This window comes from Aristolochia californica, unplaced genomic scaffold, assembly GCF_029961685.1.
Source record: "Aristolochia californica isolate CCGP_79_NKW_82.1479 unplaced genomic scaffold, dmAriCali1.0.hap1 SCAF_4, whole genome shotgun sequence".
In the NCBI taxonomy this organism is placed as follows: Eukaryota; Viridiplantae; Streptophyta; class Magnoliopsida; order Piperales; family Aristolochiaceae; genus Aristolochia; species Aristolochia californica.
Window position 1 is genome coordinate 3299922 of NW_027182103.1, and position 243793 is coordinate 3543714.

Consider the following 243793-nt stretch of genomic DNA (forward strand, 5'->3'; position numbering starts at 1 on the left):
ATCAAATGTATTTTTTGGGGATATTCTCGTCGACAAAAAAGGTACAAATGTTATGATCTTGTTCAACGAAAAACATGTGTCAGCTGATGTGACCTTTTTTTAACATACTCCATATTTTTTATCATCTACTGAGCTTCCTGTATTACCTGAATCTCCTTCAGACTGTCCTGTTCCTATTGCAGTTTTGGATGTAGTAGCGAAATCGAGTTCTTCATTGTCTTTTCGTGTTTACAGCCGTTGCTATCGTACTCCTGTTGTGCCTCCAACAATTACCTCTACAAAAATCTCTTCTCATGATCCACCAACTTCCTCATTACCCGCATATCCTATTGTCTCTAATTTGGACTTGCCTGTTAGTCTAAGAAAAGGTAAAACAATCTTGTACTTCTCATCTGATATCCCAATATGTGTCACTTGATTTTTTGTCCCCATCCTTCAAGTCCTTTGTTATGTCATTGTCTACTTCCTATATACCTCATTCAATGCAGGAAGCCTTGTGCTTTTGAAAATGGAAACAAGCTATGGATGATGAAATGAGTGCTTTGGTGTCTCTGGGAACATGGAATCTATGTGATCCACCTGTAGGAGTAGCTATTGTGGGGTGTCGTTGGGTTTATACTATCAAATATAATGTCGATGACTCTATTGAACGGTATAAAGCTCAATTGGTAGTGAAAGGGTATACGCAGACTTTTGGAGTTGATGTCTTTGAGACATTCTCTCATGTGGCCTGACTTACTTCGATATGTATCTTAATATTTGTGGCTGTTAATAAGGGTTGGCCTCTTTTTAACTCGATGTGAATAATGACTTTTTATATGGTGATCTACATGAGGAAGTGTATATGGAGCAACCTCCTGGGTATGTTGCTCAGGGAGAGACGAAAAAGGTGTGTAAGCTGCAGAAGGCTGTTTATGGACTTAAACAGAGTCCACGGGCCTGGTTTGAAAATTTTAGTGATGTAATACTAAAATTTGGGTTCTATAGGAGTCATTGTGATCATTTTATGTTCCTACTTAAAAGGAAGACTAGTATGGTGGTTTTGGTTGTCTACGTAGATGACAATGTGTTATCTGGTAATGATCTTGATGGTATTACAAAAGTTAAACAATATTTGGCCACAAATTTTCAGACAAAGGATTTGGGCTCTCTCAAGTACTTCTTTGACATTGAAGTCGCTTGTAGCAAGCGAGGTATTGTTCTTTCTCAAAGAAAATATATATTGGATATGTTACAGGAGTATGGTTTATTCGGTGATAAACCTATAGATACCTCCATGGAAGTTAATCATAATCTACATGACACCTAGGGTCCTACACTCAAGGATAAAACTCAATATTGATGGTTAGTAGGTAAACTGATCTATGCTACAGTTACCAGATCGGATATTTCATTTGTTGTGGGAGTTGTGAGTCAGTTCATGGAAAATCCTCAAAAAGTCCATTTAGAAGCTGCTCAAAGGATTTGGAAGTACTTGAAGGGTGCACCTGGAAAATGTCTTATGTATACTCATAAAGGGAAAATTGATGTACTTGGGTATTCTGATGCCGATTATGCTGGGTGTAAGATTGATAGACGTTCTACATCAAACAATTGTTATTTTGTTGGAGGCAACTTGATAAATTAGAAAAGTAAAAAACAGACAATTGTGGCTAGGTCTAGTGTAGAGGCCGAGTATCGAGCAATGGCTCATACAGTTAGTGAACTTATATGGATTAAGTTTGTGCTTCTTGAGTTTGGTTTTATGTTACCTGACCCAATGGTTATGAATTGTGATAACCAGACAACCATTTTTATTGCCAGCAACTCTGTATTCATGAGAGAATGAAACATATAAGGGTTGACTGCCACTACATTAGAGATGCAGTTATGCAGGGGAAGTTGGTAATTCCTTATGTAAAGTCTTCAGATAGTGATTCAATAGTAGGCAATTTCTTTATTATCAATTACCTTTGTCTTTTAGTAACTAGTTATCAGTTGTTGTGTCAAATTGTTGTAGTACTTTTGTTTTGTGTATATTCAACACATGTTGTTAGGTTCTTGTTCTTGTTCCTGTTCTGCTTGTAGTTCATGTGTTGTCCCACCAGTTTCATGTTACAGTTTCATGAACCTTTTCTTCAAAGATAAAGAAACATTGGTGAACAATGGATCTTGTTTTTTTTTTTTTTTTTTTTTGCCTAGGCATTGCCTTAACATTGCTGTCTAGTGCACAATGAGAACAATGAAGTTGTCATTAACATGTTGTAGTAATGGGGATGTACATGAGTAAATGCCATGTATGATACCATTACTTACTAGCTCTTGGGCCTTATTTTTCTATCTGACTTGTTCTTAAATTATATTTGATCTACTCAATGAGAGTTTGATCTTTAGAATTGTTTGTATATTGTTTCAGTAGAAAGGTTAATATTGAAATGCTTGTGGTAAGTGATCTTTAGGATTGTTTGCTTATGGCAAATTTGTGGATGCTCAAGAAGTGAAGTCTTTGATTGATGCATAATCTAATGATCAATTCGGCTTACGAATGAATATGAAAAATGAAGGAAACTAGGAACCAATATAGATGGGGATTGCGTGTGTTTCTTTACCAAACTATTGTTTTGGGTGAAATCTATAAATAAAATTTATTTCATTATTTAAATTTTGGGTGGATGTATTGAAGTGACCTAGTCCGGTTTAACCATTCTTACCCTGGTTTATAACGATTGTTTGTGGACTTGTATTGAATTTTCAGGTTCGTGTGCTAATGAACTCCCTATCTCTCTAGGGATTTTCTTTTCTTTCTTTTAAATTGATGGCAGTGGTCAATTCAATCGAGAATTCAAATTAAGAACTGCAAAATTTAGAATGATTGCAATTAAGATTGCTTGAGGACTTGAGTCTGTCCTATATAATTTGTCTAAGGGATCCTTATTTAAGATACACATGTTCACTCAAAAATGTGGTGGCAATGGAAACCTTTGTTGTTGATAACCAATCTATGCTTAATCTGGAAGAGCTTGGTGGGGAAAAAAAGTCCAAGAATAATGACATCCCTTATGAAGATGCCAAGCCAACAATTTCTGATGATCCAAATGATAACTAGGTCTCTAAAGTTAGCAATGGTTTAGGTACTTGTGTGTCAATCAGTGAAAAGAATGAACAAATGGATAATTTGAATGCTTATAATTTCCAATTAGAACTAGAAAATATTAAGCCTGATAAGGTGGTGCAAGATCTACTAGCCAATGAGTGGGTGGTGATCTTCCTTTATTGAAGGATGATGATGAGGACCTTGATGGAAAATGAGGTTAGAGATGAGTGATGACAAGAATGCTTCAAATATCAACCCTAGCAAGAAAAATGATGGTGCAAATTGGGAGGTCTTTGGAAAAATTAAACATAGATCAAAGTTCTGGTGATGATTTATTGAAAGATGTATTAGACCGTTAGCAAGCTGATTCTAATCATAATTCTGACGGGGTTGTGGATAAAAGTGAGACTGTTGAGTACCATCCTTTGAGGGTGAATAACTCTGTTGATGCGATGACCGATTCCTCTACTTAGAAGAAGAATGTTGTTAATCTGTAAGATAGTTGTAAACGCGTGATCTATAAGAGAGTTGTAAACGCCTAATCCGTAATATAGTTGTAAACACGTGACTGTACGTGTGATTTGTTGTATAAATATAGGTCCAATATGTCGTAGATCCACTACGGGTCATTGTATTTTTATGGGATATTCTCTTATTTCCTAGCGAACAACGAGGCAAAAAATCGTATCGCTCTCCTCAGCACAAGCCAAATATAGATCCCTGACAGGTACATGCTGTGAATTATGCTGGCTAAGCTCATTATCGACGGAATTGAGAATATTACATCCGAAGCCAGTACTACTATATTGTGGTAACACAATTGCTTTACATATAGCAGCCAATCCCATTTTCCATGAAAGAACCAGACATATAGAGATAAATTATCATTTTTTCGTGGCAAAATACAAAATGGTTTGGTTGTAACCAAATATGTTGCTTCAACAAATCAACTTGTGGATGTGTTCACCAAGCCATTGGGGAAATAAGTTTTCTCAACAATGATACGTAAGTTGGGAATTCTTAATATTTTGTATATTATATATTAATTTAAGGCAAGGTATACACGCATTGATATACGCAAGATAGAGGAAATGGGATCTTTATTCTTTATTGGGTTCAATCCTTTTAATAAAAGATTGGGCCAAGTTTAATTGCAATTAGGGGAAAAAACGAGAATTACTAGATTACAAGGTATCCATTTCTCCAACTTGAGGGGAAGTGTTAATCTATAAAATAGTTGTAAACGCATGATCTGAAATATAGCCATAAACGTGTGATAGTAAATGCGTGATTTGTTATATAAATATAGGTCATTTGATTCAATTGAATCAGGAATTCGAAAAAAGTACCTTTGTCCCATTTTTACAAATGTTATTGTTCTTCATATGCATCTTCATATGTATCAAATGTTGCTCCACCGGTTTCATGTTGCATTGCTTCTCTTGTTTCACAAATAAAGAAACAATGGTGAATAATGAGAAAGAGACGATGAAACTCAGAAACTCGAGTCAGATCCCTTCAAATCCACCTCAGAATGCATTTGTGAAACAACAAACAACAGAGATACCAAAAAAAGTGAGTTGGAGTGGGGTTGAACTCCATATTTGAACTCGGAAGAGTGAAATCCTTAAATTCTTTCTCAACCAGAAAAAATAAAATAAAAAATCCTTGCCTAAATTATAAATTATGACGAGCTAGAAAAACCCAACTCACCACTACAATCACCACCCTCCTCTACTGCAAATCCAAATTCACGAGAAACACTGACCTTCTACAAATCCAAAATTGCTAAACTTATCCTCTCACCCCCTTCTCTTCATCAATCTAAGCTGCCTCGGCCTTCTTCTCCACCAGCTTCTCAATCATGTCCGCTGCTTCTTGGACAGTTGTAATGTTTTGCGAGCTTTCCTCTTCAATATTGATGTTGAATGCTTCCTCCAGGGCCATTACAATCTCCACCTGTAAAATACAATTTCTCATGGAAAGAGACCATCGGAAATCCAGTCTTGCAATCAGAGTGAGCGAAGAGTGGGATATGGGAGACCTACTGTGTCAAGTGAATCAGCACCGAGGGCAGAGAATTTGGATGTTGGAGTAAGGGGAGACTCAGGAGGAAGAGCAAGTTGATTTCTTACTAAATCACACACCTTATTGACAGTCTCCGGTTTAGCCTGTTTAGTCAGGTAAAACTATCAGACACTTTTAAAACTTCAAAAGGGTTTCTGAGTCCATTAATGGCGTTTCTTTAGAATAAAAAATAATTGGTAATGTAAAGGTCGAGCAAGTTTACCGAGCAGCTGATGCGGAAAGAGGAGGATCGCAGAGAAGGGAATCTGCTCACAGAGGCCATCTTTAAGCTGGAATGCTTTCCTGATGCCTGCACAGGTTTTTTTGTTCAAGTAAATATTGTTAGGAAAGTGAAAGCATGGAATCAACTATTGGGTTTGATGACATCCTTCCAAAGCTCTAAAAAACTGCTACATTTCATCTCAAGAAAAGATGGTAAAGGAATTGCAGCCAGTGGCGGTCAATTCCCATTCATCAATATCCAGTTGCTACTGACAGCAAAATGTTGTCTCTTTCCCAGTAAACGAAGAAGAAAACAAACTGCAGAGAATTTTATAAACCAATTTCTCCACAAATGCAGTTTCAATCTCCACCTTAAGGATTCAAACCAATCATAGCAGTAAAAGCGGAAGTAATTCTGTAAATCAGTATCAAAACAGAAATGATCAACTAACAGCAAATCAAGTAAAACAGCATGATCATCCAAAACCGTCGCCATCCATAGAACAGCATCAAATCCACGCAAATTGAAAAGGGAAAGACAAACCAGGGAAACCCAGAACAAATGCAGACGGGAAGAAGACATTCACCTGAGAGCTTCCTCTGGGAAGCTTCAACGAAGAACCCAACTTGATGATAGTGGCGGAAACCGAGGCCATTGAAGCAGGCGAGCTCTCACCAGGAGGAATGAAAGGAAGCTGAACAAGAAGAGATGATGATAGAGGGAATTAAATGCGCTGAAAATTCTGGAGTTCGAGTCCGAGTGGCATCCATGCGCCGCCAAAACTCTTATCTACTCCAGGGCGATGACAGATGTTTGATTGGCTAATCCAAACCCATGCGTCAGATTGACCGGATATAATGACTATTATATCGGTTTGCTTGAGATCCAAATGCGGGAGCTGGTTTTTGAAACAAGATGAGCCAGCTTTCAGGCTATTTATATTAGCCAAATTGGCTTATCGTCCATCTTCCAATTGATTATGAACTAACATGGGTGATCCAATACGAAAAGTTATTTCATATTAAATATATAAAACGATTATCTCATAATTGTTGATCGTCAAATTGGCTTATCGTCTATCTTTCAATTGATTATGAACTAACATGGGTGATCCAATACGAAAAATCATTTCGTGCTAAACATATGAAACAGTTATCTCATAATTGTTGATCGAATGGCTAAGAAAGTCGTTGATCATGATCTGATGAGTAAGATAGCGTTTCACATATTTTGCACTAAATATTTTTTTTTAGCTAAAACTGAGAAATTATTGATTGTGTCATTTCCTTTGATGTTTGTTGAAATAAGAGACAAAATGATCGAATTTAATTTTTTTAAAAACAATAATGTCAATTTTGAGGTAAAATATAATATTGGGAAAATGAAGGCTTCTAGAATATTCTTATAACCAACAAGCAACTTGCAATTTTTTTCAATTTATTTAATAAAACAAGAGGCAAAAATATTCAGAATTAATTGGTCTATCTAATAAAGGAGAAAATTGGATTAAAAATATAAGATATAAATTGATAAGTCGAATCCACACCCATGCCTCAGATTAACACAAACTGGACCCGATACCATCGTATTAAGTCTACTTGAGGATCCAACTTGTGGAGCTGGTTTTTGAAACTAGATGACTGCGATTTGCACAAGCCACATTAGCTTGACATCTACCTCTCAATTGTTATGAGCCAAAAAATTGAAAAATTGACAATTGAGATGTCATTCCTTGTGTGCAGTCTAAATAAGAGACTTATTGATTGATTGATCAATCTATTTTGATTGATTGATCATGCTTTATAGAACTGACTTTGCTGTGTTCCGCATGATTGATCATTCTAAAGTGGATTTTTTTTCTAAGTGGCTATCATGAAGCCATGAAGCTTGATTTTTTTTTTTTTTTTGGCATAGTGAAAACTTACCTGTTCATCAATTTAATTTAGTTTGGTTGGGTCAACTCGGTGATAAAAGTTAATTTGGTTTTAAGCACCGGGTCAGAGTTGGCCTCTTTGACCATTCCTTTCCATTAAGAGTAGCAAGACTTGATTAAGGAGGTGAATTTCATAAAAGGAGGGCTTTCAATTTCCAAAGGTCAGGACTCATACATGAAAGATAGTTGCGGGTCAACCAAGACTTGGAAATTCAATTCTGACCCAAAAGACGCCAGAGAACGGACCAAATATTATGACTCACCGGGTTAAAACACCATCCTTTGCCCTCTGATTTACCTCGAGTCTGAACTGAGTCAGCTTTGAGTAACCAGTCGGAATAACAAACTTTTTCATGTGCGTTTTTGTAAAATCAATTACTTTCAAATTTTCCGCTTCGAAACTTCGTAGACGTGAATGGACCGGGTCCGAGTTGTCGGAGGACCGCGAATCGGTGACCGGCTGTTCTGGACTTTCGGGTTCGCCGTTCTAGAAACTGACGCATTGGATGACCCAAATAACATGGAATATCTGAATCCGAATCTTTCCTGGAAGACTGCCCTAGAATTTCATTTCGCTCTTACGAATGCACCTACATTCTTCAATATTTACATCAGTACCCTCCTTGTTTAACATGGCATCACAGGTAATTTCATTGAGAAAAGAGGCCAATATTGGGAGGCTACCCTGGAGATACTTTTCTATAAATGACGCTAACGGAGGCAGAGGAAACGGAATCTGGTTCTGGACTCGCTGGGCAGCGAGAACTCCGGGGAAAACCAAACTCTAATCAAATTTCTTGCTTTTCCCTCGAATCCCAGGCATCGCTTTTTGTCTCCGGGTCTCTAAATCCTCATTTCCTTCGCTTCCTCATTCGTCTCTCTCCTCGTCGTCGAGATGGATGTGTGGGAAAGATCTCACCGATCTCTCGTCCCCAGCCATCTCTACTCTAGCTCCTCTGCACAAGCCTTGAACTTGGACGGGGCCTTGAGCAAGATACGTGGTTTTTCGTCTCCCTCACCCTCGTTAACGCAGACCTCGTTCGCATCCTCCACATCTCATGGACCCTCCTCCAAGTCTTTCGTCATTCCCGCGCCCAGCGAGCCTGGGAAGATCGAGATGTACTCCCCGGCTTTCTACGCCGCGTGCACGGCCGGTGGGATCTTGAGCTGTGGGCTCACGCATATGGCTGCTACGCCCCTTGATCTTGTCAAGTGCAATATGCAGGTTTGTAAACTATTGGAGTTAGCAGATCGTATCTTTTTTTTTTTTTTACACGAACTGATGATCTACTAGAGCTGTGAAGTATGTCTGGTTGCATTTTCCTTTTATGCCGATTTTGTTTGTTGGAAACATAAGCGGTTGTGCTTGCAGAACAATTTCAATTATTTTAGGGGGTTAGGAATCAGGAGATGAAGTTCATCCAGATTACTTAAGTCATTCAATGAAGCCCTTAGTGGTGCACCAGCGCCAGCTTCAGGTTATCTGGATGAAGCACGTCAGGCTTCAATCGTGGAATCAGGAATCCGCCCAAATTTGCGATACATCCACTTGAAGCCATCGGTCGGGACGCGTCTCTTCCTCCCGATTTTTTTTCTTCTCTCCCGCTCTGTTCTCCCTCTCGGCTTCTTCGTCTCTTCTCCCTCTTTCTGCTCTCCTCCTCTCGGTCTGCCTCTCTCTCGCTCGCACTCGCTCTCCCTCTTGGCCTCCCTCTCGCTTTTTCCTCTCGGCCTCCGCCTCTTCTCCCTCTTGGCCTGCGATGAGTGACGGAGGCAAGCGAGGACGGCATTCTCTGGCCTCTGCGGTGAAGGGCAGCGCTGGCTGGCACGGGGTGAGCCAGGCGACGCCGATGACGGTGGCCGACGTGGCCGCCATCGATTCCCCTCTGCACGTGACTGGAGGTTGCAGACGACCTCCAACGGGCAGAAAACAGAATAAAAATTAATAAATTAATATATTGATATAATATATATATATATATTTTTTATTACTATATTAAATTAGTCATTTAAGAGAGTGGTCAATTATTTTTGTTTAATTATTCTTTTTTATGTTAAGATATATTTTATGTTATTAATAAATTAATTTATTTATTTATTACATTCGTTTATGTTATTTTTTAATTTTTTTTATAATTAATCTGTACACAATTAATTGTCACACATAATTATTATATTAATGTACAATAAACTATAATCATTAATTAACATAATATTTTTTTTGTATATTAATATATTTTAATTATACTTTATATTACTTATTAGTGTGATAATTATGTTTGTTTTAGTTAATATGGTGTTTAGGTATATATATGTTTTATTTAAGTATATTATTATTATTATTAATTTTATATCATATTTTTTCATTTTGGCCACTAACACTGAAATTTGTTTTATAGTGCACGAACTGTGTACACTAACACTCAACTTGAACTTGAAATTGAATTAAATCATTGACTTGAATTTAAAGTTAAACTTCAAGAAATTACTTAGGTCGACTAACCCCCTTAATGTAGATCTTCTCTTGTCATGACTTCGAATTCCTATCAATCATTGAGGTACTTATTCCTTTAGATTCGAGTTGGGTTTTCTACTGCCTAGGAGAGTCGAAATTTCATCTGATACTGGGTTTTTTTAGATCAATTTAATTTCTTTCCTGGGTTTCATTTATTGGTCATTGGTGTTAGATACTTAGATCTGTGCTTTATTATATTAGCTTGTCTTTTGATTAATTTGTAATTTGTATGGAAAAGGTGGTTGATTTGGTTCATTAAATAGAATGCAATAATTAGTTGATTAGGCATTTGATAGCGTACATTTCTCTTTTGTCTTATCTATGTGCTTGGTAACGCCTTTATGTTTTTTTTTTTTCCTTAAAATTTTTTGAGTCTTGGATATTGGTTTCCTATGATTGTCTCAGTTTTATTGGTTTAGTCTTGGATTTTTGGAGCATTATCTGTTGTTTATCTGCTTTCAGATAGATCCTGCAAAGTACAAGAGTATTTCCTCTGGTTTCGGTGTCCTACTCAAGGAACAGGGGCTCCGAGGTTTCTTCAGGGGATGGGTGCCAACTCTTTTAGGTTACAGTGCACAAGGGGCCTGCAAGTATGGATTCTACGAATTCTTTAAGAAGTACTACTCTGACCTCGCTGGACCTGAATATGCTGCCAAGTACAAAACCTTGATTTATCTGGCTGGGTCTGCATCTGCTGAAGTGATAGCTGATGTTGCTCTGTGCCCAATGGAGGCTGTGAAAGTTCGTGTTCAAACTCAACCTGGATTTGCTAGAGGTTTGTCTGATGGATTACCAAAGTTTGTGAAATCTGAAGGAGCACTTGGGTATGATTTTCCTTTTGAGCTTTCAATTTTGTTAGGAACCTCTTCATGTTGTATACTTTTCTAATGTTGACTATTATTTTGCAGTTTGTACAAGGGGATTGTACCTCTATGGGGACGTCAAATTCCATGTAAGCTGGGAACTAGATATGCTTGTTTTCGTCTTGTTTTGGTATTGTCTGTTCACTTATTGTTTGAGAACTCTTCAAGTTAGTGTCTGTACAGCTTTGCTACCATGAACGACCTGTGAATAATACACTAGAGGTTATATTAGTAAATTTCTTAATAAAAAAATTTGTTGCATGTTGCTTTTTGTCTTAATTACTGTACCTGCATTTTTTATATTCAGATACTGTTTTTGTATGCCGTGTGGTTGGGTTTATAGTTTCTCTATGAGGAATTTCCAAAAAAAATTACTCATTTTTTGAAGTTAGAAACATGTGGTTGGGTTTATAGTCAGCCTTCACCAATTTTTTTGCTTTACGGAACTATGGTATCTAAGTATGTTGATGCAGTTAATAAATATGTTATCTGGTGTCAAGTATGTGCCACTTTATTAATTCTCTTGTTTTGAATTTCATTACTTTCAGTCCTGTGGCTTTGTGCTGCACATAGTTCTTCTTGAAATTCCACTCATGAATTTCAAGATTTTATCTGTGCAGATAGCATGGTATCCTCTCTGCTTGAGACTTCTCCATCTTACTGGATTTGCACTCCAATGATGTGGTTTACAAAATTAATATTCTAAAATTGATTGAATTTTGTGTGCCTCAGCAAGTTTTTTGCTTTACGAAACTGTGGTATCTAAGTATGTTGATGCAGTTAATAAATATGTTATCTGGTGTCAAGTACCTGCTACTTTATTAATTCTCTTGTTTTGAATCTCATTACTTTCAGTTCTTCTGTGGCTTTGTGCTGCACATAGTTCTTCTTGAAATTCCACTCATGAATTTCAAGATTTTATCTGTGCAGATAGCAAGGTATCCTCTCTGCTTGAGACTTCTCCAAGTTACTGGAGTTGCACTTCAATGATGTGGTTTACAAGAATAATATTCTAAAATTGATTGAATTTTGTGTGCCTCACCTTCTTGCTTTACTTTTCAGAATTTTTTGCTGTTGATTTATTCTTGATGTAGCTTTTTGATATTTTGGATGTATAACTTTTTAGAATCCCATCATGATTATCATAATTTCACATGTGTGAATAGTGGACCAGCATCTATGCTTTGCTCCTCTGTTTAGTGCTGCAATGGAGTTTGGGTATCATGCTCTCTTAAGAAAAGAGTCGGAATAGTAGTTTGTGGCATGAAAAATGGAATGCCTTTCTAGTATTTGAGGAAGTAGATTTCTTGATGTCAAAATGCATCAACAAGTGAGATGTGGCTTAGCTGTAAATTTTTTAACATTTGAGTTTTTATGCTACCCTTCTTTTTAGCTATATTCTCCATAGTTATTCTTTGATATTTGCTCATGATTCGCAAAATTTCATCTCTGAGCAGAAGGCAGGTTGTTTTCTCTGTTAGTGTTTGCTCCATATTTAATCTCTGGTGAAATTTGAAACCAACGAAGTAAATAAATAAATGCTCTTGATCCATTGAATATATTTAAAATTAAATTGGTTTATGCAAATTGTGAACTCTTTGTTTTACATGTAGAAATGTGATGGAAAACCAGAGAAAAGAGAGAGAGAGAGCTTACCTGAGACTTTGAGGGTTCCGACCTCCAAAATTTCCAGAATTCTTCTCTGCTGCCCCCTTTATCTCCAGTTCCTTTATTCCCTTATCCCCCCACGGTTGTCCTGCCTCAACTAACTGTCCTGGGAAGGACAGTCGGACTGTGCTGTTGTCTCCCCTTCTGGTTCTCCTCTAATCCCCTCATTTCCTCCTCGGATTCCTTTTCTGCCCCTTCTCTCGTATACTTGGTAACTTGAGGGTCTATCAAAATGCTCTCTACATTCATGCTTTCTTTCCACTGGTTTCTCCTTAGTGTGGTTTGTTGATTCTTTCATGCATATATCTTCACTGGCTGAAGTGGATATAAATTGTGCCTGCAATGGTGGAAAATTTTATGCTGTCATGGATTTTTTAAGATCTGGAAGTGTTGGTGTAGAGGCTCATGTTTTACTTTTGTTAATGAATAGTCCTACATGGATATTGAATTTATTAGTTGAGAAAGACGCTTCCTAAGGTAGCTAGTCATTTTGGGATAGGACCCAATTTAACAACTTTCATGAGCTCACTTTTTAATATAGATTGTTGTTTCTTTCACACATATATCTTCTTGGAATCACATAATGACTTCCAAGATTTCGCATGTGTGGATAGGGAATCGCCATATCTGCTTTTGAGTCTCTTCTCTACATAATGGAGTTGAACTCAAATGCAATGGTGGACATTTGTTATGGTGCTTTGCTATGTTTTTTTCTTTTCTTTCTTCTTTTTATTCTGTCAAAGTGTCATACATTTTTATTTTTATTTTGTAAGAATGAGATTTTTTGGTACTTGATGTATGAAGAATGAAAATCGTTATGGTTGAAATTGTACCTGGATTTACACTTCTAGACACAGAGTATGGTGTTGTACATTGTCATTAACAATTCCATAGAAACTTCCAGAACTTGCCTAAATTTGCATTAGACAACATTTATTTGGGTATTAATTAAGTTGTTTATAATCGAGAAGATTGGTGACTGCAGACACAATGATGAAGTTTGCAACTTTTGAAACAATTGTGGAGATGATTTACAAGTACAGCGTTCCAAAACCCAAAGAGCAGTGCAGCAATAGTTTGCAACTGGGTATCAGTTTTGGTGGTGGTTATATCGCTGGTGTGTTCTGCGCTCTTGTCTCTCATCCTGCTGATAATCTCGTGTCTTTCCTTAACAATGCAAAGGGGTCTACTGTGGGCGATGTAAGCATCTCTCCTATGTATGAGCTGTATCATTTAGTTTTGCTATGAATGTTTTGTTGACACAATGTTTTTATTTTTGTTTTGTTTTGCAGGCGGTAAAGAAGCTTGGGTTATGGGGTCTCTTCACTCGTGGTCTCCCACTTCGTATTGTTATGATCGGCACACTGACTGGAGCTCAGTGGGTTATCTATGACGCCTTCAAGATTTCTGTTGGAGTGTAAGTTTCTTCTCGTTTTACTCTGATCTTGTTTAAAGATGAATTTCACCCCCTGTCGTCCATTCTAATACATATTTTCCTATCCAACTCTGTGAAACCAGGCCAACCACCGGTGGAGTTGCTCCGGTAGCTGAAGTTGCAGCTAAGGCTGCAGCTTGAATGTGAATGTGCTGTTGGCTTCAGTTTGAAGAAGGGTTTTAACCTTCGTTGAATTTTCGTCCAATTTGGTAAGGATGTTTTTCATCTCATCCTACATATACATGTATAGAAATTTTTATTTTTTTTCTTTCAAGACAGCGTTCGAGTTAGTAATAGCGACAGATGGGGGGTAGAGTCTCTCATATTTTTGGGTTTTGTACCGAACATGAATCTTCAATATTCATTATTTGATAATGCAGCTTGTTGAAAGCACGTTTTATTTCTAACAGTTGTCCATCCATCTCTACCGAATTGCACTTTCGGAACGCAGTTTGCAATCGGACAGGGTAATTGGTTCAATAATAAATATGCGCATCTCTGCTAGTGATGATGATGAATGCCTTTTGATCTCCTGTCCTAGCTATCACTCGTGAGATCAACAGCGAGGTAGGACCAAAAAAGAATCGGAACGAAGCAGTGGGGGTGTTGCAAATTCGATGCTGCCATCGATGATTCCGACAGTGAATGGTAGTCCGGTTGTTGTCGGGTTGCTAGGTCTGGAAATCCTCTCTGTGTCGTCAGAAATGCGATGATGAGTCTTCCACTGTCAGGTAAGGTCGTCGGACTCCTTCCTCAAGAACGGCAGTGGGGGCGACTGCAGGAAGGAGTTTCGATTGGGGACAACGATCACCCCTCTTGCTCCGGTCTGCAGGAAGTTGTGTAGAGAGCCACTTACGAGGGAAGAAGTCCTCTGATGGGTGTTTAATACCTTTGTGAACAGTTACACTAATGGAAGAAGATGCCATCACAGTAAAGAAGAAAAAGAAGGAAAAAACAAATAGGATATGCAGAACAAAAATAAGAGCGTTAATGGGTTAATATCATCTGTAGATTCTTTTTTTCTGGATATCTCTTCTTCGCCTTCCAGTTTTGTAGATTTACAATCATCCTCATTCAAATAACTGCTAGACCCTGCTTGATGTACTTACAGCTTAACTGCACATTTTTCACAAAAGAAGCTAGCAGAAAGAACATATGCTAGATATGAATTAAATTTCATTCTGGACTTTCTTTACAAAGGGGTTTAGGGTTGCTCTCATATACATTTAAATGGGGAAAATATAATTGCTTGTATATATCTAAGAGAAAGCGGATAAATATAGCTTTAGATTCAAGTTTAAACTCGTTGAAGAAAAAATATGGAAAAGTCTTACATTACTCTCACAGTAAAAAGTCTCACAGAGTTAGAATTAACATGGTGAACTTTTACAAGAAGCTCACAAAAGGAGGTCTCATAGAAGAAACTTAGTTTAAAATTGTTTTAGTTATGTTAATCTTGTATTTATGTTGAATTATTTAATTATGTTAGGACAAGGATACTTTAATTATAATTAGATTCTATTACTTTCCTCAATGAAGTTTTCCTCTTTTCCAGAAACTCAACGTAGTATCAAAGCAGACAATGATATGAGATGTAAAAGAAGATAAGAGAGAAAGGGAGAGAGAGCCTTTAAGGAAAGAGAGAGCTTGGACGAATTAAGAGAAGGGGAGAGAGTTTAAATGCTCTACCCCAAACCAATGACATCTATTTATAGTTTTTGAGATGATGTTATGATATCCATAATGCCCTTAGGGCTACAAGCTTTACATAAGAAAATATATAAGTAGACATGTTTTTCCCTGACTAATTACATCCTTGTGTCATCTTTATGAAAAATCTTATGATTTACCATGATGCCACCTATCTTGGATGGATCTTCTCCTTGGACATGTTGGCCTTCATTGGTCTTAAAGTGTTGGACCCATCTTCCAACACTTCCCTCAGGTTAGAAATGAGAGAACATCATAAACACCTATCTTGCTGCAAATGGTATATAAGATTTTCCCGTATAAAATAACAGTCCATCATATCTTCCAAAAAAATTATACTTCTTTTATCTCTACAATTGCATATCCAGGACCGTTTCTCCTGCCCACAAAAAGCAATGGTTAGCTTCATGGAAGGAAGTTGCATGAAAGATAATTGGACCAAACTAGATGATTTTTTTGTTAACATCCACAGGACAAAGGAGCTCAGTCAGAATTTTGTCAGCGTATATGCCCTTTTTTTAATATAAAGAAATTCTTGTGGTAGACTGTATATAATATTTCAAGTCAAGTACATCTAATGAAACCTGCTAGAAGAATATTTATCACTTAATATATATTGATCAAACTTAAACACGGTTGGTGAAAGAAACTCTTTATTTTATCTCCCCATCTGCAACCCCTGTAGTGCCCCTGCAGATTTAGTCAAATACTCAAAATACTTCAAAAAAATTCAGTTTCGAAGTTATGGAGTCAAGGAGATGCCAGCGAAAACGTCATTTTTTTAAGCCATGAAATATGAATTATAAGAGGCATGTTTCATCCTTTTTCTTCTTCTTTTTTCCAATTCTATATTCACTGATCGACAACAAAACATAAAACCAAACAATTCAATCCACAAGCTTCTATAAACCTAGTTTCATCCTGGCATCTTAAACCTAATTCCAAGTGCTATTACTTAAATGATATAAGACTTATGGGATGGATATTGTGATTGATATGGAATTAACTGGATCCATCGATCAATTTCTCAAGAAAAATCTTGAAAAGGGATGAAAAAAGATTGATATTTACCATGCATTCTCTTGACAAATCGTTCAAACTCTAAGACGTTATGTCTTTCCATAAGATGAGAACTGAGACGGAGATAGGTAAACGCAGCCAAGTGTCTTCTATCTGGGTCATTCATGGGCTTGGCGTGATCCAAAATCTTGTTATAGCCTATTCTATCATAGCATGGGGTAGCATTCTCAGCAACAACCAGTACACCAACGTCCCATGCAGCATTCAACACCTAGGAAAAAACACATGAATGAACTAATAAGGAGAATTATCTTCAAAAATATCATCAAGAGCACTACATATCATCTTATACCAACAACTGACTCCCTAATTTCCAGAATCTGTACAGCAGTCATCAAACTGTATACCTGCCAGACCAAGCCCTCAGGATCTGCCAAAGCCTCTGGAAAGTCCTCTTGTTGGTCCAAACAACCCAACTCAGTGCATGTGAAGTTAAGAGCAGCTCCATGCTTCTTCAGCATAGCTGTAACTGAAGCATAGCCATCCCTATTGCAAGGGTTGTACAATCCAGCTGCGAGTTCAGCAGCATGGCTGGCTGTCTTGTACCACCAATGAATACCAGATACCTGCTCAAAAAACAAAAAGTATCAGTCAGCAGTCACAGAGTGGATCGGCAGATCCTACAGAGTTTCCAGTGGATTTGACAGACTCACATCATATGGTATCTCTAATAGGATTCGGAGCTTGTATATTTACTTGTTCATTGGAGTTCACTTGTGAGAAAACAAGAGAGAATTGTTTGAGATGATATGGGATGAGTGCAAGAGGTGTAGCAGCGCATTGATAAGGATAGTCTTATTGTTATCAATTAGGAGACCTGAAGGAATATGATGGAAACCAGAGAAGAGAGAGAGAGTTACCTGGAAGCTTCGAGGGTCAAGTCTTCCTGTTGCTAGCTAATTGCATAGTGTCCTCCCTCCTCTACCCCATCTCTTTATTTTTCCTTTCGGCCTCAACTAACTGTCACAGGAAGGACAGCACTGTCATTGTTTACTGGTCCCTCCTTAATACACCGGGTCTATAATAAGGAGCAGAAAGGAAATTCGAGATGCTACAGAGGGAATGGAGAGGACCCTGGACCCAGTGGAGGAGGGACCAGTAAACAGCGACAGTGCTGTCCTTCTTAGGACAGTTAGTTGAGACCAGACAGTTAGCTGAGTTGCGAGTCAACCAGTCAAGCTCGTTCATCAAACTCATGGAAGCGGCTCACCGGATTGATGAGTGCAATTCGGCTCTGGCTCAGGCAAGGTTTAGTAAGTGGGGTGGGCCCGGGATGTAGCGCCAGGATAATCGACACCACGTCGACCCAGGTCTGCAAAATCCCCCTTTCGCGATAGTGCCACCATGGCAACCCCAACCTTTGAACTCCATTTCAATCCCTCTGTCACAGCGAAACCCCCCCCCCCCCCCATGTCGGCTGTTGGAAGCAGAAGCACAGGAAAGGAAAGCGTGTGGCCTCTGCTTCAAATGCAACAAAAAATTTCACCCAAGGCGTTGATGCCGACTGCTGCAAATGAGCTGGATGCTCCTTGCCGACAACAACAACGAAATATCGCCAGATACCGAGACCCATCTCCCGACAGAAGACAACCACCCAGATCAGAAGCTCGTCATGATGCCGATGCACACCCTCCGTGGTGGAGTTACCACCAGCAACATGTTGAAATTAAGGGGATCCATCGGCAACAGATCGATGGTCGTGCTAATCGACAATGGAGCCTATACCTCCTTGGTTCAAGAGATGGGGCTATCCGTGAAACGAAGTTGGACCTTCGCCGTGACGGTAGCAGATGGGCACTGCATTCACGGCGAGTCTCTATCCAAACCTCGAGTTCGGACATCCAAGGGTTGAGGCTCAAGCAACATTTCTACCTCTTTACCTTGAAAGGTGCAGACATCGTCTTGGGTGTGGCATGGCTCCCATCTATCTAATCAGGGGCTCAGTCTGCTCATGAGTCAATGAGTTTGCCCAAGTGGGCTTTCCAAACTTAATCCAGCATTTTTCGGAGAAATGATTGGTACATCCACAGTGGACACACTTTCTATCACTTTTGATATTTGTCCGACCTCGGCCTCTACCAGATCCATCATGGCCTCTATCTCGAGAACTACTTCCTTAGGCTGGAGTAGACTCCACTGACCAAAAAAATTCAATAATGACATATTAACACCCTTATTGTCCTTGTTCTGACTAGACATAACAATAGTCTCTGCTCTCATAACTCGGGTAAATATTGTGGAAAGTGATGACACATCATCTGAAGCTAACAATTGAGCTCTGACTGCATCAAATTCTAATCTCAACCCATCTAGAAATTTTACAGTAAGAACTTGCTCCTATTGTTTTCTAAGTTCTATCTCATCAATAGTAAATGGGTGAAATATGTGGACCTCTGGCACAATACCTTTCAATTCATTGTGATAGTTTGTAACAGATCTCTTACCCCTTTTAAGGCTGAAGAGTCTAGCATATAGCTCATAGATCCTGAACAAGTTACTCTCCTGAGCATAAGCGGTTCCAAGGACACAAACATCTCCGAGGTTGTTTCACAATTAAAAATCTAGTTTCTCAGCCTCGAATCCATCCTGTTCAATAGCCAAGTCATTACTTCACTGTCTTCCACTTCCCAATCATCTATAATGAGGGTAGGAGGATCATCTTGGATAAATTTGGATTTTCTTTTGGCCTTCCGGTAGATTCAAACAGATTTGGAGCAACTTAGATAGTTGTGTTCGTTCAATCTCTCATATGCAATTAATATGAAATCTTTCCCATCTGAATTCACAACATCCCTCAATGGGGTAATAATTTCACTAGACTCAGCCATAAGGACAAGGTAGTCTGCAATTAAGTGATAACTTCACTTCCTGCACAAGTATATCAACAATAGCTATATGGGCCCCACTTCAAAAGCCAATTGAAGGATGACACACGCAATAGGTCACAGAATAGGGTGCGCATAGTGAGAAAGAAGTTAATCTTACTTCAGCAAACCCTCATGGGGTAGAAAATAAACCTAATACTGCTCAATCAGCAGCAAGAACCTTCAACCCTAGGGTTATGGCAGGAAAGAACAGAAAAAAATAGACTTTTACCAACCAGACCACCCCAGACTCGAAATCCCCTTTCTTATGAGGTCATAGGCTTCAAGAGAGAAGAAAGACGCTTCAAACGCTGGTACTATGAAGTGATCAGCTCAGATACCATGTGAAGAATTGAGAGAAATATGGTTGAGAGTGAGAGGAAAGAAGAGAAAGGGAGGATGCGACTTTTGGAGAAGTCATGAGTTTCTGGATAGGGGAAAAGCATGAGCCCCCTAACCCTTTTATTAACTTAAGTGAGGTTGTAGAGGAAAAGACTCATCTACCCCTCTAACATGTACACCTTATATCTCCATATATACAAGTCCAAAATTGATGAAAATGTACCATAGGCACTGCTAAACTTCATGAAACTAATGAGACTCTTCTAATACAATCAGAAGAATCTTGAAGATGGATAGCATGTAGTTAGCTAAAATTAGTGGTCAAGGAATTATGCATGTAGCTGAACCCATCATAAGTAAGATAAAGCTATGACAGCAATGATGAAACCATGAGAGTTTAAACTGGTTGACATATGTAGCATATTAGATAGCTATCACAAATAAAAGAAAAAGGAATGTACTTAAACTTAACAGTGATTCATTCAACATCAGAAATGAGTTTATCATATAAGACCAGTTGTGTAATATATGCCATAGAGGAAATGGTCCAACAGATCACAAAGGAAAATAACATTCAGATAGCAAGCTAAATGAAACAACAACAAGCATTTAACTGAAAAGGACAAACAAAGAACACAAAAAGAATACTTGCCCACCTTTACTGCAATGCAGGTGCCATCAAAAGCCAACTTGGCCAGAGATAAGACCCGATCACCATGATCGACCAGAACCTGAGAGTACCAACCAAGGAAGAATCTACCATAAGAGCTATCATAATCACCTCCATTGCAGAAAAAACCAGTTTCATGGGGGCGGGAGTTATATGTGCCAGCATTATCTGGTCCCCTGGCCCAAATGGAGTGGCCTCGTGCTTCAGCAGCCTTTCTCAATTTTTTCATCAAATACTGATCATAGCACTGCAAATTTCAAAAAGAGAAAAGGAGAATAGCAGGGATTAACATCAGAACTCAACCATAAACTGGAAATGAACATTAATAGAATGAAATGCTGAATAGGTAGTCACCTGGAATTCCCCAATCCCAGGATATCTCCAACCATGCTTCACAGGATAGGATGGGTATCTTAACTCTCCACAGGGACCCAATCCAACTTCAATCCCCAAAATGATGCCTTCCTCAAAGAATTCATCAAATTCCATGCGGAAGCTTCTCATGTAATCAAAATACACCTATCCAGCAACATACTCAAACATAAGAACAAAAAAGGGCATGATAGAAAGCACAGAAGTGCATGAACATGCTATACACAATGACTAATAGAGGAGATTCTTCAACAAAACATCTTATTATTATTATAGAACAAAAAAAAAATTTCATATAACATCGGGGAGTAAAGATGGTTATGTCAGAGTGGTTCCGTCCACTCTTGTTAGAGTTTGTGGTCTGAGTTAGGTACTTGGTTTTTCACACATTAAACGGCTAGTCTTTTCGGGTTGTATTGGTTAGGTATCTGACTCAGAACTCTTGCCAGGGAAGTACTCTTGCCTAGGACTCTAACATGGTATCAGAGTTGGGCACGCCACGGCCCGCATTCGTATCCCGTGAGAAACGGCTCCAGAATGGGCGGGGTAGGTGTCAGAGTGGTTCCGTCCACTCTTGTTAGAGTTTGTGGTTTGAATTAGGTACTTGGCTTTCCGCACCTCAAACGGCTAGTCTTTTCAAGTTGTATTGGCTAGGTATCTGACTCAGAACTCCGAAGTTAAGCGAGCTTGGGCAAGAGTAATTCTAGGATGGGTGACCTCCTCGGAAGTACTCTTGTCTAGGACTTTAACAGATTAAACAAATTCCGTGGAGAAAGAATGCTGCAGGAAAAATAAGTTTCATACAAGAATTTCAAAAGCTAATAGGAAGAGGAATCAACAGCTGTTTTCAAGGAGCTGATACAATTTCCTGTACACAATCATCAGGTTAGAATGGCTGTTTTTACTTATTTATTTAATTTCTAGCAAGTGTACTTCATTAACTGATTTTCTACCACAATGGCAAATTTGGCAGACATCATGAATTTAGCAGGCATCATCATCAAGTTAGCGTTGTGCCAACAGTACTCAGACTGCACACGCCATTTACAAAAACATTGTTTTCTTTAATTGCTAGAATAACCATCATCTTAGAAGAACCTCAAAGAGAAGTGCAGGTGAGAAATCAGAAACCAGTGTACCTCAATAGCAGTCCGACCTCTTAAAACCCTTTCCTTATCGATTCCCCATGTGAGGCACTCAGGGTTTCGTCTACCCTCTCTATCAGTGAAAAATATGTCTGGATTGCTACGGCCAATCTCTGCCACCCAATGAGGCAAGGGAATACAAACATCATCTCCCACATTTCCACCACATTCATGAAATGACATTACAACCTGCAGCAGTTGCAGCTGAATATCAAGAAGCTTTTGGATGCAATAACCAAGACTCATTGCAAACAGAAAAAAAATAAAAAATAAATGAACAAACAAATCAGGCCATTAACAATATTTAGGAAAATATTAGAGTATTTTGACAACCATAACATACATCATTCCATCGTCAGTTAAGGGATTTTGGTATTAATCATCTTCACTATTAGATAACATTTTTTACAGATGAAAAAATGAATAAATAAATAAATTAGAAACTAGTCAGATTAATCTCATTCATATTAAGTGTTTTGCTTTTACCTTACTCTCATTCTTGCAAAAATGCATTTAAAGGACCTCAATGAACTTAATAACTCGTACCAAAAACAAAATGAAGAGAAGCAATAGTATTCATCAAATACAGAGGAAGAAATTGTTAATAGTACATTTTAGAAGCTTACTACAACCTGCAACTTAAGCTTTAGTTCACGCACAATCTGGAAGAGCCGTTTATATCCATTCCAGTTGTACTCCTGAGGGGCATGTGCCTCTACTATTCCCCACCAACAATTAACCATGACACTATCAACATTTATGGATTTTAAAATTCTTAGCTGCTTCTGTAGACCATCTGGGTCCACCAGCTCACACTTCATGTTGATCACTCCCAACTGTAGCATAAATTAAAAAAAACAAATATGAATTGCATACATAAACCAACTGAGAGTTCTTATCCAAAAGAGAGAGTATCCAGGGAAAAATTGATAAAAATACTCACAGGTAGCATCACATAAACTGGTACATAAGGAGTACCACCAAAGTCATGCTCTGGCAGGTGTGAATGAAGGTCTGTCACCTAGTCACAGAAGGAAGAAATGTGCAAAAAGGTGAATCAGTTTGAAGGTAAATCATTTTACATATGAGTTATCACATATACTGGCTTATCTGACACACACAGACACCTAGAAACAGCGATCTGAGCAGGAAGAGGCAAACAATACACTAAATTGAGAAATTCAGCTACCTAGAAACAGTAACATAGATAGATAGATAGAGAGAAAGAGAGACAGAGACAGAGACAGAGACAGAGACAGAGACAGAGACAGAGAGAGGAGAACATATGGTTAAAGATATCTAGTCATTGGTCCAACATATGAATCTAGAGGACATGATGATAAGACCCTTCAGCATTGCGGACAAAGGTAGCATATGAGAAAGACTGTACCATGGAAAAGAGAAATGATGTTCCCAGATGAACTCTTTTTCCACAGGCCTCCCCAGACCTTGACAGAGAAGCCTTTTAGATAGAAATAATTCTCAAATGTTAACTTTACATGCTCATCAACCAATCAATAAACACGCCCACAAATCAATGAATATAACCATCAGAAGACATGCAATAAAAACTTCCAAAAGCATCAACACCTTAATCCATGGCTGAAGCAAAAAATTCAAAAAGAAACAAGAAAGCATGTAGTCAAGCAAAAACAATATGACCTACCAAGAATAAGAATGTACAAGCTCGACAAATCCTTTTTACCTGCTTGTCATTCAGAGTATCAGTGCAACTTCCAATGAGTGTCGAGTTTTCGATTCTCTCCCCTCCGTCTCCGACCATGGCCACAGCCCGTGAGTGGCTCCTGTCAAAGGAAGGCACTGAATGGGGAACAAAAACACCCTTCATCCGACAGGAGCCATAATCAACGGAGCTGCTCCGGGCGCCAGAAGAGATGCTGCCACCTCTCAAGGGAGGTGGCGGCGTTTGAACAGGCACCATTTGTGACGAAGATAATGTCACTGCTGGACCCCCAGTCCTCGTGCTCTGCCAAAGTGCAGATACAAATCTATCATTCCAATTTTCATCATTTCATTGAAGAACACCACTCCAAAGTGTCAGAACATTCAACAAGAAGCACTGGATTTTGCATTATCAGGTTGCAAAGGCAAAAACTGAAGAGAAAGAGAAACATGCAAACTTGTAATGCAAAGCTCTAACTGGGAATTCTTTTCTCCTACGCGCCACCCCAACGCGAACCAGCCCGATCCATACAGTGGCCGGTACGTGACAATTAATCACTTAGCTCACGACGTCAGTTCGATCTACCGTAATAATTTATAGGTAGAATAACAAATTTACTACAATACCCTCCTGCTGAAAATCTGCGGCGGGAGAAAAAACAAAAAAGAGAGAGGAAGGCACGGGGTCACCACGACTGGGAAGAGTAAAAAAGTAAAAAAGAAAGGCCTGGGCCACCACGACGGGGGCAGAGAGAAAAAAGGTGAAAAAGAAAACAGAAAGGCATGCCTCGCCACGCCCGCGGCCAGGCCTTGGAATAGGGATCGAGGCTGGGGAGGAGAAGAGAAAGCGAGTATATAAAAACTATTCGACGAATTGCCTCACCTGGGATCTGGAAGGGAAGGTGGTGCCGTCGGGGAGGACGGCCCAGCCTGCCTCGCGAGCGAGGGCGGCGATCACGTCGTTGATGTCGGCGCGGACGCGGAGGTTGTAGTTCCCGTGCCGCCGTAACCCCGCCAGGATCCTCGCCGTGATGGCTCGCCGGTGCCGCTCCCTAAGCTTCGTCCGCTCCTTCTCCTCTTTTGGACGGCATCGCTTCATACTCCCTTGCTGCTGTGTCTCCATCATTTCCATGCTGCTCCCGCTCGCTACAATTACCGCGGTTGCCATGGCTTTCTTCTCGTTCTCGTCCTCCTCCTCGTCTTCTTCCTCTTTCACTTCCATTTCCATCTCCTCTTCTTCCTCTTCGCTCGTTCCCCTCACTCTCTCCAACTCCTGCGCCATGGTTGGTCACCGCCGCCCCGATCGTGAAGATTTTGATTGTAGCATCTTTGTGCGGTTTCGACTTGTTCTGGTTTATTTGCGCAGCGAAATCGCGGTCTCTGTTTGATGTTCCGTGGCCGGGACTGGCTTTTGCCGCGATTTGGGGCGGAAATTCGCCTCCTAAGGCAAGACGAAGATGGCTTTTTTTTTTTGCCTCTGAAACTATTCTTACTAAACCCTGTTTCAATTAATCGAGCTTCTATCCTCTTCGTCGAAGCTAGGTCTCCTATTCGAACATTGTAGGCAACTTTCGGGTGGCTAGAAACGACGGGACTTACCTGCGTAGCTGCCGGAAACGAGGGCGTGACTCGACGGTGGCTACAGCTGAAAAGAGGTTCTTCCGGTGGGATCTCGATTTTCCCGCTAGCTCAGTAGCAGCAGATCGGCGGCGCGGAGGTGCTGCTGGAGCGTCCGTCTGTATCACCGGCGGTCTTATTGGATTTCCGGCGAGTTTGGCCGGCGGCGAGAGGGGGGAAAGACCTTGCGATTTCTAGGGTTTCGCTCGTGTGGATGCTCGCGTGCAGGAGTTTATGTTGACACGGATGAAGCAGCTTTGGCGCGTGACTCGATCGAACGGTCTTGGTATTGACACGGGTAACACGTGCCGATGGTGTGGATCACGCACGTTAGGCGGGTCTTGGTCCCACCCCAAGCTATTTTGGTCATTTTGAGTCCCGCTCTTTTCCCTTCTAATACCAACCGGTTCGCATCTTCGACGTTTTCTTTACAGCCCGAACCGATGGCCGTCGTTCTTACCGGGTGGAACCAGATTAAATCAACCGGATCTAATGCCATTCTACGGTAACACTTGGTGGTGTTACAATAAATAAATGATGGTCATCCTTTCTTTCCTATAATTACGTATAATTGGGGCCCATTCTCTCAGTTTAATGCACCCTTTCAATCCAGAAAAACAGAAACCGTTAATCTTGAAGACTAGCTAGGTCAGTGGCAATTCCATATATCTTTAATTGATCCTGGATGCAAAACTCTTAAATCACTCCCAATGAGGTCTAGCCCAGTATAGAACTACATGCACAGGTTCCAAAGGATCTGCCAACGTAAAAAATTTACTCAGTAAAACCTAATGGCAGTACTGGCGCTCTTGCACTGTTGGTGCAATAGAATCAGCGGTAGCCCCTCTGCATCTTGAATCTTGATACTGGCTTTGAAGGTTTTGAAGTGCCCGCCTGTGAAGCAGAAAAGGTTAGTAGTAAAAAATACAAGAAATGTGGTAGACATCTGTTGTTTGAGCACTATTAGTACCGAAGATGAACTTTCTCTTGTTGGGTCAGATGGGAGACCATGACTGTGTTCCACAACAGATCCGATGATAATCTGAGACTGAGAAGCAATAGGTGTGTCAACTCTAATTTAGCAGAATCAAACCCAAATAAAAACTCTCATTAAGCAAAAGGAAAAGGGGAAAAATTGGATCTCCAGGCTTCAAAACCCTCTAGGTCCTCAAAGAGAAAAATACAGAGAAGCAATAACCAGTACCTTGTGAATTGTAGAATTATGGTGCTCAATGTCATCATCTGGATCCTATTAACATGACAATCAAGAATTATGATTTTCATTATTTAAAGATGACATAGAGTTGCCAAATGCAAATACAGATTTTCATTCTTTTCTTTAACAGCCATGGTGCAAATATACAATAAGAATTATAAAAAAGGCTGAAGCATAGACTGTGTCTTTATCCTCCACTAATGTGACATTAAAGTTTTTTGAACCATGCAGTTGGTCTGCCAGGATTCTAAGACAAGAAACTTCATCAATTAAAAAATAAGAATCATTCATTTGAAAACATAAAAGCTTGTAAAAAGGTCTCCAAAGGAGCCTTGTAATCTTCACTTAGTAAATGGCCAGATCTTTGACGTAAAATTTTCCAATTACCAACATTAGAATATTTGGCCCAACCATAATAAATTATAGCAAACAGATAAATAAGTCCGATCAGCATAAAGATGGGCTTGAATCATCTCATGCCTGGCATATTCACACTAACTACAAAATATATTGGGTCAAAGCATAGGAAGTTCTGAACAGCAAGGGTAGCATAGAAGAGTATTGATCATATAAACAAGAGACAGTAGTCCACATAATGGACATGTTAGCTGAGGGGACAGACAAGCAAAGTCTTGTAGTGAATTGTTATGAGTTTTAACCACTTGAGACATTTTCATTTACAGTAACTATATGATGTTTCCTTTATTTGCCCTGAACTAGATAACCAAAGATGTTTTGATAAAAGTAAAATCACCAATCACTCAAATAAAACACCCACCAAGCAATCTCTTAAACGGACTTTGTAGTTCCAGACTCCTTTTTTCCCCTCTTCGAAGATTACAGAAGGAAAAAATATAAAAGAATTTTCTTTTTTCGAAAATTTGCTCACCCAAAAATCCTTTAGAATCTCATCCAATCACAAGGAAAGAAACACCAGATGCAGTGACTCCTTTTTTTAAAGTAACTCTCACGGCCAACAATGCATAAAGAACTAAATTAGCAAAGAATTCATACAGATTGTCGCATTCAACAAAAGTATAATGCAATGGAAAATACCTCAATGTTCAGTTTAGATACTGTTGGAATTTTCTCGTTAGTTTTCTGTGGATGAACTGCAGACACCTTCTGTTCAGATTGAAGAGGTAAGTGCCTCTCTGTAGTACTGGACTTCTCCAAGTTGCTTTCAGAATCAGTTTCTGGTAGAAGGGAGTTGAAATTGGCTGCTTGATATCAGGAATATCAACTGAAATTTAAGTTGGACATGCAAGAACATTTCAAACCGCATGATGTGTGATATTAGTAGCTAAGACTCTTCTATGAATTGTCTGTTCTATAGGGTGTTCAAGCAACCAGAATCGTTGTAATGACTGTGTTTGGTTTTGGATGGTAGAAATTTGTACAAAATGCTATTCTCATTATAGAATATCACATCCCAATATAACATTCCAGGAAGCCTTCTTTGACAAAAAGCAGACTCAAGGTTAAGCGTGTTGGCACAATATCAATCACTACATTTCTGCATGTCAAGTCACATACTTTAACGGTACTTCTTTTTCTTTTATTGGATAAAAAAGAGAGCAGCTTGATGGAAGGAGACTCCTAAACCAAGAATTTAGAGCCACATAAAGAAATCTCCACCAATGTACCAAAACTTTTGATATTTGACTTCTGCTCTTGAAATCAGAAATAGAAAATTTCACATTTATCCTAAAATAATTGTTTTTAGGGACTGCACTGAGATGGTTCATTTCAAGAAATAACACTTAATAGTGACACTCTTACTAAGAGAAACAAAATGGTTCATAAATCTGCAGTTAGAGAAGGGATAGAATCCCTGAAAACAAATCACATGTATGGGTGAAAATATGTTGATCCTGACCTTTAACCACAGTATTCGCCTTTAATACCTGTGCCTGCAATTTAAGATAATACATTAGACAATCATAAAATAACATAGTAGCAGGTTACAAGCCAAGCATCAAACCCATTGATCAGTTTTATTAACTGGATTCTGTAAAAGATCGTTAAGGTCAATTAATGTGAACAGAATTCATTTCAAGCACTCATCAGAAGGTCAACGGAACTAAAATACACATCATTGAATGAAATGACAGGAAAAATCTTTCAATTGAATGAAGTGTTCTATGAAAGACAAATCACTACCAAAAAATCTTGTAATTGTAATTCTATTGTTGAAACTATAATAAACACAACAAACATACAGGTACAGCAAACAAATAACTACAATAAGTAAGACACTTATTAGACAAGGAAATTGAACTAATTAGCAAACTAAACATATCATCAAATTCGCAAACTAAGCAGTGTTTGTTCCCAGCTTGTAGGGGATGTTTCCTCTCTTTCTCTGCTAATTAAATTCTCTCATCTACCAAAGAAAAAAATTATCATCATTATCATTATATCTAGTCCTTTAGTTGATCATCAAATTAGAAAGACAAATCATTTCAAATTGTGTTGATCATTCGAATATAGAAAAGACATACATAGAGCACATCTCCGTTTCCTGGAAGGATTAAAGTACAATCATGATAATGCCACCATTGCAGCACTTAGTCTTAGTACTCAGTTTGATGAAGACATCTTATCCCTCACCTTAGTTAAAAGAAGGTTAATTACTCAAACCCCTTGAAATATGCATATTATTATTTACTCATACCCCTCTCCCTCTGTGAATGGAAGTAGGGGTGGGCATCGAATTGGGTTTCATGAGGAACCCTACCCGACCTGACCCGAAAACCCCATGTTCAGGTTTCGGGTTCACCTCATGGGTCAGGAACAGGGCGGGGAAAGAAAACCCAACCCGTTGGGTTTTGAGTTGGGGACTGGTTTCCCCAAACCCGACCTGCAGGGACCAGACGGGGATGGGGCAGGGATGAGACAGGTTTAAATCGGGCTTACAGGGATGGGGCGGGAATGGATCGGGTTTAGTCAGGTTTATGGGGACAAGGTTGTAGGAATGGTGATGGGATCGGGGTCAGGTTCAGGTTTTGGAAAACCCAACCCCAACCTGACCCATTATGAGAGATACAGAAAAAAGCCCACCCACCACTGCAGAACTGCAGCCATTCCCAAGTAGGGGAAGGGATGAGGCTATGCACTCCCGCTTTTCATCTCGCCCTCTCATGAGAGAGAAAATGGGGGGAAATGTGAGGGGCAGCTCTGTCCTTCCCTCTCAATCTGACAAGAGTGAGGAAAAAATAAGGGGAGGCAACCCCCACCAACAATGGAACTCATTAAAAGGAAAAACAGGAAGAGGGTAGTGCGTCCCCCTTGTAGTGGGATATCCTATTGCAAGAGGGAGGCTCCACCCTCCTTTTCTCTCTGCCTCTCATCTGAATGAGACGGAAACAAAACTAGGGGGAGAGTGGGACCTTCTCTCTCCCTTCGGGATGGCCAGTGGTCATCCACCCCTTCCTCATGCTTCAGAGAGAAGGAGAGGTGGATCCTCCTTTTATTTTTTGTTTTAATAAATAAATTATTTAAATTATAATGGAGTAGAAAAAATAATTTGAACTTAAGGGGGTGACTGTAATAACATTTGTAAATCAGGGAGAAGTGAGTAATTACTGCAAACAACAGAGAAACTACTTTTCTCAAAGATGTTAAACTCTACTCTGAGATTCTTAGTCCATATGGTGATTGAGGGAAACTAGGCCAATGTCATCTCATGGATGTTCAAGTAGCTCACCTGCCCTGAAAATTGTGATAAAACATTAACTTATTTCTGTCTAATTAGCTTGGGTCATCTAATGTAAGCATGTTTCTCATTCAGCAAATTGTACCTTAGATTAGCAAAGGAAGGTCACTCCAGGCAATACCTTTGCTATCAGGACCACTCTCCCCCAATGTATTTTGAGGCTTAGGGCTTGTTCCCTCCCACGCTTGCAACTTACAAATGTTTATTAATTCAAAGCAACTCACTATTGTTAAAGTTTAAAAAAAAAAGCTCCTTGACCCATTTCAGCTTTATTTTTTAAGCTTTTTTTTTTGTTAAAGAATTGTGATATGCTTTTATTCCTTCAAAGAATAAAAGTGAGTATTCTCAACAGCAAGGTGTTGTTGGGATACAAATTCTTTGGCAAGCTGGTAACACAGGCTACTAGCATAACAAAACACGTGCTTCAATCTATCAACCATGAGGAAGTGATAGCTGGTGTTCCATCAAATAGATAGCCTATACTTCAGGGAGGTACTGATTTCTTGGGCATTCATGCAATAAAATTGGTTCAATCTCCTCTACCCAGGGGGCCTGAGAAACTTTGTGCAAATAGTCTGCACAAAGGTCAGAGCTCTGGATTCAGCCTTGGTTGTATCACACTTCCCAGCTGGACAAGATAAAGGCAAAAGGACAGAACTTTGTGAGCTCTGAGGGTCCCACCAATGCCTGCAGGACTAGGGTTACCAGGACAGGAGCCATCAAAATTCAATTTCAGCCAGCCATCAAGTGGGGACTCCCCTGGAGTAATCATCAGAGTTTTTTAATCCTTAAAGCTGATGATGGATTTCCAATGCCTTGTTATGATAGAGAAGGGAAAAAGGAGCAACTTCCAGAGTAAGCTAGCCCAAAGGCTATAACATGACTCTGACTATAGCGGCTCTTGTTTCACATGAATAATTGACCTTATCATAGCCAAAGTTTTCAAATGTTTGGTCTATTTTTAATAAATTAAAAATATTAGTCTAGACTTACAGGGGAAATAAATCTTAGGGCATCCTCCTCATCTTCATCACTTTCAAGAGCAGCTTCTTCTTCCTTCTCAAGCTCATCCAACCTAGACATCATTTGCGCATATTCTGCATCTTCTTCTGACTCTTTCACACCACTTGCAGGAGACCTGAATTGTGTAGAGCCAAAGTTACTACATCAAAGGTTATAAAACCAATAACTACATAGACAATTATTGCAGTCAGATCTAGTTGTTGGTTAAGCTAAGATTAATGTACATTAAGTCTTTGAAGGCTAAGAAGTCAAGATCTTGGTAAAACAAGAAAGGTAAAAAATAGAGGAAGAAATAGATATTCAACCAGCACAATTGACAAATTCAACAATAGAACAGCTAAAATGGTTTAAACTGATTTTTCAATATGTATGTGTTATAGTTATAGTTATAGTTATAGCAAATTGTCAAAAAAAAAAAAAAAAATATGTGTTATAGTTTGTTAGGTCTCCTGTGTTCAAGAAACTTACCCTTCGACCTAAAGCAAAACTTTTAGCAATGTTAAATTGGGTCCAAGGCCTATCCGAAAATGACTAGCCACTTTAGGAAACTTTTTTTCCAACTAATAAACTCTAGATTTTTTATCTCACTAATCCATGTGGGACTATTCCTTAACACTCCCCCCTCACGTGCAAGCACGTGGATAATTTGGGCAGAGGCCCTCACGTGTAAGGTCATGGATAATTTGGGTGGAGGCCCACATACGAGTACTTGCTCTGATACCATGAGAAGTTGGGTCCAAGGCCTATCCCAAAAAAATACATTTGACAAATCGAGGTGACAACTTATCAACCGCAATTCCAAACAAATGAATAAAACAGGTACATCCAAAAATACGAGGAACCACACTAAACAATTTACAATTGGGTTTTAAAACTTGAAGAGGAACTTGACCACTCAAAAAAGATGAGGGGGCATACGATTAAGCAAGTAGCACGAAGCTAAAACCACATCTCCCAAAAAAGATTTAGGAATATCCATATGCAGTAATAGTGTCCTTGTAACCTCAAGGAGATGTTTATTTTTACGTTCAGCCACCCCATTTTGTTCTGGTGTATAAGGGCAGGATGTTTGATGGGTAATACCATGAGAAACACAAAATACTGAAAATTTATGGTTAAGATATTCCAAACCATTGTCAGTATGAAGTTAATGAACACAGGCACCAAATTGATTTTTTATTTCATTGAAAAAATTGAGGAATACATCAAATACTTCTGACTTCTCCCGTAGGAGATACACCCAAGTGACTCTACCGAAATCATCAATGAACGACACCTTAAAACTAAATGGGCTAGGAACCTGACATGGACCCCATACATCAGAGTGGACTAATTCAAACAACTTGGTGTTTTGACTAGAACTAACTGGGAAACTGGAGCGATGATGCTTTCCCAGCTGACAAGATTTGTAATCAAATGAAATATCAGCTGGCAAAGAAGGAAAAGACTGACTCAACTTAGATGGTGAGGGATGTCCCAAACGCAAATGCCACAAGTATGAAGAATCTACAGTAATGAGAGCTACAGCTCGAGAAATGGATACATCATCCAGCATGTAGAGCCCTTCCTTCTCATGTCCTGAACCAATCGTCCTCTTCGTCTGCAAGTACTAGAAAACACAAGAAGTAGGATAAAAGTTTACTGAATAATTTAAGGATTTAAATATATGACTCACAGACAAGATATTAACTGGAAACTTTGGTACAAATAAAACAGAATATAAGGATATTTGTGGAGTAGTGTGAACTATACCCTCTCCCTAAATGGCTGAGGTGGATCTATCAGCTAAAGTAACTCGACGATATGAATGAGATGGAATAATGGACTGAAATAGAGAGAGCATACCTGACATGTATGTAGAGGCTCCTGAATCAATGATACAAGGGAGAAAGAGACACATTCAGTGCATTCATACTTGTACTAGCCATCCTGGCACTTGTTGAGGAAGAAGGAGTCTCAGTAGTCTGAGAAGCAGTCAGTTGACCCAATCGCTGTAATAACTGCTGAATTTCCTCATAGGATTAAGTGCGTGAGGAGGCGTCTTTATCTATGACTATAGAGTTGGCCCAGGTAGGTTTACCAAATTTGTCCCAACATTTCTCAAAAATATGATTAGTCCTACCACAATAAACACATTTCCGATCCCCCCAATCATTTTGGCCACGGCCACGGGTTGTGTCAGAGCGACTTCTACCTCTATTATTACTACCATGAAACTGACCATCAAGCTTACCACTAGAAGATTGAAGGTTAAGAGCAACTGCTTCTGAGAGGGCTCCACTTGACTCATTCTTATTTTCAACTGCACCTTCGGCTCATGAACTCTATTAAAGGCTTGCTCGAGAGTGGTCACATCCTCGTTGACCAACAATTGGGTTCTAATAGCATGATACTCATGCCCCAAACCATCCAAAAACCGGGCTACTTGAATTTCATTTTCTTTCTTATGAATGTTTTCAACATTCGTATTAAAGGATGGAATGTATTAATCTCTTGTAGTACTCCCCTCATCTCAGTGAAATAATTTGTCACTAATCTACCTCCACACTTCATATTAAAGAACTTCGCATTTAACTCATAGATCCTTGACAAATTACTTTCTTCAGACAAAATGGAAGCCAATGTAGTCCACATTGCCTTAGTAGTATTACAACTCAAAATCTGATCACTAAATCTGAATTCCATACTGTTGACTAACCAGGTTATTACTAAATTATCTTCTGCCACCCATGTTAAATTGGGTCCAAGGCCTATCCCAAAATGACTAGTCATCTTAGGAAACCTCTTTTCCAACTAATAACTCAATATATTTGATCTCACTAATCCATGTGAGACTATTCCTTAACAAGTAAGCTAACCCTTTTTCGTGGAAACTTTAACCAGAAATTAGAATCTTCTTTTAAACTTCTGGAAAAAGGTCTGTTTAGTTTCAGCTATACACTAATTTAACTCTAGAAGTTTCCTCTTACAACGAAAAAACAAGTGTTATCCGAGAAGTTATCTAGAAGTTATCAAAGAAAGGGTAACTTGGAATTTCGGGAAAACATCAAAGGAAAAGGAAGTGAAATATGACAGGAAGCGGCAAAGACACATGAAGAGGAAAGAGGAGGAAATTGAATATCCATGACCAACAGAAGGAATACTGCTTTACATGATTTTCAGATCTTCCTAGCTTTTAATTGGAAAAGTTAAACTACTCAACAAAGAGATCAAAGAAAAGGTAAATGAGAATAAGAACCTAAAAGGGAACTATCTAACTTACAAGCTTGTGTAGTCCATGTCTAAATGGTTCTCACTTGTCCGTTCTGAGACCTTTAGAGGTAAGTAGTTACATTTACAGGAAGCAGCAATTTTTTGATAAAACTCCAAGAGATGTTACAACCGTAAGACAAATAATTAGACACAGTAACTCTCACAAAAAAGAAGAAGAACGCACAATGGAAAAGGACATTGTTTTTTCTTTTTAAAATTAGAAGAGCACTTGCAAGCGTTCTCATAATTGCCAATCGCACTCAACCAAAGAATATAGCAGCAAGTGACTTGAGCCTTTGGCTTAGTATTCAGATGACGGGGAGGGGGGGGTCGACTCTCACCAGGATAAACAACATTAAAAAAAATGAATAATAATAAAATATAGCAGTAACTACCCCTTAGTATAACAGTTCACACAATTAATAGGAGAAATTCAATCATATTTGCCAATGCTATTTTTAAAAAAGAAAGCCTCTAAGACAAGATAGAGAAGTAAATAGAACTCAAAAGAACTGATACCTGCCTGATCGGGGAATAGTCTCTGCAGAATGGTCTTCAACATATTCCTCCCTTATTTCCACAAGTCCTTCCTGTTATAAAGATAAGTTAGTATTTAATAACAAACTTTTACCAACGAGTTATTATAGGAACAGTTACATTTTCTAGGACAAAGGAAGCAGTATGTTTAATGATATTGTTTATGAGAACATGTCCCATCTGAGACAAAAAAAAAAATGTTAGAAAACCGAAGTGTTCACTTCTCTATACCTAGAAAAGGTTCTACTTTGAGAATATCGGAAGCAGAATTGTTCTCAACAATGTGATAAAACCAAGGTCTAAGAAGATTGTTACATTGACTTGCTGCTTTGAGATAGAATGGTTTCCTGTTCCCAGATTCTTAAGCCCGGTGTAGACACTACAAGCTTTTAGTCACGACAACTACCCCTCCTGCTTTATTATTTAAAAAACTACTCCCCTTGTCCTCAATAAGAAAAAAAATGTATCCTAATCTCAACATTTGCCTCATTTCATATATGCAAAATTATAGCTCCCTAGGTGGAAAAACTATGGAAATGTTATGCCGGTCTTTTGTTTTTTCATCATTACAGCAAGACTTTTAGAGAAAGGATGGATTTAGTGTCTGAACTGCCAGTGCGTTTATAGAAAATATTCAAACCCTAGCCTGGAACATCGATATAAACATAACAGCAGGAAGTCAATATCAGCTTTTTGAAATAAAATCAAGCTTACATCAGCTTCAGCAGCAGTATTGCTGAAAAACGAAGCTTCCGTATGGAGATCAGATATCATTGCCTTAAGGGAATCAGATTGACCTTCCAGAGCTTTTCCCCTCCTTTGTAGGATTTCAATAGTCTGCTTTGCAGTTCGTTCAGCATAGTGACCGTCTCCAAGTAGAACCTGAAAATATATTCTGGCAATCTTATTCGTGTGAAGATTCGCATAAAAGTTTTTTCTCATTTGAAGATTGGTAAAACATTCTTTTTGACAACATTAAACTGTTTCAGACAAATGTTATGCACACTCAAATTCTGAGGCAAATAAGTACTCGTCGACACAAAGAAAAACAGCTAGTCTTAAGCAATTGGTTCACACACATACAGTAGCTTCAATAGGTTCCTTTCATGGTAGAGTCTCAAATTGATATAGTCTGCTCCATATGGAACCAACAAAGCTGAGCTGCAACGTTATCCACAACCAAATCAGCACATGTTTAGCAGATCTACACAAACCTCATCCACAATGAAAGCCACCCTAGGGAACCAAATTCTTCACTGTCATTTTAATCCTTCACCACTTTGCAAGAGCATTAACCTGACAATTGGCTGACCACAGATTATGCCTATCTAATTTCAAATCAATTGCTATTGTCCCCAAATTTCCTCTAGCCAGGGCCAAGACTTCCCCATTTTTGTCCCTTCATAGTTGCTTAATGAATCTATGCTCAATGCTTCAAGATACAAGAGGATCTGCAGGAGATGTGTGGATTCTCCAGGATATTTAACTCTGAAAACAATGATATCTTGTTTACCCCTTCAACCATCACATTCCACAACCTACCTCTAAGAGAGCACCACCACCAAAATTTGGTTTAAAACTAAGCAGGAAAATGTTTTCTCTTTGAAAACATGAAATTTTGAACTAAAGTATATTACACAAATTTTTTACACACATAGCCACTGTCAGCATCAACTTTCCCCAAGTAACACTTTTGAGAGGGAAGATGCCTTAAGAGGAAATACATCACTGTTTGTTAAGCCTATGGCTTTCCTTAAAATACTTCCTCTTAGAATGAACTTTCAAAATACCAAGAGATAAAAGGGCAGTTCTAAACACTAATGAGTCCATGCATTTCACATAACTTTAGGGACATTGACGAAAAAAGCATGAGTGGAACTGCTTTGCTAATGCCTCTAAATCTACTGTTCAGTTATGGTCATTGACAAACAGATCATACCAGTGTTAGTGATATTTTCATTGACTCCGGTAAAGTATTAATAGCTCTACACAGAGCTATACGATTTGAAACCCACTGCCAAGTTAGAGAACATTATAGATATGAAATAACAATATAGTGTTCGTTTGGAGACGCCATACTCTAAAAAATTCTACAGTATAATTGCAAGTAGCAGTTCATTAATGTGCTTCAACGAGTTACGTACTAAAAGAATTTTCAAAAAAAAAATCAGCAAATAGCAGACGGAGTTTACCAGAAGCTCGTTGGTATGAATCAACCGACCAGGGAAAAATGCAGCCCTTCCAAAAGGCACCTACAGGAGACCACAAACGGGGAAGGATAAGAGAACAAACACGGCTTTCTATTTAGCAATACTCTCTAGTTAGGACATTCATTTCTTATGAACTTGCCATGATTTCATGAGAAATTTCGTCGGGGAGCTTCTGTACGAGATTGATGATGGCCGTGTTGTCGGAGATGAATTGACGAAGGTGGTCAAGCTCCTTTTGCCGCTGGGCTATTGCGTCCTCGACCCGCTGCGCGGCCTTTTTGGCTTCTTCCGCCGGGAACACGGAAGCGAGGGGAGTGACCGTGCCTTTTAGTCGGTCCACCATCGCTCTTGCTTCTCAGTTCGGGGAGGAAGGCCACTCGAGCGACCCTGTGGTGAAGAAGTGGAATAGTGCTTTGGTAAACCAAAAGTTAAAGATCGAGTGCGAAAACTCGACGAACGAGCTTCTGTGGGGAGGGTCTGTACAGGAGAAGTTGAAGCGAAACACCCTCCACCGGACTAACGCTGTGTGTAGTGTTCGTTTGACGCTTTAGGCCTGCTGTGTAAAGTGTATTATAAAGTGTTATTTTGTGTTAGTGTATACAACGGAAAGTACTTCTAACGTGTAAAAAAATTATTTATTAATAAAATATTTTAATATATCTGACTTTTAGAAAATTAAATTAAATATAATGATTAAATAAATGCTTACTTTTATACTATTAAAATTGTAATCAAATTGTAATTTTGTAATATCTAAATATGAAATAATTATATAAAAAGGATATTATAAAATATTTATTAACTTAATATCTATTAGTAATATCATAATAATATTTTGTTAATATATATTAAATAAAATATTTACACAAATACTTACTTTTGTAATATCAAAAAAATTAATGCAATTATTATATTAAAAGTCTTTAAATTCTCTCTCTTAAACTATTCATTACCCAACGTACTACGCAAACAACATAATAATAAAAATAAAAATAAAACAAATATAACTCAATCACCTATTTAATATAAAAAAAAACTACAATTGTACATACAAAATACGACCAAACAAATATTTAATGTCATTACATCTGAATTGCTAATACATCTCGAAAATATGATGCTCTTACAGATTTTATTGTAGACTCCCTCCAAGTACTTCTTTTAGTGTCCACACCATCCTCAAAATCATCACCACTATCACTGTCTTCATTTTATTTGCATTATTATCTTCACAATGTTATCCACCTGAATCATGTTCTTCATCTTCAAATAAATTCATGTAATCCTCTATACGTATATAATTATACAATATACGGCAAGCAATCACAATTTTTACTTGGACATCAAAATCGAAAGGAAGAGTATCTTTTAATATCTTGAAACGAATTTTTAAAGCCCTATATGTATGATCGATAGTATTTTGTAAAGATAAAGTGTATTCAGATAAATAAGTCTCTTTCATATGTAGGAGTATTATCTCCAAATTCTTGCAAGTGATAATGAGTACCTCAATAAGGAGCCAAAAACCCTGGAAGATTTGCATATCCCGCATCTACCAAATAATATTTGCCAACAATAAAATATATATTTATCATAAACTAATAAAAATAATAATAAATTTAAATAGACTATAGAAAAAGTGACATTTACCTTCAGGAACACAATGTTTATCTCGCTTGGTTAATGCTAACTTCAATACACATGAATTAGTTGTTCACCTCTCCCATCCAACAAGTATATAAGTGAATTGTATGTCAAATGTACATGTTGCGATTACATTTTGTGAGATAAAACCCTTCCCGATCCAAATTTTTGCTTATTGATCAAACGAGACATGTGCTTTAATATGATTACCATCGATGACACCAATACAATCCTAATAAAAAAATAATCAATACAAACATATATTTTATATTAACTGAAAATTGTTCATCAAACGACTTTATATTTACCTTAAGTAAGGATAACAGTTATCACCATTCAAAATATTTGAATGAGTATGTCTTGAAGGTCACTTGATGTAATCAGATTGTAGTTTAACAATAACATTTAACACCTTGTTAAAATAAGTACTAATGGTCCAATTTGATATTTTAAACATCTATGAGGTAACACCATATGATTGTTATTAACCAACAATTAGACAAAAATATGCAAGTTGTTCTTCCACATATATTGTCCTTGTATCAAATAAAAGTCCTCTATTTTTCAAAATTTCGGTCAACTTGAGAAAAATAGTTTGATTCATCATATACACTTTTCAAAATTTAATAGGCAATCTTTCAAATGTTTTCTTTAAATATCGTGGACCACCCATATGATAAGAACGTTGTACTCGTTTATTGTGATCGTTTAAGTATAAACTCACAAGGGCATGTACAACTGAGTAAGTTGCAATACAAATACATATTTTTCCCTATCTGGTAGGTTATCCACGGGTACCTGCAATACTAGACATTCAATAATAAAAACATGGTTCAAACACATTTAATTATCTATGTCTGAACGTGTTAACACAACCTGTACCATTAAAGAAGTCTCAACATCTACGTATTGAACACAAACAATAAATAATTTTCAACCATTTTGTCACACAAAAAACATTCAATTTCTACCCACATTTTTGTCATACTACATACACATTCACTATTTATCACAAATACTCAATAATCAACGTTATTCATACAAAATCAAATGTATCTCGTAAATATAGCTTAAAACTGTCAACATTTGTGTAAGTCTATTACATTGTATTCCAAGTGTCAAGTGAAAATAAATTACTTGGGTTAATAAATTCACTCATTCTTAAAAAAAAAAGAGTAAAAGTGAAATTATTTTCTAAAGTTAGTAAATTCACTTTCAACTCTCTCTCGCTCTTGTTTTGTTTATTATGGCCTCTCACTCTTGCATTTGGATATTATAAATTTAAGTATTTTTTTAAATAATATATTTTATATATTTAATAAAATAAAAGATCTTAATTTATTTATTTAAAAAAATTAAAATATATCTTAGTCTATTAATAGAATAGTTAAATAAAATTATCTTATTCAAATTACATCAACCAAAGTAAATTTATATAATAAATTACTTCATTTTTTATTAATATAAATTCATTATTTTAATATTATATTTTATTTCTAATTTAAGAGCGAGAATTTAGATATTACAAAATTAAAAATTTGATTAATTATTTCGATATTATAAAATACTTGGTTATTCATTTTTATATATTTAATTAAGTAAATAATTACTAAAAATATTTATTTAATATAAGTTAAATAAAAATATCTAAAATAAAATTTAAATCTAAAAAATTAAATTTGTATAATAAAATCCCCTGTGTTTTTATTTACATAATTTTATTTTTAATATTATATTTAATTAATAATTTAAGAAGTGAGGATTTAGATATTAAAAATTAACAATGTGATTAAGCATTTGGATATTACAAAAGTCAATATAGTTATTTTTTTATTTAATTAAATAAATAGAGTTATTTTAAATAATTATTAATTTAGACAGGTTAAAATTATCTTAACTATTTAATAAAAAAATAAATAAAAACTATCTTATAAAAGTTAAATTTATTATACTATTTTATTAATAAATTTCTTATGTACTTTCCACTATACTTTTTACTATACAATAACACAAAAAAATTACTTTCCACTATATTTTCCATTAGGCACACTAACACAAAAAAATAATTCAATTTTACTTTCACTTTCACTAGGTAATTCACTTTTAAAGTGCACTAACCTCTCCTTACGTGGAAAAGTCAATTCCCTACTCTCTATTGATCGGCATGGCAATAGTCTCGATGTTCAGTAGAGGAGACACATGGTGGGATTAATCGGGGAAACTGGTTTTAGCTTAGTTAGAGTGAGTAACAACATGTTTATGGATATCACACCCATTCCTATATGAAATTTGACACATGGCATTTATTCATATAACAAATTTAAAAATTAACAACTAAGATTAATAATAAAATATAATAATTAGGTGAGGACGTCCATTGGATTCACCAATTATAGTTGAAATTTTTTATAATTATTTTTTATTTTTTTAGTGTTCATAGGTTGTAAGATGGTTTGCCGAGCATCACACTAACCAACCTCGCCCTTTGCCTTCAACGTCGTTGATTTGTCAATTTTCCACTGGAATTGCTGGACAATGACACTAAAGGGGGGTTAGTCAACTTGTCGCAAGAGATGAACTTCCTCCTCTTTCAAGTCATGTAGATAAATAAGATGAATGTAAAAATCATCTTCACGGTTTAATTTTGGGAATTTGGTTTATGCACTATTTTGCAAATCAACCAGATGAGCAGGCACTACGCTTTGAACCCTCATCGATTTTATATTTTTTTGCTCTCTCTCCCCTAGTCTTTGCTCTCTTGACTCTTCTTCCTCTTAATTTTTTTTCTCCCTCGCGTCCTCCCTTCTGCTTCTCCCTCTCTCTTCTCCCTCACCAACGCTGGATAGACCCCCCTTCCTTCGTTCTATGCCCATCACCTGGCATTGCACACCTGTGCAGCGCCATCGTCGCCACCACCGCACCTAATCTCACACCCCCCCCCGGCCGTGCATTGCCTTCTCTGCTGCCTGTCGTTGTTGATTCCAAACCCTCTTGTCTTGCATAGCGTGCGAGTTTTGCATGTGCGATTTTTTATTAAAAAAAAAAACTTACAAATCCTATTCTCAATCGCTGCTTTTCCTTCGGACGATGCAATTTCGTCCACCCAGCCGCTTCTAGTGCTGCTTTTCCTTCGAACTATGCAATAATACGTAAAAATATATAGTGCATTAAAGTTAGCATTTGATCAATTTTTCTTGTTTAATCGTTTTTTTTATGTTAAAATATATCATATGTTACTAATAAATTAATAACTTAAGCTATTATATTTTTTTATGTTATTTTTAACGTTATTTTTTATAATTAATCTCATGCAAAGTAATTGGCTCATGTAATTATTGTATTAATGTACAATAAATTGTAATTATTAATTAATATAATATATAATTTTATTAATTAGTATATTAATATATTTTAATTATACATTAAATTACTTATCCGTATAGTAATCATATTTTTTTACCTAATTTGGGGTTTAAGTATTATATTTTAATTAAGTATACTATTATAATGTATTAGTTCTCTTGTTTTTTTTGTTTTTTTAATTTTGGGGCACTAACACGAGAAATTATTTTCCGGTGGATATAAACTCATCCACACTAACACCAATTTGAAATTAAATTTCATGTAGATAAATAAAATGGATTTGAAACAGGAGATAAAGATAAAGTTCAAATTGTAAGTTTGTTGACTAAGCCCCCTAAGTTCATCTTTCCATAGTTGACCTTTACATCACCGCCATGGCCATTTCGTCTCTACCGTCTACCTTCACCAGTCACATGACATCTCGTTGCATCGTTGGTAGTTTTGGGTTGCAATCGAATAAATATGGGGCATGTTTGTTGAGGAGTTATCCAAACTCTCATAGATATATCTAAGGTCGAGTTCTCCATTGGTGGGGACTGTGTCTGCCCAATTTGATTAGACGGCGAACTTATCTATTTTATATTTGAATTTTATTTATATATAGCTTGTGATAGGACATCATTATGAAACATCGGTAAGGTTCGTGGGCTTCATATATGTTAAAGCATACAAAAAATTGAAAAGATAAAAAATTGACCTAAAAACCATTGCCGGGTGCTCGAGAGGAAACAGCGGAGAGAGGGTTATCAAACGTTCTGACTGTGTTTCGTGATGTCAAAGACTCTGGTCCAGCCGATAGGGCAGAAGAGATTAACAAACGTTGCCGTCGTCCGTCTTAAAAAGCATGGATTACGATTCGAAATTGCATGTTACAAGAACAAGGTCCTGTCGTGGCGTTCTGGAGTGTAAGCGCGTAATTTTATTCCGGTTGTTGACGGTTTTGTTGTCTATGCTATTTAGGAACAAATTGGAATATTGTGGTTCTGATTTATTAGTTCATATTTAGTCGACTACTCTTAAAAGTATTTGCCTGCTAGTATTATTTTGATGCTGTAGAGCTTTATTAGTTTCTGTCAATGTATTCTTCTCAGTCAAGTTATTGTTGCTGCATTATTGCATTATTTCTATTTCATCGAGTACATTGGGCCTTACAGGAAGTGTGTTCATAATTTATGAGGGGCGTATGTCTCACAAGTTTAATGAGATGTTTAGGCCTGTTAAAGAGTTTCCAGCTTCATGCTTTCACTGCTTTTACGTAGAGTATGGCAGTTTCAACTTGATTTTAGACTATGTGATTATGATATACCCTTTGCAGTTATTAATGTTTGCTATAATTTCTAATTTTTGTCGTTTTGGGCCAGAGAGAAAGATCTGGACGAGGTTCTGCAGTCCCAAACGGTCTATTCCAATGTATCAAAAGGAATTCTGGCAAAATCAAAAGATTTGAAGGCAGCTTTTGGAAATGATGATCAATCAAAAATATGCTTGGAGGTGAGCTATGTTTTATGTTTACTTATTAATTATGACATGAAATTTGATACGAGAAATCTGATTAATCTGTGAATACCTATTTCCATTATTGATTAGGTAGATTTGTGTTGGGATTGGTTTATTTATTAAAAATATTTTTCGAAATAGTGTTATATATTTGTTTATTTAGTTCTGTCAACATGTGCCACTTTTTATCTGGACTAAGGAACTTGACCAGAATTTTTTTTTCTAAAACTTTTTATTTTATTTTAGCATGTGCTCTTGGTTTATTATTATAGCATGGTTTTCCAATTCATGAAATGTGAAATGATGAAACATCCTTCACTTAAAGCCCATTTTCCTCTAAAAACACCAAAACTGCCTCTTTCTTCATTCTAATTTCAGAAAAATACCAAGTGGAGCTTAGCGGATTTTATTTTAAAGTAGAAGAATAGGCAGAGTTTCCTTCTTTTCATTTTTTGAATGCGAGTGCAAAATCCTCTTGTACACAATTACTGCGAAGGATTAAAATGAATGAGATTTTCAATAGCAAATGTATATGAAATTTTTTATTTCAGATCTAAATAGGTCGTTTTACTTTACTAAAATTAATCAAAAAGTTCTGAAAAAATGCTCTTTCATGGCCATTCTGGAAAGTTTTTTTTCATTTTATTCCTGTGCTTTTTGGCTGTTACACAGCTGCAAGTTTCTGAAACATTTGGGGCAACTAATTATCAGCTTGAGATGTTTAGATACTGAACCATTTCAAGTCTCTGACCCAGATCAACCAGAACGAGTTTAAATTTTGAGATAACTTCTTAAATGAGCAATCCATAAATTGAAAAATCAGTCTCTAGAATAATTGCTTTTTATTCTGTCTGCAATCTACAAATGAGCACCTGTTGAATATGGCAAATAACAGAGTTGTTTTTCTTTACTTGAATCCATATCCTTACGTCGAATAATTACATATCCTACTTTGTTGTCTTAGTTTACTTGCCTTATTGTGTTTTTACTTTGAGGAGAAGAGATTCTAACACAGGAGCATATGGACAATTTAGTGACAATGTGGTCTTATCTTCTTATGTTAAAGTTTAATGCCACTGTTAGTGAAAAGATGTATAAGCAACAATTTATGTCATACTTAGTAGATCCATAAATACATGGTTTTTTATATACTTGTTGACAACATTTTAAAAATATACATTTATTTTGCTTCATACTTATTTTCAGATTTTGGAGAAAGGCGAACTGCAAGTAGCAGGGAAGGAAAGGGAGTCACAGTTGTCTAGCCAGTTTAGGGATATTGCAACTTTAGTCATGCAGAAGACCTTCAATCCAGAAACACAGCGACCTTACACAATTAGCATGATTGAGCGGCTTATGCATGAAATCCACTTTGCTGTAGATCCTCATAATAGCTCCAAGAAACAGGTTAACGGCTTATTTTGTACTACTCTTTCCTAATATTAACAATTTCTGATGCCAATAATATTTTCATTAGCTCCAAAACGATTCTAGTATTAAACGGAGATATGTGAGCTTATCGTTTACATTCAGCCTGGTGTTGATGAATTAAGCTGTCTAACTCATGACACTTAAGTTTTTTTTCTTGAAAATGCTATCTCTCATGACATTGCAAAACTCAAGAAGGGATATTTATCCATACCCGCTCAGTGCAATGTGAATTGTCGTAATTAAATTAACAAAAAATCTTGTGACTCTTATCATTTTGACTTGCCTTTGTAGCATTCGACATTTATCTATGCATTGGTCTGCTTCCTAGGGAGAAACACAAAAAGAGAGTCTAGCTTTTGCTCAAGAAAAGAGGAAGGGGCTGTGAGATTCATCTGAGTTAGTCCAACTAGGTCCAGCATGGGCTATTTGAATCTGACTGTGGGTTTGAACACATCTTGTTTTGGACTCTGAGGCGGTTCTTGTTAGTTTTTCATTTTACTATATTTTATTTTTTGAGAAAATGGCTCTTGTTACTTAGCCGCCTAGCAACCTCCCTTTCATTCTCATGCAGCTTAGGATTGAATGACCATCCCTCGATGGTTGGTGCCACATCTAGAATCTTAAGTTGAGATGTTTGGCTTGATGGCAATTGCAAAGTGCTCACTCCAAGAAATTGCAAAGGGCTTGTCACACAACCACCAATTTAAACAAAAGCTAGCTTGAGATGCTGGTCCCACCTGAAACCGGAGTCCCTCAAGGAGGATGTAGTCTTTCCTCACCACAAGCTTCATCCTGGGACCATTGCTGTCCATCCTAAATCTTCACCACCATTTGAAAAAGAGCCTTGTTCATGCTGCAAATTTGTTTAATACCAAGACCACCTAATTTCTTGCCCAAGTAAATATCCTTCCACCTAACCAAGTGAAACCCCAAACATACCAAGGCGCCCATCTAAAGGAATCTTCTCTCTTAAGCTTTAATTCTTGCAGCATGACAACTGGGGCAGGGAAGGAAAGAAAGGTTAGGCATGTCAAGTATGGGATCCTTAGCAGTGGGGGATAGCCAGCCAAGTTGCTATTCTTGACACTTGAAAACTACTGCTTGTGACAAGTGTCCTTGTCCAAAGAGAAAAGCCTCTGATGAGCTGAGTGTTCTCGTGCGGAGCTTGACTAGGTCTGGTTGAGTTGTGCAAGGACTAGATTAAACCATTGCCTGTAAGGTGTTGGTATGCAATTCAGTAAGTGTGGAAAAGCTCATATGGATATACTGAAAGAGAGTTCAGTGAGTGGTGTATAAGTTAATTTGTTCCGTTGCTCTTGCATTTCTCTCTTAGAGTCTTTCTTGCTTTGAGGGAAAGATCGAAAGGGAAATCAACGGAGAGGTCAATAAAAGAAAATCACAAAGGAAATTTACTTTCTTCTTGGATAGAAGTGTAAGGCTAAGATACTATCATGCATGGAAGCTCCCAGTCTAGCCAAATTTCTGAACTTTTTTTTTTTTTTGGCTGAGTTTACATGCAGGAAGTAGCATTAACTTTCTGATACACAGATTTGTAGGAATTTCCAAGGAAGCAGAGAGATCTTCTTCTTCATTACTTTCTTCTCCTTTTTGCTTTATTTGTTGCACTTTCTGAAAGCAAAGGTCTTCTGACAATTTGTTCTATGTAGTTTGATATTTCTATTTTTATGATTATATTGATTTAACGAAAATATTTTGATACAGGCCCTAGAAGTTATCCATGAACTTCAGAAGCATTTCCCAATTAAACGGTCACCAATGAGACTTAAGCTTGTCATACCTGAAAATCAATCATCATCTCTCATGGAGAAGTTCAATGATTGGAAGGTGACTATAGTTTCAAAAGACGCTGGGAGTCAAATGTCCTTGGTAAGTTTAAATTTCTTTCTTTGCCTTATCATTGCTATACTCTTTTCAAAATTAAGGGTCTTTAACAAAGGCACCTATGTTTCCTTTTGAAAGATGAAGAAATGTATGTCTTGAGTTTTCTTGGCAAGGATTTGAATGGATAAGTGAATTTGTAATTTACCTCTAATTGGACCTCAAAGCTGTGCATCTTTGCATAGAGGAAGAAATGTTGTTTAGGGTCTTCTTTGAATTCTCGTTGTTAAATGTTAATAATCATATGAAAGGACCTAGTCAACTTAAAGTTAAGTGGATATGTTGGGTTCAATAATTTCTAAAAAATCACGCTGAATGAAAGATTAAAAGATGAAAAAAGGAGATGAAAGATCTAGATGAGATCAGAATTAGGATTTGCCTGTCCAAACATAAACCATGGGCTTTCATACATTTTTATTAGTTGAGGTTTCCTAATCCACTCTGATTTGAGCTAACACTGAGTTGGAAAAACTATGCTTCCTTGACAATGTTAAAGTGTAGGCTGCACTCAAACATTGTTCAAGAAAGTAAATGAAAGAAAGCACCAACTTTGTCTCTTTTGGAAAGTAAAGAAACTCATTTGAATCAAGGTTCACATCAATGGCGATTGGGTATCTTTGGTTATCTTTGTTTTCTCATTTGATCTGATTTCTTTCACTTGGGAAAAAATATGATTTCTTTCAATTGGATGCTCTTAGCTTTTCAAAAACAAGAAGGATGCTCTTATTTACCTTGACATAACTACAAGGTAATTAGTGTATATGACCTGCACATATGGTGATAATGTATGGCTGAGTCCTTCAAACATGTCAACTGGATTTTTTTACCTATCATATCGTTACGGGTAACTAAATCTTACCATGATTTTAGTACTTTTATCATTTTCTTATTCCATGTCTTTGTCAATTACTTCCACTGTTGGTGAAGAAAATGCTTTGCTATTACCTCTGCAAGATTTTGTGGCACCAGCACTATGTGATTTTATATTAGTTACTGATTGAATACATTTACCTTTCTCGCCTTAATAATTGTCACTGAATTTCCATTCAGGTATTTGAAATGGACCCAAGTTACTTCCGTGAGTGTGATTCAATAGTAAGAAACTTGCAGGGAAGATTAGAAATACTTGCTGTCTCTGTACATGAGGAAGGTGACGCTCAGGTGGACGACCATGATGATCATGAACACATCTCACTGTCGTATAAGAAGGATTCATCGTCTGATGCAGTGGTGCCTCTTGTTGAGACACTACAGAAACAGACCATCTCTACAGGAAACGAGGCTAGGGAAGAGCAGCAGGTGAAACAGAACAAGTGCAGCACCTGTAATGCAGTTGTAGGGGATTCCAAGCAATATAGGGAGCACTTCAAAAGTGAATGGCATAAGCATAACTTGAAGCGGAAGACAAGGCAGCTACCTCCTCTTTCAGCCGAGGAATGCTTGGCCGATATGGACGTGGGAGATTTAAGTGAAGATTTGAAGGAGTATTCTTTTCGAGGTGAGCAGAACAAAAGTCTTGTAAATTATCTTTAATATTAAAGAAGATAGAAATTTTCATACTGAAATTTGTTTTATTTGTTGTTGCTATTATTGTTTTGTAGAGTAAACAAAGAGTCCTGATGACAGAGTCCTGATGAAATTTACCACTGCTTGGGCGGTTCCTTGAACATGGATCGTGATATTTCTGTATGTAGATTACAGAGAAAAATGATCTTGTTGTGTTTTTTCTTATTGTACATCCTGAAATATGTCTTTACATGGGAGTTGAGCAAACAAAAAAAAGTCACAAATCATAATGAACTTCACTGTTGATCAAAGGTCATTCTTTGAGCAATGCTGATCAAGATAGTTTTTTTTTTCTTTTCTTCTTTCAATGTGCTGTTTATGGTTTCTTAGCAATCCAACTGTGTGTGGACCTTGGTTCCTTGTTTGTTTACTGTTTGATGGGGCTGGTTTGATAATTCTATATGCTATTTATTTTTATATTTTGTGATTATGTTTTTAGTTTTATGTTTTGGTAGTTTTGCTAATGTTCTAAAATTTAAAAATATTTTAATAAAATATTCTAACTATTTTAAAAGGAAAATTAAAAAAAGATCTTAGAGTTATTAGTTGGGAAACTTCTTTTATCTTCTACTACTCATTTTGGAATAGATTGGAGTTGTTCTCTTAGGCCTAGTTGGTACCTCAATTGTATTGTCCATGACTTAGGTCCGTTATTCGTTTATGTAAGCTTGGATATGTAGGGAAATATTATTAAATCCTCATTTTCTGAAAAAATGGGCATCAATCCATAATGTACAAAAGAATGAAAGATTGCTCAGTCTTGAGTTATGAATTAGTGGGGAAAACAACCCCTTACCCAGAACTAAAAAAAAAACAAAAAAAAGCTTAACAAATGTTATATAATCCTTCTCTTGAGTGTAAAATGAAACGATGACCTCCTTAGGATTTTCCAGCGAGGCTATTAGCAGTTTCTGCAACACATTTGAGAAAATATCTGCAGGTGTGTTTCAGCAGCTTTCAACTACATCCTTGAAATTCAAAATTCATCACCATACCCTTCAAAATGCAGGAGGAGACGATATTCCTGGTGAATCTAACATAAATGGTAAAATCTGTAAAACTAATGCACCCAAAACTTGAAGCACAAGAACACCTGAAGCACAAGAACAAATTATGAATTGCTATCCAAGCAAGAAGTATGTACTGGCTCTTCACCTGCTTCTCCTTCCTTTACCTCTTCTTTTTTGTTTTGAGCCTTATTAGTCTCAACAGTAGAGGAAGTTGCAGAGGAGGAAGAGGCCGCACCCTCATCAAGCTGACTGCCATTTATACCACCATTACAGTTAGTACTGAGCTCGGCCTTGCTCGGATCGAGTCGAGTTCCATTCGTGCTGCCATTAATCCCAGCAGTAAACTCCTCACTTTTCCACAAACGGCAAAGAAAAATCTGTTAATGTAGACACATTATATTATGTACTGGGTTCCAGGAAATGCCACCAATCAGAAAAAAAAAAAAAAAAAACAGATAAAGAGTTGAGAGATAAATCACCAGGGGAGTTAGTTTGGGCAAATGGAACTGATCCATTCTCCATTCTGTTTCAATAGATCTTGGTGACCCATGCTTGCAGAAGACAACAGAAATCTTCCAAGCTGTTTCACCATTCTCCATCGTTACCTTCACACTTTCCAAGTGTTCTTCCCAGTTACCATTTTTGGCAATTTGCCACATATATGGAGGTTTTGTGCCGGTGGATATAAACCACCACTCGCCTTCTGTCCTCTGCTCTTTTGATATTACTGCAACGGCCAGCAATTCAATTAATTCTAGACTCAGATTGTTGTCCGTGAGACTCCAAATGACAGCATTGTATCAAGAACAATTAAGCTCAACCTAGATGGAACTCCTCTGGTTATGCTTAACAATTTCAAATTGCATTATTAAAAGTTTTCGCTCAAAAGAAATGCAGCGATTCCAAAGGAACTTCATCAAGAAGTTCGCTCGAGCTTTTTCTTTTTTAATCTGAAAATATCAATACAGAATGCCAATAAACAAAAATTCGGATTACAAGAGCCAAATGACCAAAATAAAGTCCTGAGAAAAACCCGAGGAAAAGAGTTCTAACCAAAATGGGGAAAAAAACATTGTTGTGCATAGGATTTTTCTGAACACCAAAGTCGTGAGAAAATCTAAGGAGAAGTGTTTCAAACAAAATGGAAACAATGAGATTGTTATTAACAGGATTTTTCTCTAATGGAAATATTATAAAATATTACTTTTTTTTTAGAATATCAGAGTGAAACAAAAGAAAATCAGAAGAAAAAGAAAGAAAAGAGTTCTAACCAACCAACTCATCGGGGTCGAAACTGCAAATGTCGTTCACCTCAGATATCCACTCAGCATTCGCTAGCGTTCCCGATATGATCCTCGGCCTCAGATAACATGTAATCAGCTGCAACTCCGATTCTGTCAATCCATCCATCAAATTCTTGTTTCGATTCAATGAAAGAAAACAAGGAAGAAGAAAAAAAAAAGGAGAGAGAGAGAGAGGCAGAGAGAATGTCCAGCGCTTACAAATTACAGTTTCTAAATTTGGATGAAGAGACATTCCCGATTTCGTTGGAAGAAGACCACTGGAGATATCTCGCCTAACCTAACAGCAACATCTTCCTTGCTTTTAAGCCAAGTATTGACCCAACTGTTTTGTGCGGTTATTTCACCAACTGTATTGACACCAGTTTGCAAGGTGCCCCTTAAGTAGGCCCTTTTTAATAATTATTTTATTTTAAATAATAATAATAATTTTTTTTTTAAAAAATACCATTTTGCTAATTTATTGACCATATTTGAAAAAATGAACTATTAGTGGTAAATGGTCTGCTTCCTTTCTTCTTCTCCGAAACCCTAACCCTAAACCACCTGAACCCTAGTCTCCCCAATCTCCGTTTCTGGACCACCCACCTCTCCTTCCTTTGAATTTCCGTCTCCGCACTGCTGCTCACCCTTCATCAGCTCCAAATATTTCCGCTGCCGCTTCTGCTACTGCGACCACCGCAAGTTCCAACAGTAGTGACACTCTGAACGACGCACCCACCCTGCTATCCGGCTCCACTCGTACAATCGTCACTATCTTCGCAAGTGCCTTCGCGCTGTTCAAAATCTTCTGCCATGTAATTCAGTCCTTTGCCACCAAATTTCTCTCGATTCCGCCACCCCTTGATTTCGCTGCTATTCAAGCCCTTCAAACCAATGTTCTCTGTAACGCGGGTCCCTTGTTTTTTGCCGCGCGGAGAGCCCAACCTAGCGGGTATTTGAACACTCCCCTTCCCCCTTGTTTTTCGTTGATAAATTAGATATCAGTGGTCGGGGAACTACGTTATCAGCTTCTTGCCGACTAGTGCCCATTCTAGCATTGTTGGTAGAGTTGGCTGGTTCCTCCCTTATAAGCTCAAGCTCCTACAAGCTGAAGCTCTGGGTCCTTGGATCGCCATTCCTCTTAATGTAGAAAAGGCCTCCCTCCTATCTCGGATTGGTGATTTGGATGATGTGAAGGAGCTAAGGTACTCCTCTCCTACTGAATTCTCCACTCGGATTTCTCTTCAACATAAGCTTCAATTGCTATGGTCCAAGGCTTCTACTACATAGGCATAACCTTCGGAAGTATGGGCGCCTCCTTTATGGCGTTTGTGCCCAAAAAAGTAAACGTTGAGCTTGGGGATTTCTTGCTTATTAGTCTTTCTCCAATTCCTACAATATCATATTTTAATTGTTTGCTCAAAGATTCAAGGTTTTTGTCTTTTTAACTATTCATCACAGACAAAGAGGTTTTCAAAGAGGTTTTCTAAAGGAATAAATATTTTGGACTCTACCATGGCTGACTATGAGATTCGTAACCACTTCAGTAAATCCAGTACCCCACACTTAAACTGAACATTGAAAAAGGCTTTTGATAGAGTGAATTGGGCACTAGATAACTTATTGAGCCACATGGGATTAGAAAATCGTTGGTCATTTTGTATCAAGAACTGTATTACCTCATCCTCCTACTTCCTACTCCTAAATGACATTGCTTTTGATTTATTCGAAAGCACCAAGGGAATCAACCAAGGTGATCCCCTGTCTCCATTGGTTTTCAAATAGTTGTTGAAATCTTGTCCTCTCTATCTACAAGATTAGGGATGCTAGATGGCTTTGCCTGGTTAGCACTCAGGAGGCATTTGATGTCCCTCTTCTCCAATGTGCTAATGACACCATCAAAAGGGAAACTTGAACACATCAAGAAGATTAAAGCTGTCCATGGTCTATTTGAGATCACCTATGGCCATAAGAGTAATTGGTAGAAAACTACTCTATTGGGATAAAATGACAACTCAAATGAGCTTCGATCTACGTCAAATTTCTATTGGGATAAAATGACAACTCAAATGAGCTTCGATCTACGTCAAACTTGGGCTACTCATTTACCTCCCTTCCCACCCCCTACTTCAACCTCCCCCTATTTGACTGTCGTCTTTATAAAAAACTAATGGGCTCCGATAATTGAAAAAATTGAGAGAAGATTTGCTACTTGTTGGGGGATTGCTTTTTAAGGTGCGCAAAATCCTAATCAAGTTCTGTATTGCTAGAATTCTCAATTATTTTTATATGATTCATGTCTTGCCCAACCTCTATTTGCCAAAGTATTATACGAATCAATAAGAGATTTTTTGTGTGGAGGGGTATAGAATCTGATTTTAAATATCATCTTGTGGGATGGAGAGATGTTTACCTTCTCAAATCTCGAGGAGGTTAAACGGGCAATGCTTTTAAAGTTAATATGAAATTTTAATTATTCTTCCACAAACCTGTGGAGAGAAATGGTTGCTAGGTGGACCTTGGACAAGAGAAGACATGGATTGTTTCCGATATGGGGATCTTTTTACTTTCTTCTCCCAACTCTTGGATCAATAATCCGCTATCATGTGGGAAATGGTTGAAAAATCAAGTTTTGGAATAATTTGTGGACCGAAGTTGACCTCCAAAGGGTATTTTCACCAAGTTTTTGTAAATTACTAACTAGCATGAATTATTTGTTGTTGATGCTTGGGGTGCTAGCTCATGGAACCTTCCTTTTCCATGGGGGTTAACTGATGAAGAAGCCCTAAATGATTATCGCTTGATTGATGGCATTGGAGCTACAAAGTCCAAATCATTATGAGGGACAATATTATTTGGATGCCTGATAAAAGTGCTTAGTTCACGGTCTCCTCGCCCTATAACCATAGTAATGGTTGGATTCAAGTTTTATAGAGCACGAATGACTTACGGTCCCGTAAAGCCAAATTATTCTTGTGATGTGTTTATCTCAACAAAATCCTCACTGTTGATAATTTATGAAGATAAGAAAATTCCAATTCATACATCCTTTTCCCATTATGTAATTATGAGGAGGTATCGGTTAGTCATCTCCTTCTCCATCCCTCCAAACCTTATTACCATAAGTTTGATGCTATTGGAGACCACTATCGCTAAATTGGGTAAGATGTTCATTTCTACGAGTACTACGTTTATTCCCTGGTGTCTTTGGAAGAAAATGATTAACAAAAGATTTAACAACAAAATTGGGACTGTTGAGGAGGTCACTTGGAGTTTTATTGGGCATATATTCTTTTTGATTCCACACAATAAAGGAATTTGAATCTTTATTGGGTTCCTCTCTCCACGAAAATTGGTGTGACTTGGCTCATATGTCCACCCACTCCAAGTTCCCTACTATTCGTGAATGGCAATTGCCTTGATTAGGTCTCCTTAAACTTAATTTTGCTGGAGATTTTCTTGGAAATCTAGGAAAAACTGGTTTTAGATGAGTTTTCCACGTCTTGGAAGTAACTTTGGGAATTGCCGGCACCACTTCAGTTGAGCTCCATGCTCTCTTGCACGGTTTCATTATTTTTCGGGATCATTTTAGCGATCTAGTTCTCAACGAGGGTAACTCTAAGGTGGTGGTTGGATTACGCTCTTCGTTCTCAATTCTGCCTTGGCGATATTGGGATGTTTTTAATGAAATTATGGACATTGTTCTTCACATAATTTGTATTTGGTCTTACATTCCTAGATCTACGAATTCATTTGCTAATTTGCTTGTTAGCAGAATTTCCCTCCAACCCCTTGTTGTAAAGGAAATGCTCCCTTGACTTGTATTTTGTTTTGTGCGCTTGTTGTAATAAAGTTTCACCTTTCTCAATGTTTTTTTTTTTTTAAGATAAAAACTGTTTTCCTTATGTAAGAATTGAAAAAGGTCTGATTTCAATTCAATAGATTGGAACCAACTGGCCCGATCCGGTTCTAACAACACTGTTCACATGTCCATAAGGTGAGAACGAGCCGTTTCGATTTGGTCAAATTGTAACCATACTTTCTTTTCTAATTTTTATTTAGGAAAAAACCGACTTTACTTTAAAATCAGATGACTTAGGCTAGTTGTTTTGACCACAAAATTGATCAACCGAATTATGTCCAATTAGAAAATTAATGTAATAGACTTGAAAATTATTTTATTGGAAGGAAGATTCGAAATGGAAAGTAAATACATGTATGAAAAATCATACTAGCTTATCAAACTATTGGATTATGTCAAAAAATGAAAATATATAATAAATCTAATGGTAGCATTCCACTCGGATTCGACCTACACTTAAATTCGGTCTAACCGGATCGGATCAAAATTGGCCATCTTATTGGTTTGATGAACAATTCATTTTTAATAACATAGGCGAGAACATTTGGTAAAAAAGTTTAATTAAAATTTTTTAATTTACAAATAATTAATTAAAAAAAGAATCTTGACATTTTTAATGAAAATGAGGAGAAACAAGATACCCATAGTAGAGATGAGTAAGAGAAGAAAGTGAGGGAGGTGAGTGGGAGAGTCGAGGAGTGAGGCAGAGATGGGGTTTAACAAGTTTCAATTTCTAGGACGGGTTTATGGTTCGGGTTTTAAAAAAACGCCTTTTAAAGTCAAACCCTTTTTCATCTAGTTTGATTAAACCCGGTTCCATCGGCATGGTTAGTACAAGTGACACTAGTTTCAGATTCGGACTGACCGGCAGTCCGACGTTTTCCCGCGTAAAACCACACCGAAGCGCGCGAAAGAGAAGATCTGGCGGGATGTCGTAGGGTTTTTAAACGGTGCTTCATCTCACTGCTTCTCGAAAACGCAAAAATGGAGAACCCGAATTACGTGTTCCTTCCTTTGAAAGATGCTATGGCTTGTATCAATTTGAGAGTGAATCTCCTCGCTGTAGTGGTGGAGATCGGGACGCCAACGCCAAGCAAAGGAAGAGGTAGTTCCCATTTGATTTTCTGGTTGTTGTTAGGGCATATCTTCCTTGACGGTTCTACAACCAGTTGGGATGTTATTGCGCAAAAATATTTTTGGCTAAAAAGTTATCGGCGGTATTACTTGTGAGAGAAGCGCTGGAAGAGCCATGTGAGCTTTCAAAACGTTGGTTTTCGTTGGTCTCAAAAAGTGAATAAGCTGAGAACGCCTTGTTTGCAATTAAAAGATTTCATCAGCTGTTCATAAACGTGGCCATCTCATCTCATATACTTCTCGTCTTTCTTGCTTAGTTCGGTGGAAATTGATGGTATCTATCATGCGGCTGTCTTCGTATTTTTAATTTTTTTTTATTCGCACGGTCTTTATTCGGATTCTTCATCTGATAAATTTCTGAAAACTTACCTTGATCCCGGCATCAAGAAATCGCAGTAGATTATTATCCTGTTGAGATGAATTTTGTTGTCCTGTGAACATAAATAAAACTTCTCTGGCGATGATGTAAAAAAGGCCGGTCTTACAGCTGCCAGAGGCTTCGCCGAGATGGTAGTAGAATGATTTGACAAGTCTAAGGTATTATCTGAGCCAGATTTGATAGTTGACATCTTTTCAGAATGATCTTAATAGAATTGCTTCAATAGTAATATATAATTTCTTTTCATAAGCATAATAAATTCTTACTGTTTTATGTTTTACTGGGCCACTAAGAACCAGGTCTTTTTTGTTGGATTTTGCATACCATTAGGACCTTGATATATGTCTGTTTTTCTCATAGGCGTGGCTTAGTTCTGCCCTGAGAAACTGTCTCTATTATTTGGACTGGAGAGGTCAAGTTGAGAGTTTGACCAGAAATCTTTCCTAGTTTTCTTCATTTGACAATCCGTTCACAAAAATTGTCCATGGTCATTATTTTTTTATCAAACTCTTCATCTCTTATCTTTCCTCTCAGAGATCGGCACCAAGAATTCTTTTAATTAATGCTTCTTTCTATCTTCTATCAACCATATGATGTGACAATTGAACCGAACTGCACCAAAAAAGGATTTTGCAAGATACCATCTTGAAAGTGGGTGCTGGGTGGGTTATGCTCTTTGTACCATTGATCAGGGACTAAGACGAATCGCCAAGAAAGCCCAAATTTGGCAAATGACATGCTTGGAGTAATAATCTCTTCATGTGTAGTTTAAATAGCATCAACTTGATGTGGGCCCTCTGAAAGGAATCCATTGAAGTTTTCTGTGCATAACTTATCTGAATCTTTGCCTATGCCATCCTATCTATATGGACACACACGACCAAAGCCAGATGGCTAGTGAGATAGATGCTTAACTGAGTTTAGCCAGTTTTTTATTATTTGGCTTAAATGTTAACTCTAGCTGCAAACTCTCTAATCCAATTTGGTTTTAAGTGAAACTTGTTAAATCTATTTGCTCTAATCATTTATGAAAATACTTTAACTTTGCACGCTCACTGACTTTGAGATACCTAGAGCATTTTTTTTTTTTTTTTTGAAAATATAAATGGAGAGAGTCCTACATATCACTGGGCTATAAAGACATCAATTTTTTTTCCCTTTTGGACTACCTTCATGGAGGTTCGTGCTCTATTACCTAGTTCTCTTTTAATTTGTTTTTGTTGTCACTTATTAGAATGATGGTGGAAACTTAGTTACCTAGTTTTTTTTGGTTTATTTTGTAATTACTAAGTGATTATGATGATAGTAAGCGCACATAGTTGCAAATTGAATACATATATTATAGTTTCCCGATATTGGATTGACAGAAAATCCTTAAGTGCAGATTATGTTTGCACATTGAAGGTGATGGATCCATCTTTTGACAACGATTCCATTTCGGTAACTTTCTATTCAGAAAGCAAGACAAAGTTACCCACTGTCAAATCGCTTGGAGATATAGTTATTCTGAAACGTGTTGTGGTAGGTAGAAAATGGAAAGGTCTTCAGGATAACTGTCTTTCTGTTATAATTTACAGCATCATATTTTGCTCATATTTTGCATCTTTCTGTAGTTACTCCTTGGAATAAAGTCTATATTTTTTTTGGTGAAATAATTTTATTGTAAAAGAACAAGCATGAAGAATTACAACAATACAAAGGGGAGGAATCCCAATCCAGAAATCATAATGGAAAAGAATTCCCTACAACAAGAAGTGCCTACAAGTTTTCAGGAAAGAAATCCTGACTGTACAATTGTTCTGCAATCATTTTTCTGGAACAAATAAAGATAGAAAATTTAATACTGTTAAGAACTGTCGAAGTATTTGACTGATACTTCCCAGTACAATGGCCATAGCACTTTGGTAAGCATTCTTAAACACTAGGAAGTTCTTGCCCAGATGCGGGTTCACAAAAATGAAGTCTATGCACTTTTTGACAAGAAGTTGTCTGCCTTTGCCTTGTTGGGGGGAGAATCTACTGGAAGTTTTCTTCCATATCAGATCTGTTTTGAAGTAGCTATTGATGATCATATGCAAACGTGCATTGGGCAACTGAGGACATGGTTGATTGGTCATCCATTTTCTGCAGGTTTGGTTTTTTTTTTTTTCAAAATTTTATATACATATCAGTAGAAAGCTAATTCTACAATAAAATTGTACTCTAATTGGTTTTCACTGTTTTTAACTTTGTTTATTATTTCAGGTGTGAATGTCAACTTCTTGTTATTGAGAGATATCAAGACGGGTCAATATGTTAATATAGTATGCAAGGTAATACTCCTTGAGGAACTGTTTTGCACCTGTAAATTTCTATACTTTTTGAATGCAGTGTGCTTCTGTAATACTGTGATTAAGCCTTAAGATGGAAATATGTTATGGTCTTTAGTTTACTTCTCTTTAACTTGATTACACCTGTTTAGTTATAAGAAGTGGAAGCTTAAGGGGTTGAGTAGCTGCAAACAGCCCTATTTCCCCTTTGTCATGTAATTCCTTTCTTTCTCTCTCTCTCTCTCTCTCTCTCTCTCTCTCTCTTAGCTTCTCTTACTTTCATCTTCTTCTCTGTATTACAGAACTTCACCTTCTTTTCCCTTTTCAACAATTGCTTAGTTTACCTTTTGTATTTTCTAATTTTGTAGAAAGTATTATCATGTTAATGTTGCAGGGTTTAGTTGACAGGATTTCTAATATTTTTGTAGCTGTTAAAAGAAAAGTTAATTATATTATGTTTGTTTGTTTGTGATAGACAGATTCTTCATGTGCTTGAGATTCCTTTAGTTGGATGGATAGTATACCTATGGGATGGAACTGACTGCCCTCCAATAAAATTTTGCATAGAGTAAGTTTTTGCTTAGTGTAAAATTCCTTATTGTATTTTAACATATTTCTTTCGTCCTTTTATTTTCTTATATGAATTAAAAAATAGTGGCTGAAAATTTTATCATTCTTAAGAAAATCTGAAGGTCAAGGAGAGTATCTTAGTTCAAACGATCAATTGGGCCAAATCGGTTCTTATGAGATTTGTCTGCCAAATAATAAGATCTCCTTCACGATCTTCACTCCTGGAAGTTGGGATGCTTCCCCCTTGCAGCTATCTTTGATTCTGCTTTTTATGTACCCGACCAAATCTAGGCACCTTATTTTACGAATAACTGAAAGGCACCTCCCTTCTTAGAAAGACAAGTTCTTCTCGGCAGGTTAGATCTTTATGAAATACTTCTCATTTTCTTTTTGTAACCTACTAGTTGTCAAGTGCATTGAAACTTGAGAGGCAATTCCTTTAGTGGGCAGTAACAGTAAATAACACATTCAGACATGATATGGTAAATCTGGAAAAAAGGTTTTTCTACTGAAAAAGCAAGGAAGGGTGGGCGGGTCAGAGTACATGAAGGCTATGCAGAATGTCTGTGGAGGCCTGTAGTGGGAAGATCTTCATCATGTGGAGCTTGTTTCCTGACGCATTAATTTCAGGAGGTTGATTGGCTCACTTGATACAATTCCTACCTTTGCCACAGGGTTTTGTGTGCCGCTTTGTGGGTTCAAGTTAATCTTTTGTCTGCATATTCGCAAACATGCTAGAGATATGGCTTACACAAACATCTGCCATGGACCTGGTTGGTTGATTTTCTTTTGGCAGGCTCTGCCTTTGAGCTTTATTATACATATTTCTGTTTCCTCTCTTATTTCTCTTGTTCATACCATTTGACTCAAAAAGGAATAACATGGATATGAAAAACTGGATTGTTACAATTGGGAAGTGTCTTCACCAGTCTCTAATAGCTGGGATTAACAAAAGAAAAGGTCTAAAAGGCTTTTCTTTCTTTCTTTTCTTTGAATGGTGATTCTTTTATTAAAAAGAAAGAACAAAAACACAAAGTAAATGCAAAGCCCAAAGGTTCACAAGGATTAACTACAAGCTGAGTTAGGTGTTGGGGGGCGAATCACAACATGAGATTGAAGGTCCACCTTGTCTTTGGCTAGTATCTGCAATGCGATTGGCTAATTGGAGGGAGTGACCAAGTAACATCTAGAGCATAATTGGAAAAGTGCTCCATAGGTGCCTTGGGGTGGTCCAAGTTATTCGTACACCAACCAATCACAATTTTGCAGTCATCCTCAACTTCCAAGCCGCTAGGGAAGTTGATTCTGTTACATGAAGAGGGACTGAGAAGCAGAGCAAAATAGAACCAGGAAAATCTTTTACCTGCCATAACCAGTAGGCTTAGGATTTCCTTTCAACTGCATCAAATTTAAGTTTGATGACATCAGGCTTGGGGGAGCCTGAGGGGTGACAGTGGGAGGTCATTGAGGTGAAAATTTCACTGCTAACTTTCAGCATTGATGATTGAAATAACCTGGATATTATTGGAAAAAATCCATGAGGCTTTTCAAGTGTCTCTATTTCTCAATAACACCCTAAATTAACCATCTCTACTGCTGAATGTTCTTCTCTTTAGTTTTAGCCAAATACACAAAGGAATGATGGCAAGTCAGGTCTGCCACATTATTTTTCCTGGCAAGATAATAGCCAAAATGCTTTACTTGACAAAATATCCGAAGGCTGGAAAGCAGAGATTAAGTCCAGAATTTACTGTGAAACAGATTGAAACCTAATTGGAGATGGGCAGATGAGCACAAGATTACTGTTTCATTATGAGCTTTAGAAAGCTTACAGATAGGGCAGTTGACATGGGTATCTCTACAAACAGATTGTCAAAAGTCATGATTGCTGTGTAGATAAAGATTAACACCTTTGGAGGCCAAAGAAGCTTCTAGAATCTTGACGCAAAACAAAGGAGTTGTGAATGATAATCTCAAAGAGCTCCATAACACAAAGCAACTATAAATCAATCATTAGCAGTCTGGTGTTGTCCTATATGTAAATATATTTTTAGAAAAAAGATATAAGAGTGCAAGCATCCATTGTCTCCTGGCTTCATGGACTTGAAGTTCCAATTTGATGTATTGCTGCTGGAATGCTTTGAGGCAGCGATAGGAGCTTCCAAGAGTTGTGCAACATAAAGAAGGCCCTGAATAGGAATCCGCAAATGGGATTTCCTCAAGTCATAGGTGAAGCCACAATCTAACTTTGCAACCATTATGCATATGAAGTCAAATTCCCTGCAAAAATCAGACTTAAACTAGATTTGGAATTTTCAAGGAGGGGACATGCGGTATGAAAGGGTAGAAGATGGCCTCCAAAGGTCTTCCAATAGGTTGTATTGGGAGATAATAATTTTGAAGGAACTTCTTTCATGCTTGAATCTCCTAAGAAATGATGAGAGACTTCTTAATGGGACATATACATTAACCTCCAGGCCATTTTCTTGGGCTTACAAAAATTATCCCATGCTACAATTGAATCCTTCTCTTGAGGGCCTTGATTCTAGTAGGATTTTGCGAAAATGAACTAAATGAGGAGCTGGAAAAGATTGGATGGGAGTGAGGAGTAGTCAGCTTTAAAAAAGAGTTTTTTTTTTTCAAGAGGAAATGTGTTGTTCTAGCTTTTCTAGAATTGGGTTCCAAAAAAGTTTGTTGGTGCAATTAATAGAGGGAGGTGGGAGGCTAGCGTAGGACGGAAGATGGGAAATGTTGCAGCCTAGGGTATCAAAGTGGAGGGAATCGGGAAGGATATTTGTGAAGTTAGGTCCAAGGCCCATCCCAAAATGACTAACCAACTTAGGAAACCTCTTTTCCAACTAATATACTCAAGATCTTTGTACTCATTTATCCATGTGGGATTATTTTTTAACACTCCCCTTCACGTGTAGGCCATTTTTGTGGTTCTACAAGTGGATAATTTGGGTGGAGGCCCACATATGAGTACCTGCTCTGATACCATGTGAAGTTAGGACCAAGGCCCATCCCAAAATGATTAGCCAACTTTGGAATCCTCTTTTCCAACTAATAAACTCAAGATCCTTGTACTCACTTATCCATGTGAGGCTATTCTTTAACAATATTAAATCTAGGAACTATGGATTTACCCAGTTTACTCAGGATGATCTTGAAGAGGGTAGAGTGCTAAGGGGTTTGTGATTTGCTTGATGTGGTTATCACAAACGCAAGTGTCATTATCAACAACATGGAGGGAATATCAAGGCTAGAGATGTTTAAAGTTGGGTTTAACTCACTCATTTGGCTAGTTTGAACATGGCGTGAAGGCCTTTATTAGTGATTTTGAAGAGGAGATTGGGGAGCTTGTTCAACAAAATAAGTAAAGAGAGATATTCATGCGGGTAGAAACTTTTATTGTTTGTGAATCGCATGTAGTTTCACTAATTAGAAGGAAAAAGAAGCCAAGGAAAGATGATTGCATGACCATAATCTCTATTTGGCTCTAGTGCCTATCTTAACTATGTGAAAATCTAGAAGTTTGATAGTTACTCTTGGGCTACTGGCTCTTGTTGTGGTCCACCAGCTTATGAGTGGTCGATTCTGAATCAAGATTTCTCTTTCGTTGGTAATGATATTGGTGAATAAGAGAGCGAAGACCAAGTGAGAGATTAGCAAGGGTGCGTGCTATAATATTACATATGCTTGAATCTAGGCTGGTTGGCTGAAAGCAAAATTTTAACTTAAGTCTCTTTTGAAAGTAGATGTCTTGTTTCAAATTTTTTGGCTCGTTGGATAATTTATGTCAGTTAAAGAATGCATCTTCTTAGTTTCTCTTTGAGTTTCAGATTGGAATTATGGCGACAAACCTCGTCCTGAAGGGAGAAGTACCAGAGCAAACTTAGCCTAAGTAGATGAAGTTCAACCTCTATTATTTCTATCTTTCAATACCACAATATCGTCTTTTATGCCATTATAAAAAAACATCTTTTTAAGGTGCTTGGCCTTTTGGTTCAATGGTTACATGGAGGTTTTAAGTGAGGGGTTTGGAGTTCCAGTCTCATTTTGTGTGTGTGTAATCAACATTAAAAAACAATTTTTTTATATAGTAAATTCCTAATCCACTTTCTCAAAAAAAAAATGGTCAACTCCTAAAAGTTCAAGAAGTTTGTGAAGAGTTTTGGCTTTCTTATTTGCAATTGAGGTTCTTTTCATCATCATGAGATAGTTGTATTAACCCTTTATTTACATTGATAAAGTTGGGTTGAGGTCCAACCCAAAATAACTAGTAACTTACGAGGCCATTTCTGAACTAATAACTACAAGATTTCTTAACACTTATCTATGTGGGACTATTCTCACTAATACTCCCCCTTATATCCAGGTTTACGCAAATGTGAAGCGGGCTTGAGACATGGATGACACAAATGAGGTGCAAACTAAAAGGAGGGCACTAATTGGGCCCACTATGGTAGTCGCCTTGCTTTGTTGCCCTGTTAAAGTTGGGTCTGAGTCCATCTTAAAATAACTAATCAGGTTAAAAAGGTCATTTCCAATTAAACCATAGGAGTTTTCTTAACACTTGTTTATGTTGGACTATTTCTACTAACACATACCAACACAAACATATGCTTCATGTTGAAGAATAAGTGTGGAAGAGTCTGACATGACTCTCACAGAGCCAAAATTAATATAGTAGAGATTAAGACGAAGTCTTATAGGAAAGAGGTCTCATAGAAGAGTCTCAGTTAAATGAGTTTTAATTATGTTAGTCTTCTATTTATGTTTATTTGTTGAATTGTTTTAGGATCTTTTAGTGTTTGACTTTGGGTGTAATTGAGATATGGGTAGTTTAATTGTAATCTAATTCTACTTGTTTCCTCTATTATAAATAAAAGTTCATTGTACTCACTTGAAAAAAGTCAATGAATTATTTTTCTTTCCCAGAAATTCAACATGATATCAGAGCAAGGTCTATAAATTGATGTTGCATCAATTTATAGAGATGTTATGTTTCTCTCTCCTAATCAGGTTTTAATGTAGTTTATCTTTTTTTCATTGCTACTTATTTCCTTGCCATAGTTTATTTTTGCCATAAGTCTTAGTTTAGGCTATGGTTCTAGTTTACAAATCTTGTCTTCATGTATGCAGCCTATTGCTCGTTGTTTAAAACCATTTTATGACCTTTGCAACTCCACTTCTAGTCTCAAGCATATTTTTCTACTTTTGTTGTTATCGAATCATTGAGATTCTAGTTTTTCTTTGTTTGACAACCACAACAACAACCAAGGACTTTTCTTCAACTTCAACAACCGATTTGGTATCTGCTCCATTAGTGTTTAGCTAGAAATTGACAACATTAGTCAAGTTAAAAGATAGCAGCACTAATAGAGGTAAGGCTTGTTGAAACCTGGTCGTAAACCTTCATATTTGATACACTGGATTCTAAGGAATCCTCGTAGAGTATTTTGAAAAGCCTTGTTAGAGAATTGTGGACCTTCTCTTTGAGTCCCTATTGTATTCAAACTAAATAAGTTGAGTGATTTTACCTGAATAAAAGTCTACTTCTCGGGTTGGCAAAATCCTAATCGGATTCAAACTCTTCCTCTTGAGCATCAAGTGAATGGTTGATAATATTTATGTTACTGATTTGAAGCTTTGGTGGTGCAACTTATCTAGCCAGTGGTTAAAGACTTGCAGTAGATTTCATTCTTGAATTGAATCAAGATACAACAACAATAGTTACATGGCTTGGTTCCTTGCGAAACAAGGACATTGCTAGCATGAACATAGTTGACTTGTGAAACTCTTGTGCTTGTGCGTCCTAGTCGGATTGCAAGACCGCCTCGTGAAACACTCTCGTTAATCAACGTTTCAAGGATTTTGACGGTCGGATAATTCTCCAATTTCTATTGGCTTGGTTGACTTGAAAGTTGTAGAAGTAGGAGAAGTATAGAAAAGGAAGACTTCTCTACTGTTCCATATGATGGCCTTGACCTCAACACTTCAACAACGATTCTTTTTGACCTAAAATGAAAATTTGATCTTCATCTTCATCTTCATTTATGCATCTACATGATCTTCATCTTCGAAATGGGTGTTAGTGTGAACAACTTCATTTTCGAAATCTTTGAAATAGGGTGTTAGTGTGGACAACTTCATCTTCATCTTCATCTTAGAAATTTAAAATCATTGATTTTATTAATTATAAAAATAAGCTAATTAAACCAAGTGTTTGAGTTAACAATATTTTAATTACCACTATTAAATCACTAATAAAATAGAGTAAATAAACAAATTATGATTAATGAGTAAAAAGTATTATATTAATAACATAAGATAGATTTGCATTGTATTAATTAATAATATATTTTGACAAAATTAAAAGTAATTAATTATTCAAATGCATACTTTAATTATATTTTATTTACCAGAGACTTAAATATGAAGCTTAATATAGTAATAAAATTAAAAATAATAATAAATAAATACACATATAACTTTGAAAATAACCTAAAAAAATTATTCAAATAACGAGTTCGTGCCTTTAATATTACAATCAATGAGTTACAACTTTAGTACATATAAATTACGCATGTTCAAAAGTAATAAGAGTAAACCATCATTTATCGTTCTACATGGAAGTCGATATGGCATCTCGAAATTGTGCGGCTCTTGTGGATTCTAATGCACTCTGCCTTCGAATGCTTGTTACTTGGCTACCCACATCTTCAAGATCATCGCAATCGTCATTGTCTGTATCATCCATTGCACCTAATTGGACCGCATCACCTCCTCTACCGAGTTCGCCACCCGAATCATCATTTTCATCTTCAAATATATCATCATAATCTTCTGCACGTATATAATTGTGCAATATGAAACAAGCATGTACAATTTTCACCTGAATCTTAAAAGAAAATGGAGTGCCTTTTAACATTTGAAATCGAACTTTTAAAGTACCAAAAGTTCGCTCAATAATATTCTGTAAAGATGAATGTCTTTGGTTGAATAATTCTTTTTCATTTCTAGGAATATTATCTCCAAATTCTTGTAGATGATATTGGGTTCCTCGATATGGAGCCAAAAATCCCGGAAGATTTGCATAACCAGCATCGATTAGATAATATTTTCCTATACTAAAAATTATATACCACTTAAAATAATTGAAGATAAAATAGATAAAAAATTGCTGCATAAACATATATTACTTACCTTCAAGTACAAAGATTTTATCTCGACGAGTCAATGCATTCTTCAGTACACGGGAATCGGTTGTTGACCCCTCCCATCCAGCAAGTGCATAAGTGAATTGTATATCAAATGAATATGTTGCCATTACATTTTGTGAGAGATAACCTTTTCTATTCCAAAACCTTGGTTGATTTTCAAGTGGAATGTTGGCTTTGATGTGAGTTCCATCAATAGCTCCAATACAATCCTAATTATACATTTTCAATTAATATTTACTAACTTTGTATATTAATCTAAAATTATTTAGTTATAGGAAGTGATGTTACCTTGAAGTAGGGATAAAACATTGAATTTGTTAAAATTTTTGAGTGTGTGCGTTCCGAAGGCCGTTTGACGTAATCAGAGTGAAGTTTGAGGATTGCATCCAACACCTTGTTGAAATACTTACTTATCGTCCAGTTTGATCTATCAAACATCTCTGCTGTGACATTATACACTTGTCCTTGACCAACAGTTAGGAGGAAATATGCAAGTTGTTCTTCAACTGAGATGGTCTTTGTGGCTGATAAAAACCCTTTATTAGTAAGTATATCTGCGAATTTGTGAGATACTAGTTGGTTCATCCTGTAAACTTTTTGAAATTTAACTAGAGATTTGTTTAGTGCCTTTTGCAAATACAATGGACCATTCATCTCACAAGAACGTGGTACACGTCTGTTGCAATGGTACAGATAGTATCTTTCCATGGCGATCAACAAAGTTGTGAATAATTGCAACCTTTTCATCGTTTGTCATAGTATCCATGGAAATCCACAAATTCAATCGCCTAAAATTCATAAACACAAGTAAACATCAATCTTCAATCATAACTTATTTGCAATCACACTTATAAACAACCATATTCATCCACATTCCCACGATCCTACATTCAATCACATCTTACATTTATCCACATTCCACATCCATACTCAAAACACCATATTCATCTATGCAATATATAAACACAACAATATATCAAATTTAAATACAAACCATACTAATAAGTCTTGCAACATCATAATTCAAATATCATGCGTACTACATAATAATATTCCAAAAAAATAGTGTATTTATAACACATTACAATTAGTTTTCAAAACAAAATTTAAGCCACTCGACCCCCTCTTCCACTGTCATTTATGTAAACATGACCTTCTTAGTTGGTGTATCCAACTATGAAGGAGTGCGATACTTCAATTCTGTAGGCAAGTCCGGGATTTCCCTGAGGGCTTTGACCCAATCTCTTACAATATCGTCTTTCATCATGAAATTCTCAAATGTCTTAACAATTCGATCTATTCCATCAAAGATTCTTCTACTAGTGTCATTATCGGGCATTTCGGTTATCTTTCTATGAAGACTTGAAGATGACTGTTTACTTCTTTCAGATTGATTACCTAGAGACTCATCTATGCTTAATAATGGAGTATCTATAACTATATCAACATCCTCTGGCTCATCCATCGGGACATGTTCCGATTCACGGATCACCTCATCGCCCTGATCTACAAAGGTTGCAGCTCCTGACCCTATCACTATTGTGTTTCCCACCACCACAACTAATTTATCGTATAGGGGGCAGCCTTCACGTCTGTACTTCTCAACATCTTTATGCTCCTACAAGAATAAAACATCATTTAGACGTCTTAGAATAGAGTTATACTAACGCGGAAAACATAAAAATATTTTATAGTACATCATGTAGTCGAGCCATACAGATTTACTGACCTTTATGTAATCAAACCATATAGAATTACATACAGTAACTCGTTGTGTGGTTGTATCCCAACCAAACCCACTAGTGTTGATATAACTCATTATCGTTTGGTATGTTTTCTTCCATGCTCTTGGTCGATTCATCACCTGCTCAACAGTTTTTTTCATGACTGTGTCTTCATTGAACTTATTTACACAATCCATGTATACCTCATGCTTCCACACCCCGTTAGGCAACTTGTTCCCTAGATTGACCTGCTTGACCAAGAGATCGAGCATTTTGCTATCATCATCGAATGTCCAAATATCATATGTTCGACCACTTGGTTGTCTTCTTGCAGCCATGTATAGTCTAAATCCGAGACGGTCCTCACGGAAAAAACTTTATCAGACAACCTTTACTCGTCAAGGAAACACAAACCATAAAAAAAATACCATGTGGTGGATATGTATAATACCCGAATCTCCTCACCACATGGCAAAAACATTCCATAGCACTTCAAAAATTCTCAACAACATTCTCACACATTTCAAAATTAATTAAATTATTTTCACTAATGCATATGCACTAAACAATGAAAACACACACACATCAAGTCCAAATTCATCGAAGACCCCTGGTAGAGCCCCATATAACTTCGCAGTCACTATGAACTGTACCTCATCAGTGATAGGGGTCGGGTTTCGTTGGTTAATGGACGCCCGTGTAGGCGACTCAACCTTGTTTGAATTGGACTAAAAACCCCTAAACACTAATTCCAGAGCTTAATACCTTAAAAGCCCAAAACCCTAAACCTAAAAAACCCTAGAGCTTAAAAACACAAAACCCCCAAAACCTTAAAAACCATAAACCCCCTAAACTTTAAAAATCCTAATCCCTAAAATACCCTAAACCCTTAACCTAAACCCTAAACCCTAAACCCTTAACCCGAAACACAAACCATAAAAAAAAAACCTAAACCATCAAACCCTAAACCCTATCATCTACTAAACTCTAAACCCTAAACACTAATTCCAGGACTTAATACATTAAAAGCCCTAAACCCTATACCCTAAACCCAAAAAACCTTATAGCTTAAAAACCCTAAACCCCCTAAACCTTAAAAACCCTAATCCCTAAAATACCCTAAATCCTTAACCATAAACCCTAAACCCTAATTACTGGACCCTTAAATACCGAACAGCGAACCCTAAAAATAATCCATATTCGAATCAAGAATTTAGACTATAAATCGTAACCCTAAATCCCAAAATAATGCCCAAATAACCCCCAATTACGCACTGAAAATAAATTTAAATCAAATAAAACACTAATTTAATGAAAAAAATTAGGGTTTAGGCATACCTTCTGAAATTTTGGGAAATCTGAAGCCGAAGGGTGAAATTGATGCCTAATCGAAGTAGATATTAAGCAATCGATGCCCAAATGTTCAAAATCAAAGAAAATGGAAATGGAAATGGGGAAATCGAACGAAATCGGAAGGTATTTTTGGGGGAAAGGAGACTAGCCAGAGAGAGAAGGGAGTGGGAGGCCAAAAGGGAGAAGAGAGGGAGAAGACAGAGAAGAAAGGGAGGTCAGGAGGGAATAGAGAGAGAGAAGCGAGAGAGAGCGAGTCCGAGAGAAGAGAGGGAGTCACGAAGACGAGAGAGGGAGTCACGAAGACGAGAGAGGGGGTGTGAGAGAGAGGGCGAGGCCGAGAGATGAGGCTGGAGACAAGAGGGAACTGAGACGGTGGTCGGAGACGAAGGACGAGATCGATTTTGGCGGCAGCGACGTTGGGGGCGCAGGGAGACGAGAGAGGGAGTGCGGGAGAGAGGAATAAAAAATGACAAAGGACAATGCGCGATGGGGGGGGGCGAGGAGAGAGGGAAAAATGCGAGCGTCGGCCGTCCTTCAATTCAAAGAAGATCAAAAAGGGCCTTCTTCCACATGATCGAAATTAAAACGTGGAGATGAAGGACCCCTTCATCCCCTGCATCAAGATGAAGCTTCATCTGCACACCACTAATGACTTAAAATGTTGAAGGGTATTATGCGGTTGAAGATCATCTCGTCCTTCAAGTTGACTAACCCCCCTACATCTTGTCTTCTGCCACTATAGTAATCCACTATAAAGATGAAATAGTTTACATGGTCGATACGTGTACTGACTCAGCGTATGGCGTTGATTAGGCTCTACAACTTAACACAGCCAAGTATAGAGTGGAAGGAGGAAGCCAAGAAACAGTGAAGCGACGTACGACTTGAATTCAGAGAAAGATAATTGATAAATATATAGTTTTTAACCTTTCCTGTGCTCTCAATCGACGTATGATATTTGAACTTTGAAGCCTGGATGTTGAGATGAGGTAACTTTTAAGCCTCAAGCTTGTTCTCTTGGATTCCTATTCAAATACCTTGCAAGGTGCAAATAGGAAACAACCAAAAGGAAGATAACCTCTTCTAATTCTAGAAAAGAAGATGTCAAGGGAAAGAAGTTAATGTTGTTGATGGGGAAAGAGTTCATCAAAGTCGCTTGCAGAAAAAACTAGAATTGGAGTTCATAGTTGCTATGGTAATGATTCACAATTTGAGCAGGAGTCCCAGAGGTTGTTGTTGCTCAACATAAGCTCATTTCCATAGCTAAAATTTTGAGTTTCTTCCTAGACGAAATTGGGTCCTACTCAAGGTCTAATGTCAAGACCGACATAGTTAGTTTGGTCCATGTATTCTCATATCTATCTCTAATAAAATTACTATTTTTGGTTTGAGGAGAGATCTCATGAGACAATTTGGCTCAGGGTCTCTTCTCTAATGATGGTTTGCTTGTTTGCATTGGTTGTGTATCTTTTGCATCATCAACTACGAAAAATTGTGACCACCCCCTAGAAACTCCCATATCACTTAAATTAGTTTATTATGTTATTTTTTACAGTTTTACAATTATAGTGTCCCTTATTTTTCCCAAAAAAAGGTCACATTCCAAATTTGTTGGAAGTACGAGTAGTGCATAGTTGCCTCTTTTGTTTTCCTCACTTTAAACCAATGCTTAGATCCACTACCTAAAAAGTATAGGAGTGTGTCTAACATCCAATGTTTGTCAAGTCTTTTTATTCTTCACCCAAAGAGGTGTTTTTTTTTATTTGAGCTACCCTTAAAAAGTGACTAGTCTCTTTGTTGTGTGCTAAAATTGACCATTTTCCGCCTTTGAAATTGAGCGGAGTGTTTTTTCTGACTATAATCGTTTTGATTGATGTATGGAGCTTTGGTGTAAAACTAGGAGTGATTTTCTTCTCTCATTTTTCGGTTTGTCCAAACTTAGTCTCTATGTCCCTTTATCCCTAGCTTGAGGGGGAGAAGTAGAAAAAGAAATACAAGAAAGATGAAATTTATCCCACATGTTGTGATAATTTTTACACGAACAAAATATTCAAGAAAAGGGGAGAACATAAGATGAAGAATTGGCATCTATGAAAAAAAGTTAGTCTATGAAGATTGAAGACCAACATAGAAGACAATTTTTTTTTTTATTACAAGTTGAAGTCAAACTCTAACTTGAGGGGGAGTGTTGAAGAGTAAGTATGAAAGAGTTTTACATGACTTTCATAGCAAGAAGTCTCATAGAGCTAGAATTAATATGGTGGAGTTTAAGAAGAGTCTTATGGGAAGGAGGTCTCGTAGAAGAGTTTTAGTTAAAGGTGTTTTATTTATGTTTAATTGTTGAATTGTTCTAGGACTTATCTTCTGGTGTTTGACTTTGGGTGTAATTTTGATATCAATAGTTTAATTATATTATGATTCTACTTGTTTCCTTTATTTTAAATAGATGCTCATGTATTCAGTTAAAAAAAAGTCAATGAAATATTTTTCTTTCCCAAAAATTCAACACTTCAAGCTCGTAAAATGGACAGGTTTAAAGAATCCTTAGTTCTCTGAACCTGTATTGTGTTTTTGAACATGTTGAAACCTTCATAATATGTGACTCTTTGATTCTCGAACCTGAAACACACTTCATAGAATTTTTTTATGATTTATGGGTGAAAAGTTGTTGACTGGTTTTCAGTGTTGAATAGTTGACAATTTGATTTTCCCAAGGCTGGATTTGGTCATAGTGGGTCTGACTTGTTAAAACAAGTAATAATTTTGGGGTCAGGGGTAATTTCGACATGGGACTTAGTTATTGTATTAGTATATGTGAAGTTGGATCCAAGGCCTATCCCAAAATCACTAGCCACCTCAGGAAACCTTTTCCCCAACTAATAAACTCAAGATATTTGATCTCACTAATCCATGTGGGGCTATTCTTTAACACTCCCCCTCACGTGTAGGCCCTCTGGGCTCTTACGTGTGGACAAATATCTTGAGTTTATTAGTTGGGGAAAAAGTTTCCTAAGGTGGCTAGTCATTTTGGGATAGGCCTTGGATCCAACTTTACATGGTATCAGAGTAGGTACTCATATGTGAGCCTCCACCCAAATTATCCACATGTAAGAGCCCAGAGGGCCTACATGTGAAGGGGGGTGTTAAAGAATAGTCCCACATGGATTAGTGAGATCAAATATCTTGAGTTTATTAGTTCCTACAGGGATCCTACTGGAAAGACGGGTCTTGCAATGATGGTTCTGTTTATTGGTTCCAACAAGTGAGGAAAGATTGAGAATTTTTTCCTTCTCTTCTGTGGTTGAATTTGGTACAATTCATTCTAACGGATAGTCTTACCCTTTCTTGAAGTATTGTCCTCCTTTCTGTTGTAAACACCACCCACTGTTTCTTCTTCTTCTTGCTCTTCTTCTATTTCTTATTCTTTTTCTTCTACCTCTGTGGATTCTTCGTCCGGTTGAACAAAATGCAGCTTCAAACTTTCATCTTCTCTACAAGCACTCATTATTTCCAGAGTGAGAATTTTGATTTCCCTGAGAACAAAACACCCATCTTGCCAGTAAGACCTCAATTGAATCCAAAGCTTCCACCGGTTTTTGATACCGTAAAGCTTCCCCCAACACCTATATTCTCCATAGAACCCTTAAAATCTTTGATAAATTACTTTCTTGAGACAAAATGGAAGTCAATGTAGTCCACATTGCCTTAGCAATATTGCAACTCAAAATCTGATAACTAAATCTGGATTCCATACTATTGACCAACCAGGTCATTACTAAATTATCTTTTGCCACCCAATCTTCAGTGACAAGTATCGGGGGATCATCATTTATATATTTTGTCATTCTTCTGGCCCTCATATACATCAAAACTGATCTAGACTAGTTTACATAATTTGATCCATTCAATTGGATCGTAGTTATCTGAATAGATAGAGAATTTCACATTTGAGCTCTCAATAGTCCTTTGGACAGTAACCTGTGTGTTGGAATCAACCATTAAATATCACCAAACACCACAATTTAGTACACTGGAGCGTCAATTAACCAAAGGGAAGCACTTTTCCCAAATTTCAATATTTGCGTAGTCAAGTGGGCCCCACACCGAATTCAATTAGGGCAATGCAGCACCCAATTCATTCTATTTAGAACCAATAGTAATCAATTCGAGCAATTGAGACCATAAATCAATGAAAGAATGAGCTAATTGCAAGAAATCAAGATGGCGTAGGCTATATCAGAGCAGTAACGCAAGTCTTGGGCAAGTTTCTTTGGCTTTCCATTTTTAACAATCTCCTTGAAGGTTTTTCCCACAATTCTGGATTGGTAGGGTAGAATTTTCATTTTTTCCCCTTTTTTTTTGCCTATCTTAGCCTATTGGCTAATGATTACTGCTTCTATTTGACTGAATGTAGGGATTTAGAAGTGTTTAATGATCCCAATTTGAAGAAATTTCTCAAATCTGCTTGCGTCATCAACCTAATGCTTGCGTCATCATCCATATAGCTTACGCCATCTGGATTTTTTGCAATTAGGTCATTCTTTCATTGATTTATGGTCTCAATTGTTGGAATTGATTACTATCGGTTCTAAATAGAATTGTGTGCTGCATTGCCCTAATTGAATTCGGTGTGGGGCCCACTTGACTACGCAAATATTGAAATTTGGGATGGCAAAATATATAAATGATGATCCCGCGGTACTTGTTACTGAAGATTGGGTGACAAAAGATAATTTAGTAATGACCTGGTTGGTCAATAATATGGAATCCAGATTTAGTGATCAGATTTTGAGTTACAATACTACTAAGGCAATGTGGACTACATTGACTTCCATTTTGTCTCAAGAAAGTAATTCATCAAAGATTCTAAGGGTTCTATGGAGAATATGGGTGTTGGGGAAAGCTTTAAGGTATCAAAAACCGGTGGAAGCTTCCCGCCTCCGCCACTTACTTGCATTGGGAAGATGGAGAAGCCCTGGATTCAGTTGAGGTCTTACAGGCAAGATGTGCGTTTTGTTCTAGAGAAATCAAAATTCCCACTCTGGAAATAATGCGTGCTTGTAGAGAAGATGGTCGTTTGAAGTTGCATCTTGTTCAACCGGACGAAGAATCCGCAGAGGTAGAAGAAAAAATAGAAGAAGAGCAAGAAGAAGAAGAAACAGTGGGTGGTGTTTACAACAGAAAGGAGGATGGTACTTCAAGAAAGGGTAAGGTTATCCGTTAGAATGAACTATACCAAATTCAACCACAGAAGAGAAGGAAAAAATTCTCAACCTTTCCTCACTTGTTTGGAACCAATAAACAGAACCATCATTGCAAGACCTGTCTTTCCAAAAGGATTCCTGTAGGAACTAATAAACTCAAGATATTTGATCTCACTCATCCATGTGAAACTATTCTTTAACACTCCCCCTCACGTGTAGGCCCTCTGGGCTCTTACGTGTGGATAATTTGGGTGGAGGCCCACATATGAGTACCTGCTCTGATACCATATGAAGTTGGATCCAAGACCTATCCCAAAATGACTAGCCACCTTAGGAAACCTTTTCCCCAACTAATAAACTCAAGTTATTTGATCTCACTAATCCATGTGAGACTATTCTTTAATAGTATATTTCAGGAAGGTCGTTGAAACCTGGCAAGCATGCCATACCAGCTGATAAGCCTTTGGGTATAGGTTACATGGGAACAAGATCATAGCTCATGTGTCTTTGATTGCATCCTGAGGTCCGCTAGTAGTATCTCAAATTAGACCTTAAACTAGCAATCGTTGATATTTAGCTGGCAAATATTACAAGTTATTCACAATTAGAATGACATTTTCATGTTTTGGTGTTATTTCTTGATGGAAGAGCCTTTTTCATGGCTTCTGGATTTGCTTCTGGTTAGATCAGTTAGATGTTTTGAAGTTTCAGATTGATCTACTAGTTTGAAGAGTTGGAGAGTTGTGTATTGAACAATATTTAATTACTTATACTGGCTTTGTACCCTCGAAGTGATTTAATCAAATACTGTTGTTAATTTCTGTATGTGCTTTTGAGTTTTTCACTTCCTAGTTGTCAATTGTTAATTAGCTTAGGATGGATTTTCTCAATCCTTATGAAAGAACAATTTCAGTGGAAGAATATTCACAAGTGCATTAACGGCAGGTGTGATGCTGAAGGAGACACTCTTCATCCTTTAGAATTGGAGCCACTTCCTCTACCAAGATCTATTTTGTGCTCATTTCCTTCCATAGGAACTGTCCTGAGGGTTATTGTTACTAAATCTTATGAAGGTCTCAAAGGTCAATGGGTGAAAATTCGTAACTTCATATGTCAAGCACAGTCAGGATTGTGGCGGGGTGTCATGATGCCTTGTACTGAAGTTCTTCTTTTGTCAAATAAGGACCAGATAGTCAGAGAACGGAAAAGGTAATGCTTTTCATATTTTCTCATGTTTTTAAGTGAAGAAAAGCACATTGCTGTTGCAGAAAATCCTGGGCTTTGTGTTTTGATTTTTTTTCACTCTGATCAATGAAGGCTTTATAGAGAACGGTTATCTTCTAATCTGAACCGCTTGCCTTTATCAAGTTTTCCCTGGCCTTCTCGTATTACAGGTACAATTATCCTTATAGAATGTTATCTACCAAAATTTTGGCTCCAGGAACATTTTATCCTAATACTTTATTCTCTGAAGAATAATGCAGTTGTGCTATTCTGCTTTACACGGCTAAAAGTGTTTTTTTCCTGCCGCTAATCTCATCCAATATATAAATGTTCAAATGAAACAGAATTTAGTAATCTCGACTGTTCTGTGTTAGACACAGATGTTGCCTATCATATGGATGGCCTTTTTGTGTCATTAGGAGATCACTAGACTTCCTTCAAAATAGAAAAATGGCCCTTCTGTGGAAAGTTGAATAAGTTTATGAAAGCTTCAATAAGCCATTTATCTATTTGCTGTATCTTTCTGGTTTGTGCTTCGGGTAAAGGGGCTTTGTCTTTAGATGAAACTATTGAAGCAGTTGGTCCTTCACAGCCCTATCTTGCCTCTGTCATTATCTCTAATTTTTAGAAGCATGAGACTTTTGTTTTAGCTTCTTAAAATTTCCTTTGCATGCACAATTTTTTCAATTCACTGCATTTAGTTTTTTTTTTTTATTTCAACTGTATTAGTTGTTTGTGTCTGTTATGTTTTAAAGAGAACAAACATCTTATAAGAATTTCTGGACTAGTAAAATGCCGTTTTATTTGTTCATGCTAAATAATATAAGCTGATTCTGGAAAGAAAAGCAACACATCTTTTACCTATTCATGTTGGTTTTTAAGTAACCCATCAGCCATATGGAGTTAAATTTCTTATTCCTTTTTTTTTTTTTTTTTTTGGGAGAAAGGTGAAGATTTCATTAAGGCCAAAAGCCAAGCTTACAAAGAACATCGAGAGGGTTGGTCATACACAGTGAGGGATTGTAAACTCACCCTCTCCATAGCTAACTTGTTTGGCATACAGTTGACAGATCTTTTAACATTTTTAGAATGTTAGAAAGCGAAATATGAGCTAAACCTATGTTATATGATGCATTTTTCTCTTATTTTTCTCCCTTAAGTTAGCTCCTTATTGTAGCCTTATGGGCATTTAAACAGCTTTAAATACTAAACTGTCCCTTTACCCAAGTTAGCTCCTTATTGTAGCCTTAGGGCATTTAAACCGCTTTAAATACTAGAGTGGAGAATGTATAAAGGACGTAAAAAGTGATGCTCTAATTTGGGGTAATCTATTTTGGTCATGGAATAGCTCTCTCTCTCTCTCTCTCTCTCTCTCTCTCTCTGTCTTCGCTTTCTTCTCTATTTCTTCCATTCTTCTTGCCATCTTTTTTCTTCTTCTTTTAGCTTCAATTAACAGACATTAAACTGATTAAATCTTCTCAGATTTCATGGTATTAGAGCTGGTGTAATCCTAACTGGTGTAGGATTGGTTGGTTTAATCTCTGGTAGTGGTATTTTACTCTTTTGAAGACTTGGAAGTGGGACCAAGTGTTGCTGCAGAAATGTAAGTTCTTGATCATGCTTAATTCTTTCTTATTTACCGAGAGTTTATCACTGCCATCACCATGGTAGGTGCATGGCTTGAGATACATTTCCCTGCACCATGATCTTTGAGTTTCTCGCAGAAGAGAAACCGGTAGTTGACCTAGGAACTTAGTTGGTTGATTGAAGCTTTACTGAGCAGTTGCTTGAGCTTTTGGAAAGAATGTTAGATTGGAGTTTTATGCGGATGTTGTAGAGGCTGGAGTGAATGAAAGTTGATAATTTTCTCACTTGACGAAGAGATAATGTATGTAAGTTTTCTGTGTGTCAATCAATTCTTTGTCTGCTGGGTATGGCTTTGTCGAGTAAATTCCAAGTTGTTGCTGTTAGCTAATGAAAGTTGTAGAAGTTCTGGATTCTCAATTCAGTGTGGGAGTTTGTATAATAGAAGAATTGTTTTACATGGAGAGGAGGCTTCAGGCTGTAGCATGTGCTGGGTTATTTGAAGTGTTGGTTTATTGCTATGGTGGACGTGGATGACTGGGTTTTTTTATGCCCGAAAACTCTTGCTAAAAACTACTAGTGTATACATAATCACTTGTAAGCCGTTGCTGTTATTGGGTTTCAGCTGAGATTGAATAAGTGCCTCGTTTAGAAGTGCAGAGACTGTATGTGTATAATGGTCGAGGGTGAAGATGTAATCAATCCAGGCACTGGATCAGATGGTGCTTCGGAGAAAGATGAACAAAGTTGAATAGTGACAACTATATTTTATTGGTAGGAGCAGCTAAACGGAGACAAATTCATATGTGAAGAACCAAAAGCCACTAGATCCCCTGAGTGGAGTACTGGAAATTTGAAAGTTATGTCATGGCTGCCAAGGAGTGTGGAAGCCCATGTGAATAACTAAGTGATCTTTTGCGAAGCCACTTGTGAAATATGGGTGGCTGTGAAAAGAGATTCTCACAAGAGAAGAACTTATTAGAAAAGGGAGATAAGCCTCTTATGCAGTTTGTGGGTGAGTTACAAGGGGTATGGCAACAAATAAGTAAATTTCATCCAATTGAATTGAGTCAAGCTGTAGTTGAAAGGTAGAGAAAAGAAATCAAGTTCACAAGGTTGCTATGTACTATAGGACCTAGTTATGAAGCCCATTTGAGTTCAAATCTTTGCTAGAGCTGATAAACCTACCTTTGAAGACACAATAGCAAGTCTTATGAGGGCAAGCCTGTAGTTGCATGTGTTGGAATTGAGGTGGAGAATTAAGCTCTAGCTGCCAATGGTGGAAAAACTAACTCCATAGGCCGAGGGAGTAGTGTGAGAGGTAGAGGATGAGATTTAGGGGGAGGTAGAGGTAGAGGTAGATCTAATCGGGTTCCATGCACTCATTATGGAAAAAGAAATCACTTGTCAGATAAGTGTTGGGAGAAATTTGGAAAACCAACTTGGGTTAATTAGGTAGAGCAAGTTGGTAGCAATAAATTCAATGTGGTGACTATGAATAAAGATAAACTTCGCCGATTTGTGCAACATTACCTACAAAAATCCCCTACTCATGAACTAGCCACCGGGCAGAAAGTTAATTGGGGGAAAACTTCCCTCATGGGTTTCAATGTAAGTCTCGATCTTCTTGATGAGATGGCAAATCTCTTTGGATGTAAGACATTTAGTATCCCGTCCACTTATCTTGGCCTTCCCCTCTTCAATGGTCGAATAAACCAAAGTATGTGGAACCCTATGATGGAAAAGATTGAGACCCATCTGGCATATTGGAAGGGCCATTTTCTCAGCAAAATAGGAAGACTCACTCTCCTAAAGTCTTGTATTGCAGGCATTCCGAATTATACTCTATCTTTTATGCCCTGTCCTGCTTCCATATGCAAAGACATGGACTAGTTAAAAAGAAGATTTCTTTGGAGAGGATCTAGTAATGCCTTTAAATACCATTTGATCAAATAGGAGGAGGTTTGCTTACCAAAATAGATGGGTGGTTTGGGGATTCGGAAATCAAAAGAAATGAATCAACTCTTAAAATGGATTTGGAAGTTCAACACTATTTCTTCCAATCTTTAGAAGGAAATGGTAAAAGCCAAACTTGGTTGTCCTTCTCCATGGTGGATTTCGGGAGGTAATCGCAGGTGTTTATCCCCAATTTGGAGATCGATATATTCTCTTATCCCTGCTTTCGCCTCTGCTAGCAGATTTTATGTTGGAAATGGCAGATCTTTGAATTTTTGGGAGGATTGGTGATAGGACAGGAACCCCTTCAGTCTTCGTCAAAGAATCTTTTTTTCCTATCTTCTCGAAGGGAGATATCAGTTGCTAAAGCTTTTGAGGGGGATGGTTTGAACTTGCACCCCAGGCGAGGTCTTTCGGATCCCGAGGCATTGGAGGCATGCAGTTTAATGGAATCTCTTTAGCCTTTAAGACCGAGGCTTTCAGAAGTTGACAAGCTGATTTGGTGGCCAAACAAAAGTGTTGTCTTCTCAGTATCCTCCACTTACAAATTTATGAATGGTTGACATCTAAACCAAAGTGTTCATTAGATCTTCTTTGTGTGGTGTCTTTGTGTTCCGCCAAAGATAAAAAAATTCATATGGAGCGCCTTGTAAGGGAAAACGGCTGATGTACTCAGAAGATGAGGCCACCCTGCTATTGATCCTCTCTGCCCCTTTTGCAACTCAGAGAATGAGACAACCAATCACACACTGCTTCAATGCTCCTACTCATGAAATGTGTGGACTTCAATCCCAAGTAAGACGGGGCTTCAATTTTGTATGCCGATAGATTTGCTATCTTTTAGTAAGTCACTCGTTGGTACCTCCTTCCTTGGGCTTGGAAAACTTATGGTCTCTGCCTGCATTGGTTTCATCCCCAAGGGGATTTGGAATGAGCGTGACTGTATGTGTTTTGAGGCTAAAAGTAATTCCGTAGAGAGAGTAACTGAATGTGTCTTGGGTCAAATCTCAATATGGCTTCTTACCAAGAGGCCTTTCTCCTCTTATGTGGGCACCTCTATCCACGACAATTGGAGCACAATGGCAAGAATTAGGTTTGCTTCCAAGGCCCCAGTCATGCAAGAATGGATCCCCCCAAAGCATGGTTTCCTAAAGTTGAACTTTGACGGTTCTTCGTTGGGCAATCCCAAGATCGCAGGTTTTGGAGGAGTTATCTCAGACCCCTCTGGCAACCAGCTTTTCTCGTATGCTGGCCTATTAGGCATTGCTGATTCCACGTCGGCTGAGCTTCAAGGTCTTTGTTACGGAATAGTCCCACATGCATTAGTGAGATCAAAGATCTTGAGTTTATTAGTTGGAAAAGAGGTTTTGTAAGATGACTAGTCATTTTGGGATAGGCCTTGGACCTAACTTTACGATCTTCTTGATGGGCTTCACGTTTTCAGAGACAATTGTAGTGGCCCTCTGCATATTGAAGGACACTCAAAGGTGGTAATTGGTTGGTGCGAGTATGCTTCTTCTCCCCTATGGCGCCATAAAGACTCTTTTAGGGAGATTCTCAAAATTGCTTCTCAATTTTCTTGTATTTGGTCTCACATTTCGAGATCTGCCAATTTGGCAGCAGATGTGCTTGGAGCAAATCTACAATCTCTTGTTATTAGGGATTTGGTCCTATAGCTTATGTATTTTTCTTTGTTAATATATGTATACATATTTTTCAAAAAAAAAAAAAATCCTCTACTCGTCCTAAGGCACAAGCCTCAACTTCTTCCTCTAGTTTTGTTACTCTTCCATTATTTACCTCCCCCTCGTCGTAGGTCATTGATTCAGGAGCTTTTGCCCACATCAGGTACTCTTGTTTTTTTTTTTTTTTTTTGAGTTGTCATATAGTCAAGAGTTAAGGGTTGGCTAGGGTTGGGACTATTCATCTTTCTCTTTCACTTATTGGATGGGGCCTTGAGAATGGTGGTTTATACTATGTTAAAGAGGAGAAGTAGCCATCTTCAACAGCCTTCAAGAGCTCAATATCAACATATGAATGACATCTTAGGTCGGGGTATCTGAGTATTGACAAGTTCAAACAAGTGCTACCTTCTTTAAGGTCATCTTCCTCATCACTTCTTTTACATTGTGAAGCTTGCCAGCTAAGAAAACAACACAAAGTTTCTTTCCCAAATCAAGAACAATCTCGGTTCTACTAGACCTTTTTAGTTAATCCATTCAAATGTATGAAGTCCATGTTCTACCCCTAGTAGTAGTACATGTCAGTACTTTCTTAGATTCATTGATGATTTTAGTAGAGTAACTTACGTATATTTACTTAAATCTTATTCTAAAGTAGGTCTTTAAATAATTTTATGCTGAAATACAAACATAGTTTGGATCTTCTATTGTCATTCTTTGGTATGATAATGCTAAAAAGTATTTAAGCTATGTGTTTCGAGACACCCCAACAAATTGACACTGTTGAAAGAAAAGATAGTCACATACTTGATACATCTACGACCTTACTTTTCCACGTGCATGCTTCACATAAAATTTGGGGGGGACTATTCTAACATGTTTTTTGATCAATGGTATGCCTTCCTCAATCCTTTTTTTTTTTAATAGGTGAGTTTTATTGAAATATAATTGGTTTAGGGTGGGTGGAAAAATCTCAATTCTAGTGTAAATTTGTTGAAAAACAAATATGAAAGAGTCTTATATGATTTTCATAGTAAGAAGTCTCATAGAGCCAAAATTAATATGGCGGAGTCTTACAGAAGTTTCATAGGAAGAAGTCTAACAGAAGAGTCTCAGTTAAATGTGTTTTAGTTATGTTAGTCTTTTATTTATATTCACTTATTGAATTGTTTTAGGACTTATCTTTTAGTATTAACTTTGGGTGTAATTTGGACAATGGTAGTGTAATTATAATTAGATTATATTTGTTTCCTCTATTATAAATAGAGGTTCATTGTACTCAAATTACATCAAGTCAATGGAGTTTTTTCACTTTTTCAGAAATTCAACATGGTATCATAGCTGGTCTTGTGAGTTGACTCGGTCAACCCACAAAGATAATGTGATTCTTTTAATCTATTATCTCTAATTGTTTGGGTTCGTAATTTCTTTTTCTTTCCTGTCCTAGTAACCATTGTTTTCATGGCGTTCACACTTCCATATTGAACTTTCATATTGTAAATTATTTGTTGGCAAAAAAGATCTTCGATTCCACTTTCCAACGCAAAAAGAAAATTGGCAATCAAAGTTTTCTACAAAGAAAAATTGATATTTGAAGTAGCAAAGGTCAAACTGCTAGAGAGGCTCGAGTAGCACCAGAAAGATTCAACTTTTGAGGGGTTTTATACTATAAAAAATGAGACTTTATATGGAGATCATATTGGAAGAGTTAATGGTCATGCTGGTCAAAAGAGTACTTAGTTCAACTAGATTATAGAGTCCAAAATCTATTAGATTATTTCTTTCAAAGGAATATGTTTTTTGACGAAATATTGTACTTAAATGAAATCTATCAAAGTCTAGTTTCTAAAGGAGAAAAAATTATGTCAATCTGATCTATATATAAGGAAATATTCGCATTGGAGTTGACAATCATCAAGCTACATAATGAAGAAAATAAAGAGGTTATAATAGATTCAAGAACAAAGTTTTTTTATGTCAGATTTGGTACCAAATTAAAGTTTTTTGAGTCTAGTTTCTTAGGCAACAAATGGTTTGTGATTTTGATCTATATTGTGGAGATATTGATATAAAAATACTAAAGGTCAGTTCTGTTGAAAATCTTTTGTTTTCCTATTTTCTTTCTTATTATCTCTTTATGCATTGACGTAAATTGGGTTTCCTTTTCTTCTACAGTCCTAGTTTTTTTTGCCAAATTTCTCTTCTAATAAGAGAGTTTTTGTCATACTTAATCGCTCCATGATGTGTTCATTCAGAGTATGCAATATCTTGCTTTGATGTTGTTTTCAAGTTTTGTGTTTTTGTTACTTATTTGTGTATTTTCTGCGTTGTCAACTCTGAAAAATTGTAGTTACCCCCAAAAAAGTTATACTTGGTCAAATAAGTTTTATTGCTATAGTCTCCCCTAGTTTTTTGTTTAAAAAAATGTCATATTCTAGATTCGTTTGGAAGTATGAGTGTTGTATAGTTGCCTCCTTCCGGTTAAAGTTGTTTTCCTTTAATATTTCTTCAGTTTATCTTCTTGTGTTTTCATCACTTAAAGCAATGCCTAAACCCACTACCTAAAAAGTATAGGAGTGTGCCCAACATCCAGCTTGAGTCAAATCTTTTATTCTTCACCTAAGAGGTGATTTGTGTTTTAGTTACCCATAAAAAGTGAATAGTTTCTTTGTTAAGCCCTAAAGTTGGCCTGTTTTCTGTCTTTAAAATTGAGCAGAGTATGTTTCAGATTATGACCATTTTGACTAGTGTATGGAGCTTTGTCATACGGCTAGGAGTGATTTTCTTATCCCATATTGTGTTTTGTCCAAGCTGAGTCTTTATGTCTTTCTTATCCCTAGCTTGAGGGAGAGAAGTAGAAGAAGTACAAAAAGGTATTTTGGGTTCTCTTTACAGTTTTCTCATCCCTATGGAAAGTGCTTCAACTAGTTTCTTTATTGGTAAGGTAAAACCCAACTTTTTCCTTCCTTTTTCCTGCCATGACCAATTTGGTTGATGGTCTCTACTATTAATTGAGTAGTTATCATGCTTTATTGCCCCTACAAGGGTTTTAAATTGGATTTTCTACCCCATTGATGCCTTCATCAGCATCACTATGCTTTGTCATCCTTGATTATCTGCATTAGTCCAATTATTGATGGTTTAGATTGAAATTTAAGAGGATGCATTGCAAGTTTTGGTTGCTGCAATTGCTCTTGTTCATTGTGGTTGTGCCCTAATTTGAAGTGTGGGGCCCACTTGATAGGCATTTGGGGGAATCTTGGCTTTATTAGTTTTTTGAGTTGATTGTATCATCTTGGACACATTTGGAGTACTAAAGGGCTGAATCTGGTAAACATATTGCTATAATAAGCCCTATGAGAGATTAGAGAGTAAAGACTTTCATTCTATTTATATCACTTCCAAAAAGTTGAATGACTCTAATTATGTGCATTGGTCTTATTCTGTTTTCATATTTTCATGGGCAAAAAGGAATGCCACATATATTGGAGACGATCATCCTAATCCCATAACTGAAGATTGAGAGGTAGAAGACAATCAAGTAATGACTTGGCTGGTTAATAGTATGGTGTCATGATTCAGTGATTGGATTTTGATTTGTGGGACTGCAAAGGAGGTGTGTAATACACCAACCTCTATTTTGTCTTAGGAAAGCAATTTATCAAGGATATATGAATTGTAAGTTCGATACTTTAACATGTAGAAGTGAGGTAGATTAGTCATTGATTAATTCACAAAAATGAGGGGTGCTTTGAAATCAACACCTTTCATCCCTTTACTACGAATGAGGATGCTATTTGTAAAGAAAAGAATTAGATTCAAGTGGCAAGGTTTTTAGATGGTCTTGGATTTGAATATGATGCCATATGGACACAGTTGTTAGCCAAAGATGATGTGACCACACTTGAACAGGTTTTTAACTGAGTCATTTGGGTAGAAGGGGTAGTAGCAGGTAAAAGTGAAAAGGATACAAGACTCTTTGATGCAATTACTCTCAACCGCAACTCTTCATTTAGTGAGTTTGGAGCATGAGGCTTTGGGAGCAATAGTAGAGGTCATGGCAGAGATTCCTCTACTTGAGGTTGTAGTAGTGATTGAGGGGATAGAAAGTGTATTCACTGTTGGGAGAAATTTGGCAAGCCAACATGTGTGGATTTCACTATGATAGGCAGGGACAACACCCCTTATTCTGGTCCTCAGGAGGAGATTCAATAGTTACTCTAAAGGCTTGGTCAATTGACCACTACACCTACCACTCATATCATTGAGCCTTATACCTCTTCCTCAACAAGTTCCACGATGGCGAGCACAAGTATGCTAGCACTTGATGTCTCTCATTCTCGTATCATTGATTCATGAGCATCTACCCACATCTTAGGTATGCCTTCTTTATTTTATCATATTAACCCTTCTTAGTCCTATCGTCATGTTACTTTAGCCGATGAGTCAACCTCCCCGATTCAAGGGGAGAGTACTCTACCTACCACATCTTAGATATTGTTGAGTTCAGTTCTCTTTGTTCCAAAATTTTTTATCAACCTTTTGTTCGTGAGTCATATAATTAAATCTCTAAATTGTTTTGTAACCTTTTCTCCCACCTCTTGTCTGTTTCAGGATTTTCTGACAAAGAGGACAATTGGTTTCGAAGGTAGACTCTATTTGTTGGATGATGTATCCATTCCAAAAGCTATGATACTTATAAGTAAAGAGTCTCCAGTCCTATGACACTTGTGTTTGAGATATCCATAACCAACTAAACTTTGTTAATCTTTTCCATCTTTGCCAATTGATATTTCTTTTGATTATGAGTCGTGGCAATTGAGGAAGCGTCGTTGGATTAGTTTTCTTGTTAGTTCTAGTCAAAATCTTGAGTTTTTGAATTAATACATTTAGATGTATGGGGTCCATGTATAGTCCCTAATTTACTTGGTTTTACATACTTAGTTTCTTTTGTAAATGATTTTAGTAGAGTCACTTTGGTGTATCTTCTATGAGTGAAATCCAAAGTTTTTGATGTATTAGTGATTTTTTCAATGAAATAAAGAGCTTATTTGGTGTTGGTGTCCATATTTTTCGTACGGGTAATGGACTTGAATATATGTCATTCTGTGTTTTACATGGTATTACTCATAAGACTTCTTGCATATGTTCTCCCTAACAAAATGAGGTTGTTGAATGCAAAAATAGACTTCTTCTTGAAGTTACTCGTACTAATACTATTCCACACGAATGTCCCTAAATCCTTTTTGGGGATGCAGTGTTAACGTTGTACTTTTGATAAATCATATGTCGTCTTCTGTTTTGTAAGGACAAGTTCCCTAACGTAAATTGTTTAATGTTGTTCTTTGTATCTTCGGGTCTACATGTTTTGTTCATTTATTTAGTAACTTACTAGTAAATTGAAAAATGGTTTTTTGGGTTATTTACATCATCATAAAGGATATAAGTGTTATGATCCTATTAAAGGAAAGACATAGGTATACTCTAATGTTACTTTTTTTTTTTCAAAATACTCCATGCTTTGCATCTTTTATTGAAGGTCAATCATTATTTGGTCCTTCTATGGTTAACCAAGTGCCTATTGTTGTTATGGATGCACTAGTCATAAGTTCCTTTCCAACATTTCAAGTGTAAAGTTGGCTTTCTTGTTGTTTGTTATCTGCACCAGTGCCTATTGATGTTCTAGCTCATGAACCCAATACTCAGAACCAGTTGTCTTCCTTTTGCCTACAGGTCCAGTTCCTTTGGATTTGGATTTTCCTATTAGCTTTTGGAGAGGTAAAAGGTCATGTACTTCTCGTCCCATATCTCAATATGTTTCTCTCAAATTTTGTCCTTGTCCTACAGATCCTTTGCTATGTCATTATCTATGTCTACTATACTTTGTTCAATTCGAGATGTTATGGCTTCACCTGAATGTAAATAACTTATAGATTAGGAGATGGATGCCATGGTGTATATGGGAGACGTGGCCTCTTTGTGATCCATCTTCAGGGGCAGCTGTTTTGGGATGTTGTTAGTGTACACAATTAATTAAGTCCAAAACTGATGAGGACTATTAGTCGATATAAGGCTAGATTAGTGGCCAAGGGCTATACATAGACATTTGGTGTTGATGTGTTTGAAACATTTTTGCCAATCACTTAATTCACTTTGGTTCATATTTTATTTGTGTTTCAGTTAACAAAGGATGGCCACTATTTCAATTGGATGTTAAAAATGCATTCTTGTATGTTTGACTTAAAGAAGGTGTATATGAAGCAACTTCCTAGGTATATTGCTCAGGGGGAGATAGGGAAACTGTGTTGGTTAAAGAAATTTATATATGGATTTAAACAAAGTCATAATGCATGGTTTGAAAAATTCAGCATTGTTGTGATGAAGTGTGGTTTTTATAGAAGTCATTGTGATCATTCTATGTTTTTGTTGAAAAGGAAGACCGGTATTGTTGTTTTGATTGTGTATGATGATGACATTGTCTTATCTAACGAGTGACCTTGAAGGAATTGAGCAAGTAAAAACGTATTTGACAACACAATTTCTAAAAAAGAATTTAGAACAATTGAAATATTTCTTTGGCATTGAAGTGGCTTGAAGTAAGAAAGGGTTTGTTCTCTCTCAGGGAAAGTACATAGTAGATATGTAATAGAAGTATGGCCTTTGGGTATAAGGCCAGTGGATACTTCCATGGAAATCAATGCTAGCCTTCATGATTTTCATAGTCATGTACTCGAGGATAAGACACATGTAGATGCCTAGTGGAAAAGTTGATTTATGCTATAGTCACTAGGCCCAATATATGATTTGTAGCGGAAGTAGTGAGTCAATTCATGGAAAACCCAAGAAAGATACATTTAGAAGCTGCCAAGAGGATTCTAAAGTATTTGAAAGGTGCTCTTGGAAAAAGGTAAACTATCCACTTGAAATGAAAAAATTGATGTGTTGGGATATTCTGATGTAGACTATGCTGAATGCAAGATGGATAGGAGGTCCACCACTACTCATTGTTGTTTTGTTGAGGGTAACTTAGTGAATTAGAAGAGTAAGAACCAAATTGTAATGGGTAGATCAAGTCCAAGGTGACAGTGGCTAGCCAATACACAAAAAAGACCGATCTGTTAGGTGCGGAAAGCTACCGCCTACAAGAGTGGACGGAACCACTCTGACACCCACCCCTCCCATTCCTGACCACCTCTCACGGGATTCAAACGCTGGGACGTGGCATGCCCAGCTTTGATACCATGACAGCGGTTAGCCAATATTACCCAATAGACCGATCTGTTAGGTGTGGAAAGCTACCGCCTACAAGAGTGGACGGAACCACTCTGACACCCACCCCGCCCATTCTTGACTGCTTCTCACGGGATTCGAACGCGGGACGTGGTGTGCCCAGCTCTGATACCATGACAGCGGCTAGCCAATACACCCAAAAGACTGATCTGTTAGGTGTGGAAAGCTATCGCCTACAAGAGTGGACGGAACCACTCTGACACAAGGCAGAGTATAGGGCAATGACTCACAATTATTGAGCTTATGTGGGCAAATTCGGTTCTTGTTGAGTTTGGATTTCCTATTCTAGAGTTCATGGTTATGAAGTATGACAATCATACTGCCATATTAATAGTAAGTAACCTTGTATTCTATGAAAAGGAAAAAAGCATACATAGGTTGATTGCCAATTTGTTAGAGATGTTGTGATGCAGGGAAAGGTGTTTACTCCGTGTATGAAGTTTTTGAAACAACTTGGAGATGTGTTTACAAAACCTCTTGGAATGCATGAACATTTGGTGTTTTGTGACAAGCTGGAACTGTTAGACATTTATTGTCCAGCTTGAGGAGTGTTAGAATGAATACTAGTACAGGGGTGTTTTGGTTATTTTAGAATCTCATATGAGTCTCATTACAGCAAGTTAGGCTACTTGTCATGACTTTAAGTTTCAAGTTTGATTTAATTCTGATATTTATTTATGGAGCTAGAAGTATTTTTTTACTAAGGGGCAGAACTGTCTTTTCATGTAAACTCACATAAGCGAATTGATTAAAACGCTGCTTCTCAAACTCCTCTCTATTTTCCTCCTTTCTCCTCTTCTATTCCTTTCAATCTTGCAATTATGCAAAGTGCTCATTTCAAGTTCGTAAAATTTGTGAAGTTGGTAAAAAAAAAAAAAAAAATTAGGCTGGTTGCAAGTTCTTGGTATGCTCCGAACTCTAGATCTTGCAACTGGATGCGATCAGTTGGAAAGTGGCTCAGCAATATCAATTGGGTATGCCTCATAGGACTATTCTGATGTAGTTCTTCATTCCCCATGGACTTCAATTACCTCTCTAGAGTTACAAAGAGACAATTTTTTGCAACGAATACTTTAGTATACTAATTAACACAATAACCCTCTATGTAAATCAAGATTGATCTCAGAGATGTCTTATAAAATTTAATCTTCACCATTAGCGAAGCCGTGAAGATGTAAAATTCTATTTGAACCATCCATCATTTAGTCTAAGGTACATTTCTCTCATCTCTACTTCCTTTTGAATAGTTGAGCCTAGTAATGCAGGAATTTCTTTGGAAATAGCTTGGCCTCCTCTGAGCTCTCATTTTCTTGGTTTTGCCCAATAAGATCATGGCTTCTATGGTTGACTGATTTTGAAAATCTAAGGAGCAGATGATAGGGCAGTGAAGAACCAGTATTTAAAGGAGACGAGGTTGGACAAAATGAAAATATTGAACAGAATGCATACAAAACTGGTAAAGATAAAATTCAGAGTGAATTTCGTAAAGGACACTTGAGAGTAGCACCAACAGGCAAGAAAATATATAGAGTCATTTGAGATGGTTTAAGCATACGAGTATAATAGTCATTTTGTTGACAGTAGACGAACAAGGGAAAGTTGAAAATGAGATGGATAAACGAAGTGAAGAAATACTTGGAAGAAAGCCAACAAACGAATAGAATTTGTTAGTCTTGAGCAGAATGAAAGAGGGTGCATGAGTTAATATGATTAGCATGATAAATCTGCTTTATGCATGTCCAAGAAATTTTCTTTTCACTTTATATTTTGTGAATTGCGTGAATTCAGCTTTTCATTTCTTGCTTATTTCATTTTTACTGTTTTCATGGATTTCATTGCATTCTTGTTCTTGAATGTTTGTCCTCATTGATGTTGGTTCTTTCCGCCTTCTTTATTTTTTTTCAGAGACAGATCATTCACGTGCAAGATTCTCAACACTCATGGATGTCCTTACTGACAAGGAGGTGCCTGTGGTGCTTGTTCCTTCCATACTTTTAAGTTGGATGTGGAATTGATGCCACATCTTTTATCATATTTTAAATTAGCAATTCATCTTGTTCTGATTTATTTTTCGTCTGCTGTAGGTCACATTTAAGTATAAGTGTGTTGTTCGAGTGGTAACAACACATCCCTGGCAGGTTGAGGACTTCCGTTCTCCTGTAACAGGAAAGTACAGAATCAGATTCACTCTGGAGGATCCCACTGCTAGAATACGTGCTGGTTTGTTTGATGATGACGGGGTAAATCATCTTATCTTTCTCTCAGCATTATCTGCTTATGGGAAATCAAGATGGTGGATTGAAGCCATCTTAATTGATGACAGGAGAAATTCTTTGGGGGCTACCCAGCTAATGATGTTCTGAGAAGCAAAATGAACAAGCTTAATGGAATATCTGATGATCATGAGCTTGCTTCTAGAAATCCACCATGGGTTCAGGTCTGTATTCTATCTTTCTATCAAGATAAAAATGATAAGTGGGGAAGCAGGAAGTACAGGATCTTTGATACTACTCTTATCGGGTGAGATTGAACATTAGGTTATCACTTGTATATAAGATTATGGTTCCTTGACCTTAGTTTCTATTTTTTTTGTCTTGCCTTCTCCATAAAAGGCATGGCTTTCTTTTCTCATTGCATGCTTGGAATCTTAAACATATTTTTCTATTAAAATTGAAGGTTAAATTCTTTAATCCCAAGTAAAGGTTAATGCTATGGGATTTTTTTTTTTTCTTTTCCACTTTTTCTGTAGTTTAACTCTTTGACTTGCCCTTCGTTATTTTTCAGTGTGTAAATCATGAATGAACAATTTAAATGCTGTTTATGTTTCAAAGAAACCTGATATCAAGAATGTGTTGATCTCATCCATTTAATGTGGGCACTGAAGAAGATTTGTTTTATGCCCTTGATTTCTAGTTGCACAAAGTACCAATAGCCAATTTTGAGAGTCACAACAAGATGTACTCTTTCGAAGTTGAGTAAATTAGCTCTTGCCAAGGTTGTTGAGAAAATCTTGAGGGGATCATCCAGATGTTATTTATAATGTTTGGGTCTATTTGATGATCTTCTAGAGGTAGTTGGTAGCAATGGTCGAGTACCTTTGCAATCCAGACTAAAAAATATGATTACGAATCTGGTGGTTCATTGAGAAAAAGCCTTTGATTTGCCAGTATGCCTAATTTGTCGGTTTTCAAGGTTCGCTGATCTGCTCTCAAGAGCTGTACCATGTAACACAAATTTCTACGCTTCTGGACAAAGTACTGATCATTATAAACCCTTGGCAAACTGCACTGGTTGGCAACGATTTGGCCTCTTGTGTCTGTCCAATTCTGGTCCCACGGTTGTTACTAAACCAGAAGGGGTTGCCCATTGTTTTGGTTTACATCTTTGTCGCAAAGGAACCCAAATAACTTAAAGGCAAGCAGTTAGTTTTTTAAAGCACATGCAGGTATTTAAAAGGTTAACAAGAGATTGTTGGGATGTTCTAAATTTAGTTAACTTACTCTAAATTGAATCTGTAAGCTAAAGACTTGATCTCTCCCTGTATCGGTAGAGGTGCAAATTCTCCATAAATGCGTGGATGCTCTAGCCAAATGCTACAGAAAGAGCTGTTGAAAGAGAGTAGTCTTGTATGCGACTTGCATGCAACAAAATCTTCTATACCTAACATTTAAACAGGAAACCGTATACTCTTTTTAACTGCAAAAGAAGTGTGAATACATGGAATGCAAGGTTTTGCAACTTTCAGAAAATTACTAGTGTACAAAACAGAAAGGACTGGAGTAGCTAATACTATGGCAGTTCTAGAATTCACTGGCATCCAAGTAAGTCAAAGCAACAGCAGCATGCATGGCTGCTCCAACAGGAAGAACATTCTCATCAACAAAGAAGTGAGGAGAGTGCAATCCTTCAGTAGAACCAAGACTCTCGTTTCCTATTCCTACATAGAAATCAGCACCTGGCATTTGCTGCAAGTAGAAGCTGAAATCCTCTGCTCCCATGTAAATTGGGCATAATTGAACTTTGTCCTCTCCAAGAAGCGCTTCACCGACCTTTTTCACGTGCTCATACATTGCTTCATCATTCACAGTTGCCGGATAGGCTCTTAGTTCTCTTTCCACGAAGTCCACTGAGGCAGAACAACGATGCACCAGAGCTTGTGCCTCTATTATCTGCCAAGGTAGATATCAGTCGGACAAGCATCGATTAGTCTGCATTTTGTTATAGTGACTGAGCGCTCAGTTTTGTTAAAGAAAAAGGGCATAAGGTTAACAAGTAGGAGTTCCTTTTCCTATTATAAACAGCCCAGAATCGTTACTGGAAACTAGTATGTTGCATCATTGGTATGGCATCTCACCAGATTTTAAACCATCATGTGAAAGAAAAGAGAACTATCTTGACTCCTCATTTAGAGTCCACCCTGGAAAAAAATTGTTCTAAGGTCATTCTGTGGTTGAACACTTGAATGAGGCCAATTTGGAATTGCTTGCACTAAGATTGTCCAGTTGAAAAGTCATTCCTCTTGGAGGACTAAGAAGAATATATTTAAAAGTCTACCTAATTATCCAATAAAGGTAGAATGTACCACCTCTTCGATCCTTTTGGAAAGATACGAAAATCCTTCATTTGTCAAGCTTCTGAATGTCCCTCCAAACTGCACAGTTTCTGGGATTACATTTAGAGCTTCACCAGCCTTTATCAACCCAATGGAGACCACCTGCAGTGAGTGAAAAACATTAATCACCAGAGAAGTACAGGAGAATGTTTGTAACCTCACCACCCAGGTCATGCAACCAACTTGCGTTTTTCTAACTGCAGGGCCTTCTGCCAACAGATTTTCCTAGTCGACATAGAAGTGTACAAAGGAAGAAGCTCACAGCACTCTCTAGAGGATCTGATTCTCTTGAAACAAGCTGCTGAAGGGCCTGAATAGCAAAGGATGCTGCAAGAACTGGATCCATTGCCTTGTGTGGAGCTGCTGCATGACCACCAGTTCCTTGAATTGTCGCAAGAAAACGTCCCGATGCAGCCAGAAAGGGCCCTGGCCTTGAAGCGATCATCCCTGTTGGAGTGTTCGGATCCACATGTAGATTGAAAATTGCCTTCACATTTTCAAGAGCTCCCTCTCGCAACATATGGTATGCTCCACCCTTACCCTCCTCTGCTGGTTGGAAGACAAGCTTCACCGTGCCCTTTACAGTGAAATTGAAGAAAACAGGTTACAACTTAGCTAGGAAGATTGGCAGATGTAAATTTTGAAGCACAAGTATCTTGTCTTTTCTAGTTACCTTCAAATAATGCTTTCGGCTTTCAAGTAACCTAGCAGCACCAAGTAGCATAGTTACATGAACATCATGACCACAAGCATGCATCTTTCCATCGTTCTTGCTTTTGTGCTCCCAATCTACCAGCTCCTACATGGTAAATAAACATTTTAACAAAATAGACTCTTCAAAAGAAAGAGGTACCAGCACAAACGGTTCTCTAAATTTCAGAAAAGAATGACCATATTTCATTTCCAGCTTCAATGATCTTAAATTGATATTAATTGAGTTCTTTCGCTTCAAATTCAAGTTATAGCTCCGAATTGATCAACAAGAAACGGTGAGTTCATAGGCGAGCACAGAGAAAATAGCCGGATAAACATTGATTGAGGCACGAGAAGAGAAGAGAAGAGCAAAAAGACCAGCGTACCTGCAAAGCAAGGGCGTCCATGTCCGCCCTCAGAGCAAACCAAGGCTGCTCACCGGACCCAATAGTTGCCACAATCCCCGTTTTAGCATACGGCCACTTGTATTCGATCTCCATGGAATCAAGCCCCGATCTAATCAACTCACTCGTCTTATATTCCTCAAAGCCCAGTTCTGGGTACTCGTGAATCCTTCTCCGAATTGATTTCATCCAATCGAAGAAGTGGGATTCTCTGGCAGATTGTAATAGCTCCTCTCCCAGAGCTTGCGCGTTAAAAGGCGAACTCTGAGATGCCCACGAGCAAAGGAAGCCGGAAAACAGCAAAGAACAGACAAGAAACGGAGAGAAGTCCATTGATAGAAATGAAAACGGGCTAATATCAGCAGTGTTCAAAGGGTAATCATCTTTTTTTATTGACAAAATGTTCTTCGCACCATCAAACGATTAATCCCCCAGCATCAGTAAGATAATGGCTGCCGGAATAGAATCAGGGGTGATGAAACCGAGGTTAGGAGATTCCATAGAAGATGGCAATGGCAGAAAATGAAATACTACAAGAGTGACGAACTGACAGTGATCCAATACCATTCCAATACCTGCTAAAACAAGGTTGTCGTCAAGCGAAGAGCATCGAGTACCCAGCGCCATGCGCCTGTCCTTCCTTCACAAATAAATTAACAGACAGACCTGACAGGTACGACTGACGAATCGATCCGTTTTCTATATCGGACCGTATTTGAAAGCAAAATTGAAAAAGGAAGCGAAGGCCCCTACCTGATTAGGACAATTTTTTTCTTGATGAAAAACAAAATCTACTTACAGTGGAAGTAATTCAAAATAGCTTATAAATTTTATCCAACCCAACCTCCCCAAAATGCTAAAATGGTTCCTCCCCCTCAAAGAATGGAACAAGATGAAAATACTTGAGAAATACTATTATCTTCATCACTTTCCACCCATCCACATGTCTACAAATGATGCAAAATCCAAAAAAACTACAAGGATTCGATTAGCTTCATGTGCTGATTGAACCAGATTGTCCACAACAGAGAGCCCATAATCTCTATATGACGATGAAACTTGGAAATTTTAGTAAAAAAATTACTGTAGACATTTTTAGTGCCTAAAGCAAATTATTTGACCACACTTAGAGAAAGAATATAGTATATAAGACTAGAGATCCAGAACTAGTAAAAAAATATTAAAATACAAACCCAAAGTTTGTTTTCTATATAAGCCCTCACTCGAGTTACTATTGGAGTATAAAAACTTATTTGGAATTTATTAAGAAATAATCCCACATGGATTAGTAAGTACAAAGATCTTGAGTTTATTAGTCAAGAAAAAAACTTCCTAATGTGACTAATCATTTTAGGATAAACTTTAAACCCAACTTAACATAGTATCAAAGTATTATCTAATTATAGATACACAAAAAGAGTCTACATGTGAAAAAGAGTGTTAAATAATAGTCCTACATAATTTAGTGGGTAAAAATATTTTGAATTTATTAATTGAGAAAGAGACAGGTGACTAATCATTTTGGGATGAGTTTTGAACCCAACTTACTAATTACTAATGAAAAAAAAAAACTGACCATTATTATTCCAAAAAATAACTAGTAAAAAAATTATCTCATTTTTACTTACTTTTAGGAATAATAATAATCAAAATCTCATTTTTTTTCTTGGTTCCAAAGTCTAATATCATTCATGTTCAGAGTCTAGTACTACCATTCAGCCCATGGTGTAATACTATTCATGAAATACTATTCATATCCAAGGTCCAACCCATAGAAGCACCATTGGCCCAAACTAGAAATATCTCTTATAAATCACTACATGTGGTTAGCCTTTTGCCATGGAGATGGTTTTCATTTTGTAGTTTTCTTTTGTCTAATTAGGTGTAGATATAAAGTTTGATTTGACATTTATAGTTTTTCTAATGTAAAATAGTTGGAGTCCAACTATAAGTAGGGCCTCACTTGTGTGCTAGAGGCATCAATCCATTCTCTTTTTTTTAATTGATCTATTTTTAGCTCGTTTAATCATCTCAAATCTGTTTTTCATTTGTCTAATCATCTTGTATATGTTTCTTCCTTTATAAATAAGAATCAAGATTCCAGATTCATTTGAGAGAGTAGTTTCTTCCTTGTTTCTTCTGTTGACAGCTTTCAATGGACCCGCTTGCTTCTCCACAAAAGTGCTTCATGTTGGAGACACCGAGCCTGTAGTCAACATTCTCCTGCAAAGAAACTTATAAAAGAAAAAAATTGATTGCAAGTCACAGTTTACAGTTGATTCATCCTCCATTCATTGAGGAATCTGAAAAAGACCCTTCTTTCAACAAAGCAAACTAAAGTATCAACCCATATTAGATAACAAATTGATGCTTTTGGTATAATCTATTTTCTGAGGAACAAGCAGCATTTACCAGTCACTGGCACCTCTCAAAGTCAACATTCTAGCAATCCAAATAGCATCCATTAACCCACCTTTCTGTTTGAATCCGCAGTGTTATCAGATGGAAAGTGTTATTCTTAGTGACCCCATTGATTAAAAAGAGAAGATTAGAATCAGAGTACAGGTCCTTGTACACCAGCCTCAGGTTAAAAAGAAGATACCTTGTACCTGATGCACTTGTTGAAAAGTCACTAGTTGTAATCAAAAGACTGGTGATCGACAACAGCCAGAAAAGAGAGACGATATCATTGTAAGATTTTACTCTTGACTACATAGCAGAGGGAAACAGATATTTACATAGTGGAAATGAGCAAGGCAAGGCAGGTCTTCCTTACTTATCTTGGCTGAAAATGAAGAAATGGATATTTATAAGATGATTCCAATACAAGAAGGATATGTATTGGATCAAAACTGTGATATAAGTAGGACCATCTCTGAGCAATAGATGGAATTACTTTACTGTGATACCAAAATCCAACAGCCATGCACGAAATCAGCAGTCTTCTGGGCCTGCTTCAGCATCCTGTAAAATATTATTAGAAAAACAGGTTTAGTAAGAGTTCCTAAATGGTAGGTCAACATAAACAACAGTGACCTGAGTACACAGAAGGTTCCCCATGTTTTAAATTTGCCACGTGTGCAGTAGATTCTTGAAGGGGACAAAAACAATCAACCTCTTTCTCATTATTCACTTAAAAGAGAGTTCTCTCTTTTCGCCAAAAGGAAGCTTAAGGCAATCCGTAATCCGCAATCCAAGTTAAACACTCACCATGAAAGCAAGGCATGTGTGAAGAGAGGTTAGCAATTTTCTGGATTGAGAACTGGTGAAGGCAGCTGCTGACTTTTTGTTTCAGTCACAGATGCCCTTTCCTCTGAAATAGTCAGTGATTCTTCAGTCCTTGAGTTCAGTGTGCCTGGGTTCATCTTCTGAACTACATCTCTGGTGTAGATGAAAATTTTCCGAACCAAATTACAAAATTCCCTGTTATTCAAAGCTAAAATTTAATCTCTCACCATTTAAAAAAAGAAAATAAAAAAGTTCAATGAACATAAGCAGTTGGAAAAATTAAAATATATGTGTTATAATACGAGGTCAACTAATTTAAAGAATAGTAAACTTCAGTATGTATAAGAGTTAGTAGTATAAAGAGTCAGATCTTACAGCCAGGGATCGTCTCCAACAAGCATCATATCTCCCTCATTGTCGATATAAACAACCAACCAGTTCTTGTTAGGGCCTAGAAGTTCACCATCAAATTCAAATAACTGATCTAACTCAGCTATCAGTCCATCGTAGCTATTGTACTTAGCAAGGTCAACAGATCTCACTAGAGCAACCCCCTGCTTTTGAACCTGAAAATCATTTTAAAATGAATGGAAAAGGTTTGAGCTCATCTCAGTTGGTTTTGCATGATAGATAAAATAATTATAGACACTAAGAAATAAAACTAACAAGGGACCAAAATTTCCATTTCTCATGAGTTATTGTAGTACTATAAGGGAAGGTAAACCTGATTGCTGCAGGAAATCATCTTCAAGAACCTAAAATCTCATGGCCTATGTCCGCATTTAAAGGGCAGTAGTTAAAAGAAAAAAAAAGTAGTAAAATGATCAACGGAAAGGACCTTTGTGCAACTCCGAGAAGAACTACCACCATGAGTTTTGCTCTGACCATCTTTACTGACCACCTGACATGTTTGAAATGGTTTCTCCTGGTCACCTCCAGCAACAACAGTTTCTGCTGATTGTACTCCTTTCATTGGCTCCGAATGTTGATTAGATCGCGTGCAATTGGCAGGCGGACTTGCAAGTGACTGAGCTGGCTCAGGAGCTGCAGGATTGCTGTTCAACTGAATCCCAAAAAGCTTGTAATTCACCTCTTTTTTTGACTTCACTGTTTCATGTTGTAGTGGTGAAGCAGGCTGTGCTAATAAGCCTCTTGAATGAGATGAGTTTTCCATCTGGGATGGTGGGAGCAAAGGCATCAACCAATTTCCAGTATGTTGTTTCTCGACTCCAAGATCTTGTAAATAGCTTCCATGTCCTCCATACCCAAAATTTCCAGATTTCTGTAAAGGCATCTCACAACCTTGAGCCAGCATCTTTATATTAGAGTCCCTTGAGTGTAAAGCAGAACTTGAAGACATCAAAGGCCAGGGCTTTGCAAGTAATTTATATTTGCCCTCTTGGTCTTGCAGATGGTTCTTCAAAGGACTAGCATCATCTGGAGCCCGAAAACCTGCCAAAAGATCTGAGAAGTTTTGCTCTGGCCTCATCAGAGGTGTCCAATTCTCTGACCTCAATTTTACTTGAGCAGAAGACATGTCATTCTTCTCATCATCTTGCGATGAAGCCCACAGGCTGCAGAGCTTTTGGGTAGTGTCCAACTCATTACCTTCAGCAAAACTGCCTCTCAAGGTCGAGATTTCTTGACCTTGCAAGACCCTTGAAATTCCATGTACTTGTGAAGGATCTATAGTGGTTTTGGAGGAGCCTAAACACAATTGCGAAAGAGATTTTCAATTACAAGAACACCTACTTAGCAGCATTCTAGATAGCAGATCATTTATATTTACCTTCCCTACTCAGAACAGATGAATCAGGAGAAGAAGGAACCACATTTGCTCGAGGCCTCTTGGTTCTGGGTATTGGAAGAGAATTTAGTGCAGGAGTCAAAGCAGGTTCTATTTTCCAAGGAGAAACTCGTTCAGGACGAGGAACTGAAGAAGTTTCATCCCATCGAACCTAGAAAATAAAATAAGTGAGATAGAGACATGCAGATCTACTAAAGCATCACATTTTAAAACAAGGAAACACTTATAACCTTGAGGCATCTCCACTTTGACTGAGGCCATCGGTCAGTATCTACATCTCCAATCCCAACTACTGTTCCTGAAAACCTGCCAAATCGATTATATGAAGTTGATCAGAAGTTATGGATAGCTAATAGCAAGGTGAATGAGTAGAAAGTATATCAGAAGTTATGGATAGCTAAGAGCTAGGTGAATGAGTAGAAAGTATATTAATGTACCTCTGCTCTGGGGCTTCTTCACCTTCAAATCTCATTTTGAATCTCATACCTATAAAGTGGTTTTCTTTAACAGACTCCACATACTGATGATAGGGAACAATGAATTCAGTGGGGCTTGTTCTGTAAAATGAAATTTAAGAAATCACAACCTCCACAATTTGCATCTCTGTAAAAACTGAACTATTACATCTTAGAGATATCATAACCCCTGGTCATCAAAGCTTTCGCACAAAGATTTGTTTGAAAGAAATTTGACCAGAGAGAATGTCAAAACACACCTTGGCTTATAGTAGACAGTGAACATAGTTCCAGTGGAAACAGCATGCCATGCTGTTGCAAGTACACCAAGATGCATGCTATGACTAGATATGACAGAAGAAGGAACATTGCTCTGCTGCCTCATGGCACGTCTCACTCCAACACGGAGCTCACCATTTTCACCTCTGAAACTCTTGTACATATGTTAATCAGAGAAAAATACAGCACATTGAAAAAAAAAAAAAAATGCCAGGAAAAAATTTCACTGACCTGAGAAAAATAAAAGCATCCCCAGCAACAAGCCTTTTGGAGCTGACAAAGACACTCCAACCACTTTGAAGGAGATGTCTACGTGGTTGACCTATTGCACACAAAGTCAACAAAATCAGGACAATTTATCAGGTGTTCCTGGAGTGGCAAATGATGTGGTTTCCAGCCAGAAGTGCCAAATTGCATTCCAGTAGAGTTAGTTAAAGATACTCAACAAAATGTGTTAAGAAATCAACTTTGACTATCAGTTTCCTGAGTAATTCAATCATGCTATTATTGTACCAATGAATCCTAAATAGTTCTTTTTTTTTTTTACAATTCTGTCAGCCCTGTCAACTGGCTTTTTAAAAAGAATTATTCCCATCATATGTTCCCACCATGGCCAATAATCACATGTCTCATAATATTCCTTAGAATACAGATGAACACTGCTTTAGATTGTTTGCATCAATATTCACATTACTCATTCTCCCAGATATCCTGCAGAAAGATTCTTATAAAAAATGATTCAAGACTCTTTGGAGTAAAACACTGATTATTAACACGAGGACGAAGAGAATGCAAAAACCACTTCTTAAGAAAGCAAATATTCGGATGTGCTAACTTTACTCCATTATAAGTCATTTGATGCTACCCTTGATCCTTCAATTAAACAGAAGATATAGCCCTGAGTTAAAAAAACAGAATAGTTCATACCAGAGAACTGGAAAATATAATTACCACGAAAAATATGGCGAAACCGCCACTCTGTTCCATGCAAATCCTTAGCTACCAACTCCTGAGTCGGAGGCTGGCGGCACATATCCTGATAAAACAGACACTAGCTAAGTCATTCAATGTCCATGAACCAAAAAAAGTAGGGGAAAGGAACAAAAAAAGGATCTCTAACCAGCGGCGGTAGGCATTCATCAGCATGACGCCGTAAAACAGAGAATCCACCATGAGTACTGGTATCGGAAGCAGTCAGAGTCTTGCAGAAGGAATGTACAGGAGGCCGTGGAGGAGGGGGAGGAGGAGGCTCCTTGTCCACTGTATTCTCGTCTTTCTGGAAGACGAGATTTAGAGAGTGTTTTAGGGTTTCCGACAATCACCACTGCTGAAATGAAAACCACAAATACATACCTCTGGAAGCAAAGTTACTTGAGCGAAAACCTCATCAGTGTCTGGTTCCGCCTGTTACAGAAAAGAAATTTTCAGGCATGAACGAGAAATAAATACACTAATAAAACCATCTATCGCATTGAACGGGTGAAGTAGAGCAAGAACCTTCAACTGCACATTAATGACACGGCAAAGGATCTTGGATGGGAGATCACAAGCCGGCATATGCTGGTCGGCGACCTGATTAGTAGAGGCCTCCACCTGAAAATTACGATTATAAACACGGATTTCCAAAAAGAATTCAAGCAACATGGAGACATCCAATACTGATTAAACCAACATACCTGCTCAATATGACCCTGTGGAAAATAAAATACTTTTTCCCCTTCCCGCGGAACTGTGACAAGCGGACCGGCACAGGCATACCACAGCTCGGTATACAGAGCGTCATCGGAATCTATTACACCAAGTTAACCAAAAGAGTAACAAGAACCACAATCAGAACCCAGATCTCATACAATATTTCTACCCAACTCAACAAAAAACTGTAAGCGGAGCCCAATTTGGACCTCTGTCACCTTTACAGGAAGAAGTTGAAACTGAGAACCTCGGCGCCTCCGTACTGAGCTTTCTTGCCACGCCACTGTCGTTAGGCTCGCCGCTGATGGAAGAGAAGCTCTCCCCTCGCCTGTTATTTAAATTCCCCTTAGTAGACACCACCGAAGAACCCATTGCTGCCGATTTTCAAGACAGATCTCTCGTCGGCAAGTGTTACGCTCACCAGGAAAAGCAGAAACGGAAACCCTTGTGCAGTAGAAGCAAGCACGTCGAACAGAAAATTAATTTGGAAAATGTCCTAACTCGTAAACGAAACACTTATAACCCAGACGCCACTTCCAAACGCATGTTTGAAAATTGACACCACAGCACGATAACAGCTCCAAAATGGCACAGTATGCAGGAAGTCTTGCTATGAACCTCCGCTCACCACTCCACACCAGATAAAAACGATGCTACCCCAAACACTTTCACCTCCGAGCAACCAAGTTCACAGGAAAACAAAAATTCTCCCCAGGAAAAGGGAATAACTCGACTTTTCCACCCCTAGCACGGGAATCCGGAAATTACAGACCTCAAAGTACCAATTTCATCAGCAAAACTGATCAAAAGCTTACAACATAGCAAAAAAACCCTCCAAAACTCTTTCTCCAGCGAACGAATTCACCATCCACAAACCAAAATTCTGAAATCCAAACCGTACCAGCTCGAGACCACCAGACGTCATCCAAAAAACAAACAAAGAGAAAAAAACAACCTAATCTGAGAACATCTCCTCCATATCCTCTGCGTGAAACTCAACCAGTGCAGCAATCTCCTCCAGCTATCGTTTTATTAACTTCTTTCTTTTCATCTCCTTCCCCTGTCTCTCTCTCTCTTTCTTCTCTTATTCTCGGTTTCTATCTCTCTTCTGCAACTCAGAGGCGTCGTCCTGGCCCAGCTGCAATAACCATGTTTCTCCTTCTCTCTCCTCTATCTCTCTCTCTGGCTCTCCTCGAGTGGAGTCCCGACTAGACAGACCTTAACCGCAGGTCGAAATCTTCCCGCAATCATTTCAACCGCGGTCAGTTTTAAACCGGAAAGAAACAGGGAGCCCCGGTAACCGAGTCTGCCAGCAGGTTAACGGGCAGGTGTCGGGTGACGCGACAACTCCACAATCCTCTCTTCGACGCCGTCATCTTAAAAATCTCCCAGGTTTCACTGTCCCATTCGTATTCTCCATTAACGGCGTCAAGATCAACGGCGCTACCGGCTCCCCCGAAAAGCTGTAGCGTTTTTCGGGTAAACCGCTTTGTCGTCCCACTAACAGGCAGCGATTAAATTAACTTTACTGCATTAACTCGATGCGACACGTGTCGAGTAGAGACCGCGTTACCAAGCGTGCGTTTTGGTTCCTTTTAAAAAAAATAAAAAACAAAAAATGTGCTCTTTTTCGGAGATTGTTCCGGTGGGCCCACCAGATAAACACACAACATCCGATCGATGCGAATCGTCCACGGAGGAAGAAGAAGACGATCATGGCGGACCACCGGGTTTCTGCGGACAAGCCGTGACGCCGTGAGGAAGAAGACTGGCTGCGGAGCGTGGAGATCCTGAAAGCCCTGAAACAGTCAGAAATCTGGATGGCATTCACCTGACGACCGCTAATAACAATCTTCCAAGCGAGATATGTTCATATAATTCCTGGTTTCCTTGGTTATTTGGAGAGAAAACAGGATCAGGTCCGTAAGCAGGAAGCGGTTTCTCTGAGAGTAGACTGTGCTGAACTTCGCCTGAATGGGACCAAAAAGGCGTGCTTTAGTAACCCAGCATCCGCCTAACAGAGTTCCGCGATGTTTCCATCAATACGAACGATATGGGCAGCTTTAGGCTTCTAGCCTCTTTTAGGCAGAGTTAGTTATCCTCCCCACAACCGCTTTTTTTTTTTTTTCAGAAAACCAGCCTGCGGAAAAACCAGTTTCTGCAATTATGGGTGATCGCATCGGATATCGGAAGAGACTACCAGCAAGGGCTGACTGAGGTTTGGTTTCGGATTTGCTAGCAGGGATGAAGCTCAAAAAACCCCTCAAAACTCATCACTCCAGAACAAACACAAAGATTACAACTATCGACGCTAAACCTTGTCTTGAAAGTGAACTCGGAGAAATGAATAAACTCTAATCTCGAAAACGTTCCAATTTGGAGAAACGGATTCGCTTTCGGTTTCAATTTTTACGGCAAATGAGCTGTGTGATTTGAAGGAGGCGAGTCAATTCTCAGGAAAAGATGAACAGACATTGAAATGGTGAGCTTCGATTGATCAATCCGTCCTCCTAAACCCTCGATGAAGACGGGCAGATCGAGAGGCTCATTCGAGAGGGAGAATTTTGAATTTAGAGATAAAACGACAAATTAGAGAATTAGAATTAGATAGTATCTTATTTATATTTAAATGGTTTCCATTAATTTATTTTTAATTAGAACGAATTAACTCCATATGTACTAAAAAAATTGATCAATCGAAGCTCACCATTTACCTTAAGCTTTCCTTTATTATCAATAAAAATTATATTAGGCTTTTAATTACATAAAATTACATTAAAATTTCCTTTAATTGAATATAATTAGGGGAATAAATTTATTTCCATATGGATTCTACCATGTCCTCCGTTATAAATAGAAGACTGGTACACGGATTAGGGATCTTTGATTTTATTGATATTGAAAGTTTATTCTTCTTGAGTTCTTGAAGAAAGGGGTTTTCTTTGTAGCGTTCATTCGACTTATCAAACGGTTTGTGGTGTCTTTATTACACCAAGGTTTTTAATTTGTTAATTAACGGGTTGCGGTTTCCATCAAACTTAAAAAATCTTGAGGACGATTTCCATATTTGATATCAAGTTTCCTCACGGATTGGATGTTAATCTAACTAGACCCTTTAGTGGGTTGGATGTTAATCTAAAATATTATTATGGACTGTTAATATAAATAAATAAAATAAATGCAATAATAGGTCTAATTTAATAATTAATTAATTAGAGCCTATATAAATTATTGAATATTTAAAAAAGCGCTTAACATTGAATATAAATTATGTACTTTATATTCAACGGATATTCTAAAATGCAAGAGGCAGAGGCGTGGTGCCGACTGCCGAGGCCGAGAATCCGCGACCGTTACGGTTTCAACCGTGTCGGCATCTCCCGATCTTTTCCACAATCAAAAAGACCCTTACACCCATACCCGACACCGCTACATCTCGTCTTTTTATGGGTAAAATAGCGCTTTTGCTCGCGGAGTCACATTGTTTACCCCGTTTGATAAAGAAAAAACCCGACGAAAAGCCGCCCGATTTAAAGTCAGAAGCAAATCACGCGATCCACGAGGCTTCCCCTTTTCCCGCGAAGCGTTAAAGTTATGGCAACACGAGTTACGAAACTACCCTTTGTCGTCGAACAGGCTATAGCGGGTAGCCGGTTGCCGAAGCGGGAAATGCTCCCTCGCCGGGAGACAGCAATCGGCTTGAGACATGTCATGGAGTGGGCCCCACGGCTGCTTCCGGACTAATCGACAGAGCTCTCGACTAGGAGCCTGACACCTCACCTGCAGACCAAAAGCATGTCCTCCTCTCCATAATTATTTAATTAATTAAATTAATCTGTTTCCCTCGACTGCTTCCGAACACGATACGGATACTAAACTTCCTTTAATTTATCTATCTCCGCTGATTGCCACGTGGTTCCAGTAGAAATGATCCAGACCGTCCATGTGGTGAGTCTAAAAGTCAGCCGGACCGTTGCTATCACGAAGGGTAGGCAAATATTGGGGTAAATGAAAACCAGGATAAAAACCCGACCCGATTTTAGGCAAAGGGGAGCCAATCGGTTTCACATTTAAAAAAAAAGACCACACCAAAACCCGACCATGCCCACGTGGCGCGCTATTATGGGTCAACGATAAGGATTACCAAGAGACGAGGCACACGTATGGGAGGTGGGCCCGTCGGTGGTAGGTGGCTGAGGATAACGTTCGGGAATGGTAACGCGTGTGCAGACGAGTTTCTATATATTGAGATCCCATGTTCTTGGACAGTGGCGCCACGTGTCAGATTCCGGGGATGATTGAATGATTGGTGAGCCGACTTAGGTGGCAAAAAGTATTGATTAAGATCTTAATTATGTGGATAATACAATTAAGTGATGTCTTGTCTCCTTTGTTTAAAGGGTTCCTACTTCATAATTGACTTCCAAAAAATTAGATAAAATTTGATGAGTATAAAATATATTATTTTTTTAATTAATTATTTATCAAACAAAGTCTTTATGTAAATAATAATTTTTTTAAAATTTTTATATTTATGTAAAAAAATAAATTATAGTATTATGTTCAAAGTCATCGGTCGGATGGGGAAGTAATAGCTACCGCACCGATACACTCCTTTTTTTTTTTTGAGCTCGCGGTAGGGGGCGTGTTATTTTTATCAGAACCCTAATTCTACGTGTTAAATACAGTTTTATAATTAAATAGTTAAAGGCGGTGGCCTGTGATTCGTGGCAGTTAATTTTTTTTCTTCAATCTTATTCATGATCACGTTTTTTTGACGATAACACGAAGAAAAAAAAATTCAACATTTAACTTATTTTCATTTATGGCTCATTCGAACTATATGTGAGTCGATTGCATGAATCTATATCGAAATTTAAGTTATAAGGTTAAAATGTCTTTTCTAAGTTGATCGATCAAAATTGACATTGATCTACCAAATTTTAATAAGTGTTCTCCTATTTGTCCCACTAAATATAGTAGCACTCCACACACAAATGTTTATTGCTAGAGAATAAGCCAAATGCTAGAAGCTAATTTGGACTTGTATTTCCATCAATTTGCCTCTATCCCATCACTCAGACAAATAAGAAGACAAAATCAAAATTGCATGGGCCTTCTTCTTTGGGGAAAAAAGGAAAGTTGGTAGAAGAGCCAAGAAGGAAGTGTTTAATATTTTCCCAACATTTTCTATTTGTTTCATGTGGTTGTTGGATTATGTTAAACAGTTCAATGTGACCAGCTTTATTTTAAATGATTAAAAATCAATATTGGGAACATGCTTATGGAAGCAAAGATTAATTTTGAATAATCTGGTTTTATGGCATGTTTGTGGTTTTAATAAACAAAGTGACCCATTAATTACTAATTACAAATTACATGATGCTACATCTATAAAAGGCAAAATCTGCGGAAAAATTTTTTATAACTTGGCTAGTCATTTTGAGACGAACTTGAGAAACAATTTCACTTGGTATCGGAGTAAGTATTCATATATGGGTTTTCACTAAAAATGTTCTCATTTAAGTGGGAAAATGTGAATTATCACATCGATCTATGTTGTGAATGTTTGTTCCGTCTACTCTTGTAGGCGGTAGCTTTTCGCACCTAACAGATCGGTCTTTTGGGTATATTGGCTAGAAAAAATCATTTGCCCACATTTTACACGTGTTTTTTTTTTTGTGGGTGTGAGGGTACTCCACATCTAAACTTTCAGTTAATGTGGTCTTGGCCCTTGTGTTGGACCCTAGTAATCAAATTTGGAGAAGCACCAAGGGACAAAAATCAGAAGCTTAACAGAAAAACTATTGAGACAATGTGAAAAAAAGGAGAGAGAAAAGGAGGGGGTGCCTTTAATAAGGACTAGAGGTACTTGATAGTGCCAATTTGTCAAGAGATTTTGGAAACTAGTATAATCATTTGGTGAATCACCATTAAGGAATCCTCATATGTTTTTAGTGCTTTTGTCTTTTTTTTTTTAAAAAAAAGTAAAAAAGATATTTTAATAAAGAATTATTTTTATGTTAAAAATAGTGTTTGGTGAAGCTAAAAAAAATATACACTTTTTATTACCTTATATCTAAAATAAGAAATTATTAAAAAATCTAATAAACAATTAAAAAATTAACTCTTACTTATTTAACACCATTTATTTATTATTTTAGATATAAGGTAATAAAAAGTGTATTCATAAATTTGATTTTTAAAATAAAAAAATATTTATTCAAAATTTTATCATTTAATGATATGGCAACTTACGTGGTAGATGACGTGTTGGAATAGTGATGTGGCAGTCGATGTGTTCGTCTACTCACACTATACTGATGACATGGTGACACATAAGCCGTCAAAGCTTATGTGTCACCTTTGACTGTATACATGTACAATGGACAGGTCAAAGTTGGGTAATTTTTCTAAATTAAGAATTATAGTAAATCATTTTTATGAAGTAAGAAGTTTAATAAATCACTTTGCTAATTAGTTATATTTAATTTTCTTATATTAATTGACCATAAGTTGATTCCCATGTTACTTTTGATGATAAAAAAACTTAATTGATCTAACAATTTACAAAGCCAAGTATTTTAGATACTCCACCTTCAAGAGTCAATGCATCTCAAGGTCTAAAGCTTCAAAACGGTTAAGCCTACTCATGACCTCAAGCAACATTGAGGAATGTATCTTGAAGAAGCAACCACAAGGAAGAAAACAACTAGAAGACTATAGTTCAAATATAAAAATATGTCCAAATTCATTCATAATGTAAGAGAGTATTCTTAAACTCCCTTCTTTAAGGACAATTTGAACTTTAGGTCAGAAATTACATGCAGACATGTTTAGAAATATCATAAATATCACTTAGAACATGTTAGAGCACTTAAGATAAAAATATTTAATACTTTAAAAGTCAACATAATTGAACTGGCATTAAAATGATTGATAATCTAGAGTGTGCAAACTATAAATATAAAATATGATCGATCAACCAAAGTCGATTGATCGATCATCCCAATTGGATTGATTGATTAATTCTACCAAGGCAAGCAAATTTTACATGGAATGATCGATCATCCGGCTAGATTGATCAATCAAACAAAATCTTGCCAGTCAGAGACATAAAACATGATCGTTCATAGGAAATGCACTAATCGATCATACTTGTATTGCACAACTAGAGGGAATTTTGATTGATCAATCATCCCTTAGTCAATGATCGATCAACTTAACTTTTATGGACCAACGGTAACATATTTATTGATCAGTCCATCGATCAATAAGTCACTGCTTGACAGAAAAATAGTCGTTATAATCGATTGATCAATCAATAAATCAAAGTACTGACTTTTGTAAACGAGCAAAAAATGGCTAGTTTGAGTTGGAAAAGTTATAAATACCCCACCAAACTGTGTCTCGAGAAGTTAATGAACATTTATTTACAAATATCCTAAACCTTTACTCTCAATCTTACAAAATCTCTCAAAAGTGATTTATAGTGAAAGAGTGAGCATTATCCTTCGAAATTCCACATCTCTTTCCATCTTATCTTTGCATTCATACCAGTCAAGCTCCTTCAATCACTTCACATTGTGCTACCAAGGAAGAGGAAGTTTGGATCTCTTAAGGAGAAGGATTACTCAAAGTAAGAGTATATATTTTTTTCTTTCTTTTTGTTTAAATTTGTGAAAAGCTCATCTAGAACCTATAAAATCTAGATAGAAAGGGTTAGCTAGAGCTAGAATCTAGAATTTTTTTTTTGAGGAGATTGGCGTTGTAAAAAACGTGCATTGACGCGCCCTCCTCAAGCCACCCTGGCCAACAATAGTTACTTTCTTTTTAAATTATTAATTATTAATTATTTTATCTATATTTTACTTAAATTTATTTTTATTAATTTTAATTAAATGCTAATACATTCACTTTTCAATTTTTACTTTAGGGTTTATTTTCGTTTTTAAATTATTCTATTTTTAATGTTTTATTTTTTTCTGTTTTACTATTTCTTTTTTTAAGAAATAAAATTACTTACTTTTTATTTTTTTCTTATCATGGGTGAGTTTATGGTGTCTAAAATTTACCTTATCTATATGTATTATATAACAACTAGGGTCAAGCATTTCCAAAAATAATCTTAGTTCCTAATTGGTCAATTGATTGAGGTGGACAACCTCTTTAGTGGTCTCACTAGCCTCTCAGTCAGTTATCTAAATATCTAAAAATGTATTTTTTTCTATAAAAAGAAAAAAATAAGGAGAGTTGAGAAACAATATGTTTTTCGGCTGATATATGAGGGTGACTAAACTCTCTTGACATCTACCATCGAAAAAATCATATGCTTGCAATTAATTCTCAAACTGAAAGATAGGGAAGATAGAAAAGTTAAGAGACAAAAATGGTGAGAGGAATGAATAGTCCAATGCGTATAGGAAAACTTGAGGAGAGAAGGGAACAATCAAGAGTGAAAATAGGAGAAAAGAAATAGAGAGGGGGGGGGGGGGGGGGGGGGGGGGGGGGGGTTTGTGGTTTATATGTAGGGTTTTTAACTAATCCTGATTGGACGAGCGAGGGCCAAGGGGCCAGGGGAAACGAAAAAAATTTGGGATAGGGGTTGGGTTGGTTTTCTAACTCAGGTTTTTTAGGTTGGGTTTAAATGTCAAGTTTGATTGGGATTAGGTTTTGGGAAAGAATAGGGTCAAGGAAAAAGGAATGGGGCAAGGGATTGGGATTGGTTTTTCAATTTTTGATTAGAGCTTTCTGAAGGGACCAAGGTTCGGAGTTGGGGCTAGAGTTGGGTTTTTGACTACCTGACCTAGACCAGATGAGGCAAGAACATAGTCAAGGGAAAAGAAAAATGGGGTATGGTCAAAATTAACTGCAACAAATTAAATTAACTGATAGTCTATTATAGTAGGTATCATGTTGCCATAAAGCAATCTAATTTGTAGCTTTTTGGTAGGTGACATTCATTGCATCTAAATCTCATAGAGCATTCCAATTGGTAACATCTTGCTAGGAGGCACCCCCAAAGAAGCCATCGTAGGCCTGCAATTCTTCTGGAGAAACCTATAAAGAAAATCGATTGCAAAATGACACAACCAACTACTTGTCTTCTTCACTTGAGAATGGTTCTACCCATCACGAACATCTCCCCACCACTATTCGTGGCCAACTTGATCACTGTTTTCTCCTCAGGCGTCTCTATCTCTACTTCTTCGAGTAACACCACTGGTTGCACAAAATCCTCCTCTTCCATATTAGGTTCATCTTTGCATCCATATTGCACCAAACGCCAGCAAACACCCTTTGGATCCAACCTTGCTACTAAGAAGCATTCTGTAGGAAGAACTGATTTGACATGAAAAGTCCATACTGTGACAATGGCTTGTTGAAGGGAGCCAAAAAGTTGTACATAGTGCCTAATGATTGGTGAGATACTATTCACAAGGTCTATGCAAAAGAAAAAAATCCCTGGAATAAGTTGTATTTACAATATTGTTGATCAAATAGAAATAACAGATTCATAACCTGAATTGATCTTTTGTTGAAGTGACACATATCGACAAACATAGCTTCAACTCCTGTTTGTATGATTATACGAAAGGTTATCAAGGTCATCATAATTGCAACAATAAGATAAAAAGCGATGATAAACATAAGACATATATGACTAGTTGCCTGTTAAATACAACACAGTTGAGGTGAGAAGTTTCCATGTAGTCTTGCGATCTTTAAGAAATAACTTGACTACATAATGTGGTGAATAGTGTTTGATGATGTTGAAGACACTGATAACAAAAGTACATAAAAGCCAAATGAATATGATGTGTGAAAATTTAAAGCTAACATTTGTTGTTCCTATTCTTTTGAAGAGAGACAAATAGAAGAATTATAACTGACATGACCTACAAAAATAAAATATTTAATTAGTTTAATTTACTTAAAAACAAGGATTTAGCTATCAATCAATTATATTTTTCACCTTGGATATCCAATCAGAGTCTGAATATCCAATCACCTCTAGATGATCAGATCACCTATATGTAAGTTTGTAGTCTTTAGTCCTTTGAAGGTATCACATAACTTTTTTTACAACTCTCCAATGGTCCAAACTTGGCTCTGATACCAAATGTAAGATATGAATTTCTACCATTCTTATGAAATTCTTAAACGGAATGTAAAATAAAGCGAAGAATGAAGGATGCTTACCTCTAGCCATGATGTTCACATTCTGAAAGAAGAGTGTCTCGTCTATTCAAAGGTTCCTCGATGGAGAAGTAATGACTTGCATAATTTAGTATATTTTATCACTTCTTAACTTTAAAATTTAGTCTAATTTTATTTATCTATATCGATTTAAGGCTTTACTGCTGTCATTTGATTTTATTTCAGATTTGAAGAAAAGAAAGATTTAAATTTCACCGATGCTATTTAAGAGATAAAATCAAGTTGAATTTTGAAAATATTACGTGGAGAGAGAGATTTACGTTGGCGGTTTGGATTTATGAGAGTCTCACGCTATGTAGCCTGGAGTTTTTTTACTTGGATGTGGCAAGCACGGGAAGGAGGAGAAAAAGGATTCGTGGAGTTTTTCAAGAGGCTGCGACAGAAAGGAGGAAGGGAAGGCAAGAGGATTTTTTAGTATTCTTTTGCTTCTATTCCATTCAAAAAGAAAAGATGGTGAATTCGTTTATGTTGAATTTAATTTTTAGCATAAACTAAATTTTCTTTATTCTAGGAAAATGATGTAATCTAGCTTCAAATTATGATTGTCTTTCTATGCTCATGTGAAGAATTTCTCTTCTATGTTTGTCTAATTTATTCTGGGCTTATTGCTTGTAATTGACTGACCATTAATTAGATGATTTTGATCTTGTGATTTGCTATCGAAAGAGGGAATTATAGGATAGATCTTGGATATTTTGGCATAGGTAAATATAGAGATCAAAAGATTTGTATGAACCAATGTAGTATTAAAATTGTTGATGTCAATGCTTTCTTGTTTTATTAATTTGCATACTCTTGCGTAAAATGATGAACAAAAATATTTCCAATTGACTATTGCAAGAGGCTTTTGGATGAGTTGGAGATTAGCTAACAAACAGAGATAATTAAATTCAAGTAGTTAGATGAGTAAAGCATAGAGACATATTAGGTGAAATCGGTTTCCTAAAAGTTTTATTTCTTATTATTGATCTTCGACCAACAATTTTCTTTTCTTTTGAGTATTTTCTTTGAATTGATTTTATTTTAAATTGTTATTATAAAAACCTTAGTGACTTCTCTAAATAAAGTTGAGATTAATATAATTTCAGTATTTTTTAAAAATAAGTTACCCATCCCTGAGGACGATACTTTTCTCATCACTTCACTATAGAACTACTATATTGTGCACTTGCAGTTTTGCATTGATCAAGTTTCAAACTTGGTCCTGATACCAAATGTAAGATATGAACTTCTACCATTCTTATGAAATTCTTAAACGGAATGTAAACTGAAGCAAAGAATGAAGGATGTTTACTTCCAGCCATGACGATCAAATTCTGAAAGAAAAATATCTCATTTATTCAGAAGTTTCTCGATAGAGCAATCATAGATTGCCTCTGCTAGACCAAATCCAAATTCTTAAGCCCATCTTTTTCCATCAAAAGATGGAGGTTAAGAATTATCATATTATCAAAACGCCTATATGTAAGCTTGTAGTCTTTAGTCCATTGAAGGTATTACATGACTTTCTTTGTAGCTCCCTAATGGTCCAAACCTGACTTTGATACCAAACATAAGACACAAATTTCTACCATTATTATGAAATTCATAAAAGAAATATAAACATAAGAGAAGGATGAAGGATGCTTACCTCTAGCAATTGCAATCAAATTCCGGAAGAAGAGTGTCTCGTCTATTCAGAAGTTCATCGATGGAGAAGTCATAAACTGCCTCTGGTAGATCATATCCAAATTCTTAAACCCATTTTTTTTTTTAATCAAAAGAGGGAGGTTACAACTACCTACCTTCCTACATCTAAGGGATAATGGGTCTGCCCTGAAAAGCTGGAACTGCTAACTCTTCTAAGAGATAATGGGTTATCCCTGAAAAGCTGGAGCGATTACCATTCTCCCTAATATGTACCGTTTAATATTGATACATTATAATTTTTTTCCCATAAACATAATATCCTTATACCCAAACAAAAGAATTTAAAGTGCATGAATCGTGATAAAATTATTCAAAAAAAATAATTAAAAGTAATTAATATTTCTATTGACTTATCATGCTAATAAGAAATAAGAAGTAAATTAAGTATTTCTTTTCCTCTTCTTTCTTCTTCTTCCCCTTCCTCTTTTTCCTTCTCTATTCTTCTTCCTCTAAATTTTTCTTCTCAATTCTCCTATTTCTCTTTTCCAATTACCAATATCCCATATGTAAATTAAAATCCACACTTTGTCACGTTTTCATCCCACATCAGTTTGGTCTCAGAGCAAAAATCCATCAGCTAGTGTTCTTCTATTTCTCTTAATTACCGATATTCAATATGTCAATTAAAATCCACGCTTTGTCCCATTTTCATCCTACATCGGTTTGGTATTAGAGCGAAGATCCATCAGCTAGTGTTTTTCTACGTTGTTCATTAAAAATCACAATCTTGCGGCTCGTCTCATCAAATCCAACCCAATTTCAATCTTCCTCCTCTATTCCCCTTTTGCTTCTCTGTCCCCCTCTACTTAGAATTTTCTCCTCCTTATGCGAGACGAACACACATTTTCCGCTGATGCAATCCAACTTAGATCGAACCAGAACAACCTCCAAACCTTCGATCCGTCATCACCGGCTCACCGCCGACTGCCCACCATTGCACCTCTTGATAGAGTCGCTCCACACATCCATCAAAGACGCAAATGCTACAAAACCATCAAAATTATTCCCTTAGCCATCATCCCCGTTGCTGAACAGCCTATGCTGGTGCTCCTGTCATTGCCGTCATCGCCACGGTCAGCTAGAGCCTCCCCCACCCCCGTCCTCCCTTCGCTCAACCCTCCCCGCTATCGCTGTTGAACCTTACTGTTCCTTGTCGATACTACCATTGCTGACCGACAACATCAACGTTGTTGTCTCTCCATCCGCCATCAACTCGCCATATTTCTAACAGAACAATCGTCATCACTGATTTCCCATCCCCACATGCTGACTGCTGGTGCAGATTCGGTTGTTTTTTTCCTGGTCAGTGCCAAATTAGGTTCCCCTGGGGAACCGCCATCCATCGGGAGACCTATGTCCAGGGGGAGAATTTAATCGCCCAACCTATTTATTTAAGCAGATTAATCAAAATTATAATCCTCACTCAAGTGAAAATCTAATCTTCTTATACCTCCTATTCTACATATCACATATACATGAAAATTGGCCATAAACATAATTCAACATAAGGAACAAGATTACTTTAAGAAATGAGAGTGAGGGTAAGGTGAAATGAGCAAAATGCTCTTGTACTTGTTTTTCAACAAGTATGAATACTAGTTTATGTAGTATGAGTTTATAATTGAAATGTAAAGTTTATTTGACTGAATTATGGTACATCAACATTTAATAAGGTAAGGTACATATAATTAAAGGTTTTGGGTTCAATTCTTTACAAAGTCTTTTTACTTAATTTTTTTTTTAAGAAAGTGCAAAAATCAGTAGAATCGTGTTATTTGCCTTCTCTTGAGTCTTAATCAACAACATTCCTTATTCCTTTTTATTTTGCAGGAAATTATAAGTCTTAAGTTACAAGGTATGTACATAATGTGTCTTTTGGTTGGAGACACCTTCCATTACAAGCTTGGGCAATAATATTTATAATTCTCATATGATTGTGAAAATAGAAAAGGTATTGCTCAAGTGACTTTGCAAGTTCTCTTATGTGAATAGTTTACTAGTTTTTTTGTGTAGAAAATGAGGTCCTTATAGGACAAGCCAAACTCAATATAGACTTTATTTTTTGTTCCTTTCCTTCACTTCTTAGGAACAAAGACCTAATTCATTTGACTACCAATAGGCTCCAGAACCTCATCTCTCTAATCATTCTTAAGATTGACTTGAAACAACCTAGATAAGTGTACATAAATAATTCATCCAACAAATGCACTTCTTTGAAGTGCAAACAATTGCACCCACAATGGTAGTCAATGAAAATCAAAAGCAATCAAGGTAGAGTTGTGACCTAGATAAGTGTACATAAATAATTCATCCAACAATTGTACCCACAATGGTAGTCAATGAAAATCAAAGCAATCAAGGTAGACTTGTGTGTTGCTTCTTATTGAATATGACAAATATTTCGAGAAAGTCATACCATCAGGTGTATTTGAAAATGTTAACCTTGGCCTTTGGCTCAATGGTCATATGAGGGGGGGTTTTAGTACGAAATATTGGGTTCATGCTCAACTAGGGAAACGGGGTGTTGTTTTGTAATAAACATTTTAAAAGACAGACATTTGAATAACAAATTTAATAAAAAATAGGGATTTCTTCAAGATGAGTTAAAATCTACTTAACCCAAGGGTACATGTAATGCAGAGATATCTTTACATTTTGGGCAAGATATATTAGAATTTAAAAATCATGGATCAAGATGTTCTAATATGGACAAACATTATTTTGAAAGTTGGTTCCAAGGCCTATATCAAAATGATTGACCTAGATAAGAAAACTCTTTCTTGATTAATAAACTAAAAAGAAATTCAAACGGAGGAGGTCGAATTGAGTATTCAAATTGATGATTAATCGGTTTTGGACTTTCCTTGAGCAAGAGTGGGTATTAAATCTGATACATATCTGTTCAAATACCTTGCACATTATGCATTAGGAATCTATGCATCATACCAAATAATTTTTAATACTGTTAAGCCCCCTTGGGAAGGATCGATTCACCCGACGATCTTCTCTTGGTTCCAGATTGAAATACGACCTTGAAGATTTTTGGAACGCCATATTGTAGAGATAACCAAGCTTTCGAATGAAGCTTGCACATTGGACCTCGTTGGGATAGAGAATTCGATCTCTGACTAAACTATTGAATCAATGCTTAATTCTTCCATTCAAGCCTTGGTTCCCCTTATAAAAGAGGACTAGGGTTCGAGTACAAAGCAAAGGCCTATCACAAGGCCCATGAAACGAAGGAAAATTACATCTAAACCATCAAAGTGCTTAAACCCAAAAATTACATGATATACCCACGACATATAATAATCACTCGACCTGCTATGGGGTCCATAACAAATACCGTTGTAGGTGTGAGGTCTTGCGGTAGCTTCTCTCTTTATGACTTGTATGATTTCATGACTATACCTATGTAACAACTCTTTTGCTTATCTAAATGTCGAATTCTATCATTTTTAATATGCCTTAATCAAAATATACCGTAAATATAATTGATTTGACGTGACAATCGAAGAGTTAATAACTTCACACACCACAGGCCATTGCACTACATAAGTAACTTTGATCATATTATAAAAATATATAGACATCGATTTAAATTATTAGGATTTAGGGTTTTAGAAATATTTTAACCATATTAAGAGTTGTATAAGTAATAAAATTTCTCCTTTTTTAAAAAAAAAATCCTTGAAAAAAAAAAAAAAAGTAAGTCATAGCTTTGGTATGGTAAATGAGCTTGTTATTGCACTTAAATGTTTGGTGCCCATTACCCGTGACACCATTCAATACCCTTCCAAGTTTCAAACAAATCGAACCCTGTTATCAGAATCTGACCGAATTGCCCCCCTCCTGTACCGCTCCAAGTTCAGCAACCCATGGGCACTTTCGTCATTTGTTGAATAAGGTAGCATCCCCCTCTCTCTCTCAATTTAATTTATTACACGAGAGATCCTGTAGTATCTACGTCATTGAATGTGTAGAAGATGGACGGTTCAGATTGTGAGGAGATACAGTCGTGGGCCCGGGGTAAAATAGTCCAGATGGGGGGATAAGAGGCGGCGAGGGGGGCAGTTTCTTTTCGTAACGTCTCACTCCAGTCCGTAACGGTTTCTCTCTCTAGAAGTACGTGGGGCCCAGGGGTACTTGAAGTATGGCGTCCCCGCCAGGTGGAGGGGTGGTTGGGTGGCCCCTGCCAAGTGTACCGTCCGGGTAGTCGAGCTAGAGAGAGAAAATTAAAAAGCGGGGGAGAAAAAGTGATTCGTTTTAGGTGGCGGTGAGGTGAATACTGAATGCTGACTAGAGAGAGAAAGTAAAAGAATCACGAGAAACTTGGGTTTCCCCTCCCCCAATGTATTCTCCTGCCCTGCCTCCCCCTTCACCTACACGCGACACGCTTTCTCTCTCTACGGTTTGAACTCTCACTCCTGCCCAGTTCCTCTCTCTACCTCCTCCTTTATGATTTAATACTCTCTCTCTCTCTCACTACGCTAACGTCTATATTTCTCTCCCTTCCGTAACGTCTCTGCTCTCTCCTCAGTTCTGACAACTCGTTCTCTCTCTCTCTCTAAAACTCCTCTTTGCTTTCTCTCTCCTCCTCGTGTTAAGTTTTTCTTAACCCATTTTCTCTCTCCTCAACCTCCCTTTCTCTCTCCAATCATCCTCCCTTAACCCTTTCTCTAACCTCCTCTCTTTCTGGCTTTCTCTCTCCATCCTTTTTGCCACTTGCTTCGTTACCAGGGAAGCGAAATAACGACGGTGGAGTTGTTTTTCGCTTCCCCACCGTACCCCTCGAACTTTTTACCGAATTACAAATACGTATCTACCATTTTTAATTGACGAAACTACCCTTCAAAAGTCAAAAAATTCCTCGTAAAGATGTAGGTGTTCTCAGCGCAAACGGACGGTCGCGATCGAAAGGTTCCTGTGGACCCCTTCAGTACTTTTTTTTGCTATTTGCGTACTTTTATCAGCTATAATTAATCAATTGATGGAATGTTTGAGGGGTGGTCCCACCAACAACAAAGCCTAGAGGGGATGTAAACTATAAAAATTAAAAATCTGGGTGGGCCCATGAAAGCTATTGAAAAGAGATGGGGTCCACCGAACAAAGTTCGGATTTCACCCAAGCGGGGGACACAGGAGGACGTGCCCTTTATTGTAATTTCCAGAAAAATGACAAATCAATCCATGCAAGCTGAGACATCTGCTATTTTTCGCTAAGGGAATGATGGGAATTTTGAAATTTTGGGGAAGAAGCAGAGGTGGGCCCTGAAGGGGTAGTTTGGTAATTTGAGGAGGCAATTATAACCACTAGTGTCTGAGCAGAGGAACGTTTCAGGCTATCTCTATCCATCGCTTCGCGGCTGAAAAGAAGAAGCTCAGAGTGCAGAAAAGCTCGTCGCCTTTCTTCGCTTCTGTGCGGTGCTACCTTTCGTTTTCTCCGACCTTTTTTTTCCTCGTCAGGGCAGAGGGATTTAATCGAGTGAGGATGCTGTCGAGGGTGAACGGTGTGGTGTGGATGGAGGAAGGAGCGGAGGAGGAGGACGCGGTTTCGTGGACGAGGAACGGTGAGAAGCCGGACGAAATGGGTCTCTCCACCTTCAAATCCATGTTGGAGGAGGACTGGTATGTGAACACCGCTAACCCTTCTCATGGCGAGTTTCAGAACATGGGAACCCACCAGGAAATGAAAGACATTTCGTTCTCCTCGCATCCGGTTGCTGAGAACTTGTTACTCAACCCTGTGGATTCCTCGTCCTCTTGCTCGCCTTCTTCGGTCTTTAATCTTGATCCGAATCAAGTGTCGTCGTTCTTGCCTCCCAAAAACTGCCTCTCTTCGCTTCTTAACTCGGTCTGTTCCAACCCTTTTGATGCCGGTTTCGATCTGGGTTGCGACCCGGGGCTGATCGCTCCCCAGATGCCATCGAGTTCTCCGGTGATAATGAACGTATTTAATCAAATGGGTACGACGGAAATGAGTCCAAACACGCAGTTCACCAACACCCGCTTGATGCCGCTCAATGAAAACCAGAGTTTTAATCCCACTTGTTTTGGCGGTTTCGATGGTTCTTCCCCGAGCTCTCTGTTTCTTAACCGATCAAAAATCTTACGGCCGCTTGAGATTTTCCCTCCGGTCGGAGCCCAGCCGACGCTGTTCCAAAAGCGGGCTGCGCTCCGCCAGAACTCCGACAAGGGAGTTGGTCTTGGACTTTTCGGTGGTAATATTAGAGGGCAGACGGCGAGCATGGAGGAAGATAATGAGAAGAAGAGGAAGAAGAACGAGGAGGACGAGATGGACGAGGCAAGTTTAGATGGGTCCGGATTGAATTACGACTCTGACGATGCTGGGGCTGCTGATAACAATTTTACCAAGGCAGAGGACAGTGGCCAAAATGGAGGGAACAATTCGAATAACAACAGTACTGTTACCGTGGGAGATCAGAAAGGGAAGAAGAAGGGCTTGCCTGCTAAGAACCTCATGGCGGAAAGAAGACGCCGGAAGAAGCTTAATGATAGGCTTTATATGCTTCGTTCAGTTGTTCCAAAGATTAGCAAGGTGAGCAATATATATTACATCTCTCTTGACAAGCATTTAGAATCGTGAATTTTAATTGGCTGAGTGAGGGTTTCCGAAACCATTCTTCACTAAAATTTGATGAGGTAGATGGTTTTGGGACTTCTTAAAAGCTTGCTTTGCTGGAATTTCCCTCTCTCTCCCCCTCCCCTTCCTCTCTTCCATGTCCTATGTTGTTCGTAACTTGCTCTTAAAGAAGCAGGAGTCTAGTATCTTTTCTGAAATAAGAAAAGAGTTATTTTCTGTGATGTGTATGTTTATTCTTTGTCTGTTATGTTAATTGCTTTCCTGTACCTTGCTCCTGGCTGAGTTAGTTTTGCATGCAGTAAATGCTCTGGGAACTGCTTTTATTTTGGCTGACTTAATCCTGTTTGAGCTAAATCTGGTACTAGTTTTAATAAAGCTGATTTCAATGTCGTGTAAATTGTGAATCTTATAATGAACAAAAATAGGCAATATTTTGGTATTTTCTGCAATGCTTTGTTATAGATCCCTGTCTGAGATCAAGTTTAAGAAATTCACCCCTTTTGTGGCAGATGGACAGAGCTTCAATTCTTGGAGATGCAATTGAATATTTGAAGGAGCTTCTTCAGAGGATTAATGATCTGCACAATGAACTTGAGTCAACTCCTTCTGGGTCTTCTCTGCCTCCATCCGGAAGTTTCCATCCTTTGACCCCAACACCGGCTACACTTCCTTGCAGAATCAAGGAGGAACTGTGCCCTAGTTCTTTGTCCAGCCCGAATAGCCAACCAGCAAGGGTCAGTTTCTCTCCTGGAAATAAACTGTAAATTTTCTTCTGTTTTCGCTTTTCATACAAAGAGGAAGATGATAGTCTTGGGTATTGTTTTTAATTGGGTGAGAATTGGTTTAATTTTTGAAAATTATGATGTGGATAACCTAAAAAGAAATACCCCATGACAGAAATCCATGATTTAACATGCATATCTTTTAATTGCAGCTTGCATCCATAATCAGAAAAAGTTAATCACTTTGAATTCATCTTCATTAAAATGATCTTTTCTCTCTTGACTTATGCAGGTAGAAGTGAGGGTAAGAGAAGGAAGAGCTGTTAACATCCATATGTTTTGTGCCAGGAGACCAGGTCTTTTGCTCTCTACCATGAGGGCTCTTGATGGCCTTGGTCTGGACATTCAACAAGCAGTCATCAGCTGTTTCAATGGATTTGCTCTAGATGTTTTCAGAGCTGAGGTTGTTTACTATCCTCAATCCTTCATTTCCACCCCAAATAACAAAAACTTGTTTTATCTGAACATTGTATCCTGCTGTCAACCATCACTGAACTTCTAAACCATTCATAAATCCTCATACCCACCATTGTTCCCAGGCAGCTGATGCTAGCTAGCCTCACATGATAGTATGCCAAGCTGATTGCTCATTAGAAGAAAAATGGTGACTGTCTTCATAAGGGAAGGGAAGGTTCATCTGTGATGGTGCCATGGGTTGATATGGCTTCAATTATCTATCTGATTAACAACTTAAAAGACAACACTTAATATGCTTCTTCTTGCTTATCATGTGTTTTTGCTCTTTCAGCAATGCAAAGAAGGACCTGATGTTCTTCCAGAGGAAATAAAAGCTGTGCTGTTGCACTCTGCTGGGTTCCAAGGAGCAATGTAAAGGAGAAGATGAAACGACAACAAGAGGAATGCAACCAGGCACTAACAGTAGCTTTTCACCAAGGAAGAGTTTGTAAACCATGCTGCCTCCCCTCATAGATAAAAACGCTTCCAGAGCGCAGTTGGTGAGGTGAAACATGGGTGGTCCAGAACCGGTTTGCAAGTGGGGATTTTGTGTTTGAGCCATTGCAGAACACTTTGTTACATGCAATTTTAAAGTTGTGAAAATAAAATAGCTGTTGTTTGCTTCGGGTTCATTTGGGGCAATTCATCAGAAAGATTGTCTATATGTTGAAATTTGTTCTGGCAGATGTGGATCAAAGCTTTTGTCACAGTATGTGAGGAAAAAGAAAAACTACAGATTGCCATTGCCATTATATAACAGTGAAGGCCATATCGTTTTCGAAATCCCTAAAATCCGATTGCCATTTTATCGTTAAAAGTCGTTGAAGGAATGGATGAGCTGATTGCGATTTGAGGGGTGTTTTTGTTCATGAGACTTCGTCTCAGTCTCAGCACAGAAAACCTGAGGGCGAATATCAGTAATTGGAGCCGTTCTTTATTTTTTCCCTCCTTTCGCCTCTTGGTTTGGTCAGTACAAATTAGAAGCTAAATCACGGGAGTCCTGCTCCGGACATTAAAGAGGTCAAAAGATGGTCTCGTTTTATTTACTTCACTTGGACCATCAATCAATGACTTTTTTTCCTTGCACAATGTCAAGACTAAACTAACTTCTTCTTACCAATCATCAGTTCTTGCAATTCAAGGGTCATTTTGTTGAAATTTTAGTTCAAACATTTTTTATTTTATATTACTCAAAAAATCGATTCTTTTATTTGATGTTTTCATTCTACTAATCACATTATAACATAAAAGAAGACGGGCAAGACATGAATGAAATTCATTTCACGTGTAAATTTCTTAGGTCTCATAGATAGGGGTAAGGACAAGTTAGGTTCGACCCTATAAAAACTAGTGACAAGGTTAAAATTCTCCTATTTTGTCACCCTCTTCATGAATTATCGGCCGACCCCCTTTAATGTTGCCTGTTGAAACTTAATATGATATATAACAAAGATATTCGAGATGAAATAGAAAAAATAATAAATTTTTGTCTTAATTTTATTTCCACAAATGCTCTTATTAAGCAAAAACTCTTTTTTAAAGAACATAGATATAAAGAATCCCCTACTTAAAATGGTTCATGTTCCCCCATTACTTCAACTCTTATCCAACATAAATCTCTAAATTATTGGCCTGGACCAAGGCCAAGATGTAACATTATATCCAATACATGGGTGGCCACCCTATGTCATGACAACATCCAATTCTAACCTTGCCAAAGTGATGGAAGGATTCATGAAGAATGCTGTTTAATAATATTGGAGGACGGCAACTTACCAGAAATTGGTTCCATGGTCTAGCGGTTAGGACATTGGACTCTGAATCCAGTAACCCGAGTTCAAGTCTCGGTGGAACCTTTTCTTGCCTTTTTATTATTCCACTTGTCATTTCTCTATTTTAAAAATTAATTGTATTTATATTGCATATTAAAAATTATACTTGATAAATTAAAATAGAGAATGTACCTTATATGCTTGACTTGAACAGCCATAAAAATTTTAAAATTAATAAATATAATAAAAAACAAAATTTTAATTTTATCTGAAAATATAATTAAATATAAAAAAAATTTTAAATATTTACTTTCAAAAAGAGTATAATCACAAATATTAAATAAAGGTATAAAAACAAAATATTATTTAAGTAGAATTGTAAAGAAAATAGAAAGAGGAAAGGGAAAATTCTTAAAGAAATTTAAAACCAAATAATAAAATAATAAAATAAAAAACATAAATAGATTAAAATAAAATTAAAAGATATTATAAAATAAAAAGGAAAAATAATAATTACTAATAAAATAAATTATAGTAATAATGTGACCATACCAATTGAACAAATTTATATATTATATACCTTTCTCAAGGCAGAGTGTTCCAGTCCGAAGGAATGCCTCGTGCTAGTGCCATCAATGGAGGTGTCTTCAACCCTTTTCTTTTGTGTGCTAGTTTGCACCTTCCTTCCCTTATGGGCATCCCAAAATTCCGAGTTGGAAACAAGGGCTCTGGCTCAAGAGCTCCTACAGTCAGCCAGAGATCCTCGTTTCTTTGATTGGATGAGATCTATCTGGAGAAGAATTCACGAGTACCCCGAATTAGCTTTTGAAGAATATAAGACGAGCGAATTGATCAGAGCAGAGCTTGACGCCCTTGGGATTGAGTACAAATGGCCTTACGCAAAAACGGGGATTGTTGCAACAGTTGGGTCTGGTGGGCATCCTTGGTTCGCGCTGAGAGCAGACATGGATGCTCTGGCTTTGCAGGTTTCCTTAGTTATTTGTTGTTTTTCTTTATATAATTCGCTGAGAGCAGATATGTCATCTTTCTTTCTTTTTTCTGCTTATGCATTCAAATTCTACCAAAATTGACCACAAAACTGTTGGATAGAACTGCACAGCTGACAAATGATTTTCCCTTCGAATACCCACTAATCCAGGAAGGTCCCAGCTATTTGAAATTTATGAGCTTGTTATCTTTCACATTTAGGTGGTTGTGGACTGTTTTAAGAGAACAGTCACATAACCACCTTACTGTGGTTGGTCTGAAGTATGCTGCATGCACATAGGACGCGATTCTTTTAATTTCATTCCTCTTCTGTCTGGAGTTTAAATTGTTTAAGTACTTGACGACCCATGAAGGAGCTGGTAGATTGGGAGCACAAGAGCAAACATGACGGTAAGATGCATGCCTGTGGTCATGATGCACATGTCACCATGCTTCTGGGAGCAGCTAAATTACTTCAAAGCAGAAAGAACCATTTAAAGGTATCATATGCTTCTGAACTAGTATATTCATATGACAATTAAGCTGAAACACTTTTCCAGCTTAAACTGCTTGGATATAATCTTCTAAACTGAATGGAAATTACTCCAACTTAAAGGGCACAGTGAAGCTTGTTTTTCAACCAGCAGAGGAGGATAAAGCTGGTGCTTACCATATGTTGCAAGAGGGTGCTCTTGAGAACGTGGAAGCTATTTTTGGTATACATGTGGATTCTAGAACTCCTACTGGCATGATTACTTCAAGACCAGGTCCCATTCTTGCCGCTGTAGGAGACTTTGTAGCCACAATTCAAGGGAGAGGAGGTCACGCAGCAATGCCAAACAAAGCAATGGATCCAATTCTTGCAACATCTTTTGCAATCATGGCCCTGCAACAGCTTGTTTCAAGGGAATCAGATCCTCTTGATAGCACTGTAAGCTTATTTCTTCGTGTTTATTATGTTGGGTTAGGAAGTTGTCTGCTTCTGAACTTTGATTTTTCTTATGAAGCATAATAACTGAAGTTGACAAAAAAAACTATTTCTTGATTTTTCTTATGAAGCAGAATAACTGAAATTGACAAAAAATTATTTCTTCTTCATTTGTACCTATACAGGTGATCTCTGTTGGGTTCATAAAGGGCGGTGAAGCCCACAATGTAATCCCTCATACTGTAAAGTTTGGAGGGACTTTTCGAAGTATGACAAGTGAAGGAATCTCCTACCTTGCCAAAAGGATTAAGGAGGTGAGAACACTCAATTTTCTATTATATTAGTTATGAATTATTAAAGTCATGAATCAAAACTAGGGTGGGCATCTTGGTTTTCTGAGACATCTCAGGTGGCAAAAATTCTGTGACATCTCAATCAACACACCCTCTAACATCTCGTTATAGTTTGTACAGGGGGTGTATTGTCTTGCCTCTGAATCTGAGACATCTCACCTGATATGCAAGATGTTTTAGCAAAACACCCCCCTGCTGAAATCCCTAAGCTCAAATCAACAAAAGCTGCATGTGGCCATTGAGCTAACAGCTCAGCGCACGTAAAGGCATGCAATTGACATCTCTTGGGGGTTATTTGGGTGCTTAATTTTTTTTAAAAGTCCCATTGTAGGAGACTGACAGGAGAAAAGACTATTCTCTTCACCTCTAGCTTGAATGCAGCAATGCTAGTAGTCTGGTATGAATTGCATTTTTCGACCGAGATGCAGAGCCATGACAATACCTACACGGACTATTGACACCCTCAAAGATTTGAATGTCCCAGAATACTTTACTGACCAGTCTGGCAGGAAATTGATGTGCAGTCCCCCCAAATGAAACTCACCAAGCCTCTTTTCAACCATAGAGTTGCCGTGGAAAGTCCAAATGAAGTTTTCAATGCCTAAGGACCCTTCAGTTCTCTTTTCTTTTCAGGGTTTGACAATGTTTTGTTATTGGTTTCGATTCTCAGTTTCTTTAAAATGAACATGGAGAAGGTAATTGCGACTTGATTGCTTCTGAAATTCGTTGAATTGGTCTATCAGCTGTGCCTCTTTTCCAACAATCAGTTATGGTTGGTTATGGAAATCAAACTGTTGGTCTCACAGAGTAATTGCACTTCTCACTGTAATCCCATTCTATTGAATTTCTTTATATGGAACAAAGTTATCCATTGTTGTGCTTGCTCCATAATCAGAGTGCTTAGTTAATTTACTTCAATTTTCAACTCCTCGATCCCTTATGGAAATCAAACTGTTGGTCTCTCAGAGTAATTGCACTTCTCACTGTAATCCCATGCTATTGAACTTCTTTGTATGGAACAAAGTTGCCCATTGTTGTGCTTGCTCCATAATTAGAGTGCTCAGTCAATTTGCTCCAATTTTCATCTCATCGATCCTCATTCTGTGTTCTCATCTTACTTCTCTCAACTACTGCCTTGCAGATAATTGTGACTCAAGCACAGGTGCACCGATGTACTGCTGTAGTAGACTTCATGGAAGAAGAACAAACAACCTATCCACCTACTGTGAATGATAAAGCAATGTATGAGCACTCAAAAAAGGTGGGGGAAGGACTAGTTGGAGAAGATAACATTGGCTTGTGTCCGATGAACATGGGAGCGGAGGATTTCAGTTTCTACTCACAGCAAATTCCAAGTTCATTCTTCTATGTAGGAATAAGAAATGAAACTGTGGGTTCAACTGAAGAATTGCACTCTCCTCACTTATTTCTTGATGAGCAGGTTCTTCCCATTGGAGCAGCTTTTCATGCAGCTGTTGCAATGACATACTTGGATACTAATTCATAGTAGAAATTTCTTCTCATTACAGCCAGCTAAAGCTCCTGTACATGTAACTAATATTTTCAATATTCTAACTTGTGACATGTAAACGATATGATGCTTAGGGTAGCCTATTTTGGACGTTTTCCCTTTTATTTGTGTCATACAATTTGTTATTGTTCTTGTTTCCAAAGTTCCAAAATCAAGGGAAACCCAAGTTTCTGATATTATTTGGGTGAATAACTTAGAAGATTTTTTATCATTTTCAAGTCCTTGAATAGTTTCTCTATTGGCCTAGCTGAATTAATTGAACTCTTCAGCTTTGCCCATATTGAGTGAGTTTTATAAAGCCAGCATTTTACCAATGCTGCAATGCTTCACTGCTTCGTTAAGACTGACAAAATAAAGTATCCAGGAACCACGTTAAAATGGTTCCAAAATAAAAACAGTATCAACAGAGATTTAAAAGTGGGTCTCTCTGTTCATTGAAGAACGATAAGACGAGACACTGTCATGGATGTTGTAACTGAAACTGGACTGGTAGACATGTTTGCTGAGAATGGCAACCTTAATCTTGCTTGACGGTTTTTTTACAGAAAGCTCGACATTGATCCGATTTCAGGGTCTGCAGTGATTGACATGTACTCAAAATGTGTTTGCTTGTCAAGTGCTCAAACTCTTTTTGATCGAGTTAGCCTATTGTGGAAGCGCTTTCCATCAACAGATTGAGACTAAAGTAAGACCAAATGGTAGTGGGGTGACATGACTAGTAAATAAGGAGAACTTTCATAGAAATATCATAGAATTGTAATTATGCAAGTTCGTGTATATTCTCTTATATCTTTTTTCTTTTGAAGCATGTAGCCCTAAGAGTATTGTAAACATTTTTACACAACTATAAAATGCAACCTCAAGGCATAGGGTAAAACATTCAAGCCTCTTCCTCTTAGCTCTCTCTCTCTCTCTCTCTCTCTTTTCGTCTTCCTTCGCTCCTTTGGTTTTTCTCTTTCGTCCGTACATCTCTCTCTCTCTCTCTCTCTCTCTCTCTCTCTCTTTTCGTCTTCCTTCTCTCCTTTGGTTTTTCTCTTTTCTCTCCCAAGAACTAAAGTTCTTCTCTTTTCTCCTTCCCTTGAGATCTCTTATGTTTATGTGTTATACTACTTGTGTTTCTCTCTTATCGGCTCTTAGACATTCAGGGTTAGTCAGATATGGTTAATGTTTGTTTAACCTAATGGTGGGAAAGTATCAGATAAGAGTCTATTGAGAAGCACTAGGCACGCGAGGAAGATCTTATGGATCGTGCAAGAACCTAGAGGAAGCCTTTAAGCTTATTAAATCTATGAAAGTGGAACCAGGGATCATAATTTTGGTTGTTGTCCTTTCAGGCTGCTGCAACTATGGAAACTCGGGAAATTGGAGAGAAACTCGCAAAACAGGTCCTTCAGCTTGAACCGACTGATCCAGGAATATATATGTTGATTTCAAATATTTGATTTGGGGGGAAAAATGGGATGAAGAGGAAGATGATTAAAAGAGTGGGTTAGAAGAAGGAACCTGGTCGTAGCATTATCGAAGTAGGAAGGAAGCTCCAAGCAATTTCATTCACTACAGCCTGGCCTTTAGGGAAAAAGAATGTAGAATTGGGTTCTAGTTTTGAGGTTAAACATCATGAAGAGGAAATGCAGATCAATCAAAAGCACTTATTCACTTCGAGAGGGAAGCAACTGAACTATTTTGTTTCAGTTTCAGTTGAGCCTACCTTGATAGATGGATGAAATTCTGGGTAATTTAATTGGATCAAGTTTCTTCACAGAGATCGGTAGCATCACAGACATCAACAACCACAGCTTCAAGAATTCATTTGGACATCTAAGTAATCATAAGGGCAAAACCAGAGAAATATTGAAGTCATGAACAGAGCAAAACTTATCACAGCAAGTTGCAGAACTTTCATAATATGGTGCTGCACTTGGTTACATCGATCTGTACCTTCTTTACCACCTAAATCACAAATACGAACTTAAATAGAATTTGGAACCCTGGTATTCTCTTCCTGTTTAAACTCAAAAGAAGAGTAAAACTTCTCTGCTAATTAACAGAGAGCTTTTGTCTCGATATTTCAACCACTGTTTTATAGCATCCCAGATGTTTTGGAGACCTCCTTAATTGCTTTAGAAATTCCCTCTGCTGTATTTTCATGTGTATAGGCCACAAGGGGGCTTTCCCTTGGAACAATATCATCTCTCTGATAACTCCCAGCAGTTCTTAACAGCTCCTCTGACCCTTTCTCCACAACTCCCTTCATGATGATAGTCTTGTGAGCCCCAGATATCTGTTCTTCATAATCCGTATCACCCATTTCGCCCACAAATACATACATGTTTGCAATATTCAGGCCCCAGCGAGCAAAAAAGTACCTAACAACACATAACAATGAGGACTCAAGATCCAGCTCTGCTAACCATTCATGTGACAACTAGTATAATTCTGCATCTAATGTATAAATGATAAAAGTAGGAGCATACCTGAGTGCTTGCGACCGAGATGCAAGGAGAGGAACCACTTGCAAACGAGTAGAATTGCGGCAGTACATCGGGTGGCAACGTAAGCCTCGCATTCTGAGCTTCTGCCTCAAGTCATCCACTCTCTTTGCCTGAAAAAATAGCCACTTTAAGATACCCGATGTACTGTATTAAAGAATTACTTTGGTAATGCTTCTTTTGCCAACCAAAAATACCTTGGGAGATTTTTTTATGAAGTATGAAATACAATGACTGGTATTTGAATTTGCATCTTCCTCAATGGCATGTGGAGTGTCCTTGGATTTATCCAGTTTTCCATCCTGTGTACTCAGTAACTGGTAAATAGTTTTCTTCAAACCATCACAGCCCCAACGGTAATCAATATGGGAAGCATAATCAGGGTCTGAGGAAATCTTTTCACCATCATCTTCAGGCTGATTTATACCTGGATAATACACTTCACTCCCACTACTACATATAATTGCATCAAAATCTGTTGTCTGGATTTTACCAGACTTCAGAAAATTAATTGTTTCTAAAATTGGCATTGCAGTAGAAAGAGCAAATCCTGTGAATCTTGCCATTTGAGAATCTAATCTGACAGCCTTAAAAATCTCCTGCACAATCTGCAACAGTTTTTTGCTGGGGTTTCCTTGATCATCATAGCTATCCAATGCAATAACAATAAGCCTCTTTCTTCGCCTCAAAGCAGGGTACTTATTAACTATACCTGCTCCAGTTTCATTATGTTTCCTTCCCACTTCATTTTCTTTAGCTTCAGAGCTTGGTTTCTTAATCCTGCTCAAGATACTTTTGACCTGGTCTTGCAACTCCGGGTCTCCCTTTTCTGCAGCTTTCTCCAGTTCAATCTGATTATACTCTACTGACCCATTCAATGAAGATTTGTCATCCACAGAGAGCCTTAAAGACATGTCCTGGACATCTTTTAGAGAGTCACCAAGAGATTCTTCCGCAGCTTTTTCATCTAGAGGAGTATCAGTCTGCCACTGGGGGTATCGCATTCTACAAGCTGCAACCCTAGTTAAATATGTCCGGCAATGCTCAGGCCATGAAAATAAATGAATGTTTCTCCAGCCATTCTTTTGACAATCATGCCACAGATTCTTTTCAGCAACTAGTTTTAGCAGTGCATCCGCAATTGCATTCTGGTCATGTGGGTCCACTAACAACCCATTGTTCAAAGCCTAAGTGGACATAATTACAAGACAGAACGTTAGCACTAACACCCTTTACAAGATCTTAATAAGTAGCATAATATATATAAAAGTGTAGTTAATAACATACTACGAAGCTTGCCTAAGTAGGCATGACCTGCACTATAGTCTGACAAGAAATGATACAATGGATTAATTTTGACTGCAATTGAACTTGTTACCATCCATGTAGTGGATATAACATGAGGCTCTACTCTTTCTTTGTTGATTCAGGTTATTTTAACCTGATGCAGGCACTTGTAAAAATATCACATATTAAATAAAAAACTCGATATCACCAAATTTATCTGTTTATGTTTCTTTATTTACCATTGATACAAAATATAAAAGAAAAACGTATCTAATGAAAATCTGTTTTACTCATTTAAGAGCAAAGAATGATGAAGAATAACCTGAAATAACTTCTTCATTTTAAAAAAGGAAAGCAATATTGTACTGTTAATTTTAAAAGAAAGAAATTATTACTGTTACCATCAACATCTTCATGCTTGATTACTAGCAGATGTCACCCTTGAGGGTGGTGTTGGCTACACAGTGTAGCAACAAAAGATAAAAGCAAAAACCTAATTATCTGTCTCAAGTCTTTCAAATTCAAAGTCATTGAGTAGTAGATCTTTGTGAGTTTTGCCAAAGAATATTATTGAAACTCCTTCCTCAAGCCATTTAGAAAAATATGCACAAGAAATGTGCAACTACACCAGTAGCTGACCAGTCACCCTCTCTCTAAATACTGCCTTTATGATTCCTAAGAACATGTTTTTGAATCTGATAAGATTAACTAACTTATTTAGCTCATATTAGAAAGACTGGATTTGACCGACCTTAATTAGATGATAGAAGCAGCAGAAATTGGCTTATACTTATTAGGTAATCAGGAAGTGATTAACTGTGAACAAGTTGGTCCTCCTAGTCTTTTGGCTGACTGTATTATCATCTAAATAATCAGATGGAAAATAACCTATCAGACCATGTATGAGAGAGAGAGAGAGAGAGTACCCGATGAATATCAACTGGACCACCATTTTTTGTTGCTACCATTGGGAGTCCATGTGCAGAAGCCTATTTTTTTCCAAATGCAGGGTTACATTTCTATTAAATATTATATAAAAAGAAAAGAGAATATGGATGCAGACAACTAACCTCTATTAGAGTAAGCCCAAATGGCTCAACCAAAGCAGGATTTATGAAGACACCCTGCACAATCTCATTAACTTAGTTCATCATGGTTCTTGTTTTGAAGTCAGGAACAGTTAATCATTGTTATCATTTTAAAAGCAGGAATCAATTTGTACATAAACAAAAAGAGAGTTTCTTTGAGGTAGTGGATTCTTGAAGTGGTATTCATAGTTATATAATCAAGTCTCTAAAAGAATCACAAAAAAAGCAAACATAAATGGAACGTACCCTTGTTTTAGCTGCCAGACGATAGATTTCTGGGACATCAGATTGCTTGTGATGCTTAGGGTAAGCCACTGACCCATACAAATCATATTTATCAATCATCTTTAGAACCGTTGTGAGGACACTGGCATTTCCACCAGACATCTCATCTATGTCATCTCTGTTTCCCATTATCAAAGTCTGCATAATAACATTCAAAATTCATTGCATTTCAACAGAGTGAAGCAATGTAAAATAATTAGGTAATTTATTAAAGTTTGTTCACACCAACTTTCTTTTAGCTTGTGAAAAATTTCACAAAGATCAAAGAACAACAAACAGAAAAATAATTACCATAAAAACTTACAAGGTTTGCAAGTTCTCTTAATGGGCGGCACTCCCCAAAAGCCTTCAAAAGAGTCGTAATGTTCTTTTTAGGATCTGGTCTTGATAAGGCCAAGATCATAGGTTTGTGAGGGTTTGTTAAGAAGCGCATCACCTGTATAAATAATATGTGAAGGTAGAAAGCAAACAGTCTCTGTCAGAGCCTTCAAACAATGAAGAAGGTAAAAGCCAACAACAGTTCAATAGATCCTCAGCCCAATTTCCACTTCCATAGATAGTAAATTTGACTTGCCCGGTCAAGAACACTAAGTACTTACTTCAAACCATATTTGAGGAACACCCCTGGGGGAAGAAGATCCATCTGCCCCACCTATAAGGGCTGCTAGTTCCCCATCTGCTTCAGGTGAGTCTTCCTGAATTACCACATTGCTGAAATCCATACCAGGAGGAATAACCTGTTACATGTATAAACATGAAGAATTTTCACATTGTATACATCCATACTAAGTTTAGTGACTAGAGATTTTATGTATGAAACTGTTCAAACTGCACTTACCATCATTCTAGGCATGTATCGTCCATGGCAGTTGACCCCACGGCGGGCACGGGCTCTCAACACCTTCTCAAGCTTGACATCAAAGCCATCATAAAGTCCCCATTGTTCCTCAATTTCTTGCTTGGTACTAGTAATTACCAGCTCTGCTGCATCCAGTGACAGTTCTTCTGCTTCAATTCTTCGCATAATCTTATAAGTTGCATCTATATCTTCCTTTGATTGTCTTCCTTGCTTAAGCAACTGCTCTAACTTATTCCTACCCAAAGAGTGACCAGTAAGAACCATAGGAACATTTAAAGCCCCGGACAAAAGAGCAGCACTATCTCCTGCATCAGCATAATGACCATGAATGACATACGGCCAAACAGGTTGACCCCCCCCAATCTGTTCACCCAACACCTTAGACATGTTGATAATGTGTGCCAAAGCACCATCCACAAATTCTTGAATGTGGGGCCATAATAACTCTTTCCGTAGATACTTATTCCTTGGACCACATGGTATACGCACGACATAGGCTCCACTGCTCTCTCCAACATCAGGGGAATCTGCATTATACGTGGTTAACATTTCTGTGGGTTCCCCATAACTCCAGTCCACATCAGGAGACGAGATTTGGCGAGTGAAAAGGTCAACCCGGTATACTCCTGGCATCATTGCCAGTGCTCGGGAAAGTTCAACCACATATTTGACCTGAGATATTCATAAAAAAAATTCATTAAAAGAAAAGAGTATGATGATCAGTTGATTTTTTCGATGAGGCTAAGATAACAATTACCTGACCACCTGTATCTGAATCTCGGCCAAGTTCCATATTATCTCCACGAACTAGACCGTGCAAACTGGTTTATGTGTACAAAAATAATCAGCCTCAATCATTGTTTAAGAAAAAGGATAATCAACCAACTTAAGACACTACAGAACAGGCAAATATATCACTGGGAAAATGTTTGAAGTTTGAAAATTTACTATAAATTTATTTTGTTATACATTAGGATAGAATCTGATAAAACTTTACATCAAATGCAAATCATAAACTTGGGCATGTTAGTGTGAGGTTTGTCTTTCAAAGAATAATTGGTAGGTCCATTAAGAGAAAGATAAATACTATTCTGGGATTTTGGTATCCACCTTTAAAAGTGAAATTTGGATCTCTTTACTAGATCACCAATGAGATAAATGCAAGTTAATGCCTTAACCTTAAGGAAAAGGCATTTCACATGGATAAAAAAATTTAAATGACTGAAAATTCCTATTACAACACAATATCTGTATTTACAGATTTATATGAACCTTTAACATGTGCGGTAATATACTACAAGCAACTTAATTTACCTACATCTAATGCAAATATAAGTTCTCCCACATAAAAATAGGACACATTGTTGAACAGGATACAATTATAAAAAATTTACTCACAAAGTTAACCTAATCCTTCTCTCCTACCTAAGTCATTGTAGGTTTTCACAAAGCAATTATTTCAAAGGCAGAAAGTTCATTAGAATCAGAAGGTAAGATTAGCAATCCTAGAGTGAATAAATTACAAAGATGATTTCACTCCAGAAACTGTATTTTGTGACCTACCTAATGAGAACAATGTAGAGTTTCTTCCCTCTATTGTCATCAGACCACATTTGGAGATCAGATACGTTTCTTTGAAATTTTTTCCTTGGGGTTTCACACTGAACAAAATCCCCCAGAGTGTCTCCTTTCTCCCCCTCAGACAAATCTTCTGACATGTCCTCAGTGGCATCTTTCCGGCCCAGCTCTCGTTCCCATCTCCGATTTGCAAGACGTTGGAAATCTTCCCATTCCAACTAAAATTAGGAATATAACCAAGTAACTCATAATTAGTTAAATTCTGTACCACTTATTGATCTGCATGGTGGGTACATTTTGCAGTCATGGAATGAGATATAACTAACATATCATCAAGACAAATCATTATGTCATTTCTCTCACAATATAATTTATTCAATCTAGAGAGTTAAAACAATCAGTCTCCCTCCTTTGAAAGAAAAGAAAGATCAATGAATTCACAAAAATAAGAAACAATCATGTAAAAGAAAGCAATCCAGTCTTTGAAGATTCCAGACACTAGCTAAAAGAAAGCCAAGATAACCATGAATCTTCACACAGCATTTGAATTTTTTATGGATACTGAAATAAATCCTAGAAAAGGTTAAGACATGAATAGATACATAATCCAAATTAAATAAATGAACTGCCATTTTCAGTAACAGGATAGAGCTTTCATTATCAAGCAGTAAGAAAAGCAGCTCCTAGAATTGCCCAACTTAATTTTATGGACAAATATTCCAACCAACAATTAAACCAATGTAATTGAGAAAGCTGAACTTCTATTAAAGAATATAGCTGATAATCATCAGCTAAACTCTGTCCTTCAGTAAATAGCTATAAAAGCCCAAGCCTAGCCATTTATAGTAGTGTGTCTCTATTAAATAAAATATCAGCTCTTGTAGCAGTCTACAACCAGTGAAAATTAATGAAAATCAAACAACCACATGGAAAGTTCTTGGGAAAATAATACGTAAAAGATGACACAGTTTGTTCATTTTAGGAAATTGTAGTATGATTAAGTATCAATGGATATTCAAATCAAACAAGATGCTTCCACAAAAGAAAGAGGCTAGCCCATCTCTTAATAGGTCTAGCTCCTTAAAATAAATTGTCAGGATAGTCAGCATAATCAACAGACAGGCAAAACATACCAGCCCATATATTACGACAATCAATACAGAAAAAAAGATTCCAGTACTGAAAAATTCATACAAGTTTATCATTTTACTGATTTAAGAAGTAAAAGTACAAAAGAAAAAAAAACAGCAATGAGAAAAAGATGATCACCATTACTGTAAAGTAAAGCTAAATAAAGATTTCTTTTTCTCTGCTCAAAATTTTTTAGTTCTTTCAAATAATGAACAGAAGCAGATTAAAAATGCCGATATGCATGCATACCAAGAATTATATTTTCACCCAAACGTGGAGTATAGCAAAATTGAATAAATCACAATTAAGATTATTCGAACTTCTTTTTATTGATTTTACACAAATGTCTCTAACAAAACTTGGATGTATAAGTCTTTAGTTACCTGCTTCTTTCTACGAGCAAGGTGCCAGATTCTCCAGCACATGTTCTCGAGCCGGCTACTTCTCTCTCGGGAATTTCGAGTAGCCACAACTTTAATCCAGGTACGATGGAGATCGGTCTCATCGACGCCAGTGACCACCTCCTCAACAAAATAATTGGTCGGATTGAAATGACCTCTTTCTCGCACATTGACAGTGGTGGGCTTCTCTTCAATAGCCGAGGCTCCACTGTCCAATATTGCTTCAAGGTAGCCGTTGATCCACTCATTTCCAGCCATTGCTACCTTAACTCCTTACACGATTAGCCTATCTAAGTTTACGTGCAGACAGAATGAAAATGATAGAAAAAGGGTGTTTTTACGAGTATCGTCCGGACAGACGAGGAAAGAAGCTGATTCTAATATTAATAGCACAATAATTAGTTGACTACAGGAGGAATGCAGAGAGAGAGAGAAAGAAAGAAGCTAGTTTCAGTTAAGAAGCTGCCGGAAAGGGGACTCTGCTTCAACGAAAATGCTTCGGTTCAGCAAGAAGGTGCAGAGTGAACTCAAGCTTTTCCTTATGGAAGACAAAGAACAAAATCACATGCCTTTAGTACTATTGAGCAGCGTAAGAAAGCATCCATTCAACGAACAGAAATAGCAGAAAGTACCAGAGATTCAAGTAATTATTTGTCGTAAAAAAAAAAAAAAAAAGTTCAAGTAGACCTCTGCGAGAAGTACTGATCAACTTCGTTCACAGCACCAAAAAGAGAAAAAAACAATAAATTTCACTCCATCAGAGAGCTCTCCTACACATTGAGGATTGTGGAGAAGAAGAAAGAAGAGAAAAACTGGAGTCCGATTTTCGTCTGCTTCAGAAATTATTCATTCGTAACAGGGGAAAGGCCGTTTCTCTGCTCCGGAGAGAAAGATGGCGAAGGCGTGGTGAGGATTGAGCCGGTGCCACGTGTCACAAGTGGGACCTACAAGTGTAGACGTGTCGATGGAGTTCGTTGGGTTATGGCAGGCGATTTGCCCGGTTCCCGATGACGCCCGATTCTCAATGCGATTCTCTCGCGCGTACTACGGGTTCTCGACTCCCAGACTCCTTCAATTTTTCGTCAAAACACAGGCGAGTTGTTCCGTACGGCGTGTATCATCCGAGGAAAAATAAATTGGAGGTCGGGAGACATTTTTCTTGGTGTTTTTTAGGGTACGAGATTAGGCTGGCATCATTCTTAGCCTCCCCATTATCCACAAAATCATCACTATTATTACTATCATTTTCACTTGAATCATCATCTTTATTTTCAAATTAGGGACATCTTTTAATATTTGAGAACGAGCTTTAAAATCCCAAAAACACATTCAATGGTTGTCCTTAACAGACAGAGTGCCTTTGGTTGAGCAATTCTCTATGATCTGTAGGAGGGTTATCTCCAAATTCTAGCAAATGGTAACGAGTCCCTTCATATAAAACCAAAAACCTTGGAAGATTTGTATACCTAACACCTACTAAATCATATTTACCTATAATAAAAAATATATTTTACATGAATTAATTAAAAATAATAATAGATAAAAATAGGCTAAATAATGTTTATGATGAAATGTTATTTATATTCGAAAACCCAGAGTGTATGTCGTCTCGTTGATGTTTACTGTAGTACACGTGAATTAGGTATTGATCTCTCCCATCCAGAAAGTACAAATTGATATTACATTTTGTGAGAGAACCTATTCCAGTATCTTGCTTGTTGATTAAACATAATATATGCATTAATATGAGTGCCATCAATAGTACCTATATAATTCTATGTTGCAAATTTAATAAATATAAATATATATTTCATATTCACCTAAAATTGTTCATCAAATACCTTTATACTTACCTTAAAGTAAGGATTGTATAATATGTCATTGTTCAAAATTTTTGAATGAGTACATCTTGAAGGCCATCTAATGTAATCAGACTGTAATATGACAATAACATTTTAACATCCTATTAAAATATTTACTGATGGTCCAATTTGATCTATTAAACATCTTCGAAGTAACACTATATGATTATTCTTTTACCAACAAAGGATTTAGTTAGTGATGCTCGAACATGGACTTGTTTTGGGTGCCTATTTATTTTTAATTAAATGTGGTTAATCTAAATCTCATAACATTTTCTGATTTATTTGATAGTCATCAATGAAAAGGAGACATTTTATCAATCTTTCTAAATTACAGAAGCAAATATTCTCATAGACTAAGAACTTAACAAATATTTTATTTAGGTTTTGATGAGAGATTATGGTATTGGGTTTCTCCATCTTCAGTTATGATTTTGAAGTCTTGAAATTTGATTTTCATAATCAAAGTGAATTGCTAGGTCAGCCAATTGTTGGAGGAAAGCAAGGTTCTTTCATAGCAAGAACCAAACTTTGACACATTCATCTAGCCCACAATGAACTGTACCACCCCATTAACATTGGTTTCAGTTGGACCAAAGCCATCATTTTGAGATTCCAGCCCACTCGACCACTGATTCTGTTGGATATGAACAGTTTTTGCATCCAGCCCCACAGGATTTTAAAATATACTTTTTAAGTTTTTAATAAATATTTTTTTTATTTTTTTATATAATTTTATTTGTAAATTGCCAAATTAGAGCAAAATAAGGATTGGTGGAGTGGTGGGGGTAGGGTTGGGTTTCTTAAACCCCAGCTTGTTGCCATCTCTAAATGGGATGAATATTAGGTATATAACAATTTTTGAGTTGGTTTAGGATTTAAGGTTTGTTTTGAACCCTAGAAAAGAAAAGAAAATGAGAATTTAATCATTATTATTCTAAAAAATAATTAATAAAAATGAGATAATAACCAAATTCTCTTTTTTACTATATTTTTTAAATAATAATAGTGTAATTCTCATTTTCTTTTATTTTCCATAGGGTTCAAATAGACCCTTACGGTTTAGATTTTAGGGTTAGTTAAAGAAGCAAAATGCCTCGTGGCCGACCCCAATAGGTCAGTTACTAAATTTATAAAAGAAACAAGCATAACAATACAAGGGACCAAATCTTTCACTAAGCTTACAAAAAAGAGAAAGCATGTGGCATCCCCTCTTTTTATGCAATTTTCAATTACTTGTGCTTCCTCCCTCTCATGCATGCATTCCCTAAAGAATGCAGTTTGTAGTCTCTTTTGTCCTCTAATCCCACTACAAATCTTGGCAGCTCTTCTCCTCATCTCATGCGTAATCCACTCTTATGACAAGAATGTTGTTGGTTAAGTAGGCCAAGTATTTGATATAGGAAGCCTTTTTCTATTAAATATTACATTACTAGATATCCTTCTCCGATTTAGTTCAATTCCATCAAATTAGAAGTGGCTAAATCTTGAGCTCTCTAGGGATAGTTTTCACCTTAGCTTAATTTTGTTGTTGAAAAGGCGTATAAAATAATAATATTATCTTAAAATTGGATTAAAATATAAAATTCTTTAGCGAATAGTCGGTTCACTTTTTCACCTTTCGTCTCTTGAATTAATGGAAAAGGTAGGTCCTCTTCCTTAGGGTCTGTTTGGAATATGAAAAAGAAAATGAGAATTTGACCATTATTATTCTCTAAAATAGTTAGAAAAAAAATTTAATCGTTATATTATTTTTATTAACTATTTTTAGAAATAATAATGATCAAATTTTTTTTCTTTCTAGGAATTCTAAACAAACCCTTAATAGTTTCCTATCACAAAGAGGTTAAGAAGCGAAATAGAGAGAGAAAAAGAGAGGAAAAGGCAGCCCTTTTTAACTTGTTATTTGTTTTATTAGGGAGAGAGTAGGCTCTCGTCCCTAACACTTTCCTCTCTCACTTTCCTCTCTCTTAATTTGGGGGAAAGGAGAGGAGAATAAAGTGGTATCTAGCTTCTCCTCCCTGTTGGTTCACTTTTGCCGAAATTGGGGAGTCTCTCTCTTTGAACACCAAATTTTTGAAAAATTATTAGATTTTATTTTTGAATTTTAAAATCTAATAATTTTTCAAAAAATTGGTGTATAAATAGAGAGACTCCCCAATTGCGGCGAAAGTGAACTAAGAGGGAGGAGAGGTTAGATACTACTTTATTTTCCTCTCCTTTATAAACACTTTGATGAATATGTCACTGCCTCTAAGGGGGAGTAGCATATGTGGAGCACCAATGGATGACGACGTTGGAATCACCTTCGACAATGAGGGGGTTGTGAAGATATTTGACGACATTTGTGGGAATAATTTAAATCCCTAAGTTGGCAGAAAAATCCGCCTCTGGTATGATTTTTTGCTCTCTAAGTTCAACTTAGGTTTGATTATGTTAACTAATTAATATTTTAATTGGTGTAATTAATGTATCAATTGAAGGTCGTTACTTCTTTTAATGCACAGTAATTAATAAATTACATTCATAACTTAATATTTTTTAATTTAGTAATTATTATTAATTAGTAATTAATAGTAATCAATAATAACAATTTTTAATATTTTGGTACTTTTAAATTTCATGTTTCATAAATCATTAAAAAATTATCTAATTATATATAATATATTATATATAATAAAAAAAGTATTTATATTTTTAGCTATTTTTTATATTTTTAAATAAATTTAAAGGTTGACTCGATCAATCCACATGGATGAGTAAACCAACTCAAGATGGTTAGGCACTTAGTTATTTACAAAACCAATTCTATTAAGTTTATGTCTGGGAAATAATTATGAAGATAATTAGTTAAAATCTAGAACTAATACTGTAATTATTAGTGACTTGAAGGATTTATTTGACATAAAAAAGAATATTATTTTTCTTGTAAACTCGTACCTCTCCCAATTAAAGAAAACTGGACAGGTGGGTAGCTGCTGTCGGACTACGACGACCACCTACTTAAATTCCGCTACTGAAATAGATCTCTTATTATTACACTTTTCTTTATAGCCTTTTTCTTTTTCTTTTTCTTTATTTTTCATTTTATTATTATTTATTTTATTTAAATCAGAGGCGCAAAGTGGCTAACGGGCACCGGAGTGACGACTTCCGATCGGGAAAGAGAGAAAGATTGACGGAAAAGAAAGATAATTTGTTGTAGAGTTCTTACCGCTTTCCTCTGCTCTGGTTTGTCGATGAGGAATAAAATAATGGCGTTTCCGAGTCTGAGGCGAGATCTGAAACCTCGCATGAAAATGCGTGCTGAAAAAACACGCAGCTTTTAAGCTGCTGCTCTCCTCTGTGTCAATAAATACCGGCTCCACTCTCCTCCGACTCTGCGTTCAGTCTCCCCGATCGGAAAATAAAAGATCGTCGCCGCTCTGTTTTTCTTGTTCTCTTTTTTTGTTTTTGGCCGGAGAGATGCTGAGGCTCACTGCTATCAGGTAAACGACCGCTGTTGATCTTTCTGTCTTCTTCTAGCGGTTTCTCGCGTGGTTAGTAGTAGTACTGAACAGTGAGACAGCTTACTTGTGAGTACTGTGATCTCTTCGTTTTTCTATCAATACTTATTTGGTGTGATGAAGATGAAACGACAGGTTGAGGCACCTCCTGTCGAGAGATCATATGGTTGGACTACCACTCGCCGGTGATTGTGTCGGAAGTCGTGCCGGATTCTCCACCGCATGCCGCGGCGGAAGGTACGTTCGCCGTCACTTTTTCTTCTTTCGTTTTTTTTTTTTCTCTTCTTCCTCTTCTTCTTCTTTTTGCTTGTGTTAAATTACCGAAACACGCCATTGTTTCGGCGGTGACTGGAGATTGGAGACCGAGAGGAAGCAGCGACTTCAGCGTCTCCCACTGTCGCAGGGAGAGTGGTAGTATCGTAATTAGTAAACAATTGTTAGTCAATTACGGGAGGGTTCAAGTAGGTTTTCGTGAGGCAGACAGGACAATAATTTTTACGAGGTTAGGTTGGGCTTTGATGGTTTGGCGCCCTAATCATAACTCTCACGATCGACCGCTCTTTTCTATTTCTTTCGCTGTTCTTTGTCAAACGCGGGACATTTCTCTTTAAATTTTATCCAATCTTCGCCGTTGATTTGTCTCTGTCGTGGGGCACGATCGTGACTTATTTGATCATAGAACCTTCCTTTCTAACGGACTTTTATTATATTTCACAACTGTCTCACATGATCCATTTTCTAGTCTCCCCCTTTTGCATTGCCGCCTTGACTTCTAATTTTTTGGTTTTTCAAAAAAAAAATCTCTTTTTTTCTAATTGGAACTCTTTTCATCATGATTTGTGTAGATTAAAATATTTTTTATATTAATTAATTTTATATAATATGATGTTAAAAAAATTATGTGAAATTAACTGCTAATTTGATGGTGCATTTTTAGGTCCTATATGATTATTCAATTAAATATATAAATATAATAATTAAGTTAATTCAATATTTTTAATCCAGAATTATAGTATTTTAATCGTGTAAATTTGACATAAATGAATAGAGGACATTGATTCCAGTCTTCAATAAAAAAGACTCACATTTTCTAATCTGTTTTATTCTTAGTTCAATATGAGACATACTTAGGGTAGGGGTAAGCATTGGGTTGGGTTTCATGGGGAACCGGACCCAATACAACCTGAAAACCCTGGGTTTTGATTTCGGGTTTCACCCTATAAATTGGATATCGAAGGAAAAAAAACCCGTTGGATTTTAGGTCAGGGACGGGAAATGATGATCAAGTTTGGGTTGGGTTTGACGTTTCAAGTTTTTTTCGATCAGGTTCAGCTCCCAGGAAACCCACCTATGTCCACCCCTAACTTAAAAACGTCAAAGACATAAAAAAAAAAAATCTTGACGGTCTTAAGATGAATTTTGAGGTTCTGATTAAGAAAGAAAAATAGTCCAACCGGACCTGACTTAACCCGTGCCCGAGTCAATAATATCCAGGATCTAAGATGAATTTTGAGGTTTTGATTGAGAAAGAAAAATAGCAAGAAGATTGCGTTTTCTTACCGTCTGTGCCATGCAGACTTGAAGGCAAGGTAGCTATCATAACAGGAGGAGCAAGTGGGCTCGGAAAAGCGACAGCCTATGAATTCATCCAACAAGGCGCCAAAGTCATCATCGCCGATATCAAAACAGAGATCGGCCGGCGAACTGCCAGCGAGCTTGGCCCACAAGCTCAGTTCATCCCATGCGATGTGACAGACGAGAGACAAATTGCAGAAGCCGTTGATTTCGCCGTGAATCAACACAGAAAGCTCGATATCATGTACAACAACGCGGGTATCACCGGCCCCATTTTCCCATCCAGCATCGTCGATCTCGACCTCGACACCTTCGATCAAGTCATGGACGTTAACGTCAGAGGAATCGTCGCCGGCATCAAGCACGCGGCCCGTGTCATGGTCCCCGTGGGCTCAGGCTCCATCCTTTGCACCGCCAGCATCAGCGGAATTCTAGGCGGGCTTGGGTCACACTCGTATACAGTTTCCAAGTTCGCCATTCCCGGGCTAGTGAAGTCGGTTTCCAGTGACCTCGGCCGGCACGGAGTCCGCATCAACTGTATTTCTCCCTTTGCTATCCCCACCAAGTTCGTCGTCGACCAATTCACAGGGCTGTATCCCGGCGCCAAACCGGGCCAGATATGTGATATAGTGAAGGGAATGGGTGAGCTGGTGGGGACGACATGCGAGGAGTCCGATGTAGCATGGGCTGCAGTCTACTTGGCATCCGACGAGGCGAAATACGTGACAGGGCATAACCTGGTGGTCGATGGGGGGTTCACAAGCTCAAAACGTCTCGCAATGCCGATGCCTCATCAGGGAGACTAAGGAGGTAGTGGTTCCAACTCGATCCGACCCATTGGCATTAATTTATTATATTAAATATTTTATCGATATCTTTAAGTGATTTCATTGAATTCATCCTTTAGACTATGACTATTAGGAATGTGGTAATCCAATCACATTGCATCTAGGCTCAAATAAGAATACAAAAATAGACAATGGCATTGACACAATTGAGAAGTTTTCTAGATCCTTAATAGATGTAGTTTATAGGCAAATATGGATGGTTTTGAATCTCAACCCAACAAAACATATGCAAAAAACCTAAAAGAGAGGAAAATAAATAATTCCAATATTATTTTATGGATTTGCTCAAGTTGTGAGCAGTCTATTGGTAAGGCTACATCCACTAAATCTATGCTTCCTCTAGAGTTGCTATTGTTGAAGAAGTGCAATTAATCTGTAAGATTCTTATGGCTCCAGGTAATTCTCATCTTGATGTTTATGCCCTTTCAATTACGTCTCATTACTCTTTCAATCATCTAATCGTATGACTTTTATCTCTGCCAATCTTTCCCATTTTTATCCCATTAAAACTTTATTTCCGATTTATACTACTAATAAAAGTCATGTTTTCTTACATTACCCAATGTTTCGCTTGTACTACATCTTTCCATGAACCTTATATCCATTAATCAATTAATTTAAGTACACCTTCCACATTAGCTAGAGGAAATAAGGTCACTCACTCACTCTGTTTGCTTAGATAGAGAGCGGGAGGGGGCCTTTTCACCTCCTCTGATTAGAGATAGGAGAGGAGATGAAAAGGTGGTTCGTAAGAGGAGAAAGAAGAATTTCCTCTTCCTCTTCATATTTTAGTTTTTCAAGTAGAGTTTTTTCTAAGGTTAGTACTTCAAGTTTCATGAAACTCAACAAGAACTGAACGAGAGCACTCTACTTAAGCTAATTGAGAAAATGTAAATCAACATGAAACGATGATATTTCATTATTTTAGGATTTTAGTATAAAACAATAAAAATGCTATAATGTTTTTCATAATCTTATGAAATGATAAATTAAATTTATAATAAAGATATAACGTCACAACTGAGAGCTATCAAACTTTAAACAGATCGGTTAAACCTGGTTTAATCGAACCCAACTTTTTTGTGAATTTAAGAGTGAAGAAACCCAAGGGAGGGAAAAAAAATAGACAACCCAAGGCCAATTTTTTCAATTTGTTTAGTCAATTGTACTGAACTAGTTTAACAAATATTTGAATCAACCCCAAGACATGTTCCGTCTCATCTTGCATAGGTCATACTGAAAATTCTGCACAGGTTTAAGTCTCCTCTCCATTTGTTTTTGTTTTATTCCACTTATCCATTATTTGCCTTCCCTTTCAGAATCTTCCGACTCCAACACTGTTAAACTAGTAACTATTGGCAATAGCGTTGGCTCAGCTACACCTGCTATTTTGTTCATTGGGAGTCTCCTGGCAGAACATCCAAGGCAAGAGTCACTATTTGTACACGTAAGGATTTGTTTATAGTGAATACTCTACTGTTATGAGTTAACTGGTTTACTCAAAATCAATCACACCCAATCTTATTATTGGCCATATAAGTTAAGACCCAAAAGCAACCAAAAAACTAATTGACCCACTGTTACTAATCGTTTCAAGACCTAAATACACAGCTTAATTGACCAAATTAGTAGCTCAGGCCTTTAAAAAACATTCAAAGAGTGTTGGAACCAAGTAAGAGGGGAGGGGTGTCTTTCTCTCTCTGAACAGGATAGAAAGGATTCCTTCTGGGAAGATTAAAAAAAAAAAAAAAAAAAACAGGTAATTGTATAATCTCAATCCGAAATCAACTCAAAAAAGTTATTCATGTGATATGCACGGGCAAGATAAGAGAGGAATTTTACCCATAAGATTTGAAGATCGGATTTGATGGGTCAGCTTCAGTCAGTTCAAAAGTACCCATAAAATGCATATAGCATCATCAATAAAACTAACAAATCATGCACCTCCTAGAGAAGGAACTTCGACTGGTCCGCAAATATCAATGTGAACCGATTCAAGGCATTCAGATTTTTTGGTTAGGGTCGTCTTTGAAAATGTCACATTTTTTTGTTTTCCCAAAACACAATCTTCACAAAACTCCAGATCAACACTCTTCAAGCTCGATAGCTTCCCCTTCATTTGTAACACCTTCATACCCTTCTCTGATAAATGACCAAAGCATACAATGTGAACCGATTCAAGGCATTCAGATTTTTTGGTTAGGGTCGTCTTTGAAAATGTCACATTTTTTTGTTTTCCCAAAACACAATCTTCACAAAACTCCAGATCAACACTCTTCAAGCTCGATAGCTTCCCCTTCATTTGTAACACCTTCATACCCTTCTCTGATAAATGACCAAAGCATATATGCCACATCTGTGTATTTACTCAATTTGATGCCATCGAGATAGAACTTCTACTGCAACTGGACAACATGTACAAAGTACCAAGTTTCTTCCCTAAGAGACAACCGTAGCTCCTTTGCTCCTTTTTCAGCTCTCACTCAAAAAATGTGTGGCTATACCGCTCATAGCCAATGGACCAACATATATAATACTCTTACCTAGACAAGGCATGGATCTAACATCTTTAAACAAGAACATTGAACCATTCTCTTGCAGCAATCTAATATCACACTTGCCAATAATTTCAAATGTTATGTCACTCCCCAAATAAACTCTACCTAGATCCCCAAAAGCATAGTTTCAAACAAATCCTTTCTAAATGTAGCATGAAAAGATTCACCACTATCTACAATTCAATAATAACATTTATTTTCTAATGACAAAATCATGCATTCCTCACTATCGACAACATTAATAGTGTCAATATTCTTTCTATCCCCTGATTTTTACAACCACGTTTGATGTGACTTTTCTGTCCACAGTTATAACATGTAATATTTTTCTTCCGTCCCTTAGACTTGGAACAACCCATTTGGAACTCTCCTTTATTTCTAGAGCCGAACTTGATAATGATGTACTGCTTTTGTGTCAAACTTCCTCGGCCAACAACAAACCACAAACCTCATTCAATACAAACTTTATTGTCGAGTGTGAGCTATGTACCACTATCTTAAAAGATTCCCAATCAGGTGGTAATGACTTCAACAAGGCAATAAATTGAATTTCTTCATCGAATTTAACATTGATGGCGTCTAATTGATTCAGTAAGTCATGGAATGAATTCATGTGGCTAGAAACACTATCACCTTCTACAATCTTTAAATGAAAATTTTGAATAACAAAATGTATCTTATTTGTGGAAGAGGAGTTTGCATACATCAACTCTAGCAGATCAAAACACTCTTTCGTAGTCTTTGCTTTCGTAATATTTGAAGCGATTGATGAGGAGATAGAAAGTTAAACTACCCCTAATATATTCCGATCCAAAAGCTTCTAGTTTACATCTGACATCTCTTTTTGGTTGCTCACCAAAAGTAGGAAGGTGCAAATCCATCTAGTACAAGTAATCTTTAATCTGCATCCCCCAAAATCCATAATTTTGGCCCATAAACTTCTCAATTTTGAATCTTCCGTCGTCTAACATGTCTCTGACAACGAATTTTGGTGTTGTTCCAATTTCCAGTGACGGAATCTGGCGATCTCCTAGAGTTCCAACGACTAATTCCAATGATGTGTGCAAAACTCGATGACACACCTCTTGGCTCCTCTCCTATCACTTCCACGATGTTGTACCCCGCTCTGATACCAATTGTTAGGGATCAAATCGCCTAAAAAACATAGGCAATCAATCAACCTGCAACGGAATAGCGGATCCTGCACTATATGAGATCGTAACAAAAAAATTAAAGAGTGACAAGAATTTTTTAAGTGGTTCAGCAATGTGCCTACTCCATGGGATCACACCAGCTTCATTATCACTCAAGTGATTACAAGATGCATCAATGATGATTCAAATGGCCAAGGGCATTCCCCTTTAAATAGCCTAAGAGTTACATTCAGTGTGGGATACCCAATTAGAAGACTTCCCAGTTTAGAACTCCACCTAGAATAGAACTCCATCCCAATTAGAACTCTTGCTCAGATTGAGACTCCTTCCCAGATTGGGATCTCAATCCTAATAAGTCTCTAGTTGGAAGGGGCCCACTATAAGTGGTCTTCACTTCAACAGCCTTGCTTCTTTACAAGACGTAGTAATATATGCTGTTATAGGCCCACTGTGAATGGGAACAGATTTGCGCACTTTCTAATGAAAGTGAAAAAAAATGAAAAAGTGAACGGTTGTTGGCAGGTCATGCTGACACTTTTTTATTTGTTTGGGACTGTCCAACAGCTCCCACCAACCCATCAGAAAATCTAAAATAACATAAAGCTCTTTGCTCGGGTGACCAAAGCATGGATAAATAGCTGATGAAGTGTTTATTGGCACTCTTTCTCAAGCCCTTTCTGTCTAAATGTTTCTACCATGTCTTTCCATAACCTCTCCATGCAGTGTTGTGTTGCAGGTTCTGGTTAAGCTCTGTTTTTCTTTCATTTGATATTTAGTGTTTTTTCTCTTTTATCTTCACAGTTCACATATTGTCATCTTATCACACAAATGAAATGCGCATAAAAACATGAACAGAGGCAAAATAGAAAAAAGGAGGTATGAAGAGGTAAAATTTGGTGTAACTAACTTGTTGTATAGATGGCTCCAGTTTTCTTGCTCCTCAACTAGTTTGTGATGATAAATTTTGGTTTCCAGTTTTTTCATCGGTTCTAATACAAATCAGCTTCACCCAAAAGACCAGGTTGAATGATCCCAACTTTGTTTAAGTTATACAAGGAAATTTACCGTCCCTAATAAGCCTTTCAGTGAATACACCCTTTCAACCCAGCTCTTTTTGGCTTGCATCAACACTGTCTTGAAACTGAGGGAAGTAGTTTGAGCTTTTGATGATTGGCATATACAACTGGATATATCAGTTCGCAACACTAGAGAATAATCCCTGATAAGCAAACCAAAACTGGAAGTGGACACAAAGCATTGGCAGCCTTGAGCATATGTAAAGAATTATACAGGCCGTGACTCAGAACGGCTCCCTCTAGACAAAAACTTACCAACAAACCCAAGTAGAGGAAGGCCTCGATGAAGATTATGCTTAGACACAATTCCTGCACTAAAAAACCTTTTGTATGCGAGATTTCTGATTATAAAGTTTTCTTTCAGATAAACTGTATACTTTCTATCTGATTCATCCAAGGACCACACCACAGAGGAAAAACAGATGAAGAATCTTGCTGAAAATTCACATTTTATACAGTTTCCAAGCACAGAGAAAAGCTAGTTTACAGATTTAGACCCTCTAAATAAAAAATCCAGGAAGACCCTGCCATAAAAAATCTACAAATGGGTGAGTCAAAGAGAGATACATACCATTCATAAGCTATGGAGCTCGGTGAGCATGGGAACAAGCTCATCACTTGAGGGCCGATCAGCTGGCAAATCTGAGAGGCATACAACAGCAATTCTTACAGCCATTAACATCTCATCTTCTTCTACTTCTTCCCCTAAGAGGCTCTTATCCAAACACTTGCGAGCCTCCCCAGCTTGCTGCAAATGCCTGAGCCACCGGCATATGCTACCCCCACCCATTTCACTAAAAAAAGGATCCAGCGGATCTTTCCCAGTAAGAAGCACGGCTAAAATGACTCCAAAACTGAAAACATCGCTCTTATCTGTATATCTGTCAGAATCACAAAAAATGCTCAAAATTTTTATCACTAGCACATACAATGAACAGAGAAACTAAGATATTCAGGCTTTTAAATTGGTTCAGGCCAGTTTTCCAATCATAGAAAGTGCAGACATATTCTCACTGTTAAACAAGCCACAACACCCACTAAGTCCCTAGTTGCTTCCCTCCTGCCAAAACACCGGGAATGCATAGAAAATTTTGGTTCATAACATGCAATCTAAACTAAGATTGCCATCTGGAAGCACTTTCTTTTATTGGTTCTCATACATCAGTTAACATTCTATCCAGTTCAAGAATTTCACAAAGCCAGAAAATTCATGAGAGAAACGAAAACTCACTCAATAATATAATATCAGTTCAAGTGGCTAAATTTGGCCAATGAACCAGGAGTAAAATGGAAAGGATTAACACATTAAGCAACCAAAAAATTCAGTCTTTTTAGAGTATTACCTGCTACTCTGCAGACACTCAGGAGCAACATAAGGCAACATTCCTCTACCTGCATGTGGCATAAGATTAGCCAACCCACAGTCCCCCAACCTTGGCTCAAACTCCTCATCTAACAGCACATTAGTTGGCTTCAAATCATGATGAAGAATTCTCGGGCTACACCCAAAGTGAAGATAACGGAGACCCATTATAATCCCAACAGCAATCCTATGCCTAATTTCCCACTTTAGCTGCAACTGTTTAGCTCGAACCCTGTTCATCACATCTTCAAGATTACCAGTCGGCACATAGTCATAAACCAAAGAGAATCGATGATCGGATCCCCGTACATAAGCCCTTAAACTCATCAAATTCCGATGCCTTAACAAGGCCAACAATTCCAGTTCCCTCTGTATCTGTCTCTTAACAGATTTTCTTTGGACCTCTGGTGCACCGTTTTCTAAAGGTTCAAATCTCTTCACAGCAACAACAAGCCCGTTCTCTAAAACCACGCGGTAGTATTTCCCGTTGGGACTCGAGCCAAGCAATTGTGATTCATTTGAAAGGGCCGCCAGAAGAGTTCTTGGAGAAATTTTAGGCGAGAAGATAACAGGGCCTTTAAGGATTGGCATTCGGTTCACGTACTGAATAAAGAATCGAATTACAAGGACAAAAAGGACTGCTAAGAAAAGTCCGCTTAAAGATCCAAAAAGGAGACCCAGTAGAACTCGACGAAGTGGGTCTTTGAATCCGGGAACCCTAGGAGACGAAGGGGGCTGGGACAGGATATGAGAGCTACGGCGGAAGGGAAGAGCCTCCGATGTTCCGAGGCATTCTAAGGTTGGGAAAAGGCACAACAGAATGACGGCTTTTCTAAAAAAATAGGATTTAGCTCTACCTGTCTCCATGAAATGGACAAAACACCCCCTTCAAACGGGAAGTAGAGAGAAAACCCAACAGAAAAGCTCACCAAAATCAGATTTTTCAAACCGTAAAGCTCGACCGAGCTTCGGTGTTCGTCTCAGTCCACCAAACCTCACGGAAACTGGTACAACCACTAAAAAATACCACCCCTGTAACTCCCCACCTTCATAGAAAATGGGGAGGAGTGTAATTCAGCACCAATCCAGAACGCTCTTTCCTTCTCCAGTCCTAAACCAAAACCATATTCACGTCAAAACAAAGACCAAAAGCTACGGAAAATCCTTCAAGAAAGCTCACGAGTTGCATTTGCAGTAAACCGACAAGTTTTCAGCTCAACCTTCCTGTTCATCAACCAACATATATAAACTCCACAAAAACGCTTCAGTCACGCCATCATTCCAGCACCCTTAACAGAAATCGAAGCACGAAACGACCCCTCGAAATTCCTACAAAAAGAAAACATAAAAATTCTCCCACGAGGTCCCGAGAGCATCAACAAATCCATAACCTTTTCCTCACTTTCACTGTTCGGAAAACTACAAAAATCAACGAAACAATAATTAAAAAATCCTACTCAGAGAAAAAGGGTCCAATGCTGAGCGAGAGTAGCGTAGAGCGAGAAAACCAGGGAGACTCCCTGGTTTTCTTTCTCTGCGTTTTCCTTTTTTCCCGCTCTTTCACTCTGGTCCGTGCGGTGGGGCCATCGCCGTGTCGACGCAGACAGAAGCGGCTTCAGTCACGATCACGAGACGGAAAGCGACATGTCTGACAGAGTTGAGGAGAGAGAAAGAATCTGGATCGTCAGTTTCGAAACGGTCTTCGAACCGTTGGATCAGCATCAAGGGATCGGTGCGCGCGAGGCCTGGAGGCGCGACTGTTGATTACGAGCTAAAGTGGTGGTAAAAGTGCGCGCGTGTTGGAAACTTCGACATTCGACGCCTTTTACGTGGCGGTCACTTCGCACTTGTGACCTGTCGTGCACGGCTCTTAACAGTTCAGATTCACTGATTGGACCAAAGGAAAAGGCCAGAAAAGTGTTTCCCGTGTAAAGAATTTCATAGAATGTTTTCGAGGCAAATTTGGACCGGGCCTGCGCGCTATCGATCCAGGTCAAGTGATTCACGAACCTAATGGGTATGCCCTTCCTGGAACCTGTTTTTGTGCCCAAAATGATGATGTCGCTCGGCTTTTGAACCGAATCAACTATGTTTTAGTTATATTTCAAATCAGATAAAGCGGTCATGATCAACCGAAAGGAGAAAAGGAAAAATGAAAAGGTAAACTCTAAAGGCTAATCTATTCCGAATCTATCCTTCCATAAGAGTCCTTCCAGTGTGAACAGATGAAACCACCGTGTAAGCTTTCTATACAGAGCTCAATGTTAACGATAGTTCAAAGCACTGCACTCTCAAGTGAAATTATTCCTATTCTGATGCTGAGAATGCGATGTCTCTATTGTTGCAGCCTGCTTTACTGATTGGCAACGATTCCTCTGAATTTTCCCACATTTTGTGCGTTAGTTTCAATAAAAAAATAAAAAAAATCAGAAGGGAAATATGAACCCCTAAATGAGAGGTCTTCACCACCATCTCTGCCACTGATTACCAGAAACTGGAAAATGAGCAACCTTTCCAGTACTGAGTTTTGTTGTAGAGCAGCCAAAGAATCCCATGGCTCAGGCTGGAATAGAAGTGAAAGAAAAGAAATGAAAAAGAGTAATTCCCCTTTTCTCACTTTTTTTATTTCAGCCATAGAGGGATTGCACAAACCAGTCATTTTATCCATCAATATCTGTCTAAATATAAAAACCGATGCGCAGAGATCTGTGATTTTCAAATGACCATACAGGCCTTTGATTAATGCTTATAACCAACAAAACTCAAATAGTGATATCAATGAATGTACATGACCACAGCCTACTGGCTGGATGCAGCAAACAAACCCCACAAATGGACATTTAAATTACAAATCCCGGGAAAAAGACTAGAGCTCTTGAGCGTGCTGGGGGAGGGGGTGAAAAAATAAAATAAAATTAAGACAAAAAAGTGACTATAAACATTCATGTGTGGGTGAGTCGGCAATAACCCACCCTGCTATTCCAAAAGCAAAACCTCTTATATCAGGGACTAAGCCCGTGTTTCATTAAACTACAACAACATAGGAGCTTACCATTTACTAGACTTGCCCTTCTATACTGGGACTAATGTGTATCACCTCACTGTCATCTGCAATCTGCTAGCTGGACAATAATATCTTCATCAATAATAGAAGTTCCCATTGCAATAGCTAGCTGTAAAGGTATTTTCCCTTCCTTGTCAACAGCTCGTGCATCCGCTCCTCTGTCATTTATATAAGGAAAGAGGATTATTGAGCATTTAGCTGCAGAAAATAGGTCTAACAGAAAGGAGTCTCTAGAAACACACAAGAAATTTTCATTTTAACCATACATCCATCCCCACCACTTCCATCTGAATGAAGCATAGTTATTTGTTTGGACGTTTATCCGTTATATATATTCAGCCAGACTTTAATGTATTTATAGATCTCATCACAGAATAAAAAGGGGAAGAAATTTTCATTTTTACAATATATCCATCTCCATCACTTATATCTGAATGAAGCATGGTTCTTTGATTGGACGTTTATCCATTAAATATATTCAGTCAGACTTTGATGCATTTATAAATTTCATTCCAGAATAAGTAAAATTTGAAAAAATTTTAAAGGCCTACTCAATACTCTAAATAAAATTACTCATTCTCATAAGAAAAAGGCATAATTCCTCCTTATACTCCTTAAACTCATCCTTCATTGAGTTATGAAAGAAAAAAATAAATTGGAGGAATTTCTTAAATATTCAACGTACGACAGAATATATGACCTATGAAATCACTAACATTCAAGAATTGCAAGTAACAATAGATATAACTCGTAAGGTCTCTTCTGCTTTCTACGAGACCACCAGACATTAGAAAAAGATGAGCACAACTTATAATAGTTTCAAGAAAAAAAAGAATTGTAAGACCAGGCACATTGAGGTGTCAAAAATTACGTAACGAAGAAGTAACATCTACAGGAGAATGCAAGTCGTTTGAGATTGTTCAGACATGACCTAAGGACCCCCAACACCAAACTAGTGATGGGTGTCTTATTGTTGTTGAGGGAGTAGGGTTTACCATCAATGATATAAGTGGTAAAGACTTGAAGAAGGATAAAACACCACAGCAGAATACTGGATTCGTTGAAATAACCACATAGATGGGAAAAGAATCTAAGACTCAATTTGTTCCAACAGAAAATTGGTTACAGCCGTTTAGAATGACAACAGATTAGAATTTCCAAGATAATTGACATAAAGGCCATGGGCGGTTGCATCACCCAAATGATCAATGAGTAGAAGCAAATTCATCAACTCACATGATCTAAGCAGTTTTTTCAGAAAAATAATAATGTATCCACAGCAGTGAAAAAAAATTGAAAAAGAAAATATTTTTCTAAAGGGAAATGAAAAGTTCATAGGTAGAAGAAACAGAAGCCCCAAGAAATGAAGAGGGAAGCAAGAAGAGAAGAAACAAAATAAAGCCAAACTTCCAGACAAAAGACCAAATACAGAATAGAAACAGCCCACAACAGGGCATTACCAAGCAGCACCATCTTACACGCCTTAATTGAAACAAAATGCTTCATTATTTTCAAAAGGGCAATATAACCATTGTTCAACACCTCCAAATATAATAACAACAGGGCAACTTCAATTTTAACCAGCACTCTTTTTGGGAAAGAACCCAAAAAAAAATTCTGAATAAGGCAAAGAACAAAATCATTAAAATAAGAAATACAAAGGGACCCAAAGGAGAAAAGCATGCAACAGGAAGAAACAAAAGAGAGATAAAAGAACATTCAAAAAGAAGTAAACTACAACTAGCAAAGAAGCAAAGAACAAAAATCAAGCTGGAAATGGGAGAGGGTCTACAACAAAAGGTTGTTGACGACAGACGCCACTTCGCACAGGGCTGATTTCCCTAGGAATATTGACCCAAAAACTTCAAAGCCTCAATGCGATATCGATGATCTCATAAAAAAAAACTGGTGAAGACACCAGGATGGGCAAGCCCAACGAGAGGCCCAACTGAAGATTGCAGCCGAATACCCTTCAACCATTAGGGGATAGGAGAAAGAATCCTGATAAAGCCTTAAACCCAAGGAGGAGAGCTTCCAATTCATCCTCAGACAAGTCAGCATCCCTAGAGGGGATTTAGTGAAATTGGACTTAGAAATCCGGTGAATTTTAAAGTTTACAGAAAAGCAAAATCCTAAAGATTTTTATGAATTCTAAACATTGGTAAATAAGTGATATTCAACTAAATCCAAAGGTTTCAAAAGTCTGACATTAAAGTGTTATGATGGGGCTTGGATTTTTTAATATTTAAAATGTTAAAGTACCATGGTTTAAATCCATAAATTACACAAAATGAAGATATAAAATAATTGACAGTTTAAATTAAAAATTAAAAATATAAATATAATAATATTTTTTGAACGTTGATGTAATTAGTAAATATTTATATATTAAATAATGTGAAGTGTGTAATAGTTATAGATGAATACTTGATAATGTTGTTTAAATAATATAACTATTCATAGATTAGTAAATAGAATACTTAAATTAATTATTAATTTAATTTAATTTAATTTTTAAATCATGAACCAATTATTAGAATAATTATTTCATGATTTGGTTATATTTTCCTTAAATTAATTAATAATAAATTTTATATTTTTAAATACAACACGAATTTAATTGAAACACTAAGGAAATATTTATTTAAAATAATATTTGCCTTTTATTTTTTTAATTTCATATTCTTAATCTGATATTTTTAAATTGAAATATAAAAAAACGTTTTTGTGTTAAGTTAGGTAAAGAAGTAAAATAATTAACGAGTTATTAAAATAATGGGATAATTATTTTCATCAATAGTTACTTTAATTAGGACTAGTTGCCTACAGCTGACACTTTGTACGACTGTTTGCTAGGTTGGAGTATAGAATAGTTGATTAAGCAAAGCAGCACACATGGAAGAAAACATGACAAATAAAAAAAAACTGCATGGATATCAAAGTAGAGACTTGAGAAGCTAATATCTGTGACAGTCACCTGCTGAGAAGAAGTTTGGCAAATGCAGATCTGCCTCTCAGGATGCAGTGATGAAGTGGAGTCTGACCATTGGCATCAGTAGCATTAATATTGGCACCATACTGTAATAGGAGCTCTATCATGCCCAAGTCTGCAGTCTGGCACGCAAGATGAAGAAGGGAACAGCCCTCAAGACACTCTTCCACTCCTTTGTGGTCCTCAGAACTGTCTACTGAGTTTTTTGATGTACTTTTGGTAGAATTCTTGTGCAAGGACTCCCCAGTTATGCAACTTGAACTCCGATCCAACAAAGAAGCTGATCGCTCATTCAGAAGCATGACTTTAGCCAGGGTCAAAGACGTGCTGAATGATGTTTGCCCATGGACAGCATTCACATCAGCATCAGAATCTACAATAAGACGATATACTGCTTTTTTGTCATTCAAACAGACACTATTCCACAACTGATGGGCCAAAGAAAGAAGGTGTTGACTGGTCCGTGGCTTCTGGACAAAAAACTTTTCTGCATACTGGCAATAGAAAAGACCTGGTTAGGGGGCAGGGGAATCTACAACTAATACAGTTCAGAAATACAACAGGTAAGTACCAGCTTGTTGAAACCATTAGGATGGCTAGAATGACGTGATATTCACTACTTCCACAATTCCTATTTCTAGAGATCTTACAAAAAGAGAAAGTAAACACCACTCCCACAAACAAAAATTTGCTTTTTCAAGTGCTGGGAAACATTTCAAGCATGTTACTGATAGGTGTATGTAAACAAGGTTAAAGAAACATACACTGCTATAAAATACTTTGGGAACTAAACATTTGGTTGATAAATAACAAATAACATAATATAATGTGAAAACCATTTAAGCTAATACCTTCACTTGAATGAACTTCTCTTTTATTGAAATAGGATCAGAATAATTAGGCTTGCCAAGAACTATCTGATGTTGCTGTTGGCTTCGCTCATACACATTCGAACTGATAAAGACAAACTGTGAGACTAAGAAATGATTTTAGGAGAAGTACATGATAGCTAGTAGGAAGCAGGGGAAGGTAGTAACCTTGTAGAGGTGTCATCGCCTTTCGAAGAGTTAGTCAATGGCAATAATTCCTCCCAGATGGAGTTGGCAAATGTGTTGCCCAGAGACTGAAACAAAGCTATAACAGAAGGTTCCCAAACTTTTACATCAAGTGTCAGTGACCTCACCTGCAACCACATCTCTGTAAATAACAACCTTAAAAATTATAAGAAATCAAAGCATCGTAAGCAAACAGTGTAAGTAGAAAAAATTTTAAATAGGACTTACCTTAGATATATGTACACCAAGATTTCGGTGAACACCAGAGCATTCAATGCAAACAAGCACACCGAGGTTTAGTGATGCCCAATCAGGCTCAGGTGCACCACAATCAGCACATCTGTCATTCCCGGGTACTCTTCTCAGCACATCAATCGGCTTCTCATGCTTGGCACTCAACCTGAACTGTTGTGAATTTCTTCCAGAGCGTTCATGGTTGCCAGCAACAACATTCCTCTCTGATGCGAGTTCTTCAATTGCGAGATGATCAAGGTCAGATGAACTTCCCAGTGAACTGCTCTCACTGGCAGCCCGGTGATGACCACTTCCAATTGGACTTGCAGAAAGGCGCTGAATTAGAAGTGGCAATCACTGATCAAGTCCATATAATAACTCAGAAAAAAGAGACATTGACAAAATAAACACCCTGGTGGTAACCTGCTCTGGTGCCTGTGAACTTAGTAATGATGCAATGACTCCAGTGATCTTTTCCACCCAATCCATTTGATCCATGGCACTTTCTGCCTAAATTTGAAAACAGTGGAATTGATCAAAAATCAAGATTGAAGTCCAACATCACAATTCAGAACTCTTTGCAAGGCAACACGAAAGACACTAAGACTCTAAATAGAAAGAATAGGTAAGCCACAATAGATGATGCCTAAAGTAAATCAATGCTCCTGATCTTGAAAAGTTGACCTGTAAAGTGTAATTTTTAGAGGGTGATATGATCCGGAAGCAAAAGCGCAAATCAGACTGGTCTGCATCAACTTTTATTGTCGATGTGAGCAAGTTGACTGTATGATGTGCCACAGATTTCTCATCATGTACACCACCATGATAATGAGAAGAAAGCCATCTACTCAGCAGCCCAGAACCAAGTTCAGAGGAATTATGACCTCTCTGACTGGAAAACTGGCTTGCACCTCCCTAAACAAACAACCAGTGTTAAAACAAAGTGAAAGCAAATGAGAAAAGAAAAAGAAATTAATTTATTTTTTATTTATCAAAGTAATGGGCTTTTGGCTCAATGGCCACATGGATATCTAATGTGAGGTCTGAGGACCAAGTCTCAGATGGTTTAGAGTGTAGCGTGCAACCAATATTTTTCTTTCGATAATGATAAGTGTGTAACCATCACAAGAAATAAATTTTAATTCTGCATCAAAATATTCAGTAGCAGCAGTAACTCTAAGAAGGAATTCTTTTCCTTACTGCTTTTGCATTTGCTCGTATGGAACAGGACCAGAAAGTTCAAGACTAGAACTGGCTATTCCAGGCAATCGTCTTCCTTGTATCCCACATTTTCATCTTATGATCTTTTTCAAAGGATATTGTCAAGCATAAATGATTTTAAAGCAGCAAAAGCTCCAAGCTACACCACCGTAAAGCTAATATGTTGGACCATTTCCCCTTCCAACTCCTGACTTATATACAGCTATACAGGTAAATGACTTTTTGCTACAAATGCAAAAATTTCACCGTTGATCGGTTGCTCTCAGATTACATCTGCGATATACTCACAAGCAGAATTACCAGCCTTTCTTTGTTGCAATCTGATTGTGAGCACTTGTCAAATGTCAGTTTTAATAAATATAACAAGCTGGGTGTCAAGCTCCTTTGGGTGGACTGACTAGATAAATTAGATATGTTAATATTCAATAAAAAAATTGAAACCACAAAGCCAATCATCTCACTGGTACATCGACAAAAGAAGATTGTTGGCAGGTAAAGAAGGCCACTACCCCATATTTGGACATGTACTCCCCATATTAAGCCAGTTGTCCAAAGTGAAAATTTTATTTGTATTGAAGAATTGTCCCACCTTGGTTTGGGCTTGAAGAGATCCTTTGCTCAATAATCAGGAAAAAGCCTCCAACCTTTTAGGAGGAATTTGCCCAACTTTAACAAACATATCAAAAGACAATCACCACCTTTTGCCTGGACTTGCATCTTCTTTTTCAGCAACAGTCAGATTCCTCATAGTTTTCTTAATTTATTATTTTTTAAAAAAATTACTCGTTTGTTAGTATTATTAAATAAGTTTTTTTTTCTAAATTAACTGTTTGAGTGTGAATCCAAGGAATTACTTACAGATGGCCGACTATGTTGCTTGCGATAGTAGTACAACATCCCACGGCTATCAAGGACAAAAAACCTTCGCTTCCAGTCTCCTCTTAGGTTTGATGAACGTTTCGAGAGATAACCTTGCCGTATACTTTGAACCTAGAATTAATAAAAACTACATTAGATGTAGTTGTAGGCCAGAAGTACTTGATAAGTCTTTAAAAAAAATCAGGACAACCACTACCATCTTAAGCCATGTCACACATCTAAGAGAACAAATGTTTCTTACATAAAAAATGAGCCTAATCAGGAATGACAATCACCCAGCAATTTGACCACTATTTAGTTAAAGACCCAGTAACTTTGCCCATTCATGAAAACTAGAATCCGGATAACATTTCCCCTACTGACCACTATTTAATTAAAGACCCATTAACATGCCCATTCATTAAAACTAGTACCCATTAACATTTCCACAGCACCACCTCTAATTGAAGGATACAGATGTTACCTTTCCCTTGGCAGCAGATTGCATAACTGCTTCTATCATTTTATGTGAACTTCTTCCAATCGCTTGTATACCATCACCATTAGGTGAACTATTGGTGCCATTTGCAGACCAACGGCTTTCTCTATCAATCTGCCTCTTGTATTCTTGCATCCGCTCTGTAAGAGCAGCCTGCTCATAGTTGGACCTCTCTCTTGACTGTTGTGCATAAGCCAAAACCTGTAAAGCAGAATAGGACTTTGAAACAAGAAACTGCTAATCCAAACCCCATAGCAATATTGAAAAATATGTTGTTTCTGTAAACTGGAAGTTAACCTGAAATAAGCAGACCTTTTTACCATATTAGAAGCTAGAACATGATTAGTTCACATCAATTTATCTTCACCAAAGTGCTATTGTAACCACTAGTAACAGTTACGCACCACCGAAGGGGTTATCAACACATACAAGATTTGCAGTGGACACCCTCAAAACAGCATAGTGCATTCACTTAAACCTACTGACAATCACATAATGTACACACAACTGGCCACCTTCATGTTGCATTAACATATAGTTGATCCAAGCCAACAAAAGCAGCCACAATAATCAGCCTAGCAGATCAACCTATCATTAACCACTTGCTGAAGAACAAGTAACTGATAACGACAGCTGTGAAGCAATGAGCAAGTAGGCATCAATGACTAAGCATAGGAGTTTGGATGATTTCCATTTTGTAGGCTGGATTAGAATGAGAATCGGTAAATTTGGTAAAAGCAGCTCATATGCAAACAGGACCAGCAGGTAGGTAATAGCTCCTTAGGGAATTCTATGAACATACATTTTCATAAAAGCACACAAATTATATAGCTGTACTAATACCAAATATCCCTGCCTCTAAGAAAAATAGAGTCATATTAGACATAAAATTGACAATGTAAAGCAGTCACAATCATGCTAGTGAATACCCAAGAAACTCCAACCTGATGAACATAAGGCTCCATTTGGTGCAGAAGCTCATAACCCTGAAACAAAAAGAGGAGAGAAAGGCAAAAAACACTATGATCAGAATATATATATATATATATATATATGCAAGGCAAGAAATAAACTTATGGTCAAAAATTAAAATGGTCATCTCAATGGAAAACTCTATCACCAATCAAATAGAGAAATAGAAGTGACTATAATGAAAGAAAGTTCATAGATTAATGAATATATTCTCACTCACTTGTTTAAAATACCGGAGATGGGCATCCATTGTCCCACTAACAGCCTCCAAAAATTCAAACCTCTTTTTTGCCTCAACATTAGAAAGAGTAGTCACCTGTACAAAGAAAAATATGTCAAAAATAAGAGAAATTAACCTTTAGCACTCACGCAACCAATCTGTTACGGAAACTCCTCCCGCTTGACTTTATCAAAGCATCAAATGCTGAATCTGTATTAAAGAGTCAAATGTGAGTGAAGTGATGGTTCAAAAACAGTACAAACCAGATGGAAGCGAGCCTGCTCAAATGACGACCTTGAATTGTGGAGTTCCTGGAATATGCCTATAACTGAATCAAATATCATCTCATGATGATGAATAACCAGTGAATTGAGAAACTAATATAATGTATTGATTCATTTAACTTGAAATTTAAATAATTCATCCATTCATTTGAAGTCAAATTATCTGATACCTCCTCTAAGGCAGCTGCTACATCCATTTTTGTACCTTTTCGCAGAGACAAAAATTTCTCCCGTGCCTATGAAATGGTGAAAATAATCAACTAAACAACTTGTCTATATGGTTTTCATCCTTCAGAGCCTCATTTAAGAAAATAAAAAATAACAAGATTCTTGGACAAATATCACAAATTACTTGCCCAAAAGATCCTACCTCCCTACGCATATCAAGATTCATAAATCATGACAGCCAAAAACTAAACTCATCTAACTTTTATGGCACTGCCCCTCCATACAGATGAAGATAATGACAAAACATCCAAAATATGCAGGCAGCATTATGAGCATCTTTCTCCTACCATCCAACTGGCACTGAAACTCCAGCCCAACATGCAATGCAGAAGTAAATTTAGTATTGTCACTCTCTAAAATTGAAACAATATTACCAGCATATCATACACAGGTCCTGCATTTGTTAAGAAAGGAGCTGTCTTCAAAGATACACTCTCACAAACCTCACCACCCTTCCCACTGTTTCATGATACTCTTGTTTTCATGATCCCTCAGCACGTGGCATGTGCTGGCACACTATTGATGTAAAATCTATCACAAAAGTCAGGTAATGAAAAATAAACATCGTCAGTAAAGTTTCAGACCAACAATGTTAATACTGGATACATGGATCCTCCTCCACTCTCACCAACATTAGCTACTTCCAAGGTTAGGTTGGTTTTCTTCAAGCCATTCCTCGTGACTTCTATCTGCATCACTCTCAACCTTCCTCTATTCATATCAGTCCCTCAAGTGACATTAGCAAAAGCCTTCTGACCAGTGCTGTGCTCTTCTCAGTCAAACATATCCAAAACCAACTTGATGATTCTCCTTTTTTTCCATCCTATGAATGCTACATAAACATAAATATCTATGCAACTAAAACAAAAATAGGAAGGATTACTTTAGTATATTTATTTCTAAATGACACTTAACATCATCAAAACTCACAAATCAGAAGTTGCTGAGCATTAAATCATTAATGAAATAACTGCACATATGCAACAATAGTGCCAGAAATTATCTAGGACAGAAACTTGATTTGCAACTTTTCTCCCCAAATGTGAAAGATTATAATTGCATCTTCAGATCATATTCTACATAAAATATCTGCTCATACGGCAAGTCTGCAAGAGGGCATCGGAAGTCTTAACAAATGATGGTAGCATAAAGCAATACAGGAATGAACAAAAAGATTGCCAAGAATGCCGCCTCATGGATCCAGTATCAAAAGTTAAGGCTTAGCTTCCTTAACAGGCATCATATAAAATTTGTTATAATCCTGCTGACTGCACTGCAGGCTCTTAAGCAATGACCACTTATAGGGGGATACATAAAGTGTGCAGAAATACTATCCTATCTAAAAAAACACTCGGGTTTAAAGAGCTAGATTAGCATAAAAAAACCAACTTCACCACCTTAGGAGGTACAGCATCAACATCTCAGAACCTTGTCACATTCATTAAACAGTGCTTCTCACACTTCTCTGGTTTTTTGGACTGTTATGTTTTACCTCTTCTTTTCTTTTTCTTGCATGTACACTCCTTTCATCAATAATAGTTGCATTAATTACCAAAACTAAAATTACTAACACAATGAAACAAACCAAATTGCTGAAAGAAAAAAAAAACCAATAAGACCACATCCAAGCATGTAATATCTTTCTGTGTAACAAGCATAAGATATTTCAGCTTAATAATAAAGAATAGAAGGGTTAACGGAGCTCAGAATGCAGTGGATAATCCTCAAAAGCTCACCTGGTCATATTGAAGAGTAGCCTTATCAAAGCGCTTCCTAGCCTCCTGCACCAAGAATGGTTTGTTGGAGCAAATTAGTAGCTCACATCATTAGCTCCGTAATAGACACCTCACCATCTCAAGAAGGAATGACAGAACCAGATACATTAAAACATTCAGCACTCTGACAAAGCTCTAGAAGGATATCAGTATTCATGAGTACCTTGACGTCATGCAAATCGATGTTAGCAAATTGCAGCAATCTGTCATTTAGCATATGTTCAACCTGTAAAATCCAATAAAGATATCAGAAAGAGTTTAAAACAGGAAGACACATAATTAAGTTAGATTATTCACGAAAGGCAAAACATTCAACCTATAGATTGCAAAGCATGTCGCTGCATCATTTTACCAACACAAATAATTAGGTGAGAAATTTGGAAAACTTAGAGAAACTTGTGCACAAAAAAGAAAAGAAAAAAGAAAAAAATAAATGTTTTTAAATAGTAAAACAGAAGAAAATAAATCGAGGAAACAAAAGAATACAAGATCTGAGTGGAAATGAATAACCAAGCAGCCTAATGCCAGGTAGGTCCCCAACTTGTCTGATAATCGGATCTGATAATAGGGTCCTCTTGACAGCCTGTGTGTACATCGTAAACAAAAGCAATCCTTTTTGTGGCCGATGTTATCCCATTTTAGCACATGCATTTTTTTCACTTATAATTACCACAAGACGCAACATCAAACAGGTGGACAGTCCCAGTACTCCATGTTGTAATGGTGAATAGATGCAGATCTATAAATGTGCAAAGCTAAGTAGTGGACAAGTAACAAGATTGTAACACCAAAGAAAGATTGAGTTATAAGTATCACTAATCCCAGTACTTCAATGTAATTATGGTGAATAGAAATGGAGTATTATATATGTATACTGTTGTAATACAAGAGATGTCTGAATCAATCATTAGCAATAACAGATTTTATTTCAAATGAGTAATGAAACATAAAAGAGGACACCACTCTTGTATTACTGGCCCATATACTCTTGAGATATGGAACAAATGTCTTATATACCCCTGTATTTTGAATTAATGCTTACATACTCTCATAAAATCAATAGAATTACCTAATTACCCTTATTTCATAATTCTTAACCATAAAAGTTTTAAATTTTTTACAGGCCCACTATTAGATATTCATCTGAACAAACAAACCTAGCTAGGAGGGCCTTTCTTTAATAGTTTATACACCTCATTTCAAAAAAAATATATATATCCATCTGAACCAAAGAGAGGGAGAGCCTTCTCCTATTCCAGTCACCCGGGGGGGGGGGGGGGGGGGGGGGTGTACTTGCTGAAAGGTTCACAGGGATTCCACAAGGAAAGATCCACCATCATCAACCACATGTTGGTGACGTCCATGGTTACGAAGAAGATACTAAGAGCTTCATAACTAGAAAAGAAGTCACGATTGATGAAGGATGCCCTGAGGAAAGTCTGCTTCCATCAATCATGGATTAGCCATGTCTTCAGAGCATCATAACTGGTAACCAATTTGGGGTGAAGATCTTGTGGTTAATTTGCAGCTGTCGACTAAAAGATAAGAATTCTGAAGAACATGCTGATGTCTGGTTTAGTGAAGAAACTTCTCAGTTTGCTGCACATCAATGGTAGATGTTCAACAAAGGAGAAGACGGTGAAGATCATCAAGGTGCATGGGAGGAGGGAGGTTTGGCAAACGGGGAGGGGGGAGGCCCTCCCCTCTCATTGATTCAAGAGTGGAGCCCACCTTGTTGACAGATAATTAAAATTAAATAGAGGTATTTTTGTCATTTGATATAAACTTCAACAGAAATTTAGAAATAAGGTTATGTAGGAAATTCAATTGATTTTGTAGGGGTATGCAAGTATTAATTCAAAATACTGGGGCATGTAGGTATTTATACCTTATCTCACAGATAAAAAGCAATTAGCCCCATAAAATGTTCCAAATAAGAGCATACAAGAGAATACATGTCCAAGAACGTCCATACAGCCATCAAAGTAAGCCCAGGTCTGACTACAAGGAATAATAGGTATCACTAGCAAACTCTAGGCATTCAAACTATGTGCTTGCAAGCAGCAATACCTATCCAGGTCAATTTGGGTTGAATGAGCTTCAACTTGATTCAAGATGTATCTTTTTTAACAAATTTGAGAACAAGAGCCACAAGAGAGTATAACTCACTCTGGGATCGGCGCATCTTTTATTGCTCTTATTCCCAAAAAAACAAATTCGGAGTTACCCAAGGATTTCCGTCCCATAAGCCTTACTTCCAGTTCATATAAAATTATTGGGCGTCTCTTGGCTAATCGGTTGAAAGCAGTCCATTACAAGGTAATTAATCCTTGCCAAAGTGCTTTTATCCGAGACAGAAACATCTTGGACTCTTCTCTAACAGCTCATGAACTCCTTGATTCGTTCAAAAAATCCCTTCCAAGGTTTGTCCTGAAAATTGATTTTGAGAAAGCCTTTGACCGGGTTGACTGGAAACTTGTGGATTATCTTTTTGACCATATGAGTTTTGGCACAAGATGGAAATTTTGGATGAGGAGTTGTATTTCCTCTCCTTCTTATTCTGTCTTGGTAAATGGTAAACCTCGTAATTATTTCAAAGTCTCTAGGGGGATAAGACAAGGAAACCCTCTATCTCCATTTATTTTTACTCTCGTAGGAGAATACCTTACCTCTATGATCCGTTTTGCAAAACATTCGGGTTGGCTAAATCCTGTTTTTGCTGATCCGAACCATGACGTTCCCATTTTACAATATGCTGATGATAATATCCTTTTCGGTGAAGGGTCCATGAGACAAGTCAAACACATGAAAGTTGTATTGAACATCTTTGAATTGACCACTGGTCAAAAGATTAGTTGGGAGAAAACTTCAATTTTTGGATTTAACATTGAATCCTCTATTCTCAATTCGCGAATTATTTGGGTTGTAAGGTTGCGTCTTTTCCAAACACATATTTGGGTTTGCCTTTGACTCCACTATTGCCTACAAAGAACTCCTAGTTCCCGGTTGTTGAGCGTCTCGAGAAGCGTCTCACTTCATGGAAAGGGAAATTTTTATCCAAAGCTGGTAAGTTGGTTCTCATCAAATCTTGCCTACACGGTATTCCATATTATTTTTTATCCTTGTATCATTGTCCTACATCTATTCGGGATAGAATAGAGTTTTTAAAAAGAAGATTCTTATGGGATGGGCCAAAAGGGGAAAAAAAGTTTAATCTTGTAAAATGAAGAGATGTTTGTAAACCAATTATAATGGGGGGTCTCGGGATTTGGGACATTGCTACCACAAGCAAGGCACTGCTCATGAAGTGGATCTAGAAATTCAACATGCAACCCAATCTGCTGTGGTGCAGAATGGTTAAAATGAAGTCCCGAACAGTTCATAGCTGGTGGATGGACAGGGGAAGGCTTTATAAGTTATCTCCAGTTTGGAAGAAAATTGTCAAATTTTTACCAACCTTCAAATCTGCCGTCAAATGCTACATCGGGTGCGGAAAAGAACTCTATTCTAGACGGATTGGTGGGTAGGCTCAAGCTGTTTAAAGGATAGTCATCAACGTCTTTATCAACTGTCAAGATCTCGTAACACGATGGTGTCTGACCATTGGCAGCCTTCGGGTGGCTGGAATCTACATCTTAGGTGGGAATTGAATGATTTTGAAGCATTGGAAGCCACTAGCCTGGTCAAATTGCTCTCTGAAGTGATATTAAAAAGCTCTTCTGACACACTCATCTGGACGCCGAACAAACAAGGTATGTTCTCCACAGCTTCTGCATACCACCATATGATTTCGTATCTGACTCCCCAAGCAGCACTTCCTGCTGCCTTTGCATGATCGCTACCTATTCCTCCTCGAGTAAAGTTCTTTATCTGGACGATATGCCGCAAGAAAATCATAACCTTTGACGCTTTACAAAGACGTGACACTAATGTTTCAAACCCAAAATGCCCGTTTTGTAATTCATCTCCTGAAACAGCAGATCACACGCTTCTGCATTGTGCATATGCTCATAAGATCTGGACAGAACTGATGGATAAAATTGGAATATTATATTGTCCATCGCAAGATTTACATAACACCATCCTAACTTTGGTTAGCTCTCGTCTCCCAAAGTTGGAAAAAATTGTAATCTCTTGCTGTGTTGGACACATTGCGTGGAATTTATGGAAAGAAAGAAATAATCGAAAATTCAATCAGAAAACTCTCCCACGGAAAATTCTTTGTGATCAAATTATCGAACCTCTTGGGTTCTCCAACGCAAAGAATTTACAACTTGAAAGGGACAAACATGCGAGGAAGTTGGCGAAATGTTGCAGGTATGTCTAAGCCGGCAAGAGCCCCTGAAATGGTTGAATGGTTCAAACCCCCTCTTGGGCACTTTAAACTAAATTTTGATGGAAGTGCTCTTGGATGTCCGGGACCGACTGGATTTGGCGGGGTTATTCACGATGAACAAACCAATCTTATCTTCACATATGCGGGCCCAATTGGTGTATCTGACTCTACTAGCGCGGAATTATATGGGTTGTACAACGGTCTAAAACTTTTCAAGCAAAAAAAGGAAAGTGCTCTCTTAGTTGAAGGAGATTCTCAAGTCTTTATTAACTGGTGCACAAAGCCATCCAAACCTCCTTGGCGTCATTGGGAGTTATTTGAGGAAATCTGTAAGTTAATTTCTGTTTTACATTGTACTTGGAAATATGTTCCAAGATCAGCTAATCACTTAGCCGATGCTCTAGCAAAAAAATGTGTTTCCCTCCAACACTTTGTTGTGGAGGAAATGTCTCTTTAGCTTCAAGGTTTGTAATTTTTTTCTTCAGTAATACATTCACACTTACTTCTCAAAAAAAGAGCCACAAGAGAGCAGAAAAAAACATGCAGAAATTTCTTCAACCCAACCTGGGAAAATTTATTTAAATAGTACACCAACAACAAAAAAAAAAAAAAAAATCTTTTATTCTACCTGAAAGTTAAAAAAATAAGCACTCTGACAGAAAAAAAAATCCAGGTATACTAATCAAGACACCAAACTCCATCCTTACACCACCACCCAAGAAATTTCTCCAACCCTACCTAGGAAAATTTGTTGAAAAAATAATACCAACAAAACAACAACAACAACTAAAAAAATAAAAAATCATGTATACTGCCGAAAATAAAAAATAAGCACCCAGACAGAAAAACCAGCTCAGGTTTTCTTTTTTTCTACAACAAAAAATAATTACACTTTGTCTCTTTTGTCTTGGAAATGTCCTAATCTGTGTTTTTTAAATGTAATTTATGCATTATTGTACACTAGTCTGTCTTGTTTTTAGCCATTGTTATGAAAATAAGTAGTATAAAATTTCACAGCACAAGAGAAAAGAATACAAAGTCAGTCTTATTGAACTATAAACATATAAAATCACACAATCAGCGTACAAGGGCACAGAAAAGTCTGTACTTGAAGAGAGAAGAATGTGCCCCCGGCAATAAGTTAGGTAGCATAGTTATTAGAAGAGGAAACAATTTTGACAGGGCAAAACAACAAGGTAGCATCCAAATTACTTGTTCTTAAGATTGGCAAGAGGAAAGAATCTACTAAGGTAGAAAATTCACAATTTTATTTATCTATTATTTATGTATGAGACAAAACATGTAGCAAGATTTTCACCAAAGTAAAAGCAATAGCAACTTACCTGTGATCGCAAGACTTCCTTGTATGTTCCAATTTCTCTTAGAGCAATTGTAAATTTGGTCATAACTGGACCTGAGAAAGCACAGTTTCATCAATATCTGTAGATAACAAACCAAATCTAGATTTTTCACAACATGGAATGCTGATTCAAAGTGAAAACTTCATTTTGAATATCCAATGACTAATAATAATTAACAATTTGTCCACTGCCTAATTTATGTTTTATATATCACACTTTTTTATAATTTGGAAACATCTAAAAAAGACGATCAGATATAATACTACAAGCAGATAGAAGAAATTCAATATCATGATAGGTGATGACCAAGCCAAGGGATATAAATGAATTGAGAAACAAAACGAAACTAGATGTTGTTCATAAGTTTCCAAACAACCCGACAGAAATTAAACATGCACATCCACATGGCATATGACTACTAATAAATAACTGGCAATAACTTCCACCAGTCAAGAGAAACAGAAAATAATGCAGAATAGATTATGCTAAAGAGAAGAACAAACATAATCAACATCATCAGAGCTTTATCCCTATTATATTACTCCTTCTCCATTCTGCTTTTATCTTTTTTTTTTTTTTTGATAAAACATTCTGCTTTTATCTTCAGTTACATCCATAAGTGTCCAAACATATTACTATTAAGAAAATTGTAGCAACAATAAATCTAATCAATGGGCAACAACAGGTCTAGAAGATGAAGTAGAATTCGTGCTAGTGAGACATAAGTTTTTAGACAAACCTCCAAAAGCAACACTGATGGGGTCATTATGGCCCCCTCCAAATGTTTCAAGAGAGCTAGCAAACGCAATGTCACCATCATATGCCTCCCCAAGACCTTCTCTGGAATATAATAAAAGAAACAGAATAAGCACCAAACACAAAATCATAAGGCTTATAACAACAACATAAAATTTATGCAGACTAAACAGTGTCTTCAATCAATAGTTATCATCAGAATCTTGCAAACCATGCTGAGACCAGCGAAAACTAGCCACCTACTTTCTTCTTCATCATTGATCAGTTTCACAGTTAGCTAGTATCGTCATTTAACAGCTTCATTATTACTTCCTCATCACTTCCATCTATGTCATTGTCAGACTGCCTTTATTTCTTGCTAATCCATCAACTAACAATATGTTCTCCTAGTTGAGAAATAGGGAATTTTACTTCTTCCCAAAAAAGTAATTTTTATTGGACATAAGGAAGAAAGTGTATAAGAAAAGGTATTAAATAATATAATAGTTAAGTATTCCATCCTCCATTGACCAAATGAATGGCTTCAGAAATTGCTAATAGAACAACTCAAAAGCAGGAAACTTAATTAGAGATAATTGCAAAAACCTCCTGCTTTTTATCAAATATGTAAGCAAACATCAATGAGAGCAGCTCAAGCCTACCCTATCCAACAATTTTTACAACTCCTCTTCAATTATTGCCCAGAAAAAGTGATCAATGAAAGTAGAACTATGTCAGATAGGCTTCTGAAAGACAGAGCACATTTTCCAAGATCTGGCTTTCCCTGTGAGCTTCCATAAAAGGTATAGTTTGATACAATCACAAGGAAGAAAAGACATGGGAGTTGGGTGAGATATACTCCTGTTTCTGGGAACTATTTGAAACAAGTATTTCCAAGTCAGGGAGCTTCATAGCCCATCAGTCCATTTCAGTGTTACATAAATCATGTCACTAAAAATGCTACCTACAAGCTCCATTTTTTTATGAATATTGATTAGACACACACACACCCCACTTTTACCCCAGGTAAGACTTGAACCCAAAACCTAAAACTAGAAACCGTCTCATGTGACCATTGAGCCTTTCTTTTTTTATGAAGGATGATTTGCCATTGCGCCTTTCTTATAAACCTCTATTTTGAAATTCTTCATTATCTTTTTTTCTCACACCCATACAACTAAGAAGACCAAAATTTTGGCACCCTAGGAAGGAGCTGAGTATCTGGAAACACCTTGCTCTTGTCAACTCCATTCCACAACAACCCCCCCCCCCCCCAACCCGCAATATTTTCAGTTTTCTTTTGTTATACATGTTTGCATCTCTTTATTCACTGAGCGGTTGCCTTTTGTCCATTACTTTCTGTTGACCATAGAGTTTCTACTGAAAGAGATCCTGGAATTACACACACACACACAATATACAGAAAAAGACAGACAGGGAGAGAGAGTGACAGAGAGAGAAACTCTCAGATTACATGGCGAAGGGACACAGCAATTTTCGGTATTTCGAAGGTTATCCCAAAGAATATTTGAAACACCAATCAAGCCCAAGCAAGTCAAAAGCCATTACAATAACTAATAAAAGGTCAAATTTTCATATTCTCCATGTCACACTTACCATTGGTGCATGGGATCTCAACACAGAATGTAAGGACAGATTAGGATACATAGAAAGTGAAATGTAGACATACGTGTATTTTCGACATCCTTTGTAAAACTTTAGACTTCTCTCCCTCAATGATTCAGCACTCTCCTCTAGGGATTGTATCTGTAAGCTCAAAAAGTCATAGTAATTCAGTCGTTATATTACAACAAACAAACAATCGAACATAAACAAGCAATCATATCTATACTTCATAGACATCCAAAGAATACTTGAAAGAAAATTTTGAACAGAGAGATCTTAGCTCTTAAGCAGAACACTTGCAATAACTAATTATTTCTTGGGGGATGACATCAATTGAAACAATGTGAAATTCACATATAACTTAAGAACTGAACATTAGTCAGTGCAACAAAGAGAACTTAGATAAAAAAATTAACTTCGTTATAACATAAGTGCAAAACTTTTTTTCTCGTTAAAGCCCCATATACAAGCAACATGGTAGCCAAAACAAAATAAGTAAAATGTACACATAGCAATGCTCATTGGAAACAGTGGAATATGGTAAGGTTCAACGAACTCATATTGCATGGTGTTATCTTAGTAACCTGAGTTATTTTTTGCCCATATGCATGATAAGAATTTCCCCACAAATAGTATTCTAACCAACGAACAAATGGAAGTCAGTCTGTCAGATCAAATGGTCTTTTTTATCCAACTTCAAGATTGACAAAAATCCAGGAGATTAAATGGTGGAGCTAAGAGCACACTGGAATTCTACATGGTTTATTGCTTCCAGGATGCTTTTAGTTTTGAGCATTTGCCCTTCATGCCAATCACCACAATTACTAAAGTTTACAATTCTAGAAGCCCGAAAGAAAGACTATGCAGTAACTCCCGCTCATGATATAGCTATGGTACCAAGCAGCTAACAGTATTGGGAACGGGAACAAACATATCCTTTCCAACTGAACTGAACCATTTGCTCCATTAAGAATTTCGTATGAAGGTATACCCAAGTCATGGAGTTACTCCAACATTTTTATTGTTGTCGTTGATAATATTAATTATTAAAATGCGTATCAAAGCAAAAGGAAAGAAGGGGAGAAAAAGAAGAGAGGACGAGAAGAGGGAGAGAAGCATCTTTTATTTATTGAAAATGAAAACAGGTTCGTACGACCTACTTTACTACAAGCTTCATATAGTGTACTCCAGGAACAAACATGTTTACTCAATCTTTTTTCACGTAAGCTTCCACATTCACCGTAGCTGCAGAATTGCTCTAGCCTTACAAAGAAACAAATGCACAAACTACACTGATCAATTAAAAAAAAAAAAAAAAAACTAATGCATGTGCACCCACTGACTAGGACAAAGAAGATTTCAAGTTTCATAAAAATAACAAAAAAAGGCGCGTGCGTAAGTCATATCAATACGACTAGCGGACAAGTTACAAGGAGGAGCTTGGTCCCTAGCCACGCCAGTGTCTTTCATGTTTACCACCCTACTGGAAGTTCAAACAACCAATTTTTTGTAATACCATAAGGTCCAAAGAGACAAACTTCAGCAGATTAACTAAAGGAACAAGGACTTATCGTGTTAAAAATCTTAAGCATAGCAATAACAAAGTTATAACGCAGCTATAGATCCAATCCATACTCATCACCTGCTTCCGAAACATCGGAGAGTCATCAAGTTTAGGGAAAAGCATCTTGACAGCTTCAATTACGCTTGTTTTGGCCAACAAATCCACATCTACATCACACCGACCACTCAAGTCCTCTACCGAGAACAATCCAACCCATACCAAACACAACAAAATTTCATACCAGCATAACAGAATCCGATTGCCCCACTTAAACCCGCTCCATCAAATCACAATCCACGATTCGAGTCACAGATGCTAAAACCAGTAGCAGACGAGCAGCAGAACCTCTAAAATTCCGTAATAACTTCCCTAAAAGCTTGATTCAAAAATATTGCAGCTCGATTTCAGCTTGATTCCTTCAGCTTAGGATCGTTGGACCCACTCTGCCCCCGAAACCCTAAACAAATCCCAGAAGTGCACGGAGGAGCCCCTCACAACACCACAAACTCCGGAAAATAGCAGAAACCGAGGGAAAACACGTCTCAAGGAGGAAAAATGCCCGGCATTGGTCGATCCAATCGAAAATCGAATGGAACGATCTGGAGATCTCTCCGGCAGACAGAAAAAGCGAGAGGAGGAGGGAAGACGTAAAGCGCAAATAAAAAAAAAGCCAAAAAAAAAAAAAAAAGAGCGAAAGGCAGAAGACCGAGAGAGAAAGAAAGAAAAAGAGAGAAAAGAGAGAGCGACGGTAGGAGAAATGCGTCCGTTCTTCCTCGCTTTATTCTGCCCGGATTTGTAGGGTTTTTGCTGTTAAAAGTGTCCGAACTCTGCGATTTTTGCTGACGGTCGCCCAACTGATCATAGATACGTCCACCTTCTCGCCACCGACCCGACAGTTTTTAGAGAGAGATGCCCAGATCTGTACAGGGAAGCCCCTCGCCGTGGGCCCCCCCGACCGCGCTCGAATCATGCCCTTGGTTCTTCCCTCAGCTGTCGCCGTTTTTTTAAAACTCACTGGATAAACACAAGCCCCAAATTGACCCTACATATATCCAAAACTATTCAGACATTCCATCTTCAAGGCTTAACTGAGTAGGGGTATTATAATAATTCCATTTTGCATTTTCAAAAATGCGATGATTGTCCCTTTGGAGGAATCATCTAAAAGAGAGAGCGCACTCAATCTCGTGGGACCCGCCTCATTCGAGCAGAGCCGTTTATCGGGTGAGATTTGTCGGGGTGATCCGACGGACCAGAGGGGATGGTCACTTAATGTGGATGTTCGAGGGGTCACGAACCACATATCTAGAGGACCTAAACCTATGTCTCTCACTTTGATATCGTTAAATTTAAACAATGTCATGGAAAAATTAGTTACTGAATTCAATTAAGTAATTGGGTTTTGTCAGAGCTTGGGTGGTTTCATCCACCACTGATGGATTAGGTACTTAGCTTTACGCACTTAACAGATCGGTCTGTTGAGTTGTATTGGCTAGGCGTTTGACAAGTTTGACTAAATCCTAGCTAAAATCAGATTTAACGGCCTGGTTAACTCCGGATAATGTTACATAATTGTTGTATTTTTAAAAATAGTAAAAATGAAAAGATGGAAGAGGTCTTTGTCCCTACAAGAGAACAGATAAAACTCAAATTTATGTAAATGCACTCATTTGATTTGGTGATTATTTGTTTTTAAAAGGTCTAAGGGACGCCACCTGAAGGGTAAAGATGGATGCTGCTTTAGACACATGATGATGATTTCTTTCTATGATCCATCTATTTTCAACCTTGAGGACAAGGTTGATACTTAATATGGGTGGAATGATAGAAACCTATACCCCTAAGGAAACAAGAGAATAAGAAAAAAAAAGAAAAATAGAAAGTGAAGCCACCACAAAATTAGAAAGTGTGCCTCTAAGAAACAAGGGGTGAAGGACCTAAGGGCAAAAAGAGAAAACCCTTCATCTTCTTGATAAATATATAAGACCCTATTAGGTTATATTTATCTTTAATTGATTCGATCTTTCAATTTTTATAATCTCTCCTAAATTGATGTAATCTTGTCCGATTTCTAGAATCTCATATTGAGTTATATAATCATATTTGATTAAGGAGTTTAAAAACAATACTATAGATATGGGTGTCGACTAAAGGAAAAAATTAGTCAAAGCCTTTTTCCAAATCTCTTTTTCCTCTCTCAATTTTGTGTCTAGCACCTTCTCCACTTTTCTTCTCTCTTCTTATCTCTATTTCGTTCTAGATCTCTCTTTCTCTTCACCCACTTTTCTTCGGTCTTCTTCCCTTTTATCTCATTCCAACCCTCTTAACCTCCATCTTTCAACTTTGCCTTTCACTCTAAAAAGAATGTTGAATTTCAGGAAAAGAAAAATACTTCATTAACTTATTTTGAATCGAGTACAATGAACATCTATTTATAGTACATAAAAACAAGTAGAATCAAATTATAGTTAAATTACCAATGTCTCAGTTACACCCAAAGTCTAACACTTAAAGATAATCATCGAACCATTAAACATGATTAGAAGTCTAACATAATTAAAATACTTTTAATTGAGACTATTTCGTGATACCTCCTTCTATGGGACTGTCTTAGACTCCGCCATATTCATTCTGGTTTTGTGATACTTTTTGCTATGCCCAACACTAGAAATAAGTGAAGGGAGCAGGGTTATTCTACCTCTTCCATCATTTTTTTTAAAGGGAGGAGGACAAAACTTTGTCGGTCTCCCTTCAATGGAGTTACATCCCTCCTCCTCAATCCCTCTTAACAAGATTACAATAAAAAGGAGAGTGTTGATGGCCCCTCCCCCTCCTCATCTAATGACTTAATGACATTAGGCTTGTTGTGGACAATTGAGGAAGGTAGTGGCTCCTCCCTCTTCACTATTGAAAGAGAGGAGAGGTGTGTGTTAGTTCCTCCCCTATTCCTTTATCTCATGGGGAGAACAAAATCATGCATAACTTGGGTAATCAAGGTTGAATCAACGGTTCACCAATTGAGACGAAGTTCCGAACTATAGTAGGGTCTTCTATTTGCTAACGCAAAAGAGGCATTGGATTCATTTGAATCCAATTTCGTTGGCAAAGGATGGGGTGGAATATTAGGAGAATGGGGCGAGGACTGGATTTCCAACCCAAAGCTTATTTCAACGTGCCCATCAAGGCCACAAAGGCCAACTGGTAAAAGTCTGTTTAGCTCTCCTCTTCTTCTCTCCTCCTTCCCATTCAACCTCCTGTCTGGATTCTCGTTCTTCTATTTCCCACGCTCGCACTCGAAGTCTCTCAATTTCTACTATTGTAAGCACATTATGCTCTGCAATTACGCATGCCAACCACCTACGAAGAAGAGTTTTTTTTTTTGTCTTTGAAGCCGAATCTGGTAAGCCATAAAAAATTCGTTCATTATTTTCCCCGTTTTATTTCTTTTAGTCTTATTCAACTTCTCTGCATTCCCCCATTTTGCATCTCCCCCATCTTAGCAACTTTTGTTTGTCTATCCTGAAATGAAACTCTGAATTATCAATTTTTTTCGTAGCGTGATACAGAACTCTAGAACTTAGATCGTTGGAGATTTTAGATTTAAGACGTATGGCGTGCCTTGCCCTCTCCCTTCAACCTGCTAACGGATCCGATATCCTCCTCCAAACACGGGAATGGTTCCCCCCTGCCCGTGCCCTTGCTGCCCTCTCCTCCTTCCGCCAGACGCGTCTCGCTTTTGCGCCAGGAAAGCAGAATGCGGTTTTCGCCTCCGAAGATGCAGACGCGTCCCTGGGTGATGACCCACTTGCTGCCTCCAGCGGCCAGCTCCTTGTTGGTGTTGACCGGCAGTACCGTATTGTTTACCGTCTTGTTAATGCCATCTACGTCCTGGGTATCACTACTATCCATCATAACGTATTTGACTGCATTACAACTGTCAATCAGGCTGTTTCAGTTTTGGTGGCAGCTTGCCGAGGTGTTGATGTGACACCGGAAAAGCTACATCGTAAGTATGCCGAAGTTTACATGGCTCTTGATGTGGTTCTCCGTGGAGTGAGCTCTATCCGTCTCGTTACCATACTTTCCTGCATCCATGGTGATGGAATTGCTAAGATGCTTCACTCTGCAGTTGAAGCTGAGAATCGTGTGCGTGGGGCTGACACATGGCCGAATGTGGAGGCTGCTACCATCACCCACCAAGCTAATGTGGAACTCTATTCCAATGCTCTGTTTGAATTGCCACCTGAAACTTTAGCTGCTGGAGATGAGGTGGCTGCAACGCTTGTTCCTGTGGCTGCTCCTGATCAACCAGATCAACCGACACAAAAAACTGAAGACTCCACTGAAGATAAAGATCCCTTTGCTGCAAGTGATACCCTCAACAAGCCAGAAGCACTTGTAGGAGGATTCAAAAAGAACAAGGAAGCAGGGTCTAATTCTGATATTGCTAGTGCTCTTGCTGGTCTTGAAGTGACAACATTACCTCCTGCAGCTGCAACTCAATCTACATTTATAGGTGTGGAAGGATTTGAAGGTGATTATGGTGGGATAGAATATAGCAAGGAGGCTTCCCTCTCAGAAGCATTTGAAGGGTTTGATGATGCATTTGGAGGGGGTCTGGATGCGTCTGAATTTGTAGGTCCAAAAAAATCTGTGAAGCACCTGCTGGGACTAGGTGGGCTTGAAGAACTGCAGTCTGGGCAGAGTGTCACAACCGAGGCAACTACATCAGGAGCAGGTGCACCTCTTGAAAACCTTTTGGTGAGTAAGAAGACTGAAATGAAAGGTCCGGAGTTGTACTTCTCTGAAGAGATTAGTGCAGAATTTCGTGAATCTTTGCTTGCCAGAGTGGGTCTACAGGGGGTGCTCTATTTAAAAACAGTGCCGCCTCCAAAGGATTCTATTGCAAAAGAGACAGAATTTTCCTTCCAAATTGATGGTACAGCTGGGATAAAACGTTGTGTCATGCAAAGTTCTGATGTGAGCAGCCTTGGAAATGGGCTGTTCCATGTCCGAGCCCCACACAGGGAAGAACCAGTTCCTCTCCTCAAGTATAGCTTGCAACCTCGTTTTACTCCGATTCCCTTGCGGGTTCGTCTTATTACGCGTTGTAGTGGAACTCTTCTCTCTGTGATGATACAATATGCTTCTAATCCGGGGCTATTGACCCCAGTAAATGATGTAAAGTTTGTTCTGAAGCTACCAATGGATCCCACACTGTTAAATGTGTCGCCAAAAGCTCTTTTGAATAGGTCAGAGAAGGAGTTGTGTTGGCATGTCGAAGAAGTTCCTCTGAAAGGATCACCAGGTTGTTTGAGAGCACGAATGGCTGTTGATTTTGATGATCCAAATTTTGATAAAGAATTTGAAGTTGTATGCTTTGTGAAATTTTCTGGGCAAGGAGCTAATGCGCTCTCTGGGGTGTCTCTACGACCAATTTCTGACGATAAGATAGATTTTTATCAGGTTTATCATAAGTATGTAAGTGGAACATATATGTGTTGTTGACCTGCATAGTTTGTGGCCTTTTTAACCTTTGACTTTTTGTAATTCTTATTAGTGTGATTGTCAGTGTGCTGGAGTGCTTGTATTACATTTTTTAAAGTTTAGTTGGGAACCTTTATTTTTTCCTGGTGCTGAAGATTTTTCTTTTTTGCCATGAGGTAACTCTCCTATCATGCCTTACTGTTGCTGCTGCTGCATCTAAAAAACCCTCCATCCGTCACCGCCTCTTTGAGTTGGATCTGCTGGAGGAGCAAAGGTCTCTCTCTTCTCTTAAAATCATTTGTAGAAATAACCTAAACTATGATCTCTCAAAAATCCTTTCAAGTGAAACCACTCACTGGAAGCAATGTGCCAGATTCCACTGGCTGTCTAATGGGGATTGCAACACGAAGTTTTTTCATGTTATTGCCTCCAGCTGTAAGAGAACTAATCGTATATCCTCCCTTCTAATCAATGGATAGGAATGTACGGCTGGTGTCTCTATTGCTAATAAGTTTGTGAAGGTTTTTTCAGGTCTTTATACAAAGGAGTATTTCAACCGCCTTATCCTGGACTAGATTGAATTCCATCGGATCTCTATATTTGATGCTACACAACTGGAAAGACCTTTCTCCCCGGATGAAATTGATGCAACAGTTCTCGAAATGCCTAGAGATAGGGCCCTGACCCGGATGGTTTCAATGGAGAATTTTATCGTCAATCCTGGGACATTATCAGAAGTGAGGTGCACAATTTTGTCAACAATTTTCATCAAGTTGGTATCGCCTACAAATCCATTGGCGCCTCCTTTATTGCTCGTCCCGAAAAAATCTAGCTCCACCTTGGCCAAAGATTATAGACCCATAAGTCTCACCACAAGCTCCTACAAAATCCTAACCCATATTCTGGCCAAGCGCTTCAAATCTGTTATCCCAAGTATCATCAGTCCCTGTCAGAGTGGTTTTATTGGTGGTCGGAACATCATAGACTCGTCTAAGGCTGCCCATGAAGTCCTTCACTCTTTCAAAAATTTGAACAATCCAAGAGTAGTAATCAAGCTTGACTTCGAAAAGGCCTTTGACAGGGTCAAGTGGAAGTTGTTTGACCACCTCCTCGATAAGATGGGCTTTCCCACTCGCTGGAGATTCTGGATGACAAGCTGTATTTTTAATGTCTCATACTCTGTCTTGGTAAATGGCAAACCTTGTGGATGGATATTTTAAGGGCTCTAGGGGAATCAGGTAGGGGCATCCTCTATCCCCCTTTCTGTTCACTCTCATTTGAGAGTAGTTAGCTGCCATGGTCCGTTTGGCTAAAACGTCAGGATGGCTAAATCCTATTTCTCCTGACCCTGCCCTCGATGTTAGCCTCCTCCAATATGCGGATGACACAATTCTTTTCTGTGATGGCTTCCTCAGTCAAATTCATAATTTATGTGCCCTACTGAGCTTATTTGAAATCTCATTTGGGAAAAAAATCAGTTGGGAGAAATCATCTATCTCGGGTTACATTATTGAGCCTGGGTTACTCAGTTCTATGGCAAGCTATCTTGGATGCAACATTGAATCATCTACTGGAACCTATCTGGGGCTCCCTCTGACCCCCCGTCTCCCTTCTAAGGCTTCTTGGCACCCTGTCATTGAGCGCTTGGAAGGGCGGCTTGCCTCTTGGCAGGGGAAATTCCTCTCAAAAGCAGGCAAATTAGTTCTAATCAAATCATGTTTGCAGGGAATTCCCAATTACTTTTTATCTATGTTCCACTGCTCAACTTCAATCAGAAACAAAATTGAGGTTCTAAAGAGACGTTTCCTATGGGGTGGTCCAAACGGTGAAAAAAAATATCATCTGGTTAAATAGGAGGAAGTGTGCAAGCCAAAATCATTGGGTGGGCTGGGTATCCAGGATATCATCACCACAAACTCTGCTCTTCTTCTTAAGTGGATCTGGAAGTTTAATATGCAACCTGCTTTGATTTGGAGAACTTTCATTGCGGATAAAGCAAATCTCCACTTTGGCTGGTGGACAGAGGGAGGGCGAGTTTATTCACTCTCACCTACTTGGAAAAAATGTTACATTGGAAATGGAGGCTCAACAAAATTTTAGAATGATTGGTGGGCTGGCCAATCCCCACTCAAAAATAGCTTCCCAGAAATCTCTGGTCTCTCGGGTAACTCAGAGGTCTTTAATTCTGACATCTGGTTAGAAAATGGGGGCTGAAATTTAATGCTTAGAAGGTGCCTCACTGATCCTGAAGCTCTCCTTCCCTCCGAGCTCCTTCACAACCTTCCAGTCAGAAAGCCAAACAACTCAGGTGATACTCTAATCTGGACTCCTTGCCCAAAAGGATCCTTCTCCACATCCTCCGCCTACAAATTCCTAAGCAATCTCTCCACAACTCACCCAAAGCACCCTGCTGCCTATGCCAGGAACCTCCTTACTCCTCCACGTGCCAAATTCTTCATTTGGTCTGCCTATAGGAACAAAATCTTAACTTTTGATTCCTTAATCCGACGGGGCACCCTTATCTTGGACCCTTTTTGCCCTTTCTGCAAAAATGCTCCAGAAACAACATCCCATATTCTCCTGCATGTCAGTTTGTCCAGTTGGTCTGGACGTCCCTTCTAAGCAAAATTGGCTTCCAATACTGTGCCTCGGGAAATTTAACAGACACTGTCCTCTCACTCATTAGCACCAAACTTCCAAAGTCAGGTAAAATGATAATATCTTGCTGTATTGGTCATATAATCTGGGCTCTCTGGAAAGAACGTAATAGGAGGAAATTCAAATTCAAAACCTCTCCTATTGAGGTTCTGACTGAGCAAATCTCTAAACAAGTTTCTGTTTGACTCCTAAATAAAAAAGAATTCAGAAACTTCAGGGGAAACTGGCAAAATATCGTTGGACTATCTCTGCCCTCTCGCCCCCCAGCCATGGCTATATGGGCCCCTCTCCTCCTTGGCACTCAAAGCTCAATTTTGATGGAAGTGCTCTTGGCTGCCCAGGTCTAGCAGGGTTCGGTGGTGTTATCCACAATGAAAATGGTGACCTTCTCTTCTCTTATGTAGGCCCCCTTGCCAATTCAGATTCTACCATAGCAGAACTCTCGGGTCTGTTGCACGGGCTCAAAATCTTCTCTAGCCACCTTTTTGGTCCCCTTTATATTGAAGGCGACTCAAAAGTGGTCATCAATTGGTATGCAAACCACGACAAGCCCCCATGGCGTCATTGGGATATGTTCAATGAAATATGTAATTTATTTTCCCCTTTAACCTGTAAATAGAATCATATTCCGTGCTTTGTTGATCACCTGGCAGACTCTCAGGCCAAGGCGGGCATTTTTCTCCCACACTTTGTTGTGGAGTCGGGCCTAGGTTTGTATTTTTTTCTTTTTCTTATCAATATACGCACTTTTCATAAAAAAAATCCTCTCCTATCATGTCAAATATTTTTTCTTCTTCTCAACACGTTACCTATTTATCTTTAGCTGTGTTCAAGTCATTCAAAACCCCCCACCCAAAAAAAAGAAAGAAATTTTTTACACTGATAACCTCTAGGATTTTCTGTACTTTGAAGAATCAAATTGCTTGTTGATGCCAGATGTATGCTGTAAAATGAAGTTGTTCAATCCCAATGTTGTCATATCATTACATTGAAAAAATGTTGTGAGACTATTATCTTCCATGGCAAGGCAATGTTTCTGAGTAATTCTTATTGACAAGTGAACGAGTGTGGATTTTTTTTTTTTTTTTTGTTTTGTTTTTGTGGTGGGGTCGGGGGGATTATGTACAAGAGTTAAGAGTTTGAACACTTTATGCTGGCATTGTTTTTGTTGAAGCTAATCATTGACAATTTGGCGTGGAAATCTAATCTTCAGCATGTTGTGAATGGTGGGGCCCAAGTTCAGGTTACAGTGCCAAATAGGTCAAATAATTCACATGCAACATTTGAATAATTTAGTGTTCAATTATTTACTTTTCATTTCTTTTACACTATTTCAGGAGGACCTAAACCTAAACAACTGCTGTTTGTTCACAAAATATGGATATTGTATCCACATGCATAAATTTCTGCAAAAGGTATAAATATATGTCTTTGCTTGGAGAGGAAGAGTTTGTTATTGTTAATCTCTTAGTTGTTTAAATTTCTTGTGAGACAGATATTTCATTATAACCTATAGAATGGAATCCTAGCTAACTACATCACTAGATGGTGAAGCATGCTGGAATCTTTCATGTGTTTGTTCAAAGTTAACTCATGAAACTTCCTTCTAAGTTTGAACAGGTTACAAAATACAAAAGTAAAATCTCAGTAGATTCACTGGTCAGCGTCATCAACCATATGATTCTGATATATTAAGCCCGTACAAGAAGAAACCCCTAATTTTTAGCTGCTGTGGATATTCTATCATTCATACCATTGTGTTAAATTCCTCATCCCTGCTGAATAGTGTATGTATAAACTTTTGCTTCATGTTTCGTGATTGCAAAACTCAATTATTGGCAGTCTCATGTCGTTGTTTAATTGCTGGAAATAGGAACTTGAGTACTCCTTTTCTTTTCCATTACTTTCGAATTGTGTTGTTATCATTTCATTTCATTTCCATTACTCTCAAATTGTATTGTTAGATTTCCTTAGTTGTGGCATTAATAGCTGCCATGGATGTTGTTCATTTAATTGCAGTTTGTGGCTGTGGTTTGCATTCACTTTAATGTTGTTCTTATTTGTTCTGCTTTATTAGTGTCAAGTGGCTAGGTCAGTAAGGTATGATGGGACAACTAAAGTAGCTCTGGTTTTTCTCTTAGGGTTCTTACTTTCTCTTGGTTTTTCTTGGTCTAAATTATTTAGTTCATTTTCTCTGTGGTGACTGAAACAGCCCTTCATGCAACACGTTGTTCCTTTTTGCTCCTTTGTACTTCCAGCAATGACAGTGAGTATTTGATACTGAGAATATATCTCCAGCATCATGTTTAATTTTTGTATGAAACCTGTTAAAACAATGGCTATATGTTTAATTTTTCTGTGCTTCTACTTTCCAAATTCCTGAGTACTTAATGATGAAAAATTGCATGAGAATTTTGCTATTGAGAACTTTGGAGAAGGGTGTAATTGTTGTGGAGATACTGATTGTTTCTCCTTGCAAATTTGGAGAAGATTGTTTGAACTTCTCTAAGCTTGAAATCGAGAGCACATTGAGGAGCTGAAGTTTGTTCTGAAACAAGCACAGAGCAAACTTTCTGAGAAAGAAATTGAGTTTCTTGCTGGAAAGAGAGTTTGCACATGCTTTCCTGGAGAATTGTGAGTTGAAAATTTTTAAGTGTGATCTTTGCTGATGCTGGCATGCCCAGTGGAAAATTTGAACGCAGAGCAGCTCTTCAAAAAAAGATATTGGTTTTGTGCAGTGGGTACTCTTTCCATGTCTATAATATTAAGTCTTTATGCTATTCTTCAGTCACAATGAAAATTTATTTGAGTACTAAGATACCTGTTAGAGAATTGTTTATTGTAAAGGTGGGGCCTGACATATAGTAATTTAGGTTGATCTGAATCCAAAAATAGTTGTCCAAGGCTGGGGCCGTGGCTTTGAGAAAATTTCTTCCCACTTTTCTGCTGAGGCGGTTCTTCTCAAACAAAAGATTGATCGATGTCTCTGTTAACTTTCACAACTTGAGTGCTGCTTGGTGATCCCACTATCACATCCTAGATAATTCAGCCTCTTCTCTGTCACTGATGCAGGTAACCTCTTTCTTTCAGACTCACCCTCATATTTTCCTTTAGTCTTTCTATACATCATTCTTATAGTCTCATTTTTTTTTTTTTTTTGAAGTAGTACTGAGATATATTAACAAGAGAGATTGCTAGGATGTTCCAAATTTAGCTAACCTATCAGCCAAGGAATTGGTTGATCTAGGAATGTGATTTCATGTACAAGAAATTGAGGTTACAATGTCTGCAATAGAGGAAATAATTGGCTAATGGTGCCAAGAGGGGGAGGCTGAGATGGAGCACCAACTAATGACAACTTTGGAATCCCTTTTAATCAGCAGCTTCTTGTGAAGACTGTCCTTGAAAATTTTCAATCCATGATGAAGGTCATCTTTTAGTCTGTCATTAATCAATGAGAGTTCTCTCTCTCTCTCCTCATGTCTTTAATTGGTTGCTTCTCACTCCACTGTCTCCTTGTTTTTATCTGATTTTCTGCTTCTTGTTTCATGCTTATTGATGCTCAATCATGGATATTTTTGAATCTGCTACCACAATTGATGGAAACTTTGTAAGATGAAAATGAGATGTTTCCATAAATTTATAAAGAATCAGTCTTGAAAAATATAAGAAATATTTTGAAATCTATGCAAAATATCTGAATGATAATCTCTCTTCTTGTCTTTCATCTCAACCTCTTTAGCTTAATTGGCATATCTTGTTATACTTCTGAACAGTCACGCTTTAGCAGATCCAAGAGTCATTTCTCTTATATACTGAATGCGTGCGACGAACCTGTCATGAGGAGGGAGGGTCTCTCTCACCATGGGAACCTCTCTTAGGGCATCCAACCATTTGATTATCATCGGGTGCCTCTGTGGATCAATCAATCGTGTCCCAAGGGCCTCTTCGATAGCCGGATACACGCAAAGACTTGAACCGAGCACAATATCAAGAATTCCAGGTCGTTCACCGTGGAGGTAAGGAGTTCCGCTAGAGAAATCCTCGGTAAGACCCTGTTCCAGTAAACAAAGCTTCTCAACTAGTTCGTTCAGGGCTTCCTCTTGTTCTTCTCCTTCCTTGCGTATAACGGAAGCAGTGCTTGGGGATATCTGAAAATGAAAGGAATTCGTTATGTTAGGTACAAGCTATAGAAGGTGATGGATTAGCAGCCCTAGACAAAGAGAAATTTTATCTTCTTTCATTTTCAGAATTCAGATACGCCCCTAAGGTAAGTCTCATCTTACCCGTTGGTCATAGAAGTTCACCCAGAATCTGACTCTGGTTCTCTTGTAAGGATCCTCTGGTAAAAGTGGAGCTTCTCTCCATGTCTCCTCTATGTATTCCAGGATGACGATTGACTCTGCAATGGGTTTTCCGTTGTGTACGAGAACTGGAACTTTCTTGTATACGGGATTGTATTGAAGGAGATTCTGGCTCTTCTGCCGAAGATCCTCTTCTGAATACTCGAACTGAATGCCCTTGAGCTTGAGAGCCAACTTGATCCTTGTGCAGAAATGGCTGGACCATGTTCCATACATCTTCCTTTCCTCCATGCCTCTGCTGCTGCTGCAAAATCTCCCTCTTCCTTGATCCTCAAGTTTGTGAAAAGTGAAGAAAATGTTTATTCCGTCCTCATTGTGGCAATTCGACTGAGATAGGATAACTGAGATAACTGAAATGACTGAGATAATCATCATTATTTTATCATGAACGGATAACTGAGATAATCATTGATCATAATTGGATAACTAAAATAATTATTTAATATATTTCGCACCAAATGACTATTAGTTGTAGATATTCGATAACTAATTGAACTTGGCAACGGTGTAAGAGCACAAATTCACTAGAGAAGAATCCAAATGAAAAAGAGACCATCGTAACAGAAGACGATCGAGTCTTCATTTTTAAGAAAGATTGAAATGAACTTGCTACCAGGTTCATTGTCTTACTCAACTGTAGTGTCCTTAAAAAATGTGTCTTTGCTGTAGCTTTTAAGGTCTAGGGTTTCTTTTGGACAAGAAGCTAGAATTTTCAACTAGGGAAAATATAATTACAGACAAGGAACAATAGCAAGGAACAATAGGCCCTGTAGCCTGGATCACTTTGCTACAAATATATGATATTAAATCACATCTTCTGAATCTAAAAGAGCCTCAGATGAATAGATACTGTAGATTCTCCCAGTAAGTATTTAAGCTGGCTATGAAATAGAGTTGTTCACTGAGAACATGTAGTGTTTAAATTGAGAGAAGAAACAGAATCAAATTTTAGGATGAATGTTCGGATTTCCATTGGTGCAAGCTCCACCACCAGTTTAGAAGGGTCAACAGGTCTTCCTCTTGTCACAGGGTCCTCCTCAGTTGGACCTTCAACTTTCCAGACTAATCTTTTCTTTTCCATTTCCTCCCTTCCTTGGTTAGCTGAAAGGCTCATCTCCGTGACTTTGTCAATCTGGAAGCATCATAAAAGTGAGAGTGGACACATGATTCAGCAAGTCATTCTGCTAAAACGATACATAATTCATCTTTACATTTACTGAGATGCTGCTTCTAATAGGTTTTTGTGTCCCAAAGGGTAGTTTTATAGGAGCATAATCTTGTGTGTGTGTGTGTGTGTATGAGAGAGAGAGAGAGATAAGGATAACTTGTTTTCTTCAACTTTATCCTTCATTGTCCTGATTAGCATAGATAATTTTTTTTATAAATGCTTTCGGTAAATCAGATAAATCCACTTAAGGATATCTATATGGGCTAAACACACTAAGCCAATCAGCCATTAGAAGGATGGCATTTGGTATACCCCTATAGTGTTCCAGCAATCAAATGAGAAAATCAAACAGTGTCTAGACTTTTGACTTAGAGAAGGTTCAAGGAACTGATTTCTCTACACTAAGATTAAGTAGGTAAATTGCTTCATTTCTGTTTAATGGCATCATATTCAGATCCTAGCTTAAAAAAATCAGCCGAGCTTACCTTTTTGCCAGAGAATAGTTTCCTGAGATCCACTCTTGCCATCACTGAAAGATCATTGTCCTCCCCCACCTTGTGATTTTCAAGAAAGTAACGGAACTTCAGGGTTCGGATATGCAGCTGTACTAATTCATTAGTAGAAAACAAGCAACTTCTGTACAGTAGCACAAGCAAAAGGACATGGAAATATACATAAATGCAACAATACAGAGTTCATATCTCACATAGCAAGGTTACATGCGCACTACAACAAGAAACCAAAAAGTAAAACAAGTGAAATTGAAGTTTGATAGAGCTCAAAGAAACCCTTAAGTAAAACATACATGGGAGTTTTAATTTTGATGGACACTCAGGAGGAAATCCAAGTCCTGCTGGAGGTGTGGCGCTATTAGGGACTGTTCTGGTCAAGTCGTGAGGGCGTGTTATTGTGAGTCATATGAGGCAGATCTCCATGCTCTTTTATGTGGTGTAAAGCAATGCTGTCAGAGTTTTTCAAGTGCCTTAGTGATTGAAGGTGATTCATCTGTGGTAATTTATGGTTTCATTCTGGGAAGTTTCCTCCACGGAGATTTCTTCACATATATGATCAGATCTTTGGAGTGTTGTTGGCATCTCAAGACTCGGTGGCTCCACACATTGTGCAGTGCAAATTCAGTGGCTGATGCATTAGCAAAACATAAAGCTGATTTTCTTGATATTTTAGTGGCTGATACTTTTCCTCTTAACGTTCATTAACTATTTTGGATTTTTCATGTAATTGTTGCATAGGGTTTCTATGCCAAAATGACTAACCACTTAGGAGGCCTATTGCTCTACCTTATAAATTACATTATTTTTTGTAACACTTCTTAATGTGAAACTTTTTCTGACTAAACACCTCCCTGCATGTCTAGGTTTACACATAACGGGCACACAACATGTCCACAATAGACAAAGAACTCAGCTCTCACCTCATAGGGCCCACACAATACAAATAACATGTGGAACACACATTGGGCTTCGGCCCAAACACAACCTGCTTTAATACCATAGAGAAGATGTAAAATAAGAGAAGAAAAACGAGAGAAAAGGAGAAGAGAGTGGCATTAAACACACTTTGTTTCTCTTATCCCTCTCTCTCTTCTCCTTCCTCTTCTTGCTTCTCTTGTTTTACACCTTTTTTCAAAAAAATATTTAAGTTTCTCACAATTAGCTGAATGAAAATGGAACAGATATTTCAACCTCATAAAGGTGTGCCAACCGAATAAGAACACTTCCGTCTCCAAGATCCTGCAGGAAAACAAGGAACTTAATAGGTTATAATGGGAGGACAAACATTCAGTTTGCACAAGTACACAAGCCCAAAGTATACTTGATCCAATGTATGTCAATTGGGTATCTATACAAACAAATGAATCCAGTAACATTAAATTTTCTAGGCCATTGTGATTATGTTAATTTCCTTTAATTTATTACCCCTCATGGCTCACTACTGAGTGAGAATGCATAATTCAATCAAATTTTAGTATGAATTTGCTACAACATTATGCTTGACAGTCTTCACAAGAAAATCCCTTCCAGAAAAAAGGAAACAAACCTGGAGGGTTATTAAAGCGATATTATCAGGTAGGCTGTAGGATGGATGTACTGCTGAGAAAGTAGGAACATGAGAAGTTGCCCAACTGTCCTCCCCCTGTAAAACAGAACAATTTTGAGGAGAACAGATCCGGTGAGCATGAAGGAAGCTCAATTAAATGATGAGTCACCTGCTCAGTAAATGCTAAAAGAAATGGGGAGTAGATCTCCTGGCCCAGTTTCCGGCGCCACTTTGCACCCTCTCCCATTGGATCAATTCGAAGATACAGTTTCCCTTGAATCTGTTCAAGAATTAAGATGTGCATAAACCCTGTGATATGTCAATGTACATTTGAAACTTGTTATATCCTTAAAGCAATGAAATAGAATGCTCTCAACCTGTCATCATTGCTTTATCAAACCATATAAGCTATAAACCAAACTATGCTGCCGGTAACATGCCAATACTTTCTTTTCTCTGAAAGAGGTCTAAGAACAACTTCAGGTTGTAGTAAACTTGACACAGAATGAAGGCACTAAAGCTCAGCTCTTAACCTAAAACAACCTGAGTCAGCTTGATTTTGAACTAGGAAATGTAAGTTCAGGTTACAGGCCAAGAAAAAAAAAAAAAAAAGGATTAAAATCTCAAGTTACCTATACTTATACAGGTGTAGAACACATTGGGGATCTATCCTAACAAAACCTACTTCCACAATACAGCACAACCAGATTGGACAGGAAACATTTCATCGACTAAACAATGGTCGTGAGACTGCTCACTGATACAAAAACAGAAACAAGAGGAATCTCAGGAAATCCAGATTAAAAGGATTGGATTCATGAAATAATTGCACAGTTGGTTCAAAAATAAGAAAAGATCAGAGACAAAAAAAGAAAAAAAAGGGTTTCTGAGCACAATTTCATAAAATATACTTACAGTCAATCCTTCACAATCATTCTGGGCGCACACCTCCTCATTTAGTGCTTCTCCAACACCTCTGGAATCATCATGAAGCAACCTCCTAACAGAACAAGTATTATGTTTAAGAGTTTTGTACTAGATTAGGCACACTCCCTGGAAGTACTATTAGGGAAATTTATTAAATTTAAAAATAATGAATAACAGGTAAAAAGATGAAATAAAAGCAGACATTCTAAGATATTTGAAGAATGAGCTCTCAGTTCAATAGTAGGATGAGTACTTAACAAATGCTATCCCTTGACACTTGGGTGTAAACTTTCTGAATCAACTTTTCTTTTCTAAATAGGTCAATATTATACATTTTACAATATTAATCCTCCATCAATTATAGCTACCACACGGGCAGGAAACAAGATGCCTAAGCACTAAGAACTTTGAAACGCCCTTCAACCTAAACAGAATTACTTGAACACAGTTATTGCAAGGGAAGAACAACTTTAGCATCCAGATAATAAAAATGCCCATACAATGTCAAGCAACTACTTATTCCAACATCTGTCAAGTTCTTCTAAACCAGGGTGTGAAAGAAGGACTAGATGATAGCTGAACCCATTGATTTGTCCAGGATAAGGTCATCCCAGGAGCTGCCAAGGCACTAAGTCGCTATTCAGATAAAAGCTCCAGGACACGGTCATCTTTGATGTCAAAGAAGTATGTTGTGTGTTACACACTAAATGACAGACATTCAGTCTACGGTGTTAGTTTCAGGAAAGGAACCTATAATTCCAAGAAAAAGTTGCTCAGGTATCTAAGGTAAGAGAAAGTGCCATTTTGGGGTATCATTTGCCATTTCTATATTTAGATAGTAGCTAGATAAGGATTTATATGTAAAGTAAAACAAGGGTTCTTAGTATAATAAGAGGATTTATATGTTAAGTAAGACTAGGGCTCTTAGTATAATTAGACTACTAATTGTTAGGTGAACTATTTGAAGGCTCAACAGTTCATAGATAGATCAGTTTCGCCATTGGGTCCAGAGTTGAAGCCAAAGAGCAGAGTTTTATAAGTCTACTTAAGCCAATCACAGGACAGGTTGACTTTCAACTGCATGCATCAATATATCACAATTATTTCTTTTTATTTGATGATCATCTTGTGAAACCAATTCTTAGTAACTCATGATTCCTCACACAGAATCACTACTATGCTGCCCCAGCCAAGTTGCAGCTAGGCTTCGCATGTTTGGGTTCTTGTTAAGAATCACTACAGAGATTCTTAGGGTTAGTTTGAATTAGCATCTTATAGGTAACATCAGATCCAAAAATCAAATAATAGCACAAGTACCACTTTTCAGGAAAAAAAGGAAAAAACTGAACCAAGAAATGAAACCTCACACCTATGAAGCATCAGTTCTACTTGCCCATCCATTATGCTGGATCCTCCAAAAGCCCTGTCAACCAACACTGAGAGCTCTGTTTTATTGTCTTGCAAGTAGATTCCAAGATTCACCTGAAACTCAAAGATTATAATGTAACTGCTTCTTTTCTATTCTAAAAAAAAAACAACTAAAAATCAACAACATTCTATGAGAGTTAGGAGCTAAAGCAACAATTCAAAAACTATGTATAAGGGATGTGCCAGTAGGAAGCAAGCTCCGAAAGGTAGTAAAAATCATGAGAAAGATACCGGAGCCCAATTGTGTACTACAAGTTTTTTACACAAGGTCACCAAATCCATATTACATACAATCTGTAAGTTTTAATAGAATGCTGATTTTGAGAAAGGAAGGTAAACAAACTTTAAAACAAAATTGATCAGGCTACAAGAAGACACTCATTGATAGTTGTATCACCAAGAAAAAGGACTTTGGAATATCACCAGTTTAAAAAGGACCCAAAAGAAAGGCAGCAGTTCACTCAAACATGCTTATGTTAAATATTTCTAAATCCTAATTCACTGTGTTCAAGTCATAATTTCATCTAGAAAAGGAATGGACCTACAAGCTCCCACATAGATATTTCAAAAAGTAACACAAACATGGACTTGATATGGTGAAAGTAATGATTTCCAAATCCCCATATGAAAAGATCACTTGCACACATACCGGATAATAGTTTCCAGAAATAGGTTGATTGACCTGCAAATCCCAATCAGATCTATAATCTCGAACCTGCAAAAAAGTTTGACATCACTTAGCATCAAATTGGAAATGAGTTGTCGACACTACTGAAGATGCAATAAATACACTAACATAGGACAGACCAAACTAACAGACTTAAGTGCAAAATTCACACTTATTTCCATCTTCATGTTTGACAGTTCTTTTAATAGCACAGTGTTGAAGAATAAATATGAAAATGTTTTACATTGTTCTCATGGAAAGGACTTTCATGGGAAGAAGTTGCGGCCAAGGATGAACTTTTAGTATTATTAGACTTCTACTTTGTTAGAATTTTTTAATCATTGTAGGACTTATCTTTTAAGATCGTACTTCGGATGTAAGTGGGATGCGGGTAGTTAAGTTTAACTCAAATTCTATGTATTCTCTCTATTATAAATAGAGACCCGGTGTAGTCAATTGGAAATAATAATTGAATTTCTTATCCAAAAATTCAACATTGTATCAAAGCAGGTCTGTGAGTTGCTTTGTCAACCCACAGAAACAATGTGTTCTTTTTCTTATTTGTCATTTTATTAGTTTTTTCTTTTATTTTCCCTTTATTCATTTCTTTCCTAGTACCTGTTTGTTGCTTTCGAGTTTGCACCATCATTCTATACTTTCTATACTACAAATTATACATTAACGGACAATTATTTGAGTTTAGTTTCCAACACAAAAAGAATTTTGTATAAAGAGAAATCGATATCTAAAACAACAAAGGTCGGGCAGTAGGAAAGATTTGAGTAGCAGAAAGTTTTGTTTTTGGAGACATAATGTGCTATCAAGAACAAAAATTCATATAAAGGATTATATCTTAAAGAAAGATCTATTAGTAAAAAGAAGTGTAGTGGCCTCTGTTTCTTTTTTTAGATGGAACTCCTTTTCTTGTTCGACTATGTTTGTATTTATCTATGGTTCAAACTTTGTCTTGAGAAATTGTCTCATATTTTGGGAGTTGAGTGTGTCAAACCCTTTAATTTGAGTTCCTTGATTATATGGGTGACTTTATTATGTCCTCAATGACTTGTTTGCTACCCATTGATATGGGTAAGCTTTTCATACGTGAAAGGTGCTTAGGAGGGTGCAAGTGGCACCCCAGCCTATTCAAGTTATTTTAGGAGTCCTAGTGTTGGGCTTCAATTTTATCTATCACCCATCCTTCTTTTGGCCCTTTTTTTGGGTTCTACCTACAGGTACAATTTTTTGAGAGTCATTATGTTTACTTATTTTCCTATCCATTTGTTTTGGAGGTGGTTTATTATTTGGAGGAGATGCATATGTTTTCTTCTTTAGTCCAAACTAGGGGCTCTTTGTGCTTTTGCTCCTCAACTTGAGGGTGAGAACTAGAGGAATATGATGGCGTTGGCGGAAAATTATTTTGAACCAAAGGCGTTATTGTTGACCAAACTATTAATACTCTAAATAAGGGGATGAATAGAAAATGAAGAATTTGCATTGATGAAGAAATTTTCAACAAAAGAAGATTGAAGACTAAAAATCTTTCTTTGCAAGTTGAAGTTACAAACTCCAACTCGAGGGGGATTGTTAAAGAATAAATATGGAAGAGTTTTATATGATTCTTGTTAAGGAATAGTCCCACATAGATTAGTGAGTACAAAGATCTTGAGTTTATTAGTTGGTAAAGAGGTTTCCTAAGTTGGCTAGTCATTTTGGGATAGGGCCTTGGACCCAATTTAACATGGTATTAGAGCAGGTACTCATATGTGGGCCTACACCTAAAAACTATCTACTTGTAGAGCCACAAAAAGGGCCTACACCTAAAACTATCCACTTGTAGAGCTACAAAAGAGGGCCTACACCTAAACTGCCTACTCCTAAATTATCCACTTGTAGAGCCACAAAAGAGAGTCTACACGTGAGGGGGAGTGTTAAGGAATAGTCCCACATATATTAGTGAGTACAAAGATCTTGAGTTATTAGTTGGTAAAGAGGTTTCCTAAGTTGGCTAGTCATTTTGGGATAGGGCTTTGGACCCAATTTAACAATTCTCATGGAAAATAGTCTTGAGAAAATACTAGTGTAGGGGTATTTTGGTTATTTCTCATATTATGTTTTACCCTAGTTTATGTATGTTAGTTAGATAAGGTTTTTAAATTTTTATGTTTCAAGTTTCATTCAAACAGGTCTTGTATTTTAGGAGTTATGTGGCTTTTTGTAACTTAGGGCATTTTTGTCCTTTCCATAATTTTCCACTTAAATCCCTAATAAAAGAGAGGAGCTTGTGTTTTTCTAGCATGAACTCCAACACAGCCAACACTGCTCCTTCTCTTCTTCTTTTAACTTTTCTTCTCTTCTTTCTTCCTCAAACCTCTTTCTTTACCTGGTACCAGAGAAGGGAAGGCAATCTTGGGCAAATTTTCTCTAATTTTGTGGCCTCTTCCTCTTCTTTCAGCAACTCTATTGAAGGTTCTTCTAGAAAGTTTGGATTGGTAGGGTAAAAACTCAACATTCTCACTTATCTGCCTGCCATAACCTATTGGTTGATGACTTCTATCAATTGAATGACTGCTGTTATTTGAAGCCCTTTAAGGGACTCTACTTAAAGACCTAGCTTCATCATTGCCTGTGCAGCCTACTTAGGGTCTGCGTCATCCTATGTTTGACAGTGGCTAGCCAATACACCCAAAAGGCCGATCTGTTAGGTGTGGAAAGCTACCGCCTACAAGAGTGGACGAAACCACTCTGACACCCACCCCGCCCATTCTTGACTGCCTCTCACAGGATTTGAACGTGGGACATGGCGTGCCCAGCTCTGATACCATGACAACGGCTAGCCAATACACCCAAAAGACCGATCTTTTAGGTGTGGAAAACTACCGCCTACAAGAGTGGACGGAACCACTCTGACACCCACCCCACCCATTCTTGACCACCTCTCACGGATTAGAACGCAGGACGTGGCGTGCCCAGCTCTGATACCATGACAGCACCTAGCCAATACAACCCAAGAGACCGATCTTTTAGGTGCGGAAAGCTACCACCTACAAGAGTGGATGGAACCACTTTGACACCCACCCCGCCAATTCTTGACCGCCTCTCACGGGATTCGAACGCGGGACGTGGCGTGCCCAGCTCTGATACCATGTCTAGAGGCTAGCCGATACAACCGAAAAGACCGGTCAATGGTGCAAGTTAATTCTTTCGGCCTGTCTTGCGCATGTTCCATGGTGCATTTGGCTCGAGCGGAATAATCGGAGATTTAACTCCAAAGCTAGCACCACAGACAACACGGCTTCTCATACCGTTAGCCTCATCTCGAGCTGGCTTCATACAAAGAAGGATTTTGCCACTCTATCGGGGGTTTCCCTTTGGGAAAATTGGAATTTGATCGCTCATATGTCTGGCCTCAGTAGAGCTCCGAGTATGGCTATCTGAGATCCTCCCCCTTGCGACTGCATAAAATTGAATTTTGATGGTAGTGCTATTGGATGTCCTGGACCAGCAGGAGCAGGTGGTGTGTTCAGATGTCACAATGGAGACCCTATTCTTTCTTATGCTGGACCGGTGGGCATTGTCGATTCTAATACTGCTGAAGTTAGTGCTCTGCTGTTAGGCCTCCAAATCTTCAGGGATCATCTCCATGGCAAGTTAATCATTGAAGGTGACTTGAAGACGGTTATTAGTTGGTGTTCCAAGGACAACCTCCCCCCTTGGCGCCACTGACCAATCACTGATAGTATTGCTGACATTGTATCTTCTACACATTGTAATTGGAATCTCATTCCTAGAACAGCCAACTCTTTGGTTGATAAATTGGCAAAATTTGGAACTTCCCAACAATCTCTCATTGTATGGGAAGGAGTCCCTCCTTTGTAATATGCTCTTTTGAGCTTTTGTCTTAATAAAAATCAGCATCAGTTAAAAAAAAAAAGTTGTTTAATTTTTGGACTTATATTTAAAAGTTGTGCAATGGGTGGAATTGGGATATGGATAGTTAAGTGTTACATGACTCTCAAAGCAACAAGTCTCACAAAGCTAGAATTAATATGGTGGGGTCATACAGGAGTCTCATAGGAGAAGGTCTTACAGAAGAATTTCAATTAAAAGTGTTTTAATATATTAGTCTTCTAATTTTGTTTAGTTGTGTAATTGTTCTAGGACTTAACTTTTAAGTGTTAGACTTTAGGTGTAACTTGGAAATGGCTAGTTTAATTGTAATCTAATTCTACTTATTTCCTCTATTATAAATAAAAGTTCATTGTACTCAGTTAAGAATAAGTTAGTGAAGTATTTCACTTTTCCATAATCCAACATGGTATCTAAGCGGGTTCTGTGAGTTGACTCGATCAATCCATGGAGATAATGTGATCCTTTTCTGATTTATCATCTCTAGTAGTTTAAGTTTGTATTCTATCTTTTTTCTTCCTTTCTTATCCCAGTACCCGTTGTTTCCTTGGTGTTCGTACCTTCATAATGAAGTTTTCATATTGAAAATTATATATTGATGGAAAAATCTTCGAGTTTCATTTCTAACACCAAACAAATTTTGGCAATCGGAGATTTCTAGAAAGAGAAATCAATATTTGAAATAGCAAAGGTCAGGCAAGAAGAGAGGTTCGAGCAATAACAAAAAACTTCAATTTTCGGGCCATTTAATGGCATCAAGAATGAGACTTCATATGGAGAGTTATATATCAAAAGAAAGATCTGTAAGTTTATTTTCTAACCTATAAAACTAATTCTCAATCTGAATTTTCTAGATGGAGATATCAATATCGAAAAAGTCAATGGTCATGCTGACCAAACAAGAAAGACTACTCAGTTCGGTCAATGTTGTTTTCAATTTTTACAATTTTGTTACTTGGTTGTGCATCTTTCGCATTGTCATAACCAAATATTATGCTCACTCCCCATAAATTCTTTTAAGGTCATACTTGGTCCAACTTGTTTGTTATATTTACAATTATACCGTTACAGTGTCCCGTGTTTTTTCTAAAAAAGAAGAAGAGTGTCATATTCTAGATTCGTTTGGAAGTATGAGGGTTGGATAGTTGTCTTCTTTTGGTTAAAGTTGTTTTCCTCAAGTATTTCTTCAATTTATCATTTTTTGTTTTCATCACTTCAGAGCAATGCCTAGAGCCACTACCTAAAAGTATAAGAGTACGCCTAACATCCAGCTTGAGTCATGTCTTTTATTCTTCATCCAAGAGGTGATTGAAATATCCTTAAAAAGTGAGTAATCACTTTGTTGTGCCCTAAAGTTGGGCCAATTTTTTTCCTTTGAAATTGAGCAAAGTGTGTTTTAGACTATGATATTTTTTTATTGGTGTATGTAGCTTTGTTGTACGGTTAGGAGTGATTTTCTTCTCTCATATTGTGTTTTGTCCAAACTAGGTCCCTACATCTTTTTTATCCCTAATTTAAAGGGGAGAAGTAGAAGAAGAAGTACAAGAAAGAGGTTTCTTTTTCACATATTGTGGTAATTTTATGTGACCAAAATATTCAAGAAATGGGGAGAACAAAAGATGAAGATTTTACATCTATGAAAAAAATTTAGCCAATGAAGATTGAAGACCAAGAATCCTTTACATTACAAGCTAAAGTTATAAATTCGAGCTTAAGGGAGAATGTTAAAGTGCAAATATGGTAGAGTCTTATATGACTCTCACATCAATAAGTCTCATAGAGCCAAAATTCATATGGTGGAGTCTTACGAGAGTCTAATAGGAAGAGGTCTCATAGAAGAATCTCAGTTAAAAACGTATTAGTTATATTAGTCTTCTAATTATATTAGTTGTATAATTGTTCTAGGACTTATATTTAAGTGTTAGACTTTGGGTGTAACTAGAACATAGGTAGTTTAATTGTAATTTAATTCTACTTATTTCCTCTATTATAAAGAGGCTCATTGTGCTCAGTTAATAATAAGTTAGTGAAGTATTTCTTTTTTCTAGAAATTCAACAGATGTAAGACACTTTCAACTTAATATTTTATTCCTTTGCAAAACCGATCCTAATAGACCAACATTGCACAACCCACAATGACCTTGTAGTCGATGGTTTCACTAGGATCTGACCAACCTTATCCTTTCAAATAAGAATATTATACAAACATCAGTTGCAACCATGGGGTTAAGACTTGGAATTGGGAACCGACTCAAGTCCCTGAAATTTCGAGTTGGACCACCTATGTCAGATTTGGACCCGATGGACTTGGGGCAGACTCAGGGCGAGTGAGGAGGGGCTCACCCAAATTAGAAGGGCAAGTATGAACCTCTGATCCAACCCACCCCTTCTCAAATGAGTCAACTCGACTGATTTGCAGGTCTACTTGCTGAAATGAACGCCATAGTCTTATTTAGTGAGAGAAAATTTAATCATAATGTGAAGTCAAGGAATGGCATGCGAAAGAGTATCTGAATTCAAAATATAAAGGCTTAATTAGAGATCCACCTGTAGAAAGTTCAACGGAACAATCATATTTGATGTTTTATAAGCAAAAACAAGGAAAACAACAACGATACCCTTTTAATAAAGTCTCGCCCATTAGAGTCCGTGAAGAAAGTTTTGTTGGTCAGCATTGTAGTCTTAATTTGAGTAATGATCTCTTTCCCAATTCCATCATCAACAGGTATAGGACCAACCTACAATAGAGGAAACAGTGTTACTGAAGAAACAAAATGGGTTTAAGTAAATTAGATCGGCTATCCACCATAAACCATCATCACTGGAATAAAATACGCCAGTATCAGTTTCTTCAGCAGTATTGTCAGGGCCTCTGCCATAGCACTAGTGAAGAGAACAAGACCAGAGGTCATATTATGTTACATCTGTCATCTTCACCAGTGATCACAAAAGCATTGAGCAAAGGAGCCAGATCTCATTGAGAAATGAATGTTCAGCAACACAGAAATCTACAGAGCAGAAGGTCATTACAGTGAAATCGAACTCAACATGATCCTTTCCCTTGTACACTCGTGCAATCTGCAAAAAAAATAATTAGTAATAAGAAAGAGTTGAGATTATCATGATTCTTTGCATTGAAACATTCTATTGCAACCAGAACAACTATTTGATATGCCTCTCCCCCACCCAGTTGCCCACCCACCAAAAAGATTTTTTTTAATTTTATTTACTTATTTGAAATTTGAAATCCTTTACCCTAGTGAGACTAGAACCCAAGACCTTACACAAGAAACCTCCAATTTGACCATTGAACAAGAGGACCAAACAATTCTTTTTTGAAATGATGAGAACTTCATTAAGAGAAAGAAGAGAAACAAATTACAGCAATACAAGATACAAAAGAGGAGGGAGGCAAGCCCAAAGCACAACCATCTCAATAAAAATAACAAAACAGGCCCAAAGACTTAGTTATCAAACAAAAGAGACAAATATGTATTACCAAGAATTATAACATCTATTAATTGCTTATTCTATGGCACCATATCCTTGATCCCAAATAAATGGTTTGGACAACCATATAATTAACACCATAAATGTCGAATTAAATCATGGCAGTAGCAAAATAAGATTAAATTTTGGCCTATACATTTTTTTTCACCATCAAGATTTAATTCTTCAAATTAGCCAGACTTTATATCACAAAAATTTCAAAATCAAGAAAATTCGAGTTTCTCTATAAATTTTATAATAAATCCAGTTAAAAGTAGGTTTCTGAAAAGCAATATCTTCAGTTCTATGAAAATATTGGAAATAAAAGTGAGACAAGCTGGAACCAATTTGGAAAAAGAAAGGAATATAGTAGATGAGTGAATCAATACTAAAAGCATGCAAAGAAAAAATCAACTAGTAGAGAATCTACTGTATTCTTTTAACGCAGCTAAAGTACCTGAGATATCCATGGATTGATTCTCTGATGCAGTTCATCTAACAATGGACCCCTCACAACAGTCAAAGGCACCTGAAAAGATGAACAACAGCCTAAGGTAAAGAGAGGAAAAATAGAAGCTCCATTCTAGTTTTAGCCATATGAAAAGATTAACCAGTAGAAAAGTCAGGTATACCTGTCCTTCAGGATTTAATTGAAAAGTACCATTGGGACGAAAAACATATGCTCCAGAGGCCTAATTCAAGTACATAAACCACATATTAGAAAGTCAAAGCCAGCTGGTTTAAAAATTAAGAATATCTCAGAAAAACCTACCTGAGGATCTTTGCCACTTCCATCATCTCCACTATAATAAACATATGAATGCTCTACAGATTCCTTCACCTATAATAATCAACAAAAATATCATTGGAAAAGTGGGTGCCTGAAGTTTTTTACATATAGTTTGACTGAATAAAGACACGCAGAGCTACATCCTAGACAGATGCATGAAAAAGGAAATAATACAATCTAATAAATCAACAACAGGGAAGACTTCAAAACAAATAAAATATTTACAAGTCCCAGTACAAGTTGAATCATGTTTAGGGAAGCGAATCAACATGAGGATTTACTAATAGATCAAATGTTTGGTAAACATCTCTTGTCATCAGCATCTCATTACTGTTCTTTTTCCTTGGTCATCTTTCATTGCTATACATTAGGTAGAAACTCAGCTGCTTTCAATAAGAACTGATTGAAAGTGTATTAAGGAACTTATGGCATCAGGAAGTAAACAATTAAGTATAAAAGTATCAAACAACATACCAAGCTTTTGCTATTAAGATACTGAGTAAGTTTGCCTTCATTTGCAGTATATGTAAGCTTTAAATCTCCTTGCCCAATTTCAATGGTTTCACTGTCACTTCCTTGTAATGTAAAAACTTTTGATAAAATTGACTTAGGACCTGCAGTTGAAATATGAGTGCATTAACATTTTACCACCCACAATCTGCACCAATTCCCATTTAAATGACAAAATGATCATGGAGCACAGTTAAATAATCATAGTTATGTATTAAAGGGTTAGACCTGCTGGTGGTGCACTTGAAACAATGTAAGTGCTAAAACCAAGAGGAGGCACTGCTGCTTGAAACGCAAGCCAATACTTAGGTCCATCATTTGGAGAAATGCCTGAGTATGCTTTAACATAGTAGTTCCTTATGCGGAGTGAAGCATTTTGTACAGGTAAAATCTGGGATTCTATTTGTCTTCCTTCAGAGTCCATAACAACAACAGAATCACTAATGACCTGCAAGATGAGGAACATGGCTTTAACCATTAAAGAGAAGATAACTTCTTCTTCAGCTGTGTATGAGTGTGCCTTGTATGTATATGTGAATACACATAGAGAGATAAATGGGCAGATAGACAACAGAGACAAACAGAGAAACAGAGAGTTAGACAGATAGACAAATAGAGAGAAAGCTAGAGAATTCAAAAACAATTAGATTTTCTACCAAATGAGGAAATTGTTTTTATATGAAGTACAAAATTTTGAGTTTGGATCACATGCAAGCTTGTATTCAAGTAATCCTGCAAATTTGTGATACTTTTTCCCCCTCTAGTTGAGAATATTAGGGCCCATTGATGCATATCAGTCTCCAATTATGCGTACTTCCCACCAGCAAGGTATTCCTGTGAAGTATTGCAATCACATGTACATTTGTCTAAACATGATACCTGCAAATGCATGGTATTTTTTCCCCTCTAGTCACATGTGTTTTTCAAAAAGAATTAGTGACATATACATATATTTTAGTGGCAGAAGATTTTTCCCTTAAAGGGACTCCTGATCCAAGATATACTCATTAGATAAGGGCATATTAAATAACTGGTCCAACAAATTGTTCAGATGACTAATTTGGTAATTGTTTCAGTTTTTTACTGAGGAAAGTAGTTGTACCTTTTTAATGTTTTGACCAATTATATCAAATATCAAACTGACTGACAAGGGGATCTGTTCAGTTCACTGTCCAGGATAAATAAACATTTGGCCTGCAGGAGTTTTGAAATATTTTAATATTCAGAATTATTTTCGTATTTTTCTTCCAAATTATGTTACCCTTACAGTTTGACCCTTTTTTCCACCAGATTGACCAGTTGTTACCTTTTGTAAAACAACTTTTTAAATTTGAAGTGGCTCACACAGCCTTTTTATGACATTCCAGTTTAGGATAGAGTCAGATAGCCAAACTTGATTAACCAGTCTTTTCCTGCTTTCAATGTATTGATCACAAGGGATATATTGCTTGATAAAAACCTAGTTAACAGAATATGACAGGATACAATTGAAAACAGAGAAGAGCAGATGCTAATTCATACAGGTACTCGTATTATGTCTTCCCGCTTCCATCCAAGTGAGTTATAGACAATAATTACCTACAAAGAACAAAATATGCATCATTGAGAATTGATATACAAAGAGTACCCGTTTTTCATTTGAGATCTTCAGAAGAAATGAGAAGAAACATTGATCTCACCAAGCCATTTGATCGTGATAAATCAATCTCTGATGCTGGACAGTAACTTATATTCAAAAGAGGGCACTGAAAAAAGAAATGTATGCGTAAATATCCCTCTGCAATTCAACCCCCTTATGATTTCATTGGCATGCCCTTTTTTTATGAAATCATTGACATGCCATTACTGGTTCCTTAGCAAAGAAAATTCTGCACCTGTGCAAATTTTGTTGATGGATTGCTACATCCAGTGCTTGAATTTTTCTCTGTTAAGCAAGCAAGTGAAGAGTGAACCAATGTTTCAGCCTGCATCCAAATAGGTTTCACTTCATTTCAAGCATAAAAGAATACATATTAGTAGAACAAAAATATTTTGTTGCCTAGTAAGGCCAAACCTCTGCATAGCCTATATAGAGCCGTTGTGCATAATCATTAGCAACATGCTGCCTTTCTGTTCCACTAACTGCATCATGATGTTGAGCAATAGCCAAAGCATCACCCAGTGGTTCTGTTGTGGGCCCGGAAGCAGTTCTCCCTTTCAGAAACTCCAACTGTCTTGCTGCCTGATTGTATAAAGAAATGTTAGTATAAAAAGAGAGAAGTTACAACGAAGGCCCTAAGCTCGATGCCTGTTTTCATTAATTTTCTGGTTGTAGATTGTTAGTTTTAAAATAAAAATTAAAATATTTATTAATTGTGAGTACAAATGAGAATGTAAGTAAACTAAGATTCAAGGTTGATAACAAGAGCAGAGCTATTACCAAATAAAAACCACTCATCAACCTCACATAGAGTTTAAATGCGGGTCTACTCGTGAAGTACCCCGTCCAATATGCATTTGGATGATCTGCATATCTGAACTTCAAACAATAATTATTAAGCATCAGATGGAAGCAAAAGAATAGAATAATTCACCAACTATATTTTCTTACTGTGTGATTCTAGCATAGGACAGATGTAAACATGAGAGAGAGAGAGAGAGGAGCATTTAGTATGATGACACTGCTCCACCTTTGTCTTGAAATCTCTTCGTTCAGCCAGAAACCTTAAATACCAAAGTAACAGGAATGCCCTAGTTTGGCTAATTTTAGACTGGATTCTTTTGTAGGACTTGACATATTAGTTTCTTCTAGGAAAGCTTTTGGGATTTCCAATAAAAAATCAAGTCATGCTGATAAGCATGCGACCAATTTTGTTAACAAGTACATTCATCATTTTTCCTCTCAAAACCTCAGCTGTATTTGCAATTATGTGACTTACGGGAAATAGTCATCCACCTTGAGCGGCCATGATTCATTTGTTGCATGTTTTGCATCAGTGTAAATGGATGGAGTTGAATACAGTGCATTTACACGCCCATCCTAAAAGGCACCAAAACAGTTGATTACAAAACAGAATGAACCATCTAGTTGCAGTAATTGATTGTAATGTTTTCTTGTTAGAGAAAGAACCAAAAGACACAAACATTAACTCTGGATACTGATTTTCAACAATGGAACAGGTATACCAGATGACTTGAAAAATAGAAATAACAGTAATCTCATCAGATTCCACCTTTACCAGAACATAAAAAGCAGCAAGGTGTGGATTGGGCCTTTAGCTGTTGCGTTAAAGTCTCAGCAGGGTATGAAATCCACCATTTAAAAAATCAAAAGATATGTAACTTCGACAATACACCTCACCTATCTTCTTTAATTAATATACTATTTATGATCAGTTGAAGAGTTTAGGGCAATTACTAAAAGTGATTATGTTCTACCGCCAAGGCTCCCCAAACTAATTTTCTTGGCATATTATGTTAAGAAAATTCATGCACAACTAGATCCAATTTTTCATTCAACTTATAAACAAATATGGAGAAAGAAAGATTCCACCTTCCTACTACCTTTTTTTTTTTGAATTGATGTTGATTTTATTAAGACAACAGCTCAAAAGAGCAATTTACAAAGGAGGGAAGCCTTCCCACACAATGAGAGATTGCTGGACATGTTCGCGAACATGCACAGTCTATGAGTCCTAAAGGATCAGATATGTTTATCTGATTAATCAATGTCCCCTCAAATACTACAATAAATCTTGAGTTCAAATTTAACATGCAAAGGACCTTAGTTCACAATAAGTTACAGTTGTTTCGGCACATAGGTCACCTAAGTGATTAGGCTAATTCTAAGACCAATAAGTGTTTCACATGCAGAAATTACAGAATTGCATATAAAAACATTATTTTGTAACCAAATATTATTAGGCAAACAAGAATAAAGGAATAAAAAACGAAGGATAAGTTCACTACTATACAGTTGGTTGAACACCTTAGTTCTAGTGCTCCCATAAAAGCTGTTTCTGGAGGTAAAACTAATACCTTGTTGACATAATGAATAAGCTTGTCCATCTGCCTGAACCATGAGTTAGCATACTGATACCTAAAATCAGTCCCCATTGTCCACATAATATGATTTGTACGAGTTACATTAGCCTGAGAAAAGAAAATGTCACATACATGACATAATGATGATATATCAAGGAGCATAGCAAAAACCACATGATTCTTATATTTCTGCATTTTAAGTCAAATTAAACTTATATGTCTCAAAAAAGACTAATGAAACTTCTGGAGAGGGAAGAGTCGGGTAGGGTGGAGCCACAGAGTTGGTGCAATTTTTTTTAATGCTGTTGAGCTAAAAATATATTCTAGAAGTTTTCCAGTAAAAGATATAATTAAAACATTACAGCAAGCAACTGAATGTGGACAAGCAGACAATTCGAAATGGCAAGCAAGCTTGATAGCTACTAACTCTCGTGTCAACCTCCAAATCCTTATTTATAGACACATATGTAAGTAAACAAATCTGAATGGCTACAAACCCTTGGTATGCTGCATAAAGTACCATTGCAAGCTCTCACACTGGACACAAATGATAATCTAATTAGACAACAATAATCACATTGGCCTTTCAGTAAATCTAGTTTGTCGATGTGAGCGCTCTAAAAATTAGAATTGATCGGAGGCATGCTTATTTTGAGAGAAAACAACCACTTCACTGTTACCTGCATCTCAGCTGCAGCTACAAAGTCATTCACACGTTCTAGAACATTGTAGTCAAATAAAAGTTCATCATCCTTCATTTGAAAAAAGAAAACATAGTTAGTCTCTGAGGGAAGATTAATTTGTTTATGCCATTGGTGGCAAAGCGTAAACCTGAACAACAGGAGAGACATCATTGATTTCAAAAGAAAAACCACTGGGAGGTTCGTAATGCACAGGGAAGACACCAGTAAAAATCTGCAAAAACAAGTGAGATCAATCAAATTCTGCAACAAGACACCTAAGTTGCCATGAAAATCCAGGCAGAAACAAGTGTAGATCACCTGTGAAGATGAGCCAAGGGTCTTTGAACCGCGCCATAAAACCTCAAGACTCTTCAGCTCTTTCCGCTTTGCTCTGTCTTGGTAATCAATCCGTGCAAAAAAAAGAGAGTCAAACCCAACCTACAAGTCAAAGCGTCAGTTGAGAAAGCAGAAATGAAACACCAAGAATGTATATTACTAACTTCAGACAAGAGTTTATGCAGGTTTTAGTTGCATGGTTCTGCAATACATGTTGTTTTCATTGAACTTGCATTTTGGTGATCTGGAAACTGTCTATAGCCAGTATCAACAATTTAAATGGGATCCATCCAGGCACAAAACAAGTAGAATAATAGATCTTGGACAGTAATTGGCATGATTACAGAAATAAACTATGCACAAAGACTCAACGGAAGTTTATCTGATCACTGATTGGAAATACCTCTGGTTTATAAATGACAATAGGTTTACAGGTTTCAGAGAGGAGTAACACCTAAGAGTGACCTCTTGGAAAATTTTAGGGATGCCAATGCTTGCTTAAAAACCAGTAATTCACAACAGGGGGATACAGAAAGTTGAATGCCTCAAAATCTCTCTTTCCGGCAAAATGGTCCGACACTTATATCGACTGATCCATCAATAAACAACCAAAATAAGAAGCATACCTCAGCCCCTAACAGATATGCTTGAACTGCGGAATGTCCAAATGGGTCAATCTGCCAACCAATTCTAGGAGTCTGACCAAAAACCTGCTTTATAAATCGGTGCCCAAGGGTTGTCTGATCAATCATATCAATGTAATGTGGCACCGCTTCATCATGCATGCACATACCACCATTTCTTTCATAACCAAACAAGGAACCAAATGTTAATTAGTGAAATAACTGGCAGGGTTTCATTCCTGTAAAAGAACATGATATCTTCAATATCCATTCAAGAAATTATTCAAGCACCGTTTATGTTTAAGTCAGGACTCCAAATGCAAATTAGAGCAATTTAAAACCTAGCATGTAGCAGAACATTAAAACAATTTTCAAGTGTGCTAAATGTCAATCCCAAAGCAAACTAAGGAGATACTTACACATGATTATAAGAAGTGGAGTTTGAGAGGACTAAATCATATGCACGCATTTAAGGCCAAATTTCAGAGACAGAAACAGTTACATCTTCTTTTTCACCTTTCTGTTTCTTCTTATCACTTCAATATTTTTTTCTCAAATAGTCCAAACTCTTTTCTTAAAGATATAAATCCTTATAAGCTGTATGAACATTATCTAATGTCTGGACAAGGGATCTCCTTCCTCAACATCGGCAAGTCAAGGAGAAGACAAGAATTCACAGTAGAGTTGATTCTCATAAACTTAATTTCCTACATGACCTGTTGATCACGGTGCAGAAATCCACTTAAAAGCAAATAATTTGGAAAATATTTGTATATTTTCCAACTCAATTACCCTACTCTTCCTTGCATTTTTTTTACCATTAAAATTGCAGGAAGAAAATGAGGAAGCGAACAGACTTTTTCTCTAACTAATTCAAGCAAAAAACACAAATTAATAGAAACAGAAAGTAGATCTTACATAAACTCTAGCTGGCCAGAGCTAACAAGCTCTTTGACAATTGTTTGAATTTTTTCACTCTGCTCTCTCCACCATCGCTGGAAAAATGCCTGGAGGAGTAAAAGCTCAATCAGGGATACCAAAGAATCAACAGTACAAGCTCCATTAAAGAAAACAGATTAAAAATTTTTCAATGCTTGTTCCTCAGCGAAAACTTCATTAGCATACTTAAAAGGAGTGAAAGAAAAGAATTCTCACAATTTCAACATAGATGAATTTCCGGTTTCTATCAGCTAGCAAAGCTGGAACAAAAGAATCCAAAATATTCTGCACGCACGCTCCCTATTGAAAAATAAACAAAAGTACAATCCTTAAGGCTTAAATTGAACTCACATAACAAAGCAAAATTATTGAATCATAATCTGAGAAACGAAAAGTAAAAGAAACACCCACCCTTATGGTATTATTGGCGCCAACGTAATACTGATCAACTGTCTTCAACCATCCGACATCGTCATGTGTATGCGGAACCAAATGAACATTTATTTTTCCAGGAACAATCCTCTGAGAAGTATTATACGCAATATACTTGGACTCCGCGCAGAAAATAAGCGTAACAAGCACCAATACAGTAGCTCCGAGCGCCATAAATGTTACAAAACGGGGCTCTTCAGCTCAAATTAGTAAAGATGGCTCATCAATCAACTAAAAACAAGGGGGATCCTCAAAAAGGCAAACATCTCAAATTTGTAAAATGTACACTCAGAACTCATCAATCGAAATTGAAATGGATTGAACGGCGGTCACGGAGTCCGATTGACCATGTAGCTTGCTTCGTTGAACACGGAGAAGCAAAACCAGTATCAAGTGAGGAGCTGAAAGGTCAATTCAATGATGCAGTCGTTGGCGTACAGTACAACCAAGGTCTTCCCACCTGTCAGAGAAATCGATATTCTGGCACTCATAAGGGATCCGACAGCGACATTAACAATTTTTTTAAGACAAAGTAGTGACAGGCCTTATCCAGTTTTTTTTTTTTTTTTCCTACGGGAACGTGTACATAATCGACATTTTGTTCTTCTAATTTAAGATGTATATATACGTAATCTTTACAGTAGCCCTAAGCGATGCTAATGTTGTGAAGCCTAAGCCGCACATATTCAAGCTTAGAGACACTGTGGCCAAGCTTATTGAAGATTGGAAATTTGGCCATAGAGAGGGAAAGAAAAGTTGCAGAGACTTACTTTTCCACGTTCACCTCACCTCTGAGTAATCTTAAAGAAAAATTCTTGGTGGTGGAATATTTCAGTCACTTCCTTTGCTTTATGATGTAGTTGAAGCTTTAACAATTTGCTCCTTTTGGCTTGTTAGTGGCAACCTGACAAATTATTAGGCCCTAATACCCATTATTTAGCCCAGTTTAGTGTTAATAGTAAAGTCAACTTTCTGAACCACTGGTGTCCAAGAGTCATTTGCATTCTCCACCATATACCACTCAGTTAAATTCAGTGCTTCTGAGCGACAAATCATGCATGCTTATTCCGTATTCAGTGGGAATACAGACAATAAGTTAGTGTTAATTGCAAAATTAAAACTCGACTATCTTTGAAACAAGAAAGGGTTAAAATGTTTGCATTTAAAACCTACAAATACCTTATTATTGCAGTTACACCCTAAAAATGGCCAACTCTTCTAATGTGACAAAAGAAATGACATCATAGAGGGACTAGGAGTTTGGACGCGTTTGCAATGGCATCCAAACTTTACCACTTGCACTGATCCAACAGCTGTAGAATGTGGACTTACTACCCGTCTTTTAGGGATTAACCTGCTCTAGGAAGGAGATATAATCGAAACTGATGATGAAGGTACGGATTTCCATGGGAGCTAGCTCCACCAACAGCTTGGAAGGATCAACAGGTCCCCCTCTCATCACAGGTACCTCCTTGGTTGCACCTTCCACTTTCCAGACCAGCCGCTTCTTTTCCATATCTGCTCTTTCTTGGTTAGCAGATAAATTCATCTCCGTTATCTTGTTAATCTGAGAAGACAAAGTTGGACCTCGAATCAGGGATCACTTTGGAAAAGAAAGCACTCTACATTCTAAACCTGAAACAATATGTCTACATGTTTCAGGGAATGCAGATGGTTTGTCGAATTCCATGGTGAAATGACGCATAGCTATTCGCCATTATTGCATCAGAATCAAAAGGTGATAAGCTACTGATCCAACCCCAAACACAGAACCATATGTCACTATGATCAGGAGTGTTTTACGGCTGAACCAGCAAATACAAGGATACCTTTTCCAATTCTGCTGTGCCATATAATTGCAAGTAGAGATGATGCTAACAACATTCAGAATGTAAAGAAGGTGATTCTGATAAGGCCGTAATCAGGCATCCATATGCTATCTCTAGATTATGGGGTGATTTTTCTTACCTTCTTGCCAGAGAACAACTTCTTTAAATCGACACTTGACATCACTGAGAGATGCTCATCCTCTCCCATCTTTTGGTATTCAAAACAAAGCAAAGTTAGAGGTCAAGAAGAAATACTAACAAGTAGCAATGTTAAAGACAAGTGAAGACAGGTTTTTGTTTAAGCCAAAATAAGGATGAAAGATTAAAACCAGCTAAGAGAGAAACTAAACCTCATATAAGTGTGCTAACCGCAGAAGAACAGTTCCATCTTCAAGCTCCTATGGGAACATGGAAAACACAGAACATCAAGTGAGACACTTCTATTTATCTTATAAAGACATTGCTGATCACAATCTCCTCCATAGCCTTATTCAAATCATGTTGGGGTGAACTCAAAAGAACACAAAGAAATCTTAGATGCCTGTCTTTTGTTTCAATTCCTGATACCCAGAGATTCATTACACAGATGGGTAGCCTCGTGCAGTCTCTGTTTACAAGCACTCTGGCTGGTATAGGAGTTCAAAATTAACAAGATATACATGTGAAAGTTAGATTCAAATAGTAAGAGCACTATTAACCCTGGAAAAGCTTATATAAAGAATATGGAATTAGTAAATCAATCTAAAATGAATTTCAAGATGTTGAAAGTTTACTAATAAACTTCTTTCAATTTTCAAAAGCACTAGATCCCAAAGTAGATAAAAAAAGCTGTTCAACTGATGTCGATATCGGTCATTGGCAATCCAAAATCCACAGCATACGGATGGTTTGTGCAATCATGGAATGGACAAACATAGTAATTTGCTAGAGACTTTAGAAATACAATTAGCTTACCATCTGCCATCTTTAGCCATTACTTTATACAGTTAGCCTACCATCTGATATCTTAGGCATTACTTTCAGAAAGGACTTACTCGTATTATAATGAATGAGAACAACAAAACAGAAGCTTCTTTTATCAGCACAAATACAAACCTGAAGTGTTATCAGAGCAACATTATCAGGTAAACTGTACGAGGGACCAGTAGCTGAGAAAGACGTGACATGGGAACTGGTCCACTTACCTGCATCCTGTGAAATGGTTAAGGCCAGTGAGTTGTGATTGTTACTCTATGAGTCAAGGAGAAAATAATAACCTAAAGGTCTTTTACCTGTTCTGTGAAAGCAAGCAGAAATGGGGAATATATCTCCTGGCCCTCTTTTCTTCGCCATTTAGCACCCTCACCCAGAGGATCAATTCTTAGATAAAATTTTCCTTTAACCTGTTTAGTTGACGAAGCATCAGATAGAAGCTGTGATAAGAACATCCAGTTTTTTTCTCGGTGAACTGATGCAAAAGCTACAATCCATGAAGACAGGTTTCCTATAACAATCACTAGACATAAATGAGACAGGTTTCCTGTTGACAAACTATACAAACCTTTCAGAAACTGCCACTGGAGCTATGATCCATGAAGTGTAAGGATTAGGGAAGCAATAATACTTATTTACAAATCAAAAGATGGAAGCATAAGCATAGGGTAGCATTTCAGAAGCACGTACTGTTAGCCCTTCACATTGATTTTCGTCACAAACCACTTCATTAAGTGCCTCTGCAACACCTCTTGAATCATCATGAAGCAATCTCCTATGAAAGGAGAGACACATGATTTATCTTAAACAATTCAATTAACGAAATGCTAGTAAATCAGTAGCTTGAGATCTTGAAGTAAGATCATTATTTGACAGTTCATAAAAAATTGGTACAGAAGGAACCAACCTGTGGAGCATCAACTCTACTTGGCCATCCTTAATACTAGACCCCCCTACAGAGCGATCTACTAATACAGAGAACTTTGTGCCATTATCTTTAACGTATATGCCAAGATTAATCTGGAATGCAGGACCATGTCATTGATGTTCTCCAGTATAGACAAAGACTACAAAATACTTGATGAATCTCTTAGAGCATGATCTATGAAACAAAAATTCTAGAAATCTATGATTTCACTACAACCTACTATATCTGGAAAACGAAATATAAATGAATCAAATGCAAAGAAAAACTTACAGGATAATAATTTCCAGCTTCAGGTTGATTAACTTGCAGGTCCCAATCTGGCCTATAATCTCGAATCTGCATACATAATTTCAGTCTAAAATGAATCCGGACAAGGAATTACACAGTTATTCATAAAATATTAAACTTTACAAGTCTATTACCAATTCCTCACACAGTAAGAGTACTTTTTTTTTCTTGCCTGGACAAAAATTTCAGCTCTTGGATGCTAGAAACACATATATCCAGATGCTATTGATGAGTATGAAGATACTCAGAAATATTTCATCTCAGAGACAAGCAAAAATCCTTGATCTCTTCAAAAATAATGAGTAGAACCAAATAAATGCTAGGATTTGTTACATTAAAAATATAATAAGCACCTCACTTGAATGAGAAAAAAGACTAAATATGGCACATGCCATCCCAGAATAGAGAGGAAAGAGACAATTGCAGATACAACTTCAAAGGAGCACAAAGGAGCATACCCTTTTAATAAAATCGCGTCCACTAGAATCTGTGTAAAATACTTTATTGGTCATCATTATTGTCATAAATTGAGTAACAACTTCTTTGCCAATGAAATCATCCGCTGGAATAGGCCCAACCTATTATGCAGGAAATCATACTTGTATAATTGAAATAAATGAATAAAAGGACATGAGAGAAGTTATCAAATGAAGCAAAATCCCAATCACCACTAAAGAGATTTGTTGGCCTTATTGTCTACACCAATGAAGCAGACAACCCCGGCAAGCCAGGGAATGTGGTTCTCCAAGATATAAATATAAAATATATTCCATGTACCAAATATATGCTTACATTGAACTCAAATTCAGCATGTTCCTTTCCTTTGTACACTCGTGTGATCTGCAATAGAAAATCACCAATATATGATAACAAACAATGTTAAACTTGTTCTTTTTCTTCTATGAATTAGAAGTTAGACTAAGGACAGGAATTATTTAGGCAAAACAAAGCACAAATAGAAGAGAAAAAATAAGAGTTAGATAGATGTTACAGGGGGGAAGTTAAAAATGCTTTTCCAGAACAAGTCGTTCCCCTCGAGTCAGAACTAGAGTATATGATAGAGGATAACAGATAGAAATGAAGACTTGATTTCTCACTATTAAACCTTTTCAACACTGTAACTTAAACAGAAAAAGCAAAGAAGATACAAGTATTCTTCAAGGATACAACTGTACCTTATTCTCATAAAGTAACAAGGTTATAGCTGTTAAGAGTGTTCTGTGAGACCTAAGATGAGGGTAAAACCCAGATAAATAGTTGACCTTTTTCTTATATAACTAGTTCTACCTATATCATTATGTCTAATAGACTTGACGGGAAGAGAAAGCAACATGATAAAACATTTAGGGGAGTTTTCGAATTGTGGTCTTCTAGCCTGCCTTATTTCCAGAAAAGGCCACAAGCGTGCTGTTTCTCAAAAAGAACCTAGGCCGCATTTACTGTAAGCAAATATAGCCCGAAAATGTAACAAAAAATGAACACATGACTCGTGATTATGGATCCATTTTCACAAACAACAAAAATATCACTGTGAGGTTTCAACATCTCATGAAGAAATAGATTAGACGATGCTTCTGTTTTCCTATTTAATATAATCTACTGCATTCAGAAAAAAACAGAACAAGGAAATTTCACATAACAGTAAAATGAGCCTGTCACATTAAGGCAAGCTCATTTTAAAAGGTACAACAAACTAGTAGTCAATTTCTAAAATGCAAGGCAAATTTGGAGGCACATTCAAAGAAGAACAAACTTAAATGATGTCAGAGCTGAAGGTATTTTACTTGATCGATACATGGCCAGACCATGGTTTTCTGCTGGCGAGTAGATCCGCAACTTAGTCGGATTGACAAAGTTTTTCAGGGGGGCCAGTCAGGTCAAGTAAGGAGTCGAGCATGCCCATTCTATTTTTGGCAATAAAAACCGCCCCCCCACTCGCCCCAGAGCCCAGTTCTTAACCCAGGGCAATTTGGGGTGACCCGACCCAATTCAGGCAACCTGACCCGGGATTCAGGTTCACAAGCCCAGGTCAGAAACCTTGAGCCAGGCTGGTTATTTGCTCACAAATTCTTTTTAAATGTCAAATAATTTTAAAAAATAGTACTAGGCAATCCCAGTGAGTCAATTGCAAGTACTTGGGTTTGCTTATCTGCATTGTAGAGCTCCATGGAGTTTGAATGATGAAGATGCTAATATTCTAGAAAATTGACCAGCTGAAAACAAGAAACAAATAGAAGGTAAACTTTGAATGCTTTCTGAATATTTCTGACAGTGGAAATTCCAAAAATCAAGGTCATATTAGAGATAGCATTTATTTATGGGTTAGCTCACCTAATTGAGTTCATTCTGAAACTTCATTTTATATTCCTGCTCAACTTATGTTCATTACATCCTTTAATCCTTCAGCATTCTCACTTGCTTTAAGTTGGAATTCCTAAAAAACAAAGTGAGAAAAGATTTTTTTTTATCCAGAACAATTGTCTTACTATTCAATTGAAATTCATATGAAAGTTCAAATACAATAAGTTATATTCAAATACAGTAATATAACTTAAATTTTATGTTCATTTACTAAGCTGGATAAGTGTTTAAGTCAATCAATTAATAATAAAAAATTACCATAACTTTGTCTGGTACTCTTCATAGATGAGAATATGATGATTTGTTAAATAAAATACATGACTATGTCTATATATTATTCATTTACGTATTTATATTTCTATAAGTATAAGATGTCATTTATTATCAAATAGTTTTGTTCCTATCATTGTTTAGGTGAAGTTGGGTCCCAAGGCCCTCCCAAAATGACTAACCAAATTAGGTAACCTATTTCCCAACTAATAAATCCAAGATATTTATACTCACCAATCAACTCAAAAAGACTGGAACAAGAAATTGGTTTCCGAGATAATATTCTCAAAAAAATTTCCCAATAAAGCTCCAAAAAAGTTAAGCACCTGTGATATCCATGGGTTGATTCTCTGATGCACTTCATCCAAAATTGGGCCCCGGAAAACAGTGAAACCTGCCTGAAGTCACATAGAACTGTTTGAATGACATTTCAAAAAAAGAATTGTTTGAATGAACAAACACCTTAAGTGGATGATCACAAAATCTTATCAAAGATATAACATCATAAATTGTACAGATGGCTCTATGTACCTTTTCCTCAGGTTTTATAGCAACAGAACCATTTGGGCGGAATATATAGGCACCAGAAGCCTTCAACATGTAAAAAGAAGCATTTAGGTTACTTATCTTTGACCGGATAGTTTAGTATGAAAACTTTAAAAACTAAGTACCAAAACAATAGTGGACAGTAGCTCATCAATAAAAACTACCTGAGGATCCGCACCACTTCCATCATCTCCTATATAATATTTATAAGACTGCTGTAGAGATGCCTTCACCTTGAGTAACAAACAAACATCACAACACATATCAGAAAGTTCACTTATAAAGAACAACAACAGAGAAGGCATACACACATATATATCGGTTTCATACATGTATATATATACTGGTTTATGCACATGAAAATAAAAGAGTATTGCAGTCAACTCTTCCTGGCTGTTGTTGCTGTACTGATCATAGAAATGCTATATCATGTCCTTAACATCATTATGTACCATGATAAAAAAAAAAAGCATCCTGAGCTGCTAGAAGGATGTAGGTGAATTTCAAAGTGACCTTTTCTCTTGAAAAGTAAATTCAAAAGTGACTTCACCACAATAATAAATAGGTAAAGAAATCAACTTGGAGATTTGGAAGAGAAGTACCAAAAAAAATTTGGAAACAGTAGAACTAGTTACCTAAAGTGCCACAGATCACTTAACATACCGAGCTTTTGGTATTATGATACTGGATTAGTTTCCCTTCATCAGCAGCATAAGTCAGTACTAGATTTCCTTGCCCAACATGTATAGTGTCACTGTTACTTCCTTCAGACGTTTCAACTTCTGATAGAATCGATTTTGGGCCTACAACAGAAAAATATGAACATAAGCAGACATGTACACATTTAATTGAAGGCAAATCTGAAAATAATTAGTTTCCAAATCATGGAAATTTTGATAATTTTATTGGAACAATCTTTATGAAGACTGACCTGTACTTTCTGAACTTGAAACAACATAGGTTCTGAAACCAAGAGGAGGTACACTTGCTGCAAAAGCAAGCCAATACTTGGGAATACCAATTGGCAACACACCAAACTGTGCCTTGACATAGAAGTTCCGCATGCCCAATGCTTCATTAGCAATTGGTAATAGCTGTGACTCAATTTCTTTTCCTTCAGTATCCCGTACAATAATTGAGTCACTGGTGACCTGGAAAAAATTAGACAAGTTGAATAGATAATTACAAAAGAGAAGGTGTAAAAGAAATTAATCAAGATCAATTAATTAAGAAAGATAAGAGCAAAAACACCCAGTAGAATCATGATACCATAAAATGAAAACTTACAGGTATTCTAACAATATCCTCTCTCTTCCATCCAAGAGAATTGTAGACAACAACAACCTAAAAAAAAAGATGATACCCCCACTATCAAAAAGAAACATCTTCTTGCCTTAAATTTAAGAATTGTACTTGTGATCCTTACCAGATCTTTTCCATTGGCAAGTTTTGCCTCTGATGCAGGACAATAGCTAATGTTTAAAAGAGGACACTGACAGACAAATTCACAGATCATTCAGAAAGGACAAATACACGGAATCTAACTGTCAGCACATTTTAATTACTAAAGATTAAGAGGTCTTCCATAGTTACTCTTCTATGACAGTTTAAACATGAATATGGTAATCCACTTGCATATACTGGCTTTTTTGCCATGCAACGTAGGATCACTGTGACTTAGGTCTCAAAGCATGATTTCTTTTCACCTGTTCAAACTTAGTTGATGGGTTTCTGCATCCAGAGCTCTTGTTCAACTCTGTCAAGCAAGCGAGTGAAGACTCAACCAACTCTGCAGCCTGCACAGAAATATTAAGTTGGGGAAGATATTTATTCCAGCTCAGCAAGGAAGTACAAAACAGAATGACAAGAACTTTCTTCTTCAAGCCGACGTCTCACCTCTGAATAACCAATGTAGAGTCTTTTGGCATAATCATTTGCCACATGCTGCTTTTCAGTTCCACTAACTCCATCATGATGTTGAGCAAGTGCCAGAGCATCAGCCAGAGATTCTGTTGTAGGGCCTGAAGGCCCTGAACCATCTCTCCCTTTAAGAAACTCCAATTGTCTGGCAGCCTGATAATAAAGAACTCATATAAATTGATAACCACGGCATGAAACTTTGAACAGGATAAAAGGAGTACAAAAATCCTACCAAGTAGTAGCCACTCATCATTCTCACATAACCCTTAATAGCTGGTCTACTTGTGAAGTATCCTGTCCAATAAGCATTTGCTCGATCTGCATAACTGAAATTTTGGAAGATAGTGATAGAGAATGGATTAGAATGGTCAGAATAGTACGCAGGCGACAACTTTCTTAAAGAAAAAAGATATTCCAAGGCATGACATTGCCAGATAGGCCAGGTAGATACAGAAACTGACAATCTGTCTGTCAATCCATCAGACAATCAAGAGCAACTCCCCACCCACCCACCCGCCTGCCCACAGACACACACATGAAGAGGACTATATTCTTTTATTTCCTTATGTATTCTTTCCAAGATGTATTATCACTTACGGGAAGTAGTCGTCAGTTTTGAGTGGCCATGACTCTTCTGTTGCATGTTTTGCATCAGTATAAATGGAAGGGGTCGAGTATAGTGCATTGACACGCCCATCCTACAACCATTGTATTCAGTGATATTAAAAGTATGAGAAATGTAATTCACCGAACCCAAAAACTGGGAAAAGAAAAAGCACCGTTATGCACATATATTTTTTACATGAATATAACATAATTGTATCTTTGCATTTCTACCTGATCAAGACCAAATTACAATTAATAAATTTCCAAAGTATCTCTTTCTGGCTCCCTATTTGAAATACTTGAAGATGAAGAAAAACACCAATGTTGTTAATGTTACCAGGGAAAAATCTTCTCATTATATTTGCAGATTACAGGTAATCCATAAAAACAATAGCAAGCACCAACTTAGTTACAACTCTATGTACTGATTTAAATCTACAGTATCAATTCGACTAGCTTGTATAACTCATTTCTAACATAAATACCTTGTTCACATAATGAATGAGCTTGTCCAGTTGTCTGAACCAAGAATTAGCATATTGATACTTAAAATCCGTTCATGGTCCACATAATGTGATTTGTACGAGTTATATTAACCTGAAAAGAAAAAAAAGCATGGTTTACTCACTGATTTCTGGTGTAAAGCATGCATTAATAGTCAAAAAGAACGCATGCATTAATAGTCAAAAAGGACACATGATAACAGGAGTGCTAAACTATTTTCGATGGAATGATAAAAAATAAATAAAATAGAATGTTAAAATGTATAACTGTTTACTGTCACTATTCCTGTGCCAGTACATGGAATGCAGGACAGCACTAAGAAAATTAGAACCACATGAGGACACCACTAATGATCATTATTTGACTTTGGAAAATGATGGCATCTATAAATGTCTTATATACAGAACATTTCATCAATTTCCAAGAATATCACTTAGCTTATCTAAAACATAGATTCCTTCCCAGTTCGCAATTCCGCTAGTATTCATATCTCAATGTCTGTATTTATTTTCTTTTTAAAGACAAGCCCCAAAGGAGTGGTGTACATCATGAAACAGAAACAAATTGACCAAGAAAGAAAAGAAAAGAAAAGGACTCAAACAAAGATTACAACAAAAGCAGATATGTAAAGAGGCATATTTAAAGCAAATATTTAAAGAAACATAAAATCATAACTGTTGCCCTCACTTGCTGCTAGGGGTGGCAATTTTATCCATATACCCAATTATCCTTTTGCTTCAGCAACTTACAAATGGATATGGAATAAAAATTGTTGAAGAGCAAATATGGATTACATAACTTTCACAATAAAGATTCAGAAATTTTACCCTTTTACCCATTTATTGCTTATTAAATGGAAAATATATGGATAAATAGTTATTCCTACCAAGTACCATTATCCAATTACCTAATAATATTTAAAGATAATTTAATAATTTTTAATTTTATTTGGGGGAGTTTCGCTCTTTGGGCCACCAAGTTGGAATTGCCCATTCCATTTCTTGGGATCTCTATCTCTATATATATTAGCCATCACTTTTATTTATTTTGACTTTTGTACTAATTTTATAAGAATATTTTGTCTTATCCATTAATTTATCTGTTTACCCAATTATTCACGGGTAAATAAATGGATATTGGAATAGTTTGTTCCATTTCAATCAGAATAAGTATAAGAGAAATGGAGCCTGTAACGGAATGCCCCTTACCTGCTTTGTCCGTTACCCATTTACTCCCCTACTGCAGATAGTCAACTTTGGTTCAGGAAAAATCATGTAAAGAAAAATGTAGAATTTAAAATATTTAAAGGGCATAAATGTTGCTCTCACCTGTGACATTGCTGCTGCTACAAAATCATTTACTCGTTCTTCAACATTGTAGTCAAAGAGAAGAATGTCATCCTTCAACCCACAACAGATAGTAATTAGTTGATGGACACGCTCACATTTTAGTGTATGCATAAAAAGGAATTACCTGAACAACAGCAGAGTCATCATCAACTTCAAAATAAAAGCCACTGGGTGGTTCATAATTTTCAGGGAAGGCACCAGCAAAAACCTTCATCAAGAGCAAACCAAAATTATCATTGCCAAGATAAATGCTGAGATAGGTAAGAACGAAAGAACTCTTAAATTGGATGGATGAACAGAAGGAACATAACAAATATGAAGAACCTGAGCAGAAGAACCAAGGGTCCTTGAACCACGCCATACAACCTCAAGACTCTTTTCATTCTTCCGCTTAGCTCTATCTTGATAATCAATCCGACCAAAGAAAAGGGAGTCAAATCCAACCTGCGAAATACAACTAGGAATGTAAAACTAGCACCAAGGACTCTCAGTTGACTGGAGAAACATATAAAGAGTCTTCAGTGGATTTGCCCCAGATCAGTTTGAGTTGTGTAATTCAGTAGGACAATATTGTTTAAATATCTTCCTTTTATAGTTTCAGTATTTGCCTTTGCTTCTTGTTTCTTATACCTAATAGCAAGAAGCTGACAGATTTGGAAAAATTTTATCAAGGTTGTGTAATGAAGTAGGTCCACATGCAATATAAATGTTCACGAAATTCAAAGAAACATTTTTAAGAGAAAATGGTTCTAGCTACTTGATCTGATAAATGGGGTCAAAGATGGCTGGTGGGAATCAGCAAACTTTTTCTTGCTTGATAGTAGATTTCTTTCATGCAGCAATAAAGCACATAACAAAATAGTTTGGAGCACAATGAGAGAGAAAACATTAGAAAGACTTGCAATGCGGCAAGTTCACAAAACAAGAGACCCATACATTGGAAATGATACCAAAGTATCAAGAGACTTATTCATAACTATTTCTTTTTTTTTTTTTTTGATACACGTTATTATTTCTTTTTAGTTCAAAGTATTATATGATGATATGGGAACTCCTAAGATGATATCTGTCTAGGAGTATTATGCATACAAGGAAGAGATACCTCTGCTCCAAGCAAGTAGGCTTGCACAGCAGAATGTCCGAAGGGATCAATCTGCCACCCTATTCTTGGAGTGAAGTCAAGCTCCTGCTTGAGAAACCGATGCCCAAGAGTTGTCTGATCAATCATATCAAGGTAATGTGGTGCTGCTTCATCATGCATACACATACCACCATTCCTGCAAAACACATGACCGAGCCACAGACAATAAGGAGTACACAGAAAGCCACTACTATGACCACTGAAGTATAGTGGTGAAATTCACTAAAGTAAAAAAAGTTCGATGTTAGAAAGTTACTTTCAACTCCTTGTATGCCATAAAAATACAAATTTCTGAAATGCACGTTCAAAGCAAGTTAAAGCAGAGGATGAGAAAAGGGAACTTACGGAATATAGATTCAACTACTCTACTTCAGAGGAAACTTAAAGCGTCAAAAAGCAAAAAAGGCAATCTTACATGAATTCCAGTTGCCCTGAGTTAACTAGCCCCTTGACAACAGATTTAATTTCATCGCTCTGCTCTCTCCACCATCGCTGAAAAAATGCCTGCAACCATCAAGAAAAGAATCGCAATAGAACTATGAGTGCTCATAAAAATAAAAATAAAAGACCACAAAGAAAAGATAGATAACATTCCAACGACAAAATCTCCATTCTCGTCAGCAAATGGATTCAAATAAAACTTCAAAATCGATAAAGCGTTCCAGAAGAAAAAAAAACAGTTATCACTTGCCATCTCAACGTAGATGAACTTCCGATTCTTATCAGCCAGCAATGCCGGAACAAGAGAATCCAAGACATTTTGAACACACGCTCCCTGTCGAAAAAAAACTACACAACTAAGTTCAACTCAAGGTAAAACACACGTAATCCAGCTCAAGCGCACAAAAAATACCTGAATCGAGTTATTGGAACCAATGTAATACTGATCGACGGTCTTCAACCATCCGACATCATCATGCGTGTGAGGAACCAAATGAACGTTGACTTTTCCAGCAACAACACTCGGCGTGGTGTTGTAAGCCATATACTTCGACTCCGCGCAAGAAATAACCGAGAGAAAAAACCACAACACTACTCCGGTCGCCATTGTCACTCCAGAGCTGTACTTCCAGACTCTAATCAGCTACACTCAAGATAGCATACATCTAAAACCTCTGGTACTTACAGACAGGCGCGACGAAAGGAAAAGAACAGCCGAACTGGATAAAATTGACGGAGAAATCAAAGCAAGATAATCCGATGCTAGTTTGTCGTACCTCTGTTGTCTGCTTCGATCGAGAAATCTTGAAGAAAAGATGTGTTCAGCAGCGTGAAATCGGTCCAAGCATTGGCATTTTCCAGTCCGTCTAGGAATCGTCTCAGCTTATTAAGTGCTTCTTCGACCTTCTCTGGAGTTGGACTGCGGTGTCGGACAAGGAATCATTTCTCATCAGCGCTTATGATCTGGAATTTAAAGTGTCGAGTGAGAATGGCAAATAAACGCTACGCTAATCACGTGATTTACACAACAGCGCCCTCAATGCGTCATTTTTTTAAATTAAACTTTCTACAAGCCAACAACCATATCGTCTTATCCACTGTTTTTTTATGTTTTGAATCCGAATCCCTTTTTTTAAGGAAACGAACCCACTATTATTAGCAGTTCAATATATCATCCGCTATTTTCCCTCGATATGGATTTAAAGTAGGCACTGGAAAGGATCTCGTAGGGTGAATGTTATCTCCCCTATGTGACTTGCATTCTTGCGAGTTTCAACTTCGAATTGAAGATTCACCTCTGCGATAGTTTTTTTTCTTCACGAGCCTGGCAAAACATTGAAGGAGTCAACTAGATTCCAGGAGTTTCAACTTCGAATTGAAGAAGTGCCTCCACAAGAGTTTTTTCCTTCACGAGCTTGGTGACAGCTGAGAGTATCCAGTTTACCGCTTTCACAGCAATATCTTCTCGATATTCACTTCATAGATCCCTGCATTATCGATCCAGTGAATTCGTTCCAAACCGGTGGTAAACTGGATCGGAGGTGAGAAGTTCAAATCAGAGTAAATGCTCGAGGGAGAAACTCGGAAATCTCCCTTCCCTCACTTCCGTAAACCTTTCCTTTCACCATTCAAGTTCTTATTTTCTTCTTATCATTGTCATCTTCCCTTGCAGTTGCTTCCATCAAGTAGTCTTTCATTGCAAATTGCTTCCATTAGGTACCTCTCTCATTTTCAATTCGATTTTTCTTGATTTCTGGCTAAGACAATATTAGGGCGCCGGTGCAGCACTGGCATTTGCGCAGATGATGATTCAGAGCCATTGTTCAGTTAAAAAATATTTTTTTCAAAGAAGACCACAACTCGTTCGTTGCTTCCGAAGAATTATTCTATAGAGAGCGATTTCCATTGACAAGACCTTTTTTGCTCAATTAAAATTTCAGTCTGGATTTCAGCAGTAATTTCGTTGTGAAATAAAGGACTTGAATTAATGTCTATTCTGCTTGAGCCTGATAATATGGCATGCCATGTTCTTATGGCAAACATTTATGCCGGTGGTGGTAGACGGAAGTATGCAACGACTTGGAGAATAGCTATGAAGGGAAAGGGGGTGAGGAAAAAACCAGCTTGTAGCTGGATTGAAGTTAAAAATAAACTGTATACATTCATAACAGATGATAGATCCCACCCATTTTATGATAAAATACATGAGACCTTGAAGGTTTTGGGTGAGCTGATGGAGCGAGAAGGGTATGTTCCGTATACAGGTGATGTACTCTATGATGTGGAGGAACAGCAGAAGAGATACTTGTTGTCTAGTCATAGTGAGAGATTTGCTATAGCGTTTGGTATCATTAGTACCCAGAACAACTATTCGAGTCACTAAGAATCTAAGAGTGTGTATTGACTGCCATACAGTTACTAAGTTCATCTCAAAGATAGTGGCCAGATAGATAATTGTCATGGATATTAGTCGATTTCAATATTTTAAGGATGGTTTATGTTCTTGTGGAGACTATTGGTGAGTCATTACAATTAGCATTGATTTCCTTGTTGGCTTCATCCTTCGAAAAAGTTTGAATGCACAGATGCCATTCACTGCACATCATCATGGCCACTGTTGGGTATGTCTTTTGGTTGGAAGAAGTAAGTTTAATCCATTTGGCTATTTCATTTTTCTCTTTGTTTTCCCCTCTTTCCTGGTGCATGTCATTGGGAGAGATGGGAGAGAAGGGAGAGAAGGAGGTAGAGTTTGCTCCCTCTCTCTCTCTTTCTGTGTCTTTGTCTCTCTCTCTCTCTAAATTCTCATTTATTTGAACTTGTATTATGATTGTTGAAAGCTAGGAAAGGTGGGAAAAGAAATATTATGTTTTTTTTTTTTTAGGTTACGATCCCTCAAGTTCCTTATTTTTTAATTTCTAAAGGCAAAAAACGTTATGGATAAAAAGGACGAGGAGACAAAGGGGCATCGAGCACAAAAATTATATATCAAGAAGAAACAAACTCAGAAGAAATTCCATAAAAAAATGAGTCCTAGAGAGAGTGCCTTCTTGGTGTTGTGGTCAGCTGAAGAGTTGGCATCCTGAGGGATATGGGACCAATCAATCTGGACAGTGGCAACCAAACCCTCATTCTCCATGAATTGTTGGACAAATCTCCATTGTAAATTAGTCGTCCCCTTATGCCCAGGTGATCACAGTTTAAAAATCTCCTTCCACACTGGCTTACTAAGATTATTCTTAAAAATTCTCAAACCATGAAGAAGCGCAAGGACCTTAGCTGAGGTGGAATCTGAAATACCCTAGGGGTGACAATATGGGAGGGGAACATGACCAGAGTGGTTACAAATCACACTGCCATAGCCAGAGGGCCCAGGGTTACTGAAGGAGCTCCCTAGTTCTACTTTCTTATATTCTCTTGTCCTCTTGATATTCTCTTTATTTTTCATTTGAAGATTCACTGATTTCCCTGAACGATGATGCCTCATAATCTTTTTCATTCTCTTTAGTTTGTTTTTTTTTTTGTCCTTTTCTGTTATTTACTGCTCTTTTATGAGCTCCAACAATAGCCTGCTCTAGAATTCATTGTAATCTCAAATTTCCTCTTATGACTAGTTTACTGGCTAGAGTTTGCAGTTGTTGATGTTCTTGTGTGGTTTGTGATTTGTGTCTAGCTGCTAATGCTGAATTCTTTAAGCTATTCTAAAGTATTCATGTAAGCCATATTTCTGTGAAAAAAAATTAGATTCAATTTCACATTTTTCCATCAATAAAAACTAAATATCTTTTATTTGTGGGTGGCTCTTTAGGGTTTTCCTTTTGAAATTGGCTGGAAAGGAATAACCATCGTAGAATTAACAAGTTATTAAATAGAGACTGACACTAAACAGATTTTCTAGGTGGCATTTGCTAAGGTTCTTTTGAAATAAATCCCAGTTATCTGTCCATTTCTGTTATTTCTAGAGATACAAATCTCTAGCCGAGGGAGTTCATTCCAGTTCAAGTAGTGAGATTCCACTACTATGGTTTACCTCAAACTCAACTTTGGTCTTGGCTTTTACTTGTCTGCAAGGTGCTCTTGGATGATACAACAATAATGGCTGAATGAGTGTAGCTAACCACCCAATGACATTTTTTTCCAAAAAAAGCCTTCATAAGAAATTTTGAGCATGTATGATACAGCAGTACTGGCTGAGGGTTTCTTAAACCATGAAATCCTCCTGGATTCACAGGACATCTCTAGAGGTTGGAGTGGTTGGAAAAAAAAAATTCTTACATCTCTTCTAAAGTAAAAAGAGAATTATTTTCTTAGGAAATTTTACTAGTAGAACAGGGAACATAATCTTTTATATTACTAGTATGCTTCTTAAGCTTCTATATTGTGTAAGGGCACTCTACAAATGCCATATTAAATTAGTTGTCTGTTGGGATTTTTTAGCACATTAAAGATGTATATAGTCTTAAGAACTATAGGGAACTCAGTTCAAAATATAAAAGGAAAAAAAACTTCAAGGAAGTAATACAATGGGAAAACTGTTAAGAGCTTATTGTATAACTTAAAAAAGTATTTAGTAGTTGATGAATCTTTTTTCTGCTAAAGACTATTGTTTTTGCTCTATCACATAAACAGAACTTTACTAGCACCTTTGAAAAAAATTAGATTCCAAAATACTGAAATGTGATATTATTAAAATTTAAAAGATCTTAAATGTTTAGACGTATAAGCACCTTTCCTGGAAAAATTTAACGTTCCTGAAAATCTAATTTATTAGTTGTGTTTTGTGTTTTGTTCTAGTCAATCATGTTGAATGCGATCATTCTTGCAAGTTCTACACGCACCGACCTCAGTTTTACTTATACTCTGTTTACATGCAGGTGACAGATTTAGCGTAAATTCTCAGCTTGAGCATTTGCAAGTTAAATCTGTTAGAAGGACACTTATGGATGTGAATAGATGGTGAACTCTAAAGCATTTTTCTTTGGTTTTTCATTATTATATATCTATCGTAACCACTTTTCCATGGAACTATATTTTTTCTTATCTCTCAATTTTTTCAGTATGTAGCAAATGGGCAGTGAAGTTTCGACGTGGCAGCTATGCATCTTTATGTTGATCACTACCACATAATTGGCTTAATAATGAATCAATTGGAAGATCCTTACAATTTTATGAAGGTAATCTTCGTCTAATTTTTCTAGCTATTATTTGTTGATCACTATGGGTTGAAGAAAGCTGAAGTTTGTGGGTGAACGGGTTGAGGGTTTGATTGTAATTGAAATCAAACAATCTCTCGAAAAACTTCCTCATATTAAACTCTGTATAGAAAAATAAAGACTTTGAATTGAGATTGATATTATTTTCTTCAGAAAAAAAAAAGATTGATAAACTCTCAACAACTAGACTTTCCTTATAGAAAAAAACATGTTTTAACACGGACTTTCCTAGTTGAACAAATCCTTGGAGATGATCATTCCTTCTTAGAGTGCTTGATTGGATGAAACTCTTTTGTCCTTAATCAACTTGTGTTGCACACAGGAGAGATCTTCTCAACATGTCCAACGGATTCTTCATCTGTATCTTCACTAGTGGATCCTCGTGGCACCTGTGTGGATACTTTTAACTTTTCATGAGATTGTGTAGCTAGTGTTGCATGGGGTCACCTATCATGAAGAGCGTGCAAATAGTGACTTTGATTAATTTGATGGATATGAATGATAGTCAGCTCTGTACAATAATGCATCTAATCTTTACGTTTTTCAACTTTGAGATACTTTCTTATTTTACAAGGTCTCTTAGTATATTTTCTAGTTTCCATGTTTCCTTTCTTGAAGTCTTGGAGAGTCAACTTTCCTATGATGTGAGGCACGATCATCTTCATAGTTGTCATTTGTGCTGATTGGCATCATGCAGGTCGGCCTTGACGCGAAGGATAACTCATCTTGGCATAGTGACATTTGTGATGGCTGGCATGTAAAGCTGCATGGCCTGCTTGTGTGCTTTGTTTCCAATATCGGTGGGGGGTGGGTGGAGTGAAGAGACCGGAGAGAATGAGCAAAGAAGTATAACCTCCCATTACCCTCTTTCAAATAAAGACCAAATTTGCTTTTGTAAAATATTTGAAGAAATGAGCTAAAATGGTTTGACTTCTATCTATGTTTGGTTTATATGTTTTTGGCTTAGCTTTTACATTTTCTATAAGATATTATTTGATTTATGTAAGAGATTGGCTTTATAAACTATTGGAGACTCCTTTCCTAATGGGAAAGGACAAAGCGAATTTAGTTTAATGTACACATAACAATCTTTTAGTAAAAATAAGTATAATCATATTTCTGAGGATTTTGCATACTTGCAACTAGGGGTGGCATCGAGCCGAGCCGAGCCCGAACCTACCTATGTTCGAGTCGAGCTTGATTTAAATATTTTGATCCGAGCTTCGAGCCGAGCCTCGTCTCGAGCCTATAATTGTTATCGAGCTCGAGCCCAACGAGTTCGAGCCGAGCTTCGAGCCGAGCTCGAGCCTCAACATACATTTCAAACTTTTCAAAAAATATATATCGAATAAAATGTATATAAAATTATGCATACATTTTATATAAAATTGGGCATGACCTCTACAGAAAATTGGGCATAACTTATATATATAATATGTGTATAAGATTGGGCATAACCTCTACTTAAAATTGAGCATAATCAATATATATAATACTTGTATAAAATTCGGCATGACCTTTACTTAAAATTGGGCATAATCAATATACATAATACCTGCATAAACACTCCATAAAATTGTCTATACATTCCATAAACACTTCATGAAATTGTTTATACACTCCATAAAATAATCTAAACACTCCATACACTGCATAACATTATAAATAAACTCCATACAATAATCAAACACAACAAAATTAAATAAAATATCACTATCAATTTACAATCACCCAAATAAAAACTATAAATTCTTTAAATAAAATCATATTACTATTACATACTTACTAGAAAATTACAAGAAATATTTTAAATTTTTCTTAGGAAAATTAAATGGACCTCTTATTGCCTTTTCTAAGGAAATAAATAAAAATTAATAATTAATCTAATATATTATTATACTTATCGATAAAATTTTAATCACATAAAATGTCAAACACAAAATTACTATGAAAATTGCCTCATGCTCAAAGTATTATAACATAAACTGTCAAATACTTATTCAAAATTTTTCTATATGGTTTTCTAAGTCATCTTGGCAAGAAAATCTTACTTGAAAAATTATAGGATTTTTTAAAAAGAATTTATAATTAGAAAAATATTTTGAAAAAATACGAGGCACTAATGGTCCCTATATTTCTATTAAAAATGTTTTTTCAACATTTATTAAAAAAACTAGTATCTGGAAACGTATTTCTACTAAAATATCTTTTCAATTTATTTAAGAGCCATGAGGAAGGGACAAAGAGTTTTTTTTTCCTTGTTTATGATCTCGCACGTAGGGGTGGCTTTGAATAAATTATATATAAAATTATGCATACATTTAAAAAAAATATAATGATAGGGGAGGTTCAGGATTGAATTTCAATAATGGATTAAAATGCACCAATATTAATTTTTTTTACTCCAATTGTTGTCTAGCTTGTTTTGTAATTTTTGAATTTGGCCATAATTTATTATGGCCTCCTTAGTGCCCCTAGATAAAAATTTATATTCTAGGAAAAACTAAAAATATTTTTCCTATGATACATATTCCCAAAAAAACCTTTAAATAAAATCTTATTACTATTAGTGACTTATTAGAAAATTACAGGAAATATTTTAAAATTTTCTTAGGAAAGTTAAATGGACCTTTTATTGTCTCTTCTAGGGAAATAAATAAAAATTAATAATCAATCTAATATATTATTATACTTATCGATAAAGTTTTAATTAAATAAAATATCAAACACAAAATTGCAATGAAAATTATTTCATGCTAAAAGTATTACAACATCAACTGTTAAATACTTATTCAAAAATTTTCTATACAGTTTTCTACCCCATCTTGGTACAAAAAATCTTACTTTGAAAATTATATGATTTTTAATAAAAAATTTCAATTAGAAAAGTGTTTAAAAAAACATGAGACACTAATAGTTTATAGAAAATTATTTCTATAAAATTTATTTTTAAATTTTTCCAGAGAAAAAAGTTTTTTTTTTATTTTATGATCTCGCACGTGCGAAATAGCACGTGCGAGATCATCTTCTCGCGAGGAAGGGGGAGATTATTTCTCCCCTATTCTGGTTTTCCGCCGAGACGACCCCGAGGGAAGGGGCTTACGGCGACAGGGAGGATTTATCGTCGGAGATGACGGCCACGACGGAGTTGGCGGCGACGGAATCGGCGGTGACGGAAGCGGCGGCGACGGAAACAAAGGCGACGGCGAGGAGAGGAAGAAATCGAACGGACGGACACAGAGGCGGCCGCCGAGCAGCTGCGACGGCGGTATAGACGCCGGAGAACAGCTACGACGACGGTAGAGGCGGCGACAACAACCGATGGGAGGGGTCGGCGGTGACGAGGGGGGAGGAAAAAATTTCCCCCCCCTCGCTCTCGCTCCCGCTCCCGCTCCCCCGCTCGCTCGCGATCCCGTACCGATTCATGCCGATCCGACTCATTTCGAGCCGGCTTGCGAGCCAACGAACCGAACCTAGCTTCGGTCGAGCTCGGCTCGTTAAGGTAAACGAGCCGATTTCGGTGTTCGATCTCGGCTCGAGCTCGAAAAATGACGAATCGAACCGAGCCGATACCGAGCCGAACTGAGCCGGCTCGCGAACCGGCTCGGCTCGAAGCCACCCCTACTTGCAACTATTTTTCTTTCAACAAGAAAAGGTATTGGAATCTCATTTTGGTGACAAACACATTATTTAGAGGAAATTGACCAACAAAAGTAGAAAGCTCAGATGACAAAGTAATAGGTTTTGTTGTTGTTTATATTTCACTTTTATATTTGATACAAGTGCTAAAAGGAACCCATCAACTATTTATGCTGCTTTAATTGATTTTGGAAGTTAAAACTTTTGAAAGTGTCAATCAACTTTTGAAATTTAAAACTCTTCTCATGAAAAACTTTGTTAGTTTTGAGAAAGAAATTTTATGGTTTTTGCAGTTTTTCTTTAATCTTTCTTAATTGTTGTAAAATAGAAATAAGACTACTAAAAGTTTTTTGGCAACGAGAGCTCGGTAACATTTGAGTAGTAAATAATTTTTTAGAATCAAACCAATCTAGGTAAAAACCATTGATGATAACTTATACCAACATTATTTCTATGACATTATAGTATCAATTAATCACCTTCGGTTGGTACAACTTCCTTATACAAATAAGCAAGAGGTAGACAATTCATACTTTGCGCCAATAGTCCCTAAAATTGTCATGAAAAAGTAGAGTAAGCGCTTTGTATTTGTGAAACAAAAGGGTGATAAAATGTATAAGGCAAATAATGTTTACCAATCCATCTTTTTGGATATTTGTCTTGAGTCTAACAAACCATATAGGCATTGCTACAATAACCTTTTCCATGATGTCATCACAAAATCGATAATAACCAATCCTCCTTGACCTTTTGAATATGAAAACAGCACAAAACCCCCAAAAGCCTACGATAATACTAGCCCTATGCTAACAAAAAACCCGATCATTTCAGATTCATCATCTTTCCCTTTCTCAATCTCTGTATGGGGGGGTGCCTCATTTGTTGGACACGGTGATAGAGGTGGCCCACATAGGTTGTCATTTCCAATATATATTGATGAGTCGTTGATGTGTCTGTAACTGAAAACCAGATGGTATCCTCCCTAACAAATTATTGTATGACAAGTTTAGCTTGCTCAAGATATATAGTGTTGAGAAGCTTGAAGGCACCTCGTGTTATGGGATATCCTGGTTATGGGCCAGGGTTAAGTACCTATGTCTTCCGCTCCTAACAGGCCGGTCTTTTGGGTAGTATTGGCTAGGTGCTTAATATTTGGTATCAGAGCCAACCCTCGGTCGCGAGTTCGATTCTCGGCAACAGTGCAGAGGCTGAATTTAAAAACCGGTAGGCCGTAGGATAAAAACTCAGGTCGGGCCAGTGTCGTTGCGTCGCGCGCAAAGGCTGGATTAAAATACAGGTAGGCCGTAGGATAAAAACCCGGGTCGGGTCTGTGTCGTTGTGCCACCATGGTCGTCGGTTCGCGAAGGGGGGGTGTGATGTTATGGGATATCCTGGTTATGGGCATGGGTTAAGTACATATGTCTTCCGTTCCTAACAGGCCGGTCTTTTGGGTAGTATTAGCTAGGTGCTTAACACTTCGCCAAAAAATTTGTTTCTGGACAAATCCAAGGATTCCAATTGTTTCAAGGCTCCAATCTCATTGGGAATATTTCTTTTCAAAGAATTACTTGACAAGTTCAACCTCTAGTCCAAGGAGACGTGTCAATTCTTCAGGAATGTCTCCAAATAAACTATTTGATGAGAGATCTATGAGATTAAAAAATCCAAGTGTCCCATTATTTTCAAGTTCCACTCCATTAAGACTCATTACAATATTCTCCAAGAATTTCAGCTCTGAAGCATTCGTACTAGTGCAAAAAAATTGATCACTAGTATCATGCATCTTAGTCATTGCAGTAAAGTCCCCCAAAGATCGGGGAAAAGCCCTTGATAGATTGTTGTGTGAAAGATCCAAATATTGAAGAGAACTAATGTTCGATATTTGTGGAGGGATATTTTCGTAAATCATATTTGATCGTAATGATAGAATCCTCAAACTTGATAAGTTCTCCCCGATCCATGTCGATATGACTCCAGATAGATTGTTATGAGCAAGATCAAGAACGAGCAACGACTTCATCTTTTTCATGGTTGAAGGGAGTTCTCATGACAAAAAGTTATTCCACAAGTGCAATGAAGCAAGGAAAGGTATGTCACTCAGTGATCTCGGAATTTCACCAGAAAAGTTATTGTTCGAGAAATTTATGTACTATAGAGACATTGATTTATTTCACCAATAGTCAAGAATATTTCCATGTAGATAATTGCTTGATAGATCAAGACTTTCTAAGTGTTCTAATTTTCAAAGTAAGGATGGAATGCTACCATTCAAAAAGTTATTTGAAATATCCAAAATCTTTAGGAATGAATTTGGCATATTCTTTTCAAGAATTGGTCCAGAAAAAGAATTGTTTGAAAAATCCAAAATCTGTAGGGATGAATTTGGCAACTTGCCCTGAAGCTGGTTGTGAAAGAGATCCAAAGATTGCATGTTGACTGTAATATTCCAAAACCAATATGGAACAGCATCTGAAATACTTGAATTAGACATACTAGAAAAGAAATACTCCTATGTTGTTGAAGCCATGAGGGAAACTTTGGCCCCACTCGACAAGATGATATATCAATGTATGAGATGTTAGGAGGGAGCCATTGAGAATTAACTTTCTAAATCAAGTTGTTGTATGCCAATGTAATAAACTCCAAACTTTCAACTTTAGTGAAAAGAGATTCAATGATGACAAATGTGAAGGAATTATTGGCAATATCAAAATAGCGCAAGTTTGACAGTTTTCCAATACTTTGGGGAATATAGCCTCCGAGCTTGTTGCCAGCTAGGTTTAACTCCTGTAGTGATGACAAATTCCCAATCGAGGAAGGAATGAATCCCGAAAATAAGTTGTACGATAGATCAAGGAACTTTAAGGTCTTCAAATTACTAGTTTCTCCCAACCAAACTTGTAAATTTTCCTTCAATCTGTCCCAACTACTAATAAAATTTTCTAATAACCATAAAATCCTCAAATTGCATAAATTATTGAAAGTTCTTGGAATCCTACCGTCAATGGAATAGTAGCTCAAGTCAAGAAACTCAAGAGAAATAAAATTTCCCATAGTAGATGGCATTAAGCCACTAAACTCATTTTCACTTAGATCAACATGTGTGAGACTGTTGAAATTAGTCAACAAATTAGGCATATCTCCTGTTAAGTGATACAATTCTTTCAAACTATTGGCAAGACATCTTGTCAATCTCTCCCAACTATTAATAGAGTTTCCCGATAACCACAAAATCCTCAAACTGCATAAATTACTGAAACTTTTTGGAATCCTACCATCAATGGAATTGTAGCTCAAGTGAAGAAATTCAAGAGAAGTGAGATTTCCCATAGTAGATGGGATTGAGCCACTAAACTCATTTCCATTTAGATCAAGATATGTAAGGCTGTTGAAATTTGTCAACTAATGGGGTAATGCAGAATTAAAATGGTTCCAAGAAAAATCAAGGACATTTATAGATGTGAGGTTAGAAAATGGAAATAATGAATGGATATTTCCTAACATGCAACCTCTCAAATGTAACTCTTTCAAAGAGGAAACCTTGTTGATTTCCTGCTGCCAATTCAGTGCCCTTGTAAGGTCTACCTCTGAGAGATCAAGGTATTGTAGAAAAGATAGAAAGGAAAGCCAAGTAAGGTCATCGACACTATTGAAGTCAGCACTATTGATAGATAAGTAAGCAGAATGGCGATCAAGAGTGTGCAAATTAGAGAGGTTCCCAAGTTGATATGGAATCTTTCCAACAAAATGTATAAAAGAGAGATTAACATATCTGAGATGTTCGAAAGAACCAAAATATTTGGGGACTTGATTCATACTAAAATTGTTCCAGCTCAAATCCAAATACTTGATATGCTTCAAATGAATCAAAGATGAATAGATCTTACCACCCAAACTGGAGTTTAATAATGGGAACCCATCGTTGTCCAAGTTTACATTCCGAAGAAGTTGGCCAATACAACTAAAAAGACTAGTCGTTTAAGTGCGAAAATCCAACCTAATCAAAAGAGGTGGACCGGAACCACCTCTCCGATCGAAGCAACGCCGACAAGTAATATGTAACCAACTCGACGTCAGTGGGGTTGAATCTAAACCCCACTGGCACAGAAAATGACATCGGCGGCACCTGCAGATTAGATTTTGCTTCTGGTACTGCTACTGCTACTGCTTTCCGTTTCGTTCCTCTCTCCATCTTGCAAAGTACTTTTATCTCAATGAATCTCCACTTTTATAGTTTATTTTCTTAAAGTGTTTTTGGATAAACTAAAGCATTTTCTTACCCTGGTTTATGGTGTGGATGATATACGGTAAGGATGAAGCTTAGAAAGCGTATCATTGGCCTCTCCCTCTACATCCCGTCTTAGCTGTCTTAACCATGAGCTGGAATCTTACCCTGGTTTACGGTAAGGATGATATATGATAAGGATGATATACGGTAAGGAAGAAGCTTAGAAAGCGTATCATTGGCCTCTCCCTCTAACATCACGCCTTAGTTGTCTAAGACATAGGACTGTTTTGATATTTGAAAGAATTTGGTGGTCTGTTTGTGGAGGGTGGACACTATGAGTTCGATCTTTCCATTACTATCTAACTTCCACACAAAAAACTTTGGTTAATGTTGAGACATAAATATAACAAAATTTTGTGCCATTTTGACCCACTAAGAAGCCATAAAGTTCACTAAATCAATCTAAAAATCAACCTAATCAAGAGAGGTGGACCGGAACCACCTCTGACACCCACCCAGCCGCCCCTTACCGCTCCCCGCAGGATTCGAAGCCGGGACATACCGGACTTGGCTCTGATACCATATCAAGAGGTTGGCCAATACAACCTAAAAGACTAGTCGTTTAAGTACGGATAGCCAACCTAATCAAGAGAGGTGAACCGGAACCACCTCTGACACCCACCCTACCCCTTGCAGGATTCGAAGGCGGGACGTGTCAGACCTGGCTCTGATACCATGTCAAGACGTTGGCCAATACAACTTAAAAGACTAGTCGTTTAAGTGCGAAAAACCAACCTAATCAAGAGAGGTGGACCAGAACCACCTCTGACAGTTTGAACTTGAGGAGAGCTTCTCTCTCTTGTTCATGAAAGCCACTCACGTTAGTATTGAGAAAAAAAAGGAAAACAACAACTAAAAAAAGAAGAGCGGGAATTGAACTACCTATGATGCTCATTGTAATATATGGAGAAGAAAAAATTCCTTTGGTTATTTATAGACTTATCTAAGATGATTTATTGCCCGTCAAATGGATTAGAAATTTCTATTGCCCGTCCAATGGGTTAGAAATTTCTATGGCCCGTCCAATGGGTTAGAATTTGCATAGCCTTCTCCATCTTTGGCCCCAAAAGAATCATTTTACACGTCAATGCAATAAAAACAAGGGCTTTTAAACAATATACCAGTTTGAAAAAACTTATTTATGAAAACAACGACGACTTCAATTTATTTGCAAAACTACCGAACTTTGTCCGGTCCACTATACATGTGGACAATCAAAGGCGACACGTAAGCTTTGACTGCTTACGCGTCACTACGTCATCAGTGCGATATTGTAGATTAACACATCGTCTGCCACGTTAGTATAGTTGACACGTATTCTACCACATCATTACATGATAAAATTTTGAAAAATTTTAAAAAATCAAATACACTTTTTATTACCTTATATCTAAAATAATAAATTATTAAAAAAATTAATAAACAATTAAAAAATTAACTCTTACTTATTTAACACCATTTAATATCAATTAAAATATTTATTAATTTAAAAAAATTGTCGTTCCACTTTTTATTTCTTCATATTTTTAAAAATAAAATAAAATAAGTAAATTAATTAGATTTAAATTATTTATAAATTAAAAAAATACAAAAAAGTTATTTTAGAGTTTAAAAATACAATTTATTTGTATACTTTTATCACCTTATTTACAAAATAATAATATTTACAAATTTTAAATATTTATAAATAGAAAAAATCTAACTCTTACCCATTTATTATGGATTTAAAATATTTATAAATTTAAAAAATCTTACTCTTAACTCTTACCCATATATTATCGATTTAAAATATTTAAAAATTAAAAAAATATTTAAAAAAAATTCTTTTAAAGTTTAAAAACACAATTTATTTGTATACTTTTTATCACCTTATTTACAAAATAATAATATTTAGAAATTTAAAATATTTATAAATAGAAATAATCTAACTCTTACCCATTTACTATGGATTTAAAATATTTATAAATAGAAAAAAATTACTTTTAAGTCTTACCCATATATTATCCATTTAAAATATTTATAAATAAAAAAAAATTTACTCTTAAGTCTTACCCATATATTATCCATTTAAAATATTTATAAATTAAAAATATATACAAAAAAGTTGTTTTAGTGTTTAAAAATATAATTTATTTGTATACTTTTTATCACCTTATTTACAAAATAATAAATTATTAAAAAATATATTATTTAATTAAAAATCTTACAAAACTTTACAATAATTTTAATTTGGCAGAATTTTCATTAACATAAAATCAGAAATTAAACAGTAAATCACAAAAAAAAATCAATACAATAATTAAACACCTAAATTCAAATCAATATTATAATTAAATACAATAATTAGATTCAATTAACAAAAACCCTAAAAAATCACCCTCCTAAATCGGCTTCTGAAATTCAAATTCGGGTTTGGAGGTGACTAGGGTTTCGGTTTTGAGAGAAGGGGCGGCGTGAGAGTGAAATGATAGGGTATTAAGAGGGGGTGGGGGGCGCGAGAGGATGAACAGAGGGGAACGGAGAAGAAGAACGAGAGATGAGGCCAAGACGAAGAGAGAACGGTTGAGAGGGGGACGTCGAGGGCGGCGGCAGCAGGGGAGCGGTCGAGGCCGAGCGGTGGCAGCAGGAGCGAGGGCGAGAGAAAAGGAGAGGAGAAAGATCGAGGAAGAAACATTAGAACGAAAAAAATATAACGGTGGGCTTACGTGGAGTGAGCTGACGTGGCGAGAGATGACGGGGCAAAGAAGGAAATTGATAATGACGTGTCAGATGAAGTGTAAAAATAATGATGTGGCAACCCATGTGTTCAACTACCATACTACACTGATGAGGTGTCGACACGTAAACGGTCAAAGCTTACGTTTTGCCTATGACTATCCACATGTACAGTGGACCGGTCAAAGTTCGATAGTTTTCCAAATAAGTTGAGATCGTCATTGTTTTCATAAATAAGTTTTTTCAAACTTGTGTTTTGGTAAAATTCCCTAAAAACAATAAGTTGAGAAATATATTTCAAAAGAGAAATTAACTTTTATTGTTGGATTGAACAAAATCCTTTATATGAATGACAAAAAAGCTATTTTTTGCTCAATTAAAATTTCAGATTCCACCACTTATCTGCAAATTGTTAAAGAAGTCTCTGGTCATCGTGATGAATTAGATTAAGTTAATTTTACTATTAGATCCTCTTAAAATTACTCAAAGAACATTATTTTAAAATAATAATAATTACATTTTATAAAAATAAAGTAATATCTGAACAAAATTTCAAATTCATAATATTAACAAATTTTAATAAATATATGAATAAAAAATTCTATTGATAATATTGATTTTAATTGACAAATAAAAAAGTCTATCCATAATATTTTAATAATTTTATGCTTGTAACGACTGTACATTTAAAAAATAAATTGTAGCCAAAACTGAAAGGGAGCAGCACCCTCGATATACAAAATCAATAAAAAATAAACTAACAGCCGCTGAGTTCATTCTTCACGATTGAGCCGCTTTCATGGCTTTCCGCGGCAGAAGGGAGACTTCGACACTTTCAGACAAATGGCTGTCCTTAAGCTGGTCTAGTTGATACTCCAGTGTCAGATCCCAACTGTATGAATTTGCTTTTCATGACAGCATCTAACGTTCTCGTTTGATGCTATTGGAGTTTAGCCTCACTTTCTCCAACAAATCTTGTATAGCTGCAGATGCATCCTGTCAAGAAAACAACTTCTTCGGTTAAGAATTTCTCTTTTTCTTCATTTTTCCCGTTGTTATGAAAACACATATATATGCATGGTCATAATTCTCCCACCTTCAATTTCTTTCGCAAACTCTCCTCCTCCTTGTCCCGCCGAATCCTCTCTTCAGAGAATATATCAATCAAAGCTTCCTGTTCTTTGCTTGCCTCCTCAAGCTTCTGCTCCAATTCATTGATCTGTTTATTTATAAATAACAGGAAGTTTAGATAGAACCCCTAGTTGTGGAGAATGTAGTGATATAGATTTGAAAAGTGTTGCACTTACTCGAGCCTCCAGTCTTTTGTTCTTGTTTTTTAATTCAAGATTGTCCGCAACCAACTGCACCAGAGACCTATTGGACCCATTAAGGTGCTGTTCTTTTCCACTCTGGGAAGGAGTTCTAGGTGTACGTGAAGTCTCTTTCTGAGAAGATTTCTGAGCAGGGGTCGCCTTCTCTATTTCAGGAAGGTGATCTTCATCACTCTCATCCCCGGATGATAATGGTGAAGAAAGTGTTTTTTTTCCCGATCTAGATGTCATCCCATTTTCAACACCATTGGATAAATGGCCATTAACATGTTTCAAATTGCTTACTTTGGAAGACTGACCCTTGTCAGTGTCGGGACGAGGAGCTTCAGGGGGAGACTCTGTTGTCATATACAAAGAAAAAAAAAAAAAAAGGGCGTCAAACAAATAAGGGTCAAATGCAACAGTAGAATTTCAACAGCTATATGCTAAATTACTGACACACTCAAATTGATGAACATTACCTTGCTTCCTGTGTCGCCGAGAAGCATAGCCAATTTTCTCACAGTTGTTAGTCCTGAATGTAATGAAACCAAATATCATTAGGAGCTGTAACTTTTATTGAATGCCTTCAACACCACTCCTAATATGCTCTAGGGTTCAGAAAGAAAAGAGAGAACGAACCAGTAAGTCTTCTGCATCTGAACCAACCGCATCTCTAGTCTCTGAAGCACTGTCGTACGCTCAAAACCTTGTTTGTCATGAGCCGGTTCGACAAAGTTAGCCTCCAAGACACCTATAGAAAAAATAAAAGTGCAGTAATTAACAACAGCTCAGTCCATTAGTTAATCATAAAGAACATAAACGTGATCGATGAATCACCAAGAACTCCACGTCCATCACTTCCTGCAGCATTCCAGACTCTCCAGAATGGCTGAAAAGAAAAATAAGAAAAACTTATTTTTTACCTAGCTAAGAATGGTAAACCAAATGGAGGGAAATACAGATAAAAAACAGCACAAGTATAGAACAGTGGGTAAATATGCTTCAAACTAATCCAAGATTCAAAGAAAAAACCTTAATGAGCCGATTTTTATGATAAACGTTGAATCCTTGAACGTCAACATGCTCTCTGGCATCTTTCACAAATCCAACCGTCACAACAGCAACCATCTGAAGGATTAAAAATAACATAGAAGTTAAAGAGATATTTTATAAGCATAGAAACAAGAACAATAACATGATGAGCATAATGGTCTAGGATGCATTACATTTGAATCCTTTACAACCCCATCGGCACCTGGTTGAGGCCTATAAGTGATCTCCTGAATAAACATCATGTCATTTACAATGTTGTGATGATCAACATCTTTGCCCCGGAGAGTGATTCTGAAGCCAAGTGGCAATCTAAGATAGAGAATGGACACATAACTCTGCACAAATCAAAGTAAAATATTACCCAAATAAGTAGAACCAAAATCCAAATTTTGGTCAAAAACCATTTTTACTTCTTTCTTTGAAAAGGTCCTAGAAATTTGCATGCCTATACAGTCTTGCTGCTAATATATACTATTTTATGGTGCCAAAGAGATATTAGAAATTGAATGTATTCTTTCAATTCCCCAAGATTTCAATGATCAGATTGCTTCACCGTCGGAATTTCACAGATTAAGGATTTCTAACACAGCTAATACATAATAGACAGTCATGAACTGAAATAGAGGCACAACTGAAATAGAGGCACAAAAAAAGAAGTAAAGAAAAGGTTAGGGATGAAAAAGAAACATAAAATCATAACCGAGTTATACCCTCAATGAGTGTCGATAGGTAAGGAAATGCCTGGAGTTGGGAAATTGTTTTGCCATCTGAATCTTCTTTTCATCACGGTTAACCCCTCTAATTTGAATATCCTGGAAAATAAATACTTCATATGATTCAGTTCTCCAACAACCAAAAATGGATTACTTCTGAGATGCTGGAAGACTGAAGAGAAAAAAGAAACAAGAAAACAAGGAAAAGATGGTTGCTGCTACATTCCCTTTTAAAAAGGGTTTGTCGCTACACACTCACATGTGGATCAGCACTAAAATCAAGTTCCAACTCTCCGTGGTCATCCTCCCAAAGATTGTAAATAATAATACGAGTGCCTTGATCTTCAATTGAATTAAACTGCATAAACAGGAAATAGTCTTAACACAGAAAATAGTAGACACAGACATCACTCACAGCATACAGGCTACTGCTTTATCAAAATATAATAGTGTCAGTCAGCCCAATATAATGAAGCTGATACAAGATTTCATAAATTGAATAAAAAAGATGATAAATAAGAATATATTTTACTTGTTGAAGAAGATCATCTTCACTATAGAAAGGAGACCACTGCACTATGGTTTCAAGGTTTTTATTCCAATCAGCTCCAGAAGATCTAACCATGCTCTCCCAACCTTTTCCTTCTTTCTCATAATCAAGCTAAACATTACAAACACCATGAACGAAAAATCAGTATTTGAAGTAGAAAATAACAAATAATAGCTTGAAAAACCACCAATGAGGAAACACAATGAAGGCAGTGAACCCTCCAAAAATGGCAACAAATACTTGAAAATTAAATTTGCATTTCACTAGATAAGATCCCAAAAGTTGGTTAAGTAACTGCAAGAAAATATTCTATCGCACATGAACTTCAAATTTATTTTTTTGAAACGCGGATATGATGATTTCACATGAACTTCGAATTTAGAAGCACAAGTCATTAAATAATTGCCCTCTTTAAAATATGCATACCATTGGAACTACAATGTCTTCCTTTCCAGTGCTCCTCAAGAATGTGTATGAAAGCAACCCAATGGTCTGGGTAGGACTACAAATCCAGATACCATAAAAGAACAATTAGTTGATAGTAACAAAAAACGTGATGATGGATGGACCCGGTAAAAGGAAATAGAATGTTGAAAGCATATATACCAAAAGTTGTTTTACTAAAACTTTGTAATAATCCAAATAATAGTCAATAAACAACCGGAACAAAGGATAGTAATAATAATGAATGTTTCATTTTCAGTAGTCATCAGAGACATTATATGGTCCTCCCTCTATGCTCAAATTGAATCTCAAAAAAGTACCAAAGCTCTATTCTTCATAGGACAATTTAATTAGTTCAGACATGGAGAGTATCATTCGCGTACATAACATGCTGCTATTCATTTCAAACTAATTTTAACATGACAGACATAGAGCAAGTTGTGCAAGGAAACAAATCCTTACCTATTTCCATCTTTTCCTCTACAACGAGAAAACACAATCACATCAGCACCAAGCCTCATGGTACTTGTCTTAAAGCCATTTCCATCTGAGTAACACATGCATGATACATTAAAATCACACAAAAGAATGTCAAAGGTGATGTGTATTGCAGCTTGGAAATATGCAAGAGCACAAAAACATTTAGATGACAAATTTTCTTCAAAAGGATGTAAAGGCTCACATTGTCCAATGGTGTTCGCTGATTTACTTTTAGCAGAATACCCCAAAGACATGCATTTTCGCATTCTATCTGGATCCATCCCACCTCCATTATCTGAAAAATGAAACTAAGTGAACATTTCACAAGGAATATGAACAAAATGTGCACAATAGTAGAAGCACCTACAATTGAGAGAAGAATCAAACCTTCAACAAGTAGCATTTTGCTCTTATCTTTCTTGTTCTGAAACATATCTATGTTCACAAAAGTAGCTCCATTGCAGGCCTCATCAAGAGAGTTGTCCAAAAGTTCTGCAAAGGCTGTAGAAGAAGAGTGCAAACATACTTATTTAACAACTTTAATCAACCAGATTAGCAATATTAACTATAATATAGTCAACTTTCTTCTCAGAATAAAAAAAATTATTTATCGATGCCCCTAAAGCATTTATGCCAACGCTCTCTTCTTGACCCTAAAAACAAAAAGAAGGCCAATTTTTTCATGAAAATCCTTCTAACGACTAAGTTTACTTTCTTTAAGTATGAACTAGTCTGACAAATCAAAAATTCGTACACCTCCTAAATATTCCTAATCACAAAGAGAAAACGACTGTACCTCCCAGAGCCCATTTGTGACTAGTAGCATTTGAGTGTAGAAACTTAGGATGAACTCGAACATGATCCATGCCAGCTGTAAAATGTAGAAAAAGCAAGTCTATGTCAGCCTCTTTAACAAACATAAGAGCATTGCTACACTTACCAATATATGAATATCAACATGGGCTTGGACCATTGAAAAGGACGCATCCTATCAAATTCAGCAAGTTACATATTCGAGATAGATAATATATAAGTTGCTACTGCTCTCCAATTCAACTTTTTTTCTCTTTTCTTTTTCAGTAAGATGATTTAAAGAACAAGAAAGATCGGATATTAAGAAAATGCTTAAATGTCACGAATTCAGCACAAGTTTTCATGTGGCTCTTTGGGTATTTGAGATAATTTCTTGCGGGCCTGACTAAAAAATACTTAATTAAAGAATGAAAACAAGAGGCATCTGTGTAGTCTTTCATGTTAGTACTAACAAAGGGTCCTTCCTCATTCCAGCTCTATCTCATTTCCTCACTTTTACATATAAGGAGACATCTTAACAATTTACATGGTAAAACACCCAAATTTAACAGCAAGAAACAAACCCAGCGGCAAAAGATGAACATCGCAATCACATGACGAGTAACAAAGGCCACAGAAGAAAATAAATTTAAATTCAAAAAACCAGATTATCTATAAATTTCCGTGACATCAAAATGCCGCCTAAACAAAATCCCGAGGACGGTGAACTGTCAATCCGCGAGATGAACAGCATTATAAGTTTGAGGCTAGAACCTTACTGATTATTCCATAGAAAATAAATATTCAAGAACAAAATGTTAATTGGAGCGAGAAAAGTTAATAACAAAAAAAAAACAAAAACAGTCGGAAAATTTATCCGGCCAACGGCAACCACCCTTGACTTCATGAAAAATGTCAAAAACAAGTTCCCTGATTTTAAGAAAAAACAAAACCACCGAGACCTTTCACCAACAACTACCAGCAAAAACAAACCAAAACACAAATAAACCCAACTCACCCCAAACCGAACCCGACCCGCCATTGCCCACAATATCCCCCTCATAGTCGCCGGCCTTCCAAAACTGCTTACAACCCGAGACAGAAGAAGGCCCGGATACCTCCACCAGAGGCGCCTCCGCAATCGGTTCCGGCTGCGGCTCCGGCAATAACAACCGCTCTTCCGGCGGTAAAGGATCCAAGAATCCGAGCGGCAGAACCACTGCGGCATCCACCAACCTCCGCTTCTTATTCGAACTCTCTCCTTCATACCCTGTACTTCTTTTCCTCGACCCCGCACCATTCTCCTCCCCATCCTCGATCTCGCTATCGCTCTCGTCGCTGCTGTCGAGATCAATGACCGCGATTGGCCGCTGGCCGAACGCTTTCCTCTCCGGCGCTCCTAGGGTTTGTGTCTCATGCTTCACCACGACTCCCTCCATGGCCAAAGGATGGCGCAAGCGAGCAAACCGCAGGAGCGACGAATCCCAAATTTCGAAATTTCGAACCTCGATAAAACTTCGCCTCGAAAAAGTACCAGAAACGACCGGCTTTCGAGCTCTCCGTACAGAAGAAAAACCTTCTGTCTCAAGGAACCGAGGGGGCGGGGTACAAATAGACGCGTCGCGAGTTACCAACGATCGCGCCCCCAAATTGGGCCTGTTCATTAATATGGCCCCACATGGACAGCGAATAAGAGACATGGATTAATGTGAGAGATACATGATTACAAGTAATTATTAATGACGATGGGTTGTCAAAATAAGAATACTTTTGACCAGATTCGGCTTTCCAAATTGGGATTTTGAGAGTGACTAATTGTGGTAACGTGCCATAGTAAGCATCCTGAAATTAAGCCTGAGTATGGGCCTGTAGAAACATAAAATGAGACCCATATTTTTGCTATAACAAAGTGGGCCTATAATAATAATAAAATAACTAAGTTAATAAGCCCACGTGACCCAGCTTTGTTCAAT

General features: G+C 37.3%; 18 protein-coding genes, 1 long non-coding RNA gene, 2 other non-coding genes and 2 pseudogenes across 37 annotated transcripts; 10 read left to right on the plus strand and 13 right to left on the minus strand.

The window, feature by feature from the left end:
- Positions 1 to 4692: 4692 nt before the first annotated feature.
- On the minus strand, positions 4693 to 6173 carry LOC137963793 (acyl carrier protein 4, chloroplastic-like). Its single transcript, XM_068810996.1, has 4 exons — positions 5950 to 6173; positions 5364 to 5450; positions 5122 to 5244; positions 4693 to 5032 (listed from the first exon to the last, which is right to left on the minus strand). The coding sequence occupies exons 1-4, from the start codon at positions 6016 to 6018 to the stop codon at positions 4898 to 4900; spliced, it is 414 nt and encodes a 137-aa protein (XP_068667097.1). The 5' UTR covers positions 6019 to 6173; the 3' UTR covers positions 4693 to 4897.
- A 1873-nt stretch (positions 6174 to 8046) lies between these two features.
- On the plus strand, positions 8047 to 14175 carry LOC137962757 (mitochondrial phosphate carrier protein 3, mitochondrial-like). Its single transcript, XM_068809806.1, has 6 exons — positions 8047 to 8521; positions 10271 to 10632; positions 10717 to 10760; positions 13325 to 13539; positions 13632 to 13756; positions 13858 to 14175. The coding sequence occupies exons 1-6, from the start codon at positions 8192 to 8194 to the stop codon at positions 13913 to 13915; spliced, it is 1134 nt and encodes a 377-aa protein (XP_068665907.1). The 5' UTR covers positions 8047 to 8191; the 3' UTR covers positions 13916 to 14175.
- A 1255-nt stretch (positions 14176 to 15430) lies between these two features.
- LOC137962251 (beta-amylase 7-like) lies at positions 15431 to 25496 on the minus strand. Its single transcript, XM_068809013.1, has 10 exons — positions 24524 to 25496; positions 23663 to 23944; positions 22901 to 22978; positions 22590 to 22793; positions 21952 to 22146; positions 20795 to 20959; positions 20427 to 20687; positions 16912 to 17130; positions 16556 to 16775; positions 15431 to 15863 (listed from the first exon to the last, which is right to left on the minus strand). The coding sequence occupies exons 1-10, from the start codon at positions 24920 to 24922 to the stop codon at positions 15835 to 15837; spliced, it is 2052 nt and encodes a 683-aa protein (XP_068665114.1). The 5' UTR covers positions 24923 to 25496; the 3' UTR covers positions 15431 to 15834.
- A 352-nt stretch (positions 25497 to 25848) lies between these two features.
- LOC137962252 (uncharacterized) lies at positions 25849 to 37739 on the minus strand. Of its 2 annotated transcripts, none has more exons than XM_068809014.1 (10): positions 37353 to 37739; positions 37196 to 37255; positions 35718 to 35885; positions 34986 to 35056; positions 31185 to 31329; positions 28353 to 28386; positions 27528 to 27669; positions 26462 to 26512; positions 26228 to 26305; positions 25849 to 26151 (listed from the first exon to the last, which is right to left on the minus strand). In XM_068809014.1, the coding sequence occupies exons 1-10, from the start codon at positions 37554 to 37556 to the stop codon at positions 26046 to 26048; spliced, it is 1059 nt and encodes a 352-aa protein (XP_068665115.1). In that variant the 5' UTR covers positions 37557 to 37739; the 3' UTR covers positions 25849 to 26045. The 2 variants fall into 2 exon arrangements, with proteins under 2 accessions (XP_068665115.1, XP_068665116.1); XM_068809015.1 differs by having other exon boundaries at positions 25852 to 26151; positions 26462 to 26506; positions 27530 to 27669.
- Positions 37740 to 42896: 5157 nt separating this feature from the next.
- On the plus strand, positions 42897 to 49032 carry LOC137962987 (uncharacterized). Its single transcript, XM_068810151.1, has 6 exons — positions 42897 to 43125; positions 43582 to 43711; positions 44924 to 45124; positions 46871 to 47035; positions 48098 to 48545; positions 48649 to 49032. The coding sequence occupies exons 1-6, from the start codon at positions 42992 to 42994 to the stop codon at positions 48651 to 48653; spliced, it is 1083 nt and encodes a 360-aa protein (XP_068666252.1). The 5' UTR covers positions 42897 to 42991; the 3' UTR covers positions 48654 to 49032.
- A 303-nt stretch (positions 49033 to 49335) lies between these two features.
- On the minus strand, positions 49336 to 51305 carry LOC137963908 (NAC domain-containing protein 1-like). 4 transcript variants are annotated; one of them, XR_011115255.1, is made up of 4 exons: positions 51126 to 51305; positions 50899 to 51017; positions 50103 to 50350; positions 49336 to 50000 (listed from the first exon to the last, which is right to left on the minus strand). XR_011115255.1 is itself a non-coding variant. In XM_068811143.1 (4 exons), exons 1-4 carry the CDS (start codon positions 51031 to 51033, stop codon positions 49590 to 49592), a joined length of 657 nt encoding a protein of 218 aa, XP_068667244.1. In that variant the 5' UTR covers positions 51034 to 51106; the 3' UTR covers positions 49336 to 49589. The 4 variants fall into 4 exon arrangements, 2 of the variants coding, with proteins under 2 accessions (XP_068667244.1, XP_068667243.1); XR_011115254.1 differs by having other exon boundaries at positions 50895 to 51017; positions 51126 to 51304; XM_068811143.1 differs by lacking the exon at positions 51126 to 51305 and having other exon boundaries at positions 49336 to 49646; positions 49788 to 50000; positions 50895 to 51106.
- A 4345-nt stretch (positions 51306 to 55650) lies between these two features.
- LOC137962544 (protection of telomeres protein 1b-like) lies at positions 55651 to 91072 on the plus strand. Of its 2 annotated transcripts, none has more exons than XM_068809462.1 (10): positions 55651 to 55873; positions 57666 to 57802; positions 58222 to 58411; positions 58526 to 58593; positions 59070 to 59158; positions 75613 to 75876; positions 75985 to 76061; positions 90309 to 90376; positions 90488 to 90643; positions 90727 to 91072. In XM_068809462.1, exons 1-10 carry the CDS (start codon positions 55753 to 55755, stop codon positions 90925 to 90927), a joined length of 1371 nt encoding a protein of 456 aa, XP_068665563.1. In that variant the 5' UTR covers positions 55651 to 55752; the 3' UTR covers positions 90928 to 91072. The 2 variants fall into 2 exon arrangements, with proteins under 2 accessions (XP_068665563.1, XP_068665564.1); XM_068809463.1 differs by having other exon boundaries at positions 90309 to 90367.
- Positions 56358 to 56455, plus strand: LOC137964394 (small nucleolar RNA snoR113). Its single transcript, XR_011115590.1, has one exon. It is a non-coding gene; the product is annotated as a small nucleolar RNA snoR113 (small nucleolar RNA).
- Positions 91073 to 92055: 983 nt separating the features above from the next.
- Positions 92056 to 94779, minus strand: LOC137962961 (IAA-amino acid hydrolase ILR1-like 3). Its single transcript, XM_068810115.1, has 6 exons — positions 94688 to 94779; positions 94095 to 94564; positions 93689 to 93814; positions 93278 to 93592; positions 92989 to 93117; positions 92056 to 92572 (listed from the first exon to the last, which is right to left on the minus strand). Exons 2-6 carry the CDS (start codon positions 94443 to 94445, stop codon positions 92204 to 92206), a joined length of 1290 nt encoding a protein of 429 aa, XP_068666216.1. The 5' UTR covers positions 94446 to 94564; positions 94688 to 94779; the 3' UTR covers positions 92056 to 92203.
- Positions 94780 to 96607: 1828 nt separating this feature from the next.
- LOC137962960 (auxin response factor 2A-like) lies at positions 96608 to 102783 on the minus strand. Its single transcript, XM_068810114.1, has 15 exons — positions 101792 to 102783; positions 101558 to 101670; positions 101379 to 101474; positions 101235 to 101285; positions 101002 to 101157; positions 100833 to 100917; positions 100113 to 100203; positions 99863 to 100027; positions 99585 to 99704; positions 99378 to 99453; positions 99130 to 99298; positions 98179 to 99047; positions 97716 to 97906; positions 97323 to 97535; positions 96608 to 97076 (listed from the first exon to the last, which is right to left on the minus strand). Exons 1-14 carry the CDS (start codon positions 101943 to 101945, stop codon positions 97352 to 97354), a joined length of 2520 nt encoding a protein of 839 aa, XP_068666215.1. The 5' UTR covers positions 101946 to 102783; the 3' UTR covers positions 96608 to 97076; positions 97323 to 97351.
- Positions 102784 to 118836: 16053 nt separating this feature from the next.
- LOC137962229 (transcription factor ICE1-like) lies at positions 118837 to 122084 on the plus strand. Its single transcript, XM_068808976.1, has 4 exons — positions 118837 to 120042; positions 120597 to 120821; positions 121102 to 121272; positions 121618 to 122084. The coding sequence occupies exons 1-4, from the start codon at positions 118975 to 118977 to the stop codon at positions 121699 to 121701; spliced, it is 1548 nt and encodes a 515-aa protein (XP_068665077.1). The 5' UTR covers positions 118837 to 118974; the 3' UTR covers positions 121702 to 122084.
- A 1025-nt stretch (positions 122085 to 123109) lies between these two features.
- Positions 123110 to 123181, plus strand: TRNAQ-CUG (transfer RNA glutamine (anticodon CUG)). Its single transcript has one exon. It is a non-coding gene; the product is annotated as a tRNA-Gln (tRNA).
- A 532-nt stretch (positions 123182 to 123713) lies between these two features.
- LOC137962230 (IAA-amino acid hydrolase ILR1-like 3) lies at positions 123714 to 127063 on the plus strand. Its single transcript, XM_068808977.1, has 5 exons — positions 123714 to 124083; positions 124459 to 124584; positions 124701 to 125015; positions 125198 to 125326; positions 126507 to 127063. Exons 1-5 carry the CDS (start codon positions 123733 to 123735, stop codon positions 126870 to 126872), a joined length of 1287 nt encoding a protein of 428 aa, XP_068665078.1. The 5' UTR covers positions 123714 to 123732; the 3' UTR covers positions 126873 to 127063.
- A 1789-nt stretch (positions 127064 to 128852) lies between these two features.
- On the minus strand, positions 128853 to 136272 carry LOC137962595 (probable sucrose-phosphate synthase 2). Its single transcript, XM_068809556.1, has 13 exons — positions 135997 to 136272; positions 134468 to 134700; positions 133662 to 133725; positions 132884 to 133576; positions 132645 to 132782; positions 132350 to 132481; positions 132007 to 132183; positions 131743 to 131796; positions 131599 to 131661; positions 130252 to 130572; positions 129583 to 130209; positions 129371 to 129498; positions 128853 to 129262 (listed from the first exon to the last, which is right to left on the minus strand). The coding sequence occupies exons 1-13, from the start codon at positions 136270 to 136272 to the stop codon at positions 128977 to 128979; spliced, it is 3192 nt and encodes a 1063-aa protein (XP_068665657.1). The 3' UTR covers positions 128853 to 128976.
- Positions 136273 to 141029: 4757 nt separating this feature from the next.
- On the plus strand, positions 141030 to 145210 carry LOC137962599 (short-chain dehydrogenase reductase 3c-like). Of its 2 annotated transcripts, none has more exons than XM_068809567.1 (4): positions 141030 to 141364; positions 141506 to 141619; positions 142959 to 143767; positions 145125 to 145210. In XM_068809567.1, the coding sequence occupies exons 2-3, from the start codon at positions 141546 to 141548 to the stop codon at positions 143761 to 143763; spliced, it is 879 nt and encodes a 292-aa protein (XP_068665668.1). In that variant the 5' UTR covers positions 141030 to 141364; positions 141506 to 141545; the 3' UTR covers positions 143764 to 143767; positions 145125 to 145210. The 2 variants fall into 2 exon arrangements, with proteins under 2 accessions (XP_068665668.1, XP_068665667.1); XM_068809566.1 differs by having other exon boundaries at positions 141518 to 141619.
- Positions 145130 to 151473, minus strand: LOC137962598 (inactive leucine-rich repeat receptor-like protein kinase CORYNE). Of its 6 annotated transcripts, none has more exons than XM_068809562.1 (3): positions 149937 to 151473; positions 149165 to 149474; positions 145130 to 145213 (listed from the first exon to the last, which is right to left on the minus strand). In XM_068809562.1, the coding sequence occupies exons 1-2, from the start codon at positions 150821 to 150823 to the stop codon at positions 149168 to 149170; spliced, it is 1194 nt and encodes a 397-aa protein (XP_068665663.1). In that variant the 5' UTR covers positions 150824 to 151473; the 3' UTR covers positions 145130 to 145213; positions 149165 to 149167. The 6 variants fall into 6 exon arrangements, with proteins under 6 accessions (XP_068665663.1, XP_068665664.1, XP_068665666.1 ...); XM_068809563.1 differs by lacking the exon at positions 145130 to 145213 and adding an exon at positions 145326 to 145530; XM_068809565.1 differs by lacking the exon at positions 145130 to 145213 and adding an exon at positions 147001 to 147518.
- A 1305-nt stretch (positions 151474 to 152778) lies between these two features.
- On the minus strand, positions 152779 to 173938 carry LOC137962597 (ADP-ribosylation factor GTPase-activating protein AGD3-like). 2 transcript variants are annotated; one of them, XM_068809558.1, is made up of 20 exons: positions 173222 to 173938; positions 173059 to 173147; positions 171481 to 171557; positions 169795 to 169895; positions 169038 to 169108; positions 163522 to 163584; positions 163320 to 163364; positions 161526 to 161591; positions 161335 to 161382; positions 161072 to 161167; positions 160824 to 160865; positions 159865 to 160080; positions 159381 to 159512; positions 157986 to 158216; positions 157725 to 157811; positions 157296 to 157637; positions 157050 to 157195; positions 156864 to 156966; positions 155998 to 156506; positions 152779 to 153178 (listed from the first exon to the last, which is right to left on the minus strand). In XM_068809558.1, the coding sequence occupies exons 2-20, from the start codon at positions 173101 to 173103 to the stop codon at positions 153061 to 153063; spliced, it is 2538 nt and encodes an 845-aa protein (XP_068665659.1). In that variant the 5' UTR covers positions 173104 to 173147; positions 173222 to 173938; the 3' UTR covers positions 152779 to 153060. The 2 variants fall into 2 exon arrangements, with proteins under 2 accessions (XP_068665659.1, XP_068665658.1); XM_068809557.1 differs by having other exon boundaries at positions 173059 to 173938.
- A 2163-nt stretch (positions 173939 to 176101) lies between these two features.
- Positions 176102 to 178656, plus strand: LOC137962854 (uncharacterized). Of its 2 annotated transcripts, none has more exons than XM_068809958.1 (2): positions 176102 to 176380; positions 176537 to 178656. In XM_068809958.1, the coding sequence occupies exon 2, from the start codon at positions 176590 to 176592 to the stop codon at positions 178486 to 178488; it is 1899 nt and encodes a 632-aa protein (XP_068666059.1). In that variant the 5' UTR covers positions 176102 to 176380; positions 176537 to 176589; the 3' UTR covers positions 178489 to 178656. The 2 variants fall into 2 exon arrangements, with proteins under 2 accessions (XP_068666059.1, XP_068666060.1); XM_068809959.1 differs by having other exon boundaries at positions 176122 to 176181.
- A 7434-nt stretch (positions 178657 to 186090) lies between these two features.
- LOC137961917 (alpha-mannosidase At3g26720-like) lies at positions 186091 to 208254 on the minus strand. The gene is made up of 30 exons (XM_068808557.1): positions 208239 to 208254; positions 207448 to 207928; positions 207253 to 207336; positions 207016 to 207104; positions 206101 to 206275; positions 205457 to 205576; positions 205287 to 205370; positions 205136 to 205207; positions 204450 to 204563; positions 203351 to 203451; positions 202852 to 202945; positions 202486 to 202653; positions 202307 to 202396; positions 202112 to 202177; positions 201954 to 202010; positions 200661 to 200880; positions 200397 to 200536; positions 199905 to 199973; positions 199765 to 199824; positions 199590 to 199661; positions 198674 to 198721; positions 198262 to 198381; positions 191720 to 191785; positions 191012 to 191124; positions 189631 to 189715; positions 188885 to 188995; positions 188716 to 188811; positions 188361 to 188408; positions 187143 to 187211; positions 186091 to 186621 (listed from the first exon to the last, which is right to left on the minus strand). Exons 2-30 carry the CDS (start codon positions 207640 to 207642, stop codon positions 186388 to 186390), a joined length of 3060 nt encoding a protein of 1019 aa, XP_068664658.1. The 5' UTR covers positions 207643 to 207928; positions 208239 to 208254; the 3' UTR covers positions 186091 to 186387.
- A 340-nt stretch (positions 208255 to 208594) lies between these two features.
- Positions 208595 to 221230, minus strand: LOC137961946 (alpha-mannosidase At3g26720-like; annotated as a pseudogene).
- Positions 221231 to 221783: 553 nt separating this feature from the next.
- On the plus strand, positions 221784 to 226859 carry LOC137964001 (uncharacterized). 4 transcript variants are annotated; one of them, XR_011115272.1, is made up of 5 exons: positions 221784 to 222183; positions 222296 to 222339; positions 225495 to 225576; positions 225678 to 225794; positions 226531 to 226859. It is a non-coding gene; the product is annotated as an uncharacterized lncRNA (long non-coding RNA). The 4 variants fall into 4 exon arrangements; XR_011115270.1 differs by having other exon boundaries at positions 221784 to 222164; XR_011115273.1 differs by lacking the exon at positions 222296 to 222339 and having other exon boundaries at positions 221784 to 222164.
- A 4177-nt stretch (positions 226860 to 231036) lies between these two features.
- LOC137962192 (receptor-like protein EIX1) lies at positions 231037 to 233664 on the minus strand (annotated as a pseudogene).
- Positions 233665 to 237129: 3465 nt separating this feature from the next.
- Positions 237130 to 243312, minus strand: LOC137962284 (protein MICRORCHIDIA 7-like). The gene is made up of 17 exons (XM_068809063.1): positions 242839 to 243312; positions 241825 to 241899; positions 241416 to 241529; positions 241231 to 241323; positions 241011 to 241095; positions 240531 to 240606; positions 240087 to 240215; positions 239814 to 239912; positions 239552 to 239653; positions 239015 to 239176; positions 238821 to 238916; positions 238626 to 238677; positions 238428 to 238539; positions 238268 to 238320; positions 237783 to 238144; positions 237572 to 237694; positions 237130 to 237471 (listed from the first exon to the last, which is right to left on the minus strand). The coding sequence occupies exons 1-17, from the start codon at positions 243257 to 243259 to the stop codon at positions 237397 to 237399; spliced, it is 2229 nt and encodes a 742-aa protein (XP_068665164.1). The 5' UTR covers positions 243260 to 243312; the 3' UTR covers positions 237130 to 237396.
- Positions 243313 to 243793: the final 481 nt, after the last annotated feature.

Bases quoted from the DNA above. Each gene is read 5' to 3' on its own strand.
- LOC137963793 (XM_068810996.1), bottom strand. From the start codon at position 6,018: ATGGCCTCGGTTTCCGCCACTATCATCAAGTTGGGTTCTTCGTTGAAG. The intron at 5,451-5,949 runs GTGAATGTCTTC...AAACCTGTGCAG, and splicing joins TTCCCAGAGGAAGCTCTCAG to GCATCAGGAAAGCATTCCAG. The intron at 5,245-5,363 runs GTAAACTTGCTC...CTGACTAAACAG, and splicing joins CTTTCCGCATCAGCTGCTCG to GCTAAACCGGAGACTGTCAA.
- LOC137962757 (XM_068809806.1), top strand. From the start codon at position 8,192: ATGGATGTGTGGGAAAGATCTCACCGATCTCTCGTCCCCAGCCATCTC. The intron at 10,633-10,716 runs GTATGATTTTCC...ATTATTTTGCAG, and splicing joins AAATCTGAAGGAGCACTTGG to TTTGTACAAGGGGATTGTAC. The intron at 13,540-13,631 runs GTAAGCATCTCT...TTTGTTTTGCAG, and splicing joins AGGGGTCTACTGTGGGCGAT to GCGGTAAAGAAGCTTGGGTT.
- LOC137962251 (XM_068809013.1), bottom strand. From the start codon at position 24,922: ATGGCGCAGGAGTTGGAGAGAGTGAGGGGAACGAGCGAAGAGGAAGAA. The intron at 22,979-23,662 runs GTAAAAAGGATT...TTCTGTGACTAG, and splicing joins ATACTCTGAATGACAAGCAG to GTGACAGACCTTCATTCACA. The intron at 22,147-22,589 runs GTTGTAGTAAGC...CAACTGCTGCAG, and splicing joins AACTAAAGCTTAAGTTGCAG to GTTGTAATGTCATTTCATGA.
- LOC137962252 (XM_068809014.1), bottom strand. From the start codon at position 37,556: ATGGTGGACCGACTAAAAGGCACGGTCACTCCCCTCGCTTCCGTGTTC. The intron at 28,387-31,184 runs GTAAGTCTAGAC...CTTAAATTGCAG, and splicing joins CCCTAAGATTTATTTCCCCT to GCACAGGTATTAAAGGCGAA. The intron at 26,306-26,461 runs GTACTGGTTATT...ATTGCTTCTCAG, and splicing joins ATAATTCTACAATTCACAAG to TCTCAGATTATCATCGGATC.
- LOC137962987 (XM_068810151.1), top strand. From the start codon at position 42,992: ATGTCAAAGACTCTGGTCCAGCCGATAGGGCAGAAGAGATTAACAAAC. The intron at 43,126-43,581 runs GTAAGCGCGTAA...GTTTTGGGCCAG, and splicing joins CTGTCGTGGCGTTCTGGAGT to AGAGAAAGATCTGGACGAGG. The intron at 47,036-48,097 runs GTAAGTTTAAAT...ATTTCCATTCAG, and splicing joins CTGGGAGTCAAATGTCCTTG to GTATTTGAAATGGACCCAAG.
- LOC137963908 (XM_068811142.1), bottom strand. From the start codon at position 51,033: ATGGATGGATTGACAGAATCGGAGTTGCAGCTGATTACATGTTATCTG. The intron at 50,351-50,894 runs GTTAGAACTCTT...TGGCCGTTGCAG, and splicing joins CGACCCCGATGAGTTGGTTG to TAATATCAAAAGAGCAGAGG. The intron at 50,001-50,102 runs GTGATTTATCTC...CTACATTAACAG, and splicing joins TGCCCAAACTAACTCCCCTG to ATTTTTCTTTGCCGTTTGTG.
- LOC137962544 (XM_068809462.1), top strand. From the start codon at position 55,753: ATGGAGAACCCGAATTACGTGTTCCTTCCTTTGAAAGATGCTATGGCT. The intron at 57,803-58,221 runs GTAGGTAGAAAA...GTTCTTGCCCAG, and splicing joins TTATTCTGAAACGTGTTGTG to ATGCGGGTTCACAAAAATGA. The intron at 58,412-58,525 runs GTTTGGTTTTTT...TTATTATTTCAG, and splicing joins TGGTCATCCATTTTCTGCAG to GTGTGAATGTCAACTTCTTG.
- LOC137962961 (XM_068810115.1), bottom strand. From the start codon at position 94,445: ATGGACTTCTCTCCGTTTCTTGTCTGTTCTTTGCTGTTTTCCGGCTTC. The intron at 93,815-94,094 runs GTACGCTGGTCT...TTTACCATGTAG, and splicing joins TGGACGCCCTTGCTTTGCAG to GAGCTGGTAGATTGGGAGCA. The intron at 93,593-93,688 runs GTAACTAGAAAA...TTCACTGTAAAG, and splicing joins GCCGAAAGCATTATTTGAAG to GGCACGGTGAAGCTTGTCTT.
- LOC137962960 (XM_068810114.1), bottom strand. From the start codon at position 101,945: ATGGGTTCTTCGGTGGTGTCTACTAAGGGGAATTTAAATAACAGGCGA. The intron at 101,671-101,791 runs GTGACAGAGGTC...TTGGTGTAATAG, and splicing joins TTCAACTTCTTCCTGTAAAG to ATTCCGATGACGCTCTGTAT. The intron at 101,475-101,557 runs GTATGTTGGTTT...CGTAATTTTCAG, and splicing joins CACAGGGTCATATTGAGCAG to GTGGAGGCCTCTACTAATCA.
- LOC137962229 (XM_068808976.1), top strand. From the start codon at position 118,975: ATGCTGTCGAGGGTGAACGGTGTGGTGTGGATGGAGGAAGGAGCGGAG. The intron at 120,043-120,596 runs GTGAGCAATATA...CTTTTGTGGCAG, and splicing joins TTGTTCCAAAGATTAGCAAG to ATGGACAGAGCTTCAATTCT. The intron at 120,822-121,101 runs GTCAGTTTCTCT...TGACTTATGCAG, and splicing joins CGAATAGCCAACCAGCAAGG to GTAGAAGTGAGGGTAAGAGA.
- LOC137962230 (XM_068808977.1), top strand. From the start codon at position 123,733: ATGGAGGTGTCTTCAACCCTTTTCTTTTGTGTGCTAGTTTGCACCTTC. The intron at 124,084-124,458 runs GTTTCCTTAGTT...CGACCCATGAAG, and splicing joins TGGATGCTCTGGCTTTGCAG to GAGCTGGTAGATTGGGAGCA. The intron at 125,016-125,197 runs GTAAGCTTATTT...GTACCTATACAG, and splicing joins CAGATCCTCTTGATAGCACT to GTGATCTCTGTTGGGTTCAT.
- LOC137962595 (XM_068809556.1), bottom strand. From the start codon at position 136,272: ATGGCTGGAAATGAGTGGATCAACGGCTACCTTGAAGCAATATTGGAC. The intron at 134,701-135,996 runs GTAACTAAAGAC...TCCTAATTTTAG, and splicing joins TTGCTCGTAGAAAGAAGCAG to TTGGAATGGGAAGATTTCCA. The intron at 132,783-132,883 runs GTAAGTGCAGTT...TACATGTAACAG, and splicing joins GATACATGCCTAGAATGATG to GTTATTCCTCCTGGTATGGA.
- LOC137962599 (XM_068809566.1), top strand. From the start codon at position 141,342: ATGCTGAGGCTCACTGCTATCAG. The intron at 141,365-141,517 runs GTAAACGACCGC...ATGAAACGACAG, and splicing joins CTGAGGCTCACTGCTATCAG to GTTGAGGCACCTCCTGTCGA. The intron at 141,620-142,958 runs GTACGTTCGCCG...TGTGCCATGCAG, and splicing joins ACCGCATGCCGCGGCGGAAG to ACTTGAAGGCAAGGTAGCTA.
- LOC137962598 (XM_068809562.1), bottom strand. From the start codon at position 150,823: ATGGAGACAGGTAGAGCTAAATCCTATTTTTTTAGAAAAGCCGTCATT. The intron at 149,475-149,936 runs GTAATACTCTAA...TGATTCTGACAG, and splicing joins GAGTGTCTGCAGAGTAGCAG to ATATACAGATAAGAGCGATG.
- LOC137962597 (XM_068809558.1), bottom strand. From the start codon at position 173,103: ATGCTTTTCCCTAAACTTGATGACTCTCCGATGTTTCGGAAGCAG. The intron at 161,383-161,525 runs GTATCAGATAAT...GGCATATTCCAG, and splicing joins TAGCAGCTGCCTTAGAGGAG to GAACTCCACAATTCAAGGTC. The intron at 160,081-160,823 runs GTTGGAGTTTCT...TCTGCTTTACAG, and splicing joins TGGAGCCTTATGTTCATCAG to GTTTTGGCTTATGCACAACA.
- LOC137962854 (XM_068809958.1), top strand. From the start codon at position 176,590: ATGGCGTGCCTTGCCCTCTCCCTTCAACCTGCTAACGGATCCGATATC.
- LOC137961917 (XM_068808557.1), bottom strand. From the start codon at position 207,642: ATGGCGCTCGGAGCTACTGTATTGGTGCTTGTTACGCTTATTTTCTGC. The intron at 205,577-206,100 runs GTATGCTTCTTA...TTTGACTTGTAG, and splicing joins CATATCTGTTAGGGGCTGAG to GTTGGGTTTGACTCTCTTTT. The intron at 202,397-202,485 runs GTTTGGCCTTAC...ATTTGGATGCAG, and splicing joins TCTATATAGGCTATGCAGAG to GCTGAAACATTGGTTCACTC.
- LOC137962284 (XM_068809063.1), bottom strand. From the start codon at position 243,259: ATGGAGGGAGTCGTGGTGAAGCATGAGACACAAACCCTAGGAGCGCCG. The intron at 240,607-241,010 runs GTAAGGATTTGT...CTGGATTTGTAG, and splicing joins AGAGGAAAAGATGGAAATAG to TCCTACCCAGACCATTGGGT. The intron at 238,321-238,427 runs GTTCGTTCTCTC...CATTACATTCAG, and splicing joins CAGATGCAGAAGACTTACTG to GACTAACAACTGTGAGAAAA.